The sequence below is a fragment of the Amyelois transitella genome, chromosome 2 (assembly GCF_032362555.1).
Source record: "Amyelois transitella isolate CPQ chromosome 2, ilAmyTran1.1, whole genome shotgun sequence".
NCBI lineage: Eukaryota > Metazoa > Arthropoda > Insecta > Lepidoptera > Pyralidae > Amyelois > Amyelois transitella.
Window position 1 is genome coordinate 6,762,484 of NC_083505.1, and position 235,527 is coordinate 6,998,010.

The 235,527-nt window shown below is 35.1% G+C and overlaps 20 protein-coding genes and 1 long non-coding RNA gene across 27 annotated transcripts; 9 read left to right on the forward strand and 12 right to left on the reverse strand.

Moving 5' to 3' along the window:
* Positions 1-9,369: 9,369 nt before the first annotated feature.
* On the forward strand, positions 9,370-20,071 carry LOC106131038 (protein big brother). Of its 2 annotated transcripts, none has more exons than XM_013330023.2 (3): positions 9,370-9,672; positions 13,129-13,308; positions 18,698-20,071. In XM_013330023.2, exons 1-3 carry the CDS (start codon positions 9,499-9,501, stop codon positions 19,049-19,051), a joined length of 708 nt encoding a protein of 235 aa, XP_013185477.1. In that variant the 5' UTR covers positions 9,370-9,498; the 3' UTR covers positions 19,052-20,071. The 2 variants fall into 2 exon arrangements, with proteins under 2 accessions (XP_013185477.1, XP_013185479.1); XM_013330025.2 differs by having other exon boundaries at positions 13,132-13,308.
* A 20,350-nt stretch (positions 20,072-40,421) lies between these two features.
* LOC106133648 (AKT-interacting protein) lies at positions 40,422-42,496 on the forward strand. Of its 3 annotated transcripts, none has more exons than XM_060954893.1 (5): positions 40,422-40,532; positions 41,271-41,335; positions 41,416-41,516; positions 41,594-41,781; positions 42,154-42,496. In XM_060954893.1, exons 2-5 carry the CDS (start codon positions 41,275-41,277, stop codon positions 42,401-42,403), a joined length of 600 nt encoding a protein of 199 aa, XP_060810876.1. In that variant the 5' UTR covers positions 40,422-40,532; positions 41,271-41,274; the 3' UTR covers positions 42,404-42,496. The 3 variants fall into 3 exon arrangements, with proteins under 3 accessions (XP_060810876.1, XP_013188906.2, XP_013188907.2); XM_013333452.2 differs by lacking the exon at positions 40,422-40,532 and adding an exon at positions 40,540-40,719; XM_013333453.2 differs by lacking the exon at positions 40,422-40,532 and adding an exon at positions 40,573-40,719 and having other exon boundaries at positions 41,215-41,335.
* Positions 42,497-42,880: 384 nt separating this feature from the next.
* On the reverse strand, positions 42,881-44,118 carry LOC106133650 (UPF0598 protein CG30010). Its single transcript, XM_013333455.2, has 2 exons — positions 43,667-44,118; positions 42,881-43,506 (listed from the first exon to the last, which is right to left on the reverse strand). Exons 1-2 carry the CDS (start codon positions 43,793-43,795, stop codon positions 42,997-42,999), a joined length of 639 nt encoding a protein of 212 aa, XP_013188909.1. The 5' UTR covers positions 43,796-44,118; the 3' UTR covers positions 42,881-42,996.
* Positions 44,119-45,645: 1,527 nt separating this feature from the next.
* On the forward strand, positions 45,646-54,388 carry LOC106133647 (katanin p80 WD40 repeat-containing subunit B1). 2 transcript variants are annotated; one of them, XM_013333450.2, is made up of 16 exons: positions 45,646-45,924; positions 46,001-46,131; positions 46,215-46,548; positions 46,767-46,965; positions 47,280-47,430; positions 47,681-47,855; positions 48,454-48,588; positions 48,703-48,759; positions 49,221-49,376; positions 49,989-50,129; positions 50,816-50,921; positions 51,139-51,247; positions 51,778-51,915; positions 52,475-52,587; positions 52,925-52,999; positions 53,505-54,388. In XM_013333450.2, exons 1-16 carry the CDS (start codon positions 45,894-45,896, stop codon positions 53,758-53,760), a joined length of 2,307 nt encoding a protein of 768 aa, XP_013188904.1. In that variant the 5' UTR covers positions 45,646-45,893; the 3' UTR covers positions 53,761-54,388. The 2 variants fall into 2 exon arrangements, with proteins under 2 accessions (XP_013188904.1, XP_013188905.1); XM_013333451.2 differs by having other exon boundaries at positions 48,454-48,531.
* Positions 54,389-56,491: 2,103 nt separating this feature from the next.
* LOC132904448 (uncharacterized) lies at positions 56,492-58,492 on the reverse strand. Its single transcript, XR_009657589.1, has 2 exons — positions 58,373-58,492; positions 56,492-56,769 (listed from the first exon to the last, which is right to left on the reverse strand). It is a non-coding gene; the product is annotated as an uncharacterized LOC132904448 (long non-coding RNA).
* Positions 58,493-59,309: 817 nt separating this feature from the next.
* Positions 59,310-65,204, reverse strand: LOC106137044 (GDP-fucose protein O-fucosyltransferase 2). The gene has a single exon (XM_013337793.2). It carries the CDS (start codon positions 64,955-64,957, stop codon positions 63,728-63,730), a length of 1,230 nt encoding a protein of 409 aa, XP_013193247.1. The 5' UTR covers positions 64,958-65,204; the 3' UTR covers positions 59,310-63,727.
* Positions 65,205-66,757: 1,553 nt separating this feature from the next.
* Positions 66,758-72,587, forward strand: LOC106137043 (nucleolar protein 10). The gene is made up of 10 exons (XM_060954913.1): positions 66,758-66,940; positions 67,390-67,650; positions 68,097-68,237; positions 68,336-68,544; positions 68,734-68,962; positions 69,041-69,167; positions 69,456-69,624; positions 70,360-70,594; positions 71,387-71,503; positions 72,079-72,587. The coding sequence occupies exons 1-10, from the start codon at positions 66,875-66,877 to the stop codon at positions 72,490-72,492; spliced, it is 1,968 nt and encodes a 655-aa protein (XP_060810896.1). The 5' UTR covers positions 66,758-66,874; the 3' UTR covers positions 72,493-72,587.
* A 70-nt stretch (positions 72,588-72,657) lies between these two features.
* Positions 72,658-78,328, forward strand: LOC106137042 (uncharacterized). 3 transcript variants are annotated; one of them, XM_060954918.1, is made up of 9 exons: positions 72,658-73,239; positions 73,439-73,539; positions 74,461-74,535; positions 75,097-75,260; positions 75,398-75,599; positions 76,299-76,471; positions 76,553-76,733; positions 77,275-77,490; positions 78,013-78,328. In XM_060954918.1, exons 1-9 carry the CDS (start codon positions 73,140-73,142, stop codon positions 78,253-78,255), a joined length of 1,455 nt encoding a protein of 484 aa, XP_060810901.1. In that variant the 5' UTR covers positions 72,658-73,139; the 3' UTR covers positions 78,256-78,328. The 3 variants fall into 3 exon arrangements, with proteins under 3 accessions (XP_060810901.1, XP_060810912.1, XP_060810908.1); XM_060954929.1 differs by having other exon boundaries at positions 73,443-73,539; XM_060954925.1 differs by having other exon boundaries at positions 72,658-73,224.
* On the reverse strand, positions 78,329-95,078 carry LOC106137045 (sodium leak channel NALCN). The gene is made up of 35 exons (XM_060954934.1): positions 94,887-95,078; positions 94,339-94,524; positions 93,993-94,216; positions 93,748-93,876; positions 93,373-93,518; positions 92,824-92,932; positions 92,370-92,569; positions 92,132-92,292; positions 91,646-91,813; positions 91,346-91,537; positions 91,125-91,262; positions 90,781-90,987; positions 90,396-90,658; positions 89,974-90,096; positions 89,555-89,743; positions 88,983-89,162; positions 88,536-88,656; positions 87,978-88,109; positions 87,539-87,706; positions 87,255-87,322; positions 87,003-87,143; positions 86,552-86,672; positions 86,061-86,194; positions 85,287-85,452; positions 84,685-84,879; positions 84,032-84,249; positions 82,271-82,494; positions 81,699-81,835; positions 81,431-81,567; positions 80,748-80,907; positions 80,432-80,536; positions 80,293-80,356; positions 79,776-79,863; positions 79,593-79,681; positions 78,329-79,233 (listed from the first exon to the last, which is right to left on the reverse strand). Exons 1-35 carry the CDS (start codon positions 94,986-94,988, stop codon positions 79,106-79,108), a joined length of 5,313 nt encoding a protein of 1,770 aa, XP_060810917.1. The 5' UTR covers positions 94,989-95,078; the 3' UTR covers positions 78,329-79,105.
* LOC132904450 (uncharacterized) lies at positions 94,988-100,077 on the reverse strand. The gene is made up of 2 exons (XM_060954931.1): positions 99,931-100,077; positions 94,988-97,807 (listed from the first exon to the last, which is right to left on the reverse strand). The coding sequence occupies exon 2, from the start codon at positions 97,795-97,797 to the stop codon at positions 96,685-96,687; it is 1,113 nt and encodes a 370-aa protein (XP_060810914.1). The 5' UTR covers positions 97,798-97,807; positions 99,931-100,077; the 3' UTR covers positions 94,988-96,684.
* Positions 100,078-100,924: 847 nt separating this feature from the next.
* Positions 100,925-114,905, forward strand: LOC106137557 (WD repeat-containing protein 35). The gene is made up of 22 exons (XM_060954828.1): positions 100,925-101,192; positions 101,479-101,590; positions 102,140-102,279; positions 102,668-102,770; positions 103,060-103,220; positions 104,084-104,231; positions 104,440-104,570; positions 104,892-105,095; positions 105,461-105,575; positions 105,986-106,099; positions 106,519-106,738; positions 107,207-107,432; positions 107,537-107,706; positions 108,030-108,245; positions 108,787-108,930; positions 109,248-109,371; positions 109,957-110,082; positions 110,183-110,276; positions 110,748-110,917; positions 111,678-111,764; positions 112,658-112,767; positions 113,476-114,905. Exons 1-22 carry the CDS (start codon positions 101,169-101,171, stop codon positions 113,642-113,644), a joined length of 3,108 nt encoding a protein of 1,035 aa, XP_060810811.1. The 5' UTR covers positions 100,925-101,168; the 3' UTR covers positions 113,645-114,905.
* On the reverse strand, positions 114,546-119,222 carry LOC106137556 (thioredoxin reductase-like selenoprotein T homolog CG3887). The gene is made up of 3 exons (XM_013338405.2): positions 118,857-119,222; positions 118,656-118,785; positions 114,546-115,580 (listed from the first exon to the last, which is right to left on the reverse strand). The coding sequence occupies exons 1-3, from the start codon at positions 119,024-119,026 to the stop codon at positions 115,260-115,262; spliced, it is 621 nt and encodes a 206-aa protein (XP_013193859.1). The 5' UTR covers positions 119,027-119,222; the 3' UTR covers positions 114,546-115,259.
* Positions 119,223-122,510: 3,288 nt separating this feature from the next.
* LOC106137555 (F-box/SPRY domain-containing protein 1) lies at positions 122,511-133,958 on the forward strand. The gene is made up of 4 exons (XM_060952445.1): positions 122,511-123,165; positions 123,248-123,521; positions 124,334-124,424; positions 126,146-133,958. The coding sequence occupies exons 1-4, from the start codon at positions 122,822-122,824 to the stop codon at positions 126,238-126,240; spliced, it is 804 nt and encodes a 267-aa protein (XP_060808428.1). The 5' UTR covers positions 122,511-122,821; the 3' UTR covers positions 126,241-133,958.
* Positions 133,866-137,744, reverse strand: LOC106139942 (transmembrane protein 164). Its single transcript, XM_013341452.2, has 6 exons — positions 137,457-137,744; positions 136,783-136,965; positions 136,364-136,480; positions 135,607-135,685; positions 134,504-134,604; positions 133,866-134,114 (listed from the first exon to the last, which is right to left on the reverse strand). The coding sequence occupies exons 1-6, from the start codon at positions 137,589-137,591 to the stop codon at positions 133,866-133,868; spliced, it is 864 nt and encodes a 287-aa protein (XP_013196906.1). The 5' UTR covers positions 137,592-137,744.
* Positions 137,745-139,992: 2,248 nt separating this feature from the next.
* On the reverse strand, positions 139,993-151,625 carry LOC106139944 (collagen alpha-1(IV) chain). Its single transcript, XM_060945178.1, has 12 exons — positions 151,547-151,625; positions 151,393-151,432; positions 149,114-149,551; positions 148,270-148,512; positions 147,959-148,180; positions 147,480-147,773; positions 146,859-147,326; positions 146,335-146,718; positions 145,572-146,028; positions 143,132-144,643; positions 141,795-143,026; positions 139,993-141,383 (listed from the first exon to the last, which is right to left on the reverse strand). The coding sequence occupies exons 1-12, from the start codon at positions 151,564-151,566 to the stop codon at positions 141,126-141,128; spliced, it is 5,568 nt and encodes a 1,855-aa protein (XP_060801161.1). The 5' UTR covers positions 151,567-151,625; the 3' UTR covers positions 139,993-141,125.
* Positions 151,626-151,694: 69 nt separating this feature from the next.
* Positions 151,695-178,207, forward strand: LOC106138851 (collagen alpha-1(IV) chain). The gene is made up of 15 exons (XM_060945504.1): positions 151,695-151,828; positions 167,377-167,562; positions 167,916-167,960; positions 168,448-168,732; positions 168,819-169,061; positions 169,788-170,571; positions 171,018-171,278; positions 171,695-171,917; positions 172,157-172,272; positions 172,521-172,921; positions 173,718-175,776; positions 175,867-176,044; positions 176,304-176,418; positions 176,706-176,926; positions 177,313-178,207. The coding sequence occupies exons 1-15, from the start codon at positions 151,736-151,738 to the stop codon at positions 177,479-177,481; spliced, it is 5,379 nt and encodes a 1,792-aa protein (XP_060801487.1). The 5' UTR covers positions 151,695-151,735; the 3' UTR covers positions 177,482-178,207.
* An 837-nt stretch (positions 178,208-179,044) lies between these two features.
* LOC106131279 (PITH domain-containing protein GA19395) lies at positions 179,045-181,986 on the reverse strand. The gene is made up of 5 exons (XM_060945138.1): positions 181,795-181,986; positions 180,926-181,123; positions 180,613-180,734; positions 180,404-180,508; positions 179,045-179,296 (listed from the first exon to the last, which is right to left on the reverse strand). Exons 2-5 carry the CDS (start codon positions 181,100-181,102, stop codon positions 179,086-179,088), a joined length of 615 nt encoding a protein of 204 aa, XP_060801121.1. The 5' UTR covers positions 181,103-181,123; positions 181,795-181,986; the 3' UTR covers positions 179,045-179,085.
* A 542-nt stretch (positions 181,987-182,528) lies between these two features.
* Positions 182,529-184,707, forward strand: LOC106138856 (integrator complex subunit 10). The gene has a single exon (XM_060944956.1). It carries the CDS (start codon positions 182,889-182,891, stop codon positions 184,617-184,619), a length of 1,731 nt encoding a protein of 576 aa, XP_060800939.1. The 5' UTR covers positions 182,529-182,888; the 3' UTR covers positions 184,620-184,707.
* LOC106138855 (transcription initiation factor TFIID subunit 5) lies at positions 184,312-192,146 on the reverse strand. Its single transcript, XM_060944946.1, has 12 exons — positions 191,813-192,146; positions 191,546-191,731; positions 191,106-191,308; positions 190,650-190,849; positions 188,688-188,889; positions 188,412-188,601; positions 187,953-188,028; positions 187,319-187,456; positions 186,873-187,066; positions 185,872-185,985; positions 185,597-185,777; positions 184,312-185,003 (listed from the first exon to the last, which is right to left on the reverse strand). The coding sequence occupies exons 1-12, from the start codon at positions 191,873-191,875 to the stop codon at positions 184,792-184,794; spliced, it is 1,959 nt and encodes a 652-aa protein (XP_060800929.1). The 5' UTR covers positions 191,876-192,146; the 3' UTR covers positions 184,312-184,791.
* Positions 192,147-195,385: 3,239 nt separating this feature from the next.
* On the reverse strand, positions 195,386-219,973 carry LOC106136054 (uncharacterized). The gene is made up of 10 exons (XM_060946067.1): positions 219,849-219,973; positions 209,546-210,868; positions 208,481-208,631; positions 206,290-206,518; positions 204,912-205,008; positions 202,928-203,060; positions 200,636-200,859; positions 197,323-197,584; positions 196,898-196,973; positions 195,386-196,219 (listed from the first exon to the last, which is right to left on the reverse strand). Exons 2-10 carry the CDS (start codon positions 210,836-210,838, stop codon positions 195,988-195,990), a joined length of 2,697 nt encoding a protein of 898 aa, XP_060802050.1. The 5' UTR covers positions 210,839-210,868; positions 219,849-219,973; the 3' UTR covers positions 195,386-195,987.
* Positions 219,974-227,050: 7,077 nt separating this feature from the next.
* Positions 227,051-229,490, reverse strand: LOC106136053 (uncharacterized). The gene is made up of 3 exons (XM_013336489.2): positions 229,281-229,490; positions 228,415-228,586; positions 227,051-227,545 (listed from the first exon to the last, which is right to left on the reverse strand). The coding sequence occupies exons 1-3, from the start codon at positions 229,488-229,490 to the stop codon at positions 227,316-227,318; spliced, it is 612 nt and encodes a 203-aa protein (XP_013191943.1). The 3' UTR covers positions 227,051-227,315.
* Positions 229,491-235,527: the final 6,037 nt, after the last annotated feature.

Consider the following 235,527-nt stretch of genomic DNA (forward strand, 5'->3'; position numbering starts at 1 on the left):
CTTAAAATTGTTTTACATACCTAACAGGTTACTCTGATTAGCCAACATCATATTGTGGAGAAATAAAGATATATTAAATTAGAATTTGGCTCACTGTATCTTATTCTCGTTTTAATTAATTAGAAAAAGAAGGAGAATTAAAATTTTATTAATATAAAATTGTCCCAAGATAACTGATAAGTGTGAGAATCAACGCGGGCGGCCCGAATTCAAACGAAGAGTCGCTAGCGCAGCGGTGCCTCAGCGAGTCGTCAGCGCACAGTACCTACATGCACTGCACACTACCTATCCAAAAATTCTGAGACTTCGGCACTATATTGATTTTTTTTAATCTTATAAACCAGTAAGTATTTTTTTGATTTTATATTTTATTTCATTATTTGTTCATGATTTACTATGTCCTTAAATAAGCGATTTACCAGACAACTTTATAATCCCGGAATGAATTACATAATAATTGGGTTAGAAATATTCACGTTTACATCCTTTAAAGTATGACATAGTATGACATCCTTTAAAGTATGACATAGACATGGCAACAACAGTCTTAAAAAGACTGAAAAGCCATGTTCAGCTGTATGGCTTACTGATGGAATTAATATTCTTCTTCCGTCCCTTGTCCCACCCTACGCGGAGTCTCCTTGATGATTTGTTGTCATGTGCCACGTCCAGGTTCCGCAAGTCTTTCCTGATATTGGACCACCAGTCTTCCTCTTCCTCTCGGAATTATAAAATAAATTAAATTAATAAACTTTTAATAAATTATTTAAGTCTAGCCCAAGATGGTTATACTTTATTGTACAGAGATGTAGGACATAAATATAAATCGGGCATCCTTGTTAGATTGTAAAAAATTGTATAATAGAAGTATAACTAATGGTGTCATGTATTTACGTATTAACGTCATTGTTCGATAGACGCGTTTTACCGGTTTTAGAGGTATTTTCTTGCTACTAACTACTCAACACGCACGGTGCTAGAATTAATTAAATTAAAGGTGACTCACTAACCTGCCAGAATAAGATATTAAGAGAGTTTGCATTATATTTGGAATTCAAGTAAAAATTTGATGAACGCAACGAGATAGTGACCACGTGGGGGACGTATTGTAGGTAAGTAACATAGAAATTGTAAAATTGTCCCGATTATGTTGGGCAAATAATATTTGTCTCTTTTAAAATTTTACTTTTCGCGTGTGCTATTTATTCATAGCCACGACAGTCATTAAACAACACTCTCAATAAATGCCGAACCGGTATTCGGTTAAACAAGCCTAACTCTGCAGTTTGGCTGTTTTAAATTTAACAAAGGCTAATTTTGTTGTATTTTATTACTTTGAAATAGGATCGACGGTTATTAGGACGGTTTTTGCCACGCCTTTTATTAGGGTGTCGTCCGAAGGCCACGCGGTAAAAGACAAAGATCTGCCGGAATCACCGTATAAACAATCTTTGACGGATTCTTTGCTAGTTTATGGCCGGGCGTTTCTTGCCTGCACCGGCACATGGCCGGCACCTAAACATTGATCCAGCGATTTAACGCCGTGTAAATAACAATGTTCGCTGTATCCAGGCTTGTCTTTTGTGTACTTACCTAACCCCATGGTTGACAACTGAATACTTAGATACTAAAATATTGCGTCAAATACTTATCTTTATAATACTCATACCTATATGGCCCGATTTGTATACATGAGTACGAATATAGATAAGAAATAAAATAACGAATTTACCTCAATATGTAGGTATTACTCGTAAGTAATAATTTTAAAAAAATATTTCTGGTTGGGGGACCGCTCCTAACAATGAAATTTCAAACGTATTCTTTTTACGTACGAGACGCATTTCGTTAAAAATATATATAACTTAATACATACTCACGTATTATTATTTTTAACAGGAAATGTGGTGTTTTTTTCAATTAATAATAAAATTTTTATTTCATACTTTTTTGCATTAGGGAGGGATTATATAACACTCTGGATTAAAGCATCAATATTCTCATTCAGTGCGCTTATTACGCTTACACACAAACAGACAAACTGGTCAAACTTTAACAAATATTTTTAATATGCGATTAAATCTTCAATATTCTTTCCCACACGGCACTTTCACAATTTTTAAACGGCTCAACCGATTTTCATCAAACATGTTTATAAACTAGTAACTCACTAACTCGCGCCTAAGTCACCTTTGATCAATAGAAAAAAATCTAAATTAAAATCGCTTCATCTGTTTTTGACCTTTGACAGACAGACACGTCAAACTTATAACACCCCTCTATTTGCGTCGGGGTTAAAACATAGATAGAGAACTTTTTTGCCGTATGGTTCCCGACACTTTAGAATAGGATCACTAATATCTTTCCCATGGATGTCGTAAAAGGCGTTAAGGTTATGACTTGATATTTCTCTTGTCTTTTTGAATCTTAATTCCATCATGATACCATACAGCTGAACGTGGCCTTTCAGTCTTTTCAAGACCATTTACTCCGCAAAGGATAGAGTGACATTATTAATGTATTTTTGTTTACACATGAAAATACTGGACCGACTTTGATGGCACAGGGGCAGACAAAACTGTCAGAAGGAAACTTTTTTTTGTAAATTCTCACGGAAGTAAGATATACCTATACGAGTAAATTTTAAAAATACTTAAACGAATTTACAGTTAGATACGGTACGAGGTCGCGGGCCAGAAGAAAATCAGTTAATAAAACATGTTTAACTTGAAAGGGTAGCGAAACAAAGCATTGTAACAAATGAGTCGACTGCCCGAATATGGCCCACATTAGAATAATGTCGTAATGTTAATGGGAACATCATGTTACCCTTTCTGTGCGTTAACTAAGTATTTATTGTTTTATTCAGGGGTCAATGTGTACTTTTTGCTTTACAACTATGCAAAAGGTTTATGAATCAATTAATTAAATGTCTCAACGGTCATTGTCACTGAGCAAATATGGAAATGAACCGGTACATAACAATGATATGATTTATTGGCAATGGCTATAAAAACATGAACACACGAGGTGAGAATTGTTACATTTTTGTTGGACTTACAAATTCGGTGTTTAACAATATAGTGACGTCCCTGGTTATTATTATTACTTATTACGATTGTAGGTTTGTGACAGTTTGCCAACTGGTTTTTCGGCCAATGGATTTGAAAATTAAAGTATTTTATAGTTTGATTGTGCAATTTTTTTGTTAGAATGCCTGAGCATACCACATAAACATACCTTTTTATTAAAAAGTCAACATACCTCGTTTTTCATTAGATAGTAATTGACAAACGATATTTAAAGTTCAGCGAAGCAAAGCAAACCGAATTGAATTTAAGCATAGGTATGTTCATTGACTTTGGCAACATACTTTTCGCAAATTCCCCCAAGTACCTAAGTAGTTAAGTGCCTCATAAGCTTAGCAGTTTTAAGTCCCAAACAGATTCGTTTAAATGGCCAATAGCCCATAAATATTTTAGTACTGAATGACATATTTATAAATTTAATCAATTGCAAGTAGGTACCATAACTATCACAGTTAGTATCATATCGTAATAGTGACGCGTGGGCGTGAGAGAGCTCTTGTGGGAATGTCCGCAACCGCTATTCCTACAACCGTGCCTTTATCTTTACCAACCTAATTTTTAAGCATTTTTTTTTTTTATAAATTTCCCTATTCTTTGTTATTGAGTATTAACAGAGAAAAACATTTTGTTGCTAACAAACTCAAAAACGATTTCACTCATTATGATTAATACGCACAAGAATATATTACCTAGACGTCTAGTAAGTAGTATTAATAAGCTAATTTTAAACCTAGAATTTTCTACGGTAGCCAAAACCCGGGAAGGTTCTTGTTTTTTTAAATAACTACAAATAATCGAACAAGAGTAGGTATCTACTTACTCATACTATCTAAAGCATAGTCTAAAGCATATATATATATATGTATATATATATAAAGCCGTAGGAATCTCTTAATGATGGAATTCAGATTTAAAATACTGCACAACAACAATCATATCGATATATATCAAGTCTTTATCCCTTACAGGTCAGACAGAACAATAATCGATATGATTGTTGTTGTGCAGTCTTTTAATCTGAATTCCATCATTAAGAGATTCCTACTGCTTCATAATGGAATTGAGACTTAAATAGTGAGTAGTTAGTAGCCTTTCCCTCGAGCCTTACCCACGGGAATAGAAGCAGCTGACACACGCAATGTTTTTTCTTCGCCATCAGACCACCATAGAGCTGATGAACGTGATTTGTGAAACATTTCACTTGTTACAGCAGCACTCGTCTGACAGGCGGCACAAGCAGCTAGTGCAGGGCACGTGTGCGTCATGATTGCGGAGCCCTAGCACGACGCGGGCTGGGCTCATAAGATCAAACACCACTCACTGCCGACACGTGCCCAATCCCACTTCGACAACGAGGTTCGTGACCAAATCCACATATTTTTGCATCAATTTTAAACAGTAGATTGTTTTAGTATGCTATACTTACTTATAAGCTTACTTTTGTTTTCTTTGCTTTGCTTTTCCGAATAACACGAGCACTATATCATAATTGAAGTCCCGTAATACCTATCATGTTTGACTAAAATAACATTTCATTTTCTTACATTTCTTTAAGAACTCACTAGAGACCTCTCCGGAAAAGGGCGTGAAGTAGGTTGCTATATAAGAACTCCTTTTATGTTTTATTTTTTACAATACTTCAAAGTTTTTTAACAATTCACGATTAAGTATGTGTAGTTATTTATTTCTTGAAATGCAGAATCATCTATGATTGTTCCAATATTCTTATGATTCAGGAGTCTTTTTAAAAAAAAATTCATCGTTCGTTCGATTTTTATGTGCCAATGTAATTCGATAATTTAAAGGGCAGGTAGAAAAGACATTAGTAGGTAAGTACCTATTTAAAAGCATCAAAGGAGACACATCATATAAATCCGATCTATAAGAAGGTAGACCTAGTCAGTGTCCGTATAAAATGTAACGACAATACCGACACTTAGGGAAGCTTTATCAGCTGATTGATCGTTCGTGATAGATAATGCAGCAACAATTCAACACTTGATAGAGTACTTTACAAAATGCCGCCTATTAATGTGAAAGACATAAATAAGTATATGACAATAGAAATGCCATATTGTATTTGAAACTGAAGGTTGCTATAGGAATGACGTGTCTTGATCGCATACAAGTTAATAATAATTACTATAATCTTATAGCAGTCAAATAAAACTCAATATGAAAACCCTTACCATAACGGTGATTACCATAATTTGCGACGACACAATTAGTACCTACTAATAGTACTTAGTATCTACTTACCACTTAGTACTGAGGTACTTATTAACTCTTTCGAATTTTATAAGTATGGAGCAAATAACCTCTGTATCTTGTGCAAGTTCTATGGTGAAAATGACGTTCTTAAAACTTTACTGTTTAAAGTTTTAGTTTTAGTAGCAATCTGATGTTGAATGTTGCAATGGGGTTCGGTCACTTTTGTATGTCCATCACATCCCGAAACCTATATTGAGGTTCCCTTTTTATTAAGTATGACACATGCGAGCGAGCGTTCAACCTTTTACATATATATATATTTAGTACATTTTTACATACCCTATAACACATTCTAGTTTTCTGGCCTATGCACATAGGAGTATTTGTATCAAAAACTCGGACAAAATTATTTGATGTTTCTAGTGAAGTGGAAATTACATAATATCATTGAAAAAATATATAATCGTTGAATATAAAGCCATATTATATAATTTTTTTGTATTATCAATCAAAAAATACATTTTTCCATATAACATTACAAATAAAAAATAAAAATTAAATAATTTACACAATTTATGATTATACTAATCAGTTTCGTCATCGGAGTCATTATTTTCTTTAAGACTAGTGTCAAAGGACTTGAAAAGTTCGTCTGAAATTAATAGTTCCAAAGCGCTTTTAGAAAAAGATTACTTTTTTTTGGGTCTTTTCCTATTGCTGCTCAAGAATGGGTCCGAACTTAAAAAAGTAATCGATGCAAAATATCTCTGTTACTTAATACTCTTGAAAATTTTCTGGCAAAATCAAGCCTGTACTGTCTGAAATGCTTGTTCCTTGCTTCTGCCACTTCCTCAGACAGCTGACCTATTGGAAGAATGGCTTCCCTAATTACTGCTCCTCCATGTATTAATATTTTGTGCAGAGTTGGAGGCATTGGATACCAGTTATATAGATCTACATAAATTTGAGCAATGGCCTTAGCATACTCTTCACATTTTTTTACATTTTTATTAAATCCACTGTATATTACTTCCAGGATAACCGCTAATCTTTTTAAAAGATTTAAATCTAGCCCTGTCACTTCAGAAACCGTTTCTGGATCCGAAAAAAACCTTCGTGAAGTGTTGCCATCGTTTGTGTTTCCAAAACCGGCTTTTAGAACATCTACTAAAATTCCTATACGATCTTCCTTGCTTGCCATTTCTTTAATGGTAATTTACATGATAAATGAAGCAATGATTCGAGACATCTAATTCTTGCATGTAGAATAGATAAGCCAAATTTTTATGATTCGGGATTAATCTGTGATTTGTCTTAGAGCTTATTAAAATCTTTGGAAGTTAATCCACACATGTAGCACCTCATTGTTGATAAATTGTTCGTAGCTGCATTACAAATTTTACCATCAACCATTGTTGGCAGCCATACGTGGCTCACTTTTAATATTCCTTCAGGAGTAGAGACTTCAGTATTTCTCAAAACTTTGACCTGATCCTCTACATACTTAATTTCTTCTTTCGTAATGTCTTTGCTTTCATGAACGCAACGAATACGGATCGGACGACAAAATCTTGTAGAAAACAGTACAGGATTCTGCCATATTATTTTCTTGTCTTTTCCAGCAACTAATCTTATAGCAACAAGTGAGCTTTGAAAAAGGTTGGCGTCATTGTCACTTGTGTTCTCAAATTTTTGTTTGAACTGAGTCTGTTGTGAGCCATCACAACCCCATTTTAATATCAATTCCATATATTGTTTTTCCTCTTCCGTGCATGTATTAATTACTTCTTTTGCATACAAACAAATACGAGACACTGTGTGGTCGAGTAAACCTTGTAACGTAATTTCTGCACAGGATTCAGTGACTCGTATTGTCTCTTCAGGCGGATAGCCTAATTTTTTTGCGTTCTTTAAATAACAGGGATAAATGTTTTGGTTGGCATTTTGTATTATTTCGTATGGTTTTTTTTGTGAAATCTCCTTTCACAAAAATAGCTAAAGCCTCTTCAGGAGTGTGTTTCTTTGCATGTAATATTTTTTTAGCTGAAGTTATCGTTTTTCGATATTTTCGTGCTTGTTATTTCTTTTATTATTTTCGATGCGTCCGTATTGCCTAAAGCTCGCTGACTCACACTATCCGCAAACACTAATTGTTCCGCAGGTACTTGCTTTTGTTTTCTGCCGCTTGCTCCGATCACTAAGATCAATAAATTCTTTGACAGGTCTACCGATTTTTTTACTTTTTCAAACCGGTAATGAAATTGAGCCAGCCAGCCATTGGTAATTTTTTTCACAAAGCGGTCTTTAATGTAACTTGCAGCAACCCATTTAGCCTTAAATTGGGTTTTAAAATGCTTAAGAGATCTGGTTAAACTATTTTCTTCGTCAACCGGCAGCCAGTAATCTCCACAAGCTTTCTGCTCAATAAATCCAACTGGTCATCAACTTTCGTTACAGAAAATTGTTGCATCATGTCAAATAGTTCCCGCCTAGTAAATTTTTTAACATTTTCTAAAACAAAAAAAGAAAAAACTAAGAAATTGTCAACTTCCAAAAAATTCAACATTTGACCTGGAGTGATTTTATTTAATTTTTTTCCGAAAGGGGGGAAAAAGGTGGAACTAGTTTCAACGAACTATGATAGATAGGAGTCCATACTTTCACATGTAAGTACTTATATAAAAGTTTTGCTTGACAGAGCTTGACACATAAACAAAAATGCCTATGAACTTATTTCTAAGTAAAAAAATGACTATTTATAACATGTCTGAAATAACACTCAATAGACTGTTAAATCCGTATTATAATATAAAAATAAGTACATGCAAAATTCAGAACAAACCTTCCTCTCCCATGTTTAAAAAAAATTGTTTGTAGTACAACACCAAAAATAATCTCAAATCACCTTTGAAGTTAAAAAATATTGAGAGCGTCAAAAACAATAACATGCGATGCACACGGATAACACAATTCAGACTGATTTGTACGTCAAAGCGTGTCACGTAGGTATTATTAATTTTTTGGCTTCTACCTTACGCGTTGGTTAATAAAGTTTATAAAAAAGTGGTTGGAGGGTACTTTGCGTTAGTTTCGGAATTCGACTTTTGACCGGTTTTAGAGCAAAAATACTCCTTCGTGCTATGGTGCGGAGAAAGACATCTGTTTGTTGACACGGACATGACGAAACTACTTTTATGGGACACTATTAGATTGAAATGAGAACGCTGCATTGGTTTAATACCTATGAACCATAATCTTAAAATGTGTTTTTCAATAAAAATAAGTGTTAAGTTTGTTTGTGTAGGTTGGTACTCTCATTTCAGTAGGTATCAATAGAAATGTACGTTAATACTAAAATATAAAATATTTCGCAACAAAACTTTGACTTAGGTAGGTAGGTCGGTACAGTCAACTTTTTCAACACTTTCTGCTAAGATGGCAAGATACCAATTACTTTTTTTGACGATCGTAATGACAAGACCAAGAAAAATTAGTCTTAAATAAAACTAGGCCCTTCTAATAAAGGTTGAAAAAAAAATAAGTTAATCTACTGTACTTACTTACTAGGTAGGCTACCAACGTAAGTCCCTAATTTCTATTATTAGAAGTTACAGCCCAGCGCCTACCCTAATAATGAAATAATATTATTCAAGTAGACAGCCAATAAATGCAGCTTTCATAGCTGACAAACATATCATGTTTCATTCGATTTATCTCATCCTGGGATCCAACTCCCCTTTTGAAACATTTTCGTACATAACGTTTATTTGTAGTCGTTACAAAGGAACAAAAGCTTCGATGCGAGTATATAAAACACTCGATATGTCAAAAGAGGATAATATCCATCATTATACATTCATGCTCATTGTAGTTTACAGTATTTATTTTGAAACGTGTCAAGGGGGAACCCTCTTATCGCATGAAAGCTCCCGAAAGAGCGGAGAAGGCGTCGGTCAGCCCCTATTAGCCCTACTATTGGTGCCTCTGGTCCCCACCACATGGAGACTCCGCCTTCGTGGAAAATCTCCCCGGGCCGTTTAGCTGCCGTCCGTTCATTCGGTAATAGAGCGTCACGACAGAAGGTAGTTGTGTCGTTGCTAGCTGCTCAGCTCTTTCGTAGCAATCTCTGAATCATTCTCGGCGCTGAGTCAGTGTGAAGTGATGTTTATTGGTGTCCTGTTGTGACTATTGACGTGTTATGCACGCTATGAGTGACCCTGCAGCCCTTGCCGGTATGCTGCCTTTTGATTCTATTGGACTGTACGAACAGCCGAAACCGAGGTTCATCTTCAAGATGCCTAGAGTGGTGCCTGATCAGAAAGCCAAATTTGAATCGGATGATCTCTTTAAAAGACTGAGCAGAGAAAGCGAGGTATGTACTGACGAACATTTTTTTTGTTTCTTTCCACACCTACTTTAAATGGAACAAATAATAATTCTATAACTAACAAGTATTTCCTTTCTTTCTTCGACTGGGTGGGTATACTCGTACCTACTTTATTTTACTGAGAATATTTATTTATATCCTTATAAGCTATACTGTTTCAAGAATTCTTCCACTTACTGCGGTATTTTCCTGTGGGTTTTTTTGTTTGTTTTATTACCTACCTAGTTACATGTTTCTACCTACCTGCCATAAATTTTGTTAGAATTACATTTTTTTCCAAATATGAAAACAACATCAAATAGGTATGGACAATTAAATTTTGACTTGTTTTGGGATATAATGTACCTACTTAGGTCTTAGGTACTCGTAATGAAAATCGATGTTTAGTTCGAAATTTCCCAAAAACATTTATATCCTACCTTACTACTTCAACTAAGGTAGACAGATAAGACACTTTATTGCACTATAAGAGTAACATACAATAACAGCACAAAGGGTCTCTTTTGTGCTGTTATTGTATGTTACTCTTTATTAGATGATGACCTACTAAGGTACTTAATACTAAAATCTAGACTTGAAATAGGTAGATAGAGTACCTGCTTACCTACTAGGTACTTAGTTTTATGGGGTCTATGACGAAATTCCTCGTTAACTTTTTAAGGTTAGACTTATCATTAACATTAACTAGAAATAAAATTTGCATCAGCATAAAAATGTTAAGTATGTATTCAAGTACGTGCCTTTCTACATACTTGCCTATACATATATTAGTTCCTTACATATGAAATTGGCGTTTGGTATAGGAACAAAACGTTGGATTTTTTTTTGGTTTGCTTCACTCAATTCGTGAGGTACCCTTTCTAAATCTTCCTAATTTGCTTCAAGTGGATTAAAATAGTTTTATCACTAACATCGAAGCCAGAAGCTAACTCGGACGTGGTTTGCGATGGATCCGCTTCCACAATAGCCTTCAATTCTTAATTATCAACTAGGGTATCCGGCCGTCCACGGGGCTTATTCTGCAGGTCGAAATTTCCAGAACGAAAACTTATAAACCAAAAAGCACCACTGTATTTCTTTCACGACACGACCGCCATACACATCATTAACCCTTTGAGCCGTGTCCGCAGCACTGGTGGCACGGTGGAACTCGTACTAGTAAATAAGGCCATATTTCAAGTTTTCCATTTTGTAAACTAAGTGACGCAAACAGAAAAATCAGAAGAAAAAAAAAATCAATTGAATAACAGTTAATGAAACCCAAATATATGTAAATAGCTGTATAAATTTGAATTTGGAATTCCTAAAAAAGACGAGAAATTTGTAATTAAAGTGGCCAGTACCTACAACAAAACGCCAATATTATAATAATATGTAAGGACCTAATAAGGTAAAAGCTCCTAATACGGCGGTAGTCAAAATCGCTTCCAATTACGGTGGTATTTATATTTCTTAGTTTTATTCCTGTTCTATTCAGTGTAAGTACATCATAACGCAAATGTGTTATTCTAAATTTATTACGTCACGACTTAACTGACATTTGCAACTACAACACATTGGCAACACAACAAAATCAATCAGTCTGTGTCACGGCATCGACAGGACAGGTATTTTCATACAAACGCGGAACAACAAAAGTAAGCACACTAATATTTACAAAGGCAATTTTTCGGATTAATAGGCCGTTCAAGTTTGTTTATGAATAACTTATAGCATTTCCCTACTTTTAAATTTTTAAATTAAATAGCTTGTTTCACGTTTGTAACTCAGTTTTTACCCAAAAAATAAGAAATAAAATACCGCCGTAATAGGATACGAATTTTATAGACTAATCCTAACTCGGTGGTGTAACTCCGTAAAAGGAAAAATACTGATAAAATTTAATTGTTTATAACTTTCAAATTATTAAGTTTTTGAATTAGTTACAAGTTCAATTGAAATAATTATTAATCTCATAAATTAATAACCATATTCTGAGGTATGTGTTCTCAATTAGAAATCTAGTTAAATAATAAAACTGTTGAGTACAAAATGTTAGTTTCTTAGGTGGGGTAAAAATTGAGAGGTGTGTTTTAATTTATCACAAATAATATCCTGTGTATAACTGTTACTTCAGTTTTACACATCTTAGCCACAAAATAGTTGTCGTTTGATTAAAAATTTACACTCTTTTGTTAATCGGAATTTTGATGGGTCAGAATTAGGATTATTAAAAACACGAGTAGTTTTCCTAATACGGTGGTAGTTATTTCCAGGTAACTCTGTATTAGGTAATATGGTTTCCTATTATGGCTTTATTAATTAAACAGAAAATCACAAGATTTTAGGGTTTCGTAAATAAATAAAAAAATCGTCTTTTTTCTGATTCTTATTTTTTATAAATGTTTTTTTTTTTGTAAAATCAAAAACATTGAAATAATTATATATTTTAATATCAATTAATGCAATCTACGTAATTGTTCTTTTCATTTTTTCATAGCTCAATTCAGGCAGCAGTGGCAGCGGGCAGCATTGACGCAAGTTTTAAAAGAGTTTTAACCTTTATTTTAGCGAACGTTTAAAATTCTTCCGAAGCTGTAAATGCTCTTCGGGCTGCTGTCGACCACTGTAACTGCAGCCTGAATTGACCCTAAACTTTACTTAGGTATCTTATATTAAGTTCACTTACCATTACTAAAGTGATTATTTTTTAATATGTAAATCTTTTAGTTACAGTTTACTATCCTCTGCGGAGTGTTAGTTTTTGAAAGACTGATGTTATAAATATTTCATTATTGTTACTTTTTGTTCCTCTACGAAGTGTTGATTTTTGAAAGATTTTAGATGATTGTTATTGTTCGTCATTATTTCTTAGCCAAAGTAACTAATTGTAATAAAAAATAAAACTTAATTCCTAAATGAACCTGCATTTTTAATATTGTTAAATCCGTGAAAGCTGTACACACGCGTGTAGAAAACACTAAATAATAATATATACATATATATACTTTAAATAAATAATATACTTTAAATTCAAAGTCGTCTTTAATTTCATTAAAGTGAAATAATGTAATTAAATAGTCAATGAACGAAAAACTTACAATAAAGGTACTTACACATTTCTATTATTGTTATACATATTATTTGTACGGAACCTAAATTAATGTACTTTCTGACCCTCCGTATTAGGAGCCGTCTACCGCAGTAATAGGCTCTGACCAAAATCATACCTCCGTATTAGGGAAAATCGACCTGCCTTTTTAAATATTTTTTTTAAATAAGAAATCGCATGAAAGGATACTTAGACTCAACAGCAATACAAAATTTAAATTCCATTTTAGATAATAATTTTGTTTGGAATCTTTAAAAATACTTACTTATGCTTATTTTTGCTTCTTACTTTCAAATGTTGCGAAATACCTCCGTAATAGGTGCTTTTACCTTAATATATTTTTTCGAAAGCAGGTGAGATACACTGGTTTCCGCGACCGGCCCCCAGAAGAACGGCAAATGCGGTTCACCAGCGGCTGCCGCGAGGGCCACACGGAGATCGCCTTCACCGCCACCGGCACCAATCTGCAGCTAGGCTTCGACCCCTCTTACAACAACCGAAGCTGTGACTTCCAAAAGGAGAATGGGAAGGTAAATCCACTTTATATCCACCTAAATGTACCTAACTTTCTATCAAATCACAAGAAGGAAACAGTAACAACTCTATGATAATAGGTTAAACCTTTAGGTTTAATTTTTATTCAATTTTAATTCTTTGTCTATACCGACCCATCTTACAACAGCTGAAGCTACGACTTCCAGAAAGAAAATGAGAAGGTAAATTTCTCCACATTATTGCCACATTTTATCTTGAGGTCTAGTATTTCTAGACACATACTTAAGTGGGTATAATAAAAAATTTAAGTCGAAAGGTTTCAATTTAATTCTTATTATAGGTACCATCGCAGGTTTCAATCAATGCGACGAATGTAAAACTTATGTAAATCAGCATTTTAATGTTGCAATAAAAGCATAAAAATCCTGAACAATTAGAAAAAAATCATTAAGTACATAGTTTTTAATGAGATGTCATTCGGATGAAATTAAGAAATGAGTTGTAGGAACCTCCGATATCTTCAAGATTAATTCTATAAATTCGACCACCTATTTTTAATTTATAAATTTCTTAGTACTTAGGTAGATACATAGACAGGAGGTTGCTTAGACAGTATAAGTACCTATTTAAAAGCAATTCTAAATAATAACATAGGTAGGTAAGTACACTTAAAGAAGGTCTGCTAATGAATTCTTTGTAATTCTAATTAGAAGGTACTTTGCCTTTTTGTGTTTGTGGTGAAAATGACACAGAAATCGCAATTTGCATGCGGAACTCAAAAAAGAAATTTCCAGGATTTCTACATACCTATAAACCTACGAATGTAATAAGAAGCATATTCCTAAGTCTAAAAACACATCATGGATGGACATCATGAATCATTAGAGAATGTGTTCTGCCTTCGTAATGTAATGACACATTTGTCAACAGGCGATAGCTCGTCATCAACGCACGCTGCTTCCGACCCACATAACCAAAATTAAGACGTAAATAACTTCAGTCAGTAATGAAAAAAATATAAAGCCGTAACACCACATATAACGAGTTGGTCACGCTCGCTGGCCGAAATGTGCTCGGTTCAACACAATGTCTCATTGAATGAGAACACGGGTTTTAACACGCCCGATTATTTGCTTCGCTTACCCATGCATACCTGCCGAGACATGGTGATGCATTAATTAATCAAGTAAATGGAAAAAACGTCGTTTAAACTACATACCTAAACGATATCATAATTTGATTTTGACTAAGCTACAAAATGCCTCTTGGTGTCTCGCTCCAATTTCGTAAACCATACAAAAAATGTTTTATAACTAAAATACTTACCTAAGTAAATGTTTTTTGTAAAAGTATAATAAGTAGTGCTATAAGAAAGTGCCCAAATAGGTTATTATTTTAGCCCAGGTTCGACCAGGCTGAGAAAAACGAGCTTGAATTGACTTTGCTTAGATGATTCAGCTAAGTTAACCGTAGCAAGAGAAAAAATATCTAAACTTTTCAGAAACAATTATAGCTAAGGATGTAACAAAACAGAGATATAGAGATATGGTGTAAAACTCCATCACAAATCGGAAGATGTCACTTATATGTTATATATGTGTATGACTAATTTTAGTTTTTGAAGTCTCCTAGCTGGCCTCTAAATCTATAAGGAAAATTACATTGAAGAATAGCTTAATTTAATACCTACACACACGTAACGAAACGGAACGTTAAAAAAGTAAATACATATGTAGATACCTTTAAGAATACATTTTATACATATACATTCACCCAGTTTGTAAAGCAACCGTCAGGGACCAGTTGGTCCTCTTTTATTGCAGCAAGCCCCTTTATAATGCGAAGGCCCCATGCTGTTCCGATGTATGAATACTTATATTTATTTACATTCGGTTCATTTAACTACGCACTCGACTGAATCAAACTTAAGCACTCTCCATGAAACTGTATTAATGACGAAACATGATGAAATATAGAATATTAAGTATTGATTCATTGTAAGGCTAGCTGTTGCTCGCGGCTGTGCTTTGTAATGTGGAAACTACAAATATCCAGATTCTATAATATTATATATTCTATTCCTATAATAGACTTATAGTTTAAACTACTGTCCTATTCCTGTGCCAATTTTATACAGCCATTACATTGCTACGATATCAAATTGAAAATAATAACATAGGTACTCATACTATCACATTTCTATTGTATCACATTTTTGTCTTACAAGAGAAAATTTACTTCAAGCACTGCTTCGAAATTTTAAAACTTATTTAATTTATATAAAGCTACAAATTCTACTTTCTTTTATCGATATCAATACAGACTCAGATCAAAATCTCAGTTCCGGGTGGCATTTTTCACGAAATAACTCTAAATTTTTACCTATAAGTAAGACCCGGACGCTCTAGCCGCGGTCAACATTAGATACTATTTAAAATAATTCGGAGCGCACATTTTAATTTCACCTTATTTCGCATAAAAATAAATAAAATGTTGTAAATGGCAAAATTTATCTTCGTTAAAATATTTTGATCATGAAATAACTTTTAATCATAAGTAAAGTTACTTATGATTAAAAGTTATTTCATTGTTACTAAATTATAGAAGTGATAAAGTATCGCGGACCTTTTTATAGATCTTTTATTAAAGCCTTTACTTTTGTAGTAGGTACATTGCAAATTTGCGTTTGGTACCTAAAGGAGGAACAAAAACGCTAATATATTTTTTATAATATATTAAGTAAGAACCATTATTATCTATGTATTTTGGCCATCTCATACATAGATATGTTATTGATCGATTTACTAAAAAAAACATGGGAATTAACAAAATGTTTGAAGGCGGTTTGGACTCCCGGCGTTGTATTTATCCAAATTTCGAAAAAAATGGTAATCTTTTGGAGCACGGTCCGGGGAGTACGGTGAATTTCTTAGACATTCCAAATGAAACTCCTCTAATTTGATAGGTGGTAGATGAAATTCAGAATTAATTACAAATAATACCTAGTAAAGGTATGTCATGTTTAAAGAATTACTTATTAAAATCTAGTACGCCCGAGTAAAACGAAAAATTTCGGGAAATTCTCTCTTATTGCTCCGAACCTACAATCCCCAGAGAAACGCCTAACGCCCAATGCAATATGTATAAAGTAGTTTTGGCTTCCGTTGTCCGTCAGCCACTCAGTAACCGAAATGTTTTATACATATTGATTAATAAACTCTGCAATTAGGTATCCTTAAATACGATTTCGCCCGTGGTCATTACGTACATAGCCTATAATTACGTTTGTCGATAAAAAAAAATCATGATCGTTTCGTTACCTACTTTCGCAAGTTAGCACTTAGGTACAAACAAACGAACTAACAGTGACAAACGTTACCCCTTTATGATACTTATAAGTATAACAAATTCGAAATCTTTATTAAAACTATAACGGATCCCCCGCGCAGAGCGAGGGGAAATTGCTTTTCCCCTGAAATCAATAACGGAAAACCGTTACTATTGGAGGGCGTCGCGACGCGCCGCCCGCCCAACAATCATGGCCGCCGCGCCAAGATGGATTTGTACCCCTCCATATAGATAATTAAATTGCTCAGTGTACAAATAATTAATTTTATGGCAATATAAGATATACATATATATATAAACAAAATTAATCAGAAGCCGAATTAATTAATTGAAGCCGATTAGTACGAAAATCTACGAAAAAAATATAATGATACCAAAAAGAAGTGAGATGCCATCAAAAACATCCTGTACAAAACCCAAGTCTCGCAGCTCAGTCTTTCTACCGTAAAAAGTTGTGAGATCCATGTAATACCAAGTCGGTTAATCTAGTTAGTCTCTACTTAAAGGACCTTCTGTCTTAAGTTATTATCATGCCAATATTAAAAATATTTTACGTTTTTAATCAAATCAAGCGATATCGAAATATAAATCGTGTGATACATTATCACACTACACAGCACGACAGGCCAAAAAAAGAGTGAGCTGCGAGACTTGGGTTTTTTACAGGATGTTTTTATGGCTTCCATTATTTCTTTGCTCCTTATAGTTGCAGCGTGTTAAATAGCCAAAAGCCTCCCTCGATAAATGGTCTATTCAACCCAAAAATATTTTTTTAATTCGAACCAATAATTCCTGAGATTAGCGCGTTCAAACAAACAGTCTTCAGCTTTATAATACCTATTAGTATAGACGTTATAGGTATAATGCTGTCGTACAATGATAAATGATTTTGAATTTTAAATTTCGTAACTTATTTGCAGGCAAACTAATGCCTTGAGTTCATTCAAATGACGATAACTTTTTTTTAGTGAACCGATTTTGATGAAACAAACTTTAAATGTTTTTCTGAGCTAAAACAAAGCAATTAGTGAAAGTTTTAAGTAAATCGGTTCAGTACTTTCGGTGATAAGCGTGATCATACATACAGACAGACAGACAAAAAAAAAGTTTGCTTTCTATTATTCATTATACCTAAGTGTCCCTCTGTCCATTTCGGTCAAAAATACTAAATGTACCGACAAAATATTTTTACTGTTTTATTACATTTATATAGATGAATAACCTCATTGTTCATTCATTTAATACGGCAGGCGTCTTACTACTAAATAATTCCTTTAAAAACGAAAGGCGGGTTATTATTAAAATTGTTTCCTTGGTAAGTGTGGCACAATTAAAGGTTTGAGCGGATGCGGAACAAAGCACGCACGCGATCAGCCAGGCTTCGCTTGCCTTATGTCGTTATCCTTCTGTTCACGATAATATGGGGCCGATTATTATTTTTGCATTTCCAAAAAAAAGTCGATTTAAAGAAAATTAAAGGTACAAATTTGGTTTGAGTTCCTTTTAAGGTTGCGGAGGTCAGACTGGTCTCGCTTCGTGTCCTTACTACCACTCCACTATTGTGATCACAGACAAGACTCTAGATATCTCCAGAAGGATAAATATGATAGTTTACGGTCTATTAAATTCAGTTAAATTAAGTACAGTTAAATTAAGTAAGTTGTACGGGAGATATCCAGTTATTCTTAATAAGTGCCATGTGTATCGAAAAACAATCGTTCTTTTGCATTAGAAAAAAAAATCTTGCAAGGGTCAGTAACAGAGAGACAGAAAAAATGCAGAAAAAATTAAGGGATCGTAAAAACTTCAATCTGTCTAAGAACCATTTTGTGGAACATGTGACTGATAACTAAAATTGATCCTTGCCATTCTCGCCACCAACGGTGCGTCTTATTTTTTGTGTTTGCCCTTTTTTCGGAGTAGAATTTTAGGGGCTATGCTGTACCTACTTCACATCCGGTTTCGTTAGGAGCCTACATTACGCCATTTTTAAAAATGAATAAGAAAACAAAACATTCAATGAAACTAAAAATGTATAGTTTAAGTTCCATAAATGAAATATTTTTTGTCCACTAGGCACACATTGTATCAAGATTTATTATGAACGGCGTGTGCGTCCGATGGCGTGGCTGGATCGACCTGGAGCGATTGGACGGCGCCGGCTGCCTCGAGCTGGACGAGGAACGTGCCGCTATAGAGGACGCGGCGCTGCGGGACCAGATCGAGCGGTACAATCAGCGGCTCAGGGATTTCGAGGACAAGCAGCGTGCTTACCGCGAGCACGGCGACGAACTGAGGGCCCACTCACATGTGCACGCCCAGCGCTGCCACCAGGCCCGACAGGGCCCCCACGCTGGACATCCGGCGCATCCTCATCCACCTCATCCCGTCCACATTAAACCTCATTCACAAGGAGCTCTCATTTCCTAAATAAGATTCCTTACACTTATTAACCTGCCGACTTTTTACCATAGTTTTGATCACTTTTGTGATTTGTCTCATATGATTTGTACGTACCTACTCATATCTATAATTTCATGTTATTTGAAAGATCGAGTACCTACTTGCCTACTTAGATGTACCTACTACTGGTACCCAGATACTTCAGGAGTTCGACGTAGAGTTCCGCAGATTTAATTTGTAAAATATATAAACTAAACAACAAAACAGCTTCATAAAACAACGGAAGTATATATTGTGCATGGCCATGTTAAGTTTATGGAAGACTTCACGTCTTTAGTATTTTTTATACTTTCCAGAATTCAATATTACCAATGATTTTTCACCAAAAATAACTTTTTAATGTCAGGTACATGCACGTATGTATAAACCTGTTTATATCACTAAAAAAAGAGTTAATACCTGTTTAAGTACCTACCTACTTTAAGATCAGGATCAGACCCAGAATGTCATTTAAGATAACACTATGTTTGAACTGTTGCAATGTGACTCGTAGATGTAGGTTTGTGTATTCGTGTATGTAAAACTGCAGTGTGATGTATGGTCGTATTAGAAACTTAATTAACTATACTTACTTGATTATTGCTTAAAAATATTATTTCAATTTTTAGAGATAAATATAACGCAGTATTTCTTATATCATGTTAACAATAAAAGATATATTCTTTAAAATACAATTATTCCATTTCATCAAAATTCCTGGAAAATTAACCACAGGAGCTGATGATCCTAAAAATGACCGAAACCTGAAGTTGTCTAGGTTTCAGGCCTCCAGCTAGTTATATTATAATACTTACACCTTAAACATACTTAATTAGAAATATATAATCCTCATAAATTACACTCAATACGCTGTCACAGTTGATGTCAAATCATTTATTTTAATTACCTTTGCATTTAATTGAAAGTAAATGTTCTTGTTTGACTTGTAGGGCCCTGTTATTTATTTTTAAGTTGAAATTTGTAATTATTTAAGTTATTAAAATTATAATTGTGATAGTAATGTAATTATAAATCTTTAACATAATTCGTATTTGATTGTTTTTCACCTATACCTATGCCTAAACCTGGTGATTTCTATGGATAAGTTTTCCAACAATTCGCCTAAAAGTAGAATCCCAAGTTTCCCGAGCTTCGCTTCTTCTTCCTTTATACGATATCCATGGGAAAAAATATGAAGAGTCTTAATCTTAAGTAACTGTGTGTTAAATTAGCTATTAACTTGAGATATTGGATTGCCTATCCAAATATGTAGGGTACCTACTTTAGTTTAAACAATATACATATTAATGTTTGAACTCTAAATAATCTGCTAAAGAATTTCGCAGTGAATGTTCAGACAAATAAATATATTTATTTGTTTTATTTGTTTGTTTGTAACAAACAAATATATTATCATTTTGTAAGACAAAATATACAAAGGGGGACTTATCCCATTTAGGGATCTCTTTTAGTCAACCATTGAATAATTAAGAGGAGAACTTGAATTCGGCCGAAGTACGTACAAATCTTTTTCCTATATAATCCTACATACAATATACACAAACATAATAACATACTTATATAAATATATAGGTACACCATACATATAAATATATAAATACCTACATATCAATTACTCGTAGTAACAAAGAGAGGATTGCACAAGTCTGGACTGAAAAAAAATCACAGATTCCACAACCATGCTGCCATAACTGAAAATGATTTGAACAATTTAACAGACAACAAACCAAAAATATTGTATAAAAATATACTCGTACCTATGTAATGTACTTATGATGTATTTAAAATCACAAGCACACGTAATCAGGCATTCTACCCTGATACTAATACCACGAGTAGATTCAGTTAGGTATTTATGGTCGGCACACCTATATGAATAAAGTGTGTACCTATGAGAATAAACAGACATGATTTCTGTTGTTGTTAATAGTTATTAAGATAAACTCTTTTTTTAACAATACATAAAGAATGTTTTAGTTACTTCACATGAATTCCAAGAATAACTTAGCTCTTAAGCCATCTGCTCCATTAAAGGGCAATAAAATTTACAGGAGTTCAGCTTTTCCAATAAAATACATTTTAATAGGGGTTGAGTTCCCTATCCTTGTTTCTGTTACAATTAGGCTAAATTAGGTGTCTGGTGCCAGAGCGCGTGGCGAACGGCGCACCTGTGCGCGCCGCCCTTCGCCGCCCCTGCCTTCCTCATTATACGCAATTTAGCCTACTAAAGGAAATGTTCACATTCATGCTCATTGAACACTCCACGGTTCATAGCCTGGTCTAATATTCGTTATACTCTCATATAATTAGTGTTGCTCTGGGAAATCCCTACCGGTAGTTTATTTTAATCTAAGGCGCAATTATCACAGTTCGATTAAACAAGATGGCAATCATCGAGATTTCGATTGCAATCATTATGGTAAACAATAATTCATTTGTCAATGTGCCGTGTGGTTCCCGGCACAAATTATCTAAAAAAAGAAGGACCACTCCATTTCGTTCCCATAGATGTCGTAAATATATAGGTATAGACGTGACTGTATGTATGTATATATGTAATAATTCATTCATAATGACCCGAGTCTTAGGAATCTGGTGAGATATACACTCTTATATAAAATACTAGAGACTAGTGCCTTCGACTCGTCCTTCGTCCGCGTGGAATTATTCCCGCGGGGACTCCGGGATAAAAAGTAGCCTATATATTTTATTCTGGGTCTTCAGTTACCTACATACCAAATTTCATCGTAATCGGTTCAGTAGTTTTTGCATGAAAGAATAACAAACAACCATACTGACATACTCACAAACTTACGCATTTTGTAATATTAGTAGGATAGGATTTGATGCTTCCAAAACATTTGAACAATAAAGTATTTACAAACAAACAGTCATTTTAGGAAAAGTACGAGTACCATGTTGATTTATCAATGCAATGAAAATCTACAAAAAAATCCTCAAAAACGAAAGGTACTCTACGACTAATCTCGCAGATAATATTACATTTTATGCGGAACTGAGCATTAACTTTCGATGTTATCGTGCCCTTATTGTGACGTGCAGCACCTTGACCGGCAAATTCGAGCAGGTACATTCGTTATTGGACATCTTTGATGGATTTTTACAAAAAACCGGCTTGATAAAGGCAAAAATCGGAGAATTTTATCCACATCGGATACACAATGAACCCGTGATTTGTCGGGCTATTCTTTTTGCGCAAAAAGTGCAGGTCAGTGTTGAAGAGAAGCACCGAAAGGGCGATTCGTGTAATCCGCCCGCGTACCGTGGGAACATTGCACTCGGCTTACTGCCTTCATTATACTAACATCAAAAAATGTTTTATCGGTAAGTCAAACTAAAGTACCTACATACCTGACTATTTATATTTTTGTGCCTGATTTATTATGTAGGTATCTAGTAGTAGTAGGTATATGTACTATATACAAAATGGAGAAAGCTTCTGGTGGCTTATGTTTCTAATAGCGAACGCGATTTCTCCTAAAATTTAGTATACAGATACAAACTATTACCTATAACTATTATAACTATGATGACGAGTATTCGCCAAGAACTAGGTATAACTTAAATCATATTTTTTTTAGTTTGTAGGTTAGGAATTTACTTTAATTTAATTAGGAAGATAAATTATTATCAACAAGATTTCATAACAGACAGATTCTGCAATTTTCTAGATTATAAAAAATTAAATGAAGATTTCATTATAAAAATAAATAAAAATATACATAGGTATGTAACCAAATTAGTTTATATAGTTTAATTATCAGGTACGGTTGGGTACAGATTGACGTATTAATTATAACAGGTGGTATGAAGATCATTAACATCAGGTTACTTGTAGGGGAGATTAGTCCAAAACCGGGTATGGGGGTAAAATCGGGACGTGCTACTATAGCTACATTTTGAGTTTCAAATTTACGCGCGCTTTGAGTACTGCAAATGGCCATCTTGATTAGTTTGCCAACAAAAGTTGAAAGACGTTCACGCGTGTTTGTAGAAAATAATCAAGAAAAAGGTTTTTACGGTATCTGGATGTAATATACCTTAGATTTCATAAGTCTAACAATCTATTGTAACGTTCAGGTATGTGGGATTTGTTTTTTAATATGACATCAACAATTTTATTAAGATTTAACAACATTGCTTAGATTTTTATAGCTTCTCGTTTTTAGGTTTAATTTATTAAATTATTTATTGTCGTTGCGTTTGGGGCAAAACCGTACGGGGTAATATCGGGTGGTACCCGGTTTTGTACAATTTCGCCGTCATATTTATTTTTCCATTTACTTTCATTTTATATGTAGGTATATTTGTTATAGTTTTCAAGAAAATGCCACGTAATTATAAAAGAACTACAAATCGACAATCTTGGAGTGAGGTTTTTATGACAAATGCTATTTTAGAAGACGTTACAAAACAAAACCCCGCGGTTACACTGCAGAAACAAATAACAAAAAGATCATTAATAAATTTACAAACGAATACATATGAGAGGGCGGCAGTTAGTCCACAACCGAGCACTTCTCGGCAACCAGATTCTTTTTTGGCTTTTTCTCCGACTTATATTTTGCCTAAGCCTCATGTCGTAAGAAAGACTACTTCAAATGCTCGTCGAGGAAAAAGTGCCATAATAACTTCATCGCCTTACAAATCGGAACTTGACAAAAATAATGCTAAAAAAAAGAACCCAATAAAAATTCCGCAGTTAAATAATGATTTGGTAAAATTTAAAAAGAAAAAGATTTCAGATGATATGTGTATTTATTGCACTGAAATTTATGGAAACACACGAAAAAGCGATGATTGGGTGCAATGCCTTAAATGTAAGAAATGGGCTCATGAAGGCTGTACCGGTTGGGAGCCAGAAGACCTTGATGAGTTCTATTGCTTCCGTTGCTAATGGGGCAAAATCGGGTATACCCGGTTTTGGACTAGGCATGGGGCAAAATCGTAAATACTAAAGCCTTGATTTTTTTGTATTTTTGTGCACTTAGAATAATAAAAAAAGTGATCTCATTGAAAAAATCTGTGATTGATAAAGTAAACTAAACAAAGATTAATAAAGTTGATTTATAATTTATATAATATATTTTTTATTTAATATTTCCCTTAACGTCCCGTTTTTACCCCACTTTCCCCTATTTTTAATTTTAATGCGCTCTCTACTTATCTCGTAATATCTAGAAATAATCAAAATCATTATTTATGTCAGATAGTAGGTACTTACCTTATTAATAAAAAAAATGTTATTAGGTAGTGTACTTAATTTTAATTAAGATATACGTACCGTGTGGTTCCCGGCCCCAATAGAAAAAAGAATAGGACTACTCCATCTCTTCCCCACGGATGTCGTAAAAGGCGACTAAGGGATTGGTTTATAAACTTGGGATTCTTCTTTTAGGCGATGGGCTAGCAACTTGTCACCATTTGAATCTCAATTCTATCAAAAAACCAAACAGCTGAACGTGGCCTTTTTGTCTTTTCAAGACTGTTGGCTCTGTGTAGGTACACCATAAGGGATATAGACGTGATAATATGTAAGTATGTATACATGTTCCAAGCCGAATTTGATGGTGATATCACCTGGGTCATCAAAGTGAAATAAGCCATAATTTGGTTATTTTTCTATCTACGAAGTAATAAAAAGTATTTACGAGTATCTCATCACAAGTAGAGCTGTTTCTGCAGATGCCTTGTAATGCCTTGCATTAGCCCTTAAATTTAACAATTTTTATTATGGGCACCTACTATTCAATTCTAAGGCTTCTCCGAGAGGGTAAGTCGAGACAACTGAACCTCCTTGACCATATCGTAACACACATGAACGACTCCGAAAGTAGCATGCGTAGGGCTTCTCCTCGCGTTATTTTGTGTTCAGGCGTTTGATCTTGTTTGACATATTGAAATCCACTTAAACCTTGATTTGATAGTGTACGAATAATATTTCAAAATGATACCTACTTCCTATTGAGGCCATTTACAAAGTTACCTAGAATTCAAATAAGTATTTTAGGTTAGGCACAATGTCTTAGTAGGAATTATGGAAATACATACATACATATAGTCACGTCTATATACCTTACGAAGTAGACAGAGCCAATAGTCCCGAAAAGACTGAAGGGCCAAGTTCAGCTGCTAGGCTTAATGATGGAATTGAGATCAAAATAGGGACACGTTGCTAGCCCATCGCCTAAAAAAAAGGATCGCAATTTTATAAGCCTATCCCTTATTCGGCTTTTACGACATCTATGGGAAAGAGATGGAGTGGTCCAAATGTTTTTGTAGCTATTGGTGCCGGGAACGGCACGGCATTATGGAAATAGCTAAGTAAATTAATTGATTAAAGTAATTTGTATAACCCTACTACCCTACTTAATTTTTCAAGTAGATACCATACTGAGATTTTTATTTGTTTCTTTGTCTGATGCTATAAGAATACCTATAAAATTATGTGATTATTACTATCGCCGTGTGGTTCCCGGCACCATTACAAAAGAATAGGACCACTCCATCTCTTTCCCACGGATGTCGTAAGAGCCGACTAAGGGATAGACTTGGGATTCCTCTTTAATGTAAATCCCTGCCAATCTAAGGTCTGCCGCGCCGATGGATGCATGGCTAGGGGCGAGCCTAGTCTCGAGCGTGCCACTTCCGCCATGGGGTTGGGCGACCCCCAGGTAATGGCTAGCCTTACCCTGGCATGCGGGGCTCTGCTGGGGCGGACAAAATTTTTCCCTAGCGTCTCGTGGGAATCGCATTATGAACCTTAAAAAGCATATAAATGGCGGCGATGGTGTCCGCACCCCATCACGTCTCGTTCCCGGCGGGAGCGGTATGCGGTCTGCTGAAAGCCGCTTTGCGACGATGAATGTAAGAGGAGGAATGAAGGATAAGATTGAGGAAGTATGCCAGATGATGGATGAAAGACGTTTGGATGTGTTGTGCGTGAATGAAACGAAGCGGAAAGGATGCGACGCGACGCAGCACGGCCCTTACACGGCGTATTGGTCTGGAATTTCCAGTACCAGCCGAGGCTGTCAAGGGGTCGGTCTAATTCTTTCTGCACGAATGGCTGAGTGCGTGAATGAGTATGAGTGTGTCAGCCCTCGTCTTCTATGGATTAGGCTGAAAGTTGGAATCACTCGGATCTTCGTTCTAGGTGTTTATGCACCTTGGGATGTGGGTTCGAGGGGTACAACATCAGCAAAAAGCGAAAACGAGGAGTTCTGGAATAGTGTAAGAGAAGTATTGAAAGTTACCAAGCCAAATGAGAAGATTATTATGTTAGGTGATTTTAATGGATGGGTGGGTGTAAAGCGTGATGGATATGAAAAGGTGCTTGGTGCGTTTGGTGACGAAAAGGTGAATGATAATGGAAGAAGTGTATTAGAAATTTGTCTAGAGTGGGATCTTTTTGTGTCGAACTCAATGTTTCAACATAAAGAGATCCACACCTACACAAGAGTGGAAGGTATTTTAAAAAGTATGATAGACTTTGTGATTGTAGATGAAAGATTGAAGAACAAAGTGCTGGATACCCGTGCATATCGCGGTGCTGGCATTGACTCGGACCATTTACTGGTGATATCCCGGATAAGAGGTATCTTCAATCGCTGGCGGCACAGGGTAAGGGAGCAAACCAGCGCTTTGGAAAGAGTAAAAGTAGAAAATTTGCAAGATATGGATGTAGGTAAGAAGTATATTAATAGACTGAAGGATGAATTTGAAGATTTAGAGGAAATGAGCGATATTGAAGATGGATGGAAGGAATTTAAAGAAAGAATTGTGAAAGTAGCTGTTGAAGTGTGTGGTGTAAGTAGAAGAAGGAAAGGAAAAAATCACAAAAATGCGTGGATGAGTAAAGATGTGCAAGAACTTGTGCGATTAAAGAAGAAAGCATGGCTGGATTTGTTAGCAGCAAAAGCTAACTTAAGAATGCAAGAGGTTATAGATGAAGATGTGAATGAAGCACGTAAGGAATATAAGAAAATGAAAGATTTGGTTAAGAAAGCTGTGATTAGAAAGAAAGAAGAGTATAAAGAGGATTTTGATAAAAGGCTATCAGAAGACTTTCAGTCAAATCTGAAAGTATTCTGGAAATCCGTAAGGTCAGCCCGAGGAAATACTATAACCAGAGAGCTGACTAGGATCAGATGCCAGGATGGTAGCGTTGTGAAAGGAGAAGAATGTGTACTAAAGATATGGAAGGACTATTTTGAAAGTTTATTTGAAAAAAAGGAAGGAAATAAGAAAGATTTCTGCTATAGCGAAGAAAAAGATGAATGAGATGGAAGGCGAAATTGAAATGTTCGAAATTGTGGAAGCACTTAAGAGTATGAAAGCGGGAAAGGCTGCTGGGTGTGATAGAGTGTCGGTCGAGATGCTTAAAGCAGGAAAAGGCGTAGTAGCTAGTCAGTTGTACTGCCTTTTCAATTTGTGTTGGAGAAGCGGCCGAGTACCAAAAGATTGGTGTAAGGCTGTTATCGTGCCACTTTACAAAGGAAAAGGGTCACAGCTGGACTGCAAAAATTATCGTGGTATAAGCCTGCTTAGCGTCGTCGGCAAATTGTATGCTAAGGTATTGATTAATAGAGTCAGGAATGAAACTGATGACAAAATATGGGATGCTCAAGCGGGATTTCGAAAGGGAATGGGATGTACTGATCAGGTCTTTTCCTTGCGGTGCATAGCCGAAAAGTTTTTGGCCAAGAGTCAAAAAGTCTATTGCACATTCGTAGATCTGGAAAAGGCCTATGACAGAGTTGAGAGGAATGAATTGTGGTCAGCACTTTCTATGCATGGGGTGAGCAGTCTCTTAATACGAGCACTGAAATCCTTATATGAGGATTCGAGTGCTTGTGTCAGGATAAACGGAGCGCACACTGAGTGGTTTAAGATTGAGAAAGGCGTTAGGCAAGGATGTGTTGCGTCACCGTGGCTGTTCAACCTATTTATGGATAGCTGTTTGACAGATTTGAAAGAGTCTAAAAGTGGATTAAGGATGAATGAGTTACTCGTCAAATGTCTGCTCTATGCCGACGATCAGGTTATACTGGCGTCATCAGCGGAGGAGTTACAGGAGATGGTAAACTGTATGCATGAAGCTTTAAAAGAGAAAGGAATGAAAGTGAACGTAAGTAAAACTAAAACACTGGTTTTTGAAATGGAGAAAGAAATGACAGCATGTAATATTTTGATTGGAGGAGAAAAAGTGGAGCGAGTGAAAGAGTTTGTATATCTAGGATCAAAGTTTACATCAGATGGCAAGTATGATAGTGATATTGAAAGGAGAGTGAACGCGGGGAACATGGTGAATGGAGCTTTGCATGCCTTTATGAGCAGTCAGAAACTATCCAAAAAGGCTCGACTGGCTGTGCACAGGGGCGTGTTGGTCCCGACATTAATATATGGGAGTGAAAGTTGGGTATGGCAAAAGAAGCATGAAAGCAGAATAAATGCAGTGGAAATGAGAGCGTTAAGGAGTATGATGGGTGTGAAATTGAGTGACAGGATAAGGAACAGCGTGATAAGGGAATGTTGTGATGTGAAAGAAGATGTAGTTACAGGAATAGAAAAGGGTATGTTAAGATGGTTCGGTCATGTGGAGAGGATGAATGAAAGCAGGTTGACTAAGCAGATATACAAGGAGAGTGTGGAGGGAAAGGTCGGAGTGGGAAGACCTAGACGAACGTATCTTGATCAAATTAAGGACGTCCTGGTAAAGGGTCAGGTCAAAAGTACCCGAAACCGCCGAGCTTGTATGAAGAGAGTTATGAATGTGGACGAAGCGAAAGAAGTAGGTATGCAGAGATCGTGGCAAGTGGAAAGAGGTAGTCTCTGCCTACCCCTCCGGGAAAGAGGCGTGATTTTATGTATGTATGTATAAACCATTAGCAGACTTTTTGATAAAACTTTTAGTATATATTAACTCCAACAAATATTACTATGAAGATAGTGTTTTAAGTTTTGTAAGTATAGGTACCTATATGGAAAATAATTGTATTTTTATTTTATAAAGAATAAATTCATAAACAACAGATTGTCATGATGTTGGCCTTTGCCCGTTGAATTTCCAGGAAAAGTAACCTAATTTTGTAACTATTACTTTATCTATCTATTTTGTGCCTTAACAAAGTTTACTGTGAGTCTTTAGGAAATAACTATTTTGTATGTAATCAAATAAAGCTGTCTGTTTATTAAACTTTGACAATTTAACGAGACTGCAGTGTGGACGGATTTTATGAGCAGTCTGCGCCATGAGCTGCCAACGGCACTTTGATGCCGAATAGTACCGTCGTATCCATATGTTTCCTCGAATCAACGCCTGTTTTCTACGAAGATAATGACCATCATAAAGCTACGTTATAGTTACTGCCGCCGACATTAAACATTATTAACTACTTATTTGTTTATCATAAAAAGTGAACATTCACGCGCAAGCTGCTGAAAGGAAATAGTCTATTGCTCCATAATCATTAGGTGAAAGGGGATTTTAACACAGTTACCTACACATTAGGTTTTTATCCTTACGTGGTAGACAGACCACTCCATATCTTTTCCATGGATGTCATAAAAGGCGACTAAGGCTAAGGCCAGGGATTATTTTTGTAGGCGATTAGCCAGTAAAGGCTAGTAGCCAGTCATTATTGATTTATTAGGTACATACGAACGAACGTGGCCTTTCAGTCCTTTCGTATCAGTTTCAGTGAGAATATGTATATATATATATATATATATATATATTGAGACAGAGCCACAAGACCCCAAGCTCACGTTTAAAATACAATTATTTCGCATTTTTCTATACTTATTTTATATTAGAAACTTTTTTCCCCGCAGCTCCGCCGGCAGCGTTCAAAGTACTCCATGCCTATGCCCACCTACACCACATTATACGTAGTATAATGTACCTACTTATGTATAATTTCATGGACATCGGTTCAGTGGTTTCGACGTGTAAGACGGACAAACAAACACAATAAAAATATAATATATATATATAGATTTACCTATTTTTTAAGCTTTGCCTTAAGAAAAACTCATATAAGGCTTTAATATAGGTAGGATTATAGACCGGTGTTGAAGATAGCTGTACTGTTTGGAAATGTATTAGTTTTAATTGATGTCACTTTCCTAATAATACAAATGGATTAAAAGAGATAAGTCCTGGGTCACGTGCAGGATAATCCCGGCTAATTGAAAGCGTGCGCCGATCACAGATTGTCAGGTGTGGGATTAAAGACTGGGATATGCAATGCATGCATGACTGGAAGTTGGGATGTGATTTCGCAACTAGCGATACCAGAAAATTTTCTGATACCTACTTCCTAAATAATTAAAAAATAAGTAATATTCTTGCATAGTAACAAATATGCAATAGCTAATCTAAGTACTTATTTACGCGCTAACATCAAGAACTACTGGTTCGAATTGAAAAATTATTTTTGTGTTTAATAGACCATTTGTCGAGGAAGGCTTTAGGCTATTTATCATCACGCTGCAACTATTAGGAGCGAAGAAATAATGGAAAATGTTAAAAAAAATGGAGAACCTTGAACCTCCTTGAAGGCTTCAATGATGCCCAAAATAACTTTTCCACGCAGACGAAGTCGCGGGCACAGCTAGTCTATACTAATATTATAAAGCTGAAGAGTTTGTTTGTTTGTTTGAACTCGCTAATCTCAGGAACTACTGGTTCTATTTGAAAAATTATTTTTGCGTTGAATAGACCATTTATCGAGGAAGGCTTTAGGCTACCTATAGGTATATCTACTACTAGCTGTTGCCCGCGACTTCGTACGCGTGGAAGAGTCGCAAATCCCACAGAAATTAAAGTCTTTGTGGCATTTATGCAAAGTGCCCGACATCATTGTCCAGACTCTTCTTTGTCCACGCAAATAATAAAGAGAAAATATTTGTATTTTCGTATGTTTGTAACGAATATACTCAAAAGCTACTGGACTTATTTTCACGAAATTTGGCGCATATAAAGAATAGACCTTCGAAAGTGACATAGGCATATTTTTTCTAGATTTTTCACGGAAATGAAGCCCCGCCCTAAAGCAAGTTATATAACAATACACAAAATTTCAAGAATATTGCTTCAGTAGATAAAGTGTGAAGAGACAACAAACAAACAAACTTTTGCCTTTATAATATTAATTATAACAAAACAAAAAAAAAAAGTAGAATAACTACCTATAACGGAAAATATAAAATATCTGAGCCGCGCGGCGTGGTAGGCTCCTCTCTTCCTTGCAGCGTCATGTTTTGCACTTCATGCGGCGCGGGTGAATTTTATATCGGTGTTATTTTTAAATTGTTATATCTTCTAAGATGTTCATTGAAATTAAGTGACGTCGAAGACAATTTTGTTCACAATTAAATATCTATAGATCACGCTGCAACTATAAGGAGCAAAAAAAATGGAAAATATGAATAAAACGGGGAAAATTATTCATCCATAAGGGCTTCAACCATACCTATAATCGACGAAGTCGCGGGGTTAGTGATAACTCGAAATCTTTCCCATGGAGTTCAGAAAAGGTGCTTTAGGGAATAGGAGCACATTCATGTACCTATATTATATATTTTGTGCCAGCTACTTCTTTTCCTCTCATACAAATTGTAAAACTCCATTATGGGAAAAGTTAATTATCTTTTCGAACTTTTAGGCCATAGGCTAGCAAGCTGTTACTACTCCATCAATAATTTTACTGTGTCTACCTAGTAAGGATAAAGACGTGATTATATAAGCAAATATGTGTCTAAGTAGGTACTTACATCTATTGTAGAATGTCCTTTATTTGAACAAAAAATCGTTACTTAAAGAGGTACTAGAAAAATTAGATTAACTACCAACATTGCAAACTTTTGATATTTAAAAATTATTGCAGACACCACCTCTAATTGCAGGCTTTCACAATATTAATAGTTGTTTGGGCTGAACATCATCTATCCATGAGCCAATGTTTAGTAAAAAATAAAATGTCCTCATTTAAATCCTGCAAAACTAATTCTATTAGTACTTAAGTCTGCCGAGAAGGCCTTGTATATTTTGATGGATTATCCTTAACTCTTGCGGGTTTCCCGTTGTCTGGATTACATAGTTATTGAGACAATTACTTATTGAATAAGTTTCACTGTTATATTTATAGAAATTTATAAATATTCATACTTACAATAAAACCATACTCGTAGGAAAGCTAGGACACGAATGCCATGTATTTTTGTGATGCGCGTGCATGGGACGCCGCACCACAAATAAACAAGAACATAACAAGACGGAGTTTGTATAACAACTCAAACTTCTTTGTAGTACCGAATATAAGTATTATCTATGTGGGCAAGGTTCAGGTTTTTTATAAGTATTCATGAATTATTATTTTTTTAAACTTGTCGATAAGGTAGGTACTTTTATTTTCGATGAGTAGGTACCTACAATATGTCATTGGATACACTTTATTTCTTAATAATCCGCATAAAAATGGACACATGAAACTTAAGCGTTAGACCATTTAACAGTTCAAAACGTTCATCTGAACGACGAGCTAGCTTGAAAAGAATTATGAATGTAAGTACTTACCTACCTATATGAGGATAGAAACAAGTGGTAAGATGTAAAGACTAGTTAAATAGGTAGTCTATCCCTCCGCGAAAGAGGCGATGCGTTTTTTGTTATTATTTATGCTATTTTTTAGCCCGAGACTTATTTCAGAGACTTGCAGACTTGTGCATGACTTTTTGGCGGGAACCCAAACTGATTTACGTAAATTTTTTTCTAAAATGTGTATGTGATCAAATATTAATGATTTATAAGTGTGGATTTTTTTTCTTGTGTTTATGGACAAGCATGCGTGTTGGAAAGTCTTACAATAACGGATTTTATGACTTTTTATCTTCTTCTTCGTCGTTGCCTTTTCCCACTTTCTACGTGGGGTCGGCACAGTATGTTAGTTTTTTCCAATTACTTCTGTCAATTGCCATCTCACTGGTCACTCCCTTTCTTCTCATACTATCCTTTACGCCGTCCATCCATATTTTTTTCGGTCTTCCCCTATTTCTTGAACCTTTCACCTTCATATATACCTAAAGCTCTTTTAGTAACATGACCTTCCTCTCTTCTCATGATGTGTCCGTACCAACCCAGTTTATTACCATTCATCTTTTCATTTTATTGGCGCTACTTTCATACTACCCCTTATATACTCATTACGTATTTTATCCATTCTTGTCACTCCACACATCCATCGTAACATTCGCATCTCACTCGCATACAGTTTCCTTTCTTCCGTCGCTTTCGTTGCCCAACACTCTGCTCCATACAGCATAACCGGTCTGATGACAGTCTTGTATATTTTACATTTTAATTTAAGAGGCATACGAGGATCGCATGTCACTCCTGTTACTTGTCGCCATTTTGCCCATCCTGCCCCTACTCTGTTGTTAACATCAAACTCAAAACTCAAACTCAAACTCAAAATATTTATTGCATAACTGTGTAGACATATTAGATGGCATTACATTAACAGTATCAACAGTTTGCCCCTTCAGGCATGCAATATTTTTTAGTATTGAAAATACTAACATGTATAATGTATTAAATAATACAGACATAAAACTTTTTCTAAAAAAACCAATTACATAGAACATTGTTTATACATCTAAATTTTTATGTTTAATTTGTGCAATGGTCAAAATATTCAACCAAGTTATAAAAAACATTATTTAATAACCAAGCTTTTAATTTATTCTTGAATAAAAGAGTATTATATATACTTTCAATTTCTGTAGGTAAATGGTTAAGTATTTTAATGCCGTTAATAAAAGCACTTTTGTTGAAAATTTCACTATTTACATTTGGTATGAACAGGTCATCCTTATATAGTTCTCTTTGGTTACTTCTGAGATCAATTTTTTTCTTAAAGTGTATCATGTTTTTTCTTACGAAAACACATAATTCCAGAATGTATATATTAGTAAGCGTTAGGTATCCTTCTTTCTTGAATACATTTCTTAGTGTTTCGTCTGAATACATTTTATAGATTATACGTAAACATTTTTTTTGAAGTACAAAAGTAGACTGAATATTAACAGAATTACCCCAAAATATAATTCCATAAGTGAGATAAGGATATATATTTCCAAAGTAAGCCGCTCGGGCAACATCAATTGAAGAGTTTTCTGACAATATTGAGAGCGCATAACTATAACTAGAAATTTTTTTGTTAATTTTTAATAAATGTGCTTTCCAATTCAGGTGACAATCAATTGTGACCCCTAAAAAATTGTGTTCATGAACTGTCTCTATTTTGGCATTTTTTTCTTGTATGTTTAGGTTGTATGATTCTTTGTTGTAATTTCGAAACTGTATTATCTTGGTCTTTGTTGGATTTACTGTAAGATTTATTGATTTCAGCCATTCTACTGTTTCTTTTAAAGTTTTGTTAATCTCATTTTCAAATCTATTTTTATTTCTAGTGTCATCTGATATGAAAAATGTTACATCATCTGCAAACATGACACACCGGTGTTTTAATAATAATGGAAGTTCATTTACGTATACAAGGAAAAGAAGTGGCCCAAGAATGCTTCCTTGTGGCACACCTAAAATAATACTAGCCTGTACAGATTGGATTTCTTCTATTGTTTTATTGGAAGGATTAAATTTGTTTATAACTACAATTTGTTGTCGATTTTTTAAATATGACTGAATGAGATTTAATGGTAAACCTCGTATACCTAAATTTTCTAACTGGTTTAGTAGAATATCATGTTTTACACAATCAAATGCATGGGACATATCTAAAAACAGACCTATACACATTGATTTTTTGTTTAATGTATTCCAAATGTCTTTTAAAATTTGAAATATGGCTGAATTTGTACTTTTGTTTTTTTGGAAACCAAACTGGTTCTGATTAAGGATATTGTTACTTTCAAAAAAGCTTAGTAATCTATTTTGTATAATTTTCTCGAATATTTTTGAAAAACATGGCAATAATGCAATTGGTCTATAATTACTAACATCGGTTTTACTACCTTTTTTGTGAATAGGTTTTATTTTAGATAATTTCAAGTCTTCCGGAAATGTTCCGGTTTCGAGCATTAAGTTTAGTAAGTAAATTAAAGGGTCGCAAATATAATAAAATGATTTTTTTATCAGGTGTATTGGTATATTATCACATCCAGAACTGTGTCTGTTTTTTAAATTATTTATAATATTTTTCATTTCACTTATATCAACAGGTTTGAAATATATACTGTTTTGTTGGTGAGTTTGTGAGTTCTTTTTATAATTTGAAGTAAAATTATTTTGTACATTGTTATTTATAAAATAGTTGTTGAAATATTGAGCAATCACAGATGGATCGTCAATAGTAACATCATTATCAACGATTTTTTCAACGGTATTCTTTATACTATTTGTAGGCTTTGTGCAATGATTTATAACAGTCCATTGGGCTTTATTTTTGTTTTCACATTTATTCATAAATTTAATATTATCATTTCGTTTTGCTCTACGTGTGATAGTTTTAAAGAGTGTACAATATTTTTTATATCGTTCACTAATCTCTGAGTTGTTTTTCTTTATTACCTCATTATATAACAATCTTTTATTTTTACTTGAAACGCGAATTCCTTTCGATTGCCAAGTTTTATTTTTTTTATGTGTTATCTTTACTCTTTCTAATGGTATGCATAATTCAAATAGCATTTTAAATGGGTCTATAAATTCATGATATGCTTTATTAATATCTTTTTGTTGGTAAACTTCGGTAAAACTTAGTTGAGATAGGTATTTTAAAAATATATCAATATATTTGTTTATATTTCTTTTATGGATATACCAATATTTTACAATAAAGCTTTGGGTACATGGTATTTCTATAATTTGTGCACTATGATCGGATATACCAAGGTGAGCAACTCTTGCATGATAGGTTTTTATGTTTGTTATTATATTGTCGATACATGTTTGTGATGTTGCAGTAATTCTGGTTGGTTTATTTATTGTTAATTTTATATTATATTTTGATAAAGTGTTTAAAAAAGTTACACATTCGGAATCAGCTACTAAAGTATTTATATTAAAATCACCAGTAATAATAATCTTTTTTTTAGCATAACGTGATCTTACTCTTAATCTATGAAGTAACAATTCTAATGTTTTTATAAAAATATTAAAGTTTGAGTCGGGCGTTCTGTATATACAGACAATAATTTGGTTTAATTCTGGTATCAAGATACCACAGCATTCAAAATTTAGTTTGATAGACGTGGAATTTATGCAATCTACCTGTTTGAAACTTATTCCATTTTTAGTATAGATGCAAACGCCCCCTCTAGACGTATTCCTACAGTAAGAAGATGCTAATGTGTAACCTGGGACTTGTAAAGTATTTACATGTTTACTTTGAAGAAAAGTTTCGCTGCAACAAAATATATCTATCTTATTTGAATCTAATACTAATTCTATCTGGTTAAGTTTGGATCTTAGTCCCTGAACATTTTGGTGCAAAATACTAAGAAAATACTTTTGATTCGGTTTATTCACGAAAAAAATGCTTCTCATTGCTGTTTACGTCACTAACATAAAATTTTTTATCAATTGTAATATCATCATGTATATAATTGTTCATATTTTTTAAATGACTCTTATTAGTAAGTTTGCTATCAGTTTGTTTATTACAAGTATTTTGAAAATAATAAGGAATAGTGCCCTTCTTTGGTTTGTTGCTAATCAAGTGATTTTCGGTGTTAATAAGACATATTTTTTGAGAAATTACCATTTGGTCATTTGTTTGCTTAATTTTATTACACATAAAAGGGGTAGTGTGATGTATTTTTTTATTAATGTTTTGTTTGGTAATGTGAAGAAAATATTTTTCGTAATCATTATTATCTATTATTGCATTTACATGAGCTATAACTTTTCTCTTACGTATGGCTGTGTGACCATAATCCGAACCAACTTCTATAAAAGTAAATTTTTTAAAGAATGGTAATACAGTTTTCAACTTATTATTTAGCTTACAATTATTTATATATACATTGTACAAAACATTTATTAAAATTATTCTGGGTTTTTTAACAAGCTTTAGAACTGCACATACTTCAGCAAAAAATTGTGTAGGGCTTACATCATTTGCTCCAACACATAATATTAACCAATCTTCTTCAGTCAGATTTAAATTTAATAAGTCCGAGTTTTCAAAAACATAGCTGGTCGGAGCACCACTGTATATTATTCCTTGTATGTCATACTCCATAGGGTTTTTGTAGTGTGCCCTTTTATGAATTAAAGATGATGTTAATCCAATGCCTTGCTGGTCTCCTACTATATATATTCTTTTGTGTGAATCGGGTTTCGCCTTAGTAATTGTTGTATCTTTGGTATTAATAGCACTAGGTAATTTATTTGCATTTATTTCTATTGATGCAGATTTATGTTGAGTTATCTGTGCCTGTCCTCTAAGCTTCACTGGCTTATTTATAGGTAGACAAGGTGACAAGACTTGCGAGTTGGTGTTGTTTATATTTGTATTTTTATTATCTCTTTTTGGGGACGGTGAATTAGTGAGTCTTTGTGCTTTACCGTCGTTATTTAGTACAAAACTTTTTAAAGCCTTATTTTCCTCTAATAGAATTTCGATTTTCTCCGTCTCCCTGTATAAGCGAACTTAAATACTTAAAATTTGAGCAGACTGGTAAGGTCACACCAGTTAAGGCAATTGAGGAGAAATTTGAAGACCCACCGAAGTCGAGGAACATATGTTCTGTTCTGTTTTGGTCCCACTGATCTTTAGACCTACGTTTTCTTATCTCTCCTGCCATTTTCCCAGTCTGCTTTGCACTTCAGATGCGTTTTCTCCAACCTAAACAATATTGTCTCAAAAATCCCGCAAAAGGGCAAAAAGCAACCACACCTAATATGTATGTACCATTAACAAAGATATTTTTTAACGATGACTAAAATAAACTCATGTTGAAGTTAGGAATGTGAAAAAAAAATCGATTATGGAAAAAATCGATTAAAAATCGATTTTTTTAAAAGTAAAAATCGATTTTTATACTTGATTTTTTTTTCATTAATAATCGATTAAAAATCGATTTTTATAATCATCCAATAAATGCACCCCGAAATTATGTTTTTGTCTTCTGGCTTTGAGCCCGGAACGCGAACTGCCAAAGAATACTATCATAGCTCCATAATATTACATTAACGCCATCTGTGCATTCTTTCTGTGCTCTTAAAACAGTTTAGATGATTAATTTAATCAAACATTCTCTAGTTGGAATTAGTCAATGAACAGTATGTTACCGACATTCGGTTGATATTTTATTCATTATTCGTTGCTGAAACTTCATTTTTCAAACTTGATTGTTAAAAACTTTAATTTGTGTTGATTATACAGGGTGACATTTAAAACAACTGCATCCTTTTAAACATAGACTATACCCATGCTTCTGAGCCGTTTGAGCCTATTTTTATTTAAATTAAACTTCATCATTTCACATTTAAAAAACCCTCAAAAATACGTCACACGCTTTATTAAGACCAATACTACAAAAATAATTTTAAATTAAACATGTAAATAAATGTCTGAAAAATAAATTATTTTTCTAGTATCAAGATCAAGTAAAGTGCAGAGTTGTCGAGATCGCTCAGCTGAATGCATTGTGTCGTTGACCTCTGAATCTTACGCGTCGCTTTTCCGCCGGCCGGGGTGATATTACGTATTTAGGATCGTGGATTTTGATACTTTTATTTTTTTTTCGTACTTTCTGAAATATGAACCGATATTTTTCTTTTTACGTTTTTAAATATCCTTTAGATAAGTACACTTAACAGTTAAATTTATGCAGTTGAATTAAATGTCACCCTGTATAAGAACTTACTGATTTTGTTGTTTATTTTTAATGAATAAATCTATTGATATAATGTATATGGCGTTTATTTTGACATAAATTGAAAAATTTGGAAAAAATCTATCAATATAATAAAATCGATTATTTTCTTAAGAAAAATCGATTATTTGTTAATCGATTTTTCATACTTAAAAAATAAATCGATTATATAAAAATCGATTTTTTATCAGCAATGTCACATCCCTAGTTGAAGTTTAATTGTCACAACAAAGAAAAATAAGAAAATCGTCACTGTCACATACAACTTCTTAATAAATCAAATGTCATTCTCTGACCTCTTGTCATTGTCAGAAGCAGACTCAGACAAGTGCTTTTGTTTTAGATAAGATAGGCATGGGTCGCGCTTGTAAAATCGCATACCATGAAGACTTGGTATGTGGTCAAGTTAATACCAAGTTTCAAAATTATCTAGAAAATAGACCTAAATGTGCTGCAATAAGAAACAAAGAAGATATATTGAAAATCTTTGATTTCTGAACAAGTGAGATAAATAACTGTATTTAAAACTCTGCTTGATATTATTTTCTAACCCCATGGTAAAAGAGGAGTGTTATAAATTTGTCGTATCTGTGTGTCTGTCGGTGGTATCATATCCCACAAACGTATAAAGCGATTTCAATTTAGTTGACTAGTAAAGAATGCTAAACGGCAATTGAGTCTGCATGTTTTTGGTGCAAGTATATCTATACTCTATACTATATTATAAAGCTGAAAAATTTGTTTGTTTGAACGCGCTATTCTCAGGAACTACTGGTTCGAATAGAAAAATTATTTTTGTGTTGAATAGACCATTTGTTGAGGAAGGTTTTAGGCTATATAACACCACACTGCAACTACTAGGAGCGAAGAAATAATGGAAAATGTGAAAAAAACGGCGAAAATTTAAATTATTCAGCTTTGAGGGCTTCAATGATGTCCGAAATAAATATTCCACGCAGACGAAGTCGCGCCACAGCCATTTTTAAATAAAGAGATAAATATACTCGAGTGACAGCGCACTGTAGAGAATATTGATAACTTGACTAAGAGTGTTTTAAGCTTAACCCTCGGTGCAAAAAATATGTGTTATAAGCGTCGCCGTGTATGGGGTTTTTTTTAACTTTTCATTTAATTTTTAATAATAATAAGTCTAAATATGCTATGAACCTTTCCCTTCCTTCTTTTATCATAGGCTAGTGTTAGAAGACCAAGTAGGAGTCACAGGGCGCGCGTCCTAGTAAAATACTTCGAAAGTATTTTATGGGAAAATAATCATAATAGTTGTGGAAACACAACTCACAGGTTTGCCAAAAAAATACTTGATGGTTTAAGAGTTGCACACACGAATAAGATCCGTAAAATGTTGGTAATAAATAGAAATGATCTATTTAATTTTGCTGAGAGTTCTAATCGTATTGGCAGTGCTTGATTGAGGCGCGTCACTTGAGTACGAGTAAAATACTTCTAAGAATGTTATATAAAGTATTTCGGGCTGGTTTTTTAACCTGGTTGCGTAAATGTTAGTACATTATACTTAATACCATTCCTTTGTTGTCTTTTTGACTTGATTTTTTTTATGTTCATGTAAATATTTATTAATTCACAATTTCAAATTATAAAATGAATGACGAAAGAAATAGTAACGTTAAAGAAATAAGAGAGTTATATTCTATGTTCCATCAAGAATATATAATAATGGCGGAGTAGTAAGTTTTAATTTTATTTCTTAGTAATTTCTCTTACTATTAAAATACTGTCTGTTTTTCAATAAACTCTTCCTACCAAAATGGGTTTAGGCTTTCATATCCACGTTTTGCCCGTAGTACGGTTATCACTTTACGAAATAATGTGTTCTGGCCTCATTACATCACAATTTTTATATGTACTTGTTTATTAGGGGCAATTTTAGCAGTCCTGTAAGATTTGCGAAAAACTTTTATTCTTTGTTGGTGGCACTAAATTTGTTGGTTTTTGTGAGTGGTGCTAAATTAGTCGATGTTTGTTGATAATGCTAAATTTGCGGAGGAGAAGCTGCTGGTAAAAGCTGAATAAAAAGGTGGATGTCATCCTCTAAGTAGTTTTGAAAGTTCTTGTGACAGACTATTAGAGAAAACAGCCAGTGTTAGAAAAGCATAAAAAAAGTTATTTTTAAAAATGTGGAATGATAAACAGACTTATGAATTAAGTTTTCTAAATTATAGGTTGCAATAAATACCTTCTTTTAAATCAAATAAGAAATTATCATAACTTCTTGCAGCCGGATGCTTCAAACAGAGAATTTACAGGGAATATATGTCATTCCATCATATGAAAATTCCTTTGGTAAGTAAAGCTATAAAAAGGTTTATCATACATATTAGGTTAAACTAACAAAATAAACTACATAATTTCATATGTTTCAGAATGGTTTGGAGTCATATTTGTTCGTGCAGGTTATTATGAAGGCGGAGTATTTAGATTTACAATAACATTACCTGAAAAATTTCCTGATGAGAGTGTTCCAGTAAGTCTCTTATTGTTATTTTAACAGTTTAAAATTTATCTTTTAAAGAGATCTCCAAAATTTATTCTTTCTTACAGGTTGTAACATTTTCATCAAATTTGTATCATCCTGCTGTCAATCCAAATACTGGAGATCTAAACCTGCAGGAAGTGTTTCCACAATGGGATATAAAGCGCAACCATATTTGGCAAATATTGAAATACATCCATTTTATTTTTCATAATTTAAACATGAAATCACCTGTCAATGCTGATGCTTCAACTATGTAAGTAACAAGGACAATTAGCAAGAAATTAATGCCTGTTTCACCAAAGATTCCTAAGTTTTAAGTGTCATAGTACCTAAGCATCATTTAATTTACCTAACAATTAAGGTAAGCCCTTAATTTATCACTTAAACTCTGTTTTGAACATTATTTGTCATGTTGATAGATAAAGCTCTTTACAAAACATCACTTAACTGAGGAGTCAACTAGCAGGACACACCTAGCATAATGAAAATGAAATTAGGTATCTGGTTTTAGGAGGCCCCTATTTAGGTAATAGTTAGCGGTGAGTTAGAGACTGGCTGGTGATAACAGGCATAAGATATCTATTATAAATGTAAAGTTTGATCTAATCTTTTATGATATTTTTAGGTACAAAACAAACAGGAAATTATTCTTGGAGAAAGTAAGAGAAAGTGTTGTGTCCAGCATTGACCATATCTATGATGATCCACCAACAGATGACAAACATTATATAACATTTACACCTTATGACCCAGAAGTTCATGAAAATGCCAAGAATATGATGCTTAAACCACCTGCTCCCAATGAAGGTCTTGTACAAGGGATCTCATGGGTACAGCCTGGATCATACCAACCATTCTCTAAGGAAGAAACATAATAAGCCCACAAAGTATTATTTGAACAAGGATTCAATTACTTGCTTAAGACATTTGTTAACATATATTCGTAAAATTTTTACATGTAGGAAAAACACAGAAGGTGAAACAATGTATTGGCTTCTAACTTTTTACAAGTATTGTTTTGTTGTATTGTCCACTTTATTTAATAATAATTTAATAACATTTTGTTATTTTGAAGTCTGTGTGGACTTGAAAGGTGATGTACAAATAATATTTATCTTATTTGCAACACTTGAAAACATGTGGGTTGTAAAAATTCCAATATGCCATATTTGGTACCTGTGATAAACAAAGTGTGTAAATCAAAAAAATTGCAAAAAATAATATTACTGCATAGAAAACACAAAAAAGTTTAATATTTAAGGTATTACTTTTATGATCAAGTATAGAAACAAACTATTAAGAATAAAAAAATAATTATTTATAATGGATATTAATAATAAAAAAGAAATACATAAGTAAATACAATTTTTATTTATTTTATACAAAGGCACAATAAAACAATCTATACAACTTTTAAGCTTAGGTATGTTAACTTCCCAATAAATTAAAATTTGTTGAATCAATACAACTAATCAGGGTCACTTTTAACTTTTATTTTAAACTTATCAACCTTCTCTTGAAACCAATTTTGATCTAACTTATAATGTTTGTCTTTCCATGTGAAGTGACTAGGCACAGTATCACCATTACTGAATTGAAAATTCTTACTAAGCTCAATTGCTAACTTAGATCTAATCAACCCAATTCCTCCATACTTATCATCTGCAGGATGATAAACTCTTCCTGTAGTTGGCAACATATAAATTTTTTCAGGATCAAATTCAATTCTCATCATCTCTCCTGCATACCCGTAAGTCAAAAAGTCTTTTTCAAGATGTGAAATCATATGGGTATAAACAATTGGAACATCATCACATCGTATAAAATTACGTTCTCTTCCACACATTGATATAAAAGGGAATTCATCTTGATATCTTCCAGAATTATTCAATCTTATTCTTTTAAAGAAAAATTCTAAAAATTTCTTCTCCTTGAAACATGATGTGAAATTTTTCATTTTTGAGTCATCCAAAAAGAGCTGTAATGTAAAATAAAATTTAGTAATAGATTTTGCCAGGTACTGGATGGACATTGATGAATTAAGGTTTGATTAGGTATGCTAACATGGATTAATTGGGATGCTTCTAGGAAAAGCAAAGGAAGAAGGAAACCTTCAAATGGAATTTCAATAAACTTACCATACCCTGATGATCTACATAATAAAAGTATTCCCTTATCTTTGGCTCTGGCTCCTGACCTTGAATATACTTAATGAAGCGCTTTTGTAGTACAAGATATTTAAAACTTCTGCATATTTTTAAAATCATTTTGTATTTCCCAAAAAACTTATTAGTTACCTATAATTAAAATACTTAACTACGTAGACAATTTTTACACATTGATTTTCGTAGATATTTAAACGTGGTATTATATTATTTATTTATCTTACTTGGTATGTACTTATATATTTTATTTCAAAATTGATCAAAGGGCAATGAAGTATCAAAATAACAAACCAATCAGCCCTGTTGAAGATTTTTTGTTGGTTTTGTTTACTATTTACACGATTTGACAGTATTACAGAATTATGGTTCCTACATCATGACTAAAATTTTTTATATTTAGGTACAGCTTTTAACCAATAAAAAGAGGGAAAAAAACCTATTATAATTTTTAAGGTGCATACACATACATCACATCGGGTACATCGTAAATAACTTGATCAATATCGAATCGACTTAGTTCGTTAGGGAACCTGTCAATTTTGTAATGTCAATTTATTGTGTCAGTGTCAGCAGTCAGTCTTGTCTTGCACAAAAATTGCATTGGCTGTGGGTAGGGATGTGACATTGCTGATAAAAAATCGATTTTTATATAATCGATTTATTTTTTAAGTATGAAAAATCGATTAACAAAAAATCGATTTTTCTTAAGAAAATAATCGATTTTATTATATTGATAGATTTTTTCCTAATTTTTCAATTTATGTCAAAATAAACGCCATATACATTATATCAATAGATTTATTCATTAAAAATAAACAACAGAAACAGTAAGTTCTTATATAATCAACACAAATTAAAGTTTTTAACAATCAAGTTTGAAAAATTAAGTTTCAGCAACGAATAATGAATAAAATATCAACCGAATGTCGGTAAAATACTGTTCATCGACTAATTCCATCTAGAGAATGTTTGATTAACCTCTCAGATGCTAAGCGCCCGTACTACCGAGACAGAACTAGAACTGCGGCGGATTTGAACGAAAAATTAAGCGCGCGACTTGTTTCAGAATTTGATGAAAATATAGGAATATTTCCTTTGAAGTTCATAAAACACTTTTGTACAGTCAAAGCTATATATGTATGTATTGAGTATTGTAACACCATATTATAGCAAATAAATTAATTTCATTTTACTTTATTAGACCTTTAGTTACAACTTTCAACAAAAAAACTTGCGCGATCCATAGTAGTCTTATTTCCACATTATAACCACATAAAATTAGTTTTTAGGTATTATATGATCAAGATGAACATCATATTTATCTTATTTTTAATAAATAACACAGTTTTTGCAATTAAATTATGTTATTTCTTTCAAAAATCCAATATTTTTCAAAATAAATCTCTCCAGGTCACGCACTTTTGAAACAGGGTCTGTTTTAAACTGATTTTCAACAATTTTTATTTTATACTAACAGTGTAATTTCTGTTGTCTGTGGTTGCTGAGTATGTTTGGGATGTAAATTAAACAATTTTAAACCATAACGATATGTATTTTAAGCTTAAAATCGAGTTTTAAGTTGTCTCGGACAGTTGGCGCACATGTGCGCCACAGCAGATTACGGTATTGGCGCATATATGCGCCACAGCAGCTGAGAGGTTAAATTAATCATAAATAAACTGTTTTAAGAGCATGGAAAGAATGCACAGATGGCGTTAATGTAATATTATGGAGCTATGATAGTATTCTTTGGCAGTTTGCGTTCCGGGCTCCAAGCCAGAAGACAAAAACGTAATGTCGGAGTGCATTTATTGTATGATTATAAAAATCGATTTTTAATCGATTATTAATTTTAAAAAAATCACATACAAAAATCGATTTTTACTTTAAAAAAAATCGATTTTTAATCGATTTTTTCCATAATCGATTTTTTTTTCACATTCCTAGCTGTGGGTGGCTGGCTCAGCCTGGCTGACTGGCTCTCACGATCGGGCTGACTTGACTGGTTGTCGTCATAAAATTGAGAAGTATTTGTGTACATATTTACTTGTAAACTAAAAAACAGTACAGTCTACGCAGTTCATTAAATCTGAAATTTATTACCTGCTTATTTAATACGACAAACATTGACCTTTATTAAAAAAATTGGTTTGTATCTACGAACCAGTTGTGGAATGGAGATGTGAATTATTTCTCGATTATGGATTCAATAAGGAGATCATGGAAACTACGTAAGTGATATTTACAAATGATACTTAATTTTATTTACCCCTGTCAATTATTTCCTTATAATTGTGTTCGTTTCAGAGGAATTTGTCGCTCACAAGGCGAATGTCAATTGCTTGGCAATGGGACACAAATCAAACCAAGTGTTAGCAACTGGAGGTGATGACAAAAAAGTTAATCTTTGGGCTATCGGTAGACAAAGTTGTTTAATGGTAATATTAATATATAGCTTTCAGATAGTAAGTATCATTGATTTCATGCATAAATATTCATAGATTACTTACATATATTACAGAGTTTAAGTGGTCACACAACTCCTGTGGAATGTGTTTGTTTCGGACATTCGGAAGATTTGGTATGTGCAGGCTCACAGACTGGGGCTTTAAAAATCTGGGACTTAGAAGCTGCAAAGTTGTTAAGAACTTTCACTGGGCACAAGGGAGCTGTTAAATGTATGGACTTTCATCCTTACGGTGATTACTTGACAACTGGATCTTGTGACAGCAATATTAAGCTCTGGGATACAAGAAAGAGAGGTTGTATTGTGACATACTCAAGTCACCGACTTGCTGTCAATAGCCTCCAATTCAGTCCTGATGGGCAGTGGATAGCATCAGCTTGTGAAGATGGTTAGTGAACAAATATATAATATAACAAAATTGTTATGTCACAAAAGATTTACATTTATAATTTCAGATTTTGAAAAATTCTTGACAGCTTAGCCTCTATTGAGTACTACTCTTTTGCATTATTGGTACAACTTTAGTTCATTGAATTCTTATTTAAAGCCAACATCTACAGAAACAGATGATATACGTTATTTTTTCAACAATAATTATTTTTAAAGGACTTGTAAAAGTGTGGGATGTGCGTGTTGGCAAAGTACTGCAAGAGTTCATGGAGCATACGGCTGCAGTCACCAGTGTCAAGTTTCACCCACACGAGTTCTTGCTAGCAAGCTGTGGCACAGACAGGACTGTCAACTTTTGGGATATGGAGAAATTCCAATTGGTTTCAAAGTTTGAAAAAGATAACACATCGATTCGGTAAGATTGAAATTTTCAGATACTATCTAAATAAGTAATAATTATCTATATAATAATTTTCACAAAAATCTGTTCAAAATAATTGGCTGTTATTGATAAGTGAGTTGACTGCCTTTTTCTGTCTACAGAAAAAAAAAGTTAATTTGTTACTACATTTACAATATCACCTGTGTTTTGTAAACATTTCTATTTGATTTATTTATTCAAATAATTTATTATGTTCTTTAAATAATAAATTATTTGAATGACCACAGCATTACTGTGTTTATTTAATCACAGGTAGGTATATCTCAGTATTTTTTTTATTTTTTCAGACAAATGGTATTTAGTGATGATGGAACAACTCTTCTTGGTTGTGGAAATGATGGACTCCATGTGGTTGGTTGGGAACCAATCCGAACACTCGACACTGTTCATGGACACTGGGGCCAAATTCATGATATAACTGTGGCACAGACACAACTTGTAAGATTTTTTTTCTCTTATGAATCATATTTTCCTTTTACAATTTTTGAACACTGCTTAAATACTTATTTTGCACAAGCATTGGGGCAGGTAATTTGAATTATCTTTAAAAAGAAAGTAACTAGATAAAATGCAGTGCTATTTTAAAATTGTAATTTTCATTTAATTTTATAAAAATATAGCTGTAAAGTGCTTAGATCTTATTTATTTTTCTTCTTATTAACCTTATTTGGTATACCAAACATTACAGATCGCGGGGTCTTTTCATTCAACTTATGTGGTGTTATCAGTTGTTGATTTGAATAAAGTTTATCCATTTGGAGGGCCTCCACCTGTGTCACAAACTGTTGTTAGAGATCTGTCGCCTTTTCAAAAAGGACACTCTGTAAGGAAGAGCTTTTCAAAGGAAAAACCAGCAAAAGAAGGTAACTATTTAATCACTATCCACATGATTTATTATATAATCCACAAAATACATTGCTTTATTCATAAATTGATTCAGCCATCATGTAGGACTCAAACAAGCTTGCATGCTGGTTTGTTATTGGAGATAAAATAATTAGTGTTTGCCAGTTGCTTCTCTTAATATGAAGATTGTTAAAGTCAATCAAGGGAAAAGCTAATATGAAATTGAAATTCCTGTGTTAGGTGATAGTCTAGCAACTGTCAATATTTGAAAGTCTGAAGTCTACATCCGACTGAATGTAGACTTTCAGTTTTTTCAAGACTTGGCTTTGATCTACCCGAAAGGGACAAAGTCGTGATTAAATATAAAAATCAAACACACAAAATTTTTTTTTGTGTGTTTGTAAGGCAATAACTTTCCAACTGCTGGTCAGATTTCGATGAAATTTAAAAGGTATGTAGGATCTGTCTATACAATTTTCAGATTCATAAGGCAACAAAATTCGTTAAGTTGTTTTTGAGACAGGTATTCAAAATTTTGTAAAAAATTGAAAGTGTTCGCGAGGTCTAAATTCGCGACGAACGATTAGTTAGTCTAATAAAATTTTATTTTAACAGTATTGCATAGATCGACGCTTCTAGATGAGAAAACTGCTGAAGAATCAACTTCAGGGACTGAAGCAGATGAGGATTCAGGTGCAGTTATATCCAATATTAATGACTACACTGAAATTTTCCGCCCTTCTAGAGCATGTAAGTAATGGCTTTTGAAAGGAGATGAATGAAATTATGAAAAATGTAAAAATATAGCACTATGTATCTACTTCTTTAAAAATGTCAATTAAAACATTATTTCTAATATTACAGTAATGCGCACTCCACCCCCTGCTACGAGTTTATCATCTGAGGATTATTCAATTTCAAGTAAGCTTATCCCATATATTGGAAACTGGTTGTAAATAAATACTACTATTTTAGATAGATCTACAATGTATAAATAAACATGATAAACAACATAAATTTCAATTGCCTGATTTGGATTTAAAACATTACCCAGAACTGGAATCAAACATCGGTACATTCCGGGCTCATTCTCACGAAAGCCATGACAAATAGAAACTCAGGCTAGTAATTAGTCGTTTACGTTACGACGTTTTGAAATTATGAACAGTAGTACAGTATTACCACGTTTGTAACTCTTATGTTATTCTTATATTTTAAGTTTAATGAAATAGTAATATGATTGTTATTTTATTGAGTTTTCATTCGGTTTAAGTTGATTCGGCGATAGGTTGCGCTTTGACCTAAAAAAGTGAAACTACTGTACTTTTTTATCACCTTAAATTTTTAATAACAGCTACTTTTTTTTTAATTTTCGTTGTAAGGTCACGAGTCGACCGTAAAGCTGGAAAGCGGCGTGGGCACCTCGCTGCGGGAACTGATGCTGGAGGCGCCGCCGCAGCGACCGCGCCCAGACTACTCCCGCATACCCACCTCCACTAAAGACTACGCCGTTGAGAAGAAAAACGAAATATTCACAAGTAAGTCATGTTGAGAGGATGAATGAAAACAGGAAAACAAAAAAAAATTAAAGGTAAATACACTAGTGTAAATGAGAACGCGGTACGCCAAGACAAACACACCTTAAACAAATCGAGTACCTATGGTAAAATGTCAGTTCAAGAGCAAGTAAAAAAAATGAATACTAATCAAGCAAAAGAACTATGCAAGTGTTTACATGTACTTACTTCATCCAGCCTACCCATCCGGGAAAGAGGCGTAATACATGTGTCTGTTGTTTATGTTCATTGACATCAGGGCAACAGTATTATTCGAATGAAGATGACCCAGGATTCTGTACAAAACTAACCAGCATTGTGGGTGGTTACAATACTAATGTCCAGTTATTGTTATTCACGGTTTTTTTTATAAGTATCATATTATACTTTTCATTATAACACTTAAGTGTTAGTGAATTTAGACCCATGCAAGTCGCCTATATTACAAAAATTAAGTTTAAAATCATGCTTCATACTCGTTAAACACCTCAGTTACTAATCGTATCTAATGGTGTGGTTTTAAAATTAAAAAGAGTATGAGTAAATACTCATAATATTGAAATTAATATTACATTGCTTATTTATCTAACTCAGGGGTGATGGACTCGGCTAAGGAAAATAACGCCTTTACGTCGACGCAAACCACCGCAGTTCGCGATTACGTCAGCAGCGCGCTTTCGACCTCCACGCTTAACCGCCATAACTCATATAAAGAAACGAAATCGCCAGATCTAAGTAAGTTAAAAATCTACATTCATGAATACACTCTAAGCCGTGCCGCTCTTTCTGTCACAGTTTGATAAAAACGATGTAATATGTGGTTTACGGATGGGATATTTCTTTTTGTTGGAATGTTGTGATGTGAAAGAAGATGTAAGTAGTAACAGGAATAGAAAAGGGTATATTAAGATAGTTTGGTCATGAGGTTGGAGCGAAAGGTTGGAGCGGGAAGGCCTAGACGAACGTATCTTGATCAAATTAAGAACGTCCGCACGAAGAGAATTATGAATGTGGATGGCGAAAGAAGTATAACCGGGAAAAAGGCGTGATTTTATTGATGTATGTATATTTCTTTTTAAATGAGTATTTAAATTAGGGTTTATTTGTAAATTCTGATGATATCATAGTAATATAAATAAAATAAGACATTAGAAATGCAATTGGTTTGATGGTTTGGTTATGTCGAGAGGATGAATGAAAGCAGGTTCACTAAGTGTGATAGGATATGTTTTATCCTTTCTCTTTCTATGTATTTGAGGCAAACGGAAGTGTTAAAAAAGAGTGATGACTACTTCTATAGTATTATATTACCCCTAATTCTATGATAAATATAGAAAACAGTATCTAAGATGTCACATTTTCTAAATAAAATTTTACTTTTCTTTTCTTAAGAAAAATAATAACATACCCTAATATTTCAGCAAATTCTACAAACCTACGCCAAAGTAATAGCGAGATGGCACTAGGTCCTGCATCTTTAGGCCCAAGATCTCTATCATTTACAAGAATACCGAATGATAGTGCGAGGTAAGTTGAGGTTTACCGAAATTACATTCATAATGAGAATCTTTTTGTGCATTAAATTAAGTTAATTAGCTTAGGATTTTGTTTTTTTTTTTTTGAGCCCAACAAACCTAATGTGATTGGGCGCAAAGATGTTTTTTGAAAACTAAACAGGAAACTTTATAGAGCAGCCGCAGAACAGTTTCGTACACTATGACGAAACTTTATGTTTATATTACAGAAGAAGGGCAGAGAGTATAACACAAGAACCGGAGCGGGACCCCGAGCCGGAGTTTGTTCCATTTGCGACGGACAGAGCGGTGGGATTAGATCTTGAGGAATTCTTACCAGTGAGTATGATATTTTTAATTTCCTTTGTTTTTTAATATAAGATTCATGGTATATAACGTATTGACGGCAAATAGTGCTTGTAATTTAAGCATTCACGAATTAAGATTAATTCTATTCAAAATAACAAACTTTAAAAGTATGTACTTTTTGAACTGCAATTCCTTTAGTTTGGCAAAATTTTTGAAGTTCATTTGGAAATTTTATGTAAACACAACCTTTTGGAATGCAACCTAGATGATGTTATGATTAGTGTAATGTGATTATTTCTATATGGGCTTCGGAGTCCCAATAAAAATGTTAAACAATATTATACTATAATACAGATATAAACAATATTCTTTGTAATGTTATGTTTAGAAAAAGTTTTATAACTGTATTATTTTATATACGTAAGTATTTTCAATATTAAAAAATATTGCATGCTGAAGGGGCAAACTGTTGACACTGTTAAATGTATATATTTCCATCTACTCGTACACAGTTATGCAGTAAATATTGTGAGTTTGAGCTTGAGTTGTGTCGTGTGTAGCGCGGCTTGGCGCTGGGCGGGCGGCGCGGGCGCGGCGGCGGCGGCGCGCAGCCCAGCGAGCAGGAGGTGCTGGGCGTCATGATGCGCGGCCACGACTCCATGATGGCCGTGCTCGCCGCCAGGCAGCGCTCGCTGCAGGTATGTGCACCGCTCAATCACTAGCCTTCATAGCACCATGAACACAGCAAACGCCAGGGACGATGTGAAGAAAAAACATTAGAAAGCTATGAAATTTCCTTAGCATGTCTTTGTCTTATCACAACAATATGAAAGAGACATGAAGGAACGGAAAAAACGGTCTTTCTACTTAGCCTCATTCAAAAGGGTTGGAAAGAAAAAGAGGTCATTATTCAGTTTTTTAGTTGGTATTCTATTGGTTATATTTCACCATGGTTACATTTTTTATATGCTGTTGACGGTTCATAGGACACGATTCGAATATTTCGGATATTTTATAGAAGTCTTTACTACTAAAACGTATTAAAATTTTTAGCTTCAATATTTTTTTAAAAGGCTCTTTCTTAAAACATCTCTGCTCTTGCAAGTATACACTTCTCAAAGAAAATAATTATCACATTTAAGTTTTAAAACTAGGCAACTGGAATCAAATCAGTGTTCTAACTGACTTTAAAAGCATCCTTAAAGTAAAGTTTGAATGGAAGCGTTCTAAGTTTCTATTATCATTTTTTTTTTGCAGATATTTCATTCAGTGAGGATAAACAAGTCTCTAAAATCAGCGTTAGAATCAGTAATTGCCTTAGAAGACAAATCTGTAATATTGGACATACTCAATGTGATGGCGCATAAACCGTAAGTTATCTATTGTTATCCACATAGCTCATGGGGTCTATTTATAATGAGTGTAAGTAAGATGCTCTTGTGATGAGTGAAAACACCGTGACGGAAACATACACAATGTTCCGTAACCATGTAACCATGATCCGTTAAAGGCTCCCTGGTATAGTAAGCGGAGAGTTGCCTCTTGTAAAAACTAACTCAATCATCATCATGGTTAAAAGGCGCATCCTGGGCTCTCGACACAGAGGTGAAAATGTAACCGGAACGACAAGAAAAAACCTTTCATAAATCTCTAAAATTTTAGGTGAGCTTCGTGTTTACGAGAATTATAAAAATATGCTCTTTTCAGATCGCTGTGGAACTTAGACATTTGTTTGTTGATGCTGCCTAAAATTTACGATTTACTGCAAAGCAAATACGAATCGTAAGTCACTTTAATTTTGCCTTCTTCTACCAAGCTTATACTATGTTTTTATTGAAATCCACTCACCCTTCTAAACAAGATTTATTATAACATTAATAGACGAGAAATAAACAAAAAATTTCCGATATTGCATGCCATTTAGAGATGTTTAACCATTAATAATGGATTTTTTAATGAAGCCCACAATCCATAAATATAAAACTCGGCTTATTGTGAACTAACTGCCCACGACTTCGTCCGCGTGGAATAGTTATTTTGGGCATCATTGAAGCCCTCAAGGATGAATAATTTTCCCCTTTTTACTACGCTTTTTTTATCACATTTTCCATTATTTCTTTGCTTCTTATAGTTGCAGCGTGACATTTTATAGCCTCGATAAATGGTCTCTAAAAAGAATTTTTCAATTGGAACCACCAGTTCCCGAGATTAGCGCGTTCAAACAAACAAACAAACTCTTCAGCTTTATAGTATTAGTATAGATATATAATACCTACTTTTTTTGCAGATACATGCAGTGTGGATGTAATGCCCTAAGACTGATAGTACGTAATTTTTCGTCGGTGGTGCGCGCCAACGTGAGTGCGCCGGTGCGCACGCTCGGCGTCGACATTCCTCGCGAAGAACGTTACGCGAAATGTGTTCAAATACACCAATTGCTGCTAGACGTGCGGGCCTTTCTGCTCAAACGACAAACCCTGCAAGGACGCCTTGGAGCTGCCTTCCGTGACCTCCACACTCTTATGCAACAAGGACTTGACTGACCATGACAACATGTTTTCACATTTTATAAAAAAAATAATCAAGAACACAAATCTCATAATGGCGACACTACTATGATGCTGATAATTTTGTAAATTTGTATCATAATCATTACGTTAAAGATGTATCGGTCCATTAAAATTTCCATAAGTAATACTTACATGTTTAAATTTAAATTGAAGATAAACCAAGTTTTAATTCTTGGTGCTTGTGTCTTTCAGGATTAAGAAAATTTTTATTATGTTTTAATTCCAAATCTCGTTAATAAATCCAACAAAAAAAATATGATTGTAAATTGGATATTCTCATTATTGCAAGGCTAGCCATTTATTCTATGTTAAAATAATCATGTTCCAAATATAACATATTGTTTAACGTTGCTTGGCTATTACACCAGTCAGCTGAGTAAGTATATCTACTACTACCTTCATTTAGACCTTACATAAACAAGTTAATATTTCTTTGAAAAACCCTGTATAATGACTTTATTTTTATAAAAATGTCTATGTACCTAATGATATACACAGCAAACAAAATTGTTCACATACTATTAAAATTAAATTATTTACAAACTAACAAACTGCATAAACATAATTATGCGTCAGCATCACTCAAATCAATAAATATTTACTATATAAATTAAATTAATTTCGTATTATTTATTTATTTATAAGCTTCTTTATGTATACATAAAAAGCAAAAGTGACCGACTGATTAATCAATGCACAGCACTACTGGACCGATTGGGCTAAATTATAAAATGGCATGCACCTACAATCGATTTTCTGGTCATATTAGTATGACTAGGTACCAAGAAACAGTGCAACAATAGTATAGTTACTTTATAGATATTTATTTTCATTTCATTTTATTTTTATATGAGTGGAACATATAATTAGTAGAGTTGCCACGAATAGTGAATTGGCCGAATACCGAATATTCGGCAACGCGGTCGGCCGAAGCGCCGAATATTCGGCACGAAATACATCCCTAAAATCTTTCCACTGCATTTATTCTGCTTTCGTGCTTCTTTTGCCATACCCAAAGCCAATTTTACTCCCATACATTAATGTCGGGGCCAACACGCCCTTATGCACAGCCAGTCGAGCCTTTTTGGATAGTTTCTGACTGCTCATAAGGGCATGCAAAGCTCCATTCACCATGTTCCCCGCGTTCACTCTCCTTTCAATATCACTATACTTGCCATCTGATGTAAACTTTGATCCTATATACAAACTCTTTCACTTGCTCAACTTTTTTTTAAAAGAAACGAATGAAAATGATAGGACTATTGAAATACATGACAGTTTCTGGAACTGCTTTGAGGAAGTCGCAACAGATACCTAATATGCGAAATGCTAATGATGAGGTGGACGTGGAGAAGAGTGCCAAACCAGTTGGATTTTTATTTGAAAACAGTTCGCTTAGATCGGAAGGCCGACCCTTACAAGTGGTGGTTCGCAAACGAAAAACAATTCCCAAATCTTTCGAAATTTGCTAAAGTTTATCTTTGTTCTCCTGGAAGTAGCGTGTATAGTGAAAGGTTATACGTATTTTTCAAGGATAAAATGTATTCCATTTTATGCCCAGGATCATCGAAATCGAACCGTTAGTTTTCACGTGATGCTTGAACATACAGACAGACAGATAGACAAAATTTTTTATAATCACTTATTTGGGTTTGGTATCGATCCAGTAACACCCCCTGCTATTTATTTTTTCAATATTTTCAATGTACAGAATTGACCCTTCTACAGATTTATTATATGTATAGATAACTTACCACTGGTCAATTTTAATTACTAAAGTACCTATTGTCATTTGGAAATAGATACATAATTTTGAATAATATACGTGTCTTTTTTACATGATTTGGTACCTATTATTCGGCCGAATACCGAATAGCATAAAAAGTGGCCGAATACCGAATAATTGCCGAATATTCGTGGCATCTCTTAATTAGTGCCAAATTAGCTGTGGATGTGCTCAGTTTCATTTAAACTACTGTTTTTTTTTGGTTTTATCGGTTCGCACTAATAATAAATAAAATTCATGAAGTATGAAAGATGAAGAAGTTAGAATAAACTTAAAAACTGCTAAACCAATTTTGATACACAGAGGGAATGAAAGGGAACCTCTTGGAATAAGACAGGCTACTTTCTTTCTAGAAATTCTCACAGGAGCGAAGGCACCGGCAAAAGATAGTATTTTATAAAGTTATGTGTTTATGAATTACTAGCTTTTACCCGCAGCTTCATCGCGTGAATTGAGCGCTGTCTTCGAAAAACGAATTTAACATTGACTCCATCTGCTAACAAAAGGGCAACGAAATAAGCACCTACACCTACAAAATAATAACTCCATGGGAACTATAGTTTTAAATGGGATTAATGGTACCCTGTGTCCTTTAAATACATTGTTGATTTAATAAAGATCTATATGGTCCTTTACAGCACAAGATTTAAATCAATATTTTCGAACATATTACAGATTTAAAATAGCGGGAAATAGCGCTTGCGGCGGTACTGGCCGACCGGGGCGACAGCAGCATGCCTATCAAAAGCTGTGAACATTGTATATAAAGACATCCTGTAATTTAATAATTGTTGTAAAAATAAAATAAATAGTCAGTTTTTCTGTAGTGTATTTAGTATCAGCATTGCACCCGTGTGAAGCTGGGGCAGATTGCTAGTATATATTATACCATAATTACTGGGATAATGAAAATATCAATTAATCAAAAGACTTCTTTATTCTAGCACGTAACAATAACTTACATATAAAATGTAATTTAAGTATTGTATGTACTACAATATATTTTTTAATGAATAAACTCTGAAAATGTCTGAAGAAGTTCAGTCCTTAAATTATAAAGTAATTAGATATTCATGAATGTCACACTTATTCCTACAACTTCAAGAATTTGATGCCCTGAATTTAAACCAAAAGACATGCACCACAACAATGAAAGTGTAAATATATCCAGTATACCTACCAGCTTTCAACAATTCCTGTAGATCAAGTAAAAAGATGTGTGTCAGAATGGCGGGTGTACCTCACGGATTTTAATATCTGTTTTGGATTAAAAACGTACCTGATGTGTACCTCAGTGTACCTATCCTAAAAATCTGTGTACCTCCTTCTATGTAAAGATTTTTAATAAAATAGGTACACCCGCGGTCCTGACGTCAGGACCGCGGGTGTACTTCTAGTTAGCATATGTAAGTAAGTTAACTGTATATGTAGATTTGGTACCTCTTGTGTACCTGCAGAAACAAATATTAAATAAATAAAAAATATTAAGGGTGCTGAGAAAATGAAAAAAAAATAAAAATAAAAAAAAGGAACTCTTATAGGATCACTCTAGTATCTGTCTGTATGTGATTATACATTTATGTACAGAATTGTAACATTCCTAAATCACAAAATATATTTTTATGTATATTACAAAAAAATATTTTAATCTATAAAGGTCACATTCTGAAATCATACATTTAGCTTTTTCTTACATTATTACAAAGATCGTCATAACACTCCCATCGCTTGCCTCGGAAGGATACCTACATAAAAGTATATACTGTAGTAATGAACTAGAACTAGATCATTTATACATAAACATTTTGTTGTTGATATATGTTAATTATAATTTGTGTTGTGCAACTTCTTTTCTGTTTTGTTCAGAATGTGTCATAACTGGCCAGTTACAAAAAAAAGAAAAAGAAAATTTTAACATGAAAAAAAATGTTTTTTTACATTTTCTCAGCACCCTTAATATTTTTTATTTATTTAATATTTGTTTCTGCAGGTACACAAGAGGTACCAAATCTACATATACAGTTAACTTACCTACATATGCTAACTAGAAGTACACCCGCGGTCCTGACGTCAGGACCGCGGGTGTACCTATTTTATTAAAAATCTTTACATAGAAGAAGGTACACAGATTTTTAGGATAGGTACACTGAGGTACACATCAGGTACGTTTTTAATCCAAAACAGATATTAAAATCCGTGAGGTACACCCGCCATTCTGACACACATGTAAAAAGATCTGCTTTTATATCCTTTTCTTTTTAGCAACACATATTTTACTAGGAGTGTTGGTACATTGTCTTTTCCTTTTATATGTTTCCATCTTTTTAGCTAATATTTCGTCAGATATATCTTTATCCATTTCACCATTCAATTCTTCTTCATTATTTTCCAGTTCCATAAGTCGTTCTATTTCTGGATTCATTCCTTTAAATGATAACCGGCCTTCTAATAAATCTTCACAAAATATGAAACTTGTCTCAGTTATAAAATTCCCAGTTGCATGTCTCATTTCATTTGTAATAATATTAGAATACATACTATCATGACCATGTGTGTTTTCTAACTCTTTTTCTATTCGCTCTTTAGTTTTCCGCATAAACTTCATTTCTAGAACTGACTTTGGTAATTGTAACTTCTTTTTATTTGCATTTGCCATATTTATCACTATGCTTTTATGAAAATATACTATTTATAGAACCTATACTAGTTTATAAATAACAATAATAAATTTGTGCTTCAGTGGCTCCTGTTACAAAGCTATTTAAAATTTTAAACTTGAAGAAATGATGTAAACTTTACACTTATTATTTTTGGTCAGAAATATATCTTAAATGCACTTTATTTTAGTGAAATGAACGTAAATAACCAACAATTAATGTTAAAATACTTCATGCATGCGACTCGCATTTTATTGCATCAAAAATGTGACAGACAACAAATTTGGTTGGTGACAGTACGTATAATTTGACATTGACACCTCGACTAAGTGAACGAACCAAAGAGATTGTACCTATACCGCGGACAACACGCACCTTTTGTTGAGGAAAAGGGAATGATCTTGAAATTACTCGTTGCCCCAATAAATCTTTCTTCTCCGATCTCAATATTTCACATAATGTAGATTTAGTAGAACCACGCCATCTCTTTACCACGGATGTCGTAAAATTCGACTAAAGGAATAGGCGCGGTACACGTTTCTATCTCGGTCTAGTAGCGTAGCGAAAAAACATAGCGTGTTCCTGGTAAAGGGTCATACATACATACATACATATAGTCACGTCTATATCCCTTGCGGGGTAGACAGAGCCAATAGTCCCGAAAAGACTGAATGGCCACATTCAGCTGCTCTGCTTAATGATGGAATTGAGATCCAAATAGTGACAGGTTGCTAGCCCATCGCCTAGAAAAGAATCCCAAGTTTGTAAGCCTATCCCTTAGTCGCCTAGTAAAGGGTCAAGAGTACCCGAAACGTTACGACCCGTTCTAAATGTGGATGAAGCGAAGGAAGTATGCAGAGATCGTGGCAAGTATGATGTAGTACCTATTTGCCTACCCCTCCGGAAAAGAGGCATGATTTTATGTATGTACAGATTGTCAATCAAAGGAAAGGATAATAAACTTTTTTTTAGCAATTTGCTATGGCAACTACAGACAAATAACTAATATGCGATGATTAAATAAGAAATAAAAATACAATATTATAATATGCAATTACATTTACTTCTTTCGGTAATCTTTACAGAATTGAACTGTTTCATGTTTTAATCTTTGCCTATTCACTTCGTAGTCAGTTTTTGAAAGAAGACTACATTCTTTTGCTCTATCAAAACCAGTTAGGATTGCCAGCCATTTATTTCGCTCGATAAAATTTGATAGAAAGCTAAAAAAAATTATGCATTATTTCATACGCCATAAATGATTTGGTCACCCTAGTCATGAATTCATTTATTATCAAAAACCACATAAAATTAAAAGTCATTAGTGTTATGAATGTTGAATTCTAATCTATTCTAACGAATTCTATCATTAAGCCAAATAGCTGAACGTGGCCATTCAGTCTTTTCAAGACTGTTGGCTCTGTCTACCCCGCAAGGGATATAGACGTGACCATATGTATGTATGTATGTAATTTGGCGAGTTTTTCTTTACAAATCCTTAAAATACCTAAGACACTTTCGGTTTGGATAATATACCTAAAACTGAGCAAGTAACTACAAGTAATACTCGCGTGTGAACGTTTCCGTAGGTACGTTATCATAGCTTTAACTAAGAAAAAACGCACGCATACAAAGAATTACACTTGTTATATGGGAGCTCAACTTAGAGCAAATATTAAATTAATTGTATAGTAGGGGTGGAGATTGCGGAGGTTAAACGGAAATTGCTTTGTGTAAAATCCCGACCCTTACTGACTTACAAAAGCTCACCCCAGGCTCCTTTCCATAGATGAGAGGAAATAACAGGAACGAACCAGGAGGAAAAAGACGGTAATTGAATAATTTTGCTTTATTATATTACTAGTTTTCACCCGCAACTCCCCGTCTGCGTTGAATATTTTGGTTTCGTGAGAATTGCCAAAAAATATGTATCCTATTAAAATTAAAAAGTAATATGTCGACAATTCGACATAGTGTATGAAAGGTATAAAAAAAAATACATAAACATTTTCTTATAGGTCAATTAAATTTTTAATTAATATCATATAGATCTTTGGTATTAATTTGATAGACACTTTTAACTGAAAACGTAAAAATATGCATTGATCATGGTAGACACTCCATAACTTACCTAGGGACAAAATACCTACTTTTATAAAAATAATTTAACAAAATTTTAAATAAATAGGTCCTTACATACCTATAACTCTACTCACAGGTATAGATCGAGAATTCTAGTTCTACTAGGTATGTGTGTGGTGGTTGGTGTAAACGGGTACCTATGTACACCAACCACCACGCACATCTTCAAAATAAATTGCTTTTACGTCATACACACCATGTCATATAATCATTCTAGTCTGATTAATAAAAAAAGACGTACGTAGGTACTTTGTAGATATGACAAATGTGTTTTTCTTGTAATATTATATTTATAAAGTATTAGTCTTAGTATGGAACATAATTTCACTAAAGATTAACAGTAATTGCGATCTCTGTTATTAATTATTATGCATATTGTACATAATATGATTTCGTAGGTAAATATACAAGAAAAATGCTCTTTGTTTGTGTCGTGGTCGTGTGTGGCGTTGTATTGACGTGATGTGATATGCCCGGGCTCATCAATGTCAAATACCCGGGTAAACCCCGGGTTAAGTCTGTGCTATGGAACCGGGACTGGTACCTTTCCTTCTAAGACTTTTGTTTCAACGCCTCTCAATTTCTTGCTACATTTTTCCCCTCCTTCTCAACTGATTTGTGGTTGTGGTTTGTGTCGGTTATAATAAAATTATTATAACAATTAATGCAAAGTTATAATAATAATTTTAACTTTGCATTAATTGCTTATTTAAATAACGCGCGTCGAAGTGTCGAATTAGTTTTGATTAGTATTTTACTGTTTGAAGGAGTAGGTATGCATTTTCTTTTTCACGAAACACAACTCTGAATAATTATTTATACACACGAGATTTATACAATTCATGTCATGTCTCTACCTCTCATCTTTAAAATATCTTTTATTTAACCAAGTGCTCCGTTATTTTATTAAAGTTACTAGCTGTGCCCGCGACTCCGTCCGCATGGAGTAGTTATTTTGAGCATCATTGAAGCCCTCAAGGGTGAATAATTTTCCCCATTTTTTTTTATTCACATTTTCCATTATTTCTTTGCTCCTAATAGTTGCAGCGTGATGTAATATGGCCCAAAGCCTTCCTCGATAAATGGTCTATTCAACACAAAAATATTTTTTCAATTGGAACCAGTAGTTCTTGAGATTAGCGCGTTCAAACAAACAAACAAACTCTGAGTTTTATAATATTAGTATAGATTAGAATGAAAGGAAGTCATCTGGTGGAGTAGTGTTCAAATGGTCAGAAGGAGCTACTATTGAAACAATCCACTTTTGAAATAATGACAGTCTACAGTGATAGTCTAGTGTTGCTATTGTATAAAACCTAGTGCACCATGTTGATGGTGCACTAGGTTTGATAATAAGATAGATTATGTTGATAATAAGATAAAGATAGGTTTGTTCCCATTCAGTCACACCTCGATCTGTAACACTGTTACTCAATGGGAAAAAAATTCCCGTTGTGTACCAGTGGTACACATTGCAACTATCGTTTCCCCACTGAGTAACACTGTTACACAATGGCACTTTGTATACCCGATGAGTAACACTGGTTAAGAATCCTACTACTATTATAAAGGCGAAAGTTTGTATGGATGTATGGATGTTTGTTACTCTTTCACGCAAAAACTACTGAACCGATTACCATGAAATTTGGTATGTAGGTAGCTGAAGACCCAGAATAACACATAGGCTACTTTTTATCCCAGAGTTCCCGCGGGATTGATAGGGTTTCCATGCGGACGAAGTCGCGGGCGGCCTCTAGTGCTTATACTAGCTACATACCAAATTTCATGGTAATCGGTTCAGTAGTTTTTGCGTGAAAGAGTAACAAACATCCATACATCCATACAAACTTTCGCCTTTATAATAGTAGTAGGATTTCTAATGTTTTTTTAATTAGTTCTTAATTGAAAAAGAATAAGACATGTAACGAATTAGTGTATAAAATACATACATATATTGTAGTCTTCGATCTTATCTCTTTTTGGCCATCCAGTTCCACGAAAACTATTGTTTCAATTGTGCTTTGAAATACGCCGCAAGTGAGCTGGCGCCGGGTTCAAGTAATTCTGGTAAGTAAATGACGTCACTTAATACACAATGAAAAATATTAGCGAATGGCGGCGGAAAAGCCACCAAAAATAACCAAAATATAAATTCAGCGTATATTATATACCTAGAATGGGAAATGTAACTATTTCTAGCTAAGATATAATGTTTCATTGATACATTTTCCCTTTATGTAGATATCAATGAAATAAGTATTGGTATAATAATATCTTAGTAAGTATTGGTTTGTTTTGCCCTTTGCCCATTGGTTATCTATTTTAGCAAAAAGCCGCCATTCGCTAATGTTTTTCATTGTTTATTAAGTGACATCATTTACTTACCTGAATTACTTGAACCCTGCGCCAGCTCACTTGCGGCGTATTTCAGAGCACAATTAAAACAATAGTTTTCGTGGAACTGGATGGCCAATAAGATATAAGATCGAAGACTACAATATATGTATTTTCTACACTAATTCGTTACATGTCTTATTCTTTTTCAATTAAGAATTAATTAAACAAACATTAGAAATTCTTTTATAAAAAATATTCTTAACCAGTGTTACTGATCGGGAATACAAAGTGCCATTGTGTAACAGTGTTACTCAGTGAGAAAACGATAGTTGCAATGTGTACCACTGGTACACAACGGGAATTTTTTTCCCATTGAGTAACAGTGTTACAGATCGAGGTGTGACTGAATGGGAACAAACCATAAGATATTGAGTGCATGACAGTGATGAAAGATGACTGAACTATGAGCGTTGGATGATTGAGGAGACTGAGAGATGAAATTAAGGAGAATTGTTGGAGAGAACCTCTTTAAGTTTTTTGTGGTTTTTCTTCTTCTAATATGATCTTTAATATATTTCTATTGTAGATAAAATTTGTTTTTAACATTCATTTCATCTTGAATGTGAAATAATGTGAATAAAATTATTTAATTTTACCAAGAGTTAATTTGAATTACAACTCTGCAAAATTAATAGAACTCAAATCTAAACTAAAAGGTATGTAAAGAATTTCCATATGCTCCCAGGCAAATATCACAATCTAGACAATACAACAATTGGGTGATGACATTGAATATACCAATTTCTTGTTATATTGTAAGGAAGACAACAAGCCTTCTTTAGAATGCAGTTAGACAACAAATTTACTTCATTCATATTATTAAGGTTTGTATTAAGTTTATTTGCTGTATTATATTTATTTGCTCTGATTCTGATTATTCTGATCAAGTATGGCAACATTATATATTCAAAATTATTATTCTGATAAATATCATTACCACTAGTCATTACATAATCATTCAGTTAACAACAGTCCATTTTGATGGTTTCTCACAAAATCCAGTATCAGGGCAGAGTCTGTTAAATGTAGAGGTGCTATCAAAACCCATAATCTCTCTTTCTTCCTGAATTCTAAATGTGAAAGTACTTTCATGAGTACCCACAAAATAAGAACTGTATGAACAAATTATTTGCTCAATTATTGCTACACCACCATCTTTAAATTTAGCTTTTTCTAAATTAGATGGTACATAAAAATATACTTTATAACCCAATATAATAAGTTTAGATTTAAGTTGATTTTTCTCATAAGAAGATGCATCAGTAGCAATGAATACATTTGTTATGTTTGGTTTCTGTTTTTTCATTATACTGTCAAGTTGTTTTACTGTGCCACCTAGTGAGGGAATGTCTTTACTTCTACTTTGGGTGAAATCTTGTCTTCTCCAATGCACACTAACAAAGTTTGAACAAAACTCTGCTTTACAACCGAAATTGAATGAAATGTATGTTTTTGCAGTGTCAACAAGATCTTTATTGAATTTCATGCTTTTACGGCAATCCCAATATGTCTTTGATCCATAATTGTTATGAAGAGGTATTTCACCATGAGTTATCATTACTTTCTGTGCATTTGGGTGTAACAATAATACTTCCCACAATTTCCCAATAAAGCCTTGAAATCTGAGACAAACCATTTCTTTAAATGTGATATTATTGTAGCCCCATAAATTACCATCATATTTACAGTCTCTAGTTATTTGCCACTTATCTTCAAAGATACCATTCTCAAATGGATCATCAAAACCTTGTAATATATACAGAACATCAATTTCTAATGCTTTATTTTGATCAAACACTTCATGCAGTTCCAGAACTGGTACGAAAGTATTCAAACACTGAATGTCGAAAAATGTAGACCAAGGAATTGGTCTGTTATCAACCTGGTCAGATCGCCAATGTAAAAGATTCAGAAAGGGCGGTAAAACTAAAACCCAGTCTTTCCTTTTACCTCGTTTCTGGGCCTCATGTAGTAAGATAGCGAACCTCATATAAACATCACGGCGTAAATTAAAGCCTTCCAGAGGGTTAACGTCGTAAATTAACAATCTTCTATCTCCAACAATATCACTTTGATTACCACATTCTCTAGAACTAATATCACAATATCCAACAGTGGTTTCGTCCTGCTTGCTAAGAGTGAATAACTTTATAAAGATAAGTAAACACAAAAACTGCATCCTTTTCATTGCTTCATGTGAATCAGAAGCACAAACTAAATCATAATGTACTATGTAGTTACACTTTCGAAGTTGATGTTGTGAAATGAAACTTGTTGAATTATTTTTCACACCAAGACTTGCTTTGCTTTGTTTCTATTTGTAGAAGTATTTTAGCAAGTTTTTACTCAATAAAGGTAACTTTACCCATGGTATTTATTTTGTTTCACATTAACAGAAAATTGTTGTAAACTATGACATTCTGCACTAACGCCACAAACGCTGAATTAGGAATGTGAAAAAATAATTGATTATGGAAATAATCGATTAAAAATCGATTTTTAAGTAAAAATCGATTTTAATACGTGATTTTTTTAAATATTAATAATCGATTTTTATAATCATGCAATAAATGCACTCCGACATTACATTTGGTCTTCTGGGTTGGAGCCCGGAACGCGAACTGCCAAAGAATACCTACTATCATAGCTCAATAATAGTAACTTAACACCATCTGTGCATTCTTTCTGTGCTTTTAAAACAGTTTAGATGATCATTTAAATAAAACATTCACTAGATGGAGTTAGTCGATGAACTGTATTTTACCGACATTTGGTTGATATGTTAGATATTCATTATACGTTGTTGAAACTTCATTTTTCGAACATGATTGTTTTAAAACTTTAATTTGTATTGATTATATAAGAACTTACTGTTTCAGTTGTTTATTTTAAATTAATAAATTTATTGATATAATTTATATGGCGTTTATTATGACATTAATAGAAAAATTAGTAAAAAAAATATCAATATAATAAAATCGATTATTATCTTAAGAAAAATGGATTATTTATTAATGTAACAGGGCTTGCTAACGTTACCAAATTAACACTAAAACTAACGGCAACGGCATTAAGGCTTAATATCGGTAATGTTATCTTATACCGTTATATATCGTTACCAAATCGCGTTATAAATATCGTTACCGTTATGTGAAATTAAAATTTGCTCTGTTTTATAAAATAAAGGTATCCAAAATTTGCTTATCGCAACGCGACTGTACGATACGCGACGCGATTAGATAGAAGTGTTCACGGCGAATCCATCACTAAATCAATCAGTAATGTTATACGAATATACCGGTAAATACAAAAAAAAATTAAAAAGAGTTAAACATCCTTAACCAACCAAAAATAAATTATTAAAGATGAAAAACCGCCGAACTTTACATTTAGCTGCTTTAACAGGTTCCCCATGTACTCGTATAACTCCTGTTTTATCTAAAAATAAATTATAAAACATGAATAACTACCGAAACTATTGGCAGCAAATCCTGAAACTGAACAACTAAATAGCAAAAATTAGACGGGCGCGTGGGTAAGTGCAATACGAACTAGGAGCTTGCGTTGACTAGCGGATCGGTTTGGCGATGAGCCGATGATCTGTGTACATCGTCGTCATACGCGCGCAGTCATTTATCTTTTGTTTTTTGATTCAAATTGCAGGTGAACAATACGTCAGAGATTAATACTATCGACAGTTTTGGCGAATTCATTATGAGCTTGCCCTCGATTACTATCGCAGCTGCATCTATGGATAGTGAAAGAAGAGTACTGCTTGCAGAGGTCAAAACTATCGATAGCATTGATAGCTATTGTAATAGTTGCACTATCGATTGTGTTTTCGATATTGAGCTTCAAGACTATTAAAGTAAAATTACATTAGAAAGTTTAATAGCACTATCGAAACTCCTTTCGATTCTATTGCTTTTACTTAATTATCAATGGCTATCGATAGTGGACTATCGATCGTCAACCAAACCACTACTGTCACCAGTGACAGCTGTCGGCCGTTCTCCGTGTTTTCATTTTCATCAAAAGATTTTCGTGCACGTTTTAGTTTGTTTGCTATCCAAAATAAACTAAAACAATAACCTAGAAATTCAAGATGCAAGTCTTTGAAATAGATAACGTGAAAATTTACAATCTAAGCGCTGGGAAATCATTGCCTGATGTATGTATTAAAAATTATGTTCAACTTCTTAGTTTGAAACAGAAATACTCTCTTTCAAATTTTTAGGAATGATTAAAATAATAGTTTCACCTATGTAGTGCAACAATTATGATTATATTTTGTGTGATTTTTCTAAGTGAGGTCAGGTTAGATCGATAAAGATTTTCATCGCCACCTCTCTGCAATATACTTTAAAAAAAAGCGTTTTTCGCTAATTTGGATTCCAACCTTTAGGACCTTCAATATCACAAGCAAGCACACTATCGCCTGCGCTACAGAGGTCGTCATATGATCACGTCTTTTTCTTTATGTTGGTAGAGGCTTTATGTAGGTAGGCAGAGCCTATATCTTCACACAACCCCCACATATCTTGCTTCATCCACATGCATTTATCAGTTTGATTTCGACGCAATACATGTACGTGCATATTAATTAAATACATTTTGCAGTGGTTATCAGAACGCAAGAAACGGGCACTTTTGAAAAAGAATGTTGACCTTAGGAGAAGAATTGAGCTTATACAAGAATTTGATATGCCTGGTGTAAGCACTTCACTGCGAACATCTAAGGATGGACAATATATAATGGCAACTGGCATATATAAACCAAGGGTCAAATGTTTTGATGTCAACAATTTGTCCTTAAAGTTTGAAAGATGTTTAGACTCTGAGGTGGTCACTTTTGAAATCTTAAGTGATGATTATTCTAAGGTAAGCTAATTCATGAAAACACAGTTTAGCCTTCAGCATGCTTTAAATAATATATATGCACATTAAAGTTGAGAGTGGTAGTGGTTGAACTGATAATGTTTAATGTCTACTGCTGCTTTGTACTAATAATGGTGTAAGGAAATGTTGTAAAGAAACTTGCATATTTAGGCAACTCAATTTGTATCCATGAACCAATCATACTTAAACTACCTACTTGTAGTAATTTTTTGGAAAATGGCTCTTAAATTTTGCTTAAATTTAAAATAAAAGTAGACAAGGGGGCATAAAATCAGTCTGGAGAACTAAATTGATTATTTTCCCCTTGCATGTGCAAAGTTTTTGCAAGAGATTTTATTTAAAACAAAAAGTGATAGCAAAGATATAATGATTATATCATAAAGTCCACATGATGACACACACCAATTCAATTGTTTTCTTATTTTCAGATTGTATTTTTGCAATGTGATCGTTATGTGGAGTTCCATGTTGGGCATGGGCGTCACTACAGATTGAGAGTACCTCGTTTTGGAAGAGACATTGCCTACCATAAACCATCATGTGACTTGTTTGTTGTTGGCGCCTCAGCTGTATGTAAACTTTCAAATAGCTTCTTAAAAATCTTAATATTATATATATAAAAATCTTAATATATAGCAAAATAATAATACCTTTCATTTTGTTTTAGGAAGTATATAGGTTGAACTTAGAATTAGGTAAATTTTTAGCACCACTCACAACAAAAGCAACTGAAATAAATTGTTGTGGTGTTAATGAGGAACATGGTCTACTTGTCGTGGGAACAGAGAGTGGGCATGTAGAAGCATGGGATCCAAGAACCAAAAGTAGCCAAGGAATATTAGATTGTGCCCTGTACTGCACAGATTCGGAATATAAGTAAGTCCCTAGTTTAATCTGTACTTACGAAAAGTGGAATGTTATAGTTTTAGGCAAGGTAATATGCCCAATACATATCCTTCCTGTGAAAAATCTACAAGACTAGTTTATGTTTAAGATTATATACAATATTTTTTTATATTTATTTGGTTGTTCTCAACTGTTGACTAATCAAAGTTTTTATTTTAGGAATGAAAGTTTGCCGGCTATAACTGCTTTGAAATTTGATGGTCCCCTCAGAATGGGTGTTGGAACATCCACAGGTCATGTACTGTTATATGATATAAGGTCAAGTAAGCCTCTCTTGGTGAAAGATCATATGAATGAAATGCCTATAAAAAAAATTGAATTTCACAAACACCATGACTTTGTCTATTCTATGGATTCCACAATTGTAAAAATTTGGAATAAAAACAGTGTAAGTTTTCTTATAATTTTGTTTGTTAAATATGAGGTTACCTTAAACATGTTATCTTAATTTTTATATATATTACAGGGCAAACAATATACTAGTATTGAATCATCTGTCGACTTCAACGATTTGTGTGTTATTCCGAACACTGGGCTTTGTATGATGGCAGTAGAAGATCAAAAAATGCAAATATATTACATTCCTTCACTCGGTAAACTTTTATCAAGTTATATACTTACATATATATTATATACATGTCTGGGTATAGAGCATGAGATGATAGATGTCTTTGTTAAATACATACATACAGAAAATTACACTTCTTTACCCAAGGAGTAAGCAGAGCTTACTTCTTTCCACTTGCCACAATCATTGCATACTTTTATTCCATCTACATTCATCACTCTCTTTATGCTCATTGATTTATTATTCCATTCGGAAATTTTAATTATGCATTTATAGTCGTACAAAGATTCTATAAAAATGTTTGTTTAACCAGGTCCAGCTCCGAAGTGGTGTGCATTCTTGGATAACTTGACTGAAGAAATGGAAAGCTCCACATTACAGACAGTTTACGATGACTATAAGTTTGTGACGAAACAGGAATTGGAGTCACTTGGCTTAGATCACCTTCTTGGAACAAATCTTTTGAGGGCATATATGCATGGGTAAGCTTTTAATTTCAAATTGTGTTTTGAATAAAAACTAAGTAAAAACAACTCTATACACAAAAATATTAGTATTAAAAAATGAGCTCAAATGACCTCATTTCTCTGCGTCTGTTTCAAATTAAGCTAATTCACATCTATACTATTAATAAAGAAAAAATATTTGTATGTTTGTATGTGCGTTAATTCAAAAACTACTGAACCGATTTCATATTCTTTTACCATTAGAAAGCTACAATGTTCAAAAGTGTCATAAGCATATATTTGGTTTTTCGGAGGAGATTGAGATGAAAATTTCAGACAGATTAATCAATATTTATAAAGTAATCCGGAAAAAAATAGTTTTCGAAATCCTTTTATGGTGTGCGATCACCTTAACGTTGATGATATGTACATACAATGTATAGGTTAATAGGTTTTTAATAGATCTACAAAAAAGTCCGCGATTCTAAATCTAACTACTCTTGTTAAGTAACTAAGATATTTTATATGTGAAAAAATATGAATTCAAAATGAGATATTTTTTTAATCATCAGCAGATAGAATCGGCGGTCTCTTTAGCATAGCATTAGTGCGCTTGTCTATGTCAAAGTAGGTTGGAAATCACTTTGCTTAACTTTGGAGCGTTAACTTCTATGGATACACCTGGAACGGCTGTAAATAGGTTACATTTAGACGATGTCAAAATTTTATAATTATCTCCCTGTATTATTATTTCCGATATGTTTGTTTTAGATACTTCGTCGATGTGAGGCTCTATAAGAGAGCAAAATCAATTGCAGATCCGTTTGCGTTTGAAGAGTATAAAAAACGTAAAATTAGGGAGAAGATTGAACAGCAGAGGCCGTCTCGCCTCATGGTTGATGATAATCTTCCCAAAGTTAATCGGGAGTTAGCTTCGCGTTTGATGGATGATGATGGTCGGAAGAAGAAAGTTTCCAGTAATCTTCTAAAGGATGATCGGTTTAAGGTATGGATTACTATGGATAACTCTGATTTAGTTACATAATACTTATCTTATGCTGTAATTACATAGATTACTTTTAGATTTAATTGCTAAAGACTGTGTTGAAATAAGACATTTTCATGAAATAATTACAGTAAAAAGTACAGTACAGTACAGTAAAAAATAACATTCTCAGGGCTTTTAAGTCGTGTATAGATTCACCTCTTTTTACATGACTTTTTTTGCATAACTTCGATGGTTAATGTATTAAAATGGTGGACTAAAACCATAAATAAATATATACGGGACAAATTACACAGATTGAGTTAGTCTCGTAGTAAGTTCGAGACTTGTGTTACGAGATACTATTATTTATTATACTATTTTACTTATGTGAAGTGAAAATATTTTAAATAAATTCATAGTTTTATATGATTGTAGTTTCTTGGCGTGGGGTTAGGTTTTTTTACTCGGTTCGAGATGCCGGTTGACTGGAAGTGATCCCTTCATGGGATAAGTCCGCCATTGCAAGTGTTTTTTTCTTTATGGACTATTTTCTTGTTACTGTGTAAATTTCTATGCAGTAAAGATATAGATAAACAAACAAACTCGCGTAGATTTTCTAACGAGAATCTGCACATTAATTTTCGATACTTTAATACACAAACTAAATTTCTGATATAATGCGCTGCTGTGCACACTGTGTTAGAAGTTACTATCCCGATGGATGCATCGGGATAGTGGCGTGGTCTCGCAGGATAATTTTGACTTTTTGTTATGTGCATAATTTTTGAGATTTTGATTTTATATTTGCAGGCTTTGTTTGAAAATCCTGATTTTGAAGTTGATAAAGCGGCAGAAGAATATCGTCTTCTGAATCCAGTTCTTTCGAGGTTTGACAAACCCAAACCTTTGGAAGTAAAATCTATGGAGGTAATTATTACAGTTTTTCGTCAGAGTATGCAGGGAAGTGGAAATATGTATCCCACCGGGAAAGAGGCGTGATTTTATGTATGTTTGTTTGTGTACTTACTGCTTCCTAAAGAATATTGTTAACATTTTTTTCTAAATTGTAGTCTATACTTTATTGGAACATATACCTACTGACAGGCGGTCAATTTAAGAGTACCTGAAACCGCCGCCGAAATGCTTGCATGATTAATTTATGGATCTAGCGAAAGAAGAACACAGAGATCGAGGCAAGATTTAGTTTACGCAACCAACAGAGGGGATAGTGCCTGTTTTACTCGATCAAACGCGTCTAGTACGTGATTTAATCAGCGCCAACGAGTGGAAACGCGATGGCACTAATGCAATTCCATACAAAGTCGCGTTTACTAGCTCGACGCGTTAAAGTAAAACTCGCACTACCCCTCCAGGTCGTGCCTCTAAAAAGCGGAAACGAAGCGAATTGAATGATACTCGTACGATTAAACGGAACTCAGTAGTGTATTTGGATAAAGTTTCCAGTGATAGTTAAGTGTTTTTATATATATTCGATTTTACAGGTTGAAGAAGATCAAGAAGATTCGGATATTGATCTTTACCAATCTAGTGAAGGAAGTTCAGATGAAGACCGTTCCTGGGTTAAAGATATCAAAAAACAGCATAAGATTATAAGGAAGCAGCAGAATACGGAAGAAAACTCAATCAGCGAATTCAGACAAGCACCAAAAGTGTATAGTAATATCAAAAGTATATATGATACCAGAGTAAGTAAGGTGAGCCTAGGTGACCGCCTCGCTATTGAAGGGTCCACTTTGGTGACGAGTACCGGTGGCAATAAAGAGATGAAATTCTCAATGCGATCCAAAAAGGCGGAACTAGAAAATCATAAGAAAATGAAAAAGCACTACCAGGAAAGGAAACAGATTGTGAGAAAAACTGGATTTTTAGTGAAAAGTAAATTTAAAAAGCTGTGATTGTGTTATGTTTATTAAGTGTATTGTACATTGTATATATGTATTTGTTGTAACATTATCGCCTAATATAATGTAAATATAAATGGTAATCAAAACACTCTTGTTTTTATTTTGAGAACTACACAAAAGCGAAACGCTTTTTATGTAGCGTCGCATCGGAAGGTTATCGCAGTTCAATTTCATTAAACGAACAGTTGGCATTATTGGGTTAATTATTTCCAATTAATTTACTGTACAGCTTTAAAATCTGTCAAATTTTATGGTATTTCTATCCAGGTCAATACAAATCGGCAAATTTTAGATCTTTAGCAATTTTTAAATTACATCAAAAGAAAAAAAAATATGTATATTCCGCCTTTCTATTAAAAATTTAGTTACCGGACTCGACTTCTATGGCAATAGAATGAGGATGACATTATCAAGTCTTATTACGGCCGGCAAAGACAAGACAGGAAAATATAATTTAATATCCAAAGGATAACATCAAAATGTTGTTTACCACTGTATACATGTTGCAGCACGACACTGATCTATCATTAATAAAAATTTACTGCAACAACTCATTACGTATCCACTACTTTATAGGTACTTCATTACATTATTTCGATAAGTGGAAGTTTTAAACTTACATTTTCTTTGTTCTACTTATGACTGCCATTTTATTAGATGTTTGTTCGTTATTCCTAGGAAAATATTCTGTTTTGGTGAATATGAACAATGAGATTGATAATGGTTCGTATGGTAGCGGTGAGTGAGAATTTGTTTTTTTTTTAAATACGAGTACCGTCTATTGTTTTGATATAATTTTATTTCATAAGTGGCCTAAGTACTTAAATAGCCGTCCATATTATTTATTTATCGTCTTCTTAATGTGCTCATTATAGCAATTAATATATAGATATGAGCAATAAACCGGATAATGTGAAATTTTTAAATGATTGTTTAGCTAGTGATTTACTGGACAGCCATGTACTGGGAAACGAGAAGTTGTGCGAGCCGACCATGGAGAGATCTGCCAGGTCCAGCCTCGACGCAAACAGCGTGGATGTAAGTACAACATAATATCAATTTTTTATTTAATTCTTTCTAATGATTTTTTACATTCATTATTATCGTTTTCGAAAGAGGAGGTTATTTGTTACCTACTTTTTCTTATACATGCTGTTGCCCGCGACTTCGTTCGCCGTAAACGTTAACTGACAACTTCAATATATAAACTGACCCCCTGTATTGTCCTTTAAGCGGGTTCCCCTTATAAAGGGGGTAGGGACCTGTATAAAAATATTTATACTTTTTTTTATTTAGACCTGCAAAATTAAGTTTTCGCTTGATGCGATAACAAACATACAGACAGACGGAAAATTTATCACGCTTTCACTCTTATACCATTAAATTGATTTTGAGGAAATTTGGTAGAGTTGGCCCTAAAGAAGAACATTACCTACACACGTTCGATAATAAATTATTTAAATAGCAGTGAAAACTGCATCAAAATAAGTTGTGTGGTTTAAAAGAAACAGACAGCGCCGAGGCAATATTGTCTTTTTAAATTACTTTTTATTCTAGTTAAACCTTATTTTTTAAAGTATAAACAAAATTTCAAAATATTGCAAAGTTTTTAAGCTTAGGTAATTTGTGCGGTTATCAAAATATTCAAACAAATTATAAATTTATAGTATCTTAAGTACATGTATCAATGTCCATCTATTTCCCGTGAATGTTGTAAAAAGAATAAGCGCTAAGCGCACATTCCATGCTGGTCTGGCAGCAAAAGAAAACTTACCTAATGTGTCCCAGCTGCTTCTATTCCCGTGTAGATTGTAAAAGTAGACGAAGGAAAAGGCTTGGGATTCTTTTTGTACTTAATATGCTAGCAACCCTTTCACTATTTTAATCTCAATTCCATCATATTTATATTTGTATCTATGTTTAGTCGTCTGTTTATCTAATTACCCTTTAACTTTGCAGATTGGAGAAATCACAGACTCGCCAGATACGGAGTACATGAGCACGTCTGCCATTTTACACTATTGTAAATCAAAAGTAAGAATAAAACCGTCTAAATACATTTTATTTTGTCCACGCGTAACTCAGTTTCCTTATAAACATCAGGGTTAGATGGAAAATGTGAAAATATGTTAACTCGCTTTGAATATACACAGATTGAGCTAGTTCCGAAGTAACTTGTGTTCTTTGATACTATCTCAATAATATGCACATCATATCAAATTTATAAATTATGGTAATGGTATGGTATGATATGGCTTTTTATACAGTACCTACCTATTAATACTGCGTTTTTTTTGCAACATCATAATTTTGTATATATTTTTCTATTTATCTTTTTGTATAAGTATATTTATATCTTTTTATTGTACCTTTAGGGGTAAAAAAGGCATTTTTTGGAATTTGTTACGGGAGCGAAGGCCTGTGCAAAAGCTAGTTTTTTTTTAAATATTTCCAAGACCGACTTAAATGGTGCAACTGTAAAAATGTACTAGTAGGTCGCTGAAGCAAAGCAACTGGTGGCGCAACAGGAAGGAAGCACAGGAAGAGCGATACAGACAAACAAACAAAATGTTATTTATTTCGTTTTTGTTTCAGATTTTGCTTCCATACTTAAAACTTCTAACTATCATGGGATTGCGACCTGTGGTAGACGGGTCCAGCTCATCAAAATGTGCCGTTTGTCTCTCACATTTTCATTCTGCGCAAGTAGCAGTATTTATGTTTATTGGATATTTTCTACAGTATATGGCTTGCTTTAGGTTTGTAGAATAACATGTAGATACATATTTCTAGTTTTTACTAGTACACACTATGTACACAGAAAAACTAGCAAAAACTCAAATTGTATTTGACATATCATTCAAACCTATTTAAAAGTTGGAATTCTTTTTTTCAGGAGAGATAGAGGATTTTGTTATAAGTTAGTGCCTTTAGCATTAACTTCCACGCTTGAGTATGAAACCTACAAACAAGTTTGTTACGGGAATGTAACATTCACGTACATAGGGCCGAGTATACTGCACTTGACTGGGTTTTTATACTCGTTATACCTGTTCAGAGTTTCTGATAACGAACAACTACAAAATTTGATGGAGAGGGTAAAATGGATTTTTATACTGACTAGAATTTTACTTTTCATTTTAGGTATATATTTTGTATTTACGGACGTTCGTCTAGGTCTTGCAACAGTTGTGGTGTTTATACTAGGAGTAATTTTGTAATTTTATTCATTTTTAATTAAAAAACTTGTGTTTTTATTTGTTTGCAAATTTCTAGTCTAATCGAATCGGTAAGCTTCGGTAAAGCCGTGAACCAATTACTCTTTTCTAAGCTATGTTCATTAGTTTTAACATGTTCTTACGGTGGGGAAATCTTTGTGAAACTTGCACATTCAGGCAACTGTTTCTGTAAGGATGATCCAATATGGGTTAGTTTCCCCTGAAAAGGTAGACGATAACATATGGGACACACTTCGTGTAAAAACCTGACTCACCCAATCCCGGACCATGGTCAAATGGGCTTTCCCGGGCTCCTCTCCAGAGAGTGAAGGATGTAACCGGGACTAATGTCCGGAGGAAGAAGAAAATAATTTTGAGGTGTAATTTACTAGCTTAGCTTAGTCATGTGTCAAAGTGATACCAAATTTTCTCGAGCTCCTCCGTGCTTCAGAATGCCGTGGTTCCCGACTGTCATCACTAGTTGTTATGCCACTTCATGTCTTTAGGCGGCCTGAACAATCTAGCACCTATGTTGTCTACTTACACATACGCCAAAGAAACATCACAGATATATTTCAGGTGTTCCTCATGTCGTCCGCTCCGCAAGGGATGCCCACGGCGAAGCCGCGGAAGCTGCTGCGCATGCTGTGGTTCTTTATCATATTAAGCGTGCTGTGGATGTGCCTGTCGCTGTGTTCCATCAACCTCATGATGGCTAATGGGACCATCATGTTTCGGTGGCTCGAAAATAGGTGTTTTACCAAATCTCGAATATTCACTATTATATACATTACTACCAATAACTAACTACCAATGACACTTCTGAATTTCAGTTCCGACGATGTGAAGATGGCTCTGAAGGTTTTACTAATCATATGCACGCTTATTCACGACATGGTGCAGGCGACGATAATCACTAGCTACTGTCTGCAAGCGCAGCTGCTACAGGCGCACCTTATGTTTCTCAAGGAACGTCTGCTCAACAGAACTATTACTCCGCTAAATTGGATGAAGGTAACTGTAACTACCAGTAGGTATTAGAAAAATCACATAGGTATAGCATATTGGAGACATAATAAGTCTTTAGAAAACAAGATTAAAATATAAAAAATGTAATGACGAAAGCCACTTACTATATTTGCAGTATCTATTTATTACTCGTATTATATTTGTATAAAATATGCTGAAACAAAGAATTGTGCTGTTGCATATAAGCTTTATACTATAAGACACTAGCTGTGCCCTCAACTTCGTCTGCTTGGAATAGTTATTTCGGGCATCATTGAAGCCCTCAAGGATGAATAATTTCCCCGTTTTTTTCACATTTTCCATTATTTCTTTGCTCCTTATAGTTGCAGCGTGATGTTATATAGCCTTGCTCGATAAATCGTCTATTCAAGGCAAAAAGCAACAAAAAAACAAACTCTTCAGCTTTAAAATATTATAGTATAGATTACATTAACCAAGAGAGCTTTCAACTTTCATGGGAGAAGGTTCTGAAAGTTGGTTGGTGTTAGTTCTAATTATTTTATTTAAAATAAAAATAATGTTTTAGGAAATAGAAGAATTCAGAAAATTGTTGAAATACTTGAACAACGACTTGGCGCCTGCGGTGTGCATGTTCACCATAGTAAACGTGTCGTGGGCCACGTCGGGAATACTATGGCTGCTGAATTTGGACAAAGTGGACACGGAGACCGAGCCGATAGTCGGCATCAGCGTGCTCAACCAGCTGCTGTGGGTGGCGGCTGTCATCGCACCATTCGTACAGGTATCTCAAACATTCTCAGCATATCTTTCACTCACCATACTGTGTTATGCCCGTTTTCCTATTTCTTTTCGAATTTCTGCTAATAAAGTATGTAGTGATATGGTGGATGTAATTTTACAAACTGGCAACAGCGATTATGGCATTTATTTTATAAAGAGTATCAGATTTCTATATTCCTCAATATCTAATCATTCTGACATGTAATTCCTCGCTGGGGAGGACGCCCTCTATTTCTATTCTAAGATCGTTATCATAGTCGGAAATGGGGTCAAGGCAGTCAGGTTTACGGAAAAGCGACGATTGTCTGTCACCGATATTTCGCACTGTACGATACTCGACAGTTTTTATGTATGAATGACTGGTACTTTTTAGGTTAAATCTACTGATCGGATAAGAGTCATACCTTTAGTATAGTTTATTCATCAGAATAACGCATAGGCTACAATTCACGCGTCCAGCAGACGGATACTATTCAATAGGATTTGTAGGATAGATGTAAATAATTGTGTGCGGTATCACCAGGCGGCGCGACTATCGGCGGAGTGCCGGCACACGCAGTCGGTGGGGCACGAGCTGTGCGTGCGGCCGTACCTGCACCAGGACACCTCGCACGAGGACATCAGCGCCGTCCTCATGTACTCCTCCACGCTAAAACTGCGTGCCAAGCTTTTCTACTACCCCGTTGCGGGACGATACGTCTGCTTGATCGCCACTATTGCCATTATCATACTGTTCTCCCTTGGGATGTGCCATTATTTGCAATGATTTTATTAATATTAATTATCAATATTGTAATTTTAATTAATAATAGTTTAAATTAAACGAGTGTTTTCTACCATATATCATTTTTATTTAATTCATATACCTATTTGTATAATTTGGCGTTACATAGAATTGAAATATTAATCTAAATTTTAACACCACATACCTAAATAACATCAATATTTTACTAATAACATCAACCCACGCGTTAAACATTGTTGTACGTCTACAGTAGACGTAGTATATGGTCTATTAAATCACTAGAATCTACATTTGTTAGTTTTTTAGGTAGACATTGTTACAGCCATATTTATTACACATAGTCTATTTCAAATTTAACAATGATCGTAAACGGAAGAATGTTTCGACCCGAATCTCCCGACTAGATGATTCCGATGGTGAATAAATATGACATTTGGGATGTCATATTTATTCACCATAGGGATCATGTTAAACTAAAGCTAATTAGCAATAATAAACTTCGACGCATAAACACACCGAACGCGAGTCAGTAATATACCAGAAACTTTGAACTACACTGTTCCAATTTCACAGGTACGGCACCACAATAGTGGTGGGACAAAATAACCATACCCGTAGAGACGGGGCAAAGTTAATCAACCAAATTATCTCAATTCAGCAATCTGAATTGTATGGTTATTTAAAGGGATTAAATAAAAGGGATTTTTACATTTACAGGGCCTTTTCAGTTTCAGAACTACAAAGGCCCTGTAAATGTAAAAATCCCTTTGCGTCCTAAGGCCTACGCCGCGGTTCCCACATTAAGTGAACACAATGACGATCTAAAAAACAGTACGTGTGTAATGAGGAAGAGGTTTTACTTTAACAAGTGTTAGTCTGTGTGCGGATGCGAGTGTCGCGGCAGCTGGTCGGCCCACCAGCCCAGCAGGTCCTTGAGCGCGGGCTCGCGCGCCGCTGAGCTGTTCGCGCCGCACGCGCCCTTGCTGCGGTGGCTCGCGGCTGAAACGATTACGACGGGTCATATTGAAGAAAACCAGAGAACCCGCTTCCTAAATAGGTTTCCTCTTATTTTGCTTTTCTTTGTCGTATGGTTCCCGCCACTTAAGAATAAGCCCATTCCATCTCTTTCCCATGGATGTCGTAAAAGGCGACTTAGGGAAAGGCTATAAATTTGGGATTATTCTTCTAGGCCTACAAACATAACGTTAATCTCGTCACTTGATGCCGTAATGAAAAGATCTTTTTACAAAATATTGTTTCTTTATTCTAAACAGAGAACAAGAACAAACCACCAAAAACTCATTTATATCTTTGTATAATATATTTATTTTTCTTATTTAAAAATATTTTATACTCACTTGTTGTAGATTTCTTGTTGAGCGCGGGATGCGGGTCACTCAGAGTCGGCTGCAAATATTTTTTATTTACGTTGACGGGGCTCTCCGGCCTAAAAATATAAAGGTGACACATTTTCATTACTGCAACTGTATTGATTTTTTCATTCTATGTATATTGTTATTTGCATAATAAATATATCGTACCGGGGTATTGTGACGGACGGCAAGCCTGGTCGTTTGAATGGTCCTTTGGTAGACGACCTTTTGATCTGAGTATCGGACGACGCTATCGCTGCAAGGTAAAGGGCAATGACTTTTTATATATCAAAATATGTCATAAGATTCAAAAGTGTAGAAGACCCGTTGCCCGCTGGTAGGTATTATCGTTCAAATTTATAACCCATCTATACCAAAGATACATACATACATACATACATACATATAGTCACGTCTATATCCCTTGCGGGGTAGACAGAGCCAATAGTCCCGAAAAGACTGAATGGCCACATTCAGCTGCTCTGCTTAATGATGGAATTGAGATCCAAATAGTGACAGGTTGCAAGCCCATCGCCTAAAAAAAAGGATCGCAATTTTATAAGCCTATCCCTTAGTCGCCTTTTACGACATCCATGGGAAAGAGATGGAGTGGTCCTATTCTTTTTCGTATTGGTGCCGGGAACCACACGGCATACCAAAGATATTGAATAACTAATAGACTTACTAGAAATAACAGGTTGTGAAGTCGATTCGGTTATTTCCGCACGCCCTATGTTAGCGATTGCCGCCTGAAAGTAAAACTTTATTGAAAAAACATATTACTTCAGCATACATTTTGATTGTATGATGAATGTAAAAATTACCTGGACTTCGGCCTCAATTTTTTCTTTATCTGTCTTTTCGTTACCCATGTCGATGGCTTGTTCATTAGTTTTTCTTAAACCGGCAATCAAACTTGTCTGCTGCTTCTGTGAGTTTTCAACATGGAGTTATTAATTATTGAAGACAAAAAATTAGCTGTTGCTGTTTGATTTTCTAACTAACGCGTTGTTTATGCGTTCAAGCTAATCCTTCTAGGTTTTTATTAATATTCATGGTATCACAAATTAGTAAATTGGTTGTATCGTCAAGTTAGGACAAAAAACAACCAAGAGAATCATGCAATAGTGAGGAAATTACACTGCTGTTGGCGCGTATTTTCTTCAAACAGCCTTCCAGCCACGTGCGTATAGTCTGCTTCGCCACTTCCTCCTCGATCAAGAACTCGAACTCTTCCCTCGCGAGCAACTCTTCCATTTGCAGAGACTTGCGAATGTCCACTGTACGGTACGATAACATGCTGAAAATTAACAACGTTCTCTATGAAGTTTTCTCAAAAACTTAGGACTGTATCTAAACGATATACCAAATTACATTTGATTGTTATTTCCAATTCGACAAAGGAAACGTTTAAAACAATTGTAAATTGACGGCCTCTGTGGCGCAGTTGTAGTACGCTTGTCTGTGACACCGGAGGTCCCGGGTTCGAATCCCGGTCAGGGCATGATGTGAAAGGAACTTTTTCTGATTGGCCTGGGTCTTGGATGTTTATCTTTATAAGTATTTATTATTATTATAAAATATAGTATCTTTGAGTTAGTATCTCGTATCGCAAGTCTCGAACTTATTTCGAGGCTCACTCGATCTGTGTAATTTGTACCGTACTTATATATTTATATTTATATAATTACCAAAAATAATTATTCTATGTATATTCCGTTAAAAGCTATCCTTCGTTCGTACCTTACGCCCTTCTTGTATATCTACTTAGATACTTATCCTGCTTTCATCACGGCATTCCTGTGACTATAAAAATAACTTACTTAATAACGTCATGGAAAGTGACATCTTCCCCGTTGTGAAGCCGCTCTAGTTCGTAGCACATGTACTTGAACAAGAGGCGTTCTTTATGCGTGTCGCACTCCAGTCGGCCTTTCAGAAGCCGTAGAATGAATTTTACCTAAAATAAAAAGAATGTTCGGATACTGTACGTGATTTGTTAATTGTATACTTTTGGAGATTTATAAATAATATTTGCGTACACAATACATAATGGAGACTCCAAACTGTTGTAAATATTGAGCGTGTTACCTTTCTAACCGGTATAACTCCTTTCTGGTGAACATCGACAATATTCCACGTGTTTTGGAAGTTCCGTATATCAGCGTACGACAACAGAGCGTCTTCTTCGTTTGAATAAAATAATGAAAAGTTCTCCATGATAATAGCTGTAACAATAAGTGTGAATTACTTTAATTGTTTACTTAATTACCTTACCTAATTACAATCATATTTAAAAAGGCTACACGATTTTGTTGAAGTATTAGTAATAGATTCATCCATTCACCCGGACGGACCCTGAGCGCCTTTCCAAAAAGATGAGGTGAGACTCAACCGGAACCAATATTGTTACATGCAGTACATTTTATTAACTTGCACTTTCGACTCAATACAGCTGGTGCAGCAGTTCCCCAGACATAACATCGCTGAAAGATCTTCGCTGTGTGAAGGCTGGAACAAGACTCTCGTTCTCATCTGGGCGTATTCCCAGTTGCACCCTCCGCCATTAAGCGTCAGAGCTTGAAATCCGCTCAACCGGAACAAGACTAAACATTTAAAATTCAGCTAGCGCCATCCGTATAATGATTTACATAATCACGTACCCACTAGCAAGTTGAGCACGATGTACGTGATGATGACGTAGAAGGTGCAGAAGTAAGCCAGCGACGCGGTGAAGTTCCCGCAGTCGGTCTCCCAGTAGTTGTCGGCGGGCGTGCAGTACGGCGGCGCCACCATGCAGTCGTGCATGATCTTGTTCCAGTCCTCGCCCGTCACGATGCGGAACAGCATCGCCACGCTGTGGATCGGCGAGTTGAAGTTCGCGCGTCTGGAATGTTAAGGCACAGATTGGCTGTTTGCGATCGTCAACAAGATATAGGTATACCTTCGTTCTCTTTTACCACTCCGTTTAATCTTAAATGAAAGAGAGAGAAGATAATGCATGGGCCTTGTCAACGTTCAGGAATAGTAAATATTAATCTACACTAATATTATAAAGAGAAAAATTTTGTACGTTTTCGATATTAAAAATTCTTTCGAAAGCTAAGCGAAAGATATTTGGGTTTTTCGGACCCAAGGTGGAAAAAAATCAACCAGAAAAGTTACTTATTTTGCGTACCCTGCCTTAACTATAAAAAAGAAAACCATAAAATTTTCTAATTAATTGTAGATATTATAAATATCTAAAGTCCGCGACACATTATCTATCTATGTCGAATGTATGATTATGAGGCACAACCACCATTTTTTTGTTTTAAACATCTTAAATGTTTTTGGACTACATTTAAACGCTATTTTATTCATGCTATTAATCCTTATCAAAACAAATGATTACATCACTAAGTACAGTTTATGTAGATAAATTAATTTACTGGGTAGGCTTTTTGCAGCAATAACGGACATCCACGCGGGCGGAGCCGCGGGCGACAGCTAGTGTACCAATAAAATAGGCTATTTGACACTATTGAAAATATGCTACGAATTGTGGTAATCCTATTAGATAATAATATAGAACGTGTTTTACTTTCATTTGTACTAAAATAAGCATATTTTTGGCGATTTATCGTTTTAAAAATACAATAATTTTTAAATACTTTTGAAAGACCGAAACGCTCTGTGATTGGTGACAACTCCGGTGACGTCACACGCAAGGAAACGTCAACTCCTCCTGTGTAGTTTGTGGGTTATTAATGTTTTATCCCAGATATTGAGCTATTTCGTGACAGTGAACTATTTCAGCTTCATTTTATTACTTTAGTGAAATAGTGAAATAAATTCCTGTTGTTTGTATTCAAAATGGACAAAAATTTTGTGCGTGCCGATAACACAAACCTACCTGAGATTGATGCATTTTTGGTTGCACTTTTCTTCAAAAACAACGCGGATTATTATGGTGCAGAACTTAAGAATGTAAAAACAGCTGTGTAAGTATTTTAAAGAAATTATTTATTTAGAAATCTTTATGCCATTTCACGCAAAACTTTCGCAGAATTTTATTTTATAGGTTATGTTTTATTTGTTTTATTGTTTGCTATAACTCAAATATTGCCAGCATACTTACATCAAAATGATCTTCACACATAAAAACATTTGAATGCGATAAAATACTCTTTTGATCTCTTCGAGCCAACTGCAACCACTTCTTTCGTCTTATTGGATTCGTTGGAACAGATCAAACACTTTTTGCGGAGTTTTTATTGAAGTATTTGTACTTTGTGGTACTACACACCATTTACAAACAATTTTGTTTGATAAATTGAGAGAAATATAATCAAAATCATCAGTTTGCTTGCGTGTGACGTCACACAGCGTCCGCCATTACTATGAGAGCGTTTTTGGCGCGCTTTTTAAATTTCAACCTATACCTGCCAATTCCCTCGCCATACTTCACGTTTCCAAACACGATAGTCCCAGCGAGGGCGTAGAAAAAGACGAGTAAGAACATTCCGAATATGATGAAGAAACTCTTGCAGACGCTGACCCCGACCGTCAGCATCAACATCTTGAGCGTGGTGTGCTTGCCCGTGATCGTGAAGAAGCGGAGAATCACCACCATGAACCCCACGAAATATGAAAGGTCGTTCTGAAACAAATTAGTACAGCATTATTATTTTAGAATAGTGTTAGTGTTTCTGCCTCTTAGCCACGTGTCCCGGGTTAGATCTGTCATCCTGACGAAAAATAACCTTTTCATTGACGAACGAACAAAAATGAACATAAGCCAGGTGTGACTGTGATCACGAGATTTGTATTAGATCACGGTCATACAACTACATGTATGAAAGTGCAAATTTCTTCACGATTTTTTCTTTGCCATGAGAGCATCGGTTACTAATCAAACTAATGTGCGTAATTTATTATAGAATTATTGGTGCAAGTACTCTTTTTAGACTGTCCGTCTCGCTGAAATCTCAACATGTATGTCGCCGATGAGTGCTGATGTCAGCGCTAGTTGTTATGTGCAACTACATTGAACTGGCCACGCCGCCTTCGCCGGGCCCCGGGACAGGCCAGGTACCTTGAGTATGAAGTGCATGAATATCCAGATGCAGCCGGCCACAGTGACGAGCAGGTCGTATCTGTTGCGGCGGCTCTGCCAGTAGCCGCGCGGCGTGAACGCGATCGTCTTCAGCAGCACTTCCACCACGAACACCAGAGTTAGCAGCGCCGATGTCAGCGCTAGTTGCTCCGTGTACTGGGAGTAGCGGGACCACTGTAAAGTTAAACATCGTCAACAACATCGCCCACCATAAAATGACAATGATCGTTTACGGAAAATTACGGGAAACTCTCTCTTCTTTATGCACCCGTAGACCACCTACACTAATTTTTCAATTTTTAAACCTAGATTTTTGGGTTGAATGTGCATTGGTATGTGAGTGTCTTCTTAGAAAAGATTTTACAAGACATTAGTACAAAATCTTTTCTTATATGTAATTGTGTAATTCTTATACTTATGTAAATGTAAAAAAAGAATTAAGTAATATTTGTAAAAATAATAAAATACAAAATATTGCCAACTTAATCATGCTAGGTATGTCAAGTACCAGTTATGGGCTGTTTTAGTATAGCTTAAGGTTTGATTTCGATCGCTGAAAATTCCATCGCCTTGTAACTCACCGTGACTGCAAGTAGCGCGCTGTTGATGAGCACGACGATCGCGATGACTCGCTTGAAGCTCAGGTTCTGCGTGACGTCATACGCGAACGCGCGTACTTTGCGTTTATTGGGCCGCGGCGGGAGGTGTAGCGGCTGAGCTATCTTCAACCGCTTCTTCAGGTCACACCTTTACAAAATACCAATACGTTAGTTGGAGGCGAGGATGCAACCCGCCGAGAATAACAAACTATGACTGTAGGCTGTAGGTTTAAAAAATAAAAATCTGTTTTGCTCTGTAACTTAAAACTTGTATTCTTATATAATTACGTTTCTTCCGCTTGGTTACTTTTTTGCAATAAAAAGTAGCCTTTGCTCTTTCTCAGTGTCAACTCTATCTCTGTATCATTTATAATTTAAGCAAGGATGTACCATTGGAACTTAAAACACTCTTAGAAATAAGATGGGGACGTGGCCAGTGTGCCATAGTTAATACTCACGAGTCTTAACTGGGCGTAGTAAAACCGAAACTGAGTGAGAGTCATAAGGTCCCACGAAAAGCACAATCGCTAAAGTGTAATTCTTTATTACAAACATCATATAATTGACGATATGATCATTAATCTGTATCAATGATGTTATATGAGAGTTATCTGAATTATTCCTTTCTGATTCCGAGAAACACGTTCTGATTGGTTGTTTTTGTGTAAGTACGTAAAATGTTACTGTGTGAGTTTGGCGACCGAGGTGTGATATAAATTACCACTATCATAAGTGTTACAATTCTGTGTGTCTTACCATCTCCTCTGGTCGACGGTCAACAGAGCAGTGCCCTTGTTCTCGGAATAGTTCGCGATCACGACACCCACAAATAACGTCAGGCCGATCATGCAGCCTAAGAATATATACACGTGTATATATATAGCGTGCACCTGTAACAAACGCGACAGACCAACATAAGAACATTTATGTCTTCGTTAACAATTAGCTTTCATCTGCGGCTCTGCCTCGTGAAAAGTACGTAAACCCAATTTCAATATCAAAATTTCGTGGAGAACGGTGAGTTATAATTGTGAAGGGATTACAAACTTATTTGCACATTCAAAACATTACCATAAAAGTGATTGAATAATGCGATAAGCCTGCCATCCGCGCGATTACTAGTCAATTTCGTCGACTAATTTCAGATTTTTAATTAAACTTTGATGTTAGTAAATGACTATTCGAAAACTGAAAGGAGTCATTGCCCTGGTTTAAGGTCGGGATTACTCCCGAAGAATACTACTTACCGGTCCCAGCGCTTTTATAAGGACGTCACGAACATCCAGCCAACCTTTAAACGAAAGCACTTCGAATAGTGTCAGCAAAGCATCGCCGATGTTGTCAAAGTTGAATCTTTTCGGATTTGCCCTGAAATAACAAAAATATATTATAGTGATCTAGTAATGCAGTTGCAAAGGTAAGAAATGTTTTAAAATGGAACAAACAAAGTGGAAAAAACGATAAGCGCAGAACACGTCACACAAGCAGAGAATTCAAATGCATGATCAGATTTTTCGGAACTTAAAAAATACGGATCTGGGGGAAATATTGGATATAAATAAAAAAAAACATAGGATTACAAAGGATATATTATTTCAAAAATTTAACACTTCAAGCAAAGATTCAAGTTATGAGAGGATTGTAAATGAGATATCTCACTCAAAGCATAATGTGGCAACACTAGACCAATAGACTTACCATACTCTAGGCACCAGCATAGACGGGAAGGTCTCGTTGGGCCCGGGCCGCAGCTTCATCTTGGTGACGAACACTCGCCGCATGAACACGCCCACGCAGTCTTCACGCCGCTTTATTGTAGGATCATTACAGCGCGCCAACCTTTTCCAAAAACATAATCCATTAAAAATTCGGGCCTAAACACAGAACCCATATATAGGCTGCTGAAGTTTTGAAATACCTTTTTAATATTAACAAAAATATAAAACTCACCTTCCGCCATACAGCTGTACGCCATAGCTCGCAAACACGAACATAAGCAGGATGAGTAATGTTGATACCTGTTTACAAAAAGAGTACTATGCTTTACAAATAATAATGTAATTGTTTCTCTCTTCAATGATGAGCAAAAGTTTCAAGTCCGAAGGCGAACCCCGGTCTTCGAAGCATTTGTGGTGGTACGTGTAACACGTAAAAATGAGAGATGATCAAAAGTAAAAACCGCCAAAAAACTGTGGTATGAATGTTTTTTTTTTAAGTGGAGGGAGCGTCCTCACCAACAAGATCTCCTTGAAGCCGCGACACAGCTCGTAGACGACCTTGCGCATGTGCGGCACGAGCGTGAAGATCCGCAGCGGCCGCACGCAGCGCAGGATCATCAGCATCTGCGCCGGGGAGCCCGGCGGCACGCGCACCGGCATCCAGCACAGGAACGTCAGCGATACCTGCAATTTCACTCCTTGTCAATATGCTATTTTTTCGCTGTGGTAAACGCACGGTTATCAATTTTGTATAGACCTATATCGCACCGTGGTTACATCCATTTTTGTGGCGTACAGATTATAGTCTGGTGATAAAAATAGCGCCGTGAGCGATAGACTGCCCGTTAGTTGTACGTTATTATTTAAAGGAAAAAAAGTACAAAATTGCAGGTCTTAACAAACAACCGTAGCACCATATTTCGCTGGAATATCTTAGTTTCTAAACAAAACTTACTATGTAAATAAACACGTCGAGAACTGCAGCGGCATCTTTAAGATATGCTTTGGGAGTGAAGAAAAGTCCGTCTGCTAATATCTTCAGCGCCAGTTCCAGGCTCATAAATATAACGAAGCCATATTCCGCTATCTAAAATCAAAAAAATATTTATTTGAATGGTTAATGTAACAATGGTTAAATACTTATAGCCAAACTTAAAAAAAAAAGCAGTTGAAATATATTATTTTGACCATTTCAATATTTTAGTATACATTAATCTATACTAATATTATAAAGCTGAAGAGTTTGTTTGTCTGTTTAAACGCGCTAATCTCAGGAACTACTGGTTCGAATTGAAATTTTTTTGTGTTGAATAGACTATTTATCGAGGAAGGCTTAAGGCTATATAACATCACGCTGCAACTATAAGGAACGAAGAAATAATGGAAAATGTGAAAAAAATGGGGAAAATTATTCATCCTTGAGGGCTTCAATGATGCCCAAAATAACTATTCCACGCGGACGAGTCGCGGGCACAACTAGTGTTATTTATACGCATAAATAAATCAAACTAACCTGCAAAACAAAGTTCTCCATAACTCTATACGTAGGTGTTTCAAACATCATTGAAAAGCAGGATAGGGTGGTAACCATGATCATAACCCAATCCATGTACGTCACTAGACCGAGGAAATTACTGGAAAACAAACAAAGCAATAAATAATTCAAATTGGGACAGCAAAAATAATCGTTTAGTTCATTTATTATTATAGCTATACATTGTGTGGGAGATAATCTTCTAAATCAAAGGAAAATCAGGACATTTCAAAAAAGGTTAGATGGACCTTTTTTAATAAACCGATGAAACATGGTTATATTTATGGGAAACACGCAATTGGTGCTGAAATAATTTGGAATCATTCACCAAAATTTTCAGAATAATAATATGTTAAAAAGAAGGTAACTGATAAATGTGAATCGAGTTAAGTTATTAAATATCGAGTAAACCATTTTGTGACTTACTGGAAGCTCTTGTAATGCACTTTCCGCTCGTTCCCCGTGACGGGGTCCCTGAGCCTCGCATCGTACCGCGCGTCGACGATGGCGCGACAAATCTTGCGGAAGCGAGACTCGCGCGGGACTATCAGCAGCGGCGTGTCGAACAACGGGTGGTTCTCGCGAAGATCCTCTTCTCGTTGGTTCCTGAAAATGGAAATTGATTAATTTGTAAACATTTCTTGCTGAAACGACCAACTCGGTACACTCTCTAAGCGACGTCGGCACGTTCCTTCGCGAGAACCACGCGTTGTTCGGCAACTACGGGTGGTTCTCGCGAAGGTCCTCTTTTCATTCGTCTTTAGCAATGGAAAGAAAATTGATTGTTGTTTAAATATTTTGTGTGAAAGATAGACTCGCTCGGGACTATCAGCAGCGGCGTGTCGAACAAGGAGTGGTTCTCGCAAATGTCCTCTTCTCATTGGTACCTAACAATACTAAATGTACTGAGAATATGTTCATTTCTATACATTAACAGTCAATCAAAGGACATTATCAAGGTACAACATTAAACATAGGTAAACATAATCGCTAGTTACCTTCTCATCTCGGCTTGCTGTCGTTTTGCCTGCAGCAATCTTATATCCAGATAAGGCGGTCTGGCTCGCGACGACGGCACCACACGCGACGCCGCGCCGATGTCGCCGTTCTCAAGTAAATGTTCGTAGGTCTGCTTCAGTTTGATGGAGCCGCTGCGCACAGACCGCCGTATTGAGCGAGACCCGAATCTGTGAAGATATTTTTTGTTAGATGCGGTAGTGTTTCATATGTAACTGGTAGTTTGAAAGTCTCGTCTGTCTCTGTGCCAAATATAATCAAGAATCGATTAAGTAGGATTTGTGCTGTTTTTATTGTAAACATAAATTTCTATTTATAATATTAATTAATAATTAATGTAGATAGTATGAGACATCCTATTTTTTTTAATATTTATTTTATGGGTTAAATAGGTACATACTTCTTCTGATCAACCCGAAGCTGCTTCGCGCTGGAAATGGTCCCTTGGGGCTTTAGGCCAGATTTTCCGCCGGTCGCTAACATAGCAGAGTCACCTAATAGAGGACGGTGATTGTTAGAATCCCTGTAAAAATTCAAAATGATAATTTGGTATGCACTGACAAAAGCAATATGGTAATGTAATTGAATCAAAAAAATAAAAATTAAAAGGCAGTGGTTAATGAAAATAAAATAAACCTGAACACCGAAGGATATCAGCCGTAATAAATATTACCTGAAAAATAAACAAAAGTAAAATAATGAAAAATAAGCAAATAAAGTAGTAGTAAAACATCAAATCCTCATATTTTCAAAGGTGTAACATTTCCTCCATATAAGTTCTTTAAGGTGCCGAAAATTTAGCATTTCTATGAGTATACTCACTCGATGATACAGCTAACAACATGTCTCCGCAGCGCCGAGCTCGGCCTTTGCGAAGGCGGAGCCACTACCAATGTCTTGACGAGACATCTCTTTCTGTACGGGAACGATATCTCTGGTTGGCCGACATTGTCGATGGCTCTCCTCTCGGCTTGAGGCGCCCTCACCGCCGCGGAGGAGGCGCCGGCGCCGACCACCCCGGCAGCGACGCCTAATTCTTCTTCCACGTCTTCGCATACGAATTGACGCATGAAAGATTCGCGCACCTGTTCAATACATTCAATTTAATATTAATTCATACGGCTTTTTCCTATTTATTTTCATTACATAGAAATAATATTTCGGTAAAGTAATTATCATTGTTAAAACTTTGAGTGAGGTCGCATACCTTTGGCAGATTAAAATCGCCGGGAACTTTGTGTAACTTGGTCATCTGCGGACTGTCGGGAAACTTCTCGAATATCCTCAAGCGAAAAGGCAGACTCTCTTTAATCTCTGCACTCTGCTGACGGTACCTTAATTGTTTCAGTTTTTTAATGTCTTCGTCCAGTTCTAAATTGTCGAGAATTACCGCTACAAAAAGCGATAACACAATCTGAAAACGATTTTTAGATTTCATTTTGATGCAATGGTCCAATAAGATTTGCCAATCGCAATATGTTTTAATGTCAAAAACTGGCGTTCTGGTTTGCATTTGATTATACTTAGTTTCTTCATTGTTAGTGAACTTACCAATGTGACAAAGAGGTGATACAGGATAAAATACATGGCTACAAGTGGTGTGAGTGTTTGGCTTGTTCTCACCATAGTTTCATCCATTACTTCAACCCAGGCTTCTTGAGTCAATATTTGAAACATAGACATAAATGCCTGAAATTTAAATTCGAGTTAGAAAATAAACTAAAAGAAGTGTACTATAAATTTTTAATGTATATTACTATTGTTTTACTTACCTCTGGAAATGTTTCGAATTTTGTAAACTCGCAAAGAAAACAAAATAATTGCATCGATATAGAAGAACTGATGATTAGTAAGCACATGGTAAAAATTATAAGGCTGCCGAGCTTCTTTCCAGGACCGAAAATTTTATAGACAAATCCTTCCAACAATGGTGAGGCTTTTATTAATCGGACAATACGTAAAACCTGTAAAATATTGTTAAATTATTTGCGGTTGATTCATAAAATATATTTTTTTAATTAAACGTTAAACAAAGAAATGTTCTTAAAATACTTTACAGATCAATCTGTTACCTGAAAATACGTAAACACGGACATGTAGAGCTGAGGAATTATATGAATGGTAGTCCCAATAACTAAAAGTAATTCAAATTTGTGAACAGAGTGTTTGAAGTAGCCTTTTAGTCCTAAACACCAAATCTTAATAAGTGCTTCTAGATCAAAGAAAATTGTGAATGCAATCTGAAAATAAACGTTAAGTTACAGCATCAGTGTTAGATTTTGATTAACTGCTTCCATATTGAGTGATGGTATTGCAGAACAAAAAAGAACACCCTCATCTATAGATAAGAAAAGAAACAACCCGTTTGTATAAAATTACCATCATGTAAGAAAATGCCATTTTTTTTTATTTATATGAATTTATATGTAGTTACCATTTTGTAAAAGGGCAGCTTTATCATATAGTGGGAGGAGTACGCATTTAAAGTTTCATTCATTTACATTCTTATTCCACTAATTACCACTACAGTGGATAGTAAAATGAAGGGCAACACTTACTTCAATGTAATAATACTTTTCATAAAAGAATTCCCGGGGATTGTCGTCGTGTTTAAAGTTCATTGTAGCTGTTATAACACCATTGGCTAGAACTACGCCCATTACCAGCAGGCGGAAATATGCTGATCGCAACATCTTATGCAATATCTCAGGTGCACTTCCTATAATATAAAACAAAGTACAATTAACAAGAGTGTTTTTTTTTTTCTTGTTGTTCGTCTTCAAAATATTATATTACCAGAATGTTTGTTTTCATCAATAGTGACAAGTTTCCAGCCATTATCGTCACCAGTAAAAAATTGTGTAGTGCTCCCCTTAGTAATAGGGTTCCTTACACCCCACATTTGCTGAAACTGAACTCTGATTTCGTTGAATGTTTCTGTTATCACAGCTATGAACACATTCTTCACCAACCAAGCCAGAAAGAATATCATAGTGCTGAAAAATAAAATTATACAAGATGCATAAAATAACTTATACATATTTTAGTATTCTTCATAAGTACATTACAAAGAACATTACATCTTATAGGAAGTATAGAAAAAAGTTATTAATTTATTCACTACAGAAGGCAAAAGGAGAACAAAGAAGATATAATCAGTTTAAAAGTACTATATTGTGGGACATAAAATAAAAATATTTGACAATAAAATTAAAATATATTTATAAAGAAGGTTGCCTACACATCTTACCTGAAATATAAAGCAGATCTCCAAGTAGGCAAAGAATCAATAGCCCTATACATAATAAATACCCAGCCCTCTTGGGATGATGCTTGGTAGACAGTGAATAAGCTAGTAGCTGCAAAATATTACCAATCATTACCTATATTTATTGCAGAAGGATTATTCATAGTCTTAAACCTGTATTTAGTATGTGCTGAAATGGGCATGTAAAGGAACACCAAAGTTGGGCATAATTCCTTAGCGCCCTTCTTCACAACCCGGAAGGCCTATCAAAGCGCGCGCACGCGCCCCGGATCTCACCTTTGGGCTACCAGCATTACTACTTGCTGGATCTCGTTTCTATAGCTAAACCCAAGACCTTGTAAAACTAGTTCAAATAAAGTTTTTCTTAATTCTTATAAATTTTTTAATCATCTCTCATTTTTCTTACCTGCGGCGTGTTACTAAAACGCCACAATATATATTTTTCGCTCTTTTGTGTGTTATTTGCAAAATTTTTCATTATTCAAAATCTTTCTTTTTCGATTTGAAAACATTGTTATATCTTTTACTCACCAAATTCTTCAAAACCATTAAACCCCATTATGTACTTGGACAAATTTAACTTCATACATTTCATGCCTGCAGGACACTGATAACCGGAGTCAGGGTCAGGCGAACAGAATGTGTCAGGTATGGCTAGTGAATTGATTGTCACCTCACTGAAATCCAGTTATTATTAAATTGGGGTACTGTAGTAATTTAAATTTATAAATTAATATTCAGTAAAAATTTAATAAACTAAGGAATATAAAATATTAGCATGTAACAAGTTTTTTGGACAGCATTTAGAAATAACATATTAAAATGTAATATTATTTACAATAGAGTTAGAGACATTGTTGCTTGATTCAAACAATAAAGAAAAAACATAATACATTATAATCTTACTCTGGTTTTGTATCATTTTTGACACAATGGTGTGTTAATTCTCCAAAAAATTGGACTCCAAGTAAACTATACAGTGACATGAAGAATAGGAAGAATAAAGTAACATTATATATTTGTTGACTTGATCTCCTGCAAGGTTAAAATAACAATTAAGTAATATGCAGTTTCACATAATAAAAATAATAATCAAGTATAAATCTAACTACATATTTAAAACATAAATAAAATCATAAACTATATCTCACTTGAAAATTTGATTGATCCTGGATTTTGGCATGGAAAATTTGAGGAAAACTCTCAAAAATCTAATCATAATAAGAGGACGTGGAGCTCTTAGTATACTCAAATAACTGTATCTTGGCACAATTCCGGTTAATTCAAACATTTGCAATAAGACTGAGACCCACAAGAAAAACACCATAGAAGCATCAAATTGGCACCAATGATCTTTCAAATATGCAACATCACCCTGAAAACATAATTATTTTAGTTAGGGAAAAATAGTAAATTACTACTAGCATAATTTAAAGTACTCAATCAAATTTTTAAAATATTTTCAACTAATTTGTGCAGTGGAATAAGCAATATTACCTTCAGTATACCTCTAATATGCATTTTGGCAATCATTTCAGCTGTGAATAATAAGGTCACACAGCAGTCTACAGCAAATGTAACAGTTTGAAGGTAAGGATACTTTTCAAAAGACTTGGGTGTATTAAGTGAAACTGACATCAAACTCATAAGAGCACATGAACGCAGGATCCTTCTTACCCAGAGCTAAAAATAAGACACATTAATTTGGTAGCTGTAGTAATAGTCAGAGAAATATTTTCCTATTAATAAATACAAAAAACTGATGCTGAAATCTGAAATTGTATTTACATACATACCTACATGTAATCACGTCTATATCCCTTGTGACTCCAGACTGCTGGCTGTCTATTCAGAAAGAGCCAGCAGTCTGGAAAAGACTGATAGGCCACGCTCAGCTGTTGAGCTTGATGATAGAATTGAGATTCATATAGTGACAGGTTGCTATACTATCCCTTATTAATTGTATTTACCATTTATAAATCCATTATAACATAAGAGTAAAGAGTTTAGTGAAATTGCAAGATGAAGGAAAGAATAGTTTTTACCTTATTCACCCATTCTATGTCAGCACTCTCATTTAATGACTCTTCTGGACCATAATCCGCGAGGACCGGTTCTCCCTTCAAACTTTGTTTTCGCCCTAACATTTTTATGCGTTTGAAGATAATTTTTGAAAGAAAATCGATACAAATAACACGGAAATTTAAAGTGAAGATTGTTGGAATTTCCGTGCGATCTCGATGAAACTAGTTTTATCAGCATTCTGAACAGTTGATTGCATTTTACGATTAATAAGAACAAGTTAGATAAAATATAAGCGCAATAAACTTTTGGAGATGAATGTTATTATCATAAACACATTACTCCGCCTATATGTTACAAAAAATGTTGATATTGTTATATAGCTACATTCATTACCAAGATAAGAATTATCACATCCCTTATTTGGGATTTGCTTTTGGTATTAGCCAGTGTTGCCAGTATGATTTCCCAAAAAAGGACTGTTGACTTTCTGAAAAAGTACGGTTTTCAACTTCAAGGTACGGTTGGGTCGGGATTCTGCAAAAACTAGATTTTTTTCCTTCGAGTTGGCTGTCTGCGACCATAGGTTAGAAAAAAGCGATATAATATAATTGATTTACAAATGAATTTGTTCGATATTGGCAATCGGTAATAATATTCTACTTTATTATCTAGTTCTTGCAGAAGTATCCCGACCCGTATGGTTTTGCTGAAATGTTGAAAAATGCTCGTAAAATAATAATTTAACTTACCACGAGTTTATAAATAAATAACTTGCTAGTACATGCTTGAAGCTTCAATAGTTTAATAGTTTGGATATGTTTCATTCTGTCTGTAGACATGCTTTACTTCATTCCAAAATACGTAATACTTAGCCTGCACCCATGCTCAATGCAAGTTAATAGTTTTCATTTCAATCTACAAAATTGGTAATATTTCTCTACAGATACAATAAACATTTATTTAGGTATGTCGAAATCATGAGTTTTTAAAGTTTACAAAAGAGGTAATTTCATGTTGTATCACTTCACTATCAAATCATATTAATTTGAGTACTGTATCTTCTTATTTAACATAAAAGTGCTGGGTTCAAAATCACCTTGTTGTTGTATAGATGAACTAGTAGCCATTAATGCGGCAATAGTTTCGGTATTGAGGCGATTCCGATGTTCAGTCTTTATCAGCTTTAGTTTGCTAAATACTCTTTCCACTGAGGCATTAGAAAAAGGCAAAATTAATAGAAATCCTATCAGAATTTTTAAATTTTTGAATTTTTCTGTGCCACCAATGTCTTTTAATTTAAACACTTTTGTCCAAAAATCAGCAGCATTCATTTGAATCGATATACTGTCGTCCAAACTTGTCAGATCTAATAAACAGTACTCCCGCCATTCGTTTATTAATGCATTTTTATTCAGATATGTGGGGGCTAAAAAAGGAAATCTGTTTAAAATTGAATTTATCATTTGTGGATCAAAGGATTTCATAATTTTTGGTTGGACTATTTGGATTATGTCATAAATTGGGTCTGTAAATATAAATCTTTGTTTTATTTGTTCTATAACTTCAACATAAAATGCCAGGCAATCTAGTTTGAATCTTTCCAGGTCCTCTTTTCTAACCTCATTTTCAACCTCGTTGAGGCTTGAGTTCACAAGAACACCAAGGTACAAATTTTCCAAAGGCAAGTACAACCTTGGGTTTTTATGTTCGATCTCTAGAGGAGGCGTGTTTTTGACGTGATGTAAATCAATGAAGTTAGTTGCAATGGTGCGGATGAGCCCTTCTACGGCTGGTTTCAGTTTATGAAGTAATGGCGATTCAGACTGAAAAGTAATATTGAAGTCTTTCTTTCAATTTGGCGAACACAGAATTATATTCACCCACCATTACGTTCGTCGTGTCTGAAGAAAATCCCACTAAGTTTTCTAGTGGGATTTTTTTAGTTTCAACGCTCTGTATTAATGCGTTATACAAGTCATCAGCCGTACCTGAAGCCATTTCCAGCAAATCGAAGAATTCTGTTTCTATTTTAAATTCTTTGTTACAATATATTACTGTCATCGCACATTGTTTTTTTGTTCCAACATCAGTTGTTTCATCCATTATTAGGCAAAAGAAATTACCGAGTTGTTTTAAATAATCATGCAAAGTACTTCGAAGACTGGGCCCTAAAATTTGTGTTACAACTGCTGTTGCTTTCGTACGACCCATCTTCATCTTCTGAGCAATTTTCGAATCAGGGCAAATGTCCGCTATTAAGCTAACTAGAGTGTCTGATAAGAGGAATGGTAAATTATTTGTAGCCAGCATTGCAGCAATTTTAAGTTCACCTTTTTTTGCTGAGAGATCTTCATCTGATGGTTTTAATGATTCTTTAATATTTGATGTGGATTTAATCGCTTTCATTATTGATTTGTGTTTATCAGTTTCAGAGTGCCGTATCAAGTGCGGCTTGTGGTTGGGTAACGTAGTTTGACAGTATTTGCATTTTGCACTGATTGTGCCTTTAACTGTGTCTGAAACTAGCCACTCTGAGAGTTCTTTAATTTCCAACCATTTCTCGCTAAAAACATATAAATGTTTTTCAGTCTTATCCGATGCTTTTTTAGATTTGGTTGGAATAATTTTTTTATGCTCGTCATTACTTGTTGCTATCTGGATTCCTTCATTTTCGTTACAAGTATCAAGTAAGGCTTGTGGTTTTTTTTTGTAAGATGGATTTGATTTGTCTAGCAGACTGAAACCGTTGGAATGATTTGATTCTTGTGGCTGGGTAGGTTTTGTTAGTGCGTCAGTACATGAAGGGCCAGGTATGCTAGGACTTAAACATTTCTTCTTAGTTGAATGATCAGGTTTAGTAGTCTGGTTACTATTTTGAGAGCTGTTATTATCAGGAGGGCTACGTTTTCGCTTCGTTATAAATCTGTCCATTTTCCAACACCTGCGTTTAGACAAAAAACATGCCATCCATCACACACAGCTTCATGCAAAGGTACGGTAAGGTACGGATATGTAGTTTAGTTTGAAAGGGATATTAAATAGAAACAATATAAATATATAAGCTACTAGCTTCCGACCGCGGCTCCGCCCGCGTTAAAAGTATCCTATTACCCAAGTCAGCTCATACCCTGTCTGTATACCAAGTTTCATCTAAATCCGTTAAGTAGTTTCAGCGTGATTGACGGACAAACATCCAAACAAACAAACTTTCACATTTATAATATTAGTGTGATATAAGCATGTGACGGCGCCATCTGTTCATGAAAGTTCTAACAATTTAAATAACTTAGATTTTCAATTGTCTTCATTTCTATCTGATTCATTGTGTTCCGTGCATTCCGCAAACTTTTACTTTGACCGTTTACAGAGTATATACGTTCACAATATTAATAATTTTCTTATTAAAAATGTAGGTAAGTATAGGTAGAAAAGAAAGTTATGAAACAAAAATATTGAAACAAAGTATAATTTCGTATTATTGAATATCAAATATTAGAATCACATGCATTCATTAGCCAGCCTTCGGAAAAATATTTACAAAAAAAAAAAATTCATTACTTTAAATTCGCGCGAAAACAGCCGGTCACGTCACATTACAATTTCTCGCCAATCAGTGAACGCTGTTTGAAACTGACAGGTGACGTTTTGCTTGACATTTTCTGTGAGATGTATGTGACGTATCACAATATATCCACAGATAAAAAAGACAAATCTATTTTGCGAAAATAAAATATTTAAAATTTCTTATAAAGCGATATCTATTGTGCCATTATTCTTTGGTTACAAGCTATCTCAAGTATCATATTTAACATATTTGATGTTTCATCGTTACAACTATCAAATAGCCAATTACTTAAATGAATTTATGTGATATACGTAAATACTCCGGAATTTTCTAAATTCGGTTGTTAATTCACAAGATGGCAACCCCAACAAAACATTAAAAAAACAGGATTTTTAGCATCAAACTTATCTGTTTCATTTTGACGCTAGTGGTGATTATTAATTTTATATGTCGACCAGAAATATAGCAGACTTTGCCACACTGCGGATAAAAAAAGCAACAAAAAAAAAAAAAAACTGGCAACAAGGCTAAAAAAAAATGTTACCATAACCCGACAATATTCAGTAATCAGTGTTGCTCTATGGTCTTGCTTGTTCTTACATCTTCTAAGTCTGATTATATTTGACAATTTGACAGTTTACTCAATATGACATACCTATTTGGTGTTGCTTTGCTAAAAAAGGACTGATATAAAATATATATTTACGAAAATGAACACTATTTTAATCAACAGTTTTGGCTACTCAAAAATTTCATTGAAACACTTATATTTTTATGGTATTTTAACAATTGTTAAGTCAACAAATAACAATCGCATTAATTTCTTTGCATGTATTTTTAAATCAAAAAGAAAATATAAATTTATATTTCGCTTTTTTATTTTTTATGGTAACCCTGAAAATCATATCATGTCATGGCGTCGGATGATTTAGCATCTTTTTAGCATTTAATGTTTTTTATAGCATATGTTATATAAAAACAATTCCAAATTTACAAAGTTAAATAATCTTAGCAAATTCTAATTTGTCTCACATAGCCAAATCGCCTCTATCGCGACTATGAAGTCGCCCTATTAAAAAGGGACAGCCGGCCCCCGTACTACCTATCTCGCTCGGGTCGTTTTTTCGCTAGGTACCTATCTATCAGTTATCAATCCTGTTTAGGGTATAATGTTATTGTGTAAAATGCTTAATTAGCGCCCTCGTTGACAGGTCTGCAATATTTCTGGTCGACCTATAAATAATTTATTATATCAAAAGTCCAAGGCGATTAAATATAGTTCTACCCTTGACCATCAGATTGGAACAGATAGTTTGCAAAATTTTAAGTTGTTTGTCAGTATCTATTTAATAAGAATGAATGAAAGGCAATAAACCACACCTTGGCTGTGGTGATAAGAAAAGAAATAGCATTGTCATTTAGTCCCACAACTTTGCCTTCTTGCCATGCAAACAAAAATCATGCATGAAAAATGCAAACCATCATCAACATCAACTTACCTTGACTTAACTTTTCTTCCGTCTCGAGATTCGTATTGTTTTCTCAATCAGTTATGTGATTATCCGAACAACAGAACACAGTACTTTATATTAAAACCAAATTCTAATCATATTTGTGAAAATAAGTTTTCTTACATATTTAGTTCGATCTCGGTTTCAGATTGACTATTTGACATTTGGTGATAGTCCCGCCAATTCTTTAGAGTCCTGCAGACCGCAGACTATATTTTGTTTTTTTTTTTTTTAAGTTCATCGTTTCTTAGTAAGAAAGGCAATGAATGTAATCCAAACAGCTAAGTTTTATTTGTTTGGAAGAAAAAAGTTTTTTGAACACAAATTCAGAATGTTGAGCAAAACATAAAAAGGCGATTTTTTATTGTTTTTTACCCTTTGTAGGTTGTAGTGAAAAATAAACTACTAATATGGAAAAGGTACGAAAAAGGTACGGTCTGCACTGAGGTACGATAGTGGTACGGTTGTGTGATGAATAGTACGGAAAACCGTACTTTTTGGTACGGTCTGGCAACGCTGGTATTAGCGTGGATTTTCCTGATTGTTTCCAGAATTTTTCCTCTATTTCCCTTTTTTGAAATCACAGTTTGAACTAATGAAAGAAAAATGTCATTTGTCAATGTCAAAATTGTATGTTTCTATCAATCAATGGCATTGAGTTTTTTTTTGTCGCTTGCAATAAACTAAGGTTTAAGCATTCTATTCAATCTACCACAAGCGCCGTGACCCGCGATCCAAAGTTAAGACTCACCAAAGTCACGTCACGTCCTATTTCACTTCTTAATAAAAAGCGAAACCGCTATAGTTCTTAGGCGATAAAAACGTCGTCACACATGGATATTACGGGGGCTGATCTAAATTTGTCTTTGTCCACTGTGGTCCACAGATGAAAAATATGCTTGACGCTGTCACATTTTCATTGACATTGTCATTTAAGGGAAAATTGTATGTTGTCATGGCAACGCTTTTCAAAATACGCTTAGATAAGCGATGCGAAGCGAAGTGAAATTGTTATCGAAAGAAATGAAAAATCTTTTATGGGATGGGAATCCAAACATACAAAATTTGGAACTAAATATATATTTATCCAATTAAATAATCTAAGATATAACATATTTTTGTGATTTGAAAATTTTGTAGTCAATCATAAAAAAGAAACCTTTTCTAAAGGTTTTGAACCCTGAATAACAAGTTATTAACGCTACAGATTTGACGACTATTTCATTATGTTTATTTATATGAGTAAAAAGGTACTTAATTTTTTTTCTCACTAATTGCATGATCGCCTACTCCCTCAATCATTTCCTCACTTTTCAACTTTTACAGTTTCTAGAGACAGTTGTTTTTGCCTGTGAATAAAATTGCATTTTGGAACTAAATCTAAAAATCACTCTAAAGATGCATGCCTATCCGAAATTCTTGTCTTGATTAATGTGTAACTTTCCTCAATTTAGAATCACTATATAATACCAACAAAAAGAAGAGTTTATTTTTTTGTATAATCGTCAATATTAAATTTCTAAATCTGTATTCCAGATAGCTATACCAAAGCAGTCAAATGTCACATGCCTAGCATGGAACCACTCTTCTGGATACATAGCAGTAGGGGGTGAAGATGGAATGCTCAAAGTACTGAAGTTAGAATCTGGTAAGAGATTAATTACCTATTAGAAAAAAAAAAAAAAAACATTTATTAACTATTCTGGCTTATGTTTGAAATTGAAACTTTTTTATGTTATTCTAATATTAAAATATAAAAAGTAAGGCTGTGTTATAAGATGAAAAGGTTGACATACAGATGAAAGTGGAGTGAAGCTTAGTGGAGATAAGAGAAATAAATAAGTACCAGCAGAAACATGCTATTACTGGTTGTATGTACCATTTTCATAAAAAATGCTACCGACACTATTAATCCACATCTACTTACACTATTAATAAAGAGATTTTTTTGTACTTTGTTATGTTTGTAAAAACAAACTCAAAAACTACTGCACAAATTTTAACTAAATTTGGCACATATATAGAAACTACCTTAGTGAGTGACATAGGCATACTTTTTTTTCCATGGAATTTAATCCAATCTAATCCCTGCATATTGCTGAGTTCCCCAGCTGTTTCCATAGCAGTATTGAAATAGTAGCCTTAAGTGAAAACAAACCAAATATACTTTTTAATAATTCGTATTTCTTTATTGAAGGAGGCAGTGGAAATCTTTCAATGAATCTAAGCTTGGAAGGTCACACAGGCCAGCTCTGTGTTGCTGTTTGGAATGAAGTTTTTCAAAAACTGACAACAAGTGATGAACATGGTGTTATTATTGTGTGGATGTTATATAAGGTACTAAATTAAATAGTATTAAGTTAATCACCTTTCTGATACTTAGCTTCCTATGTAGATTGTAAAAGTCAATCAAGGTAAAGGCTAGACTAGATATTAGATAGATAAAGAAATTAGATTCTTAGTTTGGGCAATGGGTTAGCAACCTTTTACTATTGGAATCTCAATTCCATCAGTAAGCCATAGCCATGGCCTTTGACTCTTTTTAAGACTTTTGGCCTTTTTGACCTGTAAGGGATAAACTCATGATTATATGTATGTGATAATCTTTTTTTTCTTCATAATGTTAGTCCTGGTTACACTCTCCCTTTTCTGGAGAGGAGTCCTGGATGTACTAGAAAACTTTATTATTAGTAACAAATATCCTAGTAATCAATTTTTGTTTTAGGGATCTTGGTATGAAGAAATGATAAACAACAGAAACAAATCTACTGTCACAAGTATGGCATGGGGTTCAGATGGTCAAAAAATATGCATAGCATATGAGGATGGTAATTAATAATATTTTTTTCTTTCTGCAATCCATTAAATTGATAACATGGGGGCAACCATGACTTTAATATAAGTAGTAGTTAGAACCTCTGGGACTATTACACCAACTTGTATAAGGCAGAAATCTGATATAACTATATTGGAACCAAAGAGATAAGGAAGATAAAACATATTACGCCTTATCAAAGTTTGTGAATAGCCCCAGAGGTTGCCAAACTTATTAAATGGGTATCACAATAATGTTAGTAACATGTATTTTTTTAACATTGATTAACTCATACTTTAAAGGTGCTGTCATAGTGGGATCTGTGGATGGATCCAGAGTTTGGGGCAAGGATATCAAAGGGCCTGGTTTAGCAGCTGTGCAGTGGTCACCAGACAATTCACTGCTTCTGTTTGCACTCACTAATGGGGAACTACATTTGTATGATGAACAAGGAAATTTTACTGTAAGTTTTAAGTAAAAATAAAGTCTTTATATGATCTAAGTTTTGCCATTGAATGTTTTCTGCCATTCAATCATTCATTGAATGTCCTTTCTTTTTGTTATCGAAGGGGAAATCCTTTTTATGGACTACCCCCAGGTCTTCACCCGGGAGACTGTAGGACTCCTGGCACGTAATGAACTAGCCTACCCACTAAAACCCCTCCGTGCGCCCTTCTTGCCATTTTAAGAGCATTATGGGATCGCAGGCATTTCACCACAATATCCTCTGGCGGCCCGGCGCATCTGTGCTGGGAATCTTGTTGTTATGGGCGAACAGTAGAGTCAAACAGTAGACTCAAACTCTCAGCGGCCGGAAGGAGACCACTGCTTCCAATTACCTCTCGCAGCACAGCATCGCAGCTACTACACTATGCAGTGGGAGGTCCCCTATTTCTAAGCTGGTCATCCAGCTCCCCACACTCATGGCAGACCTCGGTAGCCTCTTTTCCAATCCAATACAGGTAATGACCGAGGCAACCATGTCCGGTCATCACATTGAATGTTGTCCTGTGCCCATAAGATACTTTAATACAACTTTAAAACAATTTTTTGAAAATATCTATAAGTAGGTACAAATCCACTGATTTAGCTAGCACCGAAGTAAATTTGAGACTTGTGGAATGTAGGCAAACGGGAATTAACGCGAATATATAAATGTACATTATTAATCATGAAACGCGAAAGTTTAAAAGTCTTATTTTCTTACTTGACTTGGTCGAACCCGACATTTTGACTCCGAGGCAAGCAATTTCCATTGCGCCAAAGAGGCCGACCTTTATCGTTGAAACTGTGGAATAATGGAATGGTTTTATATTCTCCCTTTAGATGCCTGTTGCGGTTAACGGAGTGTCAGGATCAATGGAAATTATCTCAATGGACTGGTATGCGGGTGTCGCTCCTACCAACAGACCCGTGCTGGCTATATGTTACAAAAATGGATCTATTATTCTTATGAAAAACTGCATAGAAGAAGGTAGAGTATAATATTATGTAATTATGAATATTGTTGAAATCAAATTAAATTAAAAATTTTGTTGTTTATAAGTACCTACCTACTGGAGGGAATAGTACGAAAAGTTTTGTACAGAACAGATGTTTTTTTTCATTCGCAAACCAAACTAAGTTAATAAAAAAATTAGCTAAGTTTTAAAAATTTTTTTAAACAATAAAAAAATTTTCAGATAGTATTGTGGTTGAAACTAACATGCTAGCTGCGGACTGCCACTGGAACCATAATGGTACAATTTTAGCTGCAGCCGGTTGCACAGCAGACCAAACCAATGTTGTACAGTTTTTTAGTGCCTATGGAGAGGTTGGTTTTACAATTTTCATACATTAGATAAAACTTTATTTATGATTATCCTCACACTTAAATTAAGTTGTGTGTAATACTGTACCGTCGTAAAAAACTCGAAAAAAAATTTCTTATTATTGCAAGTAAATTAAATTCAAAAACAAAATATCTCCCGCTATCTCGTTCATAATAATAGTAATTACAATAGGGGACAGTTTAGTTTGCGATTTCAAATGGCGCTCTCTAAATGGCTCACATATTTACGCGCCAAACAAAAATGATACTTTTGCGTAGGTAGGAACATATATAAGTAAACATAACATTAACTTTTATTTTTAGCATGTTCGTACTCTGCGTGTCCCTGGTGGCGCCCTACGAGCTTTGTCTTGGGAAAAGAGATCTCTACGCTTAGCTATAGCCATTGACTCTTTTATATACTTTGCGAATGTGAAGCCTGACCATAAATACGCTTTTTATGGAAACACCCTTGCTTTTGTTTCTGGAACTGAAACAGTGACGTTTTGGGATACAGTTACATATCAGGTAAAAACATTAAAAAAAAACGAAATATCAAGCTGTCGAATTTTGTTTCAAAAGCACCATCTATAAGGAAAAAAGTTTTTCTTATGTTGTAACGGACATAATTTATAACTAATAGCTGAAAAATATTGTCAATCTGTTGTTATTGTTCACTTACCAGCCCGTCGGCTATCACACAAAAGAACATACTTATGTTAATATCGCCGCTCTTTTAAAGCGTAAAGAAAATAAAGTTACACTTACACAATAGTTATATCCTTTTAATCCATACTAGGATTAAAAGGACTTAAAAATGGGCTATACTACGGTTGATGAAAGCGAATTAGGCATAGGTTTAAATAGTATCTAATTCATATATTTTTATTTAGTCTTGGGTCAACCACATACCAAACGTCGTGGACATGTGTGGCTTGGGTGAATACTGTGTTATATCTGCATTGAATACACTTATTATTTCAAATGAACAAGGAATCCAATGTGATGGTGAGTTCTGCTTATGAATATCATATAAGTAGGTACCTATAAGAGTTTTTGCTTATAAAGAAATTCCGTCATAAAAGTTACATTTAATAACAGCGCCATCTCTCATCAGTTACAAGGTCATTGGCATTGTTTTATTTTTATTTTATTAAATATATAAATGTCGTTATTTAGGGTTATAAAAGCGATTTTTAACAAAAGTTATTTAAACGAGTTTAAGATATGTCTTTACAGATAATTAAATAAAAATAGAATTACTTATCAAAATAGAATGCAAGGTATCGCTTAATGACGTCTACATAACTTAAGTATAATTATATCGTTAAATAGGGGTTATAAGAGGGAGAATTATTGTGTTTTAGAAAGGCATTATTTTAATATTTTTAAATATTTAATAAGCATGTATATTTTAGCAAAGGCCGTTTCCATTCCCGTAATGTACGTGACAATCAACTCCAAGGCGGTGGTGGTAGCTGCTTCGAAAGAATCATTTCTTATTTGGAAGTTTTCTACGCCATCACGACCTAGTAAGTGATGGAAATTGCTTATAGTTTTAAGAACGTCACGTTTAGTAATTTTTAAACAAATAAGTCTAACAAAGTCAGCTGCATTTAGGTCTCCCGAAAGTCCGGATTAGTACATCCTCGAAAACTTGTACCTATGTACATACATATGTAGTGCATAATTATTAATAACTAATGGATTCTATTGCAATAAGTGCAATTTGGTTTTAGATATAATATAAGCCGTCTTCTGGATAGAGAGAACGCGTGTATGGAATTAAATTACAAATTTGAAATATTACTTACTTGATCCAATTATATAAAAACATGGTTTACGAATTTTTCTTATATTTTAACCGACTTCAAAACAGAGGAGGTTTTCAATATACCGTATTTTTATGCATGTACCGCATATCTCCGGAATTGATAATCCGATTTTTCAGGGAGTACAGAGCAGCTGTACCATGCTGATGGGTCGCCGATATCGTCGGATATAGGATACCAGGAAGACACGATTTGCTGCATAACATGCTCGGACACACATTTGCTGGTGGGGCGAGACTCTGGCGTGATTCTATTGTTCTCTCTGGTCAATTTCAAAAAGATTACCTCCATCAACATGAATTCGAAACCCTATAAAATGGGTTTAAATTCAAATTCTAGGTATCTACTATCTATCTTTTATTTTAAAACAAAAATATTTTTTTTATAACAATACGTACATATTTAAGTATGGCGTAGGTATATACTTTGTGCTCTGTTAAAGTATGGCCTATGTTCTATACATATAAAACAAAAAGGTAATAGCCTGATCTATAACCGCACATTCTTAACTTCTGGACCGGTCGAGCTGATATTAGGCATGCAGATAGTTGCTATGCATGTAGAAAATAAACTCCTGCGGGAACGGTAGATTTCAGGATTTTTCGCTTTATGCGGGGGGAGCCGCTGGTGTTCTCTAGTTTGGCTATATAACTAATGCTAAAATATTTGACATTAACTATTCTTCTTGTTAACTAGTCTCATCTTCTCCGTCATCACGTACGAACAGACCCTCAATGGGTCGTATCTAGCCAAGACAGAGCTTAGTTACACCTGAAGTACATCTAAAACCAAAGTGCCAACTTCCAGCAAATTCTACGTGATCGATCAGTCCGGCGCCCTATACTTGCTGGACACGGACATGGCCAACAACATCAGCGTGGGGCCGGCGCTCCGCAAGGACGTGTGGGGCGCGCGGTGGGCGGCCGACAACCCGCGCCTGCTGGCCGTCGCGGAGAAGGCGCGCCTCTACGTGCTGCGCGACGCCCAGCCCGAGGAGCCGCTCGCGGGGCAGGGATACGTGTGCCAGTTCAAGGCGAGTTCAAGGACTCATAAAACGAAGCCCGCATATAGTATCCTGCAAAATATCATTTCTTAAACTTTAAGACCATTAACAATAACGATTTTATCTCGTTTCAGGAATTAGAAATTACTATGGCTTTATTGGATAACATAACCGATAAATGTACACCGCAACATATAGTGAGAGTTGAAGTGAAATCGTTGAGAGACACTCGTCAACTTATAGAAAAGGTCGGCTTGAAGGAAGCCGAAAATTTCATAAAGGACAATCCGCATCCACAGTTATGGTATGTATTCTTTATAACAAAGTTATTAGAATATTTTATTGCGAGCGACATTAAGGTTCAGCCAATGAACGCTTCTAGTATATTTTTCACCAAATTTTTGTAATAATACTTTGTAGCGCACTGACACAATCATGCAAAATGCTGCTGCACCATGCCACAGAGGTCGAACTATGGCATAGTCAGGCGGAGGTAGTAGTTTACTCTGTTACAAACAGTGTTTCAGATAGTTTACTCTTTTTTTGGGCGAGTACCTTCAATTCTTTGCAACATTTTAAAAGTGGCGTATCTTTGTAAAGATGCATTCATTTATACATGATCATCAGGTTATTGTTAGCGGAGGCGGCTTTGAAGAATTTCGAAGAAGAGTCCGCATTGGAGACGGCCGAGGCGGCTTTCGTGCGCCGCAACGACTACGCCGGAATCAGATTCGTGGCTAGGCTGAACGCCCTGCATTCCAATGCTCTGAAAAAAGCAGAAATACTGGCCTACTTTAAAGATTTCGATGGGGCGGAAAAAATATATCACAATGAAGATAGACGGTAGTTATTATTTTTACTATAAAGAAGAATTTGCTCAGCCAGAAAAAGACCAACTCAACATTGATATTATGTATTCTATGTATTTGTATTTAGGTAATTTGTAGCTTTAAGAACCTACTTCATATAATCACGTGATACGGCGGGTGAGGTGATAATTATGTGTTGCTTCATCAATTGAGTAATACAACTAGGTACTATATTTATTGAACTTTTGCATTTCTAAAACAAGACATTACGCAACCAAATAAAGAACTCTGGGCATACACACACAAGTATATTGACGATAAATTTACTTACCTTGCAAGGAGTAGATATAAATACGAAGGATTTGATGATTCTTATGAAGCTGATTGAACTTAAAACGATGTACCCATTTCCTTTCAAAAATACTAATAATGGTTACGGGTAAACCTTTATTTATTTAAAAGTGGCCCTTAAGTGCTTTTAGTTATAACCGATACCGACTGCCGAGTTATGAATATTTAAAGGAGGAGTAGAGGTATTTAAATTACCTACATTATGAAATTAAATTGGTTTGCAGCGACTTAGCAATAGCATTGCGTAAACGCCTGGGCCATTGGTTCCGAGTGGTGGAACTGTTGAAGATGTCTGCTAGCACCACCGAAGCTCAAATAAAACAGGTCTACAGCAATATTGGCGACTACTACATCGATAGGCAGAATTGGTATGTATTTTTTAATGTTTTGACACACGGTTGGCCGAGATAATTTGAGGTATCTATGACTACCATAAGATGACACCTAAATAAAAGGCCTCATGACTCGTTTACATATCATTTAATGAGTGATTTAATACAATGATTGAACATGCAGATGAACTTTTACCTACAATCTATATATTATGATTAAAGTTTTAGAACAAAAAAATGTAACTGACGCTTTTAGCTCAAAGCATGTATCAAACGTGGACTGAAAAGAATATGCAAAAACATCGATGAATCTGTTTTCTTATTTTATTAAGTCTCAAAACTCTTTTGTATAGGTCTGGCGCTGTGGAATATTATTCACTGTCAAATAATACAGAGGGATTAAAGAAATGTTACATGGCTCTAGAAGACAACGAATCATTGGCAAAGCTTTTTACAGGATCGTCTAAACCATCTAAGGTAACTTAAATTAAAGTTGCTAATATCGTGGTAACTTTTAAATCGGGCAAGTCAGGTTTTAAAGCGAAACAGTTGCCATTTGATCTTCACGGGGGAACAACACCCAATTGTACCATGCGTAAAAGCTGCACTAGCTGAATGTGGCTATTCCCTTAGCCGTCTTTTACGACATTCATGGAAAGAGATGGAGTAGTCCTATTATAAAATGCCGGGAAACAAACGACACTCCCTTTTTTTGCAAAGGTCTGTAACTATCTATCGCTGTCCCGTTTTATGACATAATAAAAAGCTCGCTGGTAAACATATAAAGTTACAGATAAAATAACGTCGTTCAGTACAACACCTCCCTACATCAATTATGTTTAGGTATTTACAATCTTATTATGTTTATGTGTGGCTGGTACACCCACATTTTAAACTTTTATGTTCATTTACCTATGTAAATAAAAAATACATTTAATTTTAAATTATAATTAATGTAAATAAATAGATACCTATGTACTACAAAAAATTATATGCAAATGTAACCAAAGATAACCTTGAAATAAGTATTTTGACACTTAACTGTAGGTACGTTTTTCTTAGGACGGGCAAACAAAGCATAACTTGGCAGAATCTGGCGAAAGTTTTACTGAGACGCCTTCAATTCAAGGCATTATACAGCTAAAGGAGACGGGAAGGATGTTACAGGCAGCTGCTATGGCTTTTCAGGTTTGCTTTATTACTTATTTTCTTACTAGAATTTTTTTCTGCCCTATATTTTTTGCAATGCAATTTGCAATTCACAAAATAACATTTTTTTATTTTTCAGTTGGCTAACAGTGAAGCAGCTGCGAAAGCATCTCCAGTTCGATTAAAGAAATTATATATCTTGGCGGGGCACTTATACAGTCAGAACTCAGTAGGTAAGAATGTTTCGTTTTATTTTGACATGTGTTTACGCCTTTTATGTACGAGTATTTTACGACTTTTCACGGAGAGAGCGATTGTTTTTTACTTTGTACCAGAAAGTCTACGGCTCTAGATTCCGCCAGCTTCTTTCCACGACACAGGTGGACGTAGGTATAGTTTCCAGCAGTCTACTATTGCATCTCTTGATTCGCCAAATTCACCTAAGTTTTTAGGAAAAAATAAATATCCTTAGAACTTCGGTTTAGAAAGACTATCGTTTGTTTTTAAATTGTTTAAAGACTAATTATGTTTATACGTGTACATCATGAAACACGTGTACTAAATAGACGTTTTGTAATAGACGTATTGATAGTAAGACGTTTTGCTACATTAACTAGCTAGTAAGATTGCTCACAAGACGTTTCGCTTTTAATTTTTTGCTACTTAGGCATTCTGATCGGGAGGAAATATTTTCACGTGCGCAGATGGTGCGAAGAGTCGCGAGGCGGTGCGCAGTTACCGCCTGGCGAGCGCGCAGCACTGGCTGGCGGGCAGCGCGCGCCGCGCGGGCCCGGCGCGGCCCGACGCGGCGCTCCGCTTCGCGGCGAGGCTGCGCCAGTGCGCGCCGGACCTGCATCCCTCGCAACACGTACAGGTCAACCATTACACCACTAGTTGACGTCGATATTGCATCTAAATAATTCTTTTCGGAAATTAGCGTTTAATCGAAAAACCAATCGAATTAAAATTGTAACGGGGGACATCGGGATCTTCTATAAATTATTATAGATTCTGTATTATACTTTTACTAGAGGCCGCCCGCGACTTCGTCCGCATGGAAACCCTATCAATACCGCGGGAACTCCGGGAAAATAGTAGCCTACTTATATGTTATTCTGGGTCTTCAGCTACCTACATACTAAATTCCATCGTAATCGGTTCAGTAGTTTTTGCGTGAAAGAGTAACAAACATCCATACTCAAACACTTTCGCATTTATAATATTAGTAGGAAGTAAGATGTCAGTATTCTTCATGTTTACTAGTGATTAGATTACAGATTACACAGAATATATGAAAAGCTATTATAAATACTTACTTAGATTATCGATATATTTGGACAGGACATACGTAGCCGCCCTTTTTCAATCTGATAAATCATTTATGTTTTATTCTAAACTAGTACCTCTGAATGATAATAAAGAGCCTCCTTGTTACAGTACTTAAAACATCTTTTGAATTTACCTTATTCTGTTCAAATAGTTTATATATAAAAAATATTTAAGCACATTACTTCCTTATGTGTAGTGTAAGTGCTGCAATAACAAATCAATTACTTATTACTCTTTATTAATAACTAGCTGTTGCCTGCGACTTCGTCCGCGTAAATTAATAATTATGTTATTAACTCTTACAGGTTTGGTGTACAATAGCGGCCATAGCCATCCAAGCAAGAGCATTTGAATTATGTTCGAAAGCATTTATTAAACTGGAAGCCTTAGATGTGAGTTAAGGTTTCTTTTAACGCGTTTCTAAAACCACATAAATAAAGCATAAGGTTTCGCTCCACTCATAGGCATGATTCCAAGCGGCAAGATTCTTTTGAAGATGCTACTATCCCTGAAATTTAAGTTAACGACAAAAGCGAAATAATTTACATAGCTCGCGCGATAAACTATCGCTCTTTCGCTATTTATTTACATTTCAGGGAATGTGAACAGGGTTGTTGGGAAAGTAGACGGTAAAAGACCACGGGGCAAATCTTCTACCCGCTATTCGGACCAAGTAAAATAAGTAACGACACTTAGGATAGGACTTACAATGTAGGAAAACAAGATACTTATACCCTACGTATCATGCCAAGTCTATTTTTTGTTATATATACTATGACGTCAAAGCACAGATAATACAACACCATGGCAGTCAGCGTTTTCGCTCGTTTTGAAAAATATGATTTTGTAATAGGACTTTAAAAGGTTTTTTCAAATGTAATTAAGTAGGTATATATTGTAATTAGGTGCGTATTTTTCCAAAATAATAAATATGAACTATTTAGAACAGACCTGAAAAAAAAGTCAACTAGTGTTTATTGCACTGCTGAAATATGGGATCATTTTGTGTGTTTTAAATTGAAACTCTTGAATTGTACAACTAGCCTATTGTATTACAATATTTTTGTCTGAGGCTTAGTTTACATGATAATTTTCAAAAAATACCCTTTGGTGAATGATTACTAAGTATAATATAATACCTATGCCATAAACCCTCATATCAGGATGACAAACCAACATCGAAATTCATACAGGATTGTTATTTTGATATACCTACAGTAGGTAGGTAATTAGGTATATTATCTTAGTTACATTTATAAATATTTCCTTATATTTTTTGTTCCAGCCCAATACATTTGAAAATTTGGCAATAGAGATTTTTACAAGATGCAGGCCCAAAGATGTTAAAGGAAATAAGATCGACTGCCCTGATTGTCAACTTAGTATTCCGGAATGGTGAGCTTTTTGTCTCTGCGACAAATATGTTTTAATGGATTCGTTATATCGTAATTTAGGTTCCTTAGGCTTGGGTTTATTTTATATTCTTTGCTGCCGTACCAGCATGGAAGCTTGCACTAGATAAATGAGCTAATTCCATTAGTCTGTAGCGGGAGCGATGATTCGGCTCGACCGCCACCAAAGGTCTTCCGCCAGGCTAGGTCTTATGCCTTGGGAACCACGGCTCCGACGATGTTGTGTCGGAGGTTGTATGTATACATACATACATATTGTCACGTCTATATCCCTTGTGGGGTAGACAGAGCCAACAGTCTTGAAAAGACTGAATGGCCACGTTCAGCTATTTGGCTTTATGATAGAATTAATATAATTAAATAGTGACAGGTTGCTAGCCCATCGCCTAAAAAAAAAAAGGATCCCAATTGTGTAAGCCTATCCCTTAGTCGCCTTTTACGACATCCATGGGAAAGAGATGGAGTGGTCCTATTCTTTTTTGAAAAATTGTATGTATATATGCTCCATTCTGTGAAATCTTTGCTTGCGCAGTTTAGACTTTGCGCTGTTATTAACTGATAGCGTCGCGTGGTTTTATTTTTATGACATGTGGCGTACAGATGTCGCCACAAGTCGAATTTTAACGAATCAAAGTTGATAAAGACAAGAGTAAAGTACAAATAACACACGATGCCATATATATATATGCAGGAGCACGTCGTGCGGCGGGTGCGGGCGCGCGTTCGCTGTGTGCGCGGTGTCGGCGCGCGCGCTGCTGCCGGCGCCCGCGTGGCAGTGCCGCGCGTGCGGCGCGTGCGCGCAGCAACACGAGCTCGTGCTGCGACACACCTGCCCCATGTGCCGCGCGCCGCTCGACTGAACCGCAGCCGCTTAAAAACTCATCCTCCATGAAGCTATACATAAAAATGTCCGTGTTAACATATATTTTGATAAAAAGAAATCGGTCTCCCAGCTACCGAGTTTTTTTGTTTCGAATAACATCAAAAACTCCAAAGTAATGTTTCTGTAGTAAAAAAAGAACTGCATGTAGTTGATAATCGAACTTGGAACGCGAAGGTGATAGGCAAATATGCTGACCCTGTACCAAAATTGCGCAGCGCGGGCGGTGTCGAAATTGTCGAACCTCATATATAAGAAAATATTATAGATATAGAATAATATTGTCAAAGTGTAAATATACATAAAAGTGTTGCGATAATAGGTACAGTGCAATTTACATCGCTTATTCTGCAGTTTTCTTTGCTCATATTTCAAGAAATGTGCATTTATATTTTGTGAGTTCAATAAACAGTTTGTATGTTTATTTGTACCAATCCAAATTATATCCTTTGTAATGCGAAATTTATTTTGGCGAATTTGAGTAAATTTAATATGTCACCTTCGTATTTCCAATAACACGCAAACGGAGTTGCGAGCAACAGCTTGTATATAATAAATGCTTACCTTGAGTGTTACAGTGTTGCACACTATTGAACTTAATTGTCCGTATGGGAAATAAAAATTAATGCAAGAATTTGGTTGTGTCTATGTAATGAACTAGTTGTGTATAACCAGTTGATCCACGCAACGAGGAATACGTGTTTCCGTCCATGAAGGTATAAGTAGTTAAGTTTTATTACAATAAGTATATTTTTAAAAGTACTTTGGTTGATTACTCGTAAAACTTGTTCTTAGCACTTTTTAATTAATAAAATAATAAATGCAGGGAGTCAATTTCCAAAAGTAATGGAGCCAGTAAATGTAAAATAAAATATACTAGAAATATTCTAAATATTTATTTCTGAGGGGTTTACAACTTCAAATTTCGCAATATGAATGAGCAAAGAACATCTATTGTATACTGTGACTAGACAATTTTATACTGTAAAACTGTGTGAATATGCAAATATTTATACAACATAATAGATGCACTTCTGCAAGTGTAATACTTGTTTGAAAATTTGACTTTGATGTTTTCAACAAAATAATCTAAATAACCTGCCTTTTGTAGTTGGATATAAATGGAGCCAGCGCTGATGGTTCAATCACTCATTGCCAAGCCTTTATTGGAATAATTCAAAAGCTTTATAATTTCTTTACATTACTAATCATTTAATTTGTACAAATCTTAAATCTTGATGTTTGCTGAGAAAAACAATGAAATACTATAAATGCATTTTAATTTTTTTAAGATTTTATTAATTGTCATATTGCAAAAAAGAACAACAAAATCTTTGTCTGTCATTTAACAGAAACAATTAAGTAATATCTGAAGTTTGCTAATTGCTCTTGGCGCTGACCCTCAATGGTCCTTTTATGTCTATATTTTATAATAAAGTAACTTCTATACTTATTAACTATTTGTAATTTCTAATTTATCCATCTCATTATACATGACAAGTTTGTTTATATTCTCACTAAAACGACACCACAACCTGCTGCTCCTTTTAGTCAGCCATTGAATACAATTAAACAGAAATAAGAAAAAAAGCATATTATTGTACAAAATTATTATTTGGCATGTCAACTTTTGAAAACTGCAATGTATTATCAATTATTTGGAATAATTCTGGTGGTTGGGGAATTCTGCCAGTTTCTAATTTTGACCATAGGGGTATATTGTTAAGAGATATTTCAAATGCTCCAGAAGAAACAAGTTGACCCTCAATCATGTTTGCTAAGAAGAACATCATCATGCATGCATAGAGTTTATTTTCCAAGCACCAGGTCCACCATGAAGGTTGTGGCTTGTTTAACCAAGCAAATATGTTAACTCCACTTAGTATACACATGATCAAAATCATCTTTCCAAGACCCTGAAAAATATACATTATACATTTTTTATGTTAATATTTATTATTATAAATTTTATGAAACAAAATAGCTTTTCATTGAAACAATATTTTTCTCAAAATTACTGCATCCGTCATCATCAGTACCGATCGCGTTCATATCTCCAAAACTTGAACACCTTGCAGTCATTAAGTACCTCAATAAAAAGGGCCTACCACCAAAAGACATCCATCAAGATATGGTGAGCATTTTGGGGGAGTCTGCTCCATCGTATTTTAGTGTCAAGAAGTATAGCTGGGTTAAGTATATGAGGGTATCTGAGTTTAAGCGCGGTCGTGAGAGCATTAAAGACGATCCTAGGAGTGGAAGGCCTACATCCTCTACCAAGAAAGAAAACATCGATAAAATTTGTGATCTCGTACTGAGTGACCGACGTTTGACCATTGGTAAGATAGCTGAGATAACAAACATTAGTTATGGCCGGGGGCAACACATAAAAACGGAAGAGTTGGGGTTCCATAAGGTTTCTGCTCGCTAGGTCCCGATCCACAATTTCGCGAGACTGTTTGGAACTCTTTGAGACTGATCCCGAGGACTTTTGAATAGATTTGTTACCATGGATGAAAGCTGGGTTCACCACCATACTCCTGAGTCAAAGCAACAATCCAAACAGTGGAAAAGATCTCCTACACCGAAAAAGGCTAAGGTCGTTTTGTCGACTAACAAAATCATGGCTTCTGTTTTTTGGGATGCGAAGGGCATTATTTTTGTAGATTATTTACCGAAAGGTTAAACTATACATTCTAGTTATTATTGTAACCTTTTACGAAGAAAAAAGGCCGGAAATGTTGCGTAAGAAAGTTTTGTTTCATTAAGACAATGCACGTGTTCACACTTCGGTTGAAACAATGTCTGTAATCCATGATTGTGGCTACGAATTGCTGCCCCACCCACCTCATTCGCCGGATATAGCCCCATCGGATTTTATTTATTTCCAAATTTAAAAAAAAAAACACTTAAGTGGCTCAAAATTTTCGACCAAAGATGAGATGATAGTCGCAGTAAACGATCTTCTGGGATCTTTTTTTTTCGAGGGGATAAACAAGGTCAGGTGGAAGAAGTGTGTTGAGCTAGATGGAGACTATGTCGAAAAATAAAAAATAAATTTAGACCCACTTTTCTTTCATTTTCTTGGTCGGGCTTAGAACTTTTGGATCCGCCCTCGTACTAGCTGTGCCCGCGACTTCGTCCGCTTGGAATAGTTATTTTGGGCATCAATGAAGCCCTTAAGGAGGATGAATAATATTCCCCGTTTTTTCACATTTTCCATTATTTCTTCGCTCCTTATAGTTGCAGCGTGATGTCATATAGCCTAAAGCCTTCCTCGATAGATGGTCTATTCAACGCAAAAAGAATTTTTCAATTCGAACCAGTAGTTCCTGCGATTAGCGCATTCAAACAAACCTTTATAATATTACTATAGTCTATTACACTAATTGTATCATTTACTAATCTCCTGTTATTAAGGTTACAGCTTAAGTATTCGTTTTCATAAAGAAAAGATGATTGAAGCTGTCTTTAAAAATACTATCTAAGTAGTTAGTATAGTACTTTTAATATAAATTTGCAACTATTCGACGACGCTACTTTATTTGCTATCTAAATGATATCTAATATTATAAAATGAGTAATATTTTTTATGATATTTTAATATTTTGTATCCTTCACTAGGTATAAATATCATCTAGCAAACGTCATCACATGGATGATACAATATTAAAACTAATATCTGTACCCCTAAAATTTTCCCAAACCTGCATACAATGAGTTTGCAACGCTTCTGCATTCTTCGCATTAAACCCCACAAATTTTCTATGGGATTTAAGTCAGGTCTTCCAGCATTAGCACCTAATGAGCAGCTGCAGCGCATCCTGCTACCGACACCAGTTCCCCAGGTCCAGCAGCACTCATCCAGCCCATATACATACATATTTACAGATGTGTCCAGACTCCATATTTGGCACAATATTTTTTCTTCATACCGAGTCACATTTCTTCGCCATAAATGAAGCCTACCGTGTTGCAATGACATAAACGACTTTTCGTCCCTAAATATTGTTCCTTCCCATTCAAAATCCAAATACTGTCGAACATTTTTGCTTATTGTAGTGTATTGTCTAGTCCCTCACGGTGCAAAACTCGACGAACATTAACCACTGAAGTGTCAAACTGTTCCACAAATGTTCTAATCAGTATGAAGCCATTATTTTCGTACCATTCCCCCATGGATCTCCGCTGTGTTGCATTGATAAGCAAACGCTGTGTTGCATTGATAAGGAAACGATGGCGCGATTGACTTTTTACGCTACCCTCTTCTTGATGACGCGTTACCCAACACTTCACAATGTTTATTGTGTTATTTGTGTAAATGTGTGAGTGACAAACGTGATTATAAAGTTTTGCGAACTATGACTGCAAATATGAACGCGAGCATACATTCTCCATTGTTTTTAGTACATTATTTTCATCTGTTTTATGTTAATTTTCAATTAGTAGAATAAAGATTCAAATAGTTGAGGCACATTTCCAAAAAGTTTATCCTCTGAGCTACCGAACCTACAATCCAATATACATCCACCTATCTGCCACTGGATCTTCGGGAAAATCAATTATTCAAGCAAGAAAGGAGTATTTTTGTATATCCAAACTTATAGTAACACATTTAATACTTAAAATAAAGGTAGGGCGAGCATTGGTCAGAGCTTAAGTAGTTGGGCCAGTGCATTGATCAGTGCTAATGCAGCTGAGAAGTTAATACTTTTAGTTGGTTACAATGCATTCAACATTTAAGTTTAGATTGTTAATTTCAAAACATTAGGAGATTAAAAGGTAAAACTTATTTGTTTTTATTTACTTATTTATTTCAATTTGGTAGAAAAATAATTCTACTTTGGTAGAAAAATAATTATATCATAAGTCATTCAGAGGAAAAGCCTAAGAAAGAACTTACTTGCTTTTGAATATAGGTAAGTATATGTTTATGAACAGAAGCACCCCTTGTACACCTACTTACCAAATGAACAAAAATTTTAACTTACTATCATTCTTGACAGATACATATTGAGGCCTGGCGGATCATAATTTGCTCCTATCACAGAGATCCCAGGATATTTCTGTTGTATAATGCCCGCATAATCCTCAAAAACTTTTCTATATCCACAAGAGTAACTGAAAAAGATAAATCTGACAGTCAATAAAAATATTTGTAGGTAATGATCTGATAACACCAAATTACTCACCAATAATAAATATTCATGATGTGTCCTACCCCTTGTCCAATCTTTGTAATACTTTCTGCATCATTTTCATTAGCTCGAACATAATTATTATCAGCAGATAATATGAAACAAGTAATGAAAATTGCACTAATGCTTAGAGACAGTCCAAAATTAGCGGAATATGACATCATGAATTCAGTAAAAGATATATCACTCAATATTGCCAATTATTATTTTTACTTGTCTATAAACACTAATATAATTAATCTGCAAAAAATTATACATTAAAATATTCACGAAATTACTGTGACAAATTGATAAAATGCAATTGAGAAATGAGATTAGACAACAAGCAGGTAGCGTGACTTCAAAGTTGATCAAATCAAATCTAGGAATGTGAAAAAAAAAATCGATTATGGAAAAAATCGATTAAAAATCGATTTTTTTAAAGTAAAAATCGATTTTTATACTTGATTTTTTAAAAATTAATAATCGATTAAAAATCGATTTTTATAATCATCCAATAAATGCACTCCGAAATTATGTTTTTGTCTTCTGGCTTTGAGCCCGGAACGCGAACTGCCAAAGAATACTATCATAGCTCCATAATATTACATTAACGCCATCTGTGCATTCTTTCTGTGCTCTTAAAACAGTTTAGATGATTAATTTAATCAAACATTCTCTAGATGGAATTAGTCGATGAACAGTATTTTACCGACATTCGGTTGATATTTTATTCATTATTCGTTGCTGAAACTTCATTTTTCAAACTTGATTGTTATAAACTTTAATTTGTGTTGATTATACAGGCTGACATTTAAAACAACTGCATCCTTTTAAACATAGACTATACCCATGCTTCTGAGCCGTTTGAGCCTATTTTTATTTAAATTAAACTTCATCATTTTCACATTTAAAAAACCCTCAAAAACTACGTCACACGCTTTATTAAGACTAATACTACAAAAATAATTTAAAACTAAACATGTAAATAAATGTCTGAAAAATAAATTATTTTTCTAGTATCAAGATCAAGTAAAGTACAGAGTTGTCGAGATCGCTCAGCTGAATGCATTGTGTCATTGACCTCTGAATCTTACGCGTCGCTTTTCCGCCGGCCGGGGTGATATTACGTATTTAGGATCGTGGATTTTGATACTTTTTTTTTTCGTACTTTCTGAAATATAAACCGATATTTTTTTCTTTTTACGTTTTTAAATATCCTTTAGATGAGTACACTTAACAGTTAAATTTATGCAGTAGAATTAAATGTCACCCTGTATAAGAACTTACTGATTCTGTTGTTTATTTTTAATGAATAAATCTATTGATATAATGTATATGGCGTTTATTTTGACATAAATTGAAAAATTTGGAAAAAATCTATCAATATAATAAAATCGATTATTTTCTTAAGAAAAATCGATTATTTGTTAATCGATTTTTCATACTTAAAAAATAAATCGATTATATAAAAATCGATTTTTTATCAGCAATGTCACATCCCTAATCAAATCCAAGCAAAGACCACAAACTAAATAGAGATATGTCAAAGACCCCTATTACACCATTCGTTATTCAGCACGCAATATCATGACTGTCTGAGAGTCTAACTAGACTGCACGCTATTACACTAGTCTACAAAACGGAGGCTTGCTCAGTCGCACGACATTAATTATTAATATCTGTGGTCGCACGCAATTTGCCGACGTATGCGGTTGTATGACACCTATTCTATACTTTCGAAGCCCCAAAAACTGTCGTAGCACCCGTAGCACTTGCTGAGTGTGACTAATATGAATAGTGTTGAAACCATCCGAGTTATGACACCACCTTCGAGTAAGAGATGATGAACTCGATTTTATCTTTTTATACAATTTTCAAAAGGAAGATAACCTATATATAGAAACTGTTAATCCCTGCAATCTCATTTCTTAATTTATTGTATGTGTCAGCACGTTAGAATAGGACCACTCTTTCTCTTTCCCTCGGATGGCATAAGAGAGGACTAAGGGCGAGGCTTTATAAACTTGGGATTCTTTTAGGCGATAGGCTATCATTATTGGAATCTCAATTCTATCATTCAGCCATATACCTAGTTACCTACCAGTTGGCTCTGTTTACCGCGTGAGGGATAAAGACGTGATGATATAAACGCAAGTGTGTGTGATGATGATTTTTTGCTATAATTAATAAATATGGCATCTCTCGATATAAATCAAGGACGCATAAAATTATCTCCTTTTTTGGAGCACGCCATTTTCAATATTTATAAACTTTCGCATTGCATGCATACATTAATAAAAGCATGTTTTCTTGACAACACGTGCGTAGCGCATGGATACATCCAATCCTTACAGACGCCGGCGTAGACCATGGATGACTGAACGGTGTAACTCTTATTACACTATTCGTTTTAAAACTAAGACAGTTTTAATATCTGATAGTTAAATAGACACATTAGGGAGTCTTAATGTCGAAGACTCTAAAAGCGACTAAAGACTTTGTTAGCATAGATCATAAAATATTAGACTAATGTCTAGTGATACATACATATAGTCACATCATAGTCCCAAGGTTGTAAGCCTAACCCTTAGTCGTCTTTTACGATATCCATGGGAAAGAGATGGAGTGGTCCTATTCTTTTTTTTATTAGCGCCGGGAACCACACTGTGTCTAGAGGTGTTCGTTATATTAAGGAGCAGATACTTATATTACTAATATTAATTTTCATAAATATGTTCAAATATATTCAAATAAAAATGACTAATAAATTAGTATAAAAAAAATATTAGTGCTTTAAAACAATATTATCTAGTAGCACACATCATCCATAACGCAACGAACGAAATTTTAACATGGCAGTTTGAACTAATATATTAGCGCTTAATAAACATTAGGTTATAAACATTCACAAAACACGTAGGCAAAATATAGCCGCTGTGAATACCCTTCCTAATGTCAAATTACACCACTGACGTGCATACATACAAGTTGGCTGAATGGACCGGGTAGTATAGAAATATCGTAGAAAATACTGAAGAAGCACCCATGTTCACAAACTAAATAGAGATACTATGTAGTCTTGTCAATGTCAAACCAGAATGACAATAAACAATATCTGTTTGTAAAAAAAAAATAGGTATACTAGCATGAGTCGTACGGACGTGTAAAACTAATCGCATACCAGGCCGCTTGGTACGAGGTCGAGTAAATACCAGTGTAGAAAATACTTGCAATTCTGTCAAACAGAAAACCGACAATATGCCGCAATAAAGTACAAAAAAGCGTAAACGAACAAAAGGGCCCGCGTCCGAGTAAATTTTTTTGCAAGTATTTAATGGTCAATATATAATCCCTCTAGTTATGGAAACAAAGCTTACAATGGGCTTGCCGAAAAAATTGGTCAAGGTTTAAGAGTTGCACTTACTTGATCGACTATGATCCATAACATGCTGGTAATAGGTACATATCTATTTTCTATTAAATTTTGATGAGGGTTCTAAGCGTATTGGCAATTTGGCAGTGCAAGCACGAGGCACGTCGCGTGCGTTCGATTTGAAGTATTTCGGACTGAAATCTGGTATACGTACTTGAAATGAGATTCTGGTTTTAAATCGTGGTCGGTAAATACGTACCACGGTACCACCTCTAAATAGACAGCAAGATGACATGACATGACAGCAAGCTAGCTGCAAAATTGATGTTGAGTAGGTACAACATCAATAAATAGTTTGATTAGTTTTAGTTACTATAAGCGGTACATTTAACTTGTCCACTGCATGCAGCACTTATTATCTTGTATTCATTGTTGGCCTTATTAAAATTAAGTATTATTGAGTCTATAGTACCTGTGTTAAAATTTCCCGTGCCGTGCAGCTGCTACAAGTCTGCAAAATCATCGCACGTCGTCGGTTTGCATCTTTGTTGATGTTTTTTGTTGTGTTATGGATTTATGATATTTACTTAATATCATTAATATTATGGATGTCAGATCGTTCAATGAACTTATTATAAATGATGAATACGCGATCGCAGAACTTGTTCCCGACCACGTTTTGGAGAGTATTTTTTCATATTTAAGCCTTAAAGACCTTTTGAATTGTTCGCTGGTTTGCAAAAGTTGGTATAGAATTTTAAATGACGAGAACAATGATGTTTGGAGATTACAATGTTATAAAAGATTAGCTACAGAAGTGATGAAATCAGATTTACTTTCCACTATTACCACTTACAAAGCAAAGTTGAGAGCATACTTTCATTCCTGGAATCCACATGATTGTTCAAGAAATATCTATGTCAAACCAAATGGATTTACATTACACAGGTGCGATATAAGTTTACAATAACTGAAATAAAATGTATTTAGACATAACATGGGATTAGAAAAAGAAAATGATTTGTTCTAGGAATCCAGTGGCACAGAGTACTGATGCATGTAGAGGCAAAATTGGGTTTCATTATGGAAGGCATGCATGGGAGGTGATATGGGAGGGGCCTTTGGGAACAGTTGCTGTAGTTGGAATATCTACTAAAGATGCACCCCTACAATGCCATGGATATGTTGGTTTGTTGGGTTCTGATGAACAAAGCTGGGGGTGGAATTTGGTGGATAACCATTTACTTCATAATGGGGACACACAAGGCCATTACCCACTTTTAAATAATTGCCCCAAATATCAGGTAATAATAAATTTATCCTATCACATTGGATTTTACCTGTGAAAAAAGATTAAGTTTTTAATAAAAAAAATAATTTCTTACATTTTACTAGAGTTAATATATGAACATATAAACAGAAATTGGTGATCTCTAGGTTGTATTTATTGACTGTAGAACATTTCACTATTTACTAGGGTCATCCATAAATTACATCTTGTTCAGGAGAGGGAGGGGGTCGATGAAGTGTGACATTGTGTGACAAGGAGGTGGGAGGGTCCTTAATTTTGTTATATCACATTTCAAAATATTATTGTACTAATATTTTAAATCTTTTGGGACACAAACTTTAAACTAGTTATTACTTTACGAAAATCTCAAAAACATTCTAAAACTATAACTGTAAAAATTGACATGGTAATGATAAAGATACCAATTGTTCTGTCGACCAGTCACTCTACCAGTCTTTATGTGCCAACTTAGTTTATTAACTTTTTGTTTTATGTTGTTTGACATCAAGTCAATATTATTCAATAATTTTAATGGAAATAAATTTCCTTGAATTCATTCAATAATTTAAATTTGCAAAATATTCAATCACATCAGGGAGAGAAGTCTCACAAATGTGACCATTTGTGTAACCAGGAGGGGTAAAAAATCATGAAATTCATTTGATGTAATTTATGGATAACCCCCTTTGGGAATGGTTAATTGTACTTTTGTACAAAAATTACTGCAATAGTTATTTGAGTCACATAATTTTAAATTTTTTTTTATTAACAAAAAGTAAGTTAAACTTTGTTTATTAAAATAATAATTTATTTTTATGATTTAAGGTGGGAGAACGAATACGAGTTATACTTGATTGTGAAGATAATACACTGTCATTTGAAAGAAATTATGAATTTTTAGGAGTGGCATTTAAAGGTAATACATATCTGTTTACTTACCAGACACTATATGACAATTATAATTTATATGTATGTATCAGTCCAAATGATTTTTACACACAATGAGTGAAAGCATATGAAACCTTTGTGACTGTAGCAAAAAGTCCAATCCACATTATTGTGAAGTAGAGGCTGTTAAAAGTTTGGATGCATAGATCAAGAATCTTCATCCTTGCTAGGTAAGCTAGATAGGAGCCTGGGTAAACCCTTAACTATGGATCCTTGATTCAACAACTCCCATCTGACCTCCTCAAGCTTTACTGCGGAATCTAACCCAAATTGGATCTTGGTTACACATCCAGTTGCCTGGATGTGCAGGTTTCCTCATATTGTTTTCTCTCACCAAAGAGCAGTATACATGCTCTTGTAACAGTGTCATTTTATGATATTAACATGTGTGAATGTAGCACATATTGTTAACTAGCTGTTGCCCGCGACTTCGTACGCATGGAAGAGTCGCAAATCCCACAGGAATTATAGTCTTTGTGGCATTTATGAAAAGTACCCGACGTCATTCTCCAGACTCTTCTTGGTCCACGCAAATTATAAAAAGAAAACATTTGTACTTTTGTATGTTTGTAACGAATATACTCAAAAGCTACTGGACATATTTTCACGAAATTTGGCGCAAATATAGAATAGACAAGATTATTAGTTTTTTTATTTCAAGAATATTGCTTCAGTAGATAACGCGTGAAGAGACAACAAACAAACTTTTGCATTTATAATATTAGTTGGGATTCACAAAACAAAAAAAAAGTGGAATAACCATAATGGAAATTATAAAATATCTAAGCCACGCGACACGGTAGGTACCTCGCAAGCCACGCCTCTCTTCCTTGCAGCGTCATGTTTTGCACATCATGCGGTGCGGGTGAATTTTATATCGGTGTTATTTTTAAATTGTTATATCTTCTAAGATGTTCATTAAAAGTAAGTGATGTCAAAGACAATTTTGTTCACAATTAAGTACTCTTAATCAACCACACATTTATTTTGATAAAGATTAATATAATTACGTTGATACAACTCGTAACAAATAATGCATTAATTTCGACCAAATTTGATTACCATAAAAATGGTTCTAGTGAGTTTATCTTAAAAGATAGACATATACTGTCGCGGACATTTTTTTAGATTATTTCAAGAAGAATAATTCGTTCATACATATATTTTTGGTATCTTGAACCGTTTTCGCAGCGCACGCAACGGAAGCCCTCAAGGATGAATAATTTTCCCCGTTTTTTTCACATTTTCCATTATTTCTTCGCTCCTAATAGTTGCAGCGTGATGTTTTATGGTCTATAACCTTCCTCGATAAATCGTCTATTCGACACAAAAAGAATTTTTCAATTCGGAGCAGTAGTTTCTGAGATAAGCGCGTTCAAACAAACAAACAAACAAACTCTTCAGCTTTATAATATTAAGTATAGATTTTATAATAGCGTACATTAATCTGTGCCAATCTATACTTATATTATAAAGCTGAAAAGTTATTTTTGTGTTGAATAGACCATTTATCGAGGAAGGCTTTAGGCTACATTACGCTGCAACTATTAGGAGCGAAGAAATAATGGGAAATGTAAAAAAAAGACGGGGAAAATTATTCACCCTTGAATGCTTCAATGATGCCCAAAATAACTATTCCACGCGGACCGAGACGCGGGCACGGCTAGTTCATAATAAATCTTGTTCCAGGCCTTCCAAATAAGAAACTTTTTCCAACTGTATCGGCAGTTTATGGAAATACAGAGGTGTCAATGATTTACCTGGGACCACCAACAGATGGCTGATACAACCTCATAAATAGAAAAAATCTAGTCTAAACAGGTGTGATAAATTGTATTCATTTTAATACAAATTTCAATGCTTTTTTGTTATTAATAATGTTTATATACTTTTAATAATAACTGTTTTATTGTAAGTAATAATTAATTGTATAAGTTAGCAATATTCAAACAACAGTTTTTTTGGGTAAAAAGTAGGAAATAAATGAATTATATACCTATAAATAGATTGACTGAGAGCAGAATTGGCTGTGGATAGATTTGTTTAGTTTATTAGTAGAGGTCAAATATTTGGATGCTTTGTTTTAGATACTAAGTTCTATTTTTATTATAAAAAATATCCCATTTTCATTCGCAAGTGGAGTAGGTCTAACACTTATTTCCTATCACGCAAAGTAAAATTATATGCAATCACCTTCTGAAACAAATAATATTTGGTCCTTACACTTTTGCCATCTCAATGATCCCTTTTCTAAAAAAACCATTCGGACGGGAATCAATTAAATCTTTGAAAGCGGTTTGCCTGCTATCGGAATTGAATTTTTCATTGAAAGGCGTTATCCAAATTTAGAAAATAAATGAGCAAGGTCCGCGGAGAACGGTGGATGTCTTAGACATTCCAATTGAAGCTCCTCTAATTTGGTAGCCGTCTGTTGTGCAATGTGTGGTCTAGATTTGTCGTGAAGCAGCAGTGGCGTGAAGCGATTGACCAGCGTCGGTTGTTTAGCAGCTAGCTTTGTCATCATAGTTTGCAATTGCTGACAATAGACGTCTACCGTAATCGGCTGATCTGAGAAAACTGTAATGGACGACACCAGCACTAGACTTTTTTGGCACTAGAATTTTCGCTTGTAGCAGGATTTGGCTGGCTGGCCAGGGACTTGCCATCGCAATGAGCGTTTCCTATTATCGTAGAGAATCCACTTTTCATCACAGGTAATGATTTAATTTAAAAACCCTGGATTATTGTGCCGATTAAGTAATGTAACGGAGCAGTCGGTACGCGTTTGCCGGTTTGCTTCACATTCCCAATTTGCTTAAAGTGGTTTAAATAGTTGTATCATTTACACTGATGCCTAAAGCTTAGGTACTCGGACGTGGTTTGCGATGGTTCCGCTTCCACTTCAATTCTTCATTATCAACTAGGGTCTCCGGCCGTCCAAGGGGCTTGTTCTGCAGGTCAAAAATTTCGCCGAAAAGGGCAGATACTTGTCTACGAAATTTTGCCCACCTGGCCGTTTTGTTTAAATACAGATTGAAATATAGGAAGATGTGTTGGTGCCATTGATCTCCAAACACAAATGGGTCTTTGTTTAAACAGGAGATTTAAAAAGGATGTGGCCCTAAGTATATAGGGCATACAGCCCCCCAGCATGGCAAGTACCTAAGATGCCGTTTTTTTCGTGCGAAAATCTATCACTGTCCCGTTTCACGGCATAGTAAGGATCAAACGTCATTTTGGACCTTAGATCTATAGTTCTACTAATTAACATTCCAGCCAAACGCATAAACGACGTCGCCAGTATTATACAATATTCAAATTTCATAATATTGCTAGAGATACTAATATTTTTTTTTACTTTTGGTGACAAGAGTGCCGGATCAACATACCAAACAAAGATTAGATTCTAACAGTAAATCATAAAAATAATGTATTTTTCGCAAAGGGCAATGCAAATTATTTAATACTTACACTCAAATATTTGATCTCTTATTTATTTAATAGATAATCACAAATCTTACAAAACAGTTTAGTAACACTAACATATGGCGACCGTTTTTATTTATCTTCAGCAAAATTATTTAAAATGTCATATAATAAAATAAAGCTTTGGATGTAGTGTGTATGTTTTACTTCTGAAAAATAATTTAAAAACATGATAAAACGTTTGTGACTTTGTCTCGCAACACAGCAGCTTGGGTATTTTCAGGTGTGATTTGTTGATCTCTTTGAGAAACTTCATAAAGGATGTCTTTATTCAATCCGAATGTATTCGATTACCTATACGTTCACGATTTTCTCGGCCTTCGCTTAAATTAGGTGTCCAAGGGCATTAGAGACGTGCTGATGCAAAGAATTTATTGTTCATGATAATAGTGCTACTGCACTTGGATATGAAGACTGGTGAAGCGTGCGTTCTCTTGGACCGAAGTACATAAGTACTGTAAAAAAATAATAACGGGATGTAGGTATGTTTGTTTAAGGCCGTTACAGAATAATTTACTAATTCATCTTCAGTTAAACACGCATGTTTTTCTTTGCTTCAAGATTACAGGTATCTAATAATTTTATTTTGACTGAACCACAGGTAGCCCCTGTAGCATGGCACGCGCAACTCCGGTTTTTATCGGTCATAATAAAAAGGGAAATAGCAATAGTTTTTCGAAATTACGAGATACCTGGGGCAGGGTTCGAGTGCGGATACTATTATACATGGTTACATATGAGGATACCTATGATTTAAGATACTCAACGACTGATTCATAATAGATCCGATGAGATATTGTTCCATTTTAATTTGACTGAAGTTGAACCCGGGATCTCTAAATAACCTCGTTCGCGAAATATAAAGCCATCAAAAACATCCTGTAAAAAAACCTTAGTCTCGCAGCTCAGTCTATCTACCGTAAAAAGTAGTGAGATCCATATAATATCAAGTCGGTTAATCTATTTATTCTCTACTTAAAGGACCTTCTGCCTTATTAAGTTATTACATAAGTTATTATCATGACAATATTAAAAAATATTTTACGTTATAAACAAATAGACCGACCTGGACATCGCATAATTTCATTATTAGTATTTATCACACTACATAGCACGACGGGCCAGCAACCGAATTCCTCACCAGAGTCCAAGTTCAAGACCGATGTCCAAGTCGATCTATTTGTTTAAAACGTAAAATATTCTTTAGTCGTCACTCTACTCTTTTCATCATGCAAGTCCATAGCAGCCGTCTCACCGAGCTTTCCTGGACCTGCCTATCCCAACGGGTATGCTAAATCGCGCAAGCAAAGATTTCACGGATTGGAGTATTAATACAACCTCCGACCCAACATCGTCGAAGACGCGGTTCCCCAGGCATAACACCTAGCCAGACGGAAATTCTTCCCTTTGGTGTCGGTCGTGCCGAATCATCGTTTCCGTTATAGACCACTAGAGGCCGCCCGCGACTACGTCCGCGTGGAATCATTCCCGCGGGGACTCCGGGATAAAAAGTAGCCTATATGTTATTCTGGGTCTTGAGCTACCTACATACCAAATTTCATCGCAATCGGTTCAGTAATTTTTGCGTGAAAGAGTAACAAACATTCATACTGACATCCTGACACAAACTTTTCGCATTCATAATATTAGCAGGACTATAATAAAGCGAGGAAAATGTATCACCACTACGAATAGGTAAGAAGATAGTGCCAACGAGTTTGACGTTTGGCTAAGTAAACCTAATGGCTAATATGCTACATTATTATTTTTATATATATTAGGGGAAGTAATTTTATTTCTCCCATCATGTAGGGCTTCGTTGAATAGGTATTATAAAAATATGAGGTTGAGAACACTATTTGGTAGAGGTAAGTGACGGTAATACTAAGTCCGGCCATAAATTTTAACACAAAAAACGGGACCCTATTACTAAGCTTTCGCTGTCTGTCACCAGGCTGTATCTCATAAACTCAAGAGAAAATGAGCACGATGTTGGTCTGAATAAAAAAGGATTAAGTACTTTAAATTTTTTTTATTGATGATTTCTGCGGCGAATGTGATTTACAAATCTTTAAAACTAAACATACATAAATTTAAAATGACTAGCGAATTCGTTTTAAAATCCGGCGAATTTACAATGGTTCTTTATCTTTATCAAAACGCGGACTAGAAAAAAATCAAAACTGGGTGTTTTAGTTTACCCTTGCTAAACCCTACCCTACCCTTTTTTTGTTTTGGTGTTGATTTAGTTTCACAACAACTAAAACAGTGGTCAAATAATGACATCAATAAACAATAATCCACCTGTGATATACGAAGTAACATAACACATTATTTGGAATCGTCCAAAACGCCTCTTACAAAACACTACTCAAGTGTGTCGTCACATTCTTAGTATCTTCTTCAGTATCTTGTTCGCGTCATGAACTTTATTTGTATGGCAGCTACCTTAATTTTTGCGTTGGATATGATGTCTTAATAAAAGTTATTCCATATTTTTGTTTATTCACTCCTGGCATAGTTATTTTTATATAATTTTGAATTTTTTGAATGGACTTTCCCATCGTTCTTTGAATAAATATAAAACATATAAGGCGTCAAATATTGTCAATTTAAACTAAAAATGCACGAAAAGTATTTAATTACGTGTATTGTATCATGTTATTAACTAATTAAGATTGTTTTAAGACCTTATCATCATCCCTATTAAAAGTACTTACGCAAAGGAAGCATTGGAAATGCTGTGTAGAAGAAAGGAACGGTCAAATTGAGAACCTCCTTAAAAAATGACAAAACGGAATTTGATTGGTTACGAAAAGTAATGAATGTTTACAATAGGTGCTCACATATTATGTTTCATATTTTCTTTTTATTTCTAGAGTAAAACATTCCTGCAAGGACATGGTATTAATCTGACAGAGTTTCCAAATAATAATAGAGGGAATGAGTTAAATATCAAATGGTTATTGACTAAATAAAATATGGGTAGATAAAAATTTATATTTAACAGTAAAGTATTACAGAAGTGTGAATAAAATGGGGTACGTTACATTTATATAATGTCACCGAAAAGAGCTACTTACTTACCTTTTTACAAAGTGCTGTTCTAATTTGGGCAAGATAAATTTGTGAGGAATATATCTACCTAAATTGTTTGTCACGTGTTATACGTTTGTAATTCCTTATATCGTGGAAATTTTAACATAAAAAATCTGAACTTATTTTATGTGGTTGCAAGAAACATACTTATTGCCAAAATAAGAAAAGTATTTTGAACATTTTAAACACAAAATATCCGATTAAGAAATTCCTTACAAGAAGTTATCTAACTTTTACGAACGATTCTGACGATGATGTTATTCGTATCTGCAGATTAAGATATATAATTACTAATAGTGAAAATATTAAATTCGGGTGCTTTTATCCCCTAAATCCATTTTCTTGTCATCACCTACATATAAGTGCGAGAACACAAATTCCTTTGGTGAATAGTTTCAACACAAAACCTAGACTTTTGTAATTTAAAAGCATAAATAAACGTTAAACAATATCAAATTCATCGTTAATATATTCTTAAGTTATATAATGGAATGAAATCTTAAGTAAAATTACAAGTTATTTAATTACTATAACATTTTAACTAAATATAATTTAATACTGATACATGATTCGTGTAATACCTTTGGTCAACTAAGTATATGCTAGATTCACAGATGAGAGCAAAATCAAACGAAAAACTTGCACAACGTCATTTTACAGATATACCATTTAAAAATGGATCTTTATGTATTGTAATAAAAAACAGAATATTAAAATATAAATTTATATTTAAATTGTGTCCTTTATTGTATTAAAATAAGATCCATTATTTACGAACGGGCGGACAAATGTTTATTTCGGATATTTTTCAGCGGGATTGTAATATAGAACGTTGGTTTGTTTAATATAATATAGGTAGGTACTATGTACATATTTTAGTAATCTTTAAATCAGCTGCTCATCAGTTCAGCTTTCAATTAACGTCAGAGCCAATTCCTGACTTATAAATAGGATTTAAATTTTAATCAACTAAAGTATTATAAATAATGAGTGTTTAAAATTAAATAAAGTGGATTACAAACATAAAAGCCTTTTACATAAAAAAAATACTATTACAAAAACCAATCACAGTTAAGAATCAATTATGTGAATTGTCATGTCATTACTAAAGTACACGCATGTCAAATGTTGCAAGTATGTTAGCTTATTTAATATGTCTATTTATCACCAGTACGAAGGGGAAATATAACAGTCGTTTCTTATGAAAATATGTTACTGGTCTAATGTAAAACCCTCATTTCATAAATGCAATAAACATGTGAAATTAATTCTAAGTTGTATCGAATTCTTTATACTTATAACAAGCCTTCGCAAATTAGGCCTTTGAGAGAATCTCAATTTTAGGCTTATTTATCACACGTATGAACATAAAGAACTCTGGTTTTGCTTTTTTTTAACACCAAGGAAAATGTTCATGCTGTAATTTTATATCGGTATTTAGGCCGGAGGTGCAATTTTTTAATTTAATAAGTTGCTAAATAAACGCAACGCGGAATAGATAGCTACTATATTGTACTAAATTAAGAAATAGCACCCCTTTTCCTTATCATAATTAGGTCTTCCTAGTTATATATATATATGTCTATGTGTGATTGATTCTTTGTTTTAATTTTTTTTTACCAATTAGACATAGGTTAAATTGTTACAGTATGAGAACATATATATATTGACAGTTATCAATTCAAATTCTATGTCTAGGTATAAGCCTTAACTTGGGATTCTTCTTTTCGGCGATGGGCTAGCAATCTCACTATTTGATACTCAATTCTATCATTAAGCCAAACAGCTAAACGAACTTTTCGAGCCTCTTGGCTCTATCTACCCCGCAAGGGATAAAGACGTGATTATATGTATGTATTCCATGTCTATATATAAAATAATATGCTTTCTGATTTAATAATAAGTATAGTTGGTCTATAGCTTTTAACCAGACACAGTTAATGATTTTATTTCAATTATTTTTTATTTATATAGATAGAAATATATCCGACTAATAGGTGGGACTTTTATTTTTTAATTATGTAACAACATTCATTTAAGCTAAGCTTGCAGCTTATTCAATTTTAATGTTAAAACATCGTGTTCTATGTTAACTTAAATTTACTTTATTAATTAGGCAAGAGGCATAAGGCCCATCTGATGGTTTAAATAGTCATTGTGTATTCTAGTAAAGTTTGTAAAAATTTTACTTTAATGGTACATGATTTCTTCATGACGCATTATATTATTAATAACATTAATCCAACATTTACGAGTGATGCTTCTAATTTACTCAGATACGTGAAATAAAATCTTAATGATAACGTCACTGAACATACTAATAATCTTAATTCCATACAATTCTGTTTCTTCATACGAGTACAATTGAACCCCTAACAAATTTACAGTAGTTATGACACACTTTCATGACTTCTTTTTCATTGTGCTGGTAAAATGCTACATTGTAATTTCAAAAAATTATCACACAACAAATTTATAGGGCGCGGTCCCACGTTAGTATGTAGTTACAAATAATGTAAAGTTAACTCTATGCAATAGTAAGAAATCTTTTAATTCGTACAAAGATTTGATTGAGTATTTCAATTACGTAGAAATTTTGACTACTTAATAAACCAAACAGTCATAGCTCACGCTGCCCATTATAGATTGCGATTCTTATAATCTGATAATAATCTAAACCTTAGCTTATTACTACAAATATTATTCAAATTAAATGGACGCGATGAAATATTGTTCTTTACTAATAGGCAATTTGATACAATAGATTCTAGCTAACCACCCTGAAAGGGATTACAGCCATGATTACCTACTTTTCTCACATTTACTAGTCAACGTGTTGCAGTTGCTTTGCTTGTTCAAATGGTTTTTTATCTTGTAGGTTGTCTTTCATGTGAGGTTTGACTTTTGTAGGTGGAAATTTGGTTAGGCAAAAATCTGATATAATGCAAAAAGTTTTGCAGAGAAGTGGACACAAAAGAGCTTGGTGAATTACTGCTACAATTCGGTACCACGGGCCATCAAATGGGTCCAAAATTGCTGGGCAAAGCATATGGTTTAGATTCACTTGAGCAGGCTGAAAAATAAATATTTTAATTAGTTCATGAAATTATTGTAGTAACCTAATAAGTATAATATATGGTAATACTTTTAAACCGACAAAACTTCGATCAACTATAGTACGTCAATGCGACAAAACCATAACACCGGTACACCAGTCATCATGTATTTTCGCGTTAATACTAGTTTGCATATATTAATAAGTAATAGAGCTGGACATCAGATTTTTGTTTGTATGTTCGATTTCAATCCAATCCATAAATTCCCAAACTCGCGTATCGCGAACGCGAATCGCATCGCGAATCAATCGAATCGCGAACGTATCGGAACGAACGTCGATGACGTTCTCCTCCATCCACACGATATATAATCCAAAAAGCTACATTTTACAAAGGTTTAACTTACTATTGCTATAATTTGTAACACGATAAAATGATACAGGAGATTTAAACAGTAGCTGAATATAGCCCAATTGAAATCCCACAATGGTTCTACATTATATACACCTGAAACAAATAAGTATTTATGGCATCTATTATCAGTTCATAGACAAATATCGGTTCACCAATTTTTTTGTATTTGTATCATAAATGTAACCTGAAAACGAAAATTTGCATTGGTTTTTTTTGCAATTTTTAGGAATTTTCAGCCATTTAAATATTTACAGAGGTCAATTTGTCAATGAGCAGAATATAAGAGTTCCACATGGGATATTTCATATAAGGCTTATATCTTAGAGGAAAAGGCTAATTTAAACACTTCTTATATCTATGTAATAATAGGTTGGAAGGTCTATGTTTTTCATTAGTTGTAGGTTACTTAGTAAATTTTTTGACTGTGACCAAGTTCTTTAAATCAAAAGATTATTATTAAACAAATTTATGTCAAGAATTATATTAATATTTATATAAATATATTTATTAAAACTTTATGCACGTAAAACGTATGATTGCCTTGTGGACTTACTACCACAAGGCATTCTCTGCCAGTCGAACCTATATAGGTATATATATTTATATATGTAATTTTATATTAAAGTTTATGTTCTGATTCATAATTATAAGTTAAATTTTGATAAGTTAGGCATTTAAATACTTCGGTTAAATTACAAATCCTACCTGTCTGGTTGTTGGTGGGGTGACTGTTTATATGGAAATACAGTGATAAGCCGCCAGACCGATTTTGTAGACATTTGGTAGGTAAGTATATATTCCAATTTTAAACATGGATATTTGGACATAGTGAAATAAAGGGTTTCTATTTTTGCTATTTTGCTGCAGAACTCTAAAATGCTGTCTGAATATAACTGTGCTATGCTGACGAAATCATGAGTAAATAGTTACTGGTACAATATTTCAGAGCTCAGAAGAAGAAAACATACAAAATTCATTTTGATGTTTATGTTCCCACTTTGTAACATTACTTATATATCCAGGGAGGTTTACATAAACTAAATAGTATTAAATATTACCAAGTTTTTTTTTTTAAATATGGTTTCAAGTACTTACCCCCAATTCTCAAAAGATAATATGGTATTACAAACATCATTCCATGTTGTATCCAATACAAAGCAGCTTCTACAAAAATCTGAAAAATATTTTTATTTTTCTTAATATACAACAGTTGAATAAAACTATAATAAACATAATTAATATTATAAAGATATATAAATTGTATCTTATTATTTTTTGTATTTTCATTATTTTTGTTTGTAGGCTAATTTTGTTGAAATTAATATTTAACATTTTAATACTTTATCTAACTTTGTGTACCAACTTATTTAATATTTTCAACTACGAATTTGAGCAGGTGGTATTTACCTTCAATTGTTTGCACATTTTTCAATTAAATTAACATATGTATCAACTTAGCATACAAGTGTAGATTAAATAAATAAATAAATCATAAAAAATACATACATATAGTCACCTTTATATACCTTGCCAGGTAGACACAGCCAGTCTTGCAAAGACTGAAATACATCAGCTGTGTGGCTTTATGATGGAATTAAGATTAAAAAATGACAGGTTGCTAGCCCACCGCCAAGCTATCTCTTAGTCGCCTTTTACGACATCCATGTAAAAGAGTTCTATTGTAAAGTGCCCGATGGCCGTGGCCTTAAAAAATTATTATAAGAGCACTTCTTAAATATTTTATTAATAACTAGGGTATAGTAATTCAACTCACATAAACCTTACTTTTCCTATTAATATAATTGTTTTACCACTTTTTTTAAAAAATTTTTTAAATTGATGTTAGACATACCGTTCGTGATGCTGTTTCTGGAAATAAAAATGCTAGCAAGGGGCCATTAAGCAGATTCAAATGTATGCGGAATAGTGCAGTTACTGTTTTGCTTGGTGGTGCAGCAAGCAAATAAATCTGAAAAAATATTCTGTTGAGTTCTCTGAAGACTTAGCCAAATCACAATAAAAATAATCTTTCTTGTTATAAATAAATTTAAATGACCTAAGATACAAGTATTAAAATATAGACTACAAAATTGTGAGAGACTGGCATCTGAACTAAGCGGAGCTTTCACCTCGCGCCAGATTCTCCCTTGTAGGAGCATGTCAGTAAATGTTTTTGTCAGAATATACAATTGTAAATATAAAGAAATTAGAGTATTAAGTACAAATCTTATATTATTCTAATTTTCATGACCTAAATATAAAAACACATACCTGCAATAATGTTGTGACATGACAAGGATTCAACAAATAAATAACAGTTCGAGAAGCAAATTTAAAACCAATTTCCATTCCCCATAGTAGTGCTAGAAGAATGACTAGTATACGTTTTCCACCTCTATCATTCTTAACATAATTTGTTTCAATCGGTATTTGCAATTTTGGGTAAGTTTTAATCTGGAAAATAATTAATAGAGTTTTAGTTTGAGTTATTTTTGCCAGGAATCTTGTACTATAGTCATTTCTCTTTCTCTCTGTAATCTATAATGTTTTTTGATTTCACTATCAGCTGTTGTCTTTTACATTTGGTAAAAAGATTAGACAATCCTTGTTTGGTTGGCTGTCCAAGACCTCTGGTCTCTCTGAGAGAATTATTTATTCAAGTTAGTTAAAAGAACTTTTGGTTTCCTTTAATTGCCTTCATTCAACATCCACAGAATGAGATGTAGAATTCCTATTCTTTTCTGTGGGACACCACATAAATTGAAAATCTAAATATAATTAAAAAAAATACAAACATCATAAACATAACAGATACATACGCCATGGCAAAGATAATCATTCCTTTATGCTCTTATTTCTTTTTCTTAAACATGCCTTATGTTTAAGAATATTAATAAAAGCTTAAACCAATACGCTAAAACATATGAATAGACAGAAAAACTTACTAAAACATAAATGCAGATCGATGTTACAATAACAGTTTCAATTAATTGTCTTTGAGAAGATAAAAAGTATGCACATTCAGGACCAACATTTCTTGGTACGGCCTTATTAGCACCACTGTAAGCCCACTCGAACATTTTTGTGCACTAGTGAAAGAAATTGTACCTGCTACATATCAAACATAATTTGATTATAAATAATTATTTCTTCATCGATTTGTAAAACCATAGCAGTAGCACGGCAAATAAATAAATTAAGACATTTTATTGACAATTGTGACAATATCTTTCACAGTTGTCAACTGTCAGACTGTCACGTCGTTAGAGGTCGACATTGTAACTTTTTCATGAAATATTAAATGAAAAGTCAATGATCATGCAGCCAAGCTTAGAAAATAAAAAAATTATACTTCCTTAGTACAGTGAAAGAGAACGTAAATTATTGATAGTGATAAGTAGCGAAATCATCAAAATTTTGTTGTCTATAGTAAAATTAAATACAGAAAACGTTTTATTTAAATGAATAAATATTTAAATGATTCGAAATAATGATGATGCTTTCATAGCAACATAGGGTGGCATCCCCATGATCACCACCATAACTTTCGCTCACTTTAACTGATCCCGAGCTTCGATAAGAGATTCGAATTCAGTTCCATCTTTAAGTCATCCAGCTGAACGTGGCGTTTTTTTTTGAGATTGCTGGTTCTGTCTAGCGCGTAAGATGATGTACTTATGATTGGTTTGTATTTATCTTAGATGAGATATGTATTTAACTGAGTCCCTATGGAAGAGCAGCAACTTCCGGTCCATCGGGAACGATAATACACTAATTTACACCGGTGCATCTAGCAGCGAGAATGGGGGTGCTCTCCGGGGGGCTGCGAGACAACGTCTTGGAGGTGAAACGCTTCAGCGATCGGCTAGTGGTCGTGGTGCTTATCAAAGAGGGTATAACGCATCTGATGGCTGCCTACGCGCCACAGGTTGGTTGTAGCGACTCTGAAAAGACGAGGAGCACTGAGCCCAGAGTCAACTCGGGGAAGTGCTGCGTGGCATCCCAATTACTTAGGGGATAGTTTTGGGTGACGATCTGAATGTTCATGTGGGTGAGGCGTGCGAGGAGTTCGAGTGTGTTAATGGTGGCTATGGGTACAGTACTCGCAACCGGGATGGGGAAGACGTCCTCTCAATGTGTGCTGCTGCTGAGCTCGCTATAGTGAACATGTTCTTCAAAAATAAATCGATACGCATTACGTATAGAATCGACAGGCACGCTACCCAAATCGGAAGTTGGCGACCAGTAGGACAGAGTTGCTCGGCTTGTCAAAAAGTCCAAAGGGAGGTAAGGATGAAGAATCTTTTCAAAACGTGGCCAGCATCCAAATCTCCGGACCACTACGCTTACAAGATTGAATGACGCTCTTTGAGCGGATATTTGACTCCCGCATCCGACTGGAGCGTACAGTCTTAGAGTGTCAATATGGATATTGCCCTGGTCTGGAAACTTCTATAATAATAATTATATAAATAAGGCGTCGGGACGTGACGACCCCATCGCCCCCTGGGTCACCTTCCCAGTGCAATCAGTCTCCGCAGGGCAGCTTGTGGCGAGCTGTTGGGGAGTAGCGACCCCACGGACCTGAGTGCTCCCAGAGAAGGCCCCTGTTCCTCGCCACCGATCGTCCTTCGCCAAGGTCGGAGTGGAAACCGATGAGGGACAGGACCCCTACCTCTGGCTTGCCTTAACCGGCCGGTCAGAGTGGAGTCGCGAGAGCTATACGCTCGAAGGATGGAAGTGTAAAATGTCATAACGCCGGGGGTGCCTGACTGGATCACCAGGATTTCACGCCCCGCAGTCTCACCTCTCGACATCCTTAGCCACCCACGCCGATGTTGCCCCTTTGTTGCTTATCCTGGTGACTGATTTGAGGGGCCCATTTAGTGAGTGGCGAGTCACCACCTGGCACATAATAGTCACATATTCATGATTATGGCAGGTGTCCGAACTTCTCCAGCAATAGCCCATTTTAAATCCATCCAAACGTCAACTCCATAACCCATCATTCCTTTCCTTATTTTGTAATAGCTCCACCTCCTGCCGAGACCTGTTCTTGGACATATCGTCTATTGATATGGCCGGGAACGGGTTTTGGCAGGAGAACAACATAACATCAACTTCTCCAAAGGGCCTCTACGTGTTGGATTTATATCCCCACGCAAGCCTCTCAAAAATCCGGGGTGTATAGACCCGTGAAATCTAAGAGGAGAAACATTATATAAATAATATAAAATTATATTTAATAGACCCTGTTTTGACCCGATTACGGCAAAGCAAATTTATAATTTTAACCTGTATGTATGTTCCAAAAATCTTTTGTTAGCGGACGTTCTCTTGTTTCAATCTGCCTATTTCATCGTTATTAGTCCAGTAGTTTTTTAGATTTCGAAACGTGTTTTTCGCTTATATAGGTATACATAATAGATTTCAAAGTATATTTAGGTATGTCTAGGTCTAGTAGGAAAAATAATTTACGTAGACTTTTCATATTTATTTATTCGTATAAGTAAGTATGTATTCTATTATTTAAAAATAACATTATACCTAGTAGATATCTACAATGGCAGTGCTTATTTCTTCATACTTAATTTACCACCCAACCGTGTTATGAATGTATATAGTACCTATGTGTACTGAGAGCTGCATATATTAAGCAATAAGACCGATGATAAAATGAAAGTAAATGCATTTCACTAGTGAGCCCTACAAAAAAGATGTTTAAGACCAGTGGAATATATAGACTTGAAATAACGCTAACAATTTTCTAAACTTTTTGAATTACAGCTATGCGATGTACGTCCCTTGAACCGATTCATTTTATTACCTGACAGTGATAAGTGTGTTGTGAGTGTTGATATTTGTAACAAATTTTAAAATAATAAATTATAAGATAAAAAATATATAAGTACATACTAGGATATATAGATATATGTACTAAGATATATAGATATATGTACTTTACCTAACTAGGTAAAGTACCTACTAAACTACATGTTTGTTTAAAACGCACATACACATATAATAAAACCGACTGTCTTCAATTAAAAAAAACGTTTAACGTTATAAGTTGTTTCGGTCCTCCATGGTTATTATTCCTGTTTACAATAAGCACATCATTTCCAATCGAAAATAGCAAATTAAAGATTTGCTTCAGCCTCTTCCCTTGGGTAAACAAAAATTGTTTGGTGGTGCGATGCTTGCTGGATGCCTGTGACTAGTGATTTAAATATTACAATTTTGAAATAACTTATATTTAGTAGTTACAATAATACTATAATTAAGAAAATTATAAAGTTTAAGTATTTAGGTACTTATAAGTATTTTACAAAAAGAAACAAAGATCACATTAATAACGTAAAAAAATATTTAAATAAACTAGGGATAGTAAACTATACTTAACAATTAAATAAAATAGCTTTGGTGTAATATTCTTTTTACTATTATGGCAAATATTCAGAAACGACTGGTACTAATATATTATAGAATGATGTTTGCTTTTGTATTTTGTATTTTATACTCTACGATAGTGTTTCAGTAATATAGTACGTGTTCCCCCTCTTATTTATTTAGGGTACCTAGGCATTTACTTTTGATTGCTAGTTAAGTGAGCGCTATGTTTTCTTGATGCAAACGGCACACCTTGATATGTGTGTCGTTATGTCTCCTGATTTGAGTGTACTTCGACGTGGGACTGCGAACTGTTCTCTGTCTTCAATGGTAGTCAGCCAGAAGCTGAGTTTGTTAGCGAAATGATGGCAAGTGCCACCTTCACCATTACACTCTATGAACGGCGACGCGCGGAAATCTTGTAAACAAGACCCGGGACTGGCTAAAGCTTGACCACCACCTTGTCCTCCGGCGCCCGTGTGCTTGAATTTGAAAATTGATAAAATTTAATTTTAATGAAGGAATATAAGAAAGAGGCACAATCACTTTCAATTAAGATTCTTTTTCTTAGTTTTGTGACCAGAAATTGGGTTCATAGGAATTTGTTTCTAATTTGCTTCAAGATATATGCAGTAGGTACACCCATGGTCTTAACATAATAAGTGGAGTCCTATTAAGTACAACTTAATTTATACTACCTAAACAACAAAAGGCGGCTCGACTGTAGGCTTGAGAAAACAAAAGAACTTCCCAAGAATGTTACAGCAGAGAATCTAATGCTAATGGTAGTAGTCTCGGTTGCATCCTCACCTCTCTCGAGGAGAGCTCGAGGTGAACCTTTGACCACGAGTGGTATTATGTTTAAGTGGGTGTAATGATAAAAGTTATCTTACCATTGCAAAACTGTATCCGATCCAAAGTTCGGACCAGCCATCAGGGCAATCTGGCAAATCTTGTGTCTGGCTATGCACAGCTATTACATTAGCTGGAACTTCGCACACAACACATCTTGAAATGTGTCTCATAATCTCATTACTTTCAACGGGCATCATAGGCAGTGCTTCGCTTGTTGACAACCAATAACTACGATCATTTCGACTAGAATAATGACAAACATTATTGAGGTCACAGAATAAGAAAGGCATCGTACTAAACTTTCTGACGCAAGATCCTGCTTGTCCTAAATCTTGATTGTGTGCCTGTTCGTTTCCATCCACGTACAGTAAGGAGTATCCATCCCATAATTTTATATGGCCTGGTTCGCAGGTTGGAATTTGCGCAGTCTGACTATGACGAACAAGTAAATCTCCTGCCAAGTAGTCAGTTTTCAAGCAAGGTGTTCCAGGAATTCCTTGTGGTCCTGGTAAACCGATTTGGCCAGTTTCTCCTCTATCACCTTGTAACCCTTCTCTACCTGGAGGACCCTGTGGACCTGGTTGTCCTATAGGTCCAGGTTCGCCTTTGTCTCCCTTTTCACCCGGAAGACCATCAATGCATGGAATACCAGGGATACAATCTTGTCCGGGAGGACCTATTAATCCAGGTGGACCTGGAGGGCCACGGTCGCCTTTAGCTCCGTAAACGATAAGCGCTCTTTCTCCTTTATCTCCTTTTTGACCAATAGCTCCAGGGAATCCCATGGCACCAGTAGGTCCTCTTTCTCCTGGCACACCTTGCAAGCCTATTGGTCCTGGAGGTCCCTGACGACCTTGGAATCCAATTTCACCTTTATCACCCTTTTGCCCTCTATCGCCAGGCATACCGGGTAATCCTTGGTCTCCTTGTGCACCTGGTAAGCCGTATCCTGGGGGACCTTGGTCACCTTTATCACCTTTTACCCCTATTATACCTGGTGGCCCGGGTACACCAGGTTGACCGTCATGTCCTGGAGGACCAGCTACCCCTTCTTTGCCCTTTTCACCTCTCTCTCCTGGTAGTCCCGGATATCCAGGTGTCCCCGGTTCACCAGCTACTCCTGGAAGACCTGGTAAACCTCTTTCGCCTATTAACCCAGGTGCGCCTGGCATACCAGGTCGACCATTTTTACCTGGAAGACCCGGTATACCTTTTTCACATACAGTCGATCTGCCTGGTGTGCCTTGTGGGCCTACTGGACCAGGCACTCCTATAAACAAAACCAGAAATCATAAATTAGATAGATTACATCACTAAATTATTTTTGTTGGTTTGCAATAGTATACCAATAATAAACAAAAAAATATTATATTACCTTTTTCGCCAGGCAAGCCCATAGGTCCCAAGGGGCCAGGAAATCCTAGGTCGCCTTTGTCTCCTTTGTCACCACTTATTCCTGGCTGGCCTATTGGTCCTATTTCGCCTTTTTGACCCTTTGCTCCTGGGAATCCTGGTGCACCTGTGTCACCTTTAATTCCTTTTATTTGCTGGCATGGAGGTCCTTGATCTCCTTTTGGACCAGGATAACCTATATCACCCTTTGGACCTTCAAAACCTGGTAGGCCTGCATCTCCTTTCAACCCATAAAAACCGTCACGGCCAGCTCTTCCTTCATTACCCTTATCGCCTTTGGCTCCTTTCAATCCAACTAGACCAGGTGCGCCTTCGGATCCTGGAGCACCATCCATGCCAGGTAGTCCTGGTGGACCGTTATCACCGGGAATTCCTCTATCACCCTTTTCTCCTGGTCGACCTGCATATCCAGGGAACCCTTTATCTCCAGGCATACCAGGCAATCCACTGGCTCCCGGAAGCCCACGATCGCCTTTAATACCAGGTAGGCCACGATATCCAAGACCTGGCAAGCCTTGTTCTCCGCGATCACCTTTATCTCCCATTTCCCCATTTAATCCTGGCATTCCATCCATACCAGGTCGCCCTGGATTTCCTTTGTCTCCCTTATCAGCAGCAAAGCCTGGTTCCCCTTTAGATCCATTAAAGCCTCTTTCGCCTTTATCTCCTTTTTCGCCATCAAACCCACGGAGTCCTGGCATTCCTGGTGGACCAGCAAGTCCTTGATCTCCTTTGTCACCTGGTTGTCCAGGAATTCCTGGAAGTCCATCCGTGCCAGGATTTCCATTCAAACCAGGAAATCCTTGTGCTCCCTTATTGCCTTTATCGCCTGGTGCTCCATTCAAACCTGGACTTCCCGGAAGTCCCGCTTTTCCACGCAATCCTGGGAATCCTCTGAGTCCTTCGGGGCCAGGACTTCCTTTATCTCCTTTTTGGCCTGGTAAACCTATTACACCTGGTCTACCGGATTTTCCAGGAAGTCCATCGTGTCCTTTTTGCCCATCTCGTCCTGGCATACCAGGTCTCCCAGGTAAACCCATTGCCCCGACAGGACCCGGTTCACCTTTATCTCCTTGTCTACCAGGGGGTCCCATTAGTCCCGTAATTCCGATTTCACCCTTCTCACCCCTTAAACCTGGTAAACCTGGTGGACCATCTTTCCCTGGAATACCTGCAGGTCCTCTCATACCCGGAAGTCCTGGATTGCCTACCAGACCTGGCGGGCCGGGGGGCCCAGCCATAGCAAGGCCTTGTTCGCCTTTGTCTCCTTTCGATCCTGGTATTCCTGGGATCCCTCGAGGACCGGTGCTGCCAGTCGTTCCTGATATACCTTTCGGCCCCATATCACCTTTATCGCCTCTTTGTCCAGGAAGTCCTCGAGGACCAACAGGACCGGGCAATCCGGGATAGCCTGTATTACCCTTTAGTCCAGGCAATCCCATTTCACCCTTGTCTCCCTTCGGGCCCATATCTCCTGTAATTTGAAATTTAAAAAAATATAGATACACTATCTTCTATATAGGCTACTGTTTCCTGTTACTAGGTACAACAGTAGTTGATCTCAGCATTGACTTTAATTTATCAGAACATACCTTCGGTCATAAAACTCTTGAATCGTTATCTCTAATTTGCAATCTATCTATATCTATACATATAATAAATCTGTTGAAGGGTCAATTCTGTACATTGAAAATATTGAAAAAAATAAATAGTACGTATAGTAGTTACTGGAGCGATACCAAACCCAAATATGTGATTAAAAAAAATGTTGTCTGTCTGTCTGTATGTTCAGGCATCACGTGAAAACTAACGGTTCGATTTCGATGAAACTTGGTATAATTATACCTTATTATCCTGGGCATAAAATAGGATATTTTTTATCCTGGAAAAATACGAAGAAAAAAAATAAATCTTAATTTTTCTATTTTATCCATAGACGTAGTTTTGTAGAACCGCTGCGTTGCGTTACTCGCAATGGATTCAGCGCCGTAATAAGATGTCATTGTCAGAGTTACTCAAAATGGAAAATTAAACCATCCACGCGAAGACCGACATCCGCACGGACGGAGTCGCGGACGGAAGCTAGTCTCAAATAAGGTTTCAAACAAGGTTTTGAAGGAAATTGTTACAGTATTGGATAATATTTTTAGGTACCTTTTATTATAATTCAGGTATCGGATATAATTCGTAGGCAGATACTATATCGTTCTACATGCTACGATCGTTGCATACTTTTTTAATAAGACTAGGAATAATATGTAATTCACTTATTCGTAATCATATGCATCTATTATAAAAATAAATGTATTTATCATTACCTATTTTTACAGTATTCAGAGATAATGTATATCACTGAATACTGAAAAAATTAAGACAATTGCAGTGCCTGATGCTAGACCCACCTGGTGGTCCTTGAGGTCCTTGTGGGCCCGGTAAACCTCTATCGCCTTTTGTGTTTATTAGGCTACTAATTGGACAATAGCCTGGTTCACCTTTCAATCCTTTAAAACCAAATTCTCCTTTGTTTCCCTTAAGCCCTCTTTCTCCTTCCATTCCTTTTTGACCCTTGATACTGCGACCATCCACTCCTTGCGAACCTGGTATACCAGGTGTCCCAGGTGTGCCGTCAGCTCCAGGTGACCCCATATAACCTATATCGCCTTTCTGTCCGGGCATTCCAACACTTCCAATATTTCCTTTTGGACCCGGCAATCCTCGATCTCCCTTGGGTCCAGTGTAACCTATTGGCCCCATGTCACCTTTTTCGCCTTTGTCACCTTTCACCAGTTCAAATGAACAAATTGCATCTTTTCCAGCTGGACCTGGTGCTCCTATAGGCCCACTGTCACCTTGTTCGCCCTGCACATTAAACAAAAGTGTATTTAATAAATATATTATCTTCTTATGTAATTTATTTATTCAAATATGGTTTTCTATACAAATAAGTTAATATCGAGTGTTTTTACGTTGTCACAGTATACTATTTATCCGAAAATGTTTATTGAAAACGAATACGCTTATCTTGTTGCTTACTTTGTAAGGCTGAACAAGATAAAATTACCGACTTTCAAAATTCCTTTCTTTCGAAACTTTAAGCGTAAGAACTTAATTTCTTAGAGTGCCTACGTATTATAACTTTAAACCGCATTTACAGATAAAACATACCGGTGGTCCTTGCGCTCCAGGTCGTCCATCCACGCCATCAGCACCGCGTTGTCCAGGCACACCAGGTGGGCCGGGTGGGCCCCTGTCTCCTTGCGGACCCGACGGCCCGTCATTCCCGCGTTCCCCGGGCAGGCCCGCCTGTCCCGGCCAGCATTCGTTACACCGCCCACCAATATCGCCTTTTGGACCCGGAGCGCCAGGTCGACCGTCGCCACCTGGTACTCCTCTTTCTCCTTTATCACCCTTATTTCCAACCGGACCTGGCATTCCTGGTCTACCGAGTTTTGAATCGCCCGGAACTCCTCTTATTCCAGGGTAGCCCTTATCTCCTTTTTGACCCTTCTGCCCTGAATAACCAGGTAACCCACCGGCACCTTTCCCTCCCTTAAAAAAGCAGCTGTAGTTAAGGTATAAAATAATACAGGTACCTATATTCATTCATTCATATGATCACGTCTTTATCCCTTGCAGGGTAAATAGGTATATTTAATTTTCTAAACTCAAAAACAAATAAAAGTACTTACTGGTATAGAAATGCCATCCTCGCCTTTAGGTCCCATTGGCCCTTGAGGGCCTTGTGGTCCATCGTATCCCCGGGGACCTACACTTCCCTGTATTCCCATTTGCCCCTGTTCTCCTTTTTCGCCTTTCCGGCCGGCTGGACCTTCAATACCTGGAGTGCCTGGTTCACCGGGCCCTCCTGTAGGACCCATCGGACCTGTTTCTCCCCTGTCTCCTGGTCTGCCGTCATTGCCGCTAGGTCCAGGAGCCCCCGGGTAGCCTCTAGGCCCTTGAGGACCCGGTGGACCACGTGAACCAGTACGACCTCCAGGTGCCCCCGGCACACCCCTAAGACCTCTTGGCCCTGGAGCTCCGTCGCGGCCGGGTTCCCCTTTGTAACCAGGGCGCCCAGGAAGACCCGCAATACCAAGGCTTCCAGTATCCCCCTTTCTTCCCATCGGACCAGGGTCACCGTAAGGTCCGTCACGGCCCTGTAATAAAATAATACAAAATTTCAATGTACCTAGAGGTGATTACAAAGCAAATTATATAAATTATTTGTTTAATTTAAATATTTATCATCCACCCTTTGTAAATGTTTTGAATAAATAATCACACAAAAGATACCTTAACAAAAGACTTACACGTTCACCAGGGTTTCCTATTATGCCTTTGGAGCCTTTCTTCCCCGGTGTCCCATTTCGGCCTGGTTCGCCAGGGATTCCATCATCGCCTCTTTCCCCCATCGCCCCCTTGTCTCCCTTATCTCCAGGTGCCCCCGGTTCTCCAGATATGTATGTTACATTGCTATTTGTTGCAGGTGCTGTGTCGCAATCACGCCCCTTAGGTCCTTTATCCCCTCTGTCACCTTTTTCACCTGGTATTGCCTGACCCTTTGCGCCTCTGATACCTTTATCTCCCTTTTCGCCTGGCAATCCCTGAGAATTGATTAAAGGGAAAATATATTTTGCAATTAATGATATCTAGTATTTTCGTTGACATTTTCAAATAAATTTTCAAGATACATTTATACATACCTACATGTTTTATATTGCTTGCAGTGAATATTCTCAGTGTAACAACTTACTTAGAGATAGAAAATCTTAGGTTTCCCTCTACTTACTATAGGTCCCATGTCTCCTTTGGGCCCTTTAAGCCCATCGCGACCAGGCGGACCCATTGGACCTTCTCTTCCATTTAATCCGTTGTCTCCCGGTTCCCCTTTTTGACCTTTTGGATATCGGCCAGCAGCGGCTGGTTCTCCTTTGTCACCTTTATCTCCTCTGGGACCGGGAATACCACGGGGTCCTTGTATACCCGGTGGGCCCGATGGGCCAGGCACGCCCTATTTTGTCAAAAATGCACGGTGATTAGAACGGTTAATAATTGAAATTTAACACATGTTTTAATTTCATTTTTTATTAAATCACTTACGTCGGTACCATTGCATCCGTCTCTCCCTGGATGGCCAGGAAATCCAAAGTCACCTTGAGGACCAGGTGCTCCCACTGATCCATCGAATCCTCTTTCTCCAGTTTTGCCTTTTTCACCTTTTGGCCCACGGGGTCCTTGAGGTCCTATTTGCCCCTTTTCGCCCTTTAAACCTTGAGGACCTTCCACACCTTCGTGGCCCTGCAAACCTCTCGGGCCCGGAGGACCTGGTATACCGGGAATTCCCTAAAAATATGTCAGTACATAGAACACAAAACCTTGTAACGAATAGTATCTCTTCCAATTTTCGCGCTTCTGTTGTGCTAAAAACTGGGTTAGAGAACAGAGATGAAAGTTACTCGTAATATCATCTAGATGTAATTTGAACAAAGTTTATTTAAAATAATAAATTTGTGCAGTAAAATTATTTTAAGAGAACTTTACCGTTTCCGAAAATCTAGTTAAGATAAGGTACGGCAACGATGACTCTGCTATAGCTGATGTGTGACGTTTCGTATTCTATCGGGTCTTCTAATTGTACCTTTGCCCTTTAGTGTTATTATATGACCGATTTATATGGTAAAAATAACTTTTAAATTTTAAATAATTTATTAGATAAAATCAAAAATCTGCCTTCTCTTCCAGTTGAATCACTATGACTTTATATAATTTAATTAAATTATAACTTACATCGTAAAAACGCTTTGATTATAAGTAGGCTTTAGAAGCTTACGATAAAATATAAACCAACTTATTAAACGCGCTGAAAGAAGTTAAGTTCCGTAAAAGATATAACTGAAAATTACATAAGTATTGAGTGAATAATCAAAATGAATTAGACACTTACTCTGTTGCCTTTTTCTGCGAAACACTTCGGTGTGCAACATCCAGGCGCCGTGCAATTACGTTCTGTAGAAGTTCGCTGCTTTGTAACTGGGTCATAGACATCGTAATTATTGCCACCAACTAACACATTTGTGGGTGCACCAAATTCATTTTGTCGTTGGCGATCCCAGGACGATGCTACACCGGGTGACAGCGACGGGGTCAACCTTGATGCGCCGGGGTTCCAAGTTGGCGAAGGGTCAGGCGTACGCGGCCGATCCCAAGAGGACGGAGGGTCGGGACGCCCTGACAATCCGTATGATCGATCATTATAGATTTCATTGTCGTTATTAGGGGAGTTTCCCAAATTTCCCCGATAATACTGGTTGTACAAATTTGGCTGAACTCTAAAACCGTCTCCTGTCCGATCGGGTTGTGGTTGCCATTGAAGATAGTCTTGCTGTAAAAAGGAAAGAAATGATTATCTGTCCTTGAAAACAACATGAAAATATATAAATATCAGATTTATATAATTTCATGTTGTTTTCAAGGACAACTACCATATACAATAACCAAAAATATCTGTATAACTACATTACATAAAAGATTTTTTGTAATTTGTACGGCACACCATGGTTTGGTTATGTCTAACTTGTGTTTTATGATTTGCTATAGTGAAAAGTTAGTCTCTGAAGTGAGATGATGATTTGGTAATAATCATCTGATCCGCAAGAGTCCACTTATATTATTGAATTGATGTTTTTTTTTGTTTTATATTGGTAAATACATACATATAGTCACGTCTTTGAGGGATCTCAAGAGGAAGTCAGAGCCAACAGTCTCCAAAAAATAATAAATAATAGACAGGTTGTTAACCCATAGCCTTTAAAAAGAATCGTAATTTTATATTGGTATTATACAATTTATCAGAAATTAATAATTATGTCTACAAACTAAAAAAATGGATGGATCGATGTTTCTTTCCAAATTTCGCTATTTATCGAAAAGTCGTCCTACTACCTATATACCTACATGAAACGTACCTAACGTAAGTAACTACAGAAAGTAATCTTGAGGAATAAGTAGTTAAATCGTCGATAACAAAGAATAAGTCTAAAATCTTGAAACTATTTTTCACCCTCTATAACTACATAGAGCATTAAATAAATTTACATACCTACTAAAGGTACCAGGTAAAGAGTGCAAATAATAATGAAAAGCTATAGTTTTGAAAAGTTTTAAGCTTGGCCGTCTGCTTGGGTTTTTGATAGTGATTTTGTATTTTTTAATAAAAGATACGTAATCGTACGATACCTAAATAATCATGTTCTTATCCCGTATGGGATTTTATAGATCCCACAATTTAAAATGACTGAAAGGACACTTTTATATTATTTATTTTTACAATGTATGTTTGTATTTATATGTACAGAAAGAAATGGAGTTCACTTTTTTACACAATGCTTCTAAGTTGTAATGCTGAAAATACTTATCAAATTAATTTATTGAGCTCATTATGTACTTTAGCGCGTTCGGGCTCGAATTGTAGTCTTGTTGCTTTGTTAATAATTGTATAATTTTACTTTTACGAGTAGCATTGCAATATACTTAAATCTAAATTTATAATTTGTATAATTTATTGAAAGAAGACACTTTTGTTAATTATACTTATTTTATATATTGAATTGTAACTAGGTAAGTATTTAATATTTCGACATAACAAAGTCTTTCCGAATTATCAGGAAAAGAAAGAGAATTATCATAAAGAAACATAACTCATTCATATACTTAGTTAAATGAAACATTATATTATATAGTTTGCGCAACTCGCGTTTGCTCGGCGCTCCACATCCGAACTGTGATAAACTTTGTCGGTTCCACACCACATTATTGCTTTATAATAAGCACAGAGTACAATAAAATATTGTAATGTTAGTAGTGTATAATACATTCCGAATTAAATCTAATTCAGAATAAATATCTGTTTTATTGTAATAAAAGACGTAAGAACTTGTTAAAAAGATATAACTTATTATTTGACCAAAAAAATTAAATAATGGCTGACCATGTTTTGTCAGATTCTGCTAACTGGATATGGTCAGCGTTTGAAAGAAATTGCAAAAGGACGACGAATGCAAGCGGATGGGCAAGTCAGCCCGCCCGCCACCGCCGCGCATCGAATGTCGTGCACGCCTTGCGGCTCCCTAATTTTAATGAATATTAAATTTTTAGGTACCTATGTAAACTACCTTTGTTTTTATTAGTAAATTTTTAAATAAAATACAAAAAAAAATTACTTACTGCGTTCACTCCCAAAAGCGGCGCCAGTCCAGCTACCAACCTACCAAATTAAGTATTTTATTTAAAAAGTCACTATTACTAGTAATTTGTAATAAAATATAACTATATTAAAATATTTTTTTTTTTAACAAAATGTAGATTTAGAAAATCTTACCACAGTACGAGGACCGCCATGGCCCGGAGCGCGCTGCGCCTAATTCCCGTGCGCGCGCGCCGTTTGTGCCGGGATACTAAAGGAAAGAGGACAGCTCGGGCGGCAGGCTGGGCACCCCCGCCCCGCTGGGCGCGCAGCACCCGCAGCAGAGCAGCGGCGAGGGCGCACATCCAGTAGTACGGCGCAGCCATGACGGGCCCGGCGCGCGCGCGCCGTTTTGCGCTCCACATCGTGCCCGTCGCGCTCCTACTTTTCCTGTTGTCACCTCATCAAACTTCAGCTGTAAGTACTCAAGTACTTTATTTATCTTAAAATTTCTAAATATAAAAAAGTAACGAAAGCATAGCACTCCGCTTAAGTTGACGATAAAAAGACATAAACGCGCGCGCGGACGTCCTCGACTCTACTCTTCCAAATTAATTGATAATGCAAAAACAATCCCGGCAGGGTTCGGCATTGCATTACTATTATTATTTAAGTAATCTGTTTTATTTATTGGGTACCCGAATAATGAAGACAATTTTCAAGTAAATGTTTATTTGACAGTATAAAATTTAGCCTTTGCTTTTAATTTTTTTTTATTTTACAATTGGTTGTTAACCGCGGCAAGCGTAAACTTAAATCCCCGTTTTTCCACCTAAAAGTAGCCTTTGTTACTATAAAAGGCTTTATTTCTTCCTTTCAAACCAAAATACAAATTTCTCGCTATAACCTAAGTAGTTTTACAGTCATCTTAACACTTAAGCATCGCACGACATTTCAAAAGTAAACTGCTTTCTGCATTCAATTCAAATGCAACAATTCTTAAAACATTTTTATTATCAATGCTATGAGTTTCTAAGTTGCTAAGTTCTAGGCATTATATATAATACCTTTCTTATTAAGAATGGCAATATTTGACCACATTAAGAATATGTCTAAGTACCCCAATTGGGGTAGCCAGTATAGGTCATACGGAGCTTCAGGTTGTTTTCAGATCCAACTTTTATAGCTTTCTGTTGGTTTGTACTGTACATGTTAAAGAAGTTCTTTTGAAGTTGATTGAAACATATTATTATTGCGATCATGTTCATGTCCAGCGTTTTCCGCTTTGATAAACTGTGCGTTGCGGTGATAGTCTACTTGAAACTTGCCTAAAGGTTGCCTGGCAACTGTCCGGGCAAGCATTGTCTGTATGCAACCTCAGTGGTGTAGTGATAATGTGCTTGCCACCGAATTACAAGTCACCGGTTCGATTCCCTGTCAAGTCATTGTAAAAAAATTACATTTTCGATTTCAATTTTTGTATCTATTATACACACTAATAATAAAGAGGAAAGATTTGTATTTTTGTATGTTTGTGTGGAATAAACTCAAAAACTACTGGTCCGATTTTGATAAAATTTGGCACAGATATAGAATAGACCTTCAAAAGTGACATAGGCATTCATGTAGGCATGTTTTGAAATAAATTAGTTTTCAGGTAGAAAAATATGTCCACCCGTGCGAAGCCGGGGCGGGCCGCTAGTATGTATATATTTTTAAAAATTCTTAACTTGAATAGCTTTACCTTTCTGAGGAGAAAAAACATTAATGTATTTATTGCGTTTAAAACAAATGCTCCTACAATAATTAAATATAAGTCGCTCTCGACTGGACAAATTACACGTTAGCCTCGAAGTAAGAGACTTGTGTTACGAGATACTAACTTAACGATACTGTATTTTATAATAAATACTTATATAGATAAACATCCAAAACCCAGGCGAATCAGATAAAGTTCTTTTCTCATCATGCCCTGGCCGGGATTCGAATTCGGGTGTAATTTGGCACAGATAGATGAGACCTTCGGGAAAAACACTACTAAGTACTACAACCACATTGCTCCTTTTTTTTTTAATTTCCCTCGAGAGCGAAGCCCAGTGCAAACAATAGTTAATAAATTTTTTTAGAAGTAAATGTTTTAAAATATTTCATGTTAAAATTCAGGTTCGTAATGCTAGTGAAAAATCATTTTTTTTAACTGGAAATTTTAGAAACAAAAGCGAAGTTTGTTGTTGTTCTTTAAACTAATTTGTGACTTTGGTTGTTTTTTATCTAACAGAAATACTTATTCCTCGAATTATTTTATTCTATTATGAAGCTATTCTGTAATCTGTAACTATAGTCATTATCACAATCACAATATTCTATGAAATAAATAATTTGTAATGTGCAATAAAGTTTTAAATTAATAAATACAAAATGTATAAAACTCACCTACTCCAATATACTAATTTTTATAGACAGGTCTTGCCTAGGACTAACATTTCTCTATAAATGTCGTTCGATATATTATTATTCGATCATACAGAAATAAAAACTTGCCAACGTTGCTAAAGATCATAATAAGTATATATTTATATTCTATTTTGATAACCCGTTATAAGTTATATATTTCTTTTCACTAGGTACTATTTTCCTTTTGTTTTGTTGACTAATGAAGAGGTTGGTCATTCAATTTATTCCGCCACTTCTTCAACGCATTATAAGCGGTATTTGGTAATAATCATAAGTAATGTTTGACGTTATTCAATGTTACCTTGTCTCCTATATTGAATATAAATAAATTAAATTCAACTAAGTATTTAACATAATTCTGATCAGCAATGTACATGACCAATACTTATATCATATCGCGCATAATACACCTGATGCATTTAGGTATCCCAGTTATGTAAGTATGTAGCAAGTATAATGTGTTCTACCTAACCGTGACACAATGTCAACTATGCAAGTTCTTCCCTTTTGCATAGCCATACGAACCCTGACATGTTTGTAATTGAATCTGTTAAATTTATCGACCTTCCCAGGTTATGTTTTTTATCAATTCCTTAATTTTTATTTATTTAATATTGATCTAATTAGTCGAAAAATTGAATTTAACTAATTAAATTGCTAGAAAGAGTTGATATTGTATATATTGTATGATATTGCATTGGGGATGTTTTGCCCCTTTACTTTAGGTGGTGAGCTTTTATGTATTTAAAGTTGGCTAACGAAGTAACGGGAAACAGCTAGATTTCAAATAAATTCAATATAAGTATTACAACTTTCTTCGTAATTCATGACCGAAATGACCACATGTGTGAAACCACCTTGTGAAAACAAAATTTGAGGTAAGCTACATAAAGCTGCGCTTCGGGTGGCCCAAGGCTAACCTGCTGACGTCATCAGTTAGGAGCCTTGATCGGTTATTAAACAAATTTGGGGAATACAAATTGTTATACAAACAAGTGTTAGTGTAGTATAGAAATATTTTAGAAATATAAAAATATTTATACGAATTATAAAAACAAGATATGTATATTAAAACAGTTACCGTATCCCCCACACTAGATCCCCTGTGTCTTGACATCCATACGTTTGACAAAATCAAAGATTTACAAACACTTTTTTACTTATTGTGTGTATGTTAAAATAAGCGTGCAATTTGTCAATATATAAATATAATGAACACATATTAATATTAATGTTAATTAAGATTTATGATCATCATCAATACATATAATATAACAGAAAAAAAAAAATTCTATGCATTGAGTTTATTTTCAAAAAAATAATTTATTACGATGAAGAAATTGTAACCGAGCATGAATTTGAAAAAAAGTCTGTCTGTTTGTATGTTTGTTTGTACACGCTAATCTCTGGAACTACTGAACGGACTTGAACGATTATTTTTTTGTTGTTTAGCTCTTATGCCTGGTCAACATACCTTTAAATCGAAGATCTGGAACACGTGATGCAGAACCATTATAGACCAGCTAAATCATCCGAATTAATATAAAAGACGTCTTTCCAATAACACGCAAACGGAGTTGCGGGCACAAGCTAGTATAAAAATATGGGTAGGTACTAGTAGTTTGCCAGGAACTCCGCAAAAACCGATATTGATGCCCTACGGACCTAAAATTTCTATCGACAGATTCCAAAGACATTTTTAATTTCATCTTATTCAGATTAAAGTTAAGAAAGTATACTATAGTATTGGCACGCATAATAATAATGGACCACCGACGACTGAAACGGGCCACTTATGAGTCGATTCCGCACACGAAGGGTACCATCAAATGTATTCAAAATTACCTCATATGACATAAACTTCTTGATCGATATATGTATATTAAACTGCATTGTATAATTATCCGTCTGGTTTTATTACTACTTTGGAAGCGAATATTTCACAGAATATGAGCACAATCAAAAATATGTTATAAGGCGTCGGTGGCAGTAAATGACTAACATACACAATCCTGGACCAGGAGCACCACGGACTCGTTTCCAGAGAGATAAAGGTGTAAACTAATGTCAAGAGGAAAATGATTAAAAAAGTGTACATATTAGCAATTTCCATTAATTTTTCAGCTTTACAACGATGTTAAGAATAAGTTCTCCTAAGAATAAATTTTGCACCCTTTCCTAAGTGGTGCAAAATTCCCTACCTTAGTGCTACTCTTAATAATTTATTTTACAACATTAAGATGCAGGATTTTGTACCCGTACAGCCATTTAGCTATGAAATTCTAATAAAGTAATTACTTTATGTGATAAATAAAGTAATTCTAATATAATTATTAAAGAAATTATATAATCGGGTACTATAATTTTTATCCCAAAATAGCTTACAGATTGCATTGCGGATCTTTTGGATTCCAAAGGTTTTAGGAATTAGGATTGCTCCTAATATGTTATCAAGTATATCGCGGATTTGTCTGTCTCAAATACTTTCTTCGTAAATATAGCTTAAAGCAGATTATGGCTTCTGTGTTTGGCTATCAGTTCATAATCCTAATCCAAATTTAAGTTGCAAGGAAGCAGATTACAAATAAAGTCCCTTTTTTACGAAAATAAATATGGATATATCTATGTCAATATACCTGTTGGGGAGCTTACAGGCTTATCGACAGCTATGTCGTCGCGGTCTCGCGGTATGAGTGACATCAACGGCGCTGACGTTTGCGCGAATAACGGGACTCTTCGTCTGGGTCTGTAGTTAGGTCCAGTTTGGATTATACTAACCGATGCCTCTGTCTCACGCTCAAGATTAACATCAAGTAGTAAAGGTTCCCAAGGTGTGTAACGTGGATGACTATGTAGCATTTTATTAAAGTTATAAATATATTTTTTGTTTAGTTAATTTAACATTTCTAAGTGCGAAGTTAATACACTACTTACATACGTAATACAATGATTTAACTTAATACGTGTTAAAACTTTACTGAGTTTTCAAGGAATAAAATATATAGAAGGACATGCTCGTTTGTTTAACATGCAATTAGTTTTGTACAGTACTACAGCGGCGGTGGTTGAATCGGTATGCGTGCGTGATGCTTAGAAAGACACATGTTCGAATCCCACCTCGGCCATGTTCCAATGACTATTTTCTAATATTATATACATAAGTTTGAATACTAACCGATGCTGGCATGTACCTTCAGGCACGTGGGTGTGTAGATAACCATGATCGATTCAATACGGGCAGGTTTACCAGCAAAAGTTGTGGAGGTCTGTTACATATAGGGTCTATCATGTACCTTTGTACAGGTAAAAGATTTTCATGATCGGTTTAGTTTACGATGATTACTAGTATAATATTAGTAGAGATATTTTGTTTACATTTATAAGACAGATGCGTTCGAAATGTGGTGGTGTTGGCGCATAATAATATGACCCTTTGGAAAGCCGGTGTGAAACTCTGTATAAATCATATCTTGGAAGAACTGTGATCTGTTCACCCTATCTTGTCTCTTTGCATCCGCCGTGGATAGCCTGAGAACGTGGAGTGAAGGGTAAAAGCTGGTTTTGTGGTCTTAAGTTCCAAGATGTACTTAAGTGATAAGAACTGTCACACGCACAAATTTTTAGAGCAAACACAAAACAAAACTGTGCTGCCTAGAGTGTCTTTGAGAAAATAGCAGTTTATCTTGGACACTACCCTCAATCTAGAGGATACGTCTTAGAAGAAGAAATATTAATAAAAATATATTTGTTAATAATACTATCTTACTAATACAAACAAATACATTAATAAACTTCTCGGAATCGAATATTACGAAATGACACAAATTTACGATTATGAGTTATACATTGATAAGCTGATATATATTGTCGGTAAGTGTTTACAAATATATAAATCGTCTGAAATAGTATAATAACCTAACAACTGACTCAAAAATTTAATCAAATCCTTAGTAATTGACGAAATTAAGTTATGAAATTGAGTTAAGTTAATTTAAATCACGATAGCTGATTACTAAGAGAAGCCGAACCGGAGCACAATGTGCTCTTGTAAGTAAACTTCGGTGATAAGGCAATGGTATGCTGATACAAAGGCTATCTCAACATGTACTATATATATAACATTGATGTCATCGTTTCACCCAATTAAAAACTGAGACGTTTGTTAGTTCGTATACCTAATAATATGTATAGCACATATACCTACATGCCTTTATGATTTCTTAGATTAACAGGCTGAATAGTTAAATTTACATACATATATATTATCCAGTCTATATCCCTTTAGGGGTAGACAGAGCTAACAGTCTTGAAAAGACTGAAAGGCCACATTCAGCTGTTTGGCTTAATGATAGAATTGACATTCAAATAGTAACAGGTTGCTAGCCCATCGTCTTTTTAAGCCATCGCGTTTACAAGCCAATCCCTTAGTCGCCTTTTACGACGTCCATGGGAAAGAGATGAAGAAGTTCTATTCTTTTTTTTATTGGTTAATTTTCCTAAGCTATTAATCCGATTTTAAGAAATTTTGTGTTATCTCAAAAATTTTGGCTTTGGATAAGATGTGGACTCATTTTAAATCTCCAATGTGACTTTTTGTAATTAAATAATTACAAATTCCCTAAATATCTGTTAATGCTAAACTGATGGACTGATTTTGAAATTTGGTGTGCAGAGTAAAAGAACCGAGATCAAACATAAACACGAGGAAAGTATACCTAAGTGTTTTGTTTTAGTCTTTGGGTATGTGCGAGAATGCTATCTGCTGTATTTAAGTTTCTTTATATGTATACGTATCGATGTATAACCTATTTATCTTGCATCCGGGGTACATTTATTTGTTAGATTTATAAAAATAAAACGCAAAACGATGCTATCACGATGATATGCAAGCTAAGCTATAGGTATAGTCATACCATCATACTAAAGTGAAGCTATTACTATTTACTACAATGCGAACATGAGACAACTGGCCACTTAAGTAAAGCAGTTGTAAAATCTCAGTGTATAAAGTGTATTCGTAAAAATAAATTATAATTATATGAGCGTCCTTAAAACACTCATTCAACTTGTTTTAGTATGAATAAAAGACAATAATCTGATGTTACGGTAACCTTTGGAACTCTATATCTTCCTTTTAAGTTTTTATTTGGTACATATCAACTGGCAACAACATATTTTATTATCAGTTCACAGCCTCGTGACCTAAAAATTGTTTTAATTAAGTAAACGAATCGGTGGACATCATCGCTATGTAAAATTTGTTACAGTAGGTACCAAATCAAGTGCCGAAAATTTATTTATCATATATTTTTATTTATTCCTAATGAACTATCTGTTAAAACAATAGAAGGGATCCTTTTTAATATGAGGGAATGCAATTATAAGTAGAGCATCGGTGGTTGAACCGGTAAGGTGCCCGGCTAAAATGCGTGAAAGGCACAGGTTCGAATCCCAACTCGGCCATGTATCAGTGATATTTTCTAAGTTATGTTCATTATTTTGAAATATTTACCGATGCTTTTACGGTAAGGGAAAACATCGCGAGGAAACCTGAACATTCAGGTAACTGGATGTGTAACCATGATCGACCCAATACGAGTTAGGGTTACTTGCAAATGTTGCGGAGGTCAAATGGAAGTAACTCTCCAGAGTAATGAGAATGCAACCGGGACTAAAGCCAGGGGGAAAAAGAGAAGAAGCAATAAGTATTTAGATCCTGTAACCACTTGTAGGTATGGTAAAATTACATATATAAACTTATGAATAAACACTTAACATGATTCTCTTATCATGAATGAGTAAGCTCTGAATCATGTACCTAATTTATTACTTTCGCATTTGGTATTCTATACTGCTGTGAATTCCGAGGTCACAATCCACTTCTGTAGTTAAAAATAAGAGCAGAGTCGTAATCTCATTATCTTAACATAAACTAATGCAGAATTTAAAAGGTTGCAACCTCTTGATAAAATAAACCGCTCTACGACGAGTTCGATCTCGTGAAGTCGAGACGTAGACACAAAAATTACGTGGGTAATAGCGAACACGACAGATATGTCTTTTTAATTTCAGTTTTCTTTCCCCTGGCCTGAGCTTAAGTTGCGCCTTTTGACCCTGGATTGGGTTCGTCAGGTTTTTACACGAAGCGACTCACATCTGTCCATCGCAACCTTTGCAGTGAAACCTTACTCATTTTTAATTATTTTCATGCCCAATTTGTAAATGTAATATCATTTTTTAATTTAATATTGATTTAATTTTATCTATTTGATTTTATTGAAAATTGTATATGGATCTTTGTTGTCTGAAATAAATGAAATGTATTTAAAAATTTTATCATTGTTAAATTGGTAACTGTTTCATTAAAATCTCTAACAAATTCTGTGAACGCTTGGCAACCAATCTGGTAGATACATATTAAAACATTTATTTTTTGTATTTTACAATCAACACATATCATTTAAACACCCATTGTTTATGCAAGTTTGAAGTTTGGGAGGATTATTCAAGGGACAGGATGATTATTTAAAGTTTCATGAATAAAGCCGTAGATTATAAGGGCTGTTCATTTTGTCATATACCTCGGGATATTTCTCTAAATGTCGCATGATATTTTTTACACTATATAGATAGAATAACGTCAACGTAGCCGCTAGGTACAGTCCACGTGATGTAATTTCCGCCCGGACGGCGGCGGCGTAGGCGGCCGGGCTCTACGATTCCAGTGAAATACGGAAAGAGCCTACGAGCGTGGGTACAAAAAATGTGGATCAAAACTATTTAGAGCACACAAGTATCAAATTACTTTAAATTAGGTCAAAATCAGCTTCCATTGACAAAGCTCTGGAAACGAGGTCGCGACACAAACAGTAGCTTCCCTTATCAACAGGACAGGAAGCTGCTATCGGCTGGCGTTTGGTATAACACAATTTTTGCAATTATTGCCGAAATAACTCCCACGATCTCCTATCAGCGCCGTTTTGTATCAAAATGACAATGACAACCAACAAATGAATATCAAAACGATAATGACTATAATTTATTTTAGTCACGATTCTAAGTATGTATGTGTATATAATATAATATATATAATATGTAAGTGATTTGTATCTTCGAATGGTGGTGGTCTGAAGGTGTTAAATATCCAGCGATAAGATTATTCACATGGATTGTCGTACCTACTACCTACCAATATAAATAAAAATGTTGAAAACATCATCTACGAACAGTGTAAGGACCGTATTAGTAGATATGTAAATAGTAATGACTATGATGGATGGAAGCTACTGGTCTATATATTTTTTCAGAAGGTAATCTATTCACAAGTAAGTAATCACCGAGACTCCCGTGCTAACTGAAAACCAATTTAGGTATTAAATAGATCACACGCTATTTGGCACTTTCTAATTGTGTGTACAAAACAAATAAGTCACAACACAATATAGTCATCGGTCAAATAATTTTGATTTTCAGTAGTTTATGTATTATTGTGAGGCAGAGCAACTCTATTGTTTTGGTAAAGATCGTGGCAGCATAAATTAATTACATAGGTGAAGATTTAGTATATCGTTCCAGGTTCCATAAGTGGTCTACGACTTAGGCTGAGACAGTCTAAGAGATGATTTGCCTATTGCATAGAAATTTGCACGAAAACCGAATTTAATGCGATTTTTCGATACATGCGGTCGGCGCTGGAGACGTATTCTATATTAAAAATAATGAGAGATATTCCCACCTATAAATATTTTTATATGTCATAACATGGATTATCCACATTCCAAGTCATTCGATACAGATGTTGTTTAATTTAGGAGAAGTAAATATTTAATGGTCGGTGCGCTAGTCCAGCTTGCCTGCACGCGGGCATGCTTTTTATTCCGGGGTGAGTGAGTCGCCCTGTCAATGCACGGGCTCAATTCACGAGCCGATCTTTTATCGTCATAACTGGTGACGTATACTACTGTAGAACATTGAACCCAAGAGGAAGTATTCGATATTTCTCAATTTTTACATTATTGTCCATATCGTATCCGCACAACGAAGTTAATTATAAATTGATTTATTAAAATAAGCAAATTCATCAGAATCGGTTTATTTGTATTTTTCTATGTACGTATCTAAGCAGTGTTCGTTGGAGTTATGAAATTATTAATTAATGTAGTTAGTAACATCTAATCCTTTACAATCAATTCAAGTATTACTTTACTCGGGTTTCGAAAAAGCCCACGTGAAGCTGCAAAGCCAATGTTTCATTAGCGTCGCGGTTACTCATAAGTCGATTTTACGACCGCGAACGTTGCACTGAAAGTTATTGCTTACTTCCAGTAAAGTGAAATAGGTCAATAGTTTCAGTGCGGTAACAAAAGCTAGCTGAGCGCGCGGTCATACTCCTTGTCTATATATAGAGCGGGTCGGTGACAGCAACCGATTGCAGCGCAGGCGCTGGATCTTACTGCTTGTCCTTTGCATACTGCCATTATTCTACTTTTCTGAATATGACTCTCATAGTGTAGAGCCAGTTTAAGGTTAATTTAATAGAAACATAAGTATGACAAATATCTCAAAACAATTTGATCTATCCGGATCAAACTCCAGGCATTTTCCCGGTTGAGTCCTTACCCCTCAAGAGTGGAACCCAAGGTTAAAAGGTATATCAATGTTCGTAAGTATTAAGAATTTTCAGAAGAAACTCACACTTATAAAAGGCTTATAGGGATCTTATTGATAGAGGATCATATTTCAATGAGTTTCATTTTTTATCCCGATATAAAGGGTCATAAAGATTTTAGGCAAACACATTAACAGGCAATTTTTATTGAAAACATTGAGGCGTCTTAGTTTCGCCCTCTCCGCCTATTGCCAACTTACAAAGACGCAATGTTCTCCTTTCTACATACAGCATCCATCTATCTCAAATATATCCATATGCATAAATGCCCATACTACTTATCTACTCATGTAATGTTCGAACAATTTCTTAGAAAATAACTGAATACACAATAACTGACACGATATGAAACAAGTGAACGAATGTACATATTTAATAGTTGGTGCGTATCGAGAACGCGTTTATGAGTCGCTCCGGGGTCACCAGATTCCGGCAGAAGCTCGTAAACCCGACACACCGTCCCATTTTTAAGTTCTGACATAGTTACGTACGAGAATAGAATAAGTATATAATCGTGCAGATCAAAAAATATTTAAGGATTTACCAGGTCCTGTTTTAAAATAAAAGGTGGTATTTGGTGAACTTGAACTTTCCGGCATAACTAAATCGAAAAAAAGGTGGTTTTTAAGTCTACGTTTGTATTGTAAAAAAGGTTTAAGGAAACTTATAGGTACTCCATTTTTGTGTTTCTTTCTTCTAGCTCATCCCAGCTTGTGAAATTTCGTGAGGCAGAGCTCTACACCTCTCTTGTTCTATATTTCTACATACGGAAGAGAAATTATCCGATAACATTTAATTACAAGAGCATCATACACATGTACACGTGCTATGGGCTACGGGGTCTGGAGGTGTGGGGGGCAGGGTAGTCCTCGTGGGATGGCGGGATGTGCGAATGGTCGTTATCGGTTAGGACACTGCAATGATTGTTTATCCAGCCCGTTCCTTGAATTGCAACTAATGACTCACAAGTTTAATAATCTTTTACGGCTCTAATAATATTGGCAAAAAATATTCATGTATCTCGACCACTCTTAATTAGAACTTAGAACTACAGTTTAATGATGTAATACAACTTACCTTATTTAAATAAATAGGTATCTTTAGGCGACTGCTACAGGTGAAGTGCTACGATGCCTCACATGCGTCTACGACGACACTTTCACAGGTACGATAATACAAAGGCAATGGAGAATTACCTATTCGCAAAAAGTAGTTAATAAGAAATAAGATAAACACAAAATGTCTTTGGAAGACACATCATGAAATGTTACCACAACTGTTATGGAGAGCGTTACAAATATATTTTCTTCATATTCTACCTTTACTTGTTGAGGCGGAAACAGAAAACATTTTGACTATTTTCTATTCATGCAAATTATAATCTTCTATTACCAAGGGTCTCTAAGAACCCTTAACCCCGGTTCAGCATGGCTTTAAAATAGTTGATAGTGTTTTTTCCCTCGTATGATATCTACAGAAAGACATTAAGTTTTTTTTCCTAGCGAAATATTTTTTTATTTCTTTATTGGCGGTGAAGTTTTTATTTTTTTTATTTAAATCCACTTTAAACCGTAGATTCTTACATAAAATATTTGTCAGAAATGTTTGGTTTGAATGTTGAGGTTTAAAAGAAAAAAGCTTAGAAACAGATAGAAACGGAATGGAGACGACTGTATGCACGCACAATTCGGGCAAGTGACCCAAAATGTGGCAATTCAGGTTTTTAATTGCCTATTACGACTATATTATTATTTTTATAGGTATGTATTCTGTTTGTATGGTATTTTACAAAGCATTCATTTATTTTTCTCTGTGCCATCGCTGTCTCTTTTGTGCTGTTTTGTATGTTTTATTTCCAAGGTGCAATAAAGAGCTACGACACTGACCGGTAAAATCACTTGAATTTTCCATTTCATTTGTTGATGTCATTCGTCAACTGGTCCCTAACATAAAAACATTTAAACGTCGTTATTATTTAAAGAGCAATATAAATGTAATGTACATTTATTGTTCGCATCAGATTGCATTGCGTGGTCATGCAAATTTAGCTATGCTGTCAACAGCAATAGATACGGTTAGAGTCGAATGGCGACTTAATAAGCGATCATGGTTTCATATTACATAACGTGCAGTCATTCCACGTATACAGTTACCGAATAAGGAATATTTCACGAAAAGAAAATACAATTTTTTGTTATGATGCCGCCTTTGAACACGATCCTATTCGAGATCAAGGTGTAAGTCAGGTAAGTCAAAAGGACTGTGACTTCCGTGACTCTGTTAACGGGGGAATTGATCGTACATTAGCCTGATATGGAAAGAATTATGTTTGGTTTAATTATGTCTTTATATTAAATAGCAACGTGGCTATATAGTCTTTGTGTTGAGTTCATGGTAATCTTCATACCTATGCTTGTTTTTGGTAAAAATTTTGCTAACGCTTCAATTTTCTGTTGCCATCCTGGGGTAAAACATAGCCCATGTTTTTAAGATACCCCACAGGAATTGATATGTGGTTATTCCTTATATCTATAAAAAAATATCACAATTTCATATATAGGGTAGGTAATTGGTATCTAATGGTTAGCGTGAAATGTAGAAAAAGAGACTAAGTATTTCCATACAAAAATAAGTCTCACGTTCTTTTTTTTTGTAATAATAAACAACAAAGGTAGACATAAAAAACAACTAAAAAAAAAGATTAATGTAGGTACCAGTGATACTAATCTAGTCTTTCGTAATAGAAGAATCATTTCCAAGCTGGACGCTGACATCACTGTTCAAAGAAAAACATGTAATGAACTGCAAAATCGATTATGCATTATAATAACACATTTTGATGATGTAATGTTACTGAAGCGTATCCAAGGACTTAAAAATGTTAGTTGGACTGGCAAACGACTTACCCTTTTACACACAGAAGAGTATTTATTTTTCCACCATCACCCAAGACCTAGCCTTCCTACGGGCTGAATCATGGATGAAGTGCGCTGCTCTCGCGTTTGCTCTTTAACAGCATACTCTTCCTTGACTCCCTACAATCTCTTTAATGCCCCTTTAGTTCTGTATTATTGACGGGTATTCAAGGAGGGATACACGTTACGCCTCGCTTAGCTTCGCCATCGCCTCTATCTTTAGATTGTAGAAATTATCAGTCTGCACCGAATATCTGTCAATCATCATTAATACGTACCTACCTACACCACTAATTCCATTTATTTCCAAAGCTCTACAAAGAAGTAGGAAGTGCAATGAACGGTCTTACACTTGTTCAGTTTCTCGTATTTATGTCAAAGGTTCAGATGATAAGGCACGTTCAATGTATAACCTATAAATAAGTAAATGTTCTGAACTGAGAATTTTTTTATTGGTGTCCAATAAAATTATATGTATTGCCAAATTATATGCTACGCTATCAGTAGAAGTTAAGTAGAAACAAATCTGCAATACATTTTTTTAATCGAATGACACTGAATAATAAATATATGATAACTTTTAATACAAAGAGAAATTTCGGGTCAATATTAATGAAAGAAAAACCCTATCCTATTTTCTACCGTAAAAGTTGTGAGATTAATGCGAACGGTAAATTTATTTAGTCCCTACATATCCTTACTTTCTATCTTAAGTTATTACTATATCAATGTTGAAAAACTTTTGCGTTTTAATTAAATAGGCTATCTACCTGGCCATCGCATGAAAACCCCAGAGAGATATGTTGTCTTCCGGTGAGCCGCTTGGAAATGCCAAACATTCGTTTTGGAAATAAGTTTGAATTGCCTAGAGCGCAATAGACTAATCAACCTAATATAATCCCAACTAAGTAATATTATGAATGCGAAAGTTTGTGTGTTTGTGTGTGGCGAACACTATGGTGATGATGGCTATGTCTACCCCACAAGAGATACAGACGTGACTTCTTTAATGTATGTAGGTATCATGTAAGATTACCCCCAATCTGTCATATCAAGCCTGCTTTGTAACAGAAAATTCAGGCTTCTCGTTTTATTCACGACGACATTATAAGGAACCGAAAAGGGTATCAATTGCTTCGAGAAAAGGATGGTACGGCTGCTTTTTTCTAAACTTGGTGGAGGCACTGCCGTACCCGCCGATTCCGAAGCCATTTTACATAAGTATTTTATGAATAACAAAGCTTTTTAAGGCATCATAAATAATTTCCGTGTCTTTATTACGATTGATTTGCTACGTCTCATAGTAGTTGTTCTTAGAGAGCGTTGGTAGTCGAATCGGTAAGGTGCCCAGTTAAAATGATTGTTGCGTATAAAAGGCACAGGTTCCGGCATATTCAGGCAACTGGTGTGTAACCATGATCGATCCAATACGGGTTAGGTTCCTCTGCAAAGGTTGCGGAGGTCAGATGGGTCGCTTCGTGTAAAAACCTAACTCACCCAATCCAGGCTCCTAGGTCAAAGGCGTACCTCGGGCTACTCTCCAGAGTGGTGAGTATGCAACCGGGACCAACGCGAGAAGTAAGAATAAGTTCTTTTTTTTAGGGACAAATTACACTGAGTTAGCCTCGAAGTAAGTTCGAAACTTGTGTTACGAGATACTAACTCAACGATACTATATTTTATAATAAATACTTATATAGATAAACATCCAAGACCCAGGCCAATCAGAAAAAGTTGTTTTCTCATCATGACCTGGCCGGGATTCGAACCCGGGACCTCCGGTCTCACAGACAAGCGTACTGCCGCTGCGCCACAGAGGCCGTCAGGGCCGTCGTCAATAAGTTCTTATAAGTATATTCGAAGGAAGAAATATGATTTTATAACTCATGATCGAAATCTTCCATTCAGATAAATAAAAACTTTCCAAAGAGTAAAAAAAAGTTAGAAAAAGCTATAACTTATTTTTATATATTGCCATATTTTCACAGGTGGTGTGTAATCAAACGGCGTGCGACTGCGAAGGAATAAAAGGCAGGCGAGGGGATGCAGGTCCTATTGGTATTATCGGCCCTCAAGGTGATTATGGAGAAGACGGGCCAGAAGGACGCATGGGCCCGCCAGGTATACCCGGGGACATGGGCGACTTCGGGAGCTATGGTGACAAAGGAGAAAGGGTGAGTAAAATAAATAATATTGTTTTTATTGGTAGACTATAAGCTAAACGTGATAACAAAATTTAAGAAAAATCTTTAACTAGGTACCCTTTATTTTAAATTATTCAAATCATCTATTCTGAAGTCCTTGGGGAAATTATGATTTTAACCCATTATCTCCTTTTAGAAATCTTGAAATAAAATAAAATTTCACAACACTCCGTAAATCCGGTTTCATTCTCAGCAACTGGTAATTACAAAACCTGAGAGAATTGTAATAAATACCTACCATAAATAATGTGAAATTATTTTACAGTTTACAGGGGAAAGAGGTACGACAATAGAAATATGATTAAGTTTATTATTATTTACAGGGTTTCGATGGGTCATATGGTCCTCCTGGATATCCTGGGCAACAGGTATTTATATATTACAATAATAATTTTTACTAGTTAGTCTAGTAGCTTCATTCGGGTAGAAAAAATTAAGAAGAGTTTAGAAGATACTAGTATCCAACATTTAAGTACTCTCAATCTTTCCAGCTTATTTTAAATAATCGCTTTCAGTTGTGTATTATGGTTTTATTTATTTGTACCTTTTTTCTAACTGAACTTATACGTACATACTTAAAATATCGTTTATTTATATCGCATATAAAACAAAGGGTAAACAGAACAGAACGAACGGTCATGAGAAGTCTGAAAGGCCACGTTCAGCTCATGGCTTAATGATAGAATTTATATTAAAATAGTGACTAGTCCTTCACCTACAAGAAGAATCCCAAGTTCAATAGCCATTTCCTTAGTCGCCTTTTACGACATCTACGGGAAAATGGAGTTGTTCTATTTCAAAGTGCCGGGCACGGCAACTGAACTTCGTAGAAGTTAATATCATGTATTATTTTAGGGCCCGAAAGGTTTGCAAGGTCTTCCTGGAAATGCTGGTTTGGACGGATGCAGTGGCGTTGACGGCAGGCCGGGATATCCTGGAATAATGGGTCCCCCTGGTGACAGAGGCTTAACAGGAAAGTACGGAGACAAAGGTTTTAAAGGAGACAATGGCGAGGGAGGGGCTAATTCCCGGGGAATAGTTGGTGATAAGGGTGAAAGTGGTTGGCCCGGAAACCCTGGCCCTCCAGGACCGATAGGTTTCACAGGAAATAGTGGAGAACGAGGTGATGATGGAGAACAGGTATTTAACAAATTCGAATTTAATATTGATGAGTAATATATAAAAAAGTAAAAGACGGAAATAATTTGTTTGCCAAACATTTTTAGGGTCTGATGGGTCCTAAAGGTGAACCAGGGTACAGAGGTGATCTTGGGGAAGACAATTTTGGACCTAAAGGAGATAAGGGAGAAATTGGAGAATACGGAGATCCAGGGCGACAAACAATAGAACCTCTGCCATTCTCTGAAAACCGCACTATAATTGCTAAGGGTCCAGATGGAGATAAAGGAATCAGAGGTCCAAAAGGTGAAAAGGGAGAAAAAGGATTTTCTGGTTCACCAGGTCTACCAGTAAGCTTAATATGACACACCTTTGCTCGTTTTTTAGCCTAGCTGAATTTTATAGCTTGCGTTACCTATATTTATATTGTAAATGTGTGATCTTTGTTTTGATAGGTAGGTACCTAAAGTATGTAGGTGTAACTACTACTACTTTACCGCACAATTATTGTACGAAATATTGAATATAAGGTGATGTGTATGTGGGCCAGGGGTCGGAAATTTTTTAGCTCAATAAGATCAACCGACAAAATTTTAAAGATTCTACTACTATTTTAGTTGGCAATTTAAGTGGATAGAATTTTTTGGTAATTATGCAATTTGTATCAAGGTTCATTTATTATTAATGGTAATTTTTGAGGAAAGTATTTTCGTATATTATGCCATCAAACGTAAGAATTTCGTGGTTTATTTTGCTCTGAAGAAACGTTTCGTTATGAAGAAGTCCAGTTTTTCCTGTCGAATGTAAATTTTTCGGAATAATTAATCATATTTCATTAAATGAGGGAACAGGTGAACATTCATACACCTGTCAAAATCATAACCCTCCTTTTTATTTGCCGTAGTAGGGTCATAAATAAAATTTGCCTTAGCCACAGGTTATCTGCTCTTGTCACATATTTTACTACCTGTACTAGTTAACCAAGTAATTAAGTCAAATAAAAACACAAATGTTTATGCATAATGTAAGGGCATTTAATTAATATAAATTATTTTTATTACATATGTATTAAACAGGGAGCCGAAGGGAATGCGGGAATTGATGGCATGAAAGGAGAACAAGGAGAAGTTGGTCCACGCGGAAAACCTGGTCATAAGGGCGCGCCAGGCCCTTCTGGACAGAAAGGATTGAAAGGAGCTCCTGGTCTTGCGGGTTTAGATGGAAGAGACGGTGAATCAGGGCCACCTGGTGAAGATGGAATCGACGGAAATCCGGGACCACAGGGTCCGCCTGGAGAACCGGGAATTTATGATGAGCGGCTAGATATTCCGCCTTCTCCCGGTGTTATGGGCGAGCAAGGACCAGTTGGTGAAATTGGGCCGAAAGGCTTTGCAGGTCGGGATGGAGCGCCTGGACCGCCAGGTTTCAGAGGTCCACCGGGGCCTCCAGGTGCTAAGGGAGTACATGGAAAAGTTGGCAACCCCGGCATATCTCCAAAAGGCGAACCAGGCAATGATGGTTTTAAAGGATTGCCAGGTCTTCGAGGTCCTATGGGCTATCCAGGGCCACAAGGCACAATGGGTCCTAAAGGTCAGAAGGGATATACGATTATTGGTCCAAAAGGCGAACCTGGAGACGAAGGTAGAAATGGAGTGCCCGGTACGCGAGGGGATCGTGGTGAAATCGGTTTGATGGGCCCTCCAGGAATACCAGGAACCGGCGTGGATGCGACTGGTCCCCCGGGAGAGAGAGGGCGACCTGGACCTCCGGGAGAAAGCGGTGATCCTGGATTTTCTGGACGGCCTGGATTGTTTGGCCCTAAAGGCTTCCGTGGAGATGATTGTCCATATTGTCCATCGGGTAAATAAAATTGTTTGAAAATGCTTATCGTTTCCAGGGATTTTCCAGGGAACAGTTTCCTATTTTACTCCTCAATGTCTATTCTATCTCTGTGTCCATTTTTTTCAAAATGGATCTGAAAGTTTTTGTGTTTATTCGTTACAAACAAAAATACAAAAAAGCCGTGTGGTTACCGGACCACTCCATATCGTTCCCACGGATGTATTAAAAGACGACTAAAGTAAAGGCTAATAAACTTGGGATTGTTCTTGTAGGCGATGGGCTAGAAACCTTTCATCATTAAACGATATAGCTGAACGCGGCTTTTCAGTCTCTTCAATACAAAGACTGTTGGCTCTGTCTACCCCGAAAAAGATATAGACGTGATTATATGCATATGTATGTTTACAAAACACAAACAAAACTTGTTTACACAAGTGTTATTAACCTTGATAAATATTTTACAGGATTACCAGGAATTAAAGGGAAAAAAGGTGAAAGTGGATTCCCTGGTCAAAAAGGATATCCAGGTTTACCCGGGTTAGCTGGCCAGCGAGGATTACCAGGATACCCCGGAAGAAATGGTACTAAAGGTCAGACAGGGCCAAAAGGATTTAAAGGAAAGCAAGGACCAGCCGGTGAAGAAGGTTTAAAAGGAAGGAAAGGAATACTCCGCAGACCACCTCTACCTCAAATCGCCAAAGAAAAAGGCAATATGGGCGATAGAGGTAGGTCCCTACTTATTTGTTTTTTTTAGGGACCCTACGAATATAATTAAGCCTCCGCTGTTTGTCTGTGACCAGGCTGTAGCTCATAAATCGTGATAGCTATACAGCTATGAAATTTTCACAAATTACCTATGTGTTTCCGTTGTCGCAACAATACTCCCCAATGTCACCATACAATAAACGTGTCCTTTTCGTATTTTTTTGCTTAATATTATTTTAAAGGTAACAGAAGTTTAAAATTTTCACATGTATTTACCTTTCAAAATAAATAATTAAATAACAATAATGTTTTTATCAAATGGAGCCCCTTACAACAAACGTAATTTTTTTTAAATTTTTGGTCGATATATTTTAACCTTATTTAATGATTTCTCTGTATAGTACCTATCAATTGCAATATTTTCGTTTTTTTGTAGGATTACCTGGAAGAGAAGGTCTACGAGGAGACAGAGGATTCCCTGGAATTTGGGGTGATATGGGTATGAAGGGAGTCAAGGGTTACAGGGGTGAGCCCGGGCGACCCGGTATGCCAGGGCGAGATGGCCTCCCGGGCAGAGATGGGATTCCGGGAAGACCAGGGCGAGATGCCGTAAATCCTGGTAGAGATATTCTGGGTCAAAAAGGAGAACCTGGTATAAGGTATGTTCTTATAAAGAACACACTATTGATATACATATAATAGTAGATATTGCGCTAGTGTTCAGGATAATATAAAGATGGTATGGACACAGGTAGAAGAGAGGACGGCATCAGAATCAGACTTTTAATTTATACGTAATTTCTCGTCCATATATGAACCTTTTTAGATAAGGTTAAAATTATTAATCAAGTAAAAATATGTTATACTTATGTGTTGTAAACTTCTTCGTCTTTCGTAGCGGAGAACCAGGAGACCGGGGTGACACTGGATGGAAAGGAGACCGTGGTGATTCTTCTGAACCCGAGTTCAATCTGAAAGGAGATAGAGGCGTCCAAGGACCTATGGGCTCTAAAGGTACGTCCATGTAGCGATAACGAGTTAGCCTTTTTAATTAAAATCAACCGAGGGGAGAAACAAGTCCTTGTGCTTGTTTAATTTTTATAAGTGACCTAAGATTTTTGTGTAGACGTGAGTGTGTGACGTAAATTCATGTATAAAAAGCCAAAATTTGTTTGGGAGAGCAAAAATATTGTAATCGCTGTAACTGTATGGAGATACGAAGTATAGCGGCATCTCTTTTTTAACCAAAAAAAATATTTCAGGTTATATGGGCAGGAAAGGAAGCGTTGGCGATAGAGGTGATGATGGGATCCCTGGTTTAAGTGGAGACATGGGCCTTAGAGGTCTCACGTTACAAGGAGAAATGGGTGAAAAGGGACAGCCTGGTGAGAAAGGTGATTGGGGTCCTTTTGGAGTACCAGGAAGTCCTGGTGTTCAAGGGCCTAAAGGATTTCCAGCTCCAAAAGGGCAAAAGGGTTCTCAGGGCGCTGTGGGTCCTTCAATTATAGCAGGCGAAAGAGGTCCAAAAGGAATACCGGGGTCTCCAGGAACTCCAGGGCTGGAAGGTTACCCCGGCATGCCAGGACAACCTGGAGAGTACGGAATCAAGGGAGAGACAGGGACTCCTGGCGATATGGGTCGGCAAGGAGACATTGGTGCAACAGTAAGTACCTGAACCGATCATTTATTTCAAGTATTTTTTTCTAGAGATTTAATTGACTCATACTAATTTCGGACTTTCACATTAAAAATACGATTAATTTTAAGTGTTTTCAAAATTCTCATCCTACATGGTTTTGAAATGGTACATGACGGAGCATTTCAGTTTTTACAGCGATGCTCAAGACACCACACGTGGATTGCGTAGCACGGTTTCTCTCCGACTAAGATTGCCTGTATTCCATACCAAATTCTTTTCTCACTCCTTCACTGTGCAGGCTATCCGCCTGTGGAATGCTCTTCCAGTTTACATACGAAAAGCCCAGACTATAGGCAGTTTCAAAGATCTAGTTAAGTCTCATCTTTCTACATTTTCCTAATTTATATTATATCATGTAGTTATATATTTGTAGGCTGTCATAATTATATATTTCATTTGTAGAGATATATGTTGCAAGTTATTTATTTATCTAGGTATATTTAAATGTATTTTTATTGTGTTTATATTAGGTTTAGGTCTATTTTGCATTTTTTTTTATATACTGCGCCAATCGTCTTTCTATTTTAACTTCCTCCCACCCTAAGGTTGACTGGAAGAGATTTGCTTGAGACCTGCTTTAGCGATAAGTCCGCCTTTGTACCACATTACCTGTGTTTTTTTTCAGTTTTCTTATGGTGCAATAATGTATCTACCTACATTGAACTGTATTAATTAATATTAGGGATGCTAATTGTTTTTTTTTTAACACAGATTATATGTACTATGTACTAGGTATAAACTAGAACTTGGTTATTTTCAGGGACGTAAAGGCTACCCAGGAATTCAAAGACAAGGTCCACCGGGATTGCCGGGTAAGAACGGTCAACCGGGACGAATGGGTTTGTTTGGTGAACGCGGAGCTGACGGATTGCCGGGAGAACCAGGAGACGTAGGCCCAAAAGGAATGAAAGGAGAAGTCGGGGCTATAGGTATACGAGGAATGCAAGGGATACCAGGAATTGATGGAGAACGAGGGTTCCAAGGATTTTTAGGAGCTCCTGGTTTGGTTGGAGAGCCAGGTGATCAGGGGGATCCGGGACCTCCGGGTTATGATGGTTCGCCAGGTAGACCTGGCATTACAGGGCGTAAAGGAGAAAAAGGAATAAACGGTGTGATAGGCTTATCTGGTCCACAAGGCTATGACGGTCAACGAGGAAATAAAGGAATACAAGGTGATAGAGGTGATTATGGTGCTCAGGGTGAGCGTGGAGAAGATGCAGCGCAAGGAGCACAAGGAAATATTGGAGATCCAGGATATGACGGTAGACCAGGTTTACCGGGAATAAAGGGCGTCAAAGGCATAAAGGGCGACATAGGCGAAACAGGAATATCTTTAACAGGAGATCAAGGCATAAAAGGCGAGCAAGGCCCAGATGGATTTCCAGGAATACCAGGAATTAAAGGATATCAAGGCGATAGGGGTGACGGTGGCTATCCAGGCGAAAAAGGCATTGTAGGCGATAAAGGTTACAGTGGCCTCCCAGGGTTTCCGGGTAGAAAAGGATTAGACGGAAATTCAGGTAGACCAGGAATCAGAGGTTTATCTGGGGAGACAGGTGAAAAAGGCGACGAAGGTGATGAAGGCCAACCGGGCCGAATGGGCATACCTGGGTTGCAAGGTGACAGAGGCCCAATTGGACCTAAAGGCCAAAGAGGTGACCCTGGTTTAAAAGGACCTATAGGATCACCCAGTTATAGCTTCCCCGCTCCTAAAGGAGACCCAGGTATTACCGGATATTATGGCGTTCCTGGCATACCGGGCGACATTGGAGAACCTGGATATCCAGGCCCGAAAGGTGCTCGTGGTTATAAAGGTGATCAAGGCCAAGTTGGATATCCAGGAAAAGTGGGACTTCCGGGGCCCAGAGGCTTACCAGGTGATCAAGGAGCCCCGGGGATACCTGGTTTGAATGCTTTAGATGGTAAAGGATTACCTGGAGAACCCGGCGTAGATGGTTTGCCTGGTTGGCCTGGCCCCAGAGGGCAGAAAGGCGCTCCGGGTATATATGGATACGATGGACCTAAAGGAATTAAAGGCAATCCGGGAATTAGTTTTCGAGGCCCTAAAGGTCCCAAGGGAATAGAAGGTAATCCAGGCAGGCGAGGCTTTTCCGGAGCTGTTGGTATACCAGGTATGGAAGGTGCTCCAGGCCTACCAGGTATACGAGGAGATTTGGGAGAACCCGGTTTTGCGATAAGCCCGAAGGGACCGAAGGGCGAAATTGGTTTTAAGGGAGTAAATGGTTTCAAAGGTGACCAAGGTGAAAGAGGAGACACAGGTTATAATGGATTTGTAGGAGACCAAGGACCAACAGGTTTACCTGGAATTCCAGGTGACAGTGGCGAAATCGGACCTGTAGGGCTTCCGGGCCTAAAGGGTCTAAAAGGTGATAAGGGCGATATGGTTAATCCATGGGAACAAACTCAGGGACCTAAGGGCGAAATGGGACTTCAAGGGTATCCTGGAGCTCCGGGTCGAGATGGAATTCAAAGCATATCCCTTAGAAACGGTATGAAAGGGAAAAAAGGAAGCAGAGGCGATCGAGGCTCTGAAGGTGCCATGGGATTCATGGGTACCCCTGGTCCAATGGGTAGAAAAGGATTTACAGGTCTTAAAGGATTTGAAGGTGTGCAAGGTAACAGAGGGCTACCGGGAATACCTGCACTTCAGCCCATACCGAAATCAAGAGGCTTTTATTACGCGCTTCATTCTCAATCTTCGATGATTCCGCAATGCCCTCAAGGCACGTCACCCATGTGGAACGGATTCTCGTTAATCCACATTGTCGCAAATGCTCAAGCACATGGCCAAGATTTAGGTAAGACTCGTTTCTTAATAGGTATGAATTTGTTACCTTTTATGAAGATGTTGTGATTTCATTACTTGATATGTTTATTTAATCTCACAGGTGCTCCTGGTAGTTGTTTAAGACGGTTTTCCACGATGCCTTACATGTTCTGCAATCTAAACAATGTGTGCGATTTTGCGCAAAGAGAGGATTATAGTTTTTGGCTGTCTACCGATGCCCCCATGCCCATGGCCATGACTCCTATAGAAGCTAGAGATGTTGGACTTTACATATCTCGGTAAGATTCTACTTAATATGTGGATCAAAAGATTGCATGTAGATAAGTACGTTAAGCTGGCTTCATGTTAGAATTCTCACGAAAAAAAAAATTATTCTCTAAATTTTAATACAAAATGCACGATCGATTCTAATGGTGCAGTAGTATTAGAAGGAGAACATTAGGTAAGTGATTTACCCAAGAACTCTCAAAAGAACAATAACTAGAATTTTACACGTCTAATGTAATGGACATACCTAGTTTTTGTTTCTCGTTCCAGGTGCCAAGTATGCGAATCGCCAACTCGAATGATAGCCATACACAGTCAGAGTAATGAAGTACCAAACTGTCCTGATGATTGGGATCAGTTATGGATTGGATACAGCTTTTTGATGGTAGGTACTTAGCTGGATATCTCACAAAAAATATTAAAACCTTAAAGCATAAATAAAAAGTGCCTAAATACTTTAGAACTTCCAGTTATCATACAGGATAAATTTGCAAGAATGAATGAATGATGAATGAAACTGAGTTTCCATACAAACAAGTATCAAAAAGTGTTTTTTTTTTATTTTCCCATTCATTTCGGTTTAATTTTTTTTATGGACACCCATTCAATTTCATGGTCAAAACCAGCTGTGAAAATAAATTTAACTGTATTAAAAATTGTATTGCCTTACAGCACATGGCTGGTTCAGACGCAGCTGGCCAGAGTCTAGTGTCGCCTGGATCGTGTCTGCAGGAATTTAGAACTAGGCCATTCATAGAGTGTAACGGACTTGGAAGGTGTAACTATTTTGCCACTGCAATCTCGTACTGGCTATCGACGATAGAAGACAACAAAATGTTCCAAAAACCTGAGCAACAAACACTGAAACAAGATCATGTGAACAGAATAAGCAGGCGAGTTATCAAATACTTATATATTAAATACTGCAATCTCAAATCAAATGACGTGCGTACGTAATCGTTACTATGTAAATTTACTGTAGGTATTTATATTTACTTAATATCGTTGAATAATATCAAAGAGCCTAGCATAGAAAACCAGCGAATTTTCATGTTATCCTAGTATATATTTTCGATTCCAGACATGTTTATATCTACTCGTTTTGAAAAGCCTCTCCTGGTTACCACTTCGTCATTTTCGTCATCAGTTAAAAGACTCTATTGCAATTGGTTGAAAAACCCATTTTGTCATCTGACCACAGTGCCCGTACATTATAATGTACACAATGGAGACAATATATGTCTCTTATGTACTGTATTGAATTGAAATGTTTGTGCAGATGTGCAGTGTGCAGGAGGAGGCCTCCACCACGAACGGGTTCCGCCGGGGACCCATACCCGGGAGGCGCCTCAGTGGTGTCGGTGCCCAACTCCTACATCCGCAACAACTACGCGCGCCGCCACCGACTACGGCCCTACCGCGGACGTCACGTTCGAAGACACCCATAATTAATTTAATATCTTCCACATTGTGATAAAAAATATTTTTATAACGGCACTGATAGCCGGTTTTTGTTTAGATACAAGAAATATCCCCCACTGCCATCGTATTGTAATTATATAGTGCTATTGTTAAATTAATAAATTAAGATAAAATATGGCTTAGAAATTAAAAAATACCACTCTCATAACTATTTATATAAAATTCTAGGAAACTAATAACATTTTGAAGATAGGTATTACTTTTAAATACTTGGAATTTTAAGTGTGAGCGACTTTATTTAAGAATTTATTTTGGGAACTACCCATCTAACAAATAATTTAAGTATCCTCCGGAAATCTTATTTTAGTCTGTTTCTGAAACAGAGCAAACTATTATTAAAAAAAGTAAGAAAAGCAATAAAATAGGTACTATCATAGTGTCATAATGCGAATTTGTAATAAATTATAACTGAAAACTCAACGACGAACTCAGCCAACGACTTCGAACAAGAAATAACATCTAGTCGCTACTTACTTAATAATATGTAAGCCAAACTTATAAATAAGTACACAGGTTTATCAAGGATATTTACGAAATATCTTACAATCTTGTACATAAATTAGTTCTTGGTGTTATAATTATATGTGTATTTTAGCAAGTAAGTTAACGTAATAAAAATAATAATACATTTTTTCTTTTTATTGGTTGACCGAGCGGGTCTTGGTGGACGTATATATATAATAACCATAAAAAATTCAAAATCCTCTGATTCATATTTAAGTTCTGTCTCAAGTGTAAGAATTAATAAAGTCAATCACAATGTACCTTAATAAGTCTCAATGTACTTATGGTAAATGAAAAAAAAAATAGTTCGTTGCTAGAGATCGAGTCCAGGCACATAAGACTTATATAAAAGCCGAATCGGTTGCCAAATGAGCCATCAGTGGTCGTACGCCCAAATTATCGATCTCTAGCGATCATTGAAAAAAACAAAATAATTTAGGGTTAAAATATGGGAAAAACTAATGTTCATGGATGTGGAAACATATATCTACAAATGTCGCTGACGTTTAATAGAATTAGATTTTACTGCTGTCGTAATGGTTACCTTTATTTTTGAAATTCATAATATCCTACTGCCGTGCTCTTAAAAACTTACGATGGCACACCGTCTTTGGTAAAGCCATTGTATTATTTTTAATTATCTCGACACAATGTGACCAGACCTTCTATTATAAAATATTAAAAACTTACAGGCATGTATTATTCTAAATCTTTACCTAATTATGAATAAATACCATAATATGAATTCCGTTTTACCTTTTTAAAGAGGTAATTAATGAAGCTCTTGCTCCCATGACAAGACTCATGTACGCACATCCTGATACTCGTATTTTAATTTTTATTAGAATAATGTCAACCGAAAGTGAATGAAACCCTACGTACCTAAATTTGGATTCTAACCTCACTTATTCTGCCAAGGTCTTTACATTCCTCTTGCCACATCCATACCACTCTTTTTTTCTACATCCCCATCCAACAATCTTTTCATACAAGTACTTTGCACAAAAAAGTTATTAAAAAAGAAGTTAAATAAAAATTTGTTTATTTCAAAGATATTTACAAAGAGCTAGTCTATAGTTTTAGAAACTGAGTCCAAGTGTTTCAGTTTATGATCATCGAGGTTGGGCCTTGCTTCATATGTACAAATAGTAACTCCATGTCTATGCCCCGGTGTCCACTCACCTTTCAGGCCAATGTAGTAAATAGTTGTATTTTCAGCTCCGAAATTACTTGAAAAATGCATAGTCAAGTGTGTTACTGACGAAAATGTTACTATTCTGAAAATAACAATAAATGTTTTAATGTGTAACCAATAAAGATGATGTTGGTATAAAACCTACATGAAATGTCGCTTATACAATGTTTTTACAAGGTTTTAAAATATTTTGGTCATCATAAAGCGTCAAAACAATGAAGTAGCGTCTACAAGATCTCTTTCTTGACATATGTATTCCTACATGCATTTTCATCTGCTGGTTTCAAACTTTAGATCTACTAACAGCAGCAGTTTGTTGTGCCTCTGAAACACAAGGTCCTGGGTTCGTAAGCTCCATAGTATGGCAAGCGCGACGCCATTTATATCACGCGAAAAACTATCGCGTAGTATAAAAAAGCGAAACAGTGATAGTTTTCCTCTCGATAAAAACGGCGTCGCGTGTGCCATGCTGAGGGAGGAACGGCATGATATAATGATAATTTTTTTGATTGAACTGGTAATTGGTTCTATCTGTAACTATAAGTATTTATTATAAAAAACACAGAAGTGTTGAGTTAATAATCCTATGTTAGGTATTTTCTCGGGTCTGGGGTCGGTTATATTTCCTTTGGTACTAGCCCAAACTGTATGATTTATAACATTGATTACAAAGTTTTATAATGGGTGCCTAGTCTGGCTTTTTACTTCCCTAAACAACTTATTTCCTTTTGGTTGTTAATAATTGAACATAGCCATATAAGGAAATTTACTTTACTTTGAAAGCATCGGTGGTCGAATTGGCAAGATGGCCGGTTAAAATGCGTGTGGCGCTAAAAGTGCCTTGCGGTTCGCGGCACCACTCAATCTCTTTCCCATGGATGTCGTAAAAGGCGACTAAGGGATAGGCTTACATACTTGAGATTCTTTTTTAGGCGATGGGCTAGCAAACTGTCACTATTTGAATCTTAATTCTATCTTAAAACCAAATAGTTGAACGTGGCCTATCAGTCTTTACAAGACAGTTGGCTCTGTCTACCCCGCAAGGGATATAGACGTGATTATATGTATGTATGGCGCTAAAAGGCACAGGTTCGAACTCCACCCCTGCCAAGTACCAATGGCAACACTACAGTGAGGATGCACCCGGGACTGTAGTCAAGAGGAAGAAGATATAAGGAAATATACTTACTTTGGGTTATATTCAAGAAGCCCTTGGCTATCTTTTTGTAGTTCAAACACTTGATCTGGTTCCATTGAAACATCATCGAAAGTCATATTTGGCTTATTTTTGTAACTGTAATAATATAGAACAATCAAATTTAATAAAATAAAATGCCATTTGAATTTTAATTGTTAAATGTGGAAAAATGTGACAAAGAACATAGCAGGTGTACTTACAGTCTCAGTTTCTTAGGATGTGAATCTGTTTCTTCAGATATTATTCTAATGCCTTTTAGTTTAACATTTCCAGTAAATGGTATGTTGAATAGCAATTCTTCATCAGCATCACTCTGGACAAACTGAAAATACATTATTGGTTTTAAGCAGTTACATGATGTGAAAATGATATCAATTTTTAAATCTGGCACATTTACATTTGGTTTTCTTCCTTTCACGTTAACATGGAGGATAAGAAGAGACTGGCTGAGAAAAAATTCAAACCCACAAACCCGAGATAAATTATACTATTAAATTCTGTTTAACTACGTACCTCAGTTTTATCAAATCTTTTTTCCCAAGATTTAAATACAGTTTTTCCAGACCCGTCTACAGTTTCATTTAAACATTGTATGTTTTCTTTATCTATTTTTTCAAATAGATTGTATTGAATTCCAATTTCATCTGACTCATCATGGTCATGATGGTCATGGCAATGTCCATGGGGCATTTTGGGTTCTACTTGCTAAAGCTGCAAAAAATAAATTTATTCATGGCTTTAAAATGTGTTAGTTCTAAAATAAATGACATCAACTTTAAAAAGCTGATATCAGTAGTTCCAGAAAGCGACAAAGTCAAGCTAGATGATGCAGTGTACCAATCTTACATGTAACCATGATCCAATTAAAGATTATTTTATCCATGTTTAAACAACTGCAAATGAACATTTAATACAAGGTTAAGAATTGCATATTTGTCTTGGAGGGTAGTCAGTCCAGTGACTTGCTCCCTTTACTCTCATCAATATCTATAAATCTCTAGAGGACCTTCTTTTTAGCATTTTTAGTTTTGAACTGTTTTTCATTAAGATCTTTGTTACTGTTTGGATAGTTTTCCAATATTTTTCTATAAGGTGTCATGGAGTGCTTGGATGGTTTAAAGAATAATAAGTTCATCTGAAAGGTTGCAAAGGTAAAAGGCAAAGGTAAGGATAGGAGTAATTTTATGTAAAAACCTGATTCCCCCATTCATGGATCATGGTCTAAAGGCTTCACCTGGGCTTCTCTTGAAACTTTGCAGGGGAACCTAGCTCATACTGAATCATGGTAAAAGCTACTTTTTTGTATATTCATGATAAGAGATTTAGTTGGTGATATATATTGGAGTCACACGACACAATTATTTTATCAATATATTTTGTACCTTTTAATAATTCCCTCTTACTTAAAGCTAAGAAATTGATATATCAAGGATTATTTCGCTACTACAACTTGTTAAAAATAGACATGAAATGCTTTTTGTTTTGCAGTTTTTCTGTTTTCCGTACGTACGTACGTACCACAGATAATATACTTACCTACTAATCTAATCTTCTTCATCATTCTGACTGTCACTCATTCACTTCACTTCACAGTCACGTTCATATTAACATTTGTCAAATTGAGACAAATTGAAACTTGTTATCGTTACCAAATTAATAAAAAAACTAACGGTAAATAACTTTATTTTCAAAAAGTTATGAGTGATACCGTTATAGGTAGGAGTGACATCGTTAATGTTACGTTTACGTTACATACCTTTTATTTCGTTACCAAACAACGTTAAGAATAGCGATACCAATTAACTTTATGAATAACGTTACCAATTAGCGTTATAAATATCCTTACCGTTATGTGATATGAAAATCTGTTTCGTTTTATTAAATAAAGGAACCTTAAAGTGCCAACGCAACTGTGTTCACGGCAAATCCGTCAATAATCAATCCGTAAAATTATACGTATATACCGGTAAATAAAAAAAAAAATTCGTTACAACCGTCTTAACGATACTTCTTACTTTTACTGGTAACGTCATATGAGTAAAACGTTAAGTGAATCCTAAAATATCGTTATCAGCATAACGGTAAACCTGTTTGACAGTAATAACGATACCAATTTTTTAATTGAGTACCTAGTTGGTCGAGTCCAATCCAACATTTTATATGTGAATTCTGCGATTGTGTCAATGGAATACGAGTGTCTCGTAAATGTAAATAACAAAATAAATCGGCCGTTACATCAATAAACAGAATATAGAATTAGTGGAATAATTGCTAGAATTGTAAACTAATTAAGTGTAGTGAGAGCTAACAGGGCCGACCGCTTTTGCTTTCTCTATTTAGTATAAATTGGAATTCGTTAAAGTGTTGTGGAATGGAAAGAAGTATGTATAACAGCAAATAAATCCTGTATCACCGTCATAAATAATCACGATAAGGTTAAACGCTCTCAAAAAGAAAGAGTAACAGGTTTTTCAAAATGCCAGGTTTAGAGCCTTCACTTAGTGATGAGGACTATATTATTGCCAGAGCAAAACAGCAATCTAATATATATTCTGCAAAAGCTTGGATGCTGACAGCCAAGTCGTTATTTCCTACCAATTTTAAGATACAATTTGAAGCATACTTGATGGAAAAACAGTCTGGCAATGTTCAAGAAGCTGCTGAATGTTTCAGCTCACTAATAATGTCTCGACAAAACCTTACCGATTTATTACCAGAAATATATGCTATTGCTAATTCATTAAAATCTGCTGAAGTCAACTTTTTAAGTCAGATGTTTGACAAAATTTGTCCAGAAATACAATTAACTATACTTAAAACAAGTGTAGAAAACAGTGATGACACTATGGAGCATTGCCGATTACTAGTTTTGCTTTTAAAAAAATTTCCACAGTTGGGAGTAGATGGTCTTGTAAAAACTTTGATAAGTGCTGAAAAGTTTTTCTATGATAACAGATATGCTCGTCTGTTAGTGGTTGAAACTTTGCCTCTATTAAGCTCCTTAGAATCACCCAGGCTCCTTCAGCGTTTATTGATAAAAGCAATTGATTTTTATAACTCTTATGTTTATGATGATACTGAACATGACATAACTGACCCATGGCAAAGACTTTATGGAGTTTTAGATTTATTAGGAAGGCAACTTGGATGGGACCCATTCTTAATAAACTACAATAATAGTTTAAATAAGGAAACGTATTTCCAGAAGTTGGTTTCTTTGAGAAACTGTGATGATTGTCGTCAGTTGTTGTACTGTGGTATTTCATTTTTCTTGAGATGTCTTTATGAGCACCGTTCATTGAAAGGAAATCATATTCTTGTTGAGGCTTTAACAGATCCTGATGCACCACTTTCAAAGAGGAAGAAAGGGGACCAGGAAGTGACAGGAACATCAGCACATCAATTTCAAGCTGCTGCAAATTGTTGGGAACTGTTACACAGTGATGATATTATTGCAAGAGAGTTTACAAAATTAGCAAATCAACTTCAGGTCAAGCCTTGGTCTGAAGGTTTTGTAGATGAATTGGCTTTGTATAGGGGCCAGTATGAAGAAGCTATGCCTCCTCCTACATCAAATAATTTAACTTCCTGTATAATGAGAGTATCTATCAACTATTTCCAGAAGAAATATCTACCATGTATTGAAAATATCTTAGCAGCACTGCCTCAACTACCTACTGTGGAAGGTGCACTAGAATTGGAATTGATTGTGGGTGGAAAACATCGTCATTTGCATTTTCTTCCACTTACAAAAGTTGCTGTGATGCATTATTTTTGTACATTACTTATAAGAATTTTATTGGGTACTGGAAATACTTCAGACTTAATATATGGTCACATATTGGTATTGACTCAACTAGGTTGGCCACAGGAGGAACCAATTTTTATTCAAATAATGGAATTGATTCGACAAAAGGGAGTGTTCCACTATCATTTATTCTCGGCATATATCATTCACATAGATATATTAGAAGAACTTACTTATATTTGGAATGAACAAGGCAGCAATGTTGTTTTAGATATATTACCTAACTCCCAGCAACATTTAGGTCAGAGGAGAATTGGTACACGTGGAGCGGATAAGGGAGTAAAGGAGGATTTCAAGCAGGCCATGAAAGCTCAAGTTTTAAGAAGCAATGAATCCATTCTTAATTTAATGATACAGTTTATTACATCTGAACGCTCTTATTTTCTAAGTACCAAGTGAATAACATTTCCTAAATATAATTGATTAGTACTTATTATGTATGATGGTATGAAAAAGAATAAGAAATAAAGGAGTTACATACACAATATTATTATCTTTTATATTTAGTCATATAATCCCTACTAAGTTCTAAATATTTTTTTTCATGGACTTTTCATAATCTGTTAAAATGTTACGAGCTTCCTTCATAGGATCCTACTCCAAGAAGTAGATTGCGGCGTGTAAAATGTAGACCTTTGATGGGCGAATTTTTTGTTGGGAATGAGCGTAACAAACATTTGTCGTCCTTTTGAAAAGTGCTATTACTAGTGCCAATTTCTTCATTTTGAACTTCTTCTGTTATAGCAATGAAATCCCATAATTTGATGCTGCAATCTAAAGACCCTGTAAAAAAAATTATAAATAGTAAATTCTGTGATGATCATGAGCACTAACTACTTTGCGGTTGTTTTTATAGAATGTCAACTCCTAGTAGGCTCGCGTTTAAACGCGTAGAAAACTGCGTTGCAAAAGACTACACATTTTCCTATAGTTTTAGTTCAATAAGGTATTTCTTTTGTCTTATTCAATTTTTTTCTATATTTCTATAGCTGCTACTGACGCGATATAACTTATCTGCCCTCTTCGACTCGCGTTTCGCTTTTTATTATGATGTGACACGGGGCAGAGATAGTATATATCATGTGATAAAAGAGGAGTCGCGCGTGCTATACTAGACCCGCTAGGGTTGCCAGGCAGTCGATTACCTGTCGTTGATAGTACATTTATGTCTCAACTTCCCTCTTTGTCTTACACTATTAATCTCTATCTATGTCTAACCAATAAAATCAGTCAAAACTACTTATGACTGAAGATGTTGGTTCAAAAGGCATACATATAAAATCACGTCTATGTCCCTTGCGGGAACAAAGCCCACGGTCTGGCATGTAAGACCATGTTCAGTTATTTTGGCTTTATGAAAAATGTTTTTAAATTACCTGAAGCTAAAATAGTGCCATCTCGGCTAAATGCTAGTGCGTGTATGGGGGCCGTGTGAGACGGCGGCAGCGAAGCCGTGGGCAGCCCGGTGGACAAGTCCCACACCATGAGTTCGCCTGCGCCCCCTCCCGACGCCAGCCATCGTCCACATACAGAAAATGCCAGTACAAATACTGAAGACTAAAAATAAATACAAATGATTAAACATGCAGTTGAATGATGTTACTTTTGATGTATATATACTTAAATATTTAAAACAAAAAAAGCTTATTACCTTATGTCCAGTCATGATTCGAACTTGTGTTCCAGTTAAACAGTCCCAGACCCTGACAGTGCGGTCGCTGGATCCAGTTGCAACATAATTAGAATTTGGGTGAAATTGAACACACTGAAAGTCAGAAAAACTTAAAATTTTGAGTAATATACTTATCAAATATTTACTTATTTTTAGATACTATACATATAGATACTTGATTCAGTTCCCGTGAGTTTATAAAACAAATTACAGTTCATGAATTTTATGAAGTGCTGTAAAAATTTCATTCTTATTGTGTGCTTCTACATTTAGTAAAAATTAACGTGTGGGCAACTCCTTTGGCGACATATGTATATAATGATTTAGCTTGGGATAAATAAGTGAAAGAGGGACTTCGGAACAGAGTGCGTACTGTTTCCTAGCTGTAGGTCAAAACAAGCTATTTAAAAAAAAAAGCTACATACATAAAGTGACCAGACGTCCCGTTTTGAACGGGACTGTCCCTTCATTCGATCACATGTCCCGTTGTCCCCAAATAATGATCAGGGACTCAAAAAACCAAAATTTAAATATTGTGCGTGTGCGTGTCAAAAACAGAATCGCGTTGTCAACCGATCGGGGTTTCCCGCCCGCGCACACTATCGGTTCCCTTAGTACCGAGCGGTGGAGAGGGGCATTTGACATTTCATCTTTATTAAAGCATATTTGTTCCTCCGAGAAATATGAAAACGAGTAAAAATATAATATGCTGCACATAATTTAATAATTACTGTCACATAAATGGTGCTTTAATGAAGCTGGTGATTGCTTTTTATTTTTCGTAAATACTTATAATAATAAAAACATTTTTAATTTTAGTGAACACAAAATAAAGAAGGTTGAAAAGTTATGTTTATTTTTATTGTTAACTTTTCCTCCTAATATTAGTAGTATGTATGGACCATACATATATACATAGGTATCTATGGTCCAACGGACGTCCCGTTTTGAGTAAAAAAAAAAGGTCAGTTTATACATACGTCAACGTCGGAAAGGTGTCCAGAAAATATTCTTAGCGGCTGATGATGGTCAGTGGCCCAGAGTCTTGCCGTGCGGTCGTGGCCGCACGACACGAAGTAGTGTCCGTGTGGAGACCACCTCACGTCCCACACTGGCCACACGTGGCCTCGGTACACTACGAGGCAGGTCCAGCATTGAAGTGACCACAGTCTTACTGTTGTAAAAGAATTTCATTTTTAGGCATAACTTAAAATAACGATTTATTTTTGGTATTTGTCACCAAGCCCTAGCAGTAAAGTTAGTTCAAAGCCTTTCCTTGAATAGTTCATTCATTGATTTATTAAGAGAAAAAGTTTTGTTAAGTATAAGTACCTACTCTATGATTAAAAGGGATCTTTAGGTCATTCCGAATAAATCCATTAGAATATTTACTGTCTTAATTAATATAGGCGAGAAGTCAATTTACCTGTGGAATCTTCGGAGCATGATAATAATAATGCTTTGAATGGGTCAAATCCGACTTTATACACTGGCCCTGAATGACCAAATAATGTGCGGCATGTATCTCTGTCTTTTTCTTCCATCATACGGACGAGAACATCACCTGAAAATAAAAATTGATAATCAAAGCATAATTACAAAGAAAGGGAATGGGCTCTCTAGGTAAGAGGCGTTATTTTATCTTATGTATGTACTAGCTGTTGCCCGCGACTTCGGAGTTAAAACAAAGCAATTGGTGAAAGATAATCGTGATCATACATACAGGCAGACAGACAAAAAATTAAAAAAAAATTTTTTGCTTTCTTTTATTCATTCTAAGTGTCCCTCTATTCATTTCAGTCAAAAATACTAAATGTACAGACAAAATATTTTTACTGTTTCATTTTATGTACAGATGATTATAATCACGTCTTTATCATTTGGGTAAGCAGAGCCAGAGGTCTTGAAGACTGTATGGCTTACTGGTAGAATTGCGAGATAGTGACAGGCTGCTCGCACATTAAAGAATCTCAAGTTGTAAGTTTGGTCTTTGGCTTAGGATCCACGGCATTATATTTCTTTATAATTTGGTAAAAAATTATCATCAATTACAAAGTTACCTGCTTCTCTGTCAATGTCCTGTAACTTTTCAGCAGATTTCATGCCACGAAGTCTTACCGTGGTAAGAGTCCATACCTGTAAACATGACAATATTATTTTTTATATTTTTAAAACCATCTTTTGTTTATGTATACAATGAATTTGTAGCATATAGTTTATGTGAATAATTTCTTTATAATATAGTACATATCTTTTTCTTTATTAATGCAATCTTGATATTATACCACACTGCCGGCCAGGGGGCTTCTTCAGTTTCTTGTTTAAATTCACACACATCACGTCTTTATTCTTATGGAATAAACAGAACCGAAATATAAAAAACAATTTCTAAAAAGATTTGAATATGGCTTAATATGGAATTGAGATTGATAGTGCCAGTTTTTCGTATGTGATGTGAATTATACTAATACATAATAGTTTTGTGTTCATAACACATGGTATGATAACAACTAGGTTACCTTTATATTAGAATTATTAAAACCAACAGCCAGCAAAGTGGAATCATCACAAATGTCTGCACAGAGAGCTGTGTGACCGCTATTCAGCAGTGTATAGAAGCATATTGAAGGAAGGCTCTCAGGACCAAGTGGAATACGCTTTGAAGCTTCCCTTAAGGCCTTTCCTTTTTCAATCTTATCAGTTTCTTTCCTGTAAAAAAGAAAAAATATAAGTATTTAAATTATTCCAAATAAAAACTGTTTAGGTAGTATAGCACTTATACCAATAATACATACAATTCTGGCAGTGGAATTCTGTCATTTGGTGGAGCATTTGGATCAGACTTAGGTTTTTTCATGAAAATGTTATCCTTTTTTGCTTTTTTCTTTTTGGGTTTATCTGGAGTTTCCTCAACTTCCTCTTCATCTTCAATTGGAGCAGGAAGCACTTGTATGTCTGGCTCTTTCAATAATCCATAGTAAACTTTGGTACGATTTTCTAGAACCAGACAGAAAAGTAAAATACTAACAGATGAATTTAAGAAAAATATATATAGTACCTAGTAAGATTTTACTTTTGAGGGAAATAATATATAGAAAAAAATCCTAAGCAACTGATAACTATTTTAATAACTTAAGTAAGTTTATTTCTAGAGAAAACACGCGTTTTCTTCTTCGCCAATCTTCTTTCAATTTAGCATACCTATATAATAAGAGTCTGGAGAACAACACAGGATACTTTTCATCTTAGTAAAAACTAAAGTTATACATTTTTTTTTATTATTTCATTTCCCCTACCCTTAATTTTTAATATATAATTAAATATCTTGGCTAATACTATTTCTACAAATTGTTAATTCCTATGAAAGTTAAAAATAAAAGTAGGTTAAATAGTATATTATTAAATTAATAATTCAATATTATGATAACTCAATATAATTTTTTAAAGTGGTTTCTCTATTAAAAATTCATTTGTAATGTTGATACTCAAGCAAATATGAAGTCACTCAAATATTATAAAGCTTCTCCTTTTTATATAAGTAACTTAATGTTTGTAAGTTGTTATCTTGTAATCAACTAAAAATATATGCTATAGTATAGTGTAAATTACACAATACTGTAGTGTAAACTATTATTTTCACTTAAAATTTTTATTTACAGTCACTGTTGAAATACTACCCCATTTTTATAACAGTAAAATTGGATATTGCTTATTTGACCACACTCCTTAAACCAAGTGTAGATCTTGCTTACCTAGTTGTTAAAATCACCAAACACATTTTGGAGTTGCAAATTAGTTCTAGGGTATAAGGATGACCATTTATATAAGGCTGGTAAGTAGTGTTCTTATGATTGATCAAAAACACCTAAAATAAATATAGAATACAAAGCTGATTGAATGACTGATCTATCAAAGCATAGTGATGAAGTTGGATACTTTTGATCATAAGGCACATTAGAATTTTCCAACCTTCCCGCAAAAAAAAAGGATTAAGAGATTTAACATTTGTTTTTATAGGTATGTCTTTTATCATACATTTAAGTTCTTGAGTAAAGTGCAAAGATTGAATGTACACAATCAAGCATGTCATTGAGTATCTAATTTCAGAAGAAGTGAGATTTTTTAAATTCCTATCATCTGTGGCAAGTTTACATTTAATTACAAATTTAAGAACATATGCATACGAGTATATACGTTGCAACCTAGTTAACGTTGATACATTTGAAATAGGCAACATTTCTTGTTGTATGCTACAATTAACAACATTGAGATCGTCAGACCTAGGGTCTGATATAACCTTATTTAAACTTATTTCTTTGGAAACGAAATTTACATCATAAAGTTCTTGTGGCCCTTGACACTAAATTTGGCAAGAATCTAATTGAGTGGGATTTAGACCCCTAGACAAGCAGTCGACAGGATTATTTGACCCATTAACATAAAACCAATTACATTCTTTTGTTAATTCATTGTTAGTATGTACCCTATTTTGAATATATTGTGGATTGTTATCAGATTTCAACCACCAAAGCACTATCTGAGAATCAGCCAACAAAAACTTATATCTAAAATTAACATTATGAAATAATGATAATATTTTATTAAACAATTTGACCAGCAATACTGCACCATTTAACTCTGGTTATAAATTCATGGGGTGATTTGAAATTTTCTTGAGTAGTCTAGGGATGCGCCAAGTGAGTATTTTCCAGAGTTCCCGCAGGAAGGGAAATTAATCATGTTTTTTCTAGACATACCATTTTTTGCAGCTTCTCCTAGAACTCCACCGGCTGTGGCTCGTAATTGTGCCTGGGTTCTACCTGGCCCATCATGCACGTCTAGCTGAATGTGGTTGTTTATGATGTTGATGATAACAGTTGAGTTCTTTTGTTCATGTAAATAGCGTTTCAGCTGTGATGATGCGTCACGTGAAAGCTGAACCACAAATTTGTTGGAACTAGAAAAACATACACTTACACTTCATAATATATAAAATATAATATATAATAATTCATAAGGTGCTTAAATATATCAGTGCCGGAAAGCATCTTTTTTAACATAATCATAGTAGTATCATAAAATATACTAATAACATAGCCTCAAAGTAAGTTTGAGACTTGTGTAATGAGATACTAACCTACTTATCGGGCAAATCAGAAAGTTGGTTTCTCATCAAGCCCTGGCCTGCTGTTATATATGTTGTGTTGTTTTACCTGTATATTTCAGCCAGCTCATTTCCCTTTATTTGGTCTTTATGTTTCACAATAGCTAATTTATTTAGATCATCTTGGTAATAATCCTCCTGCTCAGCACGAAATTTCTCCAAGAAGTTTATAGCATGTTCATTATGATCATATAAGATTAACAACATATACATATGAACAAATACTGGATAGAGCAGCATTGACAATTCATACTGAAAAATAGAAACAACAATCAGTCAGGTGCAGCCAAGTAAATTGGCCAAAGACTATCATATTAGTAGTCGTAGTAACAGTATTATCAAATCACAAATCTGCAATTATTAATTAACTGTTCTAGGTGGTTTGGTCATTAAAGATAAAACTGAAACTTAATAAGTAAGACCTATATTGTAACCATATTAAAGGAATAAATTATGATTATCACAAAACCGAATACAGTAATGTTTTACCTTGTACATGTCTAATGAATTCTCGATAAACTTCTTTAAACTATCGTATGCGAACTCGTAACTATATGGATCACTTTCGGTGTGATGAGCTGTAAGTATACTAGCTAATTCCACCTCAGGCAAATCCAAACTCTCTAATTCAACATCTCCTAAACTTGCTTCCTTACGCAAGATATCTTCAGTACCCTGAAAATAAACATAAAAGCATTGCATTTTCCTTTAAATTATAAATTTGAAAACAATAGGTCGTCTTGCTACCAGCATTACCTTCAAATTATACTTCCGAAGAAGTTGTAAAACAGCCAACAAAGGTGTTGATTTGTCCCCCATTTTAATAAATTATGAGAATTTATTCAATTTATGAAAAATTTAGCACATCTTCAAATCATCAATCACTTCGAATCCATCAATCCTCAAGAATGACTGTGTCTGTCACCAAGAACCGACATCAACCAACAAACAAAACACCAAGAAACTTAAGCTAACTCAGAACCAAAGTAATTGCGCTTATAGGGCAAAAACAATGGTATTTTAATAATATTCAGAGAACAACCCAAAGCCAAAGAATGGAATGACTTATGACAAATGACCGACGCCATTAATGACACTGACAATTGACTTCAATATTTGGACGTTCCTTGAAATCATCGATTTTCGATAAGCCTATCGATACCATCGACTATCGATAGCTCACTTACGTGTAATAGTACCCAAAAATAGTACCAATAAACTACAATAAGATAGTGTTGCTGCCATCAATGGAGAGCAAAAGTGAGAGCAGCGCACTCCTTCCATTTTTCGGCTCTACCAACCGGTAGAGACATGAGTGGTAATGGGATGTGCATTTGATATTGATTCAATACTATAAAGTATCGATAGTATTGTTACGTGTAAATAGTATTTACGGTAACTGAGCCATTGATTGTATCGATATTGCATTTATTCAAATATCGATAGTTTATTTATAGACTATCGATAGTGAACTATCGACAGGTAACACTACTCAAGATGAATGATCTACCTACGGTCTACCCATCTACGCTGTCACGCATGTTGATAAGGCTAAAATAAGCTTAAACTACCCTCTTTCTCTATCTTAGAGTAAAACCACACAGTAAGATAAAGTTAATAATATGAAGGAAGATAAGACTATGTTTTGTCAACTTGTATAAAACTGTAATAAATATAAATTAGAGTAAGGTGATAAGAAATTACTTTTCAGTTCGCATCAATAAAAAGGTAGACATGATTTGTACCCGCTTATTCCCTATCGTTGGCAAGTATATAAATCGGAAGAATTAATATTCAAAGATTATCGTTGATAAGGATATCTTGCTGCTATGCTAGGAGGTCTAACTCCTAGACCTCCTTGACTAACAAATCACAAACCACCTAGAAAATTTGCTAAAACAAAAATGCCTTCGAGACGTTTTCTGCCGCCTTGAGACAGTGACTTTTATTTTACTAATACTAATGTTTATTAAGCAGCACTTAGTTATAAATTCTCGTTAATCCTAATATTTTATATTAATATCTGTGATACCTACATGCCTAGTCGGTCCAGCGAGGTGATATGAGGAGCGTCAAACTCTCGCCTAAAGACGTACCGAGTTAATGCTCTTCAGGAAAACTATGTTCTCATAGTCAAAAAACTTCCAACAAGTACCTAAGTAATAAAATAAAACTAATTGAAATTTAATAAAAGTTTTATTTTGCGCTTTGGGATTCGTTTATAAAATGACTTTTAAGCACTAAAATACATAGTAAGTAAGTACAAGTTCTATTCAACACTCCAATATCAGGATCCTTTTCTAGTTTCTTTAATGTTAACGATCTATTAAAATTATATACCTATTTTCTATTACATATGAGTAAAGTGTCTACATAAGGGAAAGGAAAAAGATTATTATTAAGTAAGTAGATGAGGTAAATATCTAGTTATTAGGTACTATTATATATATTGCCCAATGTAAATTGGTAATCAACTAGTGTATTGACATATATACCTCGTCAATCTTAAAAACTAGTGATAGCATTAACGACACATTAGGGTTTGAAAAATAAACTTGTATAATGACTCGCGCCAGTCATTTGCGTGTGTAGTAAAGTTATTCTTATAAAAAGTAACTTTTTAGTGTGAATTGTAAGAGCCACTTATGTATTTTATTTGAGGTTAAATGAAATCTCACGAGGTATTGTTTATAATCGTCAGATAAGTACATACAAAATAAAATTAATATTTTGAATTTCTGTAGAAGTTTCTAGAAAAACGTAGTCTAGAAAAACGCCAAGGAGACTGACATATTTCTTGCTAGAAATCTTAGTTCGAAATCTGCGTGCAAAGAATAAAGTTCCGCAAAGTCGTTTTCTAATTATTTTCTCCGAAAAGAAACACCTACAAATGTATACTTAAGTTTTATATAATGTAACTTATTAAAAAAATATCGTTTATGGAATGCCTGAGAGTCAATTCAATTATGTTGTTTTTTTAAGAAATAATAAACACATCTTAAGATAGTATAAAATTCGTAAGTTTTATTTAAAAGAAGTGTTATAACTTACTTATGAAACGTTTTCAGTCTTAAGATCCGTCTATTATTACTGATAAATGTATCTATATACATTACTAATATTGCGTTAGGAGGTACATAGAGTCAATTTAAAAGTACCTTATTTTATTAATAAGTCGAATCTAAACTTCATATCTCTAAAATTCACTCTAGTTTTGGTCGTTGATAAGTAAAGCTATTTCATAGGTACATATCACACTTATGGCGCTGCTGTAATTGAGCCCGCCCATAAAAGTAATAGTACTTATTAAATACTGAGTATCAACTAATAATTTTCATGAAGTATTTGAAATTAAATAAAATCAACATCTATAATTAAATTATATTATAAATTGTGATACTACATAGGCTAGGCTCAATGACAGGAACATTTAAACAAAAAAAATATAAAATAGGGCAACTAGGTATATAAATACTTATTAATCGATTTTAGTTAAATATGTGAATCAGACTATTAGGACTTACGTAGAACCTATAGAATATTATGTATTAAAGTATATAAAGTATATGATGATACAAACGGGCAGGGATTTTAAAACAATTCAGAACAGAACGTTTTTTTTTAATATTTATTTACTTTTAATGAATTATCTACGTATGTAGGATAATAATTCAAATGCTTTAAGTGTGTATCAGAACGTAGTAAATTAAAAAAAAAAAAAAAAATATTTAACAAAGTTTAAATTCTCTTAAGTATTTAAGTACTTATAATAATAAAATTGGTATAGTTAGTCACTATATTTAAAGCTTGGGAGACATAGTTGACAGTCGCAATTATATAGATTACTTTGGTTCATCAAAAAATTCCAATCGTAGTGGGTAATTGAAAGTACGTAAGGACCCAACTAAATAAACTTATCAGCCATGTACCTAGTGCGTAATAATTATTTGGTGATAATTGGTAACTAATAATTAAGTATTTGTAATAACTAGGCTTTCTCTAACAATCGTCTTAGTATAAATGCTTCTTGATAACTAAGAAATACTACAATTTTTTTTAAAGGTGAAGATTTATAGTATGCCTTAATTTTATTTATTTACAGACTGAAATTTATTTATAACAATTTATTTTAAATAATAAATATGAAAAAGAATGAGATATGAGAAAGAATATAAAGATATGACTAGAGTACGAGTTGACGTCGGTTTTATTTTAAAAAAGTATAACAATTTTAATAATTAAGAATTTTTATACGAGTAGAGTGCTTAGAAGCTTTCTCTTCAATACTTAGACATTGGTAAAAGGTAAATGTTAACAAAGTCCGAATAAATTTTTTTTACGTGATACATTTACACATTCCTTGTGACTAAAACATCCTGCGAATTTTCATTTTTGAAAATCACACATTGAAAATGTTCGCTTCGAAACATAAAATTCAAGTAAGTGTATTACTTGAATTTTTTGATAGAAAATGGGTGGCACAATTATCACGGATCCAGCGGGCGATGTATCTTTCAAAAGTGTATTTATTGCGGAAAACTGGCAGTCGTAAAAGAGAGGCGAGGCGTGTATCTACTGCAGTAGAGATAATTGCTGTTTTCGTTAGTAACATTAAGCACCAATATATCCCTTTGTGGAAAGGACATTTTGTTAACTTGCCCTCGTTTTATTAATTGATAGACATTTAGTAAGTATTTATAGTTAAGGTACCTTAGTACATCTATTTAGAACCATAAACCAACAGTGTTGAAAAATTTATAAGTGAAAAATATTATGAGCTTTCAAAAATATACCTATAAGTACGACTAGTAGTAATTTTATCTCGATACCTAGATACTAACTGCTACAGAAAATCTCGATAATTACGACTGCCTTTAATGGGAATAATTATATGCCTATAAAATATCTATAATTCTCTCTAATTTTTTAATCTACATGTTTTGACTAGAGCAGTTATGAATGTCAAGAACACGCGGTGGGATTTCTTCGTAAGGTACTACATGAGTGCTGGTCATTTCTCTGGCGACCGTCTCGGCGGCGGTCAGAACTCGCAGGAGGTTTAAACCGGCCAACTTTCTAAGTTCTTCCACACTCCAACCCTCCTCCATCAACTCCGCGAACAGGAGTGGATATGATGAGACGTCTTCCAACCCTTGCGGTGTGCTGTTACAAAATAACCGAATTAAGTGAAGAAAAGACAAGTTTAATTAGTCATCTCATTATACATACAAACATAAAATCACGCCTCTTTCCCGGAGGTGTAGGCAGGGACTACCTCTTTCCACTTGTCACGATCTCTGCATACTTCCTTCGCTTCATCCACATCATAACTCTTTTCATGCAAGCTTAAAGCTTAAGCTAAAAAACATAAAATAGATATTGGTTTAGGCTTTCTAGAAATACCTGCTGAATTGTAGCAATTATTATATGGGTGGTGAGTACAATATATTTTAACTTTAAGTAAGTACTTGATATTCAGAATGAAAATAAATGATGCCGTGTGGTTCCCGGCACCAAAAACGTATAGGACCACTCCATCTCTTTCCCATGGATGTCGTAAAAGGCGAATAAATGATAGGCTTACCGACTTGGGATTCTTTTTTAGGCGATGGGCTAGCAACCTGTCACTATTTGAATCTCAATTCTACCATTAGGCCAAATAGCTGAACGTGGCCATTGAGTCTTTTCAAGACTGTTGGCTCTGTCTACCCCGCAGGGATATAGATGTGTATGTATGTAAAATAAATAAGGAGATCTCGTTTACTTATTGTCCTGTGAGAACATCTCGCACCTTCAAACAGCGCAAGTTTAGGTAACTTTTTAGACAAGATATTTACTTACAAATTAATGCCGTCATAGCCCGCACCCAAACCCACGCTGTCCACTCCAGCTACCTCGCGAATATGATTAATGTGCGCTGAAAATTTTCAAGACATTTTAAATAGGTATGCTGTTTTTGTGTTTACGCCTACTATGTTAGGAATAGATATTTGTATTTAAATGAAATATTAGTTTAAATATTTTATTTTAATTTAAATGATACCTCTTATATTAGCAAAGTGTCCAGTAATATTATATTTATTTATTTATTTAAACTTTATGCATGCGTGAAATGCAGGTCGACTTAATTCCATAAGGCATTCTCTGCTAGTCGAACTTCTGGACCAAATGGAGATGTATGTAGGTACGGGTGGTGCGTTATTTTTAATTCTATGCCAGTAACTTATACATTTTGTAACACAAAAGTAAAAATAAAACATTCTCACCAATAGCGTCCTGAATCGTAGCTGTCTCTTTGCAAGTGAGGAAAGAAGTGTAGAAATTGACCATGATGAGTCCTTTGTTGGCGGCTAGGAGTCGCAGCACGGAGTCCGGAACATTCCTCGTGACGTTGCACAGCGCTCTCGCCGAGGAGTGGGAGAAGATCACCGGTGCCCGCGACACGGCTAAAGCATCACGCATCGTTCTTTCGGAAACGTGAGATAGGTCCACCAGCATACCTAGCCGGTTCATCTCCTTTATTACCACCTTAGAAGTAAAACAAGCCGCATAATTTATATAGCCAAATTGAGAAGACGACTCGACTCTTACAATAAAGTACCCACATTAAGTGGAATAACGTTTATCAATAAAGAAGACGAAGAAAGGAAATTTAAGAAAAAAAATGTTTTAACAATCTGTCAGTAATTACGTAGTCTTGTAACGTGTTCGCAGAGTTATATTATGAGATGATGATTACCATATTTAAATGTAAATTTAATTCTCTGTCTTTGATGTCTACCTTTATCACATAAAGGATTCACATGCAAAAATCTCTCAATTAACACAGCGAAAGGAACCCATTGAATGAAAAGTAAACATAACCGAGCCGCTTGTTTGAATATTTATTATGAGCTGCTGGCCATTGTTCTCGCTTTCAAGTTGGGCATAAGTTTCGTCCCCGTAAATTAATTACTGTCTTAGAATCTTTTATTAGGCGAGAATTCGTGACAGGATTCATTAAATCTTTGTTGGTATTCAAAACAAATGTAATATTAAGTAATAAGGCATATGTATAGTAGTAGTACTGAGTAAATATTGCTAGGTATATAATAAAGGAAGGACGAAATTACATTTCACAATAGTATAACCTCAGTAAGTTTGAAGGTTTGAAGAAATATAGTCTTATATAGCGCTTGAACAACTCTCTCTCTCTCTCTCAAAATCACTCGAAAAAAAACCTGATTTTAAACCGAAAATTTCCTAAAACGAAAAAAACACATAATCATAGAAATTGACTTAGATTTATTTGCATGAAACATCTGGTTATAGCAGAGACATTGGAGATGTATTGATTTTCTACATGATTTTTTGCTCTAAAAAAGTGCTTAGTTTGCTTCAAAAAAAGGAAAATTCTTATACGAGTATTTGCCAAGAATTGCAGGGTAGGCAGTGCAGCTTAAATGATAGTAACGAGATTAATATAGTGACAGTTTGCTATCCCTTAGTGATCTTTTACGATATCCATGGAAATGAGATGGAGTAGTTCTATTCTTTTTTTACTTCTGCCGGTTTCCAGCACACAACCACTCGTTGAATAGAAAAAATCTATCAAGATGTTTGGTTCTTGTGAAATTTTTTTGTACCTGTATGTCAGAGGTGCTTACGGGTTTGCGTTACACGCAGTGAGTGGTTTCAACAAAAGACAATATTTCGAAAAGTATAGTTGCAGGAGAACAAAGAACTGCTTCGAAGCGCGGAGTTCATACAAAGCGAAATATTGCGGAGCGTGGATGTTTATGATTATGGCTCACTCAGTCTACTCGACGTCTCAATGTTTACGGTGCTGCCTACCTGTTATATTACCGCGCGTTCGGTTGGTGCCAGCTCATAGTGCTAGCCATAACACTTGGTTACTACAAATTTACGAGTTTTCGCCTTACTTTATTACCTGCTTTTATTTATTGTCTTTATTTATGTACTATTTTTAGAGGCCGACAATTTTCATACACAGTGATATAAAACACTGAAAACTACATATATATAAAGGTAAACAGTACAGGCATTCAAAGCTGCTAAATGAATAATCGATACAATACGTGACAGGTTCATCAAACACGTCGTTTGTTGTTGCCCAAATCGAAATGTGTATTTTTGTACCAATTTTAAGGTAACAATGCAATTACAATTTACATGAACAGCTTATACCTTCATAAACATAATTTGCGGCATACTTGATCCACAAAAGAAATAAAATAGGTACCTTTTTTCTGAATTCGCTAAAGAAGCTTTTAAATATTATTAAAAGAATAAACAATATTCATTGTCTTTGCTTAGACATGGGACGATTGCCTCAGTAGAATTTTATTTTTGTTTTAATGTGTATAAAGTTACGTCATTTTCTAAAATGACTCCTAGTTACAAACATACGGCTAACATATTGCAATTTTGATGTGGGTAACATACGTCGTATCAAATAATTAATGTTATTAATTACTTCTAATTTTACCGCCACTCTGAAAGCACAAGTGGAAGAGACGTATAAATTGGCTGAGTTAAAAGGTTACGAAAGTTTTGTGGTACATTCGCACTGTAGGTACTAGAATCCTTTGTTACTCGTATGTTGTAGATTTTAAGAACTTTGAAATTTGTTTCTCGTTCAGCTATTGTTTAGGCCTGTCTTATGTGGAAAGTTTATTTCTACACCACCAAGAGGTGGAGGAAATCGCAGGAGGCAACACAAAAAGAAGTGCTTTTATTGTTTTCTCGTACTCATTTTTTAAAAGGTTTCAAGGGAGAAATGATTATATCTTTTTTTTTCTGAGTATAAAAATAAAATTCATGCATAATTAAAATTCCTTAAAACAAAACCCTTTGGGGGAAAAATAATTGACTTTGTCGAATAATAATAAGTAATAACTAAATGTAATAAATATAAAATGTGTCTTTAATTATTTTGAAGCGTGTATGTAATTTTATTATATGTAGTACTTTGATTTAATTTGTTTTTAAATAAAATAACTACTCAAACAACACAAAAAAAATATTTTTAATTAAAAAAATAACTTGTTTTTGTTGGGGCTCGAACTTGGACCGCCAACTTCACAGTCTCACGCGCCAACCACTGTACTATCGAGGCCGCTGCATATGGTCACGTCTATATCCCTTGCGGGGTAGATAGAGCCAACAGGCTTGAAAAGACTCAATGGCCACGTTCAGCTATTTGGCTTAATGATACTTGTAGAATTGAGATAGTAAATTGCTAGCCCATCGCCTAAAAAAGAATCCCAGGTTTGTAAGCCTATCCCTTAGTCACTTTTTACGACATCCATGGCGAAGAGATGGAGTGGTCCTATTCTTTTTTGTATTGGTACCGGGAACCACACGGTACGGTATAAATCTTCGCCCATGCAAAACGAAAAGTTCCACTAAATTCCGTTCCCGCGGGAGTTTCGGGAAATTCCAAACCTAGGCTAAATAAGGAACTTTTATGCCAAATTTCAAAAACTCCGGTTGAACAGACTTGGGGTATGCGTTGATATGTCAATCAGTCAGTGCCCTTTTAAATATATAGATTACTGAAATAAAAAAAAAATATACCTTGCCGAAGTGTGTGAGTCCACCTCTCGGCGAAGGTTCCGCACGGTCATTGGAGGCAGAGGCGCACTCAGCCCACGGAGTGTTGCACGTGGAGGTGAGGGTCAGGTACCGGACCCCCACTTGGAACATGGTGCGGAGAACCCCGAGCGAGCCCCCGATTGCGTGGCCGCCCTCAACGCCCACCAACGAACATAGCCGGTGGTTGGCGTGCGCTGACACTATATCTGCAATTGATTACTTTAATAACTTCTTTTTTATGATTCCATACCCAAAAGGTAAAAACGGGACCCTATTACTAAGCCTCCGCTGTCTGTCCGTCTGTTTGTCACTAGGTTGTTTCTCATCACCCGTGATAGCCAGAAAGCTGAAATTTTCACAAATTATGTATTTCCGTTGCCGCTGTAACAACATTTCATAGTTGGAGTAGGCTTCGTCGTAGCATGCGGTAGGATCGTAGACTGCATCGTAGTATGGCGTAGCTGTCGTAGGCTGAGTCGTATCAAACGCCCTCTTTCGTTAGGTTTACCATATCGTAGCAGCTAAGAGGTGATCGTGTAGCATCTTGGCAAAATCCGCACTACTAATATTACAAATTTGAAAGTGTGTTTGTCTGTCCGGCTTTTACGTTAAAACCACTGAGCCGATCTTCATGAAATTTTGCTTACATATAGTGTGGAGTACGGAGAAAGACATATAGTATATTTTTAGTGCCGTGTGGTTCCCGGCACCAATACAAAAAAGAATAGGACCACTCCATCTCTTTCCCATGGATGTCGTAAAAGGCGACTAAGGGATAGGCTTAAAACCTTGGGTTTCTTCTTTTAGGCGATGGGCTAGCAACCTGTCACTATTTGAATCTCAATTCTATCATTAAGCCAAATAGCTGAACGTGGCCATTCAGTCTTTTCAAGACTGTTGGCTCTGTCTACCCCGCAAGGGATATAGACGTGACAATATGTATGTATGTATATTTTTACGTGGGCGTATTTACGGGCCTAAGCTAGTATTGTATACATAATATTTTTATGTCTAGAACATTATGTATTTATAAAACAGTTTGCCTTGGCAAGTAGTAGCTGTCGTATATTCGTGGAATATTCATAAAAATCCTTAGTGCGACACGACTAGACTTAACTGAAGTAGTAGAATTTGTTTGACACAAGAAATATTTAAAAAATGTGAAGAACAAGGCAGCGATGTTAAATAAAAGAGGGTAATTTGGTTAAAACAAGTCACAGATGTTATCCTGTTCCAGTCAAAATCGGATTACGTGTTTCATACAGGATTACAGTGGATTTGACGGGATTACATTGGCGGCTGTGTTTAATATTTATGTTGCGCGTGTATCCACTTCCCATACCTATTAGCCATGGCAAAGGCTAAAAGGATAAAACAATTAACTTTGATTTTCGTTAATTTGCGGCAACGGAAAAGGTCATGTTGTGTTTCATAGCAGAGAATTCAGGTGAAATATAATTCAGCAAAATTTCGTACAATTTTGGGAGGTTAATAAATATTTACAGTGAATTATTTTTCATATGATTAAAATATTCATGCGTTAAAGGTAGGCTTCAGGTATTTTCATACGCAGTACTATTATAACTTTGAAGTCTTCGCAAATTTTATGGTTGACTGTTAAATGTGACCATAACTTCGGGAAAATGCTAGTAGATAATTAATATAAATAAACAAATGAGTGTCTCATTTGAAAGTCGCCGCTCAAACAAAACAAACAGCGATCCATCCAAATTGGTTTAATTTCAATAACAAAAGAGACACAGAGCTCGCCATTTATATTAATTTTAACCATTTCACTTTTTTTGCTTAATAAAGTCACAAGACGAGTTTCTCATGCAAATGAGCTGATGTTTTGCATCTACTCTTCATCAGATTACGAAAAACTGCTCTGTGATTTATCTTCACCCGAATGCAAAAAATAAAAATAAAATTTATGTCCGTTTTCATTAACAGCGCCGCAGTAATTAACCCCGAGTTGTTATCTTTCATCGCAAAAATGGATTACTTAATAAAACTAAGAGTCCTTGTTTTTGAAAGAGTGGGAGTGGGAAGGTGTAAAAACATTTTTTTTTATTAAAATAACTTATTTACGGTTTACTGTAGTTCAGTTTGGAATTATTAATTATTTAAAATCGCCTACGACTTTTTGATAAATTTTTGAAATGCCTGCTGTTAACTAAAAATATATATATTTATGACAAAAAGAAATTAATAGGAAAAATATGTTACTAAGTTTCTGGCAACAGTTAGTTGAGTAAAAATTTTAAATCTTACCATCCGCAGTGGTGCAAATAGTGAGCTGGGGGTGATATTTTTCCGTGAGCCGCTGTATGAGGTCGATCTGCTCGAAGGTGAGCTGCACGGCGTCGCGGTGCTGCGCGTCACACGGCACGTACGCCGCCCAGAACTGCGGAACATCACTTTGACATACAACTGATTAAATATCACGCACGAATTCACGACGTGTTCGCGGAATATGAAATTCTTACAAAATTCAGTAAAGCTGCTATAATGGAATGATCGTCAGAGGCGTGAGACTCCGACTGTTTGTAAAAATAGCACGCGACCGCGAAAGGAACAGCTTTTACATGGTTCATGCAAGTTTTTGAATATAACACATACAATATACAGTGCGCTGCGCATTTACATGTAAAAATTTACATGAATATCTAAATCTAGTCAGAGTGGCACATATATTCTTGAATTTTATATCACTGTTTTGTAGCATGACCTGTAGGGATGAACATCATAAATAATACTACTACTATTAAATTTTTCTTACACTTACAGCTCTACGTTAAAACAGACCTAACGAATCTATTAATATATACCGAAAATCTAAGATTATGAGACTGTCTTTTCTTGAAAGTTTAATTCAAAACCGAACTTTTTTCTTTGCTTTTCTGACGGATATGTTTCGTGATAATAATTGATTTAGTTGGGATTATTATTGGTAAAGATAACATTATCATTCTTCTGGCATTTGCCTGAATCTGGATCTAGCTGTGACTACGAGAAAATATTCAGAAGAGGGTAGTCTAGTAATTCCTGGTCCAGTCGGTGGGTGTAGTAGTAAGAGTAATGTGACTCCGAGAATAATAGAAATACGACATCCATTAAAACCGAAATAAGTTCATTCCTGAAATTGTTTCGGTTTTAATTGGTAGTTTTATTAGTGATAAATAAATAGGTAAATCCAATGGTACAAGTTCGCAGTGAGATCCTGACTTTCTATTATTTGTTATACGTGACCCAGTCGTTAGCTGATGCGATTAGTATGTTGCTATCCGCGGAACTAAAAACTAAAAGTTTTCGCTCGACGTTTTTTCTGTACACACGAAGTAGTTAGCTGTTGTGTTGCTATTGAAATGGAAGCAATTTCACTACTGTCGTGAATTTGATTGCTTTCTGAACAATGTTTTCGTTCCACTTCTTTGTCCGCGGTCGTTCAAGTGAAGTTTCTGTATTAGTTACCAATAAACAATTTATGACAAAAGTATTGTTAATTGCAATTGTTTTGCATTACCTATAGATATATTAATATTTCTAACGAGTAGACGTATTGGGGAGGACTTTGGTCTCGGCAACGTAATAGCTAATAGTCCAACATAGTCCAACGCGTACTTAGAGATGAGAACTAGTGAGATTGATTGTCAATGTATAAATCTTTACAATCTCTCTCTCATACCTCTTTGCGTATTTTCGGTTAAGTTTTCTACCACAATGCTATGGCACAGGGTCCACCGGACTTTAAAAGGAAATAAAGTTTTTCGAGAATTTTGAAGTCTTTACAATGTAAGTGCCTTAATAAGAAACAAGATGCCCTATTCTTTTTATCTCGCAAACTAAGCTGACACTTTGAATACCGGTTCTAGAACTATACTAACATATAAAACAGCCACCTAACATTTAAAAAAAAGACCGCTGTCGGTGTATATGTTCCGTACACTGGGACTCGAGCAATCCCAAGGCTTAGGATTCTTTTCAAATATTTTCTTATTCATATGTATGATTTTCATTGAATAGCGTCCATCTGGAACGTGTCGAAGCGTACTTAACAATAGAGTAAAGGAAATTGAAGTGTATGTACATTATATTACATTTTGATAGGTTAGCGGTCACGGTTAAAGGTAGAGTGGTCCTACCCAGTAAAATATACTGGTACTAAAGCAAAAAAGGTTAGATAGAATAAAATCGGGGAGCGCAGCGAATTCATACACTTTACTGTTTAGTATAAAATTAAGAGCGTCTTTTTTACCTGTGCAGCAACTCTGCCTTGTTTCAACCTGGGCAAGTCGGTGTGGCTCCAAGAACTCGTAGCCCAAGGGGATATTGTTCGTAAGTCTTCATCGAATCTGTAATGATGGCAACATAAGTGTTTTGCATATACTTATATGTGCTTTAGTTATGTAACGTGACCTCTGATTGTACTGATCTTGTTAAAACACATTTTAAATTACAGAATATAGACCGTAACCAAGCGTCCAGGATACCTAAACAAACACCAATGACGACATTAGTACCTAGTGAAATTACATTAAAATTAAATAAGAGCGGTAGGCAGAGACTACATATTTCCACTTGGCATGATGTCGGTCATATGTCATACTTCTTTCGCTTTATCCATATTCATAACTCTCCTCATGCAGCAGCGTCGGTTTTGGGTACTCTTGACCTGACCTTTTGCCAGAACGTCTCCGATTTGATCAAGGTATGTTCGTCTAGGCCTTTCCACTCAACCTTAGTTGAATTAACCCCTTTTTCATATTTTTATTCTACACGGCTATTTGGTAAATGTTAATTGATAAATCAATAACGCGTTAGTCAGTTTGAAAAACTACTACAAATATAAACAAAAAAGTTAGACCGCTCGGGGCGTTAGACGGCGCTCAGTGTCTCAGAGGAAAAGACGACAATTAGAACATACTTACTAAAATAAAATTCGCTGTTTTCATTGTGTACGTTGTGACATAATAGTAAATAGTATTGTCTGCAGTAATTACCAATGTAAGTAATTTACTATCAATCGTAAGTGTGCTTAATGTAACTAAAGGATATAAATATATCCAACGTCACGTTAGCTTGCCATAGAGAACCTAAACAGCCAAAAAAAATTTTTTTTTTTAAATCTACCTATTTCCACTCTAGCGCTAGGCTAAGGTATAGCTACGTTTCTGAATACATTATGAACTAACATAAGCCAGCCCCGTTGCAATATGGGTATATTGCATTGAAATAAATAAACTTCATAGATATAAAGAATACGTGGTGCAACGTCGCTGTTATAAATATTACATTGGGCATATAAAGAGACTGAAATAAAACCAATTTTCTTGCAGATCCTGACCAGATTGTTTGTCCGAAGACTTACTCCTATGGGAATTTACAGAAATATAAGTAACTTTTTTACCCTTGAAAGTAAAGTAACCACAGTTCTATCACAGTCAGGTAAAGCACATAAATACTAGAAGGTACTATTATGAAAAGACAAAGGACTTGTTAACCTATCTCTAAATCTCAATTTATTAATCAAGCTTTCAATGTTTTTGACTATTGGCTCTGTGAGCTCTGTCCACCTGTTCATTGACAGACCCCATTAAGACGTACCATGCGTATGTAGTATGGAAAGTACGTACCTGAAATCTTTAATTCTATTATGTAAAAACTTTCTTATATTCCAAGGTAAGTCGTTGTGTCCATCAATGAGCGGTGTCTCGTGAAGGAGGCGCTCTACGAGGCGGAGTCTCTCGTGTAGCGGGGCTCCCGGCGAAGCCCGCAGCGCCAGGGGGCCCGCCACGCAAGCCGTGCCGGCCACCAGGACTAGCACCGCCACGCAACACCAACGACGGTGCCACACAGAAAAACCTAAACAAAAAACATCATTTATGAAAATCTAGTACGCCCGCAGCTCCACCCGCGTTTTCAATAAAAATTCCTTTAAATTTTACCTCCCAAAGAAATCCCTCCCCGAAGAAATTTCATGAAATATACTCTTTAATTGCACACCCTTTGACCGTTTTTTGTTTAATATTTTTGTTTGACGGACGTGGAACCTACATATATGAAAAGGTTCCAAGCCCACTGGTTTTTTAGACTCTGCCTTGATATGTCAGTCATCAGTCAGATTAAAGAGGCTTTTTCCATTTAAAAGAAAACTTCAGGTATCTATAACTTTGTCGGAAGCCTTCCTTAACAAAGTGTGCTTATTCTATGCTTTAAAGTCACACAACATTGAATAGTTTGTGATAGCTCTGAGATGCAAAGCCTATGAAGAGTAAGATTGCTTTCTAGTTAGGTGTCTTCTTGAAATTTATGCGGGAAAAAATAATTTAAACATTTTTATGTTAGAACATCCCTTATACTTTTGTATTAGTGATGTTCTAACGGTTGACATGTCACACAGTCTTCACAGAATATCCACTATCATTTTGTAGAATGTAGCATTACATTCAATTTAGGTCAAGCAATCGGTCGTTACGAGGTTGTTACGGGGCTTTCGATAATCTTGCTGTCAGACGCAAACTTGCTCGATCACCGCTCTAGATACGACGGCAGGCTTACACGGTTCAAAATTTTGCGATACAATAGAACACGTATCTATTATATAAAACCGGGGTCATACATGATTTAATACATGTGCAAGATAAAGAAAATGATGAATATGATCTGGTTGGTAGGTATGAAACAAATATAATGTTCTTTACAATCTGATACATTCATCAAATTATAACAAAAGGCGCTGTGCAATAAGGCTCTCTTTTGTCAAACTGTCATGAGATGAGAGCTACTTTTCTGAAAAAGAAAAAAAAACCAGCGCTTCCTCTTGGTTATTAAAAATTTCATGATAGCCTTTATAATAGAAGTCTCAAGTGAAGTCGTCAAGGCTTATTGCTGTATTTGCACCGTAAATACGGTACCTTATACCTTTCTCAGCTATTTTACTCGTTTAATGGAAACTTTTATAAGAATTGCAAGGCGTTGGTTAAACTTTATGCACATGTTCCAGTAGAGTGTTTTAAAAGAAGTGCATTATGCACATAGTGATTTATATGCTTTTGTACAAAACTGTGAACACGTTTATAAATAACTTTAGGTCGGAGCACCGGAACTACAGAATTTTTTTACTTACTTACTTTTAACTTCCAAAAATATTACTTGGCGTATGCCTATATTAATAATGTATAATGTATATGTATATATTTCAGTGAAATCCATTTAGTGGTTTCGGTTGTTCAGTCATCTGTGTTTGGTTACAGACAGCGTTTTTGTGGTAGTTACCGAAGCAATTTGCTGGCACCAGAGAACGACCTCGGTACAGATGACCGACAAGTGATGACTTATGACATAACGAGTTAGCTAGCTTAGCTAACTGTGAAGACGTACCCCTAGCAGCACTGTACCGATTTGCAGAAACCGACTAACTGAAAGAGTTAGTTGTAGCTAGTAATGATAAAAACAGCTGCTGAATTGACAGACAATTGGCTAACTTCAAGGCTCCACATTATCATGTTTGCTTAGAAAATTGATCTGAAGCCCCATATCCTAAGCAGCGTAAACGTGCACGCACTGATAATTTTAATAGCGCTTTACAGATAATGTCTTCAACGCTCAGCAACCTCGAGTGCAGTACTTGTAAGTCACTTGGATTGGTGACCGCAAGTGGTTTTTCGAGGTCTTCCTTGCTTCGGAAGGTAAATTAACCCGTTGGCTGTCATAACAAGAAGGCAGTCGTAAAGCCATGTCAGATGTTTTTTGTGACCTGAAAACCTGAAACTGGTGTGGACCACTTATACAAACAAAGAACAATACAATCATTGATAAACTTACGGGAGGAGTTAGCAGTGGTAGTGGAGCTGTGGCTAGTGGTGGATAGCGTGCCTGTGGGTAGCCACTGTGGTGACTTGCAGGCACTACAAGCTGGCCGAGTTCCCTGACTTCGGTCCGTTACGTCAGGCGCCGGCGCCGCTCTTTTCTTCCCCTTTTGTCAAAATAATTTTGTTATGCTTGACAAACACTTCATTTTATATGTACATCTCATAAGGCTATTTAAACAGTAAGAACCGGTAATAAAGCTAAATAATTCACTATTAATTGAACGTAGGACACACAATACGTTAATTATATAATCCAGTAGGTACACTTACGAAGCCGACGGGAGATTTAGGCAGTTTGTTCCTCATCACAGTTTTCTTTTAACAAAGTAGTATGAACATTTAAAACAATGCACAGTCAAATTCACAGTATGGTTTTGCCTTTTAAACTTATGGTTGCTCCCATCAACAAAGTTTTGGACCGCTTGTTCCAACAACATACATTAAAAATTAAGGGTAGGGCTAAATTACGCGTGAAAATGCGGTATATATATGTACTTTACTCCTCGGCTATAACATAATGCCCTTTGGTTTTGAATGTTGCTGTGCGAATACCTACTGCAAAACCATTTGTTATTCCCTTATTAAGTATTTATTGGTTCAATATACCGCAAATTACTTTATATTGACAATATTCATAATCCTCATTTGACCTTAGCCTTCCTCAGATTCATATATAAGGGTACTTATTGCCTTCGTAATTAACCAAAATGTCGCTGATATTTTTTGGCAAAAAATGTTTGTCAAGGGAAATCATTCAATAGAAAGGAAAACGTTTCTTTACCGTCTTAAAACCTAGTTAACATTATTTTCTTCGGAATGATGATATCTTTTAAGTGTTTAAAGCAAAATTTCTAAGTATTAATCAAACACATTAAACAACAGACAATCATCAACATTAGGTAGATGGTATCGCAACAGAATTGCATTTTTATTTACGGTTTACACTCAATCAATCTGCTATTCAGTTTTATATAAGAAATACCTAACAAAAACAATTGATTTATTAACATAATTTTACCTGTGTATCATAAAATATAGAAGGTATTCTAGTATCGCGCCCAGTGTCACAAGTACAATGTGCGTGCACAGAACGTGGCGCGGACATCATCAAGTCACCGTCTATAAAAGTCTGTGAATCGTCATCCACCAGGTCGCTGCGGGTACTTCTTGACTCCATTGTGTTTTCATCTCGCGACCACGTCTCTGGTGTTCTATCCCTATATCGCTCGCTTGGAAACTCATTGTAAGACATCTGCCTTCTTATACTTCTACACCGACTCCGGTTATCTAGAGTGGAAAACTTCGTAGCCCCCAAAGCGGGAGATGTTTTAGATATAAGATCGTCGTTATTATCGAAGCTTCTCATTCTTATCATTTTATTTGCTGTTCGTCTACTCCGATCTGTACTGACATTACAATCTCGCAATCTATCGAAACATTGGTCCACATTTCCCGAAAAATTTTCATACGTTGATACATTTTTTTTTATTTCATCTTTTCCTTGATAACCAGATGATGCGAATATACAACTTTGGCTGTTTATTCGCCTTTGTGACTTGTCGACTAATGACAACATCGATAGCTTTTTTAGAGAATTTGAGGAACCTGTTGCAATCTCAGCTAATTGAACTGCGTTTTGATGTTTTTTCAAAACTGCATCGCCACCAATTTTTTTCAAATTGGATAATTTCCTTTTAATTTTCTGCACTAAAGTAGTAGTTTGATCATACGAAATTAATTGTTTTGAAATGTAATTCCCCACACCAATCGTTTTACTTTTGTTATGTTTACGATCCAAGCTTCGATGAGATCCAATTGCTAAGTGACGTCTCCCTCTCTCTCTTTTTATCCTTTCTAAGTCGTAAATACTAAGAGTGTGTCCTCGTTGATCTACTACATCACGGTGACAGTTTAAATAATTATTTTGTTGAACATTGCAGTTACATACTAAGTCGAAGTCTCGGTCTGATATGTGTTTGTCGACGCATTGTCTTTGAGCTGCTAAAGCGAGACAAGCCTCGCAATCGACTCCCAGGAGCAGTTCAAGGCTGGTATTCCTGATGAAGCCGTCACTAAAGGTGCGCGATCGGAAGTGAGTGGAATGCTGGCCGAGATGCGGTTCCCAGTCGGAGACGAGGGTGGGCGCGGCGGTGCTGGCTCCGGCCGGCGCGCATGTCTCGTCCTCCACCATGGTGGACGCATCGCGGTTCACTTGGATGACACGAGGTTGACGAAAAACTCTACTGTCACTCCGTACTGAGCTTCGGGATGGCGACGGAGATGGACGCTTGAAAGCGTCCACTTCAATCATGTCTTCTGGAAGAGCCTAGTTGCGACCAGCCTGTGAGAAGAAAAATATTGGTTACGAAAAATAACATACTTAATGTAGTTGTTACATTTAAAAATAAATGTGTAGAGACGATTTTAAATAAAATGGGAATAAGGAAATTTATTTATTTATGCTTATGACGTGTGAAACAGCTCAGAAATGAGATCTTTTCTTAGCAGGCTTTTTGAAGGCTCATATCTGGAATGAATTTATATTTTTAATATTACCAACACTAATGTACTCATGTCTGTATTTATGAAAGGGAAATAATAACGTTCAAAAATTTAATTTTCAATTAACTCAGAGACAGCCGAGCGACGGATGTTTGATCATTTCGATTTTCAACAACTCACTTAGGTATTCCTCCCGATTCGTGTTTACATAATATCTATATCAATATATTGTAAAATATTATGTTACTCCAGGAGGGTCTGATCGGGACAGCATTAGAATATCAATGGGATTTTTATGTTATTGCTATAAGACTTATCCTAATTTGATACATACATACATATGATCACGTCTATATCCCTTGTGGGGTAGACAGTGGCAACAGTCTAGAAAAGATTTGATACATAATTAAAATAAGTTATTTTTAAAAGATTGAGCCTATCAGTCTTTTCAAGACCGTTGGCTTTGTCTGCCCCGCAGGGGAAATAGACGTGACTATATATATGTATGTATGTTGAAAAAAATTTCTTTTAATATTACGTATAATATCATGATTGCATTATTTTAACGAAAAGAAGACAAACATCCTTTTTTATATGTGGTTTCGAAGAAAGCCTCTTTTAATAGTCAATATTAAAATAAACTCAATTAAATACTACTCTCCTTATGTGTATTTTTATTAAGATATAAATGAATATAATTAAAATGTAATGGAGAAGTAGTGCAGAAAGATAAAATGGACGAACTGTGACGAGAAATCAGCAAATATAACTTATTCAAGGTATTTTTTTGAACACTTGCCAACTTTCCGAAGCAGATTTTATGATGAAACAGGGCATTTAAATTAAATTTATTTGAAGATTTTTTATAACGAGTGATTTATATCTAGTAAATACTTACTGATTATCTTTAAAACAAAATAGTCGTTCGTCTGACGGGATTCCGTAAAGAAAAAATAATTAATATCTAGTTTTTTTTTATTATTAGTATTTTATTCCTTATTTATTTACATCTTTGTGAAGTAAGCACTTCGTCACATTTTGGCTAGTGTTCAAAAATTGCCTTGTATAAGAATAATATTGAATTACGTCATCACTATCCGAAATCAGACCGAAAGCCATAACTCAAAGCCGCATGAATTCAATCAAGCTAATAGGAGTTACATAAATTTGCTACATTAATATTGATTTTCAATAAGTATAACTATTAGTTTGTCAGTATAATGCTTGCGAATCAAGATGATGATATGATTCGGTACCGGATATATAACAATATGGATAGATAAATAAAAGCGAAAGTAACGAAAACTTCACTTTATTTGTAAAATATGTTAAATTTGTAAAAAACAAATTGTACTTAAATTTGTTGCGTAGTAGTTCTAGTTCTACGTTCTAATTATTATTTGATAGTTAATTTGTGTGTGGCCAAGTTATACATAACTACATCAGCTTTTCTTAAATACTATAAAAAATTGTAAATATTCCTAAGACAGAAAACGAACGCAAAAAATATTTTATTCACAAATTAATTATCGTTATTGTAATAAAATATATCATTCCTTATATCAGCAAAATGCATCTAGCGATTCACGCAGTCTCGTATACCAAGATTACATTAATTAATTACATATCAAACTTATTATCAAAATATGAAGAAAACAGAAATATCTAGCATAATTTAAATAAAGACAACTACAACTTATCTGCAAATACAAAAGAAGTTCATTAAGATGTTATTCGCTCCCTGCTTACTTAACTCAAAGCAAAAAACAAGGTTATGAAAGAATATTTTCCTCGTGATATACCTATGAATATCATTGGCATGTTTTTGCAATCTTAGAGCGCGATATTTTTGGCGAGAGAGGGTCGAGGATCTTCAACGGACGCAAGACGTCCCGGAGAAGAAATATTTACGAGTATCAACGAATGGAGTTTGTAACTTATCAATTCATTCTATACAATTGGCGGTTTCATAATATTATTTTCTTGTACTTAAGTGACAATTGATACTACTAACATGTGTTTGTTGGTAAATCAGTTAAGTAGTTTTTGTGTGATAATGTGACGCATTCATAATGTAAGCTAAATAGATTGATGAAAAAAATTACGTGAGCATTTCTACCTTCATGATCTTAATCATTTCATTATGTATCTCTTCCACCTGGTGTTTTGAATGAGATCCCGGTACTTCAATAGATACACCTTATGTACCATTAGATCCTATAAAAAAGCAAACGTTCTACTCTATTGAAAAATAGTTACTCTTAAGTTACAAGACGGTTGAATGAAAGGCAAACCACTACGAGACGGAGCAGACGACGGGAATGAGCCATTTTTACTTTATGTTTGTTTTACTGCTGTAGAATGACAATACAGCTTTTGTGTTGAGTGTTCATTTCAGTATTCATTATTATCAGATTATATGTATATACGCTCTGCAAAAAAGAATTGTTGTGAGAATAATATTATGAATATGGTTGCCAAAAGCATAAGTTTCATGATTTATATATAAAGAAATATTGTTTCAATATCCATACATACATATAATCACGTCTATATCAATTACGGGATAGACAGAGCCAACAGTCTTGAAAATACTTATAGGCCACGTTCAGCGTATGGCTTAATAATGGAATTAAGATTCAAATTGAAGAATCCCAAGCTTATCAGCCTATGTATCTACCTTTTACAACATCCATGGAAAATATATAGAATATTATTCTAAAGTGTCAGGAACCACACGGCACTTGATATTAATTGAATATCCATCTTTGGATTAACTAAAATGACTGGAATAGAGACACAACATTGCTGTATATAGACAATAATATTAAGTACGAGTAGTTTCAAGTGTTTATGAATAATACTTTTCATCCATACTAAAATTAAAAAGAGAAAAGATTTGTTTTTATAATAAATTAATAAATATATACGGGACAAATTACACTGATTGATTTAGCCTCGAAGTAAGTTCGAAACTTGTATTACTAGATACTAAACTAACTAACTCAACGATACTATATTTTATAATAAATACTTATATTATAAATACTTATATAGTTTTTATTTGTAACGAATAAATTAGAAATAATTAAATAAGTTTATATGAGTAATCGGATTTAAAGTAACATTTTAAGACATTTCATTACCCATTAGTTACCTATACGTTTAATTATAACGGATTCCTTCAATTCTGACGTAGGGAACCCGATAATTTGCACATACTGTTAACTAAGATGTTATTTAATTGTTCAATACACACACAAAATATGAATCTTTGAAATTTCTCCTTAATGAGAAAATGAGCGATGAGTGGTACAGCTTGAACCCGAATGTAGCAATCATGAATGTTGCCAGTTAATGCAATATGTTGCCAAACCAGCAAATAAATGGAGACCGATACAATTAAATACACAAATGTTGAAGGCAATGTTATGCTACATTTCAGCGTAAATAAAATCAACACTAATAAAAGAGTATTCTCTTTAGGCTATTTGAGTAAGGTGACAGAAAAATTTGGTACTTTAAGAATTAAAGTCATTTCAGAATCTTCATATATTCTAAAATTTCAAGTATTTTATGTTAATAAGCTCCGACAACGATCTTCTATAAGTTGTCATAAAAATGAGCTGTAAATTTATCTACAAAAAAATATAGTAGAGGTGATTGATAGCGAACACATCCAGGTATGTAAGGAACACCGTCTTTTTCAGATAGGCTTACATTGTTTGGGTATTTCTGAACACCGTTCCATTAAGAGAATAATGGAAGTATCTACAGGAGGGAAAATAAAATGTGGAGAAAGATTTCTCAGTAGCTAGGTACCTTAAGCGGTCATTTGTAAGCGGCCGAGAAAAATGCTCGCTCGTCCAGAAAAAATAATTGTGAGAACGGCGTAGCTCGAGCGTGGCTCGCGGCGCTCACTTTCCAACCCTTCGGTGTAAGTATCTTGTAATCTCCCACCTAATTGAGGTTGCTGAATTAATTTCATGTATGTAAGAGCCATCTTTCTTGGCTTTATTTTAATAAAATGAGTGGAATATAAAAAGAGTTATGGTTCTGGCATTTGTATTTGAAACGTTAAGTATATTTTGTATAATACCTTTTTAACACTGATATTTTGTCAATAATCAATTATCATATCCTTACCTAAGATAAAATCGATATGGGCGATCTTTTTAAGACTAATAGAAGCCACAAAATAAAAAAGTAGGAATGGTTTTGCTATTTTTGTTGAAACTTTTTTAATACATGGTCTAGGCAACATAAAGAGTATATATTGGTAACTGGAACACCTGGTGAAGAACCATGATTAATCAGCTGAAACACATATTTTTCGCTTAGATGAAGGCTATTGATTAGGTGAATGTGGTAACATTCTTACTCGCTTTTTACAGAAAATTATGTACCTAGTGATAATTTTCTGTAATCAGTTCTAAAGATGTGATCACTACAGATAGTGATCAGTTCTAAATATGGATATGGTGCCTTTGCAAATGTTGTTCCTTATAATTAACATTCTACTTTTAACATCATACTAGACGTATTTAAGCGGCCTGACCGACCTATAAGGAATTCATCCTTGCAAGTAGAACACTTAAAGAAGTGCCACATTGTATATACTTATTGATTCTTCCGACACGCGGACGAAGTCGCGAGCAAAGGCTAGTAACAATAGATTAGATAATATTTAATTACTAGGTGGCTGGCGAATAAAATATTTAAAGTCCAGATCACTTATAAAATACACATGGCATCTATGCAACATATCAGCATATTATAGAACAACAAATTTTGAAGGTAGAAATAAAATCGCTAGCTATAGCGATATATCCGATAATCTCACGAAACAAACAGAGAGCAGTAAGTAAAATAACAAACAAGAACCGAATGTTTGTTGGCAGAAACTCAGTATATCAAAATTTGAACTGCAGTACATTTGTTGTGTCCACTGAGAGAAAAGTTTCTGCGCTGTGTTGTTTGGCTCCCTAAGGAGCATTGCAACATTGTTAGCACAGGTTGATCAGAATTCATGTTTTGATATGTTATTAGCTGTTTCAACTTTCCCTGTTTGTTTTGTTTTAAACCCGTGCGATGCAATATTTAATTATAAATAGCCATTTATCAACATCCCAACCCTAAATATGGCTTTAAATTTAACGTTGTATGTCATAACATAGCTGTTATTTATGTTTTTAAAAGTTTTGATGAGTTTTTTTTGTATAATAATTAGCGAGTTTATTAGTAGATTATGAACACTGTGGCATGGTTGATTTAGCTGTTATTCAGTTCTACTTACTGGGGGTCGATATGATGTCGATTATTTCATTGAAAAAGAATTTAAATTATGTTAAATTATATAGATATGTTCTCATAAATTATATTACAGAACACCAAATGACAGAAATTATTCTACTGAGACTGAATCGACACCACAATGAGTATCGACACACCCTTACCCTTAAAATTCTAAATAATATGGCAATTGTAAACTAATATGAGCAACTAGTAAGTTTTAAAAATTAAATCTTTAAATTTATTTGGTTTCTTTACGCGGCAACGTGCCCAGAACGCAGGCTGGTTATGAACCTGGTAAATATACTAGCTTATAATACTTAGACAAAACGGTATTTTTTGGAGCTTTTTCATTTATTTTTTTGATCAAAATATTAGTTTTATACTTTTAAATTACTGCGTTACTTTGAACTCTTAGAAGTAAGAACTTTGGTAAAAACTATATCTCATAGAAAAATAGCTTTAGTAAAATAATTTATAAAACACAATTCATTTACAACTCAATTCCTTCTATTACATCAAAGGATCGATGTTGAAAAGAATTTCATTATCGACCGTTAACATAATGGTGGCGCAGTTTTTACTTAATTTTACCTCGGCCCTTTCACGGAGATCATTACTGCTATTGTCAATTACCTAAGATTTAAGCTTTGATCGTTTCAGTTTTAGGTCAGCAAAATATAAGTTACTTAACCCCTGGAATATTAAGGTTTAATCTCTAAATTCTTGTTGGCACGACATCCAGGCCATGCCAAATTAACAAATTGGTAGACTTTCCTATTTAATTGTCTATTCTATATGACTATCCTATATTTGAAATGAATTAAAAATATATACAGTTGAACTCTTTATTGCATTAAGAGAAAAAAGAAAATCGGAACATTAAAAAAAATAGGCTATGAGGTACAAAGGCTGACATAGGTGCATATACGAGTATAGTGACAGGAAAACAAAGAATGCATGATGATTTGGTCTTGTGAAGAGCGTGAATGAGAGCAGACTTAATAAATACGAGTATATAAGGAGAGTGTAAAAAGGAAAGTTAAAAGATGAAAGAGTACCCTATACCGACGAGCATTATTGCATGAAAAGATATACATACATATTATCACGTCTATATCCCTTGCGGGGAAGACAGAGCCAACAGCCTTGAAAAGACTGATTGTCCCCGTTTAGCTGTTTAGTTTTTGATAGAGTTGAGATTCTAGAGTGACATGTTGCTAGCCCGTCGATTGATGAAAGTAGATAAAAAAAAGTATCCAAATTTATAGCAAGTGGAAAACCGCTGCCTAGTCTGCCTCCGAGAATGTCATTCCTGCTCTAACATGCATGAAGGGGTAGGCAGATAATAACTGCATATAATAATATACTACATACATATGAGATGCATTTTCAAAGATTTGTAATTATCTTATCTGTACTAATATTATAAAGCTGAAGAGTTTATTTGTTTGATCGCGCTAATCTCAGGAACGACTGGGTCGAATTAAATTCTTTTTGTGTTGAATAGACCATTTATTGAGGAAGGATATAACATCACGTTGCAACTTTTAGGAGCGAAGAAATAATGGAAAATGTGAAAAAACGGGGAAATTTAACCATCCTTGAGGGCTTCAATGATGCCCAAAATAACTATTCCACGCGGACGGAGTCGCGGGCAGAGCTAGTTTATAAATAGGGAAGGTATGCTATCAATCTGTACCTATGTGTGATGAAATTGGGATTCTGTATGTGTTAGATTTGTATGTGATAGAAGTGAATTCTAAGGGAAGTGAAGCCTTAAGGAAAAGCTAGTGTTACTCGTACTTTACATTTATAAACGCTGTGGGTGACCGAAATAAATCAAATAAAGAAGAAAGTTCTGAAAATGAGATATATGAAACCTTGTCAAAGTAAATCCGGTTTCAAATCAATCTTAATATTTTGACACAAACATTGTCATAACGCAAAGATATTTCAAAGTACGACAGGCCGCCAAAGAAGGCGAATAAAGGAAGCGAGTCAAGCTTTTCCTTACGAGGAAAGTTTCTTATTTTATGCCTTCTATAACTATATCTATGTTGATACCTGCGGTCTCGTGGCATGTAGCTGTAAACAGCAGTGCTTAATATTTTAGTATATATTACGTTATGACCAATATGACTTTAGGTTTAATTTTTTTATCATTAATTGTTTAGCTTACTATTTTATTTAAAAATGGTTCTGAATAGTTGTATAATTGGCGTTGAATGAAAATCAATAACTACAGGTAGGAATATCCCTTATCCACGTATTTAAAACTAATAATATACCTACTAATACTACAAATTAAGTCGCTTATTTCTCGCGTGCGGAAAATGATATTTGTCTTTAAAAATCTTAGAAACGTGGCGGATTCTGATACACTGAAAAATACCTATTTTGCCCTATGTCAGTCTATTCTAATGTATGGTGTTCGGGTCTGGGGGTCAGCAGCAAAAACAAACTTACTGCCATTGGAAAGGGCACAGAGGGCTGTCCTTAAAGTGATGACACGTAAACCATACCGTTACCCAACCTCTCAGCTTTACACCGACGTAAAAGTGTTGGCAGTGAGGCAGCTCTTTGTGTTACAGACGGTACTTAAAAAACACTCTCTGCTAAAGTTTGACCCAAACCTCAACGCTAACCGACGACGACATCTTCAGTATAAGGTTTGCATAATACCACAACACAGAACATCAACAGCAGCCAGAAACTTCAGTGTATTAGGCGCAAAACTTTATAATAAATTAAACAAAGAAAGCAATATTTACTCATGCTCAAAATTTGTTTGCAAAAAACGTGTGCAAAAATTTCTACATTCATTAAATTACGACGAAACCGAAAACCTGTTACTCTAACTGTCTTCCATTCTGTATCCAAATCCTGCTTTCAATTTCCTAACAAACACACATTTATTTTCACACAACCCACACACACACACAAACACATACACACTTCACACATGCCACCTTTTGTACCCAGCAAATCAATTTAGTTAAGTTTCTAGCTAAGGCTTCATTTCTTTAGTAACTTTTAAATAAGGTTTCCCAAAAATAACAGACTAGTCTAGTTTGGGAAACCTAGATCATTACTCTGTTCTTATTGCCATAAGCACTAAACTCTATAAATTTCCCTGCCACCCCGGGGCAGCGGTCTCTGAGATACAGACTAACGTCTAGTTCGGAGATTGATTGTGTCTGGTTGGGGCAGGGGACTTTATAATACAATTATATAAACATGTACTTACTCCCTTTGTGTACTATGTAATGTGTTCTATGTCATAATGGCTAAATAAAGAATTTATTTATTTATTTATTTACCTATGTCATTACTAAATTTCTTTCTAATAACGTAATAGATTAAATAAAATGATAGATTCAATCTAAGTGTAACTTGTTCAAAAATATGCTTGTAGCTTTATAAAATATAATTTAATTTGTTATTTCATGCACTCATGAAAATAAATGTCATCAAGTTTAATTGAAAAACAAAAGTTTCAGCAAAACAAACAATGCCCAACTTACTTGCATTGAAATTGTATAAGATCACATAAAAGTTACACACAAATGAATGGTTTCACAGGTGCTTTCCATGATATTTTAAAGTCACATTAGTCTCGTCATTTGAACACAATGGGACCTGTATTAATGGCATGCTTTTAAGCGTGTCGCTGCCGGCGAACCGCCGCTGCGGGTTAAAAGGTTATTACGTGTTCGCTCACGCTACGCGGGCGAACTAGACAGGCGTCGCGGGCGGGATGCGAGACGAGAGAGCGGACAAGCGGCGGCGGAGGATGCGGAGGCTACGTCGACGAGCGGCCGCGGGGAGCGCGTGGGTCGCACTGGCTGCCTCCGCTGCCGCTCGTTGCGAATAATCCATACCCGAGTAGCGAGGAGGCTGTATTTACCGGACCGAAGGGCGGTCGGGCGAGCCAGCTCCGGCTGCTCTCGCGCCCGTGCACGGTACCGGGCACCGTGAGTCTCATCATGTTGACACAATTTCAAATAATGCCACATAATTTTACAACCATGCAGTGATTGCTTCCTTGTTGCGGTACACGCAACCGAACTAAAGCTTTTCCCACGTACAAACTCCGAGCTCATCCTCCGATCGCTTAACTCGAACAGAAACTTAGTTTCCGAACACAAATATCATTTATCACGTCTAAATGGAAAAGTAACGTTGGCAAATTGATGTTCTATTCAGGTTTAGTTTGTTAATTGAAAAGACAGGAACCTTGGGTCGTGCATTGGTTTGATATTATTAAATTTGATTTTCGTTCAACATTATTTTTGTCAATTTTATTTTATGATTTTTCAAAAGGTCTGTACTCAAATAATCCACTGCAATAATTTACAACAAAAAGTGTGTAAAGATAAGGTTTTAGAATAATAAAAGTGTCTAACGTAGATTTCTTGTTTTTGTTATTGCTATAACAATAAATAATGCTGACGTGACCAGTTTATTTGTCGTTGCATTAGGAAGCAAGTGGCCACCGTAGAATACCTGCTTGTTTTAGGATGAACTTTGTAAGATAAAGGTGCGGGTTTAATGGTCCTTTTGGAATATTACCAGCAAAGAGCAATGAATAAATTTTTCCCGACCATTAGTTACTTCCCTCCAATGGCAGCAATCTGTGTCGGTCTTGTTTGTTTATTGACCATATCCTTTGTGTTCAAATGGCTTTTCAGAATGATTTAATACCCGCTCACTGGCTATTGGGTTTGTCGTCCGATATTTTTATTCGTTAACTGAAAATATGATTTATCTTCTTCTTCCCTAAATTTATATATCTCTTACACTTAGGTATTCTTCACAAGAAGATATAATAGCTTTTCAACTTTACCAGTATTTCTTAATTCATTTAAAGGTTGAACTTAAAATTTGCTTGAATGCGGTATAATATTTTGGTTACGAGTAATATAATGTTAAGGCAATTTTCGGCCAAAAAGGGAAAGGGCGGAAGGCGAGGAGTAAAGTGGATGACGTGAAGGCCAGTTCGCCTCTCAAGAGGAAAGTAAAAGATGTTTGGGCCGCGTCAACTGACATGTACATTTATGAACGCTTCACACCCTCTTCAGTAAAGGCAAAGATTGTAGAAGCTACTTTGCTAGTGACTAGGTAGATGCTTTTGTAGCCGAAATAGAAAGATAGATATAGTTTATGGATATAAGGAATATTTTTTGATAAGTTTTTTTAATAAAGTGTGTATAAATATAAGTATCAGTTGGTTCATCTATACTAATATGTTTAATATAAGCTGAAGAGTTTGTTTGTTTGAACGCGCTTATCTCTGGAACTACTGGTTCGAATTTAAAAAAATCTTTTTTTAGACTCTTTTGAAGGCTTTAGGCTGTATAACATCACACTGCAACTATTAGGAGCGAAGAAATAATGGAAAATGTGGAAAAAAACGGGGAAAATTATTCATCCTTGAGTCAATGATGCCCAAAATAACTATTCCATGCGGACGAAGTCGCGGGCACAGCTAGTTCTGTATATTCTTGTTGAAATTTTTCGCAGTATACAATTTTGGATACTTTTGATTATGTAAGTTCTACTAGAACTTACTGGAACGAACGTACGTACTGAACGTACTGCGAAAAAATTTCAACAAAAATATACAGAACTAGCTGTGCCCGCGACTTTGTCCGCGTGGAATAGTTATTTTGGGCATCATGCATGTCATATTTTGATCAAACATGTCTAAGAACACTTGCACATAAATCAAATTTAATAAAAAAAAAAACTATATTGAAATCTCTTCATCCGTTTGTGAGCCATGATGCCACCGACAGACAGACAGAGACGTCAAACTAATAACACTCTTATTACGTCGGGAGTTAATAAGTTAGTGACATTGCATAATAGACACAACATCAGTGTGAAATAATTTTTGCACCTTATTTACGAGTACATAAGTAATGCCGCTTTAGAACAGAATAGCAGTATCGCGGCGCGCACTTTAAGTGTGATGATTTTGAACCTCATCTACATATTTTTAGACACCAGTAACAAAAAGATTTTAAAACACTATAAACATCCATGCATTTTGGAATAAGCGATTTAAACTTTTAAATCAGTGTATATGGAAATTCGGTATCCAGACAGCCCTCGGTGCGCGATCAAGGCCCACTGTAATTCTACGAACAATTATTCGTGAAAAGACCTCTTGGCCAAATTCAAAATAAAACAGTTCGTATATTTATTAAATTGAGTAAAGTGCTACTTGAGAAATCGGTATTGTAATTAAATTATAATTCCCTAAGTGCCTGGTCTTTTGCGAGCTTGTTCAATTGAGAGTAACTTGGTTATCGAGAGGAGTGTCAGATGTTTCGAAGTATACCTTGGTGTCAGAGTTTTATTTCAATATTTTCAGAAATTCCATAACGTGATTTAGGTAGTTTGTTTATTAAAAGCAATATAACTTACAAGATTTCAATATTATAATAAATGATGGTTGTAAGTGTGCGTAGTATCTGATATACTTACGTTAATCCACGTAAAGCCTACCTACATTACAGTAAATTTGCTAAGGAAACCTAGTTCAGATGCGACGCTCTGCTTAACCCGTTTATTCGCTAATATAGAAGCTCGCTTGAGGAACTTTAGTCTAATTTCAGTAATTTTACACTTTATTATCGGTCCTTATGATATACTTCATATCTATCGGTTGGAAAACATCAAATCGATAAATTGATTTTAACAAAGTAAAATTAATTTACCAAAAAACGTTGTGCCTTTTAGAATTAGTAAAAAAAGGAGAAAGACACTGTTAATTATTTTCTGACGTTACGTCGAACCGTAATAACAGTAAACGCTACGTTTCCTTTTTATAGTCTTTTAAAACATTGTAAGTTGAGCGTTTTGTTTTCGAGGGTTCAGCGAACATTCATTTAACAGAAGTTTTTATGGTTCCGTCAGACAGAAAACAACGTCTACTAATAGAAATTCCTTCGAATACTGTAAATGGAAAGACGTGCTGGGTAACAGTGTATCTGACTCATAATATCTCGTCCGAGCCGGGCCGAAGCTTTACCGGAAATCTGTTTCTATGTAGCTTTATTTGGGTATTAAAGGTAGATGTGGGTTTTGTCCCAATATACGAGTAACAGGTTATTGCGTAGCCCTGCCCGTTATCTTGTGATATGATATATTGAATAAACATTACGTCCTCGCGGGAAAAGATAGGGCGGGGAAGAAAGCAACACCAGGGCGGATTTATTTGGCACGTTGCTTGTGATGTGGCAATACAAGTATGTAATCAGTACGTAGGTATATCAATATGATGTTTATTTTACGAGATATTAATTATGGGTGTACCTGTATGGTACGGTAGATAGTTCAAATATGAAGAGTAAATAAACAATTTTGTTTGAAGAGAAAGTGTAATAAGTTTCAAAATTAGTAATCATTTAAACGTAGGTATTCATTATTAATAAAGATTATATTTATTTATCCCCGTTTATAAGAAAGAAAATGATCACACTCTCTAATCTCATAAACTACACCGGGGACGAGTCCGGAAATCGAGTCATCGCCCTTACGAGTCTGCTTACCTGCATCATTTATTATAATAAAATTTCCGCACACTTCTTAGATATTGATTTTTTAAATGAATTAGTTGTTTGGCGCTGATCAGACATCAAATGAGATTAGATATCAACCAGTCCGTATAAATATTATTCATTTCACATTTAGTGAAATGAAATTTGTTTGTTTTTCTTTACAGTTAAAACACTGAACCGATCTCCATGAAATATTGTACCTACACGTAGTATGGAGTACGTAGAAATACATAAGGTTATTTCCACGCGGGTGGAGCCGCGGGCGAAAGCTGGTAAGAATTAAGAGAAAGAAGAGAAAAGCTAAGGCTCTCTGGAGTTTACCTTTCTCATATTATCAATAAAAGCATGAATAAAACTATTGAAAAATTACGTTATTTTTGACGTCTAGTATGGTGTGGGGGGAATATATCTGCCCTGGTGGATTTGGAGCTTACCGGGCTACTATAGTGTTTTAAATGATAGAATAGAATAGAATAGGTTTATTTTCAAAATTGGATGCAAGTTATCACTTATTGACGTCACATCACTTAAATCTAATTATAACTACTACCGCTTCCAAAGCGCATGTGTAGAAGAAGCGGCGGAACAAACTACACTGCAGCATTTTCATCGGAAGTCAATTTACAAATATAGATCTCTTAAATCTTAATCGTGGACGAATGCACATCGTCGACATTAAAAAACATGAATTAATGTAGAACTAATTATGTCAATACGAAAATTTCGTCTGATTGATTTTGACTTGATTTCGACAGATTCAGATAACAAACTTCAAGTCAAAAATGATGAATAAAAAAATGAAGAAAGTTTTGAATTTTGTATTTGAATAATTATTTGCTTTTCAGATTAAAAAATAATATGTTTTATTATTTATCACTTTTGAAATCATTGTTTTCAAATTTAAAGCGCTCTATCTTCCTTTTCACGAAAGGTTTCGTCTTTTTTTAACTCTTATAATTAAAAAAATATTAAATTATTTAATAAACTGCTACAAAATCCTACAATTGTGAAATATGAAAAGCAGACTGACATTTAATGTATAATAATTTCAGAATTTGCTGCCCAATTAAAAACAATTATTTCAATAGTTTCTCTAGCGGAACTAATCACTGACCTATATATTTTAACAATGACAATGAATGTCACCATCATATAATTCGCATGTTATGATTTTGATGTTAATTGTGTTTTGGAAAAGTGTCTAATAATGAAACGTGAGTGATCTTTTCTTTAATGTCAGTTGTAGTATTACGCATTTTGTATAACATATTTTCGTCAACTGCTTTTTGCAGAAAAATGTACATACTTGTATAATTTAAAATCTCTTGATATTCAATCTAAATTATAGCGAGCTACCACCTTCATCATTATCCTTTTAGCGTTAGTCCCAGTTATATCCCCACCTCTCTGGAGAGAGGCTCTCTCAGATTTGTTGTCACACGAAGCGTTTTACATTCGAACTAAGCAGCTTTTGCAGGGGAATCTAAACCTTTGAACATAGTTATGTTATTGACATATACACATCCAGTTGCCTGAAATTGTAGGTTTCCTGAGGATGTTTTCTGTCCGTTAGTTTCGGTTAGCAATTAAAAAAAAATACCTATTTGATACATGGCCGCGGAAGGATTTGAACTTGTACTTTCCTGTACATCATGTTTGAATGAAGAAATATGCGGAAAACTTTACCGCACGACCACCGACTCTATATCTCAAGTATTGTACTTAATAAATATAAATGTATGTGATGAAGTATTGCCAGCTGGTAATTGATTTATCGGGAGACGGGGCGGCGAGACGTCCCGTTCCAGGCATTATTCACTAAAAACATCACTTAACCACTGCGAGGGGCCGAGAGGAAATGGGAATCTATGTTTTACATAGAGGCCCTGCCATTATGATCACTTGTAACTTATAAATTATTCTTCGTGCTGCCTTTGTGGGGATATTTGATAAGTGGATTGAATTGAGAGGTTGATTTACGAGTATGTGCAGCAGATCACTTTGTGTGTGTCCAGGTATATTGTGACAGTACTTTTTAAAAGTTATTGTATTTTTACCTACTGCAATATGTAACATCCCGTTAAGTCATTTATTAATTTATTAAAAAAATTTCTTCTATTTCCAGGAAATAGAATCACTCGAATCTTTTCCCGTTGATATTAGCTCTGACTAATGCACCCAAACCATTTCGGGGTCTGTTAAAGACCATCAGTGCATCATCCGATGCTGCACATCGTTGTAGCGCTACGAAGTGTGTAGCGCAGACGTGTGTAGCGCCTACGACGTTTATAGCGCCTACAAAACGCGTAGAGCCGCTACGAAGTTCAACCAAGTAACTGATTCTTGCATGCAATAAAGGCAACTTATTTCAAACAATTATAGCATTAAAATATCATTGTAAATGATTCTGACATTCGAGATAATGGCAATCTTCTTATATCTTTCACTATCAATCACTTTGAGTAAAGTCAGCAAAACGATCTATCTGTTTATTCCGTATCTAACCAGTGGCCGAAGGAAAAATAGCTTAGGACAGATATAATTATTTTTATGCATGGTATACTGTATCATATAATGTTCCAAATAGTTTTGTACATGTTGAAGATTTATTATAATCATCATTTATTGGATTTAATAATATTTTTTATAAAGTGTGGCATTGTAACATGTACTTTTAACAATCTTACTTTTATTAGTATAAGATATTATATCTGTAAAGGCCACTTCTGATTGTCGGAAAAGGCTAAACAAAGATTCAATTGTTTAGCGAAGACTTGGTTTTTTCCCAATTAAAAGGAACTTAGAGAAACTACTAATGATAAATTTGTTCTGGGCAAGAAGTAAAAATTTCCTATCCAATAAAAATTTCTTGGAAAGAAGTAAAGAAGCCCGAGTCAGCATCATATTAACTAGCTGTCTCGTAGATAAACGAAAGCGTTCATAGCTTCCATAACATTTTCCCATATTTTCATGGTCCATGAAACGAGTAGAATACGAAAACAAGTACAACAAAATGCTGGAAGCATTTTCCTTGATACAATTCATTGTGTAAATAAAATTTCCTTTTATAAAGAATCACATAAATTCCCCAATCTTCTTTTGCGGTTGACATGTAATATTTTTGTCATATTTTATCGAAAAAAGATGTTGCCATATTGTGAAAACATACGAGTAAATATCGCTGACAATGTAGTTTAGTTTTATGTTTCCCAAAACAAGTACAAATTACGTTGTGCTAATGGTTTATTCTATTAAATTATGCTGAATTCTGTTATGAGATTTAATGCTTGGTTGGTCTTTTAAAAATACTTAATTGTTTCAGAACGAACACACGATTTTATGTTCCGATCATAAAAGTACAAAAGTTAGTAATAAAATTGTGGATATGGACGTATCAGTAGTCAAATAAAATACTTATTTCTATCACAGTTCTTCATGAAGGTTTTTAACATACAAGTACGATCGACCACCAGGTGCATTATAACCTATTTTGGCCGCCAGTTGTTCGCATTCGTCCTCTGTTTCTGGCATCTCATCTATTCTGATGAGGGCGTAAGCCGTGTGGTCTTCGCAGCACATCATCCCTATGAGGCGCCCCACCATCTTCAGACGGATGTCAGCTAGTTTGATCAGCGGTAGTGGATGCGGTTGTACTGTAATAATTAACATTTTTAATTAATAATTTAATTTATACCTTTAGGGTAGTTTAGAGAGGTCAGAGGAGGCGACCAAAGGACGAAATGAATATTAGATTGTGCATATTTAGCATCAAAAACTATTGGAATTCCTTTTTCACTACAAAAAAATAAAATAAAAAGTGACTACGCAGATGCGCTAGAGCTTTTAATTCAAGGTGCGTACAAAAAAAAATTAAACTTCACACACCATCACTTTTATAATAAACGATCCCTAGCGTAGCGTCGCATACATAATATACGAGTATGAACAGCTTTTGCTACTAAATGTACGGTAATTAAGGCACTCACGTATAGCGTAAAGTGAAGTGGCAAAACTTAAATCATAAATGTAATAAAAACTTTAAATGCAATTTATTTCTAGGTTTACCGCGTGTCACATATATATACCTATATAGGTACAAAATAAACAAAAACGAGGTGTTTAACGAGTAAAACTGTTACGGTCATTAGCCGGGTGCTGTGAAAGGAAAAAAAAAATTGTTTGAAATGCTACCTGTTTATTACCATTACGAGTCAAGTCAGGCGGGGAAAGTTAGGAGCGGAAATGGCGCTCCAGAGAGCAAGAGAGGCGGCCGGGAACAATATTGTTCACCTTTACTGCGCCGCTTGATGGCTCCATGACCAAGCATAACGTTCTTAACGCATAGTGAGCAACCTCGGGAGTTTTTCATGCCTAGATGCTGAGGTCCTGAAGCTGTGCCGTGCTTTACAAGAGAGTCGTAAGGTGCATAATACAATATACTTAATCCTTATTTATACCATACCATGTCACGGCACAGTATCACCTGGAATATCTCTATACTGATCAAAGAAGTATCAATTACTCTTAGAGCGGCGATCCTTCCTGATAAGAGCCCTGAAGGCACCCGGGGTGCCAGCGTAGAGGAACAATATAGTTAGTCCAGGGCGCGGCTCCATGAATAGCGTAGATCGATGCCATTCAACCCCGAAGTATGGCGCTGCTGCGTCCACCAATTCTCTAAAGGTATCTAGTTTCTGTAATATAGGTGATAAAATAACAAAATGTTATAACCCGCTTAGCATTAATTGAATACCAAATTTGAGGGAATCAGCACCATATTAAAATAATAAGACAACTCTAGTTGACACATCTACATTGTAATATGAAGATTTATAATAAAAGTTATTGGACAACTCTCCAAGCTCTCAAACCTCCCAAACAAAATATTCACGTTTCTTTTAATATATTTGTACTCATTTCTATTCAGAATCAAATCATTGAACTTTTGTTCGAGTTAAAATGAATAAAAGACTTTTATCTGCAATATTAGATTGCTTAATAATTTCGCTGTTTTCTAAAATCAAAAATACAAAACTTATACAGTAGTAGAATGTTTGAATAATGCAGTCTGAGGTTCAGAATTCTAAGGCCTCTGTAGAGATAAAACTGATTTCACTTCGCATGCACAATACGGGCTAACACGACGGAATTTGCACTGTCTCCATATCAGAGAGATAAGACGAACACGTATTGTAACGTACGTATAATTTTGTACACATATGTTAAGTTTATTTCCAAAAAGAAATGTATTTATGATGACTGAAAAAAAAAGACTTCACTTATGTGATTTTAAATAGAATGACTTCGTATGACTATTTTATGAACTACTGAAAAATAAAGGTATACCTACAACAATTCCACTATTTTGAACCATTACTTACTACATACCTTTTTCAATGGCAAAGAGAATACAATGGGATACAGTTCGGTGGTGTTCGCCCAATTGTAGAAAATTTTCCACATACTATCGACAACTTCATAGGGATTAAAGTATGCCCCTTGTTCGAATTCTTCGCAGGTAGTATGGTGGGAGCCACTCCCGGGGCCCACCGCCGCACTGAACAAAACAATTTCAAATATCCGAATCCACGTAAACATCTCTTGCTGTTCGGTCGGTAATTTTACTCGTTTGTTTACGAGACCGATGTATATATACGTACAGGTGAAATGTGTGGATTTCCTCTGTGTCGATACAAACATGTGTAGATTTGGCTTTGAGTAAGTATACTAATTATAGAGCACTCGCATCAGTTTATGGAAAGACAAGCTATACTATATTATATCATTAATTATTTATTATTTAGTTATATATTATATCATAAATTGCTGTTATGCTTTAAATTTTTGTGGTTGTGTATTTTCTGTCAATAGACAATACAATGGATTTTTTAAAGACACGATTAAAAGAAAATACAATTCGTCATTAATTTATAGACTTAGCTTACCACACACAAGTAAGGACACATTTAATCCGACTGTACTGGACTAAAGCTAGTACATCGGTAATGAACTAATGGGTTATATCTGGGTTATTAATAAATCAATGTACCGTTCGTGATAAATGATTAATGTAAGCAATTAGCATCTACATATCTATTGTGCTAAAGCTAATATATAGGAGGAAATTTCTATGGCTATTAATATAATAAAGGGAAATTTTTGAAAGTTGCTAAAAAATAAACTACTTATGATAAGCTAAAGTTAGTCTTAAGATAAAAGCCATGATTAAAAAATTAAAGCCTGGAAGTGGTAATAATCGGTGGATTATCACTCTACACACTGACACTCTACGTAATAAATACGTAGAGTGGTGACTCTACGTATTTATTACGAGTATTTTTCGTTTGTTTATTGTTATTTCATTAGGGGTATTTGGTGTTATTATGCAACTTTGTTTTGTTACCACAATTCATAATGATTTATTTATTTATTATTTATTTTATTTTATAACACATATTATAGCAGCTTATTAAGCTGATGCGTGTGTATCCAAAAAAATGATTGAATGTTGTTTAAAATGGATTTAAACAGAATCAACTCGATTGTGATAAGTAAGGTAAAGATAAATTTATTATGCTCTTATTGACATCTTTTTAGCTCCAGCCTTTTAATGGAAAAAGAAATGCCCTATAAAGTATTTATTTAATAATGAAAGCTCTATGCATATTCCAAAACGACTCAAGTCTTTTAATCCGAAACACAATATAAGTTCATTTCAATCAAATCGATTTAGTAAAATAAAAATAACTACATACGTACAGAACAGACTTTGTAAAAAAACGTAATTTTGAATAGGACGGGGCACACGATTTACGTGGCAGTTGTTTTTCGAGAAATTCTTTCAGTGAGAAAATACGATGTGCATTTTATTAGAAAGTTGTAAATTCTATTAGGAATGCTCAAGTCATTGTCGTCCACTATGTTATGTACGCCAAGATTGTAGGCACTATACAACTGACTTGTCTAGCGTTTATAGTCTAACTGTCGAGATTGATGTGTGGAGATAATCAAGCGTTATAACAATAAAGGTAATGTGGCGTAATGTAAGCCAAATTGCAAGTGATCTGAGATGTTGAAGAGAAGGAAATTAACCATCTGTCAGATTTATGCTCCTCATAACAAATTGAATAATAATACTTCGTCGGAGTCTATAAAGATATATGTACAGTACAGTGCAGTAAACACATCATCTTTAGATAACATACATACATATGGTCACGTCTATATCCCTTGCGGGGTAGACAGAGCCAACAGTCTTGAAAAGACTGAATGATAGAAGTGAGATTCAAATAGTGTCAGGTTGCTAACCCATCGCCTAAAAAGAGTCCCAAGTTTGTAAGCCTATCCCTTAGTCACCTTTTATGACATCCATGGGAAAGAGATGGAGTAGTCCTATTCTTTTTTGTATTGGTGCCGGGAACCACATCTTTAGATAACAGCCAAAAAATTTAAGAAAACCGTTGAAAATATACTCATACTGGGAATAGAATAAAAATATTTATTTTAGCCGCCTGGGCGTGTTAACTATCCTAGAGAGTTCGCTAAACTCACACGAGTCAGCATATTATTCAAGAAAAATATTTCACCCTTCCTTTATTCTTATATTTATCACCTGTGGAGGTGAATGGCTTCTGCGCAATTCGCATCGGAGATTCCTTCTCGGCTGCAGGTCGTAAAGCATGCCAGCGAGTCGCGCCGGGGCACACCGGGGGATTGCGCTTTCCTCACACCTACTTACCAGTACATTCGAATAAAATATTGATGGCTTAGTAAAGGAAAATTGATGTACTCATAAATACGGGAAGTGAAGGTAGATTTTAGGTTAAACTTGTGTACTTTAAACTCTGACCTAAAAGAGAGATGTTATGAATTAAGTTTTTACGAATAACAATTACATAAATATTCAGATATTATTTAGTTTAAGTTATTTTAGATTAAAAACGACATTTTGTTTTATCTTCTGTTTTTGCGACAAGATATTCAATTCCATCGAAAAGTATGTAAACCTTTTCTCGTTTTTTTTAGTTTCTTTACTTAAGTTGTTGAAGTAATAAAAACAATGGCGTAATAAAACAAAATCTTTGTTCAAATCAGATGAAGTTCGGAAATTGACTGGAGTCTCATCCGGTTAATCGCCCAAAGAGAGGACTTAATGAATGCCAGTCGTATCGGGTATCTGGTCCGACATCTAATTTTTAATTATAAACTCCATCTAAAATCTTAAATGGAATCACCGAAAAACCGTTATATTTGTTTAAGCATTTTTTATAAGTATTTTAATAGCCTTTATTATTACTTTATAGTTCCAATCCACTTTAGGTATTTAGATTTATTAAAATAAGCTATTTTATAAACCTTTGCATGGTTATTTTTCATAATACAAATTAATGAAATAAAACGCAGGTTATTCGTACACAAACTTTCCTATTGTAACTCGGCTCAGATGTTATTCACGGATCGTGAGAACTGTAATTTGCTAGAAGTAGATTACGTATAATAAATACGGTAGTGAATAAAATAATGCAGTCAATAAAGTGACTATTTATTTTATTACTACCTAGGTATACCCGAATATTTACAAACATCACGTCTTTATCCCTTACGAAGTAGACTGAGTCGATTGTCATAAGATTCAACGGCCACGTTTACCTGGAAGGCTTACAATGATGGCTTTTATTAACATATAAATAAAGACTAAATAAATAAAGATTGGATTGTACGGAGAAACTATCTATTTGCGTTAGTGACTTTGTTCCACGTGTTACGACAGAGCACCTGTGTTGGCAGCCTCTGCAACAAGCACACTGGCGCATCGCTCGGGGATTACTAACCCAATAATGATTGTAAAACATACGTATATATTATTCAATCGATAGGAACGTGCGATACGAACATACAATATTAGAACACCTCGTAACAATATAATACGAATTGGTTCCTGCAGCGATTTCTGTTCAATTCCATTGTTTAACTAATGAAATTGGATTGGCCTAGCTACGATATTTTAGCAACGAAATCTTGCAGTCTATAGTCAAAGTATTCAAGTTTTCGAGCGCATAAAGTATCCATAATATGTATATATATGAATATCGACCTCAATTTTATGGAAAATCTGGTATTAAGAGATCTAATATTTTGAAGTTATTTACTATTGTTTAACAGCTATTTTACAAATTGGTACGTCTGCATATTCTGGTAGCGATGAGTACCTAAACATAGTGTTAGCTAGGTGCGCTTTATCTCTTCTCGCGCAGATAGTAATAGTGTATCTTTCAAAGAAAGGCTTATAAACTTCGATTTTTCTTCTAGCAATCACTAGGAAGCCACCTAGCTAAAATAGGCCTACCGGTATAATTAATAATAACTTTATCTAGCCCGTAATGTGTTGATTTGATATGTTTGTGTATAACAAATCATTACTTTCTTCCGACCTGTTTTGATACGTGTCATGGTTACATACATAAAGGAAAGTAGCTTTTCTTCAATGAAACTTACGAGTAATACGAATTTGGGTTGATGATCGGTATCGAAAAATACTGCAATTGCAAAGTCCCCCAATATTTTTTTACTCTTTTCGTACTGATTATTTAACCTATCTATATTTTTACCTATCGGATAACACGGTCATGCTATAGGTAACATACCTATATATATCGACTGTTAGAAACATGAGATAATAAAGCTATTCAAAGTGCAAACTAATGAAAGATTTATTCCACTGTATAACGGTTATTATTATAGGTAAACCACCGAACTGTACTGATAAAACAAGAGAGGCCGCGTGAATTCATATCTTGTGTCTGTCCATCCCGCTATCACTCGTGAGCGCGGGGTAACAGAATTGAATTTTAATTCAATTTCTCCACGAAGTAATCGTATTTAATAGTTCTGGCAAACTGTAACTTGTTCCTACAAAATTCATATTATGTCTGTGGCTTTGGATAACTAACCAGGCGGCAGATAGACGTAATTGACTTGCATGAGACGGCTATTGTGATTTGGCTTGAGAATTGTCTGAGTAAATGCTTTATGCCTACTAACCTGAGCATGAAACATGAGTAACTGCAACAAGGTACACAGAATATATGTTATACGAGGAAAATTTATTAAATATTTTTCTTATACCCACCTATAATTATAGTTATTCCATGAAAACCACCACCTCCATTCTGATTAGTTTTACGAGTTTACCAATGCTCCTAACTTATCAGTCACGAAAACCTTACAAATAAATCCCGTCTGCGTGATGACAAAGTGATGAAAGAAACTTTGTAGACTTGTTACACCTCCGGCATCTTAATCTCGAATTCCTTATAAAACAGGCAGGTATTAGTTTTATTGTAGGTACATAGTAAACGTATTTTATTAACACATGAAATATCGAAAAAAATATAAACCTAATTAGTTCTGGTTTAATTAAATGACTACGACCAAAGAAGACAATTTATTTTTCCATAGTATGTACTTGATTTTCGAATATGCGTGTTTGTCTGTTGGTGAATGACCGATAACACTGCAGACGGTCTAGTTATCTGCATATGGGACAGTCGCACTTGCGATTATGCTCCATAGAACCACAAATGGATTAAATGTCTATATAGAATATTACCAACATTCACACGTTGTAATTTAATAAATACTTATTACATAAGAATATATACAAAAAATGGACTTAGGTAATGCTATATCGCATTCTCAATCAGTCTACCAGGTGACCAAACAAAAAACTTGAAATTCGAACAATAATAAATAGTCCAGATCCAAAACAGTATTTTCAACAGCTGAACTTAAAATATTTTTTGTAAGATTTCCATTTTTATGTCTTTCTTCGATGGTTGATATTTCACTAAGAGAAATGTATTATCATCATATTTAAACTTTTCAATTGCGGTGTAAGCAAAGGTACTATTACAAGTATGGGTTTATAGGCCATTTAAATTTGAGAGCCATATGTCCAGAAATAAACTTAAATCACAGTTCAGAAATATGACTAACAGATAATCATACTCGTAAAATCAAAGTAAGTACTTAATTATTACCTACATAAACTGATTCCTAATATATGTATGTAAATGTAATAATAAGACAGTAATCTCCATACTTGACCATATGGTCACGAAAAGACAGAAAGGCCTCGTTCATTTGCATGGCTTGGCTGTGGGTATTATTATTATTTGTAAATAAGTCGTCGTTTCTTCGTAAATTTAAAACAAGAACTTAATATTCACTATTTCTATGGAGGTATTTGGGAGGCCTTCATTTTTTTTACAAGATGTTTTTGATGGGATAATATATCCTAAGATATACCTAAACTTAGAATAATAATTGAAATAGTGGATTTACTTTTTTATATCTTTAGTGGATATATAAATTTAATCCTCAACAGCAATATGAGTAGGTATACCTAAGCTACGTTTATCACAGAATATAATGAGAACTTGCAAACGCCAATAATGAAGACGAAACTGCGGCTTTTTTAATATTATCAAAGTGTAACCAACCGTATCTACCAGTTAAAAACATCTCTAATTCAACGTAGTAACTTTTAAACATTTTTTGTAATATCAAAATGAATAATCTGCAGTGCTTGGGTCACATCTGGTTACTTTATGTTACATCATGTTACTCCAAAATA

Excerpts from the sequence above, each read along its gene's own strand:
- LOC106131038 (XM_013330023.2), top strand. The coding sequence starts at position 9,499 with ATGCACGCTATGAGTGACCCTGCAGCCCTTGCCGGTATGCTGCCTTTT. Across the intron at positions 9,673-13,128 it reads GACTGAGCAGAGAAAGCGAG|CAGGTGAGATACACTGGTTT; the intron begins GTATGTACTGAC and ends TTTTTTCGAAAG. Across the intron at positions 13,309-18,697 it reads TCCAAAAGGAGAATGGGAAG|GCACACATTGTATCAAGATT; the intron begins GTAAATCCACTT and ends TTTGTCCACTAG.
- LOC106133648 (XM_013333452.2), top strand. The coding sequence starts at position 40,634 with ATGAATGACGAAAGAAATAGTAACGTTAAAGAAATAAGAGAGTTATAT. Across the intron at positions 40,720-41,270 it reads TATATAATAATGGCGGAGTA|CCGGATGCTTCAAACAGAGA; the intron begins GTAAGTTTTAAT and ends AACTTCTTGCAG. Across the intron at positions 41,782-42,153 it reads AATGCTGATGCTTCAACTAT|GTACAAAACAAACAGGAAAT; the intron begins GTAAGTAACAAG and ends TGATATTTTTAG.
- LOC106133650 (XM_013333455.2), bottom strand. The coding sequence starts at position 43,795 with ATGATTTTAAAAATATGCAGAAGTTTTAAATATCTTGTACTACAAAAG. Across the intron at positions 43,507-43,666 it reads ATGTAGATCATCAGGGTATG|CTCTTTTTGGATGACTCAAA; the intron begins GTAAGTTTATTG and ends TTTACATTACAG.
- LOC106133647 (XM_013333450.2), top strand. The coding sequence starts at position 45,894 with ATGGATTCAATAAGGAGATCATGGAAACTAC. Across the intron at positions 48,760-49,220 it reads TGAGGATTATTCAATTTCAA|GTCACGAGTCGACCGTAAAG; the intron begins GTAAGCTTATCC and ends TTTCGTTGTAAG. Across the intron at positions 50,130-50,815 it reads AACGAAATCGCCAGATCTAA|CAAATTCTACAAACCTACGC; the intron begins GTAAGTTAAAAA and ends CTAATATTTCAG.
- LOC106137044 (XM_013337793.2), bottom strand. The coding sequence starts at position 64,957 with ATGAAAAGGATGCAGTTTTTGTGTTTACTTATCTTTATAAAGTTATTC.
- LOC106137043 (XM_060954913.1), top strand. The coding sequence starts at position 66,875 with ATGCAAGTCTTTGAAATAGATAACGTGAAAATTTACAATCTAAGCGCT. Across the intron at positions 68,963-69,040 it reads AAATTTGGAATAAAAACAGT|GGCAAACAATATACTAGTAT; the intron begins GTAAGTTTTCTT and ends TATATATTACAG. Across the intron at positions 69,168-69,455 it reads ATATTACATTCCTTCACTCG|GTCCAGCTCCGAAGTGGTGT; the intron begins GTAAACTTTTAT and ends TTGTTTAACCAG.
- LOC106137042 (XM_060954918.1), top strand. The coding sequence starts at position 73,140 with ATGACTGCCATTTTATTAGATGTTTGTTCGTTATTCCTAGGAAAATAT. Across the intron at positions 74,536-75,096 it reads TACACTATTGTAAATCAAAA|ATTTTGCTTCCATACTTAAA; the intron begins GTAAGAATAAAA and ends TTTTTGTTTCAG. Across the intron at positions 77,491-78,012 it reads TCATCGCACCATTCGTACAG|GCGGCGCGACTATCGGCGGA; the intron begins GTATCTCAAACA and ends CGGTATCACCAG.
- LOC106137045 (XM_060954934.1), bottom strand. The coding sequence starts at position 94,988 with ATGTTAGGGCGAAAACAAAGTTTGAAGGGAGAACCGGTCCTCGCGGAT. Across the intron at positions 89,744-89,973 it reads CTTCGGGTTGATCAGAAGAA|ATTCGGGTCTCGCTCAATAC; the intron begins GTATGTACCTAT and ends ATATCTTCACAG. Across the intron at positions 86,195-86,551 it reads TTATAAAAGCGCTGGGACCG|GTGCACGCTATATATATACA; the intron begins GTAAGTAGTATT and ends CGTTTGTTACAG.
- LOC132904450 (XM_060954931.1), bottom strand. The coding sequence starts at position 97,797 with ATGGACAGATTTATAACGAAGCGAAAACGTAGCCCTCCTGATAATAAC.
- LOC106137557 (XM_060954828.1), top strand. The coding sequence starts at position 101,169 with ATGTTTATTTATATGAGTAAAAAG. Across the intron at positions 102,280-102,667 it reads TTGTGTGGATGTTATATAAG|GGATCTTGGTATGAAGAAAT; the intron begins GTACTAAATTAA and ends TTTTTGTTTTAG. Across the intron at positions 105,576-105,985 it reads ACAAGGAATCCAATGTGATG|CAAAGGCCGTTTCCATTCCC; the intron begins GTGAGTTCTGCT and ends TGTATATTTTAG.
- LOC106137556 (XM_013338405.2), bottom strand. The coding sequence starts at position 119,026 with ATGATGTCATATTCCGCTAATTTTGGACTGTCTCTAAGCATTAGTGCA. Across the intron at positions 118,786-118,856 it reads ATCATGAATATTTATTATTG|TTACTCTTGTGGATATAGAA; the intron begins GTGAGTAATTTG and ends TATCTTTTTCAG. Across the intron at positions 115,581-118,655 it reads TGTATCTGTCAAGAATGATA|GGTCTTGGAAAGATGATTTT; the intron begins GTAAGTTAAAAT and ends TATATTTTTCAG.
- LOC106137555 (XM_060952445.1), top strand. The coding sequence starts at position 122,822 with ATGGATGTCAGATCGTTCAATGAACTTATTATAAATGATGAATACGCG. Across the intron at positions 123,166-123,247 it reads AATGGATTTACATTACACAG|GAATCCAGTGGCACAGAGTA; the intron begins GTGCGATATAAG and ends GATTTGTTCTAG. Across the intron at positions 124,425-126,145 it reads TTTAGGAGTGGCATTTAAAG|GCCTTCCAAATAAGAAACTT; the intron begins GTAATACATATC and ends ATCTTGTTCCAG.
- LOC106139942 (XM_013341452.2), bottom strand. The coding sequence starts at position 137,591 with ATGTTCGAGTGGGCTTACAGTGGTGCTAATAAGGCCGTACCAAGAAAT. Across the intron at positions 136,966-137,456 it reads CGATCTGCATTTATGTTTTA|ATTAAAACTTACCCAAAATT; the intron begins GTAAGTTTTTCT and ends ATTATTTTCCAG. Across the intron at positions 134,115-134,503 it reads TGTTACAAATTATAGCAATA|CCTGCTCAAGTGAATCTAAA; the intron begins GTAAGTTAAACC and ends TTTATTTTTCAG.
- LOC106139944 (XM_060945178.1), bottom strand. The coding sequence starts at position 151,566 with ATGGCGGTCCTCGTACTGTG. Across the intron at positions 151,433-151,546 it reads ATGGCGGTCCTCGTACTGTG|GTTGGTAGCTGGACTGGCGC; the intron begins GTAAGATTTTCT and ends TTAATTTGGTAG. Across the intron at positions 146,719-146,858 it reads AGGATGGCATTTCTATACCA|GGAGGGAAAGGTGCCGGTGG; the intron begins GTAAGTACTTTT and ends TGCTTTTTTAAG.
- LOC106138851 (XM_060945504.1), top strand. The coding sequence starts at position 151,736 with ATGACGGGCCCGGCGCGCGCGCGCCGTTTTGCGCTCCACATCGTGCCC. Across the intron at positions 169,062-169,787 it reads CTGGTTCACCAGGTCTACCA|GGAGCCGAAGGGAATGCGGG; the intron begins GTAAGCTTAATA and ends TGTATTAAACAG. Across the intron at positions 175,777-175,866 it reads AGCACATGGCCAAGATTTAG|GTGCTCCTGGTAGTTGTTTA; the intron begins GTAAGACTCGTT and ends TTAATCTCACAG.
- LOC106131279 (XM_060945138.1), bottom strand. The coding sequence starts at position 181,102 with ATGCCCCATGGACATTGCCATGACCATCATGACCATGATGAGTCAGAT. Across the intron at positions 180,735-180,925 it reads AAAGATTTGATAAAACTGAG|TTTGTCCAGAGTGATGCTGA; the intron begins GTACGTAGTTAA and ends ATGTATTTTCAG. Across the intron at positions 180,509-180,612 it reads CATCCTAAGAAACTGAGACT|TTACAAAAATAAGCCAAATA; the intron begins GTAAGTACACCT and ends ATATTATTACAG.
- LOC106138856 (XM_060944956.1), top strand. The coding sequence starts at position 182,889 with ATGCCAGGTTTAGAGCCTTCACTTAGTGATGAGGACTATATTATTGCC.
- LOC106138855 (XM_060944946.1), bottom strand. The coding sequence starts at position 191,875 with ATGGGGGACAAATCAACACCTTTGTTGGCTGTTTTACAACTTCTTCGG. Across the intron at positions 190,850-191,105 it reads GAGCTGGCTGAAATATACAG|TTCCAACAAATTTGTGGTTC; the intron begins GTAAAACAACAC and ends ATGTTTTTCTAG. Across the intron at positions 188,029-188,411 it reads TTAATAATTCTAATATAAAG|GTATGGACTCTTACCACGGT; the intron begins GTAACCTAGTTG and ends TCATGTTTACAG.
- LOC106136054 (XM_060946067.1), bottom strand. The coding sequence starts at position 210,838 with ATGATTGAAGTGGACGCTTTCAAGCGTCCATCTCCGTCGCCATCCCGA. Across the intron at positions 203,061-204,911 it reads AAGGCAGAGTTGCTGCACAG|TTCTGGGCGGCGTACGTGCC; the intron begins GTAAAAAAGACG and ends GATGTTCCGCAG. Across the intron at positions 196,220-196,897 it reads GGCTATGACGGCATTAATTT|CACACCGCAAGGGTTGGAAG; the intron begins GTAAGTAAATAT and ends ATTTTGTAACAG.
- LOC106136053 (XM_013336489.2), bottom strand. The coding sequence starts at position 229,490 with ATGTTTACGTGGATTCGGATATTTGAAATTGTTTTGTTCAGTGCGGCG. Across the intron at positions 228,587-229,280 it reads TCTCTTTGCCATTGAAAAAG|AAACTAGATACCTTTAGAGA; the intron begins GTATGTAGTAAG and ends CCTATATTACAG. Across the intron at positions 227,546-228,414 it reads GAAGGATCGCCGCTCTAAGA|TACAACCGCATCCACTACCG; the intron begins GTAATTGATACT and ends TAATTATTACAG.